Source organism: Liolophura sinensis, chromosome 7, assembly GCF_032854445.1.
Source record: "Liolophura sinensis isolate JHLJ2023 chromosome 7, CUHK_Ljap_v2, whole genome shotgun sequence".
NCBI lineage: Eukaryota > Metazoa > Mollusca > Polyplacophora > Chitonida > Chitonidae > Liolophura > Liolophura sinensis.
This window is the reverse complement of record NC_088301.1, coordinates 552,406-840,763: the sequence shown is the minus strand read 5'-3', so window position 1 is coordinate 840,763 and position 288,358 is coordinate 552,406. Positions and strand designations below refer to the sequence as shown.

At 41.4% G+C, this 288,358-nt stretch overlaps 4 protein-coding genes, 1 long non-coding RNA gene and 1 pseudogene across 11 annotated transcripts; 2 read left to right on the top strand and 4 right to left on the bottom strand.

Annotated features, from left to right (window-relative positions):
- Positions 1-58,230: 58,230 nt before the first annotated feature.
- LOC135469638 (cAMP-dependent protein kinase catalytic subunit 1) lies at positions 58,231-165,003 on the top strand. Of its 6 annotated transcripts, none has more exons than XM_064748166.1 (10): positions 58,231-58,643; positions 148,455-148,516; positions 149,078-149,206; positions 149,864-149,962; positions 150,274-150,356; positions 153,231-153,357; positions 156,611-156,706; positions 161,650-161,772; positions 161,901-162,065; positions 162,589-165,003. In XM_064748166.1, the coding sequence occupies exons 1-10, from the start codon at positions 58,514-58,516 to the stop codon at positions 162,712-162,714; spliced, it is 1,140 nt and encodes a 379-aa protein (XP_064604236.1). In that variant the 5' UTR covers positions 58,231-58,513; the 3' UTR covers positions 162,715-165,003. The 6 variants fall into 6 exon arrangements, with proteins under 6 accessions (XP_064604236.1, XP_064604235.1, XP_064604241.1 ...); XM_064748165.1 differs by lacking the exon at positions 153,231-153,357 and adding an exon at positions 152,968-153,094; XM_064748171.1 differs by lacking the exons at positions 58,231-58,643; positions 153,231-153,357 and adding exons at positions 114,240-114,332; positions 152,968-153,094.
- Positions 105,340-107,796, bottom strand: LOC135469639 (uncharacterized). Its single transcript, XR_010444344.1, has 3 exons — positions 107,759-107,796; positions 105,969-106,066; positions 105,340-105,470 (listed from the first exon to the last, which is right to left on the bottom strand). It is a non-coding gene; the product is annotated as an uncharacterized LOC135469639 (long non-coding RNA).
- LOC135471598 (uncharacterized) lies at positions 123,558-125,358 on the top strand (annotated as a pseudogene).
- A 2,569-nt stretch (positions 165,004-167,572) lies between the features above and the next one.
- LOC135471934 (ubiquitin carboxyl-terminal hydrolase 24-like) lies at positions 167,573-245,744 on the bottom strand. 2 transcript variants are annotated; one of them, XM_064751376.1, is made up of 56 exons: positions 245,340-245,744; positions 242,465-242,663; positions 241,915-241,982; positions 241,152-241,295; positions 240,315-240,449; positions 239,418-239,453; positions 239,050-239,115; positions 238,435-238,575; positions 235,960-236,118; positions 235,138-235,356; positions 234,522-234,629; positions 233,254-233,349; positions 231,840-232,001; positions 230,879-230,962; positions 230,406-230,555; positions 226,809-226,940; positions 225,107-225,218; positions 222,864-223,248; positions 222,425-222,602; positions 219,946-220,044; positions 219,412-219,534; positions 214,726-214,770; positions 214,313-214,398; positions 213,576-213,660; positions 212,728-212,907; positions 211,369-211,562; positions 209,613-209,787; positions 208,305-208,464; positions 207,519-207,674; positions 206,499-206,733; positions 206,099-206,163; positions 205,484-205,669; positions 205,129-205,246; positions 203,088-203,232; positions 201,706-201,866; positions 200,213-200,393; positions 199,879-199,961; positions 199,500-199,638; positions 199,129-199,248; positions 195,963-196,216; positions 195,094-195,233; positions 194,096-194,237; positions 193,488-193,689; positions 190,674-190,777; positions 189,753-189,866; positions 188,248-188,347; positions 187,837-187,956; positions 186,621-186,734; positions 186,234-186,345; positions 185,827-185,945; positions 183,380-183,493; positions 183,071-183,136; positions 182,482-182,575; positions 181,443-181,597; positions 174,288-174,377; positions 167,573-170,690 (listed from the first exon to the last, which is right to left on the bottom strand). In XM_064751376.1, the coding sequence occupies exons 1-56, from the start codon at positions 245,610-245,612 to the stop codon at positions 170,502-170,504; spliced, it is 7,812 nt and encodes a 2,603-aa protein (XP_064607446.1). In that variant the 5' UTR covers positions 245,613-245,744; the 3' UTR covers positions 167,573-170,501. The 2 variants fall into 2 exon arrangements, with proteins under 2 accessions (XP_064607446.1, XP_064607447.1); XM_064751377.1 differs by having other exon boundaries at positions 206,099-206,160.
- Positions 245,745-248,740: 2,996 nt separating this feature from the next.
- LOC135471592 (G-protein coupled receptor 143-like) lies at positions 248,741-263,139 on the bottom strand. Its single transcript, XM_064750880.1, has 8 exons — positions 261,997-263,139; positions 257,089-257,261; positions 256,124-256,212; positions 253,292-253,390; positions 252,663-252,769; positions 251,610-251,718; positions 251,199-251,307; positions 248,741-250,677 (listed from the first exon to the last, which is right to left on the bottom strand). Exons 1-8 carry the CDS (start codon positions 262,250-262,252, stop codon positions 250,531-250,533), a joined length of 1,089 nt encoding a protein of 362 aa, XP_064606950.1. The 5' UTR covers positions 262,253-263,139; the 3' UTR covers positions 248,741-250,530.
- Positions 263,140-276,154: 13,015 nt separating this feature from the next.
- On the bottom strand, positions 276,155-285,262 carry LOC135471324 (organic cation transporter protein-like). The gene is made up of 7 exons (XM_064750507.1): positions 285,116-285,262; positions 284,224-284,392; positions 283,213-283,431; positions 282,022-282,248; positions 281,253-281,434; positions 278,561-278,712; positions 276,155-278,146 (listed from the first exon to the last, which is right to left on the bottom strand). Exons 1-7 carry the CDS (start codon positions 285,249-285,251, stop codon positions 278,029-278,031), a joined length of 1,203 nt encoding a protein of 400 aa, XP_064606577.1. The 5' UTR covers positions 285,252-285,262; the 3' UTR covers positions 276,155-278,028.
- Between the last annotated feature and the right edge of the window lie 3,096 nt (positions 285,263-288,358).

Below are 288,358 nucleotides of genomic sequence, written 5' to 3'. Positions count from 1 at the left end.
GGGACTGTTGCATTGGTATCTGGATGGGACTGTTGCTTTGGTATCTGGATGGGACTGTTGCATTGGTATCTGGATGGGACTGTTGCTTTGGTATCTGGATGGGACTGTTGCTTTGCTCTCTGGATGGGACTGTTGCTTTTGTATCTGGATGGGACTGTTGCTTTGCTCTCTGGATGGGACTGTTGCTTTGCTCTCTGGATGGGACTGTTGCATTGGTATCTGGATGGGACTGTTGCATTGGTATCTGGATGGGACTGTTGCATTGGTACCTGGATGGGACTGTTGCTTTGGTATCTGGATGGGACTGTTGCATTGGTATGTGGACGGACTGTTGCATTGGTATCTGGATGAGACTGTTGCATTGGTGTCTGGATGGGACTGTTGCATTAGTATCTGGATGGGACTGTTGCTTTGGTATCTGGATGGGTCTGTTATTTACTCCTTCTATCTGATTTCTTGGTTTGCGCACCTTAATGTTCTACACGCTCATAAAAGTTGTTCATGGGCCTGTATTACCAATGATTGCTCTTTAACAATGATGAAAGTCAATGCCTTACACAGCGTGGGTGGTATACATTTGTGGCAGTCAACATGACTACAGGCCTCAGAGAATGCTGTCATCCCCAAGAATGACAATTTTGGCCAAAGACGTATGACAGTAGCTAATTCAGATATGTACTCTTATGTATTTATTTGGTTAGAGTTGAACCTTGTGCTAAGGACTAGTTTACTTGTCTAACAGCTGTCAGGTTTATGAGTAAATGAGACTGAGAGTGTCTCTAGGAAAGCCAGATAGCTGACAAATATTTGGACTTAAATCCGCAGCCAAACCATCCACTTTCTGACCTTGTCGTGAACAGACTGATTAGCTGTGGCAAGTGCGACGCCTTAGACAAATAAGCCAACGAGGGCCCTCCCCCTTTCCACGGTATTCTGAACTGCTGATGAAAGTTACTATGAACAGTCTGCAATTTCGTTATACAGGTGTATCTAGCCAAAAGATACATATTACAACAACTCGTTGAATACTACAATAGTAAGCTAAATGCTGTTTATGTTTTACATAGCTTTTTCTTCTTGTTTATTAATAGTATATTACCTTGCTTTTTCTTGTTGTTTTGAATAATGCTATTTTTTATTGTTGTTATGCCTTGTTTTTTTTCTAGTTGGCTTGTATAATGCCTTGCGTTTTCTTGCTGGTTTGAATAATGCCTTGCTTTTTCTTGTTGGTTTGAATAATGCCTTGCTTTTCTTTTTGTTTTTAATAATGCCTTGCTTTTCCTTGCTTGCCTTTATAATGCCTTGCTTTTCATTGTTGATTTGAATAATGCCTTGCTTTTTCTCGTTGGTTTTAGTAATGCCTTGCTTTTCATTGTTGATTTGAATAATGACTTGCTTTTCATTGTTGATTTGAATAATGCCTTGCTTTTCATTGTTGATTTGAATAATGTCTTACTTTTTTCTTGTTGGTTTGGAAAATGCTTTGTTTTTTTCTTGGTGGTTTGAATAATACCTTGTTTTTTTGTTGGTTTGAATAATGCCTTGCTTTTTCTTGCTGATTTGAATAATACCTTGCTTTTCCTTGTTGGTTTGTATATACAATTTGATCAATTGGTTAGACCCAATCCCGGGTGTATATTGCCTTCACATTAACAATGGAAATGATGTATTCTTGAAAAGGATATTCTATTAGGTTTACTGCGTTTTACTGTTTCTTTCTCGGCTGTATACTTTGGCCAAGCCCTAGTAAACATAGCCCTGTGCCTATATATCGGCGTTCTTCTGAGTATATTGCCAGAATGTCGTGTGGATAGATTTTCCATGTGATAATGTTGCTAGGGCGAGGAGGAGAGTTGCATGTCCTTATACTAGGTGATAGCAGAACCATTGGTTATGGGACAGCCGATCACGTATATATCATGGAAGCCTCTATGTCGTTTTGTACAGGAGGTTTTGAAACAGCGTACAGAAAGAAACGCAGTAGATGACTACTCAGGGTATCCTATTGATTCAGTTTATTGACGTGCCAATTGGCTTGCATGATTTGAGAAACCATTTATATCGCGCTGTGGAATTTGTGTAGGCCCCTTTACATATTTTGTTCTGCCCAGCGGTGGTGCAATTTAGGCAATTTTTGGATTTTGTCAGAGAGCATGTTTTGAATTAAAGCTCTGTTTATATTATCGTGTTGCTCTATACAAGACCAATAAAGAAAATTCGGCCGGCAATTATTTGCTCAGTACCTAGAAGCAAGACGCAACCATCAAGGCGGAATTGGTTCCTGTAGCTTGCGTTGGGCTCCACTTCAGATTGGCAATTTTGATCGCGGAATGTTCCCTTCACAAATGAACACATGAGAAACCAAGCGGACAGGTTGGCCGTCGTTTTGCGGGTGAGCCATTTCATGCTGTATTGATGGCATTGAGGCAGCGTAGTAATTATGTTATTGCTTTCTGAGAGCGCCGTTCTGCCCGCCAAACCTGCCTCCTCGAGAAGGCGCCAACATTACCCAGGGTTTTGTGACCAGTAATGGAGGAGAAGTATCCAGCAAATTACCAATGTGTCCTCGGACGCTGGAGTATTTTACGACAGCAGATTTGATGTCTGCCTAGATCGAGTGCTCAGTCGTGTTGAGCTTTAATCCTTCTTGGTAGAAATCTCCTTTCGACGATAAACTAGCAAGAATTTGAGCAGGACAGTCATAGCTATCAACAGACAGTGGGCTTGCGGGTCGCGCGCAGCGTTAGTGTAGTCATATGCAAGATGCCTATCATGGTTAACTGGATGAGACCGTTGATATGAGGGTGCACCCCCCGTACAAGTGTCTCGCGCCAGCGTCGATGGCAGGTCAAGGCTTTATGACGTATTAACGCTCTCGTTGTCGCTGCCAATTATCAACAGGCTGTTCCCCGAAGACTACTGTGCTGTGTAAGCGTCTTAGATACATGCAATCTTCAGCACGGTCGTTACTTCTGTGACTCTGCTGAGGTAACAGTTAAACGACCATTCAAATAAGTGAATTCAGTGAATCATGGAGACAATCAGCTAATCTGTCAGTCAGTCAGTAAACCATCCAACCAGCCATTCAGCCATCCATCCAGTCAGTCAGTCAGTCAGTTAGTTAGTTAGTCAGCCAGCCAGCCAGCCAGTCAGTTTGTCAGTTAACCAGTCAATAAATCAATGAGCTGGTCAATCAGTCAATCAGTCAGTCAATCAGTTAATTATTCAATAAATCAATGAGCTAGGCAGTCAGTCAAGCAGTCATTCAGTCAATCAGTTAATGAGTCAATAAATCAATGTGCTAGTCAGTCAGTCAATCAGTTTGTCACTTAATGAGTCAGTAAATCAATGACTAGTCAGTCAGTCAATCAGTCATTCAGTCAGTTAGTCAGACAATAAATCAACCAGTCGGTCAGACGAGATCTCGAGCAGTCGATTAAACAACATCAAACTGTCAACAATACATCCATTAATCAACTGCTTGAAAAAAAAATAGAGAAAAAATGTTGAGTTTAGGTTACACAAGCGCATTGATTTTTGTTTTCAACCTAAATATATATATATATATATATATATATATATATATATATATATATATATATATATATATATATATATATATATAGTTTGGAGGTAAATCTTGGACCCAATTACCTGCCTGAATTGCACATGTGTAACCTTTAATATGAATATCCAGTAAATGATATAAGACTCAGGTTTCGATGTTATTACGGTTAATTCTAGACCCCTGGTTGGTCCAGCGGAGTATAGACTGATATACTTCAGACATAAGGCATGACAAACAAAATATTGTTTAGCATAAATTAAATAAAGCAGCCATGTATTGGAGTATCAGATCTATGCATACGTAGCATGTACGTAACTCTCTCGTCATGTTTGTTGTCGGATGTATTTTCTCTCAAGTGGTGTATGCAGCCAGGTCAAATATTTTGTCAAGCCATGCATGGTGTCAGTCCACTATGCTGTAAAATCACACATTTTGTCGAGTTACATATTTTGTCTATAGCCACATACAAAATCGCCCGTATGACCAAAACAGCAGTTACCCTTTCTGTCGGTCCTTTAGGTTAAATCACTTAACTCTATGTTTTTGCATCACTAGGGACGTCACCAAACTTTCCATTTCTCGCATGTTGTCCACCTTGATATCAGATCGTAAGGATTACCCTCTGGAGCACCAAAACCTCTCAAAACATGTGTTCTGGCAAACTACATATATACTGGTGGGTCATGCTTGTGTTACCAAGTGACATGTCATACACGTGTTACCAAATGACATGTCATGCTTATGTTACCAAATGACATGTCATCCTTTTTTTACTAAATGACATGTCATACTTGTGTTACCAAATGACATGTCATACTTGTGTTACCAAATGACATGTCATACTATTGTTACCAAATCACATGTCATTCTTATGTTACCAAATGACATGTCATACTTGTGTTACCAAATGACATGTCATGCTTGTGTTACCAAATGACATGTCATGCTTTAGATCAGCTGTCTATTGCCGAGTAAAACGTGCTACCCAGTAAATGCTCCGTCAAATTTTATGTCTTGTTGAGGTGAACTAACTTGCAGAGCACACAGTACACACAATTGACCTATGTTAAGCAGCCAGTGTTGTGCCATATACAGCGAACAAGGAGTCACCATAGTACTTTATAGCAAACAACGAGTCAGTATGTGCTTCACAGCGAACACAAAAAGATTTGAGTGCTTAAGGCGTGGGGTTTATTGGAAATGCGAGACGTACTCAGTAGAACAGTATTGAGCCCTTAGAACCTGGTTCCGCTTAAAGCGGCGTAATATTATTTTTTGTAGTGGAATTGCACTGTTTCGGAGCAGTTTGATTTGTACGCTGTGGTTGTTGGTAATGAGAGGGAAACTAGGGGTCGGGAATTAACGCGGTTTAAAATCCTGCCCAGCCACTGAGCCAATTTCCAATGCCCCTTAGGAGTGCGATCATCTTATTGCCTCTTGGTAGATGTTTCCTCAGCTGACGTGGTGTCGACCTAGAGCTCATCGATTTTAACCATCTGCTCAAATCAGCTCAAATCAGCTCGTGAGAGATGTGTAAACAGACGCAGTGAGGATTCTGCCCAATAGTCCTGCCATCCACTGAATGTCCACAGCTTTAACTGTTTATAACAGCTTTTTGGATCACCAAACAGTCGTGGTTGCCCTTAGCCATTCCGCTCTATGCTCATTCAAGCTTTTTTCTCAGTTCTCATTGACACAGAAGTAGCGCCCTGATCACCGATTTCAGCTGTATTTAGAGATTGGTGTGATTTTGACCGTGTTTATCGTCATTTAAGACAGGAAATTATATTGACGAAGAGGCCAGAAGCCGATGCATGTATAACGTTTTAAAGTCTTTCAAATGCCCCAAATCGGTAAATACACAGTGTTTAATCGAATAATGCTGCTTGTTGATTTACCAGATATAGAATCTATACGTTAAAGATATGATGTCTTGTAAGGTTTCCACAATATCCACCGTTTTGAAGCTCCTAACAATCATAGATAATATATCCATTTCCAGTTATGCTTTGTTTTTCAATTAGTACTTCCTTATGTTTGACTCAGAGAGATGTGTTTTATCATTTTTTTGTATTTGGGCTCATTGCGTTATGTTTTATTAATTTATTTCAGTTTTGTTTGACATTTGATCCGTCCACACAGAGTCTGAAAGTCGATCATCGTGATTTGCCATCACCTCTTGAGATTGTTGAAAACCGATGACTGCTTCTCTTTACCTAACAGTCATATTTTAAGCGCATATTTCCCTGTATGTGAAAAAGTGTTTGTGGATATTTCTGAAATGGTTTTGTGATTATCAATTTGGAGCCCACCTTTCTAATTACATGTGGCCTCAACCTATTACAGTGAACCCTAGTTCGCGTCCAATACTCGCTGAAGCTTGTATTAAAATTAATGCTTCTTATACTTCGATTTAAATATACGTAACTTCAGATAAGGAAGAAGGCAAATTCACTGAATTCATATATTTTTAATTACATTTATCAACAACGTATCTGATTGTGACACAGAACAGACGTTAAAATTAGGGTTGAAGATGATTTCTCCAAAACAACTGGTAACATGTCCTGGGAACATGTCCTGGTAACATGTTCTGGGAACATGTCCTGGTAACATGTCCTGGGAACATGTACTGGTAACATGTTCTGGGAACATGTCCTGGTAACATGTCCTGGGAACATGGGAACATGTACTGGTAACATGTTCTGGGAACATGTCCTGGTAACATGTCCTGGGAACATGTTCTGGGAACAGTTCCTGGGAACATGTTCTGGGAACATGTCCTGGTAACATGTTCTGGTAACATGTCCTGGGAACATGTCCTGGTAACATGTCCTGGGAACATGTCCTGGTAACATGTTCTAGGAACATGTCCTGGGATTATGCCCTGGAAACATGTCCTGGTAACATGTCCTGGTAACATGTCCTGGGAACATGTCCTGGTAGCATGTCCTGGGAACATGTCCTGGTAACATGTTCTAGGAACATGCCCTGGGATTATGCCATGGAAACATGTCCTGGGAACATGTCCTGGGAACATGTCCTGGGAATATGTCCTGGGGACTTTACCTGCCCACAGAGGTGATGTTAGGGGAACTGAGAGAAAAACACCTAAGTTATATTAAACTCGCTTGTTATTATTTTTCCACAATTTCTCAATTTCTATTTTACCTTGACGGTTAAGATATGTGTTTTAGGGTTTTGTCTACAGAACTAATTACTTCATTTCATCCAAACCATACCAGCAAACTACTGAGATGTGATGAAACGAGGCTCTCGGGATCGTGTTTCTGTACTACACAGTAATTACATGATCATGTGGCTGCAAAGCACAATAATAGTATTGTTTACGGTGTCTGTCGTAACTTACAGTTATCCCTACTGTAAACACTTTGATTCATTCATTGGCAATGATTGGGTATATCAGTGCAATATAGCTCTATCATGATTTACATGGTCATAATTTCGTTCCGAGGATGGATCTAATGCAAACGTTTGATTTGACCCTTAGAGACAGTCCAATTGCACAGCGCGTTGCCAATAACACACCTAGTTTCCAGTTGTACACCAGATTTCTAGTAGTACAACTAGTTTCCAGTAGCGGAACTATTTTCCAATTGTACAACTGATTTACAGTAGTGCAACTAGTTTCTAGTGGCGGAACTAGTTTCCATTTCTACTTCTACTTTCCAATTGTAGTTTCTAATTGTGCAACTAGTATTTAGAGTGCTACTGGTTTCCGATAATAGTACGACTAGTTTCTAATTGTAAATCTGGTTTCCATTGGTACAAACCAGTTCTAAAACTAGTTTCCAATGCTACAATCAGTTTCCAACCGTACAACAAGTTTCCAGTTGTAGAACTAGTTACCCGTTGTACAGCTATTTCCCAACTGTACAACTTATTTTCAGATGTAAAGCTAGTTACCAGACGCACAGCTAGTTCCCAATGGCACAACTAGTTTCCAACAAGTTTCTAACTGTCAATCTGCCTTGCATTGGTACAGTTGGGTTTCAGTTGTACAACCACGCAGCGTATTAATGATATGAAAGATATAGGTTATAGAATTATGACTGGAAGCTACTGTTTGTTTCTGCACTACACTGAAGTAACTTCGTACATCGATTAGTCTCTCAGTTTAGAGTTTTCATAGCACTGTTCCAAAAATTAGTCTGGCGGAAATTGACTTGCATTGTCAATTTCGAGCCTAATAATTTGTAGAGGATGCCTGGTATGACGACTTCGGTGAATCACCAGACATGGAATATTTCAAAAAAAGCAGAAGTACGTGGGCGTCATAAGCTGCTTTTAAGAGGCAGACAGACAGACTCTTCCAGCCGTTAAATAAGTCGTAGAAACACCAGCACCTGTCCCTTTGGAACCAATTTTCCAAGAACTTGGACGGACGAAAAGAAACCAAATCCAACGGTTTATAGCCAATGAATGAGGCTAAAATGTGGAAAATTGGACATAAATCCTTCAGGGTAAAGCTCCCTGACCTGGCTTAGGCTGTAACTCGATTGAGCGATATTCAGAGCTGATTGTTTGTGAGTTGATGGGTCAAATGACAAGGTCATTGTTATCAGCAGGCTGAAGAGCTTCTGATCCGGCGAAGGCAGTGTACCAGTTACGTGGTAGACTCGCTTCCTAAATTATTGATCAACACACAGGCGCCTGATCGGCCCTTCACACACGTAGTCAATAGCTGCCAGGAAGCCATCTGCAATTTACAGTCAAACTTCCACCCTGACCCGGTGATGAATACGCGACACACAGGCCAGTGTTAGCAACAGCGGTCAGTCAGATTGGAGTTGGACGCGTCACAAACTGACAGTCCGTCACCACCTTGATGGGGAGTTAATTGGTTAATGGTGAACTGATCCTTCTAGGACCTATAGGGCAACAAGACCATGATTTGTTTACATCAGTCAATGCGGAGTGATTCGAACTTAGAGACTTAAGACTCTTGATTCCAAATACAATAGTCACCTAAATCTTTCAAAGGCAATACCAATCTGTACGAAATAATTTTGCTATTGTAACTATTCTTCTTATCTGACAAGTGAAACATTCGTAAAACGCCAATGTATTTTAATGTGTTTGATACATATTAAAATGTTTGTGGGGACATTGATACATTTGGTACATGCAATATATCAATGACATATCAGCAAAAGGAGTATGACCCGAAATGCAGAGGTTCAAAATTCAAAACCAATGAGTCAACCAAATGTCTTAAACAGGAAGTGAGTGAGTGAGTGAGTGAGTGAGTGAGTGAGTGAGTGAGTGAGTGAGTTCTTGGGGCTTAATGTCGTACTTCAGAATTTTTCGTCATATGATAACGAAGTAGTCCTTAGAGTGTATGTAAGTGTATTGTGATTTCAGATTGAATGTCTGACGAATGTCAGATTGAACGCTTAAATCACACACTGTATTAAGGGCGTTGTGATTCCAGGTGTGTTAATGTGCTTAGTGTTTCATTTTAGTATACATTCACAAGTTTCATTTTATTTATATCCAGTGAGCCTGAGAAAAGGATTGGTGCGATGTGGGTTACTCGAGAAATCTTGTTAAGGCGTGTCCACAACGTTGTTCGCGGAGTGAAGGATATTCGTTAAATAAAAGAGCAGTAGGTGGCAAAATCACATCTTGAGTATTTCCCTTGGGTAATAAATGCCTCTTGGCTTGCATAATATACACGTTTCTTTCCTGCTGGTTTTATGGAATTAGTGTGTAATGGTGCTCGGCTGTATGAAAAGGAACACAGAGGCCATACGCAGCCACGATGGGTTTCGCCATAAACATGAAACCCTGGCTGAGATGTCAAGTGCCATTGCTGTAGTTTAACGGAGGTGCTTGATGAGATCGTAGTGGTGTCCTCGCCACTATGGTGTAACTCTCCTCACTGTTCGTTTTTCTTTATTACACCCGTGTGCATCCGAGGATTGCCTTTGTCTTGATGGACTCTGGATTTGCGTGACGAAGCTTCATCGCTACATGACTCTAATTTGTACTCACAGACACGTGACATTTTGCGGGATATTTCCCTGGCCGTAAAATGATCAATCACAGCGAGAATAGTCACGCGGTTCAAGATTGATGAGAGGCTGATGATGTACGAGGCAAGACAAATGAAGACCAAGGATACATGCATCTAGCCGAGGCTTACGTATTTATCAACCGACGATTTTACTGCGCGGTTAGCGTTTTACGCTTTACAGTGAACAACACTATTCTTAGTTAAACATGGAAGGAACACAGGGTTACATGTTCTTCATGCATTCATATGGTGACGGCCTACAGATTGGCTGTTTAGTATTCACTGCATGCGTGTGTGTCCCAAGGGTAGACTTTCTTTCAGCCTTCGCAATACAGCTTTTGTGAAAATTCGCAACACTATATCTATACACTGTAATATGCGAATTGTGCCAGACTGTGAGACTTAATTATAGACGTATAAAAGGGTTGACAAGAAAAGGTGGCGGTGTCTTTCACGTATAAATGTGATTCTGCTTTGACAAAAACTGCACCAGATGATTCTGTGTGTCTTTTACAATGCATGCCGTTGCTTATTTTAGATTGTTTATGCATTCCCCTTTGTTTACTTCCATTCATGACTGCAGTTTAACTGGGTTTTGGTGAAGGCTGCGGACACACCTCTCCTGTCTCCATCCAATCATACCCTTCCTTTAGACCCGATACTCCCGATTTTTCCGGGATCCCTGTGGTGCAAGAAAGTTTCTGCATTGTTAGAGCCGCAATACTCTCCCCTGCCCGACAGGTGTCGCCACTGTTCATATGACGCTAACCGCCTCCTTGAACTTTGTCTCGAGGTCTGGTAGCGGAAGCGTTCGAAATTTACAAATGATCTACAATTCTCTAACTTCTTTTCTGTTCCATCACAGAGACCTCCGCTGGACTCCAGCTAACGCAAGGCAGTGCGAGACTTTGTGGGACTAGCCGGAAGTAAGGTACTCCTCGTCATGTACTTTATTTATTGACGTTGTAATCTTTGAATGACGCATTGATACCCTTAGAGTGTAAAAACCGTCTTTTGCAACGCACCCCAAACCTTAAGACGTCCCATTTTTCTGTAATTTGTAAATGCTTATTTATGTTATTACCATGTCCATTGTACTGGCTGCTATACGTGGTTATCGATGGCTCTATAAATGAGTCCTTCACATATCACCATGTCTGATGGCTAACCTGGAGATGTGAGGTTTTGGCTGTTTTCTGATGGCTAACTTGGAGATGTCAGGTATTGTTTGTTTTCCTGTCTGACATTCCCTTGTCACTAAACAGCTTGTCCAGTCTTTAATCAGAAGGGCTGGAGTATAATATCCTGGGAATCGTGCTCGTCCAGGTCAATCTGTACGTCTGTTTGTAGTACACACAGCCGCGGTCGGGGTTCTGTAGACACAAACATTCAGTCTAATTGTCTGTGCGTGAGCAAACCAAATTAGTGAGTACTAAAGGGAGGTTGATCTTTCTTGCAGAATAGACACGGGCATGATAACCAAGTCTCCGGATTGGTCATTAATTTGCTTTTTCCCTTCTTAATCACATGTTTTATCTTGAAACAATCCAAGAATCAATCTTCTTGTATCTGTTTACATAGATGGGCTCCCATTTGCATTAGAACCACATACAGAGAAGACCACTTTCCTCACCTTGTCACAATTGAATACTTAAATGCTGATTAAAACACGGATTTACTTTGTTTGTCTTAAATTAAACGTCTCTTTGTGAAATTGAGATGTGATCCGAAATATTCAAAGTTTGTAATATGCGATAATCAGATATATCCGATGAAAAAACATAAACGTTCCAAAATTTAACTCCTACGAGATGAGCTGTTTAATCAACTTTCAAGTTCTGCCTTAAGTGACCTCACTTTGTGGAATTGTCCTCAGATTATATGTCTGCATGCTTTCCAGGGCACCAGCTGGACATCTGAAAGTTAAAGACTACTCAACTCATAGATCCCATTGGAACTGAGAAAACTCGGTATTGATACAGTCGTGGTAGTTCCGCCTGCCCGTCCGCTGTGGCCACAGTACATATCATGCCGATAAAGTCTCACAATACCTAGTCTTGCTCGACGTGTGGTAGTGGAACAGTTCAAAAACTTTAAAAAGCACTAACATTTTGATCAGAGCCAGTGACAAAAGTGTGACTGTGTGCAAATGCCGACATGTAACCGGTGAAATGCTGACATTTGTCATTTCTCTTGTCGGAAGACATTCTCAATACTCCAGGCATGAGAATTCCTCTTGGAAACTTAACTACATAAGTCAGTAGTACATGACTTAATACATAAGTCAGTAGTATATGACTTAATACATAAGTCAGTAGTACATGACTTAATACATATGTCAGTAGTACATGACTTAATACATATGTCAGTAGTACATGACTTAATACATAAGTCAGTAGTACATGACTCAATACATAAGTCAGTAGTAAATGACTTAATACATAAGTCAGTAGTATATGACTTAATACATGTCAGTAGTATATGACTTAATACATAAGTCAGTAGTACATGACTTAATACATGTCAGTAGTACATGACTTAACTACATAAGTCAGTAGTACATGACTTAATACATAAGTCAGTAGTACATGACTTAATACATGTCAGTAGTACATGACTCAATACATAAGTCAGTAGTAAATGACTTAATACATAAGTCAGTAGTACATGACTTAATACATGTCAGTAGTACATGGCTTAATACATGTCAGTAGTACATGACTCAATACATAAGTCAGTAGTACATGACTTAATACATGTCAGTAGTACATGACTTAATACATGTCCGTAGTACATGACTTAATACATGTCAGCAGTACATGACTTAATACATAAGTCAGTAGTACATGACATAATACATAAGTCAGTTTGTGCCGTTATGAAGTTTCATGAGTGAAGGAATGCTCAGTATTAACTGTCTATATTTTCTGTTCTAATTTCTGTGCCTTGTCAGTGGGAAGTCGTGGGTTGGTAGGTGGTGGGAGGGGGATGGCAGTGGGAGGGGGGAGGGGGCTTGTGGCGTTATGGTATTTTCTTGCCTTGCAGTAAACTGACATACCGTGTGGTCATAGACAGCGTCTTCCACCTTCATCTACATGTGAATGCTGCCGCGGTCACTAAAGGTCAGTCTTATTTCACCCTCCCGTGTTATGAAAACATGAATTGGATGCGGTACCCGTTTTTAAACAGCAGATAATTCATATTTGCATTCATCCGAGTCAATACTTTACTTTTAAGGGCGACCAGTGTGGAAGCTAATGATTCTGCCCAATAACAAACTGAAGATGACAGCGCTGATGAGAGGCATTTCCGCTGGGAATATCTGCTATTCAATTTTTCTCACCACTGCCTTGTGCATCTTGAATGGTATGAGTTTCTCGGCAGTAAGTTTATAGACAGAATGATGGCCTTGTTATTCAGAGTGAATGTTTAGAGCTACTGGTGCCTGGCAAATATTAATGGTGTGCTCGAGTTTTCTAGCGCCACCTAACGTTCGCAGGTCAATAGAAACAGACTCTGGTTGACCAGTGGATTGGAGGGGAAATTACCCCTCAGGTTGAACGGTGGATAATCACTTCACAGTGTCTGATTGCATTGACCAGCTGTACTGCCTGGTGCTACGTGCGTGTTCAAGCGACACCAGTATAGCGACTGTAGCGTTTCCTGCGCGTCCATCGATCTACCTGTGAAACCCGGTGGACATTGCGGAGAACAATAGCAACCCTTCAGATCTGCTAAGTTTTCTGGTGTTCAGGGTGCCACATCCGTATTATGGCCGCTGTAACCTATGAGGATCGGTTCTTTTCATTGTTCCGACACTCTCACGGCTTCGGAAGCCTTCGATTAACGAGGGTGAAACTATAAACACTTTCATAAACTCAGACATACCATGTGGGAAAACTATATCGCAACAGCTGTCTGATTACCCCACTGATATGCTGATCAAAAGCACCAAATTATATGTTATTTGTACTCTATCCCCTATAATGGTGGATTTATATGTGTACGTACAGATGTAAACTTACATATAAGCTCAACGGATCCTGATTTGTAAACAGTTTTATATACTTTCTTATGTCTTTGGTTGTTTGTGTTGAACTTTGTGTTGGGAATTGGTCTTGGAACGTCCCACTTTGACGGTTGTTATTCGAATGTCTATTTTGATGCCTATATATGTGTTGAGTTTTTGTAACAGGCGTCACTGCATGTGTGAACTAATCACGCAATTTCCTCAAAATAACCAGAATTTACATCACTTTAAAGACAATGAAACCAGTTCTGCGACTAAATAGAAGTCGGTTAAAGTATCACGAACAGATAACTGGGTACAATTTAGGGTTCACGGGTCACAAGACATGCCAGCCTGAAAACCTGGTGTATAATGCAGGATAGTAGTACTGCCATTGGCTAATGTGATGTTCTCCCGGGTTCTCTGTTCCTGTACGCTTACGTTGGTCAATTAAAGCCGAAATCGACAGCTATAAATCAAAATCTTCAATTAGCAAATAATATCTGTCAGCACATTTTCAAGTTAATGATTGGGCAAAGCATATATATATGTGCATGATAATCCCTGGTTAATCAGAGGTTGGCTGTATAGCATCACCCAGGCAACTCTACCCCAACACCAGGCCACAAAGCAATGATTATCATGAAGTATCACCTGGGTAACATAATACAGCGATTACAGCTGTTCAAGCCCACACGACTTCTGTTTACTAGTTTCGTATGGGTAATGCCTGCCATTGGCGCCAGCCTCTTTTCCCCAGCATTCGTCGTTGCCCCAGCAAAACTCTTTTCCGACAACTTAATACACCGAAAAACACGTTTCCGGTTACCAAATTGAAGGTAACATGCACATGGGGCTTTGTTTTTCAGTCTGGATCGAGCTGGTATACTGTAATCCTGTGGCGCCATCATAACGGGCTCTTTGGTGGTGTATTTTGTTGCCGTGCTATTGGCCAGTCTGCCAATACAAATGACCTATTTAGTCGGATGAACGCTGTTTCCATTCTGACATATATCTACTGATTGGGGGAAGCTGTCCCTACAGGTGTACATGGACCAGCAACGGTGCATCGTGTAACCATATGGCTCAAACTTCGATCCCACTGCTCAAATTTCCCCTTATATCGAAGCCCCTAATGTGAGAAACTGCGGGAATGGAAACCTTTGAGAAGTTTACACTTGCTCTATTGGAAATGTTCTATAAGCCAAATGTGAGGTAGTTAAGGTGACGGATGCATCACATTGCTTCTTAAGGTTGGGAGGAAAAAAATTGTAGATAACGGTCACAGGATCTTATCAGCTGTGCAAAATGGCGTCCAGGTAGTCGTGAAAACCCGGGGTCTGAACAAAATGTGCTTTGAGACACACCAGTTATGCGCCTTAGTGGTGCTTCTCGAAAACGAGAAAAGGAATGGTTTTACCAGAAAATGGACACTGTCGTAATTTGTACATAAACATCGGGCAACTAAATGAAGACAACGCCCCAATAAGCCGAATTTCAAACAAATTTACTGATCTTAGAGATTTTTGGCTGTGCGTGAAGACACAAATGTGTCAACAAAACCCCACTAAAGCCTAATTTTCCAAATACGTTTGGTACGCTTAATTTTGTACCTTATAAGGCATAGCGTCGTTGTTCGATATGGTATTCAAATCCATACGTTAATATGAACAATTGCTCGTTACGCTAACAAACATTTTCTATCGTTAATGTTTCGGTCAACTGAACTACATTGTATAGTAATGTTACTGAATGATGCAACAATAAACATAATTTGCATATCTGTGGCTTTCCCTCAGTGGTACCGTGCACCTTTTTTCTCTTTCACCAGAGTTATCTGTTCTTCAGATAAAGCTAAGCTAAATCCTGTAATACTTCACTACAAGTGCTGCCCAAGGCAAGGACAGGAGCGTCGATTCCAACTTAAGAGAACGATTTCCAATCCTGAATGCGAAAAAGAGATGGTTTCTGCTGCAGGGCAGATGGTCTACCCAGCCTTCATTTGGTCTTAATTCCCCTCTATAACAATGTCTAACTCGCTCGTGCCGAAAGTGATTGCCTAAAAATTGTTGCGGGTCACGTGACTTTGCTTGCCTTCCCCCCTCCCCCCTCCCCACCCCACCCCCCCGCTGGTTCTCGGGACAGCGTTTTCAACTCCTGGTATGCCGTGATTGTTTTCCGCTCTGAAGGCTTTCCTCTTCTCTCGTCACTGATGCTAATATACCGACATTGGCAATCCAGGACAGCCGAGATACAATCACCCGCGGCTGTCACAGATCGGTCGACCATTTTCCATAAAAACACTTCTCTTGAATTATAAATGCGTTAGCTTAGATCACAAGAAGAAGCCCGTCTGATATTGGGAACTAGAATATTTCCGTATTCATTGGCCTGCCTCTTGTATCATACAGGATTGATCACCGCGCTGCGGTCCCTTGGCAGCGTACACACCGACCTGAGCATGGGGGAAGCCTCAGAACTTACTCTGTACCGATATAATGTTAGCATTGTGTTGAAGGGCGATAGCGATTACAGTCTACCATATAAGTGCCATCTTGGGCAGAGCCCTTTTTAATATGGCAACCGTGATCTCTTCGTGAACTAAGGCAACACCTCTTGTATGTTGTCTGATGTTCTCGCTTGTTCGATCAGGAAACCAGTCCCTTTCTCTGAGATTTTAAATGCTTCATCACCTTAAACATATCAGTCAGGAAGCGGGTTTTAGACATCACGAAAGGTCAAACGGTTCGCCATGGATCCGGGCACTTCCCACATGATTGATGTTGAAGACACGCAATTTCCTGGAGGAGGAATTCAACATGGCGACCAGAGGTGGTCATAAGGCATCAGCGAAAAGAGGGCATTGTTCAAAACAAAGGCTTGTGGCTGAGACAGGTGCTGGATCAAATCCAGTCCTGGCAACTGCCAGCAATGTGTTCAGACATAAATCACATTATATGGCCTCGGTGGTTATTCCAACCTTGAGCTGCTACTGTTGCAATAAAATGATTAGCCCTATTTTCACGATGACAGTAAATCTCTTCAGGAAAGGCTTCCTTTTGACAGTACATCAAATGATGGTTAATTGTGGTGAAAGATTAATGGTTCAACAACTTCCTAAGGATTCTGTCTTAATGACCCTACAGCGGTGACAATGCAGTGTCTTGTAAGAATGTCGCCATATATTTGTGTGGTGGTGTTCTCGCTTAAAGCATGATTGGATGAAACCATAACTTGCTTCATACAAGTTTTGTCGCAATTCAGTGTTTCCAGGCAACCTTCTTGAATGGTGGAGGGAGTACCCTGTTGAGTAATGGTGGATTCAGTTCTCCTTAGTGTTGCCTGAACACGCCCTCTGTCGACAAGCTGACGTAAGAACTGCGGGTTCCTATTTATTTTCACTACTGGTTAGACCCATTTATGATGGCGTGGGTAACTCAGCAGGATTTACTATAGCGCTCTGCAGGTTATGACAAAAGAAATCATACTCACCACATTGTCGGCTATCCTAACTCACTTATTTAAATTGGCTATACGCTAATTTCACGGTGTTATCTCGGGTAATGACGTGTCTGTTCTTTCCTACAAGGGGATGGGAACGGATTATTCTGCCAGGACAGTTCGTTAATAGGTTACATAATCCCGGGTATGTTGATGGGGTAGTAACAAACAAAGCCTCCACAGTATGAAAGTATCTAAAACAGCATAAATGTCTAAACAGTGGGTACTTAAAGCATGCCACTGAGACACCATCACACTGACCAGCTTCACGGACCATAATTCAAAAGTTGTCACTATTAACGCTGGACTCAAAACTGCTATAGAAAGTCCCGAATTCATTGCCATAATATTTGACTCGTCAAACTTTTCGGTCGGGTGTAAGTTTTATGTGCCTAATCAACTGATATCTCATTCTGTGCAGCAAAACGGAGGTAAAACAGAATCTGATTTCAACATGCAATTTGTTTCCTAGATAACTGGCCGGTTTTGTCGAAACAGTAACACACAGTTCAATTCTTCTTGTCATTATGACTGTCTAGTCTTCATAGTTCCCCTCTTTCTATTCCAGCGCTTCCCCTATATTTCCGCTTGCAGCTGTTCTCCCGAGAGAAGTGGTACCGATCCATTTCCGTTGACAGATGGTATAAATATATTTGCAATAACCATCTCGTATGTGTTTTCTTGTTAAGAGAAATTCATTTTCAACTGAATTAATGGAAATCTATCGAAACAGTAGAATACCGGGTTTACCTCCTGTCAGGACTGTGTGGCGACATTGCAAGTGGTAACGTTCTCTGATTGTATTATACCACAACACCAAATGCTATAAATATTAAAAGCCAGTTAATTTTGAACATAAAATATGTCGTAGTATTAAAATCCTTCGTCCGATTGTTAGGCACAATCGATTATTATTCAGCTGAATTTGTACACGGCGGAATTCTTGTCAAGACATCCATTATTACGTTGATTTAATCGCACCCATAATGCTTGCGTCTCTGGCCTAAGCCGATATAGACATGCAATGTTTAGCTTAGTCTTTATTCATGACCTAAAATGGAATATTGACAGGACATTCCATTATGTTTTTGGAACGCTTTTGGATTTATGTCATGGCGCATTAAGGTCAGGAGTACAATAAGAATCCCTCGATACAGCCCGTTTTCCCTTCTCCGCGATGCCCGCCTTTTTTGTGGCGTGCTGTTTGCTTTCTTGACAAGATGTTATCTGTGCTGGCTCATTACCCGTCACTCACGGTCAGCGGCTGTCAATTGATCGCTTCTGAGAGAAGCGAAAGACGTGGATGATTCTCCGACAAAAATCAGGATTTCAATTGCTGCGAATCTGAAGCTGGGAGAACAGCAGGATATCTTGGACCGCCCGGATATTTCTTTTCACCCCCATTACTGATTTAGATTCGAGAATCTAATGACTGTAACCCGACTGAGGTTTCAAGTAATAGGAGAATGCGAATGTCATCGGGACCACGTCAGGAGACATTGCATGAGCCATTTGAACCAAACCTGTGTCGGAGTTTTACTCAGATGTTAATTTTGCATGTGGTTTCGGTGCGACGCAGAAGATGGAGTGACGGTGTTAAAAAAGCTCTTTAATTTTTAATAAAACAGTGGCAAAAAGTGACTAGTTGTCGATACGTGGGTGTGAACTTTTTCTTTACAAGAATCCATTGGTAATGTCTTCACGAAGCTTCAAGCAATCATGTCTGGAAACTTTCCGGCGTACGTGTAATGAATCGAAGAAAGCTGTTCCAAAGCCATAAAAAATGCCGTCCGTATCTCCCGGTTTTACCCTGACTGAAATGAGTGTCCAGAATGACAGTTTAAAGGGCAGTGTCCTAGATTACCAAGGTGAGAAGACGACGTCTTGGTCCTAATGAAAGTGATGGCACTATTAGATAACAGGAGCTTCAGCACCTATAGATAATTCCTCGTGGTCGTGGGCTCTCGGACCTCACTTTTGACGTGTTTTCAGTAGGTGGCTAACACTAGATAGGTGTCTGTCACAAACAGGTTGTTACACTTACACTTTACCAAATACATCTGCAAAGTAAAGCAAACGTTACCTGACATAACTTATGAAATAATTTAGTTCTAGTTCCTAATCAAAGACAAACTTCTGAGTATATTTTTTTATTTCCACGTAAAAATATTTTGTTTTGACAAACTTTCTATTTTCACGTGATGTTCCATTTGATCGCGTTCACTATATAAGACACGTGTGAACATCGAACGATAGTTTCTAGTGACTGAGATATCATTCGTTTAATAAACCTTTAAAGCCGACGCCTGAATAGTTTCTCAATTAATTCTGTTAGCACCATCAATAGTAATGAAAACACATGGGTGGCTAACAACAGTACCGTGCGATTGTGTAAGCAACGAGCATGCGTTCATATGGGTTACGCCAATAACATGAGAACAAACATGGTGAATCAATGTGGACCACTTCATTTATGAGGGGAGACAGTTGTTGACAGATGTTTCATGATGCCAAAGCGCATGGGAGACCAATCAGTCAATGAATGCTTGGGGTTTAACGTCGCGCTTAGCAATTTTTAAGTAATATGACAACGAGGAGTCATTAGGTGTGTGCACATATATTGTGTCTTCTTGTGGCGAGTCCATGCTATCAAAGTGCAGCCGCCACTGAAGCATCATGCCGAAGACACCAGACATGACCTGACACCGGGTCAACCAATCCTGTTTCCTTGCTCTAACCTCTCAGTACTGAGCGCCAAGGGAGGCAGCAACAAATACCATTTTCAAAGTCTTTGGTATGACCCGACCTGGATTTGATACTGGGTCTCCCTACTGGCAGGTGGTAGCTGACAAGTGTTTCATGGTGTCATAGCGCATGAGAGACAGTAGTTGACAGATGTTTCATGGTGCTAAAGCGAATGTCTCATGTAGTCCTGCTGGGCCTGATTCAACGGTGAACATAGCCGTGTTTCTTTCATTTTCATTTTCGTGGCAAATTGATCAAGAAAATATAGCCGTTCCTAAATACTTTTGGTTCCTAGAACAAGTAGTATCTCTGGATATTTGAACGTCATCCTTATATAAATTGACTTCACCAAGTTTCGATGTGACAGTACGTGGTTCAGTGGTTTACAGCTTCCTAGCGCAGCATAATATATGACTTAGGACCTTCTCACCACAGTGGGCGCTGTGAGTTCTTGTACAACTTTTGCTGGCTTCTTCTCCTGTGGTACATGGGAAGGTTTGCCAGGAGCCTGCAGATGAACTTGAGTTTTCTCCTGGCTCTGCCGCGTTTCGTCTCACTGTAATGCTGGTCGCCTTCGCGTAGGTGAAATATTATTTAGTAATGCGTAAAACACCAATCAAATAATAAATATATAAATTCCATTCAGTTATAAATTTTGGCTGTCCAAATGGTTCAGGCGGATTACTGGACGACGGCTGGCGACTGGCATGGGAATGTCGAGCTCCTTAACAATGTTGATTTACCGCCATCAGCATTATTTCTCTGCTCGGAATAGTCTCTGATTGGGTAGAAAAAAAACGTAAAGCCGTGCCATTAAAAGTGTTTTGAGCGAAGCTTAATGTGCTTTTTGTTTGGCTTTAAAAAATGTACGTCATTGCGAGAAAGTGAGGGTTTTATCTGGTTGGTCCAAAGGAAATATCCTTTCTTCCAGGAATGCCATCACTATTCACAAAGGTCGAATCAATATTTTAACAAACGTATTCTAGTTGGCGTCACAATCATCTAGAAGTCGAATACATTTACAGGGACGTTTGTACATGTAAATGCTTGTGCGAGAGCTGATTGTACTGCAAAACAAACAAAAAACCAACAACAACAACCCACTGATCAATAATTTCTGCTAGATCAGATCTGTAGCTAAGTGTTAATCATTGTGCAGGAAAAACACATTACCATTTAATGCCTAATGTGATCATGGGAACGAAATGGTTGTCTACTCACTATGACAATGAGTGTATCTGGTAATTGTTGAGATTCCTGTCAGGGGTGGGAATGGAAATAATAGTCTCTGTGAATTCTCCCCCTCTCAACCCTCGCCGTATTCACGATGGAACGACCACATAGCCGTTAACAGGCTAACTGAAGCTGAACCAAATATATTAAAGCAAACAAATAAAAGACAAAATGAAATCATCGTTGATAGCTATAAACAAGAGCGTGATACAGGGTGCTCGAACATGTGTACCCAGGGACATATAAACACAGTGCGGTTGTATTGCTAAGACTGATCATAAGCGCTAAATCGATGCACGCTTTTATGTCTGCTCATTGCGATTGCTGAGGTTGATGTAGCAAGGTTTGGAAGAAAATCCAAAGGAAGATTTGGAAGAACGGAACGTATCATTGATTACAGTGTTATTATGTGCGCTAGACAAGAGTTTGCTTTAGCCTTGTTGCTTTGGAATGGATTCTGTTCTAGATTTATTTTCACTGTTTTCTACGCCAGTTCCACTATGTTAAAGAAACCCGTTTTGTCAGATAATTGCGAAGCTTCGGGACATAATTTTTGTCATGAGTCACAAACCTTTGATTTTCAAGGCCGAATACTTCCAGGAAAAGCATGCAAATAACACGCTCTTAATTAGATCTTGCAATGCCTTTTAGACAAAAGTTGAACATTTTAACACATCCGTTTCCTTTTATAAAAAGTGCTTAATTAAATCAAAATTGTTGAAAGAGTAGAAAATTCTCAAATCATTTATACTGGAAAGGAAATCTCTTATGGCGATAATGCCTATCAGATCTGTAGCAACAATGAAGAGTTCATATTGTTATAGGTTTCCAGGTAGACAGGCAAAGATGTACATCTCTCGGAATAGCCATATTAACTTTGTGTTGAGGTAGCAAATTAAAAGACAATCCAGAAATTGTTTACGTCACTGTACGTCACTAGTTTGGTTGAGAAAACAAGTTGCACAGCGACATCTGTTACATGACAACAAGAACTGAACATGGACATCGAGATGAATAGACAGAGCTGTTGAAGGCTATGCAATAATACCTTCAGGCACTGGAGAGTTCAGGGTACATCTACATGACTGGTACTTGTGTATTGATACACGTGTATTTGTACTCATGCTACGTTTAGTAACAAGTTACAAAAAAAAAATAAAAAAATAAAAAAACACACGAATACGATAAGGGAAGCTTTAACAGTATGGGAGTCAATGTCGCTTGAGAGTATCCTTTCTTTTAAACCTATTCAAAATGAGGCCAGAGAATTCAATGTTGGGCACAATTCAGGCTTAAGAATTTTCGTCGACTTAACTGCTGTTTCACATTCTGTCTTAGTGCATTGTTGCCAGGTTGCCTTCTTTATTTGCCGTTTTAGAGATGGACATGTGGAGCAATAGGCACAAAACCCCGAGGCCTTGGGAATTAAATTGAACATAATAAAAATTCAGCAAAACTATCCTCAGCTTTAGCAGTGTGAATGGTCCGTTAGTGCTTTAGTTAGCAGTGTGAACGGTCTGGTAGTGCTGTAGTCAGCAGTGTGAACGGTCTGGTAGTGCTGTAGTCAGCAGTGTGAACTGTCTGGTAGTTCTGTAGTCAGCCGTGTGAACGGTCTTGTAGTGCTGTAAGCAGTGTGAACAGTCTGACAGTGTTGTAGTCAACAGTGTGAACGGTCTGGTAGTGTTGTAGTCAGCAGTGTGAACGGTCTGGTAGTGTTGTAGTCAGCTGTATGAACGGCCTTGTAGTGTTGTAGTCAGCAGTGTGAACGGCCTGATAAGTGTTGTAGTCAGCGGTGTGAACGGTCTGGTAGTTCTGTAGTCAGCCGTGTGAACGGTCTTGTAGTGCTGTAAGCAGTGTGAACAGTCTGACAGTGTTGTAGTCAACAGTGTGAACGGTCTGGTAGTGTTGTAGTCAGCAGTGTGAACGGTCTGGTAGTGCTGTAGTCAGCAGTGTGAACGGTCTGTTAGTGTTGTAGTCAGCAGTGTGAACGGTCTGGTAGTGCTGTAGTCAGCAGTGTGAACGGCCTTGTAGTGTTGTAGTCAGCAGTGTGAACGGTCTGGTAATGCTGTAGTCAGCAGTGTGAACAGTCTGGTAGTGTTGTAGTCAGCAGTGTGAACGGTTTGTTAGTGTTGTAGTCAGCAGTGTGAACGGTCTTGTAGTGCTGTAAGCAGTGTGAACAGTCTGACAGTGTTGTAGTCAACAGTGTGAACGGTCTGGTAGTGTTGTAGTCAGCTGTATGAACGGCCTTGTAGTGCTGTAGTCAGCAGTGTGAATGGCCTTGTAGTGTTGTAGTCAGAAGTCTAAACAGACTGACGTTGTTGTAATCAGCAGTGTGAACGGTCTGGTAATGTTGTAGTTAGAAGTCAGGACATCCTGACTTTGTAGTAGTCAGCAGCCTGGACATCCTAACGCTGTTGTAGTCAGCAGTCTGGACATCCTAACGCTGTTGTAGTCAGCAGTCTGGACATCCTGACCCTGTTGTAGTCAACAGTCTGGACATCCTGACGTTGTTGTAGTCAGCATCTCGACATCCTGACGTTGTTGTAGTTAGCAATCTGGACATCCTGACGTTGTTGTAGTCAGCAATCTGGACATCCTGACGTTATTGTAGTCAGCAATCTGGACATCATGACGTTGTTGTAGTCAGCAATCTGGACATCCTGACGTTGTTGTAGTCAGCAGTCTTGACATCATGACGTTGTTGTAGTCAGCAATCTGGACATCCTGATGCTGTTGTAGTCAGCAGTCTGGACATCATGACGTTGTTGTAGTCAGCAATCTGGACATCCTGGCGTTGTTGTAGTCAGCAGTCTGGACATCATGACGTTGTTGTAGTCAGCAATCTGGACATCCTGACGTTGTTGTAGTCAGCATCTCGACATCCTGACGTTGTTGTAGTCAGCAATCTGGACATCCTGACGTTGTTGTAGTCAGCAATCTGGACATCCTGGCGTTGTTGTAGTCAGCATCTCGACATTCTGACGCTGTTGTAGTCGGCAATCTGGACATCCTGACGTTGTTGTAGTCAGCAATCTGGACATCCTGACGTTGTTGTAGTCAGCAATCTGGGCATCCTGACGTTGTTGTAGTCAGCAATCTCGACATCCTGACGTTGTTGTAGTAAGCAATCTGGACATCCTGACGTTGTTGTAGTCAGCAATCTGGACATCCTGACGTTGTTGTAGTCAGCAATCTGGACATCATGACGTTGTTGTAGTCAGCATCTCGACATCCTGACGTTGTTGTAGTCAGTAATCTGGACATCCTAACGTTGTTGTAGTCAGCAATCTGGACATCCTAATATTGTTGTAGTCAGCAATCTGGACATCCTGACGTTGTTGTAGTCAGCAATCTGGACATCCTGACGTTGTTGTAGTTAGCAATCTGGACATCCTGACGTTGTTGTAGTCAGCATCTCGACATCCTGACGTTGTTGTAGTCAGCAATCTGGACATCCTGACGTTGTTGTAGTCAGCAATCTGGACATCCTGACGTTATTGTAGTCAGCAATCTGGACATCCTGACGTTGATGTAGTCAGCAATCTGGACATCCTGACGTTGTTGTACTCAGCAGTCTGGACATCCTAACGTTGTTGTAGTCAGCAATCTGGACATCCTAACGTTGTTGTAGTCAGCAATCTGGACATCCTGACGTTGTTGTAGTCAGCAGTCTGGACATCCTAACGTTGTTGTAGTCAGCAATCTGGACATCCTAACGTTGTTGTAGTCAGCAACCTGGACATCCTGACGTTGCTGTAGTCAGCAATCTGGACATCCTGACGTTGTTGTAGTCAGCAGTGTAGACATCCTGACGTTGTTGTAGTCAGCAATCTGGACATCCTAACGCTGTTGTAGTCGGCAATCTGGACATCCTGACGTTGTTGTAGTTATCATCTCGACTTCCTGACGTTTTTGTAGTCAGCAATCTGGACATCCTGACGTTGTTGTAGTCAGCAATCTGGACATCCTGACGTTGTTGTAGTCAGCAATCTGGACATCCTAACGATGTTGTAGTCAGCAATCTGGACATCATGACGTTGTTGTAGTCAGCAGTCTGGACATCCTGACCCTGTTGTAGTCAACAGTCTGGACATCCTGACGTTGTTGTAGTCAGCATCTCGACATCCTGACGTTGTTGTAGTCACCAGTCTGGACATCCTGACGTTGTTGTAGTCAGCATCTCGACATCCTGACGTTGTTGTAGTCAGCAATCTGGACATCCTGACGTTGTTGTAGTCAGCAATCTGGACATCCTCAGGTTGTTGTAGTCAGCAATCTGGACATCCTGACGTTATTGTAGTCAGCAATCTGGACATCATGACGTTGTTGTAGTCAGCAATCTGGACATCCTGACGTTGTTGTAGTCAGCAGTCTTGACATCATGACGTTGTTGTAGTCAGCAATCTGGACATCCTGATGCTGTTGTAGTCAGCAATCTGGACATCCTAACGATGTTGTAGTCAGCAATCTGGACATCATGACGTTGTTGTAGTCAGCAGTCTGGACATCCTGACCCTGTTGTAGTCAACAGTCTGGACATCCTGACGTTGTTGTAGTCAGCATCTCGACATCCTGACGTTGTTGTAGTCACCAGTCTGGACATCCTGACGTTGTTGTAGTCAGCATCTCGACATCCTGACGTTGTTGTAGTCAGCAATCTGGACATCCTGACGTTGTTGTAGTCAGCAGTCTGGACTTCCTGACGATGTTGTAGTCTTGACTGTTCACTGCTGGGTTCCTCAGGCGTAGACCGTCCCGTACAGTTGGTAGAGCGTCCGCTTCGGGAGCGGTAGATCCAGGATCAATCCTGGGTCGAGTCACACCTAAGACTTCAAAAGAGGAAGTTGTAACTCCCTCGCTTGGCGTTCAGCATGAAGGGGATAGTGCAACGACTGGTTGACCCGTATCATTATAATGGCTCTGGCGGGGCGGATTACTTGCCTTCGGTAAGTCGTCTCAGTGAAGCAGCACTAGATAAAAAAGCGTTGGAAATCCGTCCTGCGGCAAGGAGGTACATTACATACACCCTAAGGATTCCTTCGTCGTCATTCGACTGAAAAATTGTTGAGCACGACGTTAAATCTCAAGCACTCACTCACTCATTCCTCAGGCGTAAGACTTTGCTCACTCATGGGTCCCTCCTGGCTCACCGCCGAACCCTGCGCACTGATGGTTCCTTAGCAGCAGATCCTTGCTCACAGACGACTCGACCCTCAGAGGTAGTTGAGTACTCAACCACAGGCCTATGTAGACTATTTTTCCTGCCTACAAGGGAATCTAATTTCGTGGGTTCTGATGAGGGGAGGTGTTGCGAGTTAGCAGCCGTGCTTGATCAGGCCTGTATGCTGGCTATACGCACAGAGTACGTCTCTGGGATGTTTAACACGGGTAATTATCTACTCAGTTAACGGGTACTCGACTGGCCTTGAACCACAATGAGGTGTTCTCTATACCCCTGTGTACACCCTGGCAAACAGATCTGCTTGCTACGGGAGGAAAACTTAGAGATAAATTGTGGCCGTGTTGTTAATCTTTCCGGTGATGCCCACTTGTACTCTAACAGGAACTTACCTCTCTTCAACATACTGCCTTGTGTATCAGAGAAGCTGTGGTTGTCTGAATTAAGTTAAGAGATATAAGAGGAAATAGTATATATAATCATCTGTTTACGGATGATGTGGCTAAAAAAGCTTAAAAAGCCCTACCATCAGTCAAATATATTAATAGATAAATAAGATAATTAACAAAATAAATAAATAAATAAAATACACCAATACTAATCATAGCCGGACCTCGTGCAAATCGTAAGGGAGAGAAATGTGACTCATACAGATGCATACCACAAAGGCACATGGGTACAAAATCGTAACCAAAACGTTTCCTTCCTGGGTTGGTTTTGAGTATTTCGACCAAACGCGATCACTGGTCGGCATGATGGCATACTGTGATTATGATACCTACAATTGTCATCTATATAGTATCAGCTCACACCCAGTTTCTGTTTTCCTTTCCAGACAATGTCCATAAATAAGGGCAAGGTACTTACTGTGATATTTTCCAGGCCTAACCTGGACAAACGATAGCCTGCTGACAGGAGAAGGTTACCGATACTGTCCTTTTTCGGATTTAAAACAAAATCTTGCCCTATCTTGGGTATTTCGAACAATCATGATCTTTCTTATGTATCTCTGTTGGGTATTTTGTGCCGCCATGTCCTGTATTCTGCATTTCAATCAGTCCTGTCCCATCTTGAGTATTTCAAACAGTCGTGATCTTTCTATGTATATCTCTTGGGTATTTTGTGCAACCATGTCCTGTATTCTGTATTTCAATCAGTCCTGTCCTATCTTGAGTATTTCAAACAGTCGTGATCTTTCTATGTATATCTCTTGGGTATTTTGTGCAACCATGTCCTGTATTCTGTATTTCAATCAGTCCTGTCCTATCTTGTGTATTTCAAACAGTCGTGATCTTTCTATGTATATCTCTTGGGTATTTTGTGCAACCATGTCCTGTATTCTGTATTTCAATCTGTCCTGTCCTATCTTGTGTATTTCAAACAGTCGTGATCTTTCTATGTATATCTCTTGGGTATTTTGTGCCGCCATGTCCTGTATTCTGCATTTCAATCAGTCCTGTCCCATCTTGAGTATTTCAAACAGTCGTGATCTTTCTATGTATATCTCTTGGGTATTTTGTGCAACCATGTCCTGTATTCTGTATTTCAAACAGTCCTGTCCTATCTTGTGTATTTCAAACAGTCGTGATCTTTCTTATGTTTCTCTCCTGGGTATTTTGTGCACCATATCCTGTATTCTGTATTTCAAACAGTCCTGTCCTATCTTGTGTGTTTCAAACAGTCGTGCCATTTCTTGGGCATTTTGAGCGCTCGTGTCCTATCAACTGTATTCACTGAGGGGTTGTATCCGATATACTGTGTGTTTTATGAATACTCTATTGCACAATAATCTCCGTTAGAGTACCATGTGACCAATTCTTTAACCACTTGTATACGCGGAATATTTCACTTATTCATGGCAACCTGTTTATCGGCAGTTTTGGTGGTAGTTTCATTCGCAGTTGAAGTTACAACGGCAAAACCAAACGACCCACAAGAACAAGGCAATGTGAGTAGCAAAGTGTTGGCTCCTCGTAAAGCAGTTATCGTCTGCTATAAAACATTCTCCGTAAAAGCACACCTTTTCTTACGTTTGTTCATACGCGAACTGATGAGCGCTGACAACAACGAAGAAATTTGAGCAAAATATTTTCACGAAACCTTTAAAGGCTTTTAACAGCTTTAGCTTATGCCTTTATTCCTTGACTTTGGTTATCCGGACGTTGTAGATGAGTTGGCCGTGCGTAAATTAGATGGCCCAGAAAATAAGGAGAAAATTGTAAGGAGACATTTACAAACTTACGCGTCACTCTCAAAGATAATAATAATTTATTCACTCATTTGATTGCATGGCGCTTTATGCTATATTCCACAACAGTGGAGATCGCACATATAATTATGGTTATACAATAAAATGGTGTAAAGACGTTGGTGTACTGTGAGCCCTTTAGCCTCCACCCATAAACCTCAGTGCCGTCATCTCGGTCTTTGTGAAAAAATCCTCACTGAGTACGCTCTATAACCAGAGTCCAAAAACTACATAATAACTCTCTCAAAATTCCGACATAGTTTATCACAGTTTGACACATTTTGTTAAACATTGTTGCACGTTAACATATGTTATACATTTTGTACTGCATGTCAGCATATGCTATACGCTTTGTTGAATGTTAGCATATGTTATACACTTTGTACCGCATGTTAGCACATGTTATACACTTTGTACCGCATGTTAGCATATGTTATACACTTTGTACCGCATGTTAGCATATGTTACACACTTTGTACCGCATGTTAGCATATGTTATACACTTTGTACCGCATGTTAGCATATGTTATACACTTTGTTGCATGTTAGCTTATGTTAAACACTTTGTTGCATGTTAGCATATGTTATACATTTTGTACCGCATGTTAACATGTTATACACTTTGTTGCATGTTAGCATATGTCATACACTTTGTACTGCATGTCAGCATATGTTACATACTTTGTACCACATGTTAGCATATGTTATACACTTTGTACCGCATGTTAGCATATGTTATACACTTTGTACCCTATGTTAGCATATGTTATACACTTTGTAGCTATGTTGGGAGACGCAAGGAATGTTCTTGACGAACTAGGGAAATCGGTAGGAGACTGAAGCACTACTGTGTATACATTATACATACTCCCATTCCGACAGCAGTATATGGCTTTATATGGAAGTACCTGAGGGACAGAACGTGTATGTCGACCTCTGATTGATCTGCTCCGGTTTTATTCACATGTCTGCAGAATATCCTTTTTGAAACTCTTCGTTAGTTTTCATGGCAGCTAAAGTACAGAAAAACCGCAAATTATAAATTCCCAAGCATTATAAATTTTCCTTCATTTGTTTAGTTTTAAAAAGATTTAATGTTGTGATTTTGTAGAAGCGAAATTGAGGAACCTTAACGTGGCAAATAATATCTTTACAAAGGTGTTCTCGTGTAACCTTGCGTCCGCTTCGGGAGCGGTAGATCCAGGATCAATCCTGGGTCGAGTCACACCTAGGACTTCACAAGAGGAAGTTCAGCATGAAGGGGATAGTGTAACGATTGGTTGACCCGTATTAGTATAATCGCTCGGGCGGGGCGTCTTACTTGCCTCCGGTAAGTTGTCTCAGTGAAGCAGCACTAGATAAAAGAGCGGTGGAAATCCGTTCTGCGACAAGGAGGCACATTACATACACCCTAAGGATTCCTTCGTCGTCATATGACCGAAAAATTGTTGAGTACGACGTTAAACCCCAAGCACTCACTCACTCACTCGTGTAACCTTAGATTGCACAAGTTAATTGTTTTATTGATCAAAACCGGTAGCCTCATACAGGTATATTTCTGATATCCTGATGCAGTTAAACATTCTCTCTCTGAATGTTAAAACGAGCTAAACAGTCCATACTGTAGGCAAGTGAATATAACAGGGCTTTGCACTATAATGGCGGCGTGGGGGAAAGGTTTGTCACGTGACAGCAGATGCTTTAGCCGTCTGCTCTTTCTCTCTCTTTCTGCCTACTACGATTACCTTAAATAATTAATAGCGCACCTTTGACGGGAGAAGTCTGAGCTAATCACGCGATATAGAAGAGCTAGCAGTGGTAGCGTTCCACATATATAGATCCTTCAGGCCTCACTGCCTTCGGTGAAAAAGACAAGATCTTCTTCCCAGCGCTAACAAGGCAAATGCCTGTAAAATCAAATTTAACCAGGATCTAGTTTTTTTTAAAGTTGGATTTGGTAGCGAGGGAGCAGGGGGACGCCTTTATTACTAGAGAAGAAATAGGCAATTTGTGGAGCATCAGCTCCCCGTGAACATCGTGTAAATGGGTCCAACAAAAGTCTTACTGTGTGTGTATCGATTTTGGGGTGAGAGAAGGGGGAGAAGTGGGGAGAGGGGATACTCGTCCACCTCCCGGGAGAAAACTGCGTCATGGGGCCCTGGACCATTTGTCAAGTCACTGGCCGACCTCTTATAGCGGCAACCACCACTAAATTGCCGCGCCTTTTTTCATACCTGCCAATGACGTCACTATCTGGATAGAGTTGAACACTGACGTCTGCCCTGATATTGCCTTTGGTTTACTGGCACTCTTGTGTATAAGACAGCCAGCAAATCGCCCCAAAGATATCTTAACTGCGTCAATATTACTGCAGCTTAAGTGAATGTAGCAGGATTTTACCGTCTTAGAGTTGCATTAAAAGCGGCTTGAGCCGCCATTATGCGCGACCCCTGCTTGGCTCCAAGGCACTTGGATTGGTCGAAACGCTCTTTCGGTAGGGTCAACAGCGCATCTCCTCACAGACGTTTATCCTGATGCCCAGCCGTCTGTCCGTTTTCATGGGACTTCCATCTAAACCTGGTGTACTTAGAAAATCCCTTATCAGGGTAACAGTGACAACCGAGCCGATGGAAAGACATAAAGTCCGTACAGAACTGAGCTCTGTTCTTTGGCCATAGCCACACAAACAAGCATCCGGATTCACATTGAGTAATTTGAAAATGGCGATGTTTGTTTTGTAAGTCCAACAATAACTGCCTCAATAAAGATAAGACTATGCCCTGTTGTGTATGCAGACTATATTGTGTCGTCTCAAATTGCCTCGCACAGAACGTTATATAATAACAGACATGGCTACAAATGCCGTATATTTCAACGAGATGGATAGCTTCCACGTTGCTTGAGTATGGTTTGTACATATGTATGGTTTAAGACTGTTCGTCGCTGTATGGCGTTAACCAGATCACCTGGAAACAGAAGGGCCATGAAGTCCAGGTATAACTCTGACCCGTGCTGCCTCCTGGCAATGAAGCCATTTGATTTCTGAAGTGTAAAAACACGCTTCAACAGTATGGAAACATTTTTTTAAAGTCATGTAAGACATAATGGCAAATTTCCCAGCTAGTCACATTATTAAAAGTGTTACAATGTTATTTACATGACAGAAATGTCCTTTACCAAACAGTTTGCCCCTATCTGGTGCAGGGCATTGTCCTTCCCCTGCCGCTTATGTCCAGGCCTGTAAATTTAATTTGTGATGGGTAGGTGTGATATCATTAAGGCAGAGCTTGAAAATGAAGCCTGCACACGGCTGTGGTGAGGGCTATTCTATAGAAATCGTATTCTGAAATCCATGATTTACACAAGGTGATGATGAATGCATTCATATGCTTGTAACTAAGGGCATTGCACTGTGCTGTTTATCGTTACCTGTCATCTGATGAAGGTTATCATATCCGCCAACTTCCTGTTTACAAACTCTACATCCGCACCGTGATAGACAATGATCTCGTGAAAGTTCATACTTTCTCGCGTTACTTCACATCCATTGGACAGTACATTAAAGGGAAATAGGCCTATTGCCGAAAGAAAAATTCAGATTTTTGGATCTGGTTGAGCTAATTTCTGGTTGCATTTGACTGCCAACTAAACATATAACTAAGATAATGATGTATACACGCTTGTGTCCATGCCAGGCTGACTGTACACAGATAATGACATATACACCAATGTCCATGCCTGGTTCACTGTAGACAGATACAGACGTATACACTAGTGTCCATGCCAGGCTGACTGTACACAGATAATGACGTATACACCAATGTCCATGCCTGGTTCACTGTAGACAGATGAAGACGTATACACTAGTGTCCATGCCAGGCTGACTGTACACAGATAATGGCGTATACACCAATGCCCATGCCTGGTTCACCGTAGACAGATAAAGGCGTATACACTAGTGTCCATGCCAGGCTAACTGTACACAGATAAAGACGTATACACCAATGCCCATGCCTGATTCACCGTAGACAGATAAAGACGTATACACTAGTGTCCATGCCAGGCTGACTGTACACAGATAATGACATATACACCAATGTCCATGCCTGGTTCACTGTAGACAGATACAGACGTATACACTAGTGTCCATGCCAGGCTGACTGTACACAGATAATGACATATACACCAATGTCCATGCCTGGTTCACTGTAGACAGATAAAGACGTATACACTAGTGTCCATGCCAGGCTGACTGTACACAGATAATGACATATACACCAATGTCCATGCCTGGTTCACTGTAGACAGATAAAGACGTATACACTAGTGTCCATGCCAGGCTGACTGTACACAGATAATGACATATACACCAATGTCCATGCCTGGTTCACTGTAGACAGATAAAGACGTATACACTAGTGTCCATGCCAGGCTGACTGTACACAGATAATGGCGTGTACACCAATGCCCATGCCTGGTTCACTGTAGACAGATAAAGACGTATACACTAGTGTCCATGCCAGGCTGACTGTACACAGATAATGGCGTATACACCAATGTCCATGCCTGGTTCACTGTAGACAGATAAAGACGTATACACTAGTGTCCATGCCAGGCTGACTGTACACAGATAATGACGTATACACCAGTGTCCATGCCAGGTTCACCTTAGACAGATACAGACGTATACACTAGTGTCCATGCCAGGCTTACCATAAACAGATATGTACGCGAAAGCACCTTTAGCCGTGCTAGCTTTACCGAAGCAAGATTAAATGTAATTAAGAGATTACATGAGATGAGATGTTAATGAACTGGGCACATGAGGTCTGTGGAGTCAGCGAAAACGGAAGCGAAGACTTATATTTCATGGTTTCTGTATAGCCGTAACAAAAAATCCCCCACTGACAAAACAAGCGAACTTATCGGCAGTTGGATGAGAACCCGCACAGAGTGTATATCATAAACATGGTGTGATCGGTCATTTGTTACTGTTTGTGTTTTATGCTTTTCTCTGCTGGTATCTAGGTCACGGAGATTTTTACACGTACTCAATGTTGTAAGATTAATGCCTAATCCCCAGATGTTCTGCGTGCTCCGAATCCGACTGTACGCCCTCAACCTTGTTTATTACGAGATGTAATTGATAACTGTCACACAGACAGGAAGTGCACAAAAATTGATAAGGAAATTACATGAAATTCGGACAAGACTGAACAAGCAATTAATTTAGATATATCTTTTTTATCCTGTGAATATCGGTCAGGGTCGTGAAGCTATTTCAACTGGCTCCTGGTCACCTATGTAAACACATTCTGTTATCATAGCCTCTCATGTTACCTGGAGAGATACTACAAGAACACCCTAACTAATACGCATCATAGACAGTATTCTAACTGCATGAAGGCTATGGAGGGATGAGGTCATGGAATAAAATGCACATGTTAAGAATGACAACCTTCCACAATTGGGACATTTCTTTTTTGTGGTATCCGTGTTTTGTTGACATTTGTTGTTTTTTTCTGGTAAAGGCAATGCACTGTTTTAAAGTTTACCCTTCCAGTTGAACGATTAATCCATCAATCAATACACCTGTCACGCGAAGCTGGATTTGCTTAAGGTGATAGGGGGACTCTAGGATTACCTTTAGGCAATCAAAAAGTCAATCAGAATACAAGGCGTGACTTCTGTTGACTGCTAAGTGACCGCTTGACTACACAGGCCTCCCGAAGTAACCATCAACCAATCAACATCGGCTGTTTAGATCAAAAGCATAAACAGAAATAAAAACAATTCCAGGAAAAAGCCGTCAGACAGTTTGGAAAAATATGGATCTTGTGTGATGAATAACAATCAATGTGGTGTATGCGGCAAGATGAAAGTGGTTTAACCATGTAAATGCTAGAGTCCCGTTTCCAGGAATTATAAATGAGGCAAAGGTGAAGAACAAAAAGGAAAGCATATGGTTGGCTATCTTTAACCTTATTGCGATTTATTACAATATAAGCCAGTAAATGTATTCTTACAGCCACGTGTTTCAAATCAAAGATGACAGGAATTGTTTTCTTTTCTTCCTCCAATGTTTTTGACATTTGCACTTGACTAACTGTCTACTGCTTGAACCATAAACAACAATGAAGTGGAATCGTGTGTTACCCGGATGTATAATACCGTCAACATGACCCAGACAAATTGAATATGCATTGTGCGCACTGCCGAGTTTGCCTCATTTTCAGGTAGCTAGCGCGCTACACGCTCCGTGACCGTTGAAATGTGAGTAGATAGCGTTTGATGGCACTTTACCTTTTTGTGAAGTTGTATCAGGAAAACAGATGCTTTAGACGCTTTGTCCATATTTGCTCAGTTAATTCATATTTAGTCAAGCTTTACAAAAATGAGTGTCATAAGTTTCTTGTTGGCTGTGTTCTAAAACAGAGCTGGATTCATTACCTTCATCTTCAGATATTTTAGGCTAACTGTATGTTGACTGTAAATACGGTTAGACTTGAAACGCGTTTACTCCTGAAAATATAAAGCAGTCTTTATGTTTGGACTAAATTGTGTCTCTTTATTTTCTCTGGACCTCTTTCTTTGGCAAGGGATGGTGTACAATTAAACTAGTCACACTGAGCTTACGTTGTCTCTAGGAAGGAATCTCTTGTGATGTGGCTATAATTCAGAAATTATGGTACTAACTTAACTCATGGTCATGGTCACAAGGAAGAGGAATAATTCAGCTGGAACGGCAATGTGTAAATCCATAGGCCCTTCATGTATGTCTACTGATTCACCTATTCATTTGATTGGAATTGGGTTCTATTCATTTCCTTAGCAAGAAGAGTCGGATTACAATTAAACTGTCTTGAGCTGCAGTAACTGTTAGTGGGCTGTCAAGCGTGGCAGTATTCATTCTTCCAGGTCCGGAATCAAAGTTTTTCAAGTCGACCGTGAATAAACTCTCCTGTAAAATGGAAATGAACGACAGTTAAGGAAAACTAACAGCACTTATTAAAAATTGTCCATGACAAGACATGTGTGGAAAAATGTTAACGGTCTTTGAATGAGGGAGGAATCTTGGGGAATGTCATAGTGTTTCGATCAAAGATAAGGGCGCCCTCTAGTGTATCCGGCCATGCACTCTGATTGATGGAAAATCCTTTTCTCTGGGTTACACAGGTAATATATCTGTTGATCAGAGATTAACTTCGTTTGTTTTATCTACCTCAATCTGTGAATCGTGACTTTACCGTTAACAAACAACCTTAAACCATTTACATAAGCTGACAAGCGCAAACGCTCACATTCTCAAACATTAAAGTTTGGCATAAGTCAGCGGGTTCCCTTATTATCAACAAACAGAGTAGATCTCCTGATCAACATACTTAATTGCGTGTTATTGTAAACGTAGCCTATAGAATGTTTGCCTCATGTGGATGTCACTACTCATGCTGAAGCTGAATGACATTGTGCGTGTCTTGGCCTCATGTGGATGTCACTACTCATGCTGAAGCTGAATGACATTGTGCGTGTCTTGGCCTCATGTGGATGTCACTACTCATGCTGAAGCTGAATGACATTGTGCGTGTCTTGGCCTCATGTGGATGTCACTACTCATGCTGAAACTGAATGATATTGTGCGAGTCTTGGCCTCATGTGGATGTCACTACTCATACTGAAGCTGAATGACATTGTGCGTGTCTTGGCCTCATGTGGATGTCACTACTCATGCTGAAGCTGAATGACATTGTGCGTGTCTTGGCCTCATGTGGATGTCACTACTCATGCTGCAGCTGAATGATCTCACTACTCATGCTGAAGCTGAATGACATTGTGTGTGTCTTGGCCTCATGTGGATGTCACTACTCATGCTGAAGCTGAATGACATTGTGCGTGTCTTGGCCTCATGTGGATCTTACTACTCATGCTGAAGCTGAATGACATTGTGCATGTCTTTGCCTCATGTGGATGTCACTACTCATGCTGAAGCTGAATGATATTGTGCGTGTCTTGGCCTCATGTGGATGTCACTACTCATACTGAAGCTGAAACACATTGTGCGTGTCTTGGCCTCATGTGGATGTCACTACTCATGCTGAAGCTGAATGATCTCACTACCCATGCTGAAGCTGAATGACATTGTGCGTGTCTTGGCCTCATGTGGATGTCACTACTCATGCTGAAGCTGAATGACATTGTGCGTGTTTTGGCCTCATGTGGATGTCACTACTCATGCTGAAGCTGGATGACATTGTGCGTGTTTTGGCCTACTGTGGATGTCACTACCCATGCTGAAGCTGAATGACATTGTGCGTGTCTTGGCCTCATGTGGATGTCACTACTCATGCTGAAGCTGAATGATCTCACTACTCATGCTGAAGCTGAATGAGATTGTGCGTGTCTTGGCCTCATGTGGATGTCACTACTCATACTGAAGCTGAATGACATTGTGCGTGTCTTGGCCTCATGTGGATGTCACTACTCATACTGAAGCTGAATGACATTGTGCGTGTCTTGGCCTCATGTGGATGTCACTACTCATGCTGAAGCTGAATGACATTGTGCGTGTCTTGGCCTCATGTGGATGTCACTACTCATACTGAAGCTGAATGACATTGTGCGTGTCTTGCCCTCATGTTGTCTCACTACTCATGCTGAAGCTGAATGACATTGTGCGTGTCTTGGTCTCATGTGGATGTCACTACTCATGCTGAAGCTGAATGACATTGTGCGTGTCTTGGCCTCATGTGGATGTCACTACTCATGCTGAAGCTGAATGACATTGTGCGTGTCTTGGCCTCATGTGGATGTCACTACTCATACTGAAGCTGAATGACACTTGTGCGTGTCTTGGCCTCATGTGGATGTCACTACTCATGCTGAAGCTGATTGACATTGTGCGTGTCTTGGCCTCATGTGGATGTCACTACTCATACTGAAGCTGAATCACATTGTGCGTGTCTTGGTCCTCATGTGGATGTCACTACTCATGCTGAAGCTGAATGGCATTGTGCGTGTCTTTGCCCTCATGTTGTCTCACTACTCATGCTGAAGCTGAATGACATTGTGCGTGTCTTGGCCTCATGTGGATGTCACTACTCATGCTGAAGCTGAATGACATTGTGCGTGTCTTGGCCTCATGTGGATGTCACTACTCATGCTGAAGCTGAATGATATTGTGCGTGTCTTGGCCCTCATGTGGATGTCACTACTCATACTGAAGCTGAATGACATTGTGCGTGTCTTGGCCTCATGTGGAATGTCACTACTCATGCTGAAGCTGAATGACATTGTGCGTGTCTTGGCCTCATGTGGATGTCACTACTCATACTGAAGCTGAATGACATTGTGCGTGTCTTGGCCTCCTGTGGATGTCACTACTCATGCTGAAGCTGAATGACATTGTGCGTCTCTTGGCCTCATGTGGATGTCACTACTCATACTGAAGCTGAATGACATTGTGTGTGTCTTGGCCTCATGTGGATGTCACTACCCATGCTGAAGCTGAATGACATTGTGCGTGTCTTGACCCTCATGTGGATGTCACTACTCATACTGAAGCTGAATGACATTGTGCGTGTCTTGGCCTCATGTGGATGTCACTACCCATACTGAAGCTGAATGACATTGTGCGTGTCTTGGCCTCATGTGGATGTCACTACTCATGCTGAAGCTGAATGATCTCACTACTCATGCTGAAGCTGAATGACATTGTGCGTGTCTTGGCCTCATGTGGATGTCACTACTCATACTGAAGCTGAATGACATTGTGCGTGTCTTGGTCTCATGTGGATGTCACTATCATGCTGAAGCTGAATGACATTGTGCGTGTCTTGCCCTCATGTTGTCTCACTACTCATGCTGAAGCTGAATGACATTGTGCGTGTCTTGGCCTCATGTGGATGTCACTACTCATACTGAAGCTGAATGACATTGTGCGTGTCTTGGCCTCATGTGGATGTCACTACTCATGCTGAAGCTGAATGACATTATGCGTGTCTTGGCCTCATGTAGATGTCACTACTCATACTGAAGCTGAATGACATTGTGCGTGTCTTGGCCTCATGTGGATGTCACTACTCATACTGAAGCTGAATGACATTGTGCGTGTCCTTGGCCTCATGTGGATGTCACTACTCATGCTGAAGCTGAATGATCTCACTACCCATGCTGAAGCTGAATGACATTGTGCGTGTCTTGGCCTCATGTGGATGTCACTACTCATGCTGAAGCTGATGACATTATGCGTGTCTTGGCCTCATGTAGATGTCACTACTCATACTGAAGCTGAATGACATTGTGCGTGTCTTGGCCTCATGTGGATGTCACTACTCATACTGAAGCTGAATGACATTGTGCGTGTCTTGGCCTCATGTGGATGTCACTACTCATGCTGAAGCTGAATGATCTCACTACCCATGCTGAAGCTGAATGACATTGTGCGTGTCTTGGCCTCATGTGGATGTCACTACTCCATGCTGAAGCTGGAATGACATTGTGCGTGTTTTTGGCCTCATGTGGATGTCACTACTCATGCTGAAGCTGGATGACATTGTGCGTGTTTTGGCCTACTGTGGATGTCACTACTCATGCTGAAGCTGAATGACATTGTGCGTGTTTTTGGCCTCATGTGGATCTCACTACTCATGCTGAAGCTGAATGAGATTGTGCGTGTCTTGGCCTCCTGTGGATGTCACTACCCATGCTGAAGCTGAATGACGTTGTGCGAGTCTTGGCCTCATGTGGATGTCACTACTCATGCTGAAGCTGAATGACCATTGTGCGTGTCTTGGCCTCATGTGGAATGTCACTACTCATACTGAAGCTGAATGACATTGTGCGTGTCTTGGCCTCATGTGGATGTCACTACTCATGCTGCAGCTGAATGACATTGTGCGTGTCTTGGCCTCATGTGGATGTCACTACTCATACTGAAGCTGAATGACATTGTGCGTGTCTTGGCCTCATGTGGATGTCACTACTCATGCTGAAGCTGAATGACATTGTGCGTGTCTTGGCCTCATGTGGATGTCACTACTCATACTGAAGCTGAATGACATTGTGCGTGTCTTGGCCTCATGTGGATGTCACTACCCATGCTGAAGCTGAATGACATTGTGCGTGTCTTGGCCTCATGTGGATGTCACTACTCATGCTGAAGCTGAATGACATTGTGCGTGTCTTGGCCTCATGTGGATGTCACTACTCATACTGAAGCTGAATGACATTGTGCGTGTCTTGGCCTCATGTGGATGTCACTACTCATACTGAAGCTGAATGACATTGTGCGTGTCTTGGCCTCATGTGGATGTCACTACCCATACTGAAGCTGAATGACATTGTGCGTGTCTTGGCCTCCAAAAATAGCAGAGCCTCATCAACCTCGTTATCAGAAGTAAACATTATATTAGGATGACATTGATTAAGAAATCCAAGGGAAATCTAATGCGTGGCTAACCTTCATCGACATTACGTTTATAGACAATAGATCTGTTAATACGACAACGCTGAATACAAATACTCAAAGTATTTCATAATGATGTCGGCCCAAATTGGATCCAGCGGCGAACCCATGGCCACATCGTCAATTTGTTCATAATACTGTTGATTGAATTGAAAGTGAACATAAAATCTGCCACTATATATACACAGAAACAATGATATACGACATGTATGCCACAGAAAAATATGTAAAAATAAAGCCGAAAAGATGAAGTTCAGTATTGGGGATATGGCACTGACGGACAATTCACTCCGAGTAGCCATGTTGTAGAAGCCCTTATGAACTGGCCAGTCACTTGCGCTGAAAACGTCTCTTGGTAATTGGCTGTCACGGCAAAAAAAAAAAAAAGAAAAAAAAATATTAGATCTCGATGGTCAGTGTGCTTTCTTATATAGTGGATAGACATATATTTATGCAATAAATTGGATTTTACGGCTAGTTCAAATGTTAAACTGATATGGGACCACACATTTATGAAGAGGGACTGTGAACGGCTTCCCGGGTCACAATGCGTACATGATGGGCAGGATACTACAGTAACTTTTCAGGGTGAGCTGGCAAGAAACCGTCTGGGGAGAGTCTGCTTGAAGAAAAATACTTTGACTTTGCATTATTTTTCCTTAGCAAAGTCAGATTTATTACAAAAAGATAGTCTCAAAATCTGAATGCAAAAATCTATTACAAATCAGAAGGTCCTGCTATGTTCTTTAAATTCCCCGATGTTGGTACAGTCAGTTAGGCCTAATGCTTACACCCATGCGGGATGAGGACAAGCAGGATTGGTAAAACACGATGCTTGTATCCACGAACATCACCCTGACAAAGCGCCAAACTGAAAGAAACATCGGTCGTTTGAAGACGGAACAGAGCGATACTCTTTGGTTGGGTATCTGGCACCAAGATTACGAAGCGATCTCTGACTTAAGTCAAAATTTAAAGTCACTTTACAATTGTTATTTATCATGTAAGCAAGTCAAAATATTGTTTGGCAACGCAAATTCTGGTAAGTTACTGTACAACAAATTTCAGCTAAAATAACGGATAGAAACATACTAATTTAGTGAATGCAATTTTAACTTAAGTCTGAGATCGCTTCGTGATCTCGGAGCCTGGTGTTTTTGTTTGTATTTTCTCATTGTCACATTGTTTAATACCGATGGTACAGGAGTTCCTAGGTTTTGTGACGTCACTCTAGTTAGCTAGAACATGGCAACATGGCAACATGTCGTAACAAAATGAGTGGCTAGGTACTGACCTTTGTTTTCTATTTATTTTGGTTGATGCCAGCACAAGAGCGCACTTTTAGTCTTCTTGTGCTGAAACTGTGGAATTCTGTTTTGCTGTCTGGTGTAACCCTGTCTAATATTATGTTAATTGTTTCATGAAGCGGTATACTTGTAAATAAACTGACAATATCAGAACCACAAAGATGTGTTTGGCACAGTGAAGTTTCTTGCTTAATCAAGAGACGAATGACAACCTGTCTGTAATTATAGTGTCACTTGGCGTACATCCTTGAAAAGATCCGCAATATATTTGGCGAGTTTGTAGCTGTAGGAACCACAGAATGAGGTGGACATCAGTAACCCATACATAACCTAGGTCCAGGAACCGGTGGGTTCTAAGTTGTCATACGTCTCCTCACTGATGACGTCATTCTCTTCAGGTTGTATAGGAAATTGCTCACAGATACCTCCTTCTTGATACTGTTATTGCTTGACAATTGTCTGAATTTGGATGTGTCACTTATCATCTGTTACATTTTCTTTAAATAGGCAGATTTATTCATTATGGCGAGCCCATTACCTTTGTCCGGTTTTGTGATGATGCTGGTTTGATTTAGGCTAAGTCTAAGACGGTGTGGCCATGAGTACGCCGCTGGCTCCAATTTGGCTAACATCTTTATGAATCATTTTGAGTCTACCAACATTTAGCTTCATACTGCTGACAGGCCTGTTGTCTATAAACGTTATGTCGATGACACATTTCTGTCTTTTCTGAAGGTTAGCCACGCATTAGATTTCCTTGGATTTCTTAATCAATGTCATCCTAATATAATGTTTACTTCTGATACGAGGTTGACGGGCCTCTGCCATTTTTGGACATACTCATTCAACGCACAGAGGAAGGCATTACTACCACTATTTCTAGAGAACTCAAACACACTGGTCTTTACACAAAATGGAGTAGTTTAGTCCCCAGAAAATATAAACCTGCTCAATTCGTACCTGGCACATTGCAAAACTTACAGAAGAAGTAGACACAATCAAAGACACGTTTGCTCACAATGAATTTCCTACTATTGTTGCTGACAAAATTATCGAATATTTCTTTGAAATAAAATTTCAAAACAACACGAAGCCTAAGTATTTTGGACCAGGTAAAGGCAAAATCTTTATCAGAGTATCTTATTTAGGCCCTGTTATAACGGAAACCACAATTCCAACCTTTTGTCGCATGAAATAAAATACTATTCTGCTAACTGTTCTCTCTTGGCTTACAAAGAATCACACCATATAAACCGACTGTCTTCCTCTGTCTTCCTCTCTTAACGTACCCTTAAAACTGTTCAACTAGCCACTGTTGTTGTGCACTATTTATTTGTAGCTAAACTAGCTTGGCTCCTCTAACGTATGTTTGATACGTATTCTGTATTACACACCTATTACATATCGTCGTATTCTGTATTACACACGTATTGTATATTGTCGTGTTCAGCATACACACCTATTGCAGATGGTCGTATTCTGTATTACACACCTATTACATATCGTCGTATTCTGTATTACACGCGTATTGTATATTGTCGTGTTCAGCATTACACATCTATTGCAGATGATCGTATTCTGTATTACACACTTATTGCGTATTGTCGTGTTCAGTATTACACACCTGTTGTATATCGTCCATGTTCCTTATATGTTATTGTACACAGCTCTGAACAGAATTCACTTGTGTATATATATGAAGGTCTTCCCATGAGAACTGTTGTGGATGTAACATCTGATGATGGGAGCAGTTGCTCTCAAAAGCTCATAAATTGTTGAGCACGACGTTAAACCCCAAGCGCTGTGTCATCTCATCTGGGCTATGTCTGTATCAGTGACAAGAGCCCGAGAAGGAGATGAAGTTCATGTCTTCTAACATAAAGGAACCAGTTTTCACCCACTGTAACAATTAGCGCTGTGGTCCTAAGCAATAATAATTGATTCAAAGAAAACTCGGTCGAGTTGGTGAAAATAATTCTGGATGCAATATTGTTACTGATGAAACTTACAAATAAGCATGTCTGTTAAATAAATAAAATGCGTTATAATTTCGTGTTTTGCGCGCCATGTTGGGGCATTGAAAGTTTACATAAACTTTTTTGTAGGGTAGGTTTAATGGTGGGAACATGAATTATATAAAATCCAATTCCCTTTCTCTCGATTCCCTTTCAGAACACACCATGCACTATAGCTATCATAAGCAGTTTGCTGAAACCCCATGTAATATTTTATTGTGTGTCGGTTGAAATATTAATTCTTGATTAATACGCCGATCGAATAAGAAACGTGCTCATAAAACCTCTGCTTTTAAGACAAGTTTTAAAGTTAATGACATACTGTATTTTTTATGCCAGAGTAATGAATTGTGTAACAACACTCACCATGAGATTAATATTATAACAGCTCAGTTAATGTTTAACAATAAAATCATGAAAACTAATTTCCAGAAAATATCCCAGAAGAAATTACTGTGAACAAGGAATTAACATATTGACACCTTATCTGCAAATTATACATGGACTGTAATTTTTACACGAATGATGATCTTGAAACAACATAACACAAGCGTCATGTGACGTGATGGAATAGCTGTCGAACTCAGGTCCATATCACGCTGCTGTTTAGGCCAGCTGGTAAGGTGGCAGTCCATGACTAGAAAAGGATGGTGGGGCGTGGGCGTTGGGGGCTGAGGGGGCTGGGTGTGGTGGGTGCTGGCATGTTCAGTTGTCCAGTGATCACCTTACAGAGTTACCGGACATTTTGGCCGAAAAAAGAAAACTCAAAAAAAAAAAAAAACGCTCTGGACGTCGATGATGACCTTCAAGATAACGAATTCAAGACATGGCAGCTTTGGTATAATGGTTGAGTTTGCCTTGTATCTGTTAAGTATTGTTACAGATATGGCAGCTTTGGTAGAATGGCCGAGCGACGTATTACACATACCCATTTCTGAGACGTGTTACACATATCCATCATTCAGGCATTCCCAAGTAATTTTTTGCCAGAGACAAAATAGATAGCACAAGGAGCTCAGACTTTGAACACCTGGCGCACAGATTAGAAGAATTTTAAATCTGTGGTATTACTGGGCATTGTTTTTTATTGTCTTTTATTTTCCGTACTTATTACTTGTATCGAGGACTAATGGACAGGGGAAGTTCTAATACAAGCTACAGACTCAGAAGACTGTGTCACGGAAGCATTGTGCATGGACACTCCATCCACTCAATAAGTAAAGAAGGCAGATGTTCTAAGTATCTTGTGAACATTGTCCAGACTGAAGTATTTGTTCCAGTAGTGTTGGTTTTGTTGTTATGTAAGTTTGGAAAATAGAAGTAATCTGGAATATTTGATAGATATGACGACATTGATTACGCATTATGGTGAGGAATTTATGGTGTGTTTAAACGGCTTGCCTTTGCCTGGTGAAAACAAATGTTTTTAACTAATGGTGCTTTATGAGTGTTAGGCATATGGGTTAGACAAATCAGTTGAAAAGTTAGACGTCTAAATCTGCGCATTCAACGACATAGTGTTACGTTTTATACAGTATAACAAATATGTTGAAAAGTTAGACATCTAAATTTGTGCACTCGACTACATGGTGTTGGCTCTCTGTAAGGTGTCATAAATGAGTTTAAAAGTTAGACGTCTAGATCTGCCCACTCGACTGCATGGTGTTGGGTCTCTGTTAGGTATAAAAAAATCAGTTGAAAAGTTAAATGTCTTGATCTGCCCACTCGACTGCCTAGTGTTGTGTTTCTGAAAGGTATGACAAATAAGTTTACAAGTTAGACCTCTTGATCTGCTCACTCGACTGCATGGTGTTGGGTCTCTGTTAGGTATGAAAACAATCAGTTGAAAAGTTAAATGTCTTGATCTGCCCACTCGATTGCATAGTGTTGGGTTTCTGTAAGATGTGACAAATGAGTGTAAAAGTTAGACGTCTTGATCTGCCCACTCGACTGCATGGTGTTGGGTCTCTGAAAGGTATGACAAATAAGTTTAAAAGTTAGACGTCTTGATCTGCCCACTCGACTGCATGGTGTTGGGTCTCTGAAAGGTATGACAAATAAGTTTAAAAGTTAGACGTCTTGATCTGCCCACTCGACTGCATGGTGTTGGGTTTCTGTTAGGTATAAAAAAAAATCAGTTGAAAAGTTAAATGTCTTGATCTGCCCACTCGATTGCATGGTGTTGGGTTTCTGTAAGATATGACAAATAAGTTTACAAGTTAGACGTCTTGATCTGCCCACTCGGCTGCATGGTGTTGGGTCTCAGTAAGGTATGACAAATGAGTTTAAAAGTTAGACGTCTTGATCTGCCCACTCGACTGCATGGTGTTGGGTTTCTGTAAGATATGACAAATAAGTTTAAAAGTTAGACATCTTGATCTGCCCACTCGAGTGCATAGTGTTGGGTTTCTGTAAGGTATGACAAATGAGTTTAAAAGTTAGACGTCTTGATCTGCTCATTCGACTGCATAGTGTTGGGTTTCTGTAAGGTATGACAAATAAGTTTAAAAGTTAGACGTCTTGATCTGCCCACTCGACTGCATGGTGTTGGGTTTCTGTAAGATATGACAAATGAGTTTAAAAGTTAGACGTCTTGATCTGCCCACTCGACTGCATGGTGTTGGATCTCTAAAAGGTATGACAAATGAGTTTAAAAGTTAGACGTCTTGATCTGCCCACTCGACTGCATGGTGTTGGGTTTCTGTAAGATATGACAAATGAGTTTAAAAGTTAGACGTCTTGATCTGCCCACTCGACTGCATGGTGTTGGGTCTCTGTTAGGTATAAAAACAATCAGTTGAAAAGTTAAATGTCTTGATCTGCCCACTCGATTGCATGGTGTTGGGTTTCTGTAAGATATGACAAATGAGTGTAAAAGTTAGACGTCTTGATCTGCCCACTCGATTGCATAGTGTTGGGTTTCTGTAAGGTATGACAAATAAGTTTAAAAGTTAGACATCTTGATCTGCCCACTCGACTGCATAGTGTTGGGTTTCTGTAAGGTATGACAAATAAGTTTAAAAGTTAGACGTCTTGATCTGCCCACTCGATTGCATAGTGTTGGGTTTCTGTAAGGTATGACAAATAAGTTTAAAAGTTAGACATCTTGATCTGCCCACTCGACTGCATAGTGTTGGGTTTCTGTAAGGTATGACAAATAAGTTTAAAAGTTAGACATCTTGATCTGCCCACTCGACTGCATAGTGTTGGGTTTCTGTAAGGTATGACAAATAAGTTTAAAAGTTAGACATCTTGATCTGCCCACTCGATTGCATGGTGTTGGGTTTCTGCAAGATATGACAAATAAGTTTACAAGTTAGACGTCTTGATCTGCCCACTCGACTGCATGGTGTTGGGTTTCTGTAAGATATGACAAATAAGTTTAAAAGTTAGACGTCTTGATCTGCCCACTCGACTGCATGGTGTTGGGTCTCTGTTAGGTATAAAAACAATCAGTTGAAAAGTTAAATGTCTTGATCTGCCCACTCGATTGCATAGTGTTGGGTTTCTGTAAGGTATGACAAATAAGTTTAAAAGTTAGACATCTTGATCTGCCCACTCGATTGCATGGTGTTGGGTTTCTGTAAGGTATGACAAATAAGTTTAAAAGTTAGACGTCTTGATCTGCCCACTCGACTGCATGGTGTTGGGTTTCTGTAAGATATGACAAATAAGTTTACAAGTTAGACGTCTTGATCTGCCACTCGACTGCATGGTGTTGGGGTTTCTGTAAGGTTTGACAAATAAGTTTACAAGTTAGACGTCTTGATCTGCCCACTCGACTGCATGGTGTTGGGTTTCTGTAAGGTATGACAAATGAGTTTAAAAGTTAGGCGTTTAAATCTGCCCACTCGACTGCATGGTGTTGGGTTTCTGTAAGATTTGACAAATGAGTTTAAAAGTTAGGTGTCTAAATCTGCGCACTCGACTACGTGGGTTCGGGTGTGGTTCTCATCAGATCTGCTTCCCTCCAGTTGTCTTCTCATCCCGGGTTGCGCGATAAAAATCACGAACTAAATGAATGAGAGCGAATTGAAAAGCTACAGTGACACGCTGACAGACATCCGGTAAGGGAGTTGAATAATGACGGCAGAGACTTCTCCATTCTGGCCACGGGCCTCCTGCTGACGGCCGACGGACGAATTACAAACTGATGGCCGGTCGAAATCAATAATGGATCATTAGAAGGAAGGTACTTTCAACCACCAGCTCGCTTTTCATACCATTGACTTGGCATCTTTTTCTATCCGTTCAGTCATCTCATTCCACAGCCCATAGATCTCCATTACAGATCTAGTGTCGATGTGTTCTGTTTTCATACCATCTGCTCTCAAACTGTATGATATCATTCTGGTGTCAGTCTAGAACTGTCCTAGTGACATGTACAGTTCGTTTATAGCACCTTACTCTTTAACATGTTTTACAGCGCTAGTGTCACTCGGTATCTCTGGCTTTCTGTCGCACTCCTCAGTGCATCCCTGCCTTTGTTTCGAAGCCGTTGCCCCTTTGTATAGGCTTATTTCTATAGATTTTCTGTATTTCTCTTGTTTTCAGACCGTCTATGCTCAACATTTTTGGTCCCATGTATCCCCTTTCTGTCTTCAACATATAGGCCTACCTACAATACACTGACGACCAATCCAACACAAGTTTCCCCAGTCACATCCCATTCAGAGAGCCACTTTTCTCACCATTTGTATGTTGTTATACAACTGTAAACCCATTTGAACTCTAACCCAGAATTGTTGATACACCCTCCCACTGTCATTTTTCGTTCCAGACGTTCTCAACAAGACGTTTCTGGCCTCTTCCATGTAGGCCGGTATGTATTTAAAAGGCCTTAGAGCAACCTGCTCATCTAATGTCGCGTGACGTCTGGTGGTACCGATGCTCTACCTCTTCACACAGCCACTGATCCGTACACGCTGGGGAGGGGATCAATGTAGATCAATGGAGAGGGATAGATCACCGTACTGCGTAAAGTAATACTGACCTTAACAGCGTAAATCCACATGCTGCATGTCATGATAAAAACTTGAGTCCATACTATGTGAAGTTATACTTATCGTAACATTGTACTTATCGTAACAGTGTACATCTGGCGCCATAATGTATGAAGTAATGCTTAAGTTGACAACGTACATCTGGGGCCATACTGCGTGAAGTAATGCTTATGTTGACAGTGTACATCTGGGGCGATACTGTGTAAAGTAATACTTATGTTGACAGTGTACATCTGGCGCCATAATGTATGAAGTAATGCTTAAGTTGACAACGTACATCTGGGGCCATACTGCGTGAAGTAATGCTTATGTTGACAGTGTACATCTGGGGCCATACTGCGTGATGTAATGCTTATGTTGACAGCGTACATCTGGGGCCATACTGCGTGAAGTAATGCTTATGTTGACAGCGTACATCTGGGTGCATTGTGTTTGTGTCAGTACTTATGAAAACGAGATAGATTGAGTGATTGTTTTTCACGTGTTTTTGCAGTTACGTGCTGCACATATAGAATTGTTATGTAAAGTAATTTCTTTATGTTTTCTTAAAACAATAGTATTTAATGCATTCACATTTGAATGGTCACGCGTGTGGATTGTGAACACCTAAAGACTGAGTGATATTAAAACTGATGCATTAAGGACGTTGTGGTAAGTGCTATAGCTGGCAACATATTAGGTATTGTAGTAAGTTTTCTGAGCCTTGAATTCTATTATAAATCTTCATGACAATACGCTTCATTAACATTGATAATTTAGCAAAACAACCCCTAGAATGGGTTGAAACATGTCATTATACCTGTTAATTCTACGCCAAGAAGTTACCCTAAATACACACATTGCGGACTGCAATGTTTTTTATTTTATGTTTTTGGGCGGAGATTAGGGCGTAAAGAAGACGGTGTATCAGAATAATGCTACAGGTAATCGTAAAACTCGAAGCATTGATTCACATTAGTACCCATCTACGGTACTCTTCAAATCGTCAAACGCACAGGATTGTCTAATCAGTGCCTTCCCCAAAGTATCACAGTAGGCTACTTTAAAACATGGGTAACACTGCAGTGTACTGCATACTCCCTTGATTAATCTAGGACGTAATGTGGGAAAGTAATAGTCGGTACAGCATACACATAAATGTCTGTAGCATACACAGCTCCCTAAATGCATGGACGTCGTCGCAATGTAATAAATGTCTATAACAAACACAGCTCCCAAAATGCATGGACGTCGTCGCAGTGTAATAAATGTCTATAACAAACACAGCTCCCTAAATGCATGGACGTCGTCGCAAGTAATAAATGTCTATTACAAACACAGCTCACTAAATGCATGGACGTCGTCGCAGTGTAAAAAATGTCTATAACAAACACAGCTCCCTAAATGCATGGGCGTCGTCGCAAAGTAATAAATGTCTATGGTACAGCTCCCCAAATAGACGTCAAGTCGTAGGATAAGAAACTTTATAGCATGCACAGCTCCCTAAATAGACATCATGTCGTAGGGTAAGGAACTTTATAGCATGCACAGCTCCCTAAATAGACATCATGTCGTAAGATAAGAAACTTTACAGCATACCCAGCTCCCCAAATAGACATCATGTCGTAGGGTAAGAAACTTTATAGCATGCACAGCAGCTTCGTAAATAGACATCATGTCGTAGGGCAAGAAACTTTATAGCATGCACAGCAGCTTCGTAAATAGACATCATGTCGTAGGGCAAGAAACTTTATAGCATGCACAGCTTCCCAAATAGACATCATGTCGTAGGGTAAGAAACTTTATAGCATGCACAGCAGCTTCGTAAATAGACATCATGTCGTAGGGCAAGAAACTTTATAGCATGCACAGCTTCCCAAATAGACATCATGTCGTAGGGCAAGAAACTTTATAGCATGCACAGCTCCCCAAATAGACATCATGTCGTAAGATAAGAAACTTTATAGCATCCACAACTTCCCAAATAGACATCATGTCGTAGGGTAAGAAACTTTATAGCATGCACAGCTCCCTAAATAGACATCATGTCGTAGGGTAAGAAACTTTATAGCATGCACAGCAGCTTCGTAAATAGACATCATGTCGTAGGGTAAGAAACTTTATAGCATGCACAGCAGCTTCGTAAATAGACATCATGTCGTAGGGTAAGAAACTTTATAAGATGTTATACCATGCATAGTCCCCCCAAATAGACATCATGTCGTAGGATAAGAAACTTTATAGCATGCACAGCAGCTTCGTAAATAGACATCATGTCGTAGGGTAAGAAACTTTATGGCATGCACAGCTCCCCAAATAGACATCATGTCGTAGGGTAAGAAACTTTATAGCATGCACAGCAGCTTCGTAAATAGACATCATGTCGTAAGATAAGAAACTTTATAGCATGCACAGCTCCCCAAATAGACATCATGTCGTAGGGTAAGAAACTTTATAGCATGCACAGCTCCTCAAATAGACATCATGTCGTAGGGTAAGAAATTTTATAGCATGCACAACACTTTCGTAAATAGACATCATGTCGTAGGGCAAGAAACTTCACAGCATACACAGCTCCCCAAATAGACATCATGTCGTAGGATAAGAAACTTTATAGCATGCACAGCAGCTTCGTAAATAGACATCATGTCGTAGGGTAAGAAACTTTATGGCATGCACAGCTCCCTAAATAGACATCGTGTCTTAAGACAAGAAATTTTATAGCATGCACAGCAGCTTCGTAAATAGACATCTAAAAAACACTAAGGATAGTATATGCAATATTAGAGTCTGTTCGAGTGAGGATTAGAAAAAGGGCTGACCTTTGGTTGCAACTATAAAGCACTCCATTTAATGAACACTGTAGTGTTTTTTTCCATATCACTGGTAGAATGAATATAGCACATTTGGCAAGAGACTGGCAGGACAGACAGCCATATTTTACTGCGATGCTCTTGGTAGAGTTTCAGTGGGGACGAGTGAATATCTGTCGGGTCGGTATACGATATTATCTTATTATATAACGAGTTTTTTTTATTACTAGTATTAATTTTTGCATCACGGATTCACTGTATTGGCTTATATCGATGTAATATGTCAGGGTGTAGTTAATAACGGGTTGTCAAGTGTTTTTACGAAGAGGAATTCTTGACGGATTGATCGCTAAATATACTTTATCGTCGATATGTGTTAATAGCAAAAATATGTGTTAGAGAGTGCATCGTTTATATTTCAAGATATCACCAGAATACATCGGCTTTGAAAGGAACACTTCGTGCCAGATCCAATCGCATTCATAACAATTTTATAAAAATTATTGCAGCTGCAATTTAGGTGTGACATCTAGGCCGAACAGGAAATCTATATAGATTTTCTGATAAAGAAACCGTCGCTGATTTTATGGACAGGTGAGGTGTATGGAAGGCAGGTAAAACCGTCTGGTCAATTTCGTGTCGGCCTAAGATTCATGCTAGCGCTCTAATCTGTACGCTGCAGTTTCGTTTTATTCCTGGTTGAACTTTAGTCTGTATTGTATGAGAATAAGAACAACCTATATATATTCCGGAGAAGACAACGTATAATGAAGTCATTGTGATTAGAAACAATACTGTTTACGGAATGTGAAGCACTTCCATTTTATACAAGAAATAATATTTTCTGTAACACAATTAAATGGATTCGAGTATTTAGGCCTATATTCTGCCGTGGGCTTTATGCACTGTAATAGATACTAAAGAGTCGTGTAGGCATTGTGACACGGGTAGCCGTTCTCAATTCCACATATACTTAAATGTGTCACTGTCCAGTTGGAACAAAATGCTCCAACACTTCCCAAAAATCCCAGATTATTTCACCGATTTCTGTCTATCCACCAGAGAGAAACCCACTAACAAGGATCACACTGATGTGACGTCGCAGCCAAAATATCACGTGACAGTTTCAAGGCTAATGATTGGCCGAGTCCTCGGAACGAATTGCCCTGTGTTGACTTCTATCTTCTAGGCCTTTAAAGCTTTATGGATTTTTTTTTGTGCGACGCCATTGATTCAAACAACATAAATACTGTCCGTTACGCCCACCCTAGAATTCAAAACTTCTCAGGATAATTTTACAAAATATACAAAGTTTGTTTAAATGGATGTGCAGTTTTCTCAGGTGTAATTGATGATTGTATTTGTTTGTTTCTTCCATTCCTGTATATCCCAGTAAAACTGACTTAGGCTTATAGTCGAATTTTTGACGTGACTTATTTAACATGCATTAGCACAAAAATACAAGTTAGGAACGAAGGACAAAACAGTTGTATTGAGGCAAATTTTAACTTGCCGGTGTAAAGATATAGTCTGTTCTGGAGTAAATACGTACTTTGTCCCAAATGTGAACATGTCTTATATGAATCATTCAGCTACAAATTGATGATTTGGAGATTCATTCTGGGATCACTCATGGAGCTGATGAAATACTAACGAAAAACGAATTTGAAAATATTGTCCAAACCGGCTTCCATATCTCTGACTGAACATGATATACTTTCTTGTTAAAGTATATGGTATAAAGACCTGGCTTTCACATGTATACAAGAACAGTGTTGTGTCCACACTGTAAAACACTCAATCATCCTTAAACACCTTTTAGAGTCTGACATATATGTCTCCATGTAACTATTATGCGATATTCCGGCTATAAAATGTTTTTTATGGGAATTGTGTAAAGATAAGCTAACGTTTCTATTGAGGCCCGGTTAACCAGGCCGGATATAGGGCCTATTTGTTCTTGTATGTTATAGATGCGAGGACTGATTTCTAGAGAATCCTTCAGGACTATTTGACAATTTCCCGCCGAATTCTTTCTATCATTATCTTAATTAAATGATTCGAAAAGAGGCTGTTTAACTGATGTCTGCGAGCATTTAACGAATACTATCGTGTTGATGGACTGCAAAGACGTCTCCTTTAAGGACTGAAAGTAGTCCACTTACATGCTTTGAAAATGGCGATGGCTGTTGTGCGAAAGCGAGTCGGTTTGAAGAAGCTAGCGGTTACTGGATGTGTCCCAACAGTACAGTGTACGTTATTGGAGTTGGGGTTTGGTCTAATATACGCCTCTGTACTTAGACCGTTAATGTCACCAGCGATGGTTGATTTACTAAGTCTCTGTGTAACTCCGTTACGCTCAGCTTTACGGGTAATCCGCCGAGTCGGATTACGATGGCTTAACCTTAACGACTCGATCAACCGTTGGAAATAAATACATAAATAATCACCGAGCTATGTGGTAAATAGGTCCTAAGGCTCTAACTCTCTCGTGTTCAGAACGTTCGTCTGGAGGTTCTCGGGAGAATTTAGCGGCTGGGCAGGGATCACCTCGGCCATGATCGTTGTTTGTGTAACATGTGAACCGTGAGGGGGGCTGTGCGTGCCATGAAGCGGGAGAGGAGAGAACGTCCGAGGAGAGATGCGTTTAGGGCTCCCTCTGATGTAAAACTATGATCTACCTGGTTCATTTTGATTCTCTGCTAACACTGTTAATGGGCTTTTGAGAATCATGACTATTTGGTACAATGTACATACACTTTTAATTACAGTTTTTTATAACCAGCAGAAATTTGTTTAATTTCTGTACATTTGTACGACTTTAAAATTAACCCGGAAATCAGAAATTTAAGAGGAACAACTTAGTATTTTGGTTTTCGGTGAGGCACAACATATATTGTCGAACTTTCTTTGCCTATATGTAGACTTGGTGACAACTTTTCGTGCCAAAACAGTTTCAGTGTAATTTGTCTTTATATTCTTTTGATATATTTCGTTTTCTACTCGAGAATAGTTAATTTACGCTACCACAGCCAATATTATAGATGGAAGAAGTAACCTGCATGCATGACCTTGATGAAGCTGCCATATAAACTTTAGACTCAGAAAACATCAACTACACCACACCTCAGCCGCTCCACTGCTATCTCAGAGCAAATACCCAGGTGCCATGTATGTCACTGATCTACAGGCAAGAATATAATACCTAATCCATCATCGAGCCAGCGTGCAACTCGCCAGTAAAGGCTTCCTGGTTATACCCTGACGCAATGTACTGAACATGCCCCCACACTGAGAACATAACATCCGGCATATCACGCGCAAGTTTGATGTATGACACATTTATTTATATTGTATCCACGTGTCCGTTGCTTTTATTAAATACAGACATGATTGTGGTGAACCAAGAAAATAGCTGAAATTTACTATCATAGCCCAAAAATGCCGGGGTCCAGGGGCCGCCTAGGCCCCGGAAGCTAGAAAAATCTGCGGAAAACAGGTAAATTAATCGAAACTGAACAAAGAAAAAGCGGAATTCCGCTAAAAAGCGGAAAAAAATCATGTCTGTAAATAACTGAGAACAGGATAGTAGACTTTCATCATTACTGACACAGACACCGTCAGTCTGGCCAGGCTTTAGCAGCATTGTCCACACCCTTCTACTGTGGTAACTAGCATGGTTGGCTCGCAGCTTTGCTTTATGTGTACATTGATATTTATAAATGTGTTCACTCAGTCTCTGAACTACTAAACTACACTTCATTCGACGTGAAGAAATTCATGGCAATAATACAAAACCATAAATTCAATGATTTTTATTCTCCATAGGTCTCCCTGTCTTTTGTAAAACGTTTTGTTCATGTTTTCTGTGTTTAGCATAGGCTGTAGGTATGTACTTATACTACTGTATAGTGACAGCCCTCTTCGGATTCTAAGCAGACCGACACCCGGAAAAGCTTAACAGACATTCACCATAGCGTGGCGGTACACGGCTTAATCTAAACTGGAACAGGCCTACACTACAGGTGTGACTCAGCTATGGCTGACCATGCCATCTAAGGCGCTACGCTCTAGGCACTGACCAACTAGCTTGACCAAGGTGAATGGTTTTCCTGGGTTTCCTCCACCCACAAAACCTGGTCAAATTGAGTGGTTTACCCCGGTTTTCTCTTAACCTCCACCAATGTTTGCTCCGCCCATAAACTTAACCACCACCAATGTTTCCTCCGCCCATAAACTTAACCGCCACCAATGTTTGCTCCGCCCATAAACTTAACCACCACCAATGTTTACTCCGCCCATAAACTTAACCGCCACCTATGTTTACTCCGCCAATAAACTTAACCGCCACCAATGTTTCCTCCACTCAAAAACTTAACCGCCACCAATGTTTGCTCCGCCCATAAAGTTAACCGCCACCTATGTTTACTCCGCCAATAAACTTAACCGCCACCAATGTTTCCTCTGCCCATAAGCTTAACCGCCACCAATGTTTCCTCCGCCCATAAACTTAACCATCGTCAATGTTTCCTCCACCCATACACTTAACGGGGGCCTCCATGGCTCAGTTGGTTTGCGCGCTAGCGCAGCGTAATGACCCAGGAGTCTCCAACCAATGCGGTCGCTGCGAGTTCAAGTCTAGCTCATGCTGGCTTCCTCTCCGGCCGTACGTGGGAAGGTTTTCCAGCAACCTGCGGATGGCCGTGGGTTTCCCCCGGGCTATGCCCGGTTTCCTCCCACCATAATGCTGGCCGCCGTTGTATAAGTGAAACATTCTTGAGTACAGCGTAAAACACCAATCAAATAAATAAATAAATAAATAAACTTAACCTCCGCCAATGTTTCCTCTGCCCATAAACTTAACCACCGCCAATGTTTCCTCCGCCCATAAACTTAACCACAATCAATGTTTCCTCTGTCCATAAACTTACCCGCCACAAATGTTTCCTCTGCCAATAAAGTTAACCGCCACCAATGTTTGCTCCAGCCATAAACTTAACCACCGTCAATGTTTCCGACGCCCAGTGAAATATTCTTGAGTACGGCGTAAAACACCAATCAAATAAATAAATAAATAAACTTAACCTCCGCCAATGTTTCCTCCGCCCATCAACTTAACCACCCCCAATGTTTCCTCCGCCCATAAACTTAACCACAATCAATGTTTCCTCTGCCCATAAACTTACCCGCCACCAATGTTTCCTCTGCCAATAAACTTAACCGCCACCAATGTTTGCTCCAGCCATAAACTTAACTACCGTCAATGTTTCCGACGCCCAGTGAAATATTCTTGAGTACGGCGTAAAACACCAATCAAATAAATAAATAAGTAAATAAACTTAACCTCCGCCCATAAATTTATCCACCCTCAATGTTTGTTCCGCCCATAAACTTAACCGCCGCCAATGATTTCTTCGCCCATAAAGTTAACCGCCACCAATGTTTCCTCTGCCCATAAACTTAACCGCCACCAAGGTTTCCTCCGCCCATAAACTTAATCACTGCCAATGATGTCGTCGCCCATAAAGTTAACCGCCACCAATGTTTCCTCTGCTCATAAAGTTAACCACCACCAATGTTTCCTCCGCCCATAAACTTAACCACCCCCAATGTTTCCTCTGCACATAAACTTAACCACCACCAATGATTCCTCTGCCCATAAACTTAACCGCCACCAATGTTTCCTCTGCTCATAAAGTTAACCACCACCAATGTTTCCTCTGCCCATAAACTTAACCACCACCAATGATTCCTCTGCCCATAAACTTAACCGCCACCAATGTTTCCTCTGCTCATAAAGTTAACCACCACCAATGTTTCCTCTGCCCATAAACTTAACCGCCACCAATGTTTCCTCTGCACATACACTTAACCGCCACCAATGATTCCTCTGCCCATAAACTTAACCGCCACCAATGATTCCTCTGCACATATACTCAATCACCGCCACGGTTTCAAGCGATTTGAATGGTTGGTTTCATGACACATGTGTATTGTCTTGTTCCCATTGATACATCATTGAATTCGGTATGCGAAAATTATACTCAAACACACAGGCAAATATTTTTGAGTATTACTATGTGGGCGACAGCTGGGATCGAACTAACCAGCTATTTTTCTAACACCACTTAGTTATTTGATTGTTGTTTTACGCCGTACTTTTACGCCTTCTGGAAACAGTTGTGTGAAGGTCGTTGCTGTTAACCGCTCATACAGATGTGTTGTGTATATTACCTGTAGATGTCCCGTACCGTAACTTTGACGTATACCTGAGTGCTTTGAAAATCTTTGTTATTCTGACACCCTATAATGCCCCACCCACGCCTGACCCTAGTCCTAAATACATCCCCGGCAGTGGCGGCAGACATCTATAGGCCAGTTTTCTCCTTGTAGTGTACGATCTTATACTGTCAATCCAGCCTATGTGGATAGCCAGGTAATTTACTATCGGGGAATGTCTGATTTTTGCGCGGCGTTATATTTATAGTAACTTTCATTTGTTTTCCCTTCGAATTATATCACGCGTTTAGTATAAGCCTCCAGTGGACTATGAAGCAGAGCGAGAGAAGTCTGTGCGGGTGAGTGGTAGTATAGCGGTAAGCCAGCTAACAGCAAGATAACTCACAGCACTCCATTCTCTTCGCTGAGAGGTACAGTAACTCCCTCTGACTTCTCCGGCTGACCGTGCGGCCCTCCGCCCGACGTGCGTCGTGTTTTCGTGAGGCATTGGGCCCTGCTCCTCTCCCTACACGACGCTGCCCAGACGGGCAGCCCTGCAGAGTCTCATCGATAACCAGCTAGAGTCCGATCTTCGTCAGTAGAGTGCAGGCTGCAGCTCGAGCTGTCAAGCTGTTCACTTCCCCTAATACTAAACTGGACAGGCAGTGTGAGCCGACCGTTTCACCGAGGACAACGTTCAAATTCGCCTACACATGCGGTCTCATATTTATGTAATTTGTATTAGTATTATCACTAAGAGATACCATCGGTAGCACCAATATAATGTGTAGGCATCGTCCCGAACACATACCATCTGTCTGGCCAGTCTCTCTTATTGCTTCTCTCTGTTTACTTTCAGACAAATGGAGCACGTGTTGCGAGAGTTGGAGTCGCCTGAAGCAGTCAAGGTCTAGCCCCTGCCGTATCACAACTTACGGATTACCGACTCTACGTCTTGAGACTCAGTCTTTGCGGATTAACACATATTACTGCGGAGCCTGACCTAATCCTCGATGCCCTTATAACTGACCTGTGGTAGGATTTGCCGTGTTTTACGTGGAGCGTTCTCACAATACGGGTACAAACACCTGTCACTACGTGGTTCACGGGATCTTACTCCTGTCTTCGGATTTCTCTGTGTGACTTGTTCGGATATCCACAGTTGTTGTTGTTTTTTTTTTTCTTGTTTCACAATGTCACATTTTATTGATAAAATATTCGGCCAGAAGCACGGGGGTCATGGCAAACACGGTGACCACGGAGCTAAAGGTGAATCCGATCATCATCATCATCACCATCATCACCAGAAGCAACAAGATTTCTGTGAGTACCTTTACCTATATACCTATATATAATCATGTTTTTACACTGCAAACACTCAGCATCAGTATCCCTGATGTTAACATTGGAACGATGTAGACATTTTAGAAGGTTTCTGTATCACATCATCGCCAGGTGTACATACGTTTCCAATCTGTTCCAGTACAAACATCTTTGTACCAAATGTACATGTACACAGCTGAAACGTGTATATACTCATTGTACACATTTGTACCTGTAACGTTTGTATGCCAAATAAACACAGGTATAGTTGTACTGTCTTTGTACCATATATGACAAATAGACACACGTAGTTGTACGGCATATGTACCATATATGGTAAATAAACACACGTAGTTGTACGCCATATGTACCATACATGGCAAATAGACACACGTAGTTGTACGGCATATGTACCATATATGATATAAACACATGTGGTTGCACTGCATATGTACCATATATGGCAAATAAACACACGTAGTTGCACTCCCTATGTACCATATATGGCAATTAAAAACAGTTGTACCGCATATGTCGAATAATTCGTACGCGTAGTTTCAAGACATGCTAGTTTGCGCCTGTAGGCGTACCGCTTGTATGCCAGATATACATATTTATTTGTTTCGTATAAGCCAGATAATATTTGTAGAATATGCCCTAGCTACACAAGTGTTAGTACTGTAAATGCCAAACGTGGTTACATAACACATATGCGAAGTATTCATAAGTGCATGTACAACATTCCAAGAAACGTCTAGCTGTACGACATGTGCCAAATGTTCTTCACGTACAAATGTTGTGTTGTGTTACATATGCCAATTATCACTTATATCAAGAAATAAAGTGCGTTTGATTACCTGTTTACTTTCTGTAATCTGGCCAGTACCCAAGAATAGATTCACATGCAGTGGTACACGTGTTCTCCGTCACGCCCATCTGAGCTTGACAGACATTATATGCCCTATGTCAGTTAACATGTGAGCTTTGGTGGACATGCTCAAACAGTGTTATACAGTAGTTGACAAATTTTATATAACATCACCGTGTGATAGTGGACATACTGTGTACTCACATCGTGATATACTGTCGTGGACATTTTGATATAAACGTGGTAAACGTGTCTACCGTCTTTGGTGGTCACACTCACACGAATTATACTTATATTTTGATATATACTGACATTTTGATATATACAGACATTTTGATATAACATTGCCCTGTGATGATACACGTGTCTACCGTCTTTGGTGTCATACTGTAGTGGACATTTTGATATAACATTACCCTGTGTAAAGAGGTAGTTGTGATGTCGCCCTATTGTCAAACTGTAGTTTCGTTTTAAGGAAACTACAGATTGTGTAGAATCTTATTCTGGAAAGTATATTACGGAGAACTTAGTGTACAGAGACACCAAAATCAGCATTACTGTGTGAGGAATATCTAGTCCTCGTCGGAACCTATGATGTAATAAAGCACATTACTAAGTGGCCTAGATCTTGTGAAGCTGTCTCTCACTGAACTAAGTGGCCTAGATCTTATGACGCTGTCTCTCACTGCGCCACCCCAACCCCTTGCATAAACTCCCATACAAACCACTACCTTTGTCATGCAAACGCCATATCATGTTCTGCCACCATGCCTGTTCAATGAGGGCATGTGTTCAAGGATCCAAGTAACATGCATGCAGATATCCGACAAGATTTAACTTGGTCCACATGTATGAATCAACCGGTTTAAAATGTCCAGCTTTAGCACGTCACATGTATGAATCAACCGGTTTAAAATGTCCAGCTTTAGCACGTCACATGTATGAATCAACCGGTTTAAAATGTCCAGCTTTAGCACGTCACACCTAAAAAAATGAGTTAGGTGATGGTCTATATCACCATTATATTCTTTGTTATAGCTCTCATGTCTCGGCGTTTTTTTCTCTTGTAGCATTGTATGCCACATGTGAAGACTAGCACATTAACCCCCATGCCAAATACTGATATTCAATATCCACCTTTGAGCATACCCAGTATTAGTCTGTACTGGTGAGGAACTGGATGCGCTGATCATCAGCTAGTCATTACCCATGTGTCGTTTCAAAGTCTTTGCTACAGAACACATCAATGTCATTTCCTGATTAACCTCGCTTCGTTCTGGACTGTGAAGATTACAGTATAAGCTCACTTTTATGTCACTTACATTTTCTTCCTAGCACACTGTTGAAAATGTCCAGGTAAGCATGTATTCTCGCCACCCTTTACCAAACTGTCGCCATCGTAGAAGTGAATATGGCGTTAAAGAACAAGCACTCCATTAATTAATCAATCCTGTCGCGGTTGATTTGTTTGACTCAGACATAAACCTTGAGCAAACATTTTATTCTGAGATTTGTGCTCTATAACTGACTGTAGTTAAACATTACCTGAATGTTGTCATGGATTTATAGCGAGGATTGCCACTGTAAATCAGAGCCTGTGACAAGGACTAATGTTATCAGGGTTCGTGTCACACCGTCTCTCGTCCTATAACTAGCTTATGAGCCTTACAGGTTGGAATTGTGATAGAGGCTAATGTTAGCAGGGTTAGTGTCACACCGTGTCTGGTTCTATACCTAGCTTATAGACGTTCAGACTGGTACTGAAATGGAGGCTAATGTTAACAGGTTTAGTGTCACACCGTTCCTGTTGCTATAGCTAGCTTATAGACGTTCAGACTGGTACTGAAATGGAGGCTAATGTTAACAGGTTTAGTGTCACACCGTTCCTGTTGCTATAGCTAGCTTATGAGCCTTACAGGTTGGAACTGTGATGGAGGCTAATGTTAACAGGGTTAGTGTCACATCGTCTCTGTTCTATAGCCAGCTTATGGGGATTGCACACTGGTACTGTGATGAAGGCCAACGTTAACAGGTTTAGTGTCACACCGTCTCTGGTTCTATGGCTAGCTTATAGACGTTCAGACTGGAACTGAAATGGAGGCTTATGTTAACAGGGTTAGTGTCATAGAGTCACACCGTTTCTGTTGCTATAGCTAGCTTATAGACGTTTCAGACTAGAACTGAACTGGAGGGTAATGTTAACAGGTTTAGTGTCACACCGTTTCTGTTGCTATAGCTAGCTTATGGACGTTTCAGACTGGAACTGAAATGGAGGCTAATGCTAATAGGGTTAGTGTCACACCGTCTCTGGTTCAATAGCTAGCTTATGGACGTTACAGGCTGGAACTGTGATGAAGGCTAATGTTAACAGGGTTAGTGTCACACCATTTCTAGTAATATAGCTAGCTTATGAGTTGTGTCTAGCTACCCCAGGAAGGTATTACTTTACACCTAGGTATTCAACCAGTGCCAGGACATCCGTGGCATCTATCTGGCTATGTTTTATTTAATGGTGTGTGCTTGTAATTATTTTAGACCATATTCACAAAACTTCGTACATAGATTTTCTTCCGTGGTTTGCGCCAACTACATCTTAATATAGAGCTCCAGCTCAGACAGTGTGTATATATAAGGAGAGATAGCTTTGTACGTTGCTTCGTGAAAATGTCTCCCAGGGACTACTTCATGGTAAAGCTCGCGTCATTAGTTTTGGGTAAATACTTTGGTACGTCATGGTTGCTTTCAGAACCTTTCTTTGCGCCAGACACTTTAGATCTGATCAATGAATTTCCTATGCTTAGAGCAATTTTCACTTTCTGAACGTCATAACCTCGACACGCTGCACCCTAGCCACGAATCGGGTTATGACTACAAACTGCCGCCTGCATGTCAATATTTCTCATGAAATCAAACGATAACGTTGTTGTAAGCTTTTGTATCGGTGTCGCTTTGTTATAACATCTCAGCCAGTGTAAGTATGTGTATAGACTGGACATTCGACGTCATAGCGTATAGCCCTGTGGATAGGATGCCCTAAGTTGTGCATGTAATACGCCCTGCGGTATCTCCTTCCGCGCAGCATCCAGAATCTATGGCATCTAAGGTACTTCTAAAGTGGAGAACATTGCCTCTGGGACAACATGCAGCTTCCATTTACAACAAATAGACGGAACACCCTGACTGAATTTGAGTATAACATGTCCTGATGAAGAGCACCAGAAGTCAGTGTCGTTCACACTGAATTTAAACACGTTAATATGGTGAAGGGCGTTGAGTCACCTATCACTATATGTCATCAGTACTCGGGAGGCTTTAGCTTTGTGTGTGCTTCAGAGAGAGTTGAGAGAGAGAGAGAGACGAGAGGTAGATTCCGTGAGCTACAGTACAAACATGACTACATTGTGCATTGGAAAAATGCCCGTGGTATTACAGCCTGTCGTTTCTTTTACGTCACAACCTTTTATCAGCTTCCTGTTGTAGCTCTGTAGACTATAGATTTTAGCGAGGCATCAAGGCCCTATTTTGTAAAGCGAGCCCAGGCTCATGTCACAATGTCGTAGCAATGCTCGGTTTATCATCTCAGACCATCGACATGTCGACGATTGTACTTTGTAATAGCACTTAAGTCAAACCTGGTTATGTAGTGAGTGTATTAACACTGATTATGTGATATTGACATTCTGCACGTGTCAGAACAGACCGATCACGTGACTCTTGTTTCCTGGTATAAACCACACACTTAGTAGTTATTTATTTATTTATTTGATTGGTCTTTTGCGCCGTAGGGCCTACTCAAGAATGTTTCACTTATACGACGGCGGCCAGCATTATGGTGGGAGGAAAACGTGCAGGGGCCGGACGAAACCCACGACCATCCGCAGATTTCTGGAAGACCTTCCCACGTACGGCCGGAGAGGAAGCTAGCATGAGCTGGACTTGAACTCACAGCGACCGCATTGCTGAGAGACTCCTGGGTCATTATGCACCGCTAGCGCGCTAACCGACTGAGCCACGGAGGCCCAACCACACACTTAGACTGTCTTACAGGGTAAACACAGGTTGTCATGTCAAAGTATTTGCTTTACATTTTTATTTGATTTATGTATTTCATTTCGTTAATACGACGGCGATTTCTTCACGACACTTGTCACAGCTCGAAGGAAATCACCGCACCTAGCCTCACTATGTGACAAACACATTAACGTACTACAGCCCATGTCAGGGACGACCTCTATGCCTGTAAAGCACGTCACAATATCACACACACACACACACACACACACACACACACACAAATTGCTCATTTTGCGATACAGTACAGCAGTGTTACACGTTTTTTTCCCCACTGTCATGTTTCAGTTGTAACAGTGTTATGCTGGCTGACTTCTCGATCCCCGGAATGAATTACAACCTTCAGTTTAGAAGTAACAAGCGCTCCTTTATGACCATATATAAACTGTTCTACCTCTGTAGCTGACGTTTATATGGATAATGTCACGTGGCGACAGACAAGCGACCTCATAAATTACTGAGAAGAAATCAAAAATACAAGACCGGACGCTTTCTTAACAACTCAGTGGCTCATGGGTGCCTATTACGCACGGTAACATTTCGAGGAAAGTTATGCAGTCCGTGGATTAATATGTGTAATTCCACGTTAGCTAATTCAACCATATGACATTTCAACCGGTTCATGCACACTACATAGTATTAACTTTTCTCTCTTGTTGAACCGTTCATTTGTCCCTGAGCTTCCAAGGAAAACCTGGAAAAGTCCATGTTTTTAGCAGGGGTGATACGAGGTGAAGATTATAACTGTCCAGGTGACTGACACTACGATCTTCTGTAATTATTCACCGAGCCTTTATAGCTTTCACTTATGCTCATGTTCCTGCTTCTGTCCTGACAGATATGTTCTAGTGTAAGATTTATCGCAGGCAAAGCTCACTTTTCTCAGTTGCCGAATGGCGTCACTTTTAAAGTCGAAAGGTGTCGTTCTTTGCCGAACAGTAAGTGGCGGACTTTACCGAGAGTGCAGTGAGCATTGGCTATGCGGACGCGTGCGTCTGGAAGGAGAGGGCGAAGTGAAGGGACTAGGATCACTCTCGGGATCGTCTGCCTCTTCTCATTCACCCGCCCACATCTCAGCCCAAATATATTGCGTTTGACTGCGAAATTGGCAATAATAACCAGGGGGCTCTTGTAGCTAAAGACAGACTGATGTAAAGCAGAATAGCTGAGCTGTCGGAGATTTGATAGCGTCTTTTGATAGAAGGGTGTCGGAGAAGAGGCCATATTTGCGGAGAGGAGCACCAGGGAGGCCAGAGGTCGTTTGTTAGGGAAGACCAAGTGGAGTGAGAGGCGAGAGGAGGTGGGGAGGAGGGGGGAGTGATTGGGGCGGTGCCTTAGGGGTTAGTAGCTGCATGCTGTACATCTGCTGATCCCATGAAAATGTCTGTAGACATATAGTTCCATCGGGGTTCGAAATGGAGAGTTATAACCTTCTACGTGCCCCGGCCTTTTATTGGATGTACCGCTAAACAACGGACTAAGGGTGTCCGCGGAGAAAAGTATGCCCTGACCTTCCCCGCTGAGAAATCCCACGCGGGCTTAATGTGCAAGGTGATCTAATCTATCGATAGTAAGATGCTGAGATAAGGCTTGTACACGTCACCCATTCCTCCCAGCCCCAATACCCCTTATAGCACAGACACAGTCTCTTGTACGTCACAGCCAAACCTCAGAGGGAAACGTCTGCTATGGAAAAGGTGGTGGGATGCCATGAACACCTGTCGTTATTAGATGAGTTGATATAACCATACATCTACCTTAATGCGCTGATCTCGCGGGATTCCGGATGTATAACGGTGTATCTGACAACACGCCCCTTGTCTGCCTCTCATGTACATACTATATCTGGTGTATTTAGCATTGACGTATCTGCATGTTATAGGTGATACAAAAATATGTGGGGGCCTGATTGGTATATTCGGTTGGGATTTCGATTCCGACTTGTGACATTTTCTTTCAGTTTGAAATCAAGTGTTTTGATTTTGTTATAAATCCGTCTAGAATATTGAATGTGCGTCGGAGATAAGAACTAAAACCAAACTGTTAAGCTGGTGAGTTAAGTTTTGTTACAGTTTTCATACTTTGACTATCTGGTTACTTCTGGTAAGCGAAACTCCCAGATTACTTGTGGAAGAAGCCTTGCAAGGTGCATCCAAAATGCTCTTGAATCTACTCGTTGTCTGGATTTTGACCGTTCATTTGCACGAAGCGTTGACTGCAAGCATTCACTTAAACTACGGACAGAGACTACAGATCCGTGCAATGACCTGGTGACGTCAACTACATTCCTTGTACCGATGCCAAAGTGTTACAAAGGGAGATAATCCGCGACGCGTTCCTGATCGATCTGATGTTTATTGATCATTCCCAAAACCGTTGTGAGTCCTCGTCACCCGAGATTACGTCGAAAATCCGATAAGTAGTAGGTGTATACGTGTGGTTTTAAACGTAACAAGTCGCGGTAGGCGAGAAAATGAATGCAGACATCTGGTCAGCTGTATTCCTTGTTCCTTTGTCTGTCCGTCGCTTAGCAACAAACAATATACATGCAGACTTGTGCTAATTTCAATCAGGAACGATATGTAAATGAGATTGAGATTAGTTTTCGACAGTATACTCTGTTGCTTTTGCTTTCAGGCAAAATTCTTATGAGCGAATAATTGTAGACAGAAAAATATGTATTATTGCAATTTCAGAAATAATCCTGGAAAAGAAGATAACAAAATTTTAACTTTTGGGAGATTCTTGGTAGGATAAAATGTAGAAGGCCTACATGTATAACGCAAGGCAAGCATTTCAGGGAAATTGGCTGTGTGAAAAAAGATAGATTAAAATAGACCTTTCCTGAATATTAGTTCTATTTTGAGTTGATATGCACTCCATCAAAACATCAGGAAATATTCTGTGTTAAATATTGTGCCAGATTACAAATTCAGTTCAGTATGTTTGTGTAAAACTGAGAAAGCCTTAGATTAGCATTTAAGACGATGTGGTGTATGAGTGGGTGACATCACGTGCACATATAAAAGGGCAGCGTTCTGTAGTTATGACTTCTTTGGGTACATTTCTTAAAAGAATGATATCCCTAGTATAGCGAGTTTGGATAGCGTGGATATATCTGTGCAGCTTGGATAGCTTGGATATGTTGGATATATCTGTGCAGCTTGGATAGGTGGGATATATCTTTGCAGCTTGGATAGATTGGATATATCTGTGCAGCTTGGATAGCTTGGATATATCTGTGCAGCTTGGATAGCTTGGATATATCTGTGGAGCTTGGATAGATTGGATATATCTGTGCAGCTTGGACAGATTGAATATATCTGTGCAGCTTGGATAGATTGGATATATCTGTGCAGCTTGGATGGATTGGATATATCTGTGCAGCTTGGATAGCAAAGGATATATCTGTGCAGCTTGGGTAGCAAAGGATATATCCCTGTGTTGGACTGCAGAGCCTGTATATCGTGCCAGTTGTAGCTGTCTATATCTTGTTATACTGGTTGTGCTGGCCGATTAACTGCTTGGGTTGATATGGACCACAAAGCGCAGCTGATCTAGCCTCGATATTGAAAGATACGGTCGGACAATACGTTTGTATAGGTACATATATATCCATCAGACTGAGATAACACCCAGCTTGTCTCTCTCCCGGTAATTTACTGGTATATTCTAACGACGCGTTTTTCACTCCGCCCTCGTTTCTCCGAGTTTCTCTGCTCAATTATTTACAAATACCGAGAGCTCATTGCCGGAGCCCGTGACGTTGGTTATGTAAAGGTTACCCGCGATGTAACCTGGCATGTAGATGCTAGAATACAGCGGAAACTGACGCGATTCTGTCACGAATGCGCTAAATACTTTACAGGCTAGTAATTAAGATTGAGTAATTAATTAACAGTACAGACCAAATCAACCCTCCTCCTACCATCCGGCCCTTCTCCTACTATCCGGCCTTCCTCCTACCATCCGGCTCTCCTACCATCCGGCTTTCTTCCTACCACCCGGCTGTCCTCCTGCTATCCGACCTTCCTCCCACGATCCGGCCTCCCTCCTACCACCCGGCCTTCCTCCTGCTATCCAACCTTCCTCCTACCATCCGGCTCTCCTCCTACCATCCGGCTCTCCTCCTACCGTCCGGCATTCCTCCTACCATCCGGCCCAATGAGCATGCCGCTCTACATTCCTGCTATCTGTCAGCCTCATGTACACAGTGACCATGCCGCTCTACATTCCTGCTATCTGTCAGCCTCATGTACACAGTGAGCATGCCTGTCTACATTCCTGTTATCTGTCAGCCTCATGTACACAGTGAGCATGCCGCTCTACATTCCTGCTATCTGTCAGCCTCATGTACACAGTGAGCATGCCGCTCTACATTCCTGTTATCTGTCAGTCTCATGTACACAGTTAGCAAGCCGCTATACATTCCTGTTATCTGTCAGCCTCATGTACACAGTGAGTATGCCGCTCTACATTCCTGCTATCTGTCAGCCTCATGTACACAGTGACCATGCCGCTGTACATTCCTGCTATCTGTCAGCCTCATGTACACAGTGAGCATGCCTGTCTACATTCCTGTTATCTGTCAGCCTCATGTACACAGTGAGTATGCCGCTCTACATTCCTGCTATCTGTCAGTCTCATGGACACAGTGAGCATGCCGCTCTACATTCCTGCTATCTGTCAGCCTCATGTACACAGTGAGCATGCCGCTCTACATTCCTGCTATCTGTCAGCCTCATGTACACAGTGAGTACGCCGCTCTACATTCCTGTTATCTGTCAGCCTCATGTACACAGTGAGCATGCCGCTCTACATTCCTGCTATCTGTCAGCCTCATGTACACAGTGAGTATGCCGCTCTACATTCCTGTTATCTGTCAGTCTCATGTACACAGTGAGCATGCCGCTCTACATTCCTGCTATCTGTCAGCCTCATGTACACAGTGAGTATGCCGCTCTACATTCCTGCTATCTGTCAGCCTCATGTACACAGTGAGCATGCCGCTCTACATTCCTGCTATCTGTCAGCCTCATGTACACAGTGACCATGCCGCTCTACATTCCTGCTATCTGTCAGCCTCATGTACACAGTGACCATGCCGCTCTACATTCCTGTTATCTGTCAGTCTCATGTACGCAGTGAGCATGCCGCTCTACATTCCTGCTATCTGTCAGCCTCATGTACACAGTGAGTATGCCGCTCTACATTCCTGTTATCTGTCAGCCTCATGTACACAGTGAGCATGCCGCTCTACATTCCTGTTATCTGTCAGCCTCATGTACACAGTGACCATGCCGCTCTACATTCCTGCTATCTGTCAGCCTCATGTACACAGTGACCATGCCGCTCTACATTCCTGCTATCTGTCAGCCTCATGTACACAGTGAGCATGCCGCTCTACATTCCTGCTATCTGTCAGCCTCATGTACACAGTGAGTATGCCGCTCTACATTCCTGTTATCTGTCAGCCTCATGTACACAGTGAGCATGCCGCTCTACATTCCTGCTATCTGTCAACCTCATGTACACAGTGAGTATGCCGCTCTACATTCCTGCTATCTGTCAGTCTCATGTACACAGAGAGCATGCCGCTATACATTCCTGTTATCTGTCAGCCTCATGTACACAGTGAGCATGCCTGTCTACATTCCTGTTATCTGTCAGCCTGATGTACACAGTGACCATGCCGCTGTACATTCCTGTTATCTGTCAGCCTCATGTACACAGTGACCATGCCGCTCTACATTCCTGCTATCTGTCAGTCTCATGTACACAGAGAGCATGCCGCTCTACATTCCTGCTATCTGTCAGCCTCATGTACACAGTGAGCATGCCGCTCTACATTCCTGTTATCTGTCAGCCTCATGTACACAGTGACCATGCCGCTCTACATTCCTGTTATCTGTCAGCCTCATGGACACAGTGACCATGCCGCTCTACATTCCTGCTATCTGTCAGCCTCATGTACACAGTGAGCATGCCGCTCTACATTCCTGTTATCTGTCAGTCTCATGTACACAGAGAGCATGCCGCTCTACATTCCTGCTATCTGTCAGCCTCATGTACACAGTGAGTATGCCGCTCTACATTCCTGTTATCTGTCAGTCTCATGTACACAGTGAGCATGCCGCTCTACATTCCTGCTATCTGTCAGCCTCATGTACACAGTGAGCATGCCGCTCTACATTCCTGCTACCTGTCAGCCTCATGTACACAGTGAGCATGCCGCTCTACATTCCTGTTATCTGTCAGCCTCATGTACACAGTGAGTATGCCGCTCTACCTTCCTGTTATCTGTCAGCCTCATGTGCACAGTTAGCAAGCCGCTCTACATTCCTGTTATCTGTCAGCCTCATGTACACAGTGAGCATGCCGCTCTACATTCCTGTTATCTGTCAGCCTCATGTACACAGTGAGCATGCCGCTCTACATTCCTGCTATCTGTCAGCCTGATGTACACAGTGACCATGCCGCTCTACATTCCTGTTATCTGTCAGCCTCATGTACACAGTGAGCATGCCTGTCTACATTCCTGTTATCTGTCAGCCTCATGTACACAGTGAGCATGCCGCTCTACATTCCTGCTATCTGTCAGCCTGATGTACACAGTGAGCATGCCGCTCTACATTCCTGTTATCTGTCAGCCTCATGTACACAGTGAGCATGCCTGTCTACATTCCTGCTATCTGTCAGCCTCATGTACACAGTGAGCATGCCGCTCTACATTCCTGCTATCTGTCAGCCTGATGTACACAGTGAGCATGCCGCTCTACATTCCTGTTATCTGTCAGCCTCATGTACACAGTGAGCATGCCGCTCTACATTCCTGCTATCTGTCAGCCTCATGTACACAGTGAGCATGCCTGTCTACATTCCTGTTATCTGTCAGCCTCATGTACACAGTGAGCATGCCGCTCTACATTCCTGCTATCTGTCAGCCTGATGTACACAGTGAGCATGCCGCTCTACATTCCTGTTATCTGTCAGCCTCATGTACACAGTGAGCATGCCGCTCTACATTCCTGCTATCTGTCAGCCTCATGTACACAGTGAGTATGCCGCTCTACATTCCTGCTATCTATCAGTCTCATGTACACAGTGAGCATGCCGCTCTACATTCCTGTTATCTGTCAGTCTCATGTACACAGTTAGCATGCCTGTCTACATTCCTGTTATCTGTCAACCTCATGTACACAGTGAGCATGCCGCTCTACATTCCTGTTATCTGTCAGCCTCATGTACACAGTGAGTATGCCGCTCTACATTCCTGCTATCTGTCAGCCTCATGTACACAGTGACCATGCCGCTATACATTCCTGTTATCTGTCAGCCTCATGTACACAGTGAGTATGCCGCTCTACATTCCTGTTATCTGTCAGCCTCATGTACACAGTGAGCATGCCGCTCTACATTCCTGCTATCTGTCAACCTCATGTACACAGTGAGTATGCCGCTCTACATTCCTGCTATCTGTCAGTCTCATGTACACAGAGAGCATGCCGCTCTACATTCCTGTTATCTGTCAGCCTCATGTACACAGTGAGCATGCCTGTCTACATTCCTGCTGTCTGTCAGCCTGTTGTACACAGTGACCATGCCGCTCTACATTCCTGCTATCTGTCAGCCTGATGTACACAGTGACCATGCCGCTCTACATTCCTGTTATCTGTCAGCCTGATGTACATCTGTCATACCCCTATTGCTTATAACATAATGTCCATCAATGGCATACCCTTATTGTTTGTAACATGACTTCGATTAACGGCATACCGTCGTGGCTTGTAACAGAACGCCCATCAAACTCTAACCCATATCGCTTGCGAGATGACCTCCATCAACATCAGGTCTACAAAGCATGTTGATAGCTTACATCAGCCTCAACCAACATTGCTTGCAGAGTGACTCCATTCAACGTCAGTTCTACAGAGCTTCATAAACGGTTACTCCCATTACGACTTGACTTCCATCAACGACAAACCGACATTGCGAAACGAATTTCATTAACGTTTACTCCCATTACGACATTGCTCCCATTACGACTTGACTTCCATCAACGACAAACCGACATTGCGAAAAGAATTTCATTAACGGTTACTCCCATTACGACATTGCTCCCATTACAACATGACTTCCATCAACGACAATCCCATACTGCAAGACGACATCTAAGAATAGCGTGGCAAATTCTGTAAATAAACAGTGTTTCGTGTAAGACGATGCTAGTCAGCTTATAACTGGCCACAGACAACGCAAATTAAATCCATGCGGCTATAGATTGTCAGCTGACATCCACCAGAGTGAAAGTTACACTCTCATTTTAACCCTGACGTCTAGACGAATCGTAACTCGTGTGACAGATTGTACTAGTGTCGCTGTAAACTCGCGTGATATCCAAAACAAACGCGATGCTTGAATGTATCAGAACTTATGTTTACACCGTGACGGGACATTTCAGAAATGCCTGCCAATTGTTTGAAGTAAATCACTGCTTCATCTTTCAAAACACGGCGATATTGTCCTTGCCAACCACCTATTTAAAGCCTCTAGTGTACCGAATCTCTGCTTCAAGAGCTAACATGCACGATGGCATGCTAATATACTCCACTCTCCAGATGGGATGGTCAAATATTTACCAAGTAATGTTTCAACGATATATCTATATCCGTACAAGCATGACAGAAAACCCTCATGGCGCACAATATGATAGAAATGCAGCCACAGGTCATATTCCAAATCAACGTTCATACGGGTGGTTGTGTCATATTGGACTCGTATGCTGAAATATTTGACGGTTTATTACCATCACTAGTCTAATAGATTCGTTTACAACTGGCTGTTGTTAATCATCCCTTTTCTGAAAGTATTGTTTATATTTGGACTGAAATTTTGTCACGACAAGTTAGTTAGCCACCACAAAAAGTTTTGCCACGGCAGGAAATTTTTGCTTGGACAAGTAAGATTTGCCACCATACTGCAGACGACCTACCGCCAGCATACTACAGACGATATACCGCCAGCACACTACAAACCACATGTCGCCATCCTACACTACCGACGACATACCGCCAGCACACTACAAACGACGCACCCCCAGCACAATACAGACAACATACCGCCAGCACACTACAGACGACGTACCGCCAGTACAATACAGGTGAGATACCGCCAGGACACTACAGACGACGTACCGCCAGCACAATATAGACGACATACCGCCAGCATACAACAGACCACATGCCGCCATCGTACAATACCAACGACCTACAGCCAGCACACTACAGACAAAAATGTCGCCATCCTACACTGCCGACGACATACCGCCAGCACACTACAGACCACATGTCGCTACCCTACACAGCCGACGACATACCGGCAGCATACTACAGACCACATGTCGCCATCCTACATTCCCGACGACATACCGCCAGCACACGACAGACCACATGTCGCCATCTTACACTACGGACGACATATCGCCAGCACACTACAGACGACGTACCGCCAGCACAATACAGACGACATACCGCCAGCACACAACAAACGACATGCCGCCATCCTACATTGCAGACGGCATACCGCCATCCTGCACTGCAGACCACAGATGGATGGCGCTATGGTACAATGCAGAAGATCGCACACAGCTATACACCAGATGCACTCTCGCGTCGCATGCAGCCTGAATAGCCTGAACATTGACAGATGCATGGGTACGAACATTGAAGCGTCAGAAATCGCATACGTCTGTATTCATCAACACCATACAGTTTGATCCCAAAGTTATAGCAAAGCCTCACTGACCGACATTCTACTAGCATAAGCTTAGGCGCACTTTTTATGGCACAGTGTTGTTACAACTTTTGACCTACGTTGTTCTTCCGATGAGGAGATGTGGACTGGTATTGACCCAGCGGGTACGGCTAAAGTGTGTTCTGTATTATTATTGCGCAGGTGCGGAGATGTGTATGTTATTCATGTAAACAAATGGCTATTCTGTCAGACTGCACAGGTACACCTTTTATGTTCCTCAGGTGACATCCTGTATATTGATCCCTGTGTATCTGTACTGATTATTTACAGCAATACCAACTCCTATACTGAAATGTGCTGTCTGTCGACTCCAGAGAAAACGTGAAACAAGGTGGGCTCAAACGAATCAGCGACGACAGCGCGGTTATGGGAGACTCGAGAACGAGATACACAAAATATCCAAATCGCAGTAGAACATGTCATTTTTCTGTGTGACATTGTAATGCTCGTGTATTTATGTGTTTTATAAGCGATCCTGTTCACCGACTATTGTGACATAATAAAGGAAAGAACAAAAGAGAAGGATTTTCACGAGTTTCCCAGTCATATCTGGTCACATCCAAAGGTGAAGAAACGACGTCAGTGTGTTAACTGACATCTGGCCACATATGACAGATGAACCATTTAAACGTGTTAACCGACACATGATTGCACAGACGAGAAACTTCATAAACACTTTTCTGTTCTGTTTCTGTACGATCCTATCGCCGATAAATTACAAACAACATAATGCATCCCTTAGCACCGACGCCGGCACATGGGTTCCTATTGCATCGTCTATAGCATATGGCTACTGTCTTGATATGTAGCACGTAGTACGACGCTACCAGTGGTGGGGTGGCAGGTATACAGTGGCCAGAACGAGCATCCAGACAGGGTTTGTATTAGATTGTAGGTTGTCTGGCAATCGTATCCGTGCATCTTTGCAACGTGAATTACCAGAGCCAGAGGAGTAATTCACATATATAAGCGTACGGCAGTTCTATATTTGGCAGCTCTCTGTTCAATTCCAGTTTGATGTAATTTGCCTGCGTCCACTGTAGCCTTGTAGCTATTTACATTTTATGTGACATAGCCTTAGACAGAGAATTTGTAAATTCCCCATCTCTCACTGTCCATGGTGATTTGATGACAATACGCAGTGGATGACGTTCGTGTGGCTGCTTGTACAACGTAACGCTAGCTGAGCACCACTCGTCTTCCACCAGTATGGACCGGCCCGGATAGCACAGTTGGTAGAGCGTCCGCTTCGGGACCGGTAGATCCAGGATCAATCCTTGATCGAGTCACACCTAAGACTTTAAAAGAGGAAGTTGTAACTTCCTCGCTTGGCGTTCAGCATGAAGGGGATAGTGCAACGACTGGTTGACTCGTATCAGTATAATGGCTCGGGCGGGGCGGCTTACTTGCCTTCGGTAAGTCGTCTCCGTGAAGCAGCACTAAATAAAAGAGCGGTGGAAATCCGTCCTGCAACAAGGAGGCACGTACATGCACCCTAATGATTCCTTTGTCGTCATATGACTGAAAAATTGTTGAGTACGACGTTAAAGCCCAAGCACTCACTCACTCACTCCACCAGTATGGTTTGCTTATATGTATGCCACATTTTTCCTCAGGAAATTTCCTCAGTAAATAGCCAGAGGTCGATAGTTTACCACGCGCACTCCAGTTTCCTCCATCCATAACGATAAAGACATGCATGTACTATATGGATTTCTTGGAACCAAATTATTCCATGCATGGTCTACTCTAAAGAAACTTAGTTTTGAGATCTAAATTATTGATTTATTTATTGCGCACCGTGTATTTGTGCCAAGAGAATACCAGAGATGTATTTATGACGCCTGCACGTGATGTTTTTTTTTTCTGAGCATGCGTGTTATGGTGATTTGTCTGGTTTCATTTCATGCAGCCCCGAGCATGCAGCCTTTTCAGTTAAAAGAAACAGAGGTACTTTAATTATTCAGACAAACAACCACCACCTGGTATCTGCAGTGTTTTTTGTGCAATGCCAGAGTGTGAGACAAAACAAAAACACCATAGTGTGAGACAAAAGAACAAGTAGCGGTCCATGACATTATGGCAAAACAGTGCGTCCCCATTCTCAGCAAGCATTGATTTGAAACCACAGATAAACAACAGAGAAAAGGGCATGAAAGTGACATTGTTATGTTGCAATAAATTAAAGCCAGTTCACCGTTTTCTGGGGCAGGACATCCTATTGGTTAGTGCAGTTGCATAATGACGCCATTGTCTGTTCGGAGTTCACGACCTGATTCTGAACGTGACTTTGAGCATAGCCTACCTACTGAGTTCATACTATAACGTCTTAACTTTGCAAATCGGCTTAACACTCCAAATACGCACCTACATGAAATGTGGCTGATAAGTACTGGTACAAATAAAACCAGTGGGGGGAGGGGGTTGGGGGTGGTCACACGGCATCTATTTCACACCTAATCCTCTGATGCTACCATGGTTACTGTATATAGGATAGTTTTGCCGTGAACTTAATGTAGCTGTAATACTGCATTAATATCTAGCTTCACGCACAACCTTCTTCCATTTTCTGTAAAAAAAAATCACTACCTTTGCCAAGCACCTGAAAAATCACCTGTCTTCCGCAATATAACTAGTAACTGGTGGATTCTGGCACGCTCCCTGAGCTATCACGAGCCGATTGTTTGCCACGAGAGCGACGCTTAAGTTCTCTAATCCAGCGATGAAGTAATTTCTGGTGTAATGGTTGAAGACGAATGCCTCACATTGAACTCTGAGTTTCCCTTATATTATTGAGGAATGGCTTGATATAAGTGGTGGTTTACATCTGCTCCAAAATCGTCTTAGCATCCTATGCACTATAACGCCCAGGTGGTCCTCGCCTACTAAATATAAAGGTTTCCGTTGGGCGCCCATGTACCTGTATCTGTAACAGATTAGCTGGAAGCCTGGGCTTCAGACTCAGTACACATCATCAAAAATCCCCTCCGCTATCTTTACCCATGAAGAAGCCTTCGTTCTTTACAAAGGGTTCACGCTGTGAAAGAGATCTATGGCTAACTTTATTTCGTGGGCATGTAGGCCTAGTAAATGAGTGAAAAAAGTACTGTAGGGTTTATATAGATATAGTTAGATGATAGTGTCCTGGGCGTGACGTGTATGTTAACTACACTGATTACATCCTTTAATATGTGCTTGGCCATTTTGTTTTTCGAATTGAGCGAGCTGGTATGATACAACTCACAGTTATTCGCAGTGGGGTGTACACGATTAGCCCCACTTGTATTGACCTTTGCGCAAGATACGAATACCTGACGAGTACATTTTGCACTGACTTAAACATGATCTGCAGCAACCGTTTTTATATTGTATACCAGAAATACAGCGTTGTGGAATGACTCATGGCTGTGCGGCGCTATATGCATTGTTTTGGAGGCTGTTTTGTGGAATGCCCCCGTATTAGACACACCATTCTGACCCACTACAGCACCATTTATTCCTACCGTTTATTTATACATCCCCTATTATCAATAAACACCTTACACATGGTCTGCACTGATTGTAACTATTCCAATCAAGACGATATAATGACTTTTCCGCTAGTTAACCGACTGCACAGCCAACACAAAGTTTATGATGTGTGTCAGTGTGCATCGTTATATACACGAATTAACTGTCATTTTACAGTGATTACACCTGGATATTTGTGTGAGCACTGGGCGTGGACTACACGGTATAGATTCAAATAGATTTATGTATTTTCTGTGATTATCGTTCCTAGTTGTTCTCCCAGCCGATTTCTATAGATGCATTAACATACAGCACTTTTCTAGGGTACCTCCATACAGCTACATTGTGACGGCTGTAAGCATAAGTTCACGAGACGAATCTTTCCTAGACACGATCACTACAAGGCGATAAGCCCCACTCCAGATAGCTCTACGGAGTGACGTATATTTCTTTTCCCTACGTAGTATAAATTGAATAAAAATAGATGACACCCAAGTAATACCGCTAAACAGACGCCTGAACACCCATGAATCCAGCCGTTCACTAGCGCAGGGTAGGGTTTCTGAGACATCTGTTAAGATGAGAATAGATTGTACATCGTTTTGTCTCTCGTTAAGTATGTTGCACCTGATATGTTAACCTCGTATACTTGTCTATATCGCGCGGGGATACATGCTTAAATAGCCAAGTGTTTAACCAATAATTGTTCGGGGCTGATCGTCGGTATTATTGGCCTACTGCCACGCTTTATGATCACACTTAATGTAGCGATTCTGCATATTTACATTGATGACTATGTAAAATATTTATGACATGCGTATTATAATGGAAACCCAATAATGGCGAGGCTTTTGTTGTATTATCATCGGTACATAGGCGAACATAAATGAGTGTCTACGAGTTATTACGGTTAGGAATGTGGCACAGTTTTGTCAGGACGTGGTTTGAACCTACAGGGATTGATAGTTACATTTAAGTCGTGTTTGTGTTTATAGTAGGCGGTCATATAGCTCTGAACTCCGGTGGCGATGTGTTTTTACCTCATTTCTGCTTGACGTCTTGTTGCTACCCTGTTTTCATTTTTTTTCATATCCCATTGATATTTTAACAAAAACTATGATTTCATGAACTTTTGTGTTATGCAAACAAGGTAAAATAGTTCTTGTTTACATATAACTTGTGCACGATTTCCTACTTTAAGAGCTGAGGTACTCACCTGAGCATACCCCGTTACCTGTCTACCTAAATATGTGCACGGCCCAGCTACAAACTATCATCGTGGTTTTCATGAGATGGTCATGACATATGTCTAGAATGTTTACATTTTCAGCAATGTGTAATGTAAAATCAAATATATTCTTTACTTCTTGAAATACCGGTATCAGTTTCTTTGTCGATGTCAACAGTTATGGCTAGCTGCGTTATACTACAAAATGTGACGAACCACATACCTATAGCTCCACGCCTTTGTTTAAACATTCCTCACCCCTTCTGTTGTCATGGATGTGACAAGGCGAATTTCATCTGAATAATACAATGCAAGTTTCAATAAAATGCAATCCAAATGTTTTTATTGCCCATCTGAAACAAAAACGTCGAAGTAACTTGGCTGGTACTTTGGCAAGCAGTGGGTTAATGGCATTGGGGTAAACTTTTCATCTTACTTTACACTAATAAAACACTGCCTTTAGAAATGCTATCGTACAAATCTTTGGGTGATGTATCACAAGCTATCGCAATTACCATCAATGACCATTTATTTGAACAGTTTAAAGACATTATTAGTGTTATTACCATTCACTGCGTGTGTTTCTTTCTATTCTGTTTCGGTATTTGGCCCATCCATGTATCTGGAATCAGGTTGTTTTCATCCTAACCTTTTCTTGCTCCTTTTGAAAAATCTCTGTGTTCTGGTCACTTTCTGCGCTTTGACTCGTCTGTGTGTTCTGGTCACTTTGAGCGCTTTGACCTGTCTCTGTGTTCTTGTCACTTTCAGCGCTTTGACCCGTCTCTGTGTTCTGGTCACTTTCTGCGCTTTGACTCGTCTCTGTTTTCTGGTCACTTTCTGCGCTTGAGTTCTTCTCTGTTTTCTGGTCACTTTCTGCGCATTGACCCATCTCTGTGTTCTGGCCACTTTCTGCGCTTTGACCCATGTCTGTGTTATGGTGACTTTCTGCGCTTTGGCCGGTCTGTGTGTCGTGGTGACTTTCTGCGCTTTGACTCGTCTGTGTGTTCTGGTCACTTTCTGCGCTTTGACTCGTCTCTGTGTTCGGGTCACTTTCTGCGCATTGACCCGTATCTGTGTTCTGATCACTTTCTGCGCATTAACCCGTCCGTTGTGTTCTGGTCACTCTCTGCACATTGACACGTCTTTGTATTCTGGTTACTTTGTGCGCATTGGCCCGTCTCTGTGTTTTGGTCACTTTCTGCGCTTTGACCCATCTCTGTGTTCCGGTCACTTTCTTCGCTCTGACCCGTATCTGTGTTCGGGTCAGTATCTGCGCATTGGCCCGTCTTTGTGTTCTGGTTACTTTGTGCGCTTTGAGCCGTCTCTGTGTTCTGATCAGTTTCTGCACATTGACCCGTCTCTGTGTTGTGGTCCCTTTCTCCGCATTAACCCGTGTCTGTGTTCGGATCACTTTCTGTGCATTGACCCGTCTCTGTGTTATAGTCACTATAAGCGCATTGACCCGTCTTTGTGTTCTGGTTACTTTGTGCGCATTGACCCGTCTCTGTGTTATAGTCACTATCTGCGCATTGACCCGTCTTTGTGTTCTGGTTACTTTGTGCGCATTGACCCGTCTCTGTGTTATAGTCACTATCTGCGCATTGACCCGTCTTTGTGTTCTGGTCACTTTCTGCGCATTAACTCGTATCTGTGTTCGAATCACTTTCTGTGCATTGACCCGTATCTGTGTTCGAATCACTTTCTGTGCATTGACCCGTCTCTGTGTTCTGGTCCCTTTCTGTACTTTGACTTGGCTCTGCGATTGTGCTCTGCTCACGTTCTGCACTTTGACCTATCTCTGGGATTGTATTCTGATCACTTTCTGTGCTTTGACCCGGCCCATTGGCCAGAGCAGATCTTCTACAGTTCTCCCCCACTAGTTCTATTAGCTCTATACATGAGCTTACTTCAGAGTTTACGGTTCCACAATTTAGCCTATTGTCTATATTGTATGTTCTGTACCGAGTGTTTTAAAGTAGCTCTATTACTTCCTGTAACCATTGCGTTTACAATGAAAGCATCATTTATTGCTGCTACTTCAATCTTTAGATTTGTTTGTTGCGAGCAGTTGTTGGGAAAAACATTTCCAAATGCACAGAAATAAACATGCTTGTGGGATGTACTCAGTTCAATGTATGGAGGTTAATTAAGCTAAGTGCATTTTTGTTAGCTCGAAAGCTGCTTGCGTGTCCATGTTTTACCGCATGTAACACTGTTTTTGATTGGTGTCGGTCTAATTAAAAGGGGGATCACAAGCAGTGATTGATCAGCTATGGAAACACATCAGATCGATCGTGGTTTGGTAAATCGTTACACACGGAAAATTATGTCAAGGTATGCAATATAGGTAATAATGCAGTTTAAATTCCCCATATGTTGCAGCATGCGCCTGTAATTTGGGCCACGTGGTGAGAGCGTGATTTCTAAAAAACACATTTCCCTTATTACCTTGTCCTCTCCTGATTTCCCTTTCCTCTCCTGGTTACTTTGTCCTCTCCTGGTGGCATTCTCCTCTCCAGGTGACTTTCTCTTCTCCTGGCTACTTTCCACAGTGGCAAAGAATGCGGCAAATCCATTTTGCGACGACCTCTCAGCAAATGAAATGTTAATTACTGATTGAAGGAAAAAAATTCTTGAATGATGGTGATAACAATACCACCCCCTCCCCCACTTTTCTAAACCGTGAGCAATTACTTTAGGCCTTTCTGCATGATTATTACAAACTGGGTCAGTAGTTTTTTCACTCGTACATTTCATCTATGTCATCTAGATAGACTATTAATGGCCTATCTAGTAATCGACTTTCTTCCTAATGGACACAATGGTACAATTGGTAGTATTGTTGAACCAGTGGCATGACTTAGAACGAGTTGCTATTTACAGATTCTTAAGGCAATATCAGTATGATGGCTAGCCGTGTACATATCAACTAGAGTACCTGTTGTAGTGATATACCCGGCTTCTCTTGTCCACGGCACAGAACTCAGCATCTTCTGGTAACTCCTTGGCCACTATCTGGCCTTGTCCCATGTCCCTGGACCAAAGGCTCCACACTCGTGTCCGAGTTACAGGATTAGTTTGTTTAACAGAGACTCTCTGAACTAGGAGGCACTGTTTTCGAATGAATGATAATCGTGGTGTCTAATTTCGTAAGCAATCTTGTTAGTGCTGACATGTAGTCTAGTAGAAACCTGTTAAAGGTCGTTTTGGTCATGAAATGTTTGCTTCAGCAGGATTTTTTTGCTTCAAGAGGGCTTTGTTAAAGGGCGACTTGTTCAATAAATATCTGTTAAAACGATTAAGAGACGTTTTTATTGTTGATTCTGTTATGATATATTTGTTTAAGGGCAATTCTTTTAATAGATGGTTGTTTAAATGCAATTTTGTTAAGAGATGTTTGTTTAAAGGCAGTTGTTTCAAGAGGTGTTTGTTTAAAGGCAGTTCTTTTAAGACATGTTTGTTAAAGTGCAATTTGTTCAAGAGTTGTTTTGTGAATGGCAATTTGTTCAAGAGTTGTGCTGTGAATGACAATTTGTTTAAGAGTTGTTTGTTCATAGGTGATATTTTCAGAGACTTCCTGTTAAGGATTATATCACCATTCAAGAGAGGTGGTGCAGTAGAAACTCCTCTGTCCTTTAGCCAATGTGGTCAGTTCTTCGGCTCCAGCTACAACTTCTTCCATCTATGTCATCTACGTAAATGGTATACAGATGGTTAATGCTTAAAAAGGAAACATTGCTTAGACGAAGAACCATGGTCCACCTGCTACTGTCAGTAGATCAGTAGATGAAATCAATGACATGTATATTGTATACTTTTTTCATGTGGTTACCTTTACATTTATTCACATTTAGCTAATTATACATATGCACACACACAGATACACACATACACAGATACACAGACACAGATATATATCTATTTTATCTATATATATATCTATATATCTATATATATATATATATATACATATGTATATATATACATATGTATATATATATATATATATATATATATATATATATATATATATATATATATATATATATATATATATATATATATATATATATATATATATATATATATATATATCTGTGTGTCCGTCGGTGTGCAGGCGATAAGTGTCATATTGGAATGTCGTCTAATAAGATTCTTTATATGAGTTTTATCAGTCGTGTAAACGTAATATGGAACGTAATCGTGCAGCGACTCCATAAAACAAGGTTAAAGGCATAGAGAACGCCTCAGTATGATTTGGTTTTCCCACGGAGTTCAAGTCACAGGGTATGTAGAAACCGAGATAAAATTTCGATGTCGCGTTTAATACAGGGTTCATTTTGGAGGATTTTAGACAGTTTTTCTACTCAGAGGAAAATTAAATAATATATGCACAGATGGAACAAAATTCCTGATACTGGAAAGTGAGAAACTAATGGCCATGTAGTTTTACCGCGTAGGCCAAATGGAAGAAAAGTGACAACAGAATCGGTCGTACGGAGTTAAATAAAATACATTATTCTCTCTAAACGCTGTCTGTGTATTGTAAAATTAAGAAACAATATCGCGATTCTTCATAGGAACATTTATAATGAAAAAGCTGCTAAACAAAACAAAATACATCACGCACTGAATCAGGGCCTGTCATAGTTGTCATGGCAACCGCTTCATTACACGTTTTGAAATTGAAATTTTCTCTTTGAAATGCTTGGTGTCTTGTAGCGCCAATCAGATAACCGGGTAAGATCAGCTGATTGGCTTGTTATTGCCAGGAGCTATCATTAGGCAAGTTTATAAATATATATAGGCGGTCTTCAAAACTAGGTTACATACAGATTCAGATTTAGTTAACCGAACAAGTTTGACCTGTTGAGGGATCGTGGGATTGCTCTGGTCTCTCGCAAAAATAAATCATTTGCTAAATATTGACTAGGGTTATGTGAACGCCCGTAAAATGAGCTTTTTGTTTGTGCGATAAAGAGGTGTAGAATAATGTAGAACAGTGGTAGCATTTGTCTGGGAGGTTTTGATCTAATTGTGACTTACCCAATTCCGCCGTGGCAGAGAAAATAAACCTTCCTTTGTTTTCCTCATGCACACAGCAATAATCTGACATATGAGACGAAATAATACGCTACCGCATCACGGTGAACACAAAACGTTAGTCGGGCCCCCTTGTGGAATGTGATGTGAATGCTGGCATAATGCAGTATGAGTGTTATTGTTCCATAGACACGATCGTCTGCTACATTTGAAGTGATGGTGAACATTGTAGTATGTATACTTCATGGATTTACCTCACTAACGGGATTAGCACAGCGATTGTCTGACTGTCTTCCTAGCAAAGAATTCAACTATATTTCTCTCCGTTGATGATACTGTACGATCCATTCTAGATGAAAAACTGATCATGAAAACAAAATGATTCAAATCGACCAAGACCGGAATTGAACCTGTGACTGTGATGATAACACTTAAATCAGTTTGAACTTGATAGTTTGTACATTTAAATTTATTTGGGCCTATTTCTTCGTAAATACGTAATACCAGGTGTAGAAGAACCCGAGTAGAGACAAAATCGGATATATGTAGGCTTGAGTTCTACGTCGTACTTAAACAATTTTTTAGTCATGTGACGACGCGGGCTCTTAAGGTTTTAGTATATATACTGTGTCGTCTTGTGGCAGTCATGTTTCCGTGCTCTTATCTCTCAGTTCTGAGAAGCCAGTAATAAGTACCATTTTTAAAGTCTGTGGTAGGCTATGCCTCGACCGTGTTTGATCCCAGGTCTCCTGACCTCAAGACAAAATCGTTGTAGTCAAGCTGTCTGATTCCATCATCGTGGCCACAGCTAACAAGAAGTAAAGACGCGTGGACGGTCAGTGATCAACCCCCATTGTATGCACATACCCATCTCCAAAGGGAATGTTTGCAGCCGCAGCCCTCCGCTCTGTGTATGATCAAATATAGATTAGCCGCTTGTAATCACAGAGCTTCTGACACTTGAGTATTGTGAAATAGGTTTGGGGGTATTAGGCCTACTTGCCACACACTACATGCCTATTTATGTTTGGGTGATGTTATATCGATCAATGGATCGTATGTATCACATGACCCACACATCATTGATGTTATTGTACCAAAGTTCCTTATGCCCGCGTATCGTTGATGTTTTTGTACCAAAGTTCCCTGTGCTCACGTATCGTTGATATTATTGTACCAAAATTCCTTATGCCCGCGTATCGTTGATGTTATTGTACCAAAGTTCCATGGTCCCGCGTATCGTTCATGTTATTGTACCAAAGTTCCTTATGCCCGCGTATCGTTGATATTTTTGTACCAAAGTTCCCTGTGCTCACGTATCGTTGATATTATTGTACCAAAATTCCTTGTGCCCGCGTATCGTTGATGTTTTTCTACCAAAGTTCCCAGAGCCCACACATCGTTGATATTATTGTATCAAAGTTGCCTGCGCTCACGTATCCTTGATGTTGTTGTACCAAAGTTCCCACAGCCCACGTAATGTTGATGTTATTGTACCAAGATTCCCTGTGCTCTCCTATCGTTGATGTACTGGCATCAAAGTTACCTGTGACCGAGTATCGCTGATGTTATTTCACCAAAGTTCCCTGTGCTCTCCTATCGTTGATGTACTGGTATCAAAGTTACCTGTGACCGAGTATCGCTGATGTTATTTCACCAAAGTTCCCTGTGCTCTCTTATCGTTGATGTTATTGTACCAAAGTTCCTTATGCCCGCGTACCGTTGATGTTATTGTACCAAAGTTCCCTGTGCTCTCTTATTGTTGATGTTATTGTATCATAGTTTCCTGTGCCCGCGTATCGTTGATGTTATTGTACCAAAGTTCCCTGTGCTCTCTTATCGTTGATGTTATTGTACAAAAGTTGCCTGTGCCCGCGTATCGTTGATGTTATTTACCAAAGTTCCCTGTGCCCACGTATTGTTGATGTTGTTGTACCAAAGTTGCCTGTGCCCACGTATCGTTGATGTTATTGTACCAGAGTTCCATGTGCCCGCGTATCGTTGATGTTATTGTACCAAAGTTGCCTGTGCCCGCGTATCGTTGATGTTATTGTACCAAAGTTGCATGTGCCCACGTATCGTTGATGTTATCGTACCAGAGTTCCATGTGCCCTCGTATCGTTGATGTTATTGTACCAAAGTTGCCTGTGCCCACGTATCATTGATGTTGTTGTACCAAAGTTGCCTGTGCCCACGAATCGTTGATGTTATTGTATCAAAGTTCCCTGCGCTCACGTATCGTTGATGTTCCCGATACCCTCACTGGACCAATTACCCTCTGATCTATCTAGACTGTGGTTTACTGTGATCAGCAGCGATGTGCCTTGAAAATTATCTGTTGGTTGTTTGACAGAAGAAAAGATGATATCTGGGCGGTATGTTAGATGGACAGTATGTTAGATGGACGATATGTTTGTTGGTCGGTATGTTAGTTGGTCGGTACGTTAGCTGGTCGGTATGTTAGCTGGACGGTATGTTAGCTGGTCGATATGTTAGTTGGTCGATATGTTAGCTGGTCGGTATGTTACCTGGACGATATGTTAGTTGGTGGGTATGTTAGCTGGTCGGTATGATAGCTGGACGATATGTTAGCTGGTCGGTATGTTACCTGGTCGGTGTGTCAGCTGGTCGGTATGATAGCTGGACCGTATGTTACTCTAGTTTGACAGGCGAGAACTTGAACAGCACACCAATGATGGTTCTGGGAAAAAACCTTACCAACACCTCTGACAGTTGACTGGAAAAAGCCGTAAGTGACAAAAAGTGCCAGCGCCAGGAAACAGCGAATTTATCAGAATGCAGACGATTTTTGAGTAAGCTACCTTCTTCAAAATTCCTCTTATGAATATCAAGTACCGATGCCTGTAATCTGCATAGAACGGATTCGACCATAGCCAAGGCTTAGGTATCAGTCACTGATCAAAAGATTATTTGAAAATGTCAGGCATTACACGTCAACCAAATATACCGTATGCCAATGATAGCAGTTTGTTTACCAATGTCCTCTTGCTTAAAGTTTGCTCATTTTTGGTTCATACTTACTGAGAACGAACATGCTTGGTCAGTATGAAGATACTATGGTTAATCGTCGTGAAAGGAGCGTGCATCAAAGATCAAGTTTTCAGGACATGGGTAAACAGCATGTCGTACGTTTATTCTAAAAATGCTTTAGAGCTAATAAATCTGTAACGACATTGCACAGGTTTGTGTAATGGTCCGAGCTACAACGCAGAGCTCCGCAGAGATCCACGGAGCGAGTCGGCCATTAAGCTAATGACCGTTGTACTAAAATAGAGCCTTACCGTCACGGTTTCGCCTGGTATGACCTTACTATCTATAACCCGTTGTGTCAGGGTTTGATTGATGGGTGTGGGGCCATTGAGTATAGAGTAGGGGTTCTCTCGAATTAGTACAGGTCTGAAAAAGGCAAACATACAGAACGACAAAGCTATCAAACAAGGATACCGTCTCCAACATGGAAAAAAGTCATAACTGTGTCCAGGGGCACGAGAATCGATTTCTACGAATTATCTCCCCCTCACCTATGTTCTATCTGAGGATATGTGCATGGCCTTGCATGGAATGTTGTCGCCTCTACTTAGTAATATAGAGTAAGTAATCTGTGAACGCAGGTGTTAGAGGTAATTGTCCTAAACGGTCAATATTTGAGGAGTTGTGACTTGATTGAATGGCTAGAAACCAGGGAAGGCCTGCCATGTAGAAATATTCACCTATATGTGTGTCTACGCTGGATGCTTAAGTTTTGATTTTATTTACCATCTACCAACACCGATTATGCTAATTATACAGTGAATTGTACGGAATTCCTATGCAAAATTGTTCATGAATAAACATGTACATCTGAAGCCACAGTTTTGAGTCAGAACGGTTTATAAACGAACACGCCGACAATGGTGCACAGTATTACAGCTTTCTCACTGTCTGACTTAGTCCAGGGCTGTATCTGGATATAATACTTAGATCTAGTGTATATGTGTGTGCTCAGTGCAATCTGACATGCCATGTTCCATACCACGTTCCATACCCTCGCCATTTATCTATGATGTGGGCAGATACATCCCGATAGCTTCATTCCATTACCAGTCAACGGACTCGGAAAAAGGCCTAATGAAACTAGAGTCTGGAGCAGTTGTTCTCTGTGTACTGCCTGGAGTTTCCCGTGAAGGGGGTGTTCTTATCTGTGGAATGCGTATTGAATGTAATAACTGATATGTTACATAATGTTACGTTTAATCAGTATAACTAACAGCATGGTAACTAGAAACAGTTAAAACCATGCGATGGAATCAATGACCAAAACGTAAGTATCAGAAGCAATTAAGTTGAAGGTGACATGAATTGCATCAACACTTCATTCCGTCGCAAAACCACTGGAGTGAGCCTTGCAGTCAATGGAATGGATCGTGCAACCAGCAGAATAGTTCATGAAAGTAATAGAATGAATGAGTCATACAACCGATAAGATAGACCAATGAACGAGTGGACTAAACCATGCAACCAGTAGACTGGCTGATGAAACCAGTGGAATAGGCCATGCAACCAGTAGACTGGTTGATGCACCCGTGGAATAGGCCATGCAACCAGTAGACTGGTTGATGAAACCAGTGGAATAGACCATGCAACCAGTAGACTGGTTGATGAAACCAGTGGAATAGGCCATGCAACCAGTAGGCTGGTTGATGCACCCGTGGCATAGGCCATGCAACCAGTAGACTGGTTGATGAAACCAGTGGAATAGGCCATGCAACCAGTAGATTGGTTGATGAAACCAGTGGAATAGACCATGCAACCAGTAGATTGGTTGATGAAACCAGTGGAATAGGCCATGTAACCAGTAGATCGATTGATTAAACCAGTGGAATACGCCATTCAACCAGTAGATTGGTTGATGAAACCAGTGGAATAGGCCATGCAACCAGTAGAATGGTTGATGAACCACTGGAATAGGCCATGCAACCAGTGGAATGGTTGATGAAACCACTGGAATGAGCCAAGCAAACAGTAGATTGGTTGATGAAACCAGTGGAATAGGCCATGCCACCAGTAGATTGGTTGATGAAACCACTGGAATGGACCAAGCAAACATTAGAAAGGATCAGTGATTAATGCAACCATTGAAATCCAACATACATCCACAGCAATCACTGAACCAGACAACTTGTCTGCGTCGCCGTATCAATTGATATATTAGTGATCCATCAAAAGAAGCGACAAGCACATATATTCTGTAACCTCAGTTGTCCATCGAAACATCCAGCCACTCCAGTGCATCTGTCCGTCTGCTTGCGTGTCACCGTCCTGGTATTTTGCGAAGCTATTGTTTTATCTCTCCATCGTCAGTCTCACTATGCTTCCTACACCAGGTAGATGCAGATCAACGAAAAACCTAACCCCAGCTGAATCTGAAGACTGTGTGTCATTGTATCATCAATAACAGGGTAGTTAACCTCATTATAGCGGCCTTCACTAGCTCAACGACATAAGTCGTCGTCCTCATTGCAGACGACAGGCCGATGACAGATGAGGTCACGTGATTGTGTCTCGCTTCCGCCGTTCAGTTGCGGTTTCACGTCATGATGTTTGTCAGGTTCCTGGCTGTGTGCGGTGGTATCCACAAGGCGCTGTGTATTTTACGCCACAAAAGTAAACTCTTCTCATACTGTGTATGTGCGCATTTCATTTCTCCCACCATGTTGTGGATTTGGTAGAAATGTTTTGACCTTTTAACTTCAGCTTTTGACCTCCACGCGTAATGTTTCTAACTATGCATGACAAATCGGACAACGCAGAAACTTGCTACGTTTTTCACATTTTGGCACATTCTAAAAATATTCTTTATTACTGACCGACAACGACCGCTCAAAAATCTAACCACCGGATAAGTGAAAAAATTCTTCAGTGCGGTGAACACCAATAAAATAAGTAAGGGAATAATTTCGGGGGTGAGGGAGCATATTGTATTTTCGCTGAAGGATTTATTGGCCGTTTCCAAGAAAACCTTAAGTGATGACTCGGATATGCCCATGCTGACTTTAATGCGTTATCAACGCGTATTCGCTCATTTAAGGTTGACAGCAAATCGAAAGGGGGGACATAGTGATGAAAACCAAGAAATAAATGCATTATCATTACGTACCATCTGACTGTGTTCCTTGTTTTTATCTTTCGTATAAGATTAGACTACCCCAAATTTATAACTCAGTGGAAATACTCATTAATGCATTTGCTATGTATTATTTGTAATTGGCATTGTAATAGACAAGTTTTTGTTCACTTAACGGACAGTATATAATCAGTGATCTGATATACACGGCTAAATATCGATAACTATCAATCTTTCCCCCAGTCTCAATTTAAATATAACCATTTAATTAAGTGGTGTGTAAATAATTTCATGGGAAAATATGTGACGTCTCGGCCTCTTCTTTTTTTTTCTAACATACTTAACCAAGAATGATGATATCTACGCTGTCTCTTTTTACAGCTGTGAAATTTTGTACATGCTATTTTTGCTCTGTGGTATTATTTTTAAACTAATTGAGAAACCTGTTTGCGTGAGTTGAACATGCGTGGCTGTGTGCTTGTCCTGGGAAAAAGAAGTTAATGTATTCTGTTTAAATTCAGAATCTGAATTGCCCATGTTCTCATCTGAATGATCCGTTGTGGGATCGTCCATATCTAGGTGTACCATATGTGTATCAGTAAGGGTGTGCAGTCTATATTTATTTGAACCATATGTGTACCGGTATGGATGCACAGTCTATATCTAGGTGTACCATATGTGTACCAGTAAGGGTGTGCAGTCTATATTTATTTGAACCATATGTGTACCGGTATGGATGTACAGTCTATATCTAGGTGTACCATATGTGTACCAGTAAGGGTGTGCAGTCTATATTTATTTGAACCATATGTGTACCGGTATGGATGTACAGTCTATATCTAGGTGTACCATATGTGTACCGGTAAGGGTGTGCAGTCTATATCTATTTGAACCATATGTGTACTGGTATGGATGTACAGTCTATGTCTATTAGTACCATAAGTGTACCTGTATGGGTGTGCAGCCTATATCTGGGTGTACCACATGCCTACCGCTCTGGGTAGGCAGTCTATATCTATTTGAACCATATGTGTACCGGTATGGATGTACAGTCTATATCTGGGTGAACCATATGTGTACCGGTATGTGTGTGCAGCCTATATCTGGGTGTACCACATGCCTACCGCTATGGGTGTACAGTCTATATCTAAGTGTACCATATGTTTACTGGTATGGGTGTGCAGTCTTTATCTGGGTGTACCAAATGCCTACCGCTGTGGATGTACAGTCTATATCTAGGTGTACCATATGTGTACTGGTATGGATGTGCAGTCTATATCTAGGTGTACCACATGTGTACCGGTATGGATGTGCAGTCTATATCTAGGTGTACCACATGTGTACCGGTATGGATGTGCAGTCTATATCTAGGTGTACCACATGTGTACCGGTATGGATGTACAGTCTATATCTAAGTGTACCACATGTGTAACCGGCCCCGATGGTTCAGTTGGTAGAGCGTTCACTTCGTGGGAAGTAGATCCAGGTTCAATCCTGGGTCGGGTCACACCTAAAACCTTAAAAGAGAAAGCTGTACCTTCCTCGCTTGGCGTTCAGCAGTAACGACAACTGGTTGACCCGTATCAGTATAATGGCAGTGGGCGGCTTACTTGCCTTCGGTAAGTCGTCGCAGTGAAGCAGCACTAGATAAAAGAGCGGTGGAAATCCGTTCTGCAACAAGAAGGCACATTACACGTACATGTCCTCTAAGGGCTCCTTCGTCGTCATATGATTGAAAAATTGTTACCTACGACATTAAACCCTAAGCATTCGCACTCGCTCCATATGTGTACCGCAGTCTATATCTAGGTTACCGTAGGAGAACCGATGTAGTCCATGTCGACGTCCACCCTATGTCTACCAGTATGAGTGTGCAGTCTATATCTGTGTGTACCATATGTGTACCGATGTAGGTATGCAGTCCATTTCGAGGTGTACCCTATGTGTACCGGTATTTGTGTGTTGTCTATAAGTGTTTCACATATAGACTAGTTTTGAACCTCGCCCCTCTTGTATAGAAGAGGGACGCTTTACATACTAAGCCAAGTCCAGCTAAGGTAATATTAAAACCTGGGCCAAGGTTTTATATTACATTTGTTCTAAACAATATAGTAAACGGTTAATCTATATTTTTCAATGAGCTCATAGTAACATAATAATACAAGAAAACATCATGAACGGCAACTTTGTGAACATAGGCGTAGTTCTGGAAGCCACGCTCGTGCGTTCCTGACGAAGGAGCTCTGTGAGGAGCTCGTGTGCTCGTCACAGTAGCTCGTGTGCTCGTCACAGTAGCTCGTGCGTTCCTGACGAAGGAGCTCTGTGAGGAGCTCGTGTGCTCGTCACAGTAGCTCGTGTGCTCGTCACAGTATCTCGTGTGTTCCTGATAAAAACTAATCTATACCGGAACGTTGCTTTTCCAAAGTATAAGAATGAATGGATGAATGAATGATTCCGGCTAGATATAAAGTGGATGGCAATATTTCAGCCATATCCTATGTACCGTCTTGTAACTCATCATAAGTATCACGTGGATATATAACGGGTTAATTAACACACAGGTGTGTATGATCACTGCACAGCATATCTCTTGCAAAAACATCATTGGCAGCAGGTGATGAAGACATGTAAGTAATGATCTACAGTCAGTCTGTCTTATCAAAAGGAGATAAGAAATGTTAGCGCACTATCCCTAGGGGTTGTGTTGAATGGTGTAAGATACGTGGATCACGCATGGAGCAGATGCTAGCGTTCTCAATCTGTATGTGGTACATTCGCACTGCCGTATTCAGGTACACGCAGACCTACATAATTGTTACCACGAACGGCTATTGACATTCATTGTTTTCACCGCAAACACTGGACCAACCAGTTTTTTCTGCTTTTCTTAACGTGGTGAGCGCCGACAGAAAATTAAATTATAAAGTTGAACGGCCTGAGGTTGACCTTCACAGGATTTGAACTCGGGCCTACTGCATAACACGCAGACGCCGTATCTACTGGGGCACCGTGATGGTCAGTCTAAGGCTGTAGTAGTGCTGGACGCTGCAGAGTTCGTGAGAGCGGGAAGGACGACCACAATCACAAGGGTCGCCTCCCCCGGTTCTAGAATGACGGACTCTACATCACGTGATCGGGTTTTTATACCCTTTACGCCACCCATTAACTGGTTATTTTAGGATAACAAAGAAGTCATTGATTATGAAAACGTGACAGGTTTTCCCACAATGTTGTGAGGCCTTGATTTGCTGTGACCTTGACCAGTCTCCCTTGCTTGAGGTCAACGCACTCTTAGGCTTATGCCTTGTTCAGTTTCCTGTCCACCCTTGCTGTTCGCCTCTCCCAGCCACAGAACCCTAACCATTTGGCACTCACTGTAGTGCCTGTTGTCAAGGCTGACCAGAATTTATATTCAATACCGCTATTTCACAAAGGCTTAAATTAGCTTTAAGTTTCGGAGATCGTGTTGAAATCTTCGGAATAAATGTATCCAGTCTTTGAGTACTATAGGGTCTATGAGAGACACGAGTTCAAGTGAGTTGCGCGTGGGGGCGTTCGCGCATTTACCGTAAGTTGGGTTAGAAAACACTCCATTCGCCCAACGCTCATGCTCGAAGGCTGGGTACCGCCAGAGTTCTAACCCAACCTCCAGTATATGCGTGAACGCCGCCACCGTAACTCCGTGAACTCGTGTCTCTCATAGGCCCCATACACACTAAAAATGTGTCTTTGACTATTGAGAACACCCTAAGTCCGATAGGTGGCGCTGGAGTAGTGTGGAGTACATACACCTTCCAGAAGGAATTGTTGGTTGTATCTGTGTACAGTAGGTTGGAGAGATATAATTGTTCTGAAATGAAGACAGAAAGGGTGGTTTTGGTTACATAACGACTCCATATTGCTGTGATAAATTGACACGTATTTAGAAACGTGTTTATTACTGTCTGCCGTACTATCATACCCTGTAAGTTACTGTGCTATATATGTGACAGCAACAATTTGTTCGCGATAATTTGACTCAAACCACATAAGAGTTGCACCGATTTAAAGTTGTTATATTTAGTCTATATTTCCTGAATGATGATTTTTCTCTTAGTGAATAATTTTAGTGACTTTAACCCATCTACACGTACTATATATCGGGCATGTTTCCTTCAGGCCTTCCCGTCCACCGGTTTTTCCCTGTCCACTTCGAAATAAGAGAGGGCAACAGAAGGAGAAAAAAAACACTAATCCTCTAGTCGCCACTAATCCTATTGTCACCACTACTCTCCCGCAAACAGGTTGCCTGTCGAGCCGCAAAGACCTAAAACAATTAAATTAACAGTGTTTGATAACATATCCCCCACCCCACCCCTCATGCTATCTACAATCACAATCATCCTCGTGACTTGTTAATCACATCCCCGTGGGGGTGAACATTGAGGTACTTACACTGGTGATCCCATGTACTTTAAGATACATGGCATAGGTAAGTTTAATAAGGTGACCCAGAGGCTAGCGATATGGCATTCGTATTAGATGGAATAGCCACTCTGTATTCTAGATTGATGATAAAAGGGTTTGTAAATTACATGTAAATAAATATACTGTGACACTGCTGAAAGTACATATTGATGTGGTCTAAATATGTGGAATCCTGCCTCTAATACAACATGTGTAAAACAACAGGAAAGCAAGACATATTATCTCATATATTATAACTCTGAATATTTTCCCTTCATATAGGCCTGTTTACATTTGTTTGTATTACCGTACTGTACACACCTGTGTCCGGGCAGAATTTATGAGCCAGAATTTATGAGCCAGAATTTATGAGCCAAAATTTATCGCAACATTACTGCACTAAAAGCCTTTATTTATGATGTATTTTAATCAATTTCACGTTATACACGAATAGAACTTTAGTGCCAGACCTCGCCACCTTAGTAGAGCAACAACGACTAGTCAATCGTATTGGAGCCATGTTAACTTTGAGGTGTACAGCACCATCATTGCTCCAACATGGCTGACCAAAGAGAGGTTATGCAAAGTCTGTAGTGCTGGACAGCCTGGTTTCTGGTAATGTTTGTATTAGAGAAGTGTATTCATCAGTAATGGACCGAGCAGATTTCAAACCACACAGCCATCTGAACGTAGCTTGGTTTGCGGAATTAGAAAAGGGACTTCTATATGTGGCATAAAAAAACTAGCTATACAGAGTATTGAATCGTAAAAGTGTTCGTGAGCTTGCGGTAACTCCCTCTCCCCACTTACACACCTCTACACGCCATCCCACATGTAGATTAAATGTTTTGGCTAGGCCAACACAAACTTAACCTCAACATGGGTGTTTGCGGATTTAGCCTGAAAACATGTGTTAAGCTCTTGAATATAGGATGTTATTGAGTGGAAGAAGATGGAAAAGGGATGGGGGAGAAGTATGGGGTTGGAAATTTGTGTCTGGTATCGAAAAGTTACGGGGGTGGGTATCTTTGATGAAGCAGGTATATGCTCACATATAAATATGATTCGCCAGATCTTCTGACCCTTGAGGGGTGTGTTTGGCCGGTCATATCTCACAGATTAAGATCCACGGCCGAGACAAGGACGAGTGGATGATGTCGTCCTTATCGATGCAGTGTATATAGTGATTGCACTCGTTTTGTCCCCTATGCTGTGCGAATTCGTCTGAGACGAGATATGTGTATGAATTGTGTTCCCCACGTTAAAGGATTTCATTATAAATCATCCTCTAAATTGGATTTCCCCAATAAATGGGATCTGGATTGGAGTTTACCACATACATGGGGTCTGGATTGGAGTTTACCACATACATGGGGTCTGGATTGGAGTTTACCACATACATGGGGTCTGGATTGGAGTTTACCACATACATAGGGTCTAGATTGGAGTTTACCACATACATGGGGTCTGGATTGGAGTTTACCACATACATGGGGTCTGGATTGGAGTTTACCACATATACAGCCTCTAGATTGGAGTTCACCACATATATAGGGTCTAGGTTGAAGTTGGATGGGGCCTGGATTGGAGTTTACCACATACATGGGGTCTAGATTGGAGTTTATCACATACATGGGGTCTAGATTGGAGTTTACCACATACATGGGGTCTAGGTTGGAGTTTACCCCATGCATGGGGTCTAGGTTGGAGTTTACCAAATACATGGGGTCTAGATTGGAGTTTACCACATACATGGGGTCTAGATTGGAGTTTACCACATACATGGGGTCTAGATTGGAGTTTACCACATACATGGGGTCTAGATTGGAGTTTACCACATACATGGGGTCTAGGTTGGAGTTAACCACATATATAGGATCTAGATTGGAGTTGGATGGGGTCTGAATTGGAGTTTACCATATACATGGGGTCTAGATTGGAGTTTACCACATACATGGGGTCTTGGTTGGAGTTAACCACATATATAGGGTCCAGGTTGGAGTTCACCACATACATAGGGTCTAGATTGGAGTTGGATTGGGTCTGGATTGGAGTTTACCACATACATGGGGTCTAGATGGGAGTTCACTGCATATATATGGTCGAGATTTGTAAAGGGTCTTGATTTATTTCACATAAAACCTTTTTCCTGGCCTACAGACGTTCGGCCCTGGCCATTCAGGTGGCAGACGTAAATCGAGCTCTAGCTGTGGCTCTGATTGTGAGCATATGTCAGGTACCTGGCTAATGGCGGTGGCTTACTGCGGATATTCTTGTATCACCCATCTATAAACCCGTCATATAAGTAGGAAATTCTTGGGTATATAGGACGTTTAACATGCTGCCAATCATAAAAAATAAATACAGTTATGTTTAATGAACATGATGTTCTAATAGTCATTCTGTTAAATTTGACAGGCCTACGCCAGCTCAGAATTGCCGTACCCCCGTGGTTTAATTATCCCCTCTATAGTCAGGTACACCTTGTTTGATCGTGGCTGCAGAACTATATAGTGCAGGCTGAGCCATGCATCAGTAGCAGCCAGCTGATCTCTGACGTGTAAGCATATACTTGTGCTCAACATCGTATGCACACATGACAAATATCTTGCTCTAGGCCATTGAAATAACTAGTTTTATCTATATTGCCCTGTCTAAATCAAGACGACAACCTTGTTGACTATTGATTGTAGCCTGATAATACGCCAATGTCTATGCCTTAACATCTTGATACGCCAATATTTTAAGACGCGTTTTTACACCGAGACATCGCTCATGAGAATCAATCTGTCAAAATCATTATGGCGTGGCCATCAAGACAGAAAGTCTTTCAGATCTTTTGACAGATACTGTTGCCATCTTTTATGCATGATAATGATTGGTGCTTTGAACGTGGTGTTTGTAGACATGGTGTTTGTAGACATGGTGTTTGTAGACATGGTGTTTGTGGATGTTGTGTTTGTAGACATGGTGTTTGTAGACATGGTGTTTGTGGACATGTTGTTTTTGTGGATGTGGTGTTTGTGGACGCAGTGTTGTGGACCCGGTGTTTGTGGGCGGTCCTTATTCACGTTCTTCCACAAAGAATGTTCAGCAGGAATGGTTTCAATAATGATCGTCTTAACTGAACCTTTTTTCATAACATGGATCCACACAAAAAATTGTCTTATAGGTGCCTTTTAATTGGGAGAAAGTGGAGCAATATGTAGGTGATAACACGTTGGACAGAAAGCAACACGTTGATATTGTTGTCAGCATTCACACGTTCCTTTGATACAGCGACATCCTACTGAATATTCTTGAGTACGGCGTAAAATACCAATCAAATAAATAATAAATAAAACACCAAGCAAAGATATTCTTTGTGTCCATGTTTCCTCTTAGCAGATTTTTCCATCTAACGTAACATAAAAACGTAGAAAACTAGTGATTGAAATGTTCTACGCAGCTTGGACCTGAGCTCTATTTTATGAGAGAAACATTGTCCATTCTGCTGTATCCAATGCTTTAAGGGCTTTCGGGTATGAATCGTGTAACATTACTGAAGCCCGCGGATTGCACGTACGTTAGAGCTCAGAGCACGTCTTTCAGCTCCCACTTCCTGCTGATAAGCTAAAGGCTCCCTTGGGATGCTCGACATTTCTTTCGGCTTTCAGGTGTATTATTGGCCGAATTATTTATAGCTAAGGCAACGTGACTTTCTTGTTTCAAATAGCGTCAACCGCTCCTGTGTCTTGTTTATAGGTCTATAAAACATGGCAACACTCTGTCTAAGTGAGTGCCATTTGCTCTTATAAAGATAAGGCCCAGTGCGATCGAGAGTAGTGCTAAATGAAAAGTCGAACTGTGCGAGAGGAAGGCCTCATGTTGGGCGGCAATAAACAGCCGACAGGCCGTATGTCGAAACAGAGAGTCGACATTGTCGATATGACTCCCCTCCCCCTCGCTGTGGCAGCATGTAGACATTGCTGAAATATCTTATATTCCTCTTACTATATGTCTTTTTGTTGAAATATCGATTCGATAGAACCAGCAATGTTTTATTTAACTGAGGAAAAACTAGAGTAGCTTTATTGCGTTCTGTTCCTTATTACTAGCTACACTCTGGGACAAAACTGTAAGGTCTGTAAAACGTAGGCCTAATGACGATATGGATTATTAAAACATAAATCACAAATACTTCCGTGGCTTTCGGTAGAACTATTGATTTACTGGGTTTAAATTTCCGGATAATCATGGTGAACGCTTTTTTAAAAATATAATAATGTACCTTTGCTGCGCAGTTTCTAGCTGTGAGACTTCAGTCGATATTTACAGGATAAGAACACAATCTTTCACATCATTTTATGAACAGTTGTTTTGAAAATCATTATTAGTAGCGTTGATTGTTTTAATAGTAGTTATTGTGCTCTGTTTGAACGGGAATTTTACAGTAAACGTCACGTCAGCGTTCTGGAAACGCAAGGGTTTGGGGATCAGCACTACAGATATATAGGTGATCTCATAATTGACGTCCAGGATAAATTCGAACGAAAGTCAGGCAAAGCATAAAAGGGGAGAGAATTCCCACATCCAAACCCGTTTGCTTCACCAACGAGGGCTATTTCCCTTGTTCTACAACTGGCCGTTAGTATTAGTATCAGCAGTTAAGCAGTAAATATATAAAACAGCGCCAGTTGGCGTTACAAGCAAGTTTCCACTTTTTCAGTATATAATTACCGGTAATAACTTGCGTCGCTGTGAAACAGTGGCAATTTTAGTTTCCTCTCGGTATAAAACATATACATGTAGCACGTCAACAGAGCTAGAACTAGCTGAAAGTATGCTATATATGGAATCAGTGGTATGCCTACCTTGTTGTTCTTTCACCTTTACTGTATAATATTTGTGTACGTTTTCGCTAATAGCTATTTAACATATGTGTACTCTTAGACTTATTGCTGTATTACATCGGTGCACTCTTTCACTCCTTGCTGAGTAAAATTTGTGTACTCGTTCACTCTTTGCTGTATTAGATCGGTGTACTCGTTCACTTATTATTGTATTACGTCCGTGTACCCATTCACTCATTGCTGTATTACGTCGGTGTAGTCGTTCACTCATTGCTGTATAACATTTGTGCGCTCGTTCGCTCATTGCTGTATTACGTCCGTGTACCCGTTCACCCATTGCTGTATAACGTTCGTGTACTCGTTCACTTATTTCTGTATTACGTTGGTGTAGCCTACTCGTTCACTAGTTGCTGTATAACATTTGTGCGCTCGTTCACTAATTGCTTTGTTACGTCCGTGTACCCTTTCACCCATTGCTGTATTACGTCGGTGTACTCGTTCACTCATTGCTGTATTACGTCCGTGTACTCGTTCACTTATCGCTGCATTACATCAGTGTACTCGTTCACTTATTGCTGCATTACATCGGTGTACTCGTTCACTTATTGCTGTATTACATCAGTGCACTCGTTCACTCATTGCTGTATTACGTCGGTGTACTCGTTCACTGATTGTTGTATTACGTCGGTGTGCTCGTTCACTTATCGCTGTATTACATCAGTGTACTCGTTCACTTATTGCTGCATTACATCGGTGTAATCGTTCACTCATTGCTGTATTACATCGGTGTTCTGGTTCACTTATTGCTGCATTACATCGGGGTACTAGTTCACTCATTGCTGTATTACATCGGTGTACTCGTTCACTTATTGCTGTATTACATCGGTGTACTCGTTCACTCATTGCTGTATTACATCGGTGTTCTGGTTCACTTATTGCTGTATTACGTCGGTGTACTCGTTCACTCATTACTGTATTACATCGGTGTAGTCGTTCACTCATTGCTGTATAACATTTGTGCGCTCGTTCACTTATTGCTGTATAACATTTGTGCACTCGTTCGCCCATTGCTGTATTACATCGGTGTACTCGTTCACTCATTGCTGTATTACATCTGTGTACTCCTTCGCCCATTGCTGTATCACGTCCGTGTACTCGTTCACTCGTTGCTGTATTACGTCGGTGTACTCGTTCACTTATTGCTGTATTACATCGGTGTACTAGTTCACTTATTGCTGTATTACATCGGTATACTCCTTCACTCATTGCTGTACAAAATTTGTCCACTCGTTCTCTCATTGTTGTATTACGTCCGTGTACCCGTTCACTCATTTTTGCATTACGTCCATGTACCCGTTCACCCATTGCTGTATTACGTCCGTGTACTCGTTCACTCATTGCTGTATTACATCGGTGTACTCGTTCACTTATTGCTGTATTACGTCGGTGTACTCGTTCACTCATTGTTGTATTACGTCTGTGTACTCGTTCACTTATCGCTGCATTACATCGGTATACTCGTTCACTTGTTGCTGCATTGCATCGGTGTAATCGTTCACTCATTGCTGTATTACATCGGTGTTCTCGTTCACTTATTGCTGTATTACGTCGGTGTACTCGTTCGCTCATTGCTGTATTACATCGGTGTACTCGTTCACTTATTGCTGTATTACATCGGTGTACACGTTCACTCGTTGTTGTATTACATCGTTCTCTCGTTGCTGTATTATATCGGTGCACTTGTTCTCTCGTTGCTGTATTACATCGGTGTACTTCACTCATTGCTGTATTACATCGGTATATTCTTTCACTCATTGATGTATTACATCGGTGTATTTTTTTCACTTTATCTTAGACATATTGCAGTATTAAATCTGCGTACTCTTTCATTTATTGCTGCATTAGTGTGTATTTGCTGAAAGTAGGTCTTAAAAACTCTGCATGGTCAGTCCGTTCTTACAACCCTCTGCTTTGTTTCTTTCTATGTGAATTCAATTTTCATTGACATGATGTAGCCTATAGCGGGAACCTTCACTGACTCATTACTGCCCGTGTCTATGGATCCCTGAACTATGAGATAGTGGCTCGAATGCAGCTCTCGCTGGTTCGACTCTAGTTTGTGAGGAAATCTGGAAGTGCTTTTCTGTGAACACTCCTGTTTCCTTTACCCATAAACAAGACTGATATGGCGTAGGTCGATCACTGGTTAGAAAAAACATATTTTTCGAAGATTCTGTACAAAAAAATACTGTGTACATGTAGGCCTAGTGTTGGTGTGTCGATGTTCTTTTACATTAACACAGCTATATATACAGTCCAATGTAGGCGTCGACTAAAAAATAACCGTTTTTAGCCTAGTTTACTTTTTCGATTTGACGCAAAGCACAATTACATGACGCTTGGACGATATACTTAGAACCCCTGAATGTTGGTTTTTGTCGCCATCTGTTCCTGATGTTATGTGTTTATCATTACGCTTGTGTCTAAAGGCAGAAACATATCCGATATAGCTGTATTATATTTTAATACTAAAAGAAAGCGCAGATGATATACCTTCATGACATAAAGTTCTGTAACTCTGGTATATATGGCTGCCATTTCTTCTGTGATGTAATTAATAGCTGCGATCTCTATGACGTCGTTCTGTGATGTAATTAACGGCTGTCATCCATGACGTCGTTCTGTGATGTAATTAATAGCTGTGATCCATGACGTCGTTCTGTGATGTAATTAATAGCTGTGATCCATGACGTCGTTCTGTGATGTAATTAACGGCTGTCATCCATGACGTCGTTCTGTGATGTAATTAACAGCTATGATTCATGACGTCGCTCTGTGATGTAATTAAATTAAATAACAAATTCTTTAGTGTGGTATGGCGTTAAAAACAATATAAATATATAACTCGTGACGTTGCGATGTCGCGATGACTCCCAGACAGTCAGACTTTCAATTTTCTTTTTTCATTTTTTAAATATGACATAGCCAAAATAGCCTAACTTATTTTGGCCATGTGTTTACTCCATTTTGTGGCAGTGTTTAACTTTTTACGTTCGCTCTCATTTAGAACTTTTACCTTCTGTATTTATATATGATATCTTTCTTTTTACGATGCAAATGTTTCCACGACGAGAATTTTAACTCATATTGCGATCGTTTCCCAATAACTCATTCCTCATGAGAACGAATGAACCAATGGACATAACTTAATTAATGTAGTAGGCTGAACTTATTTCTTATTTTCTACCCAATTGCTCTAAACGATCAACCGTGCAGTGTTTTAAAGGCGCTTGTATAGCAGACCTTTGACCAATTAGCATTAAACTTGTGATTGTATTGTATTGAGAAACCTTAAACACTGGTAGATATAGCATCGCACACATCTCTTTTACAGACATAGTCGTTCAAATTGCTTATTTTAAATTCTTGTTTTTTTTCAAGAATTGGTGACAAAGTTTGGTGGAAATATGTGTATCTTCTTTCTGTCCTTATTTGTGTTGATGGATACCACACAACTCATCCACTATTGTGGTCCGCCCGTGAAAAGTGTACTATAGGAAGAACTTTAACTTTATTGCACCCAGCCAATTTCCCCCCACCTGTAAAATATTCTTGCGCGGTGCTGGACATCGGAGTTTTCAAAAAAAAATATATAAGATGATTCTTGTTTTGTAATTAGATTGGCTACGGAACCCTGGGTCCGGGAACATCTGTTTTGTGAACTTACAGGACTGCCGGACTCTCGTTATTAAGGATACTCGTGTCTGTCTATAGTGTGTATAGCCTACCTTAGCTCCGGTTACCCTCATCTACAGTCACAAATGAGTTTACCACCTGATTCCCTTCAGTCCCAATTCCTCCTCCAAAAAAGATAGTGAGTGTTTCGGAAGTTATTCCTGCCCAAGCTTATTTATACGCTAGTCACGTGACCTTAATTTACACAGACTGATTGATCGTTTCCGACAATTCCTTATTTAACTTGGCGCACCATCTTGCCTCTATCCTGCCTTCCCATTTGTTTGTATGCCAGGCTTACACAAACGTTTTTGCGTCAATTTCCTAGCATAGCTGCAGCCGTTTACAGTTGTAATAGGGGAACGAAGTACGTGATGGACATGCGCATGAACAAAGATGAGTGTATGGCTGTGTAAGGAATAGGGGCATATATACACCTAAAACAAAGATACATCGCAGGATGAATTTTTTTTAAAATCCTTTCGTGTAATAATAGAATAGTAATTACAAAATCGCTAACCGTTACGTTACCATTGTAAAGCATTTCCTTTCCAGCCTAAGTTGGTCAGCTCTTCAATTGTGCTACTTTTTTTCTATGAGTAAATCGGTTAAGGAACATACACATATCACGCGATGTCGCGATGTCCAATGCCTCACGCGCACGCGCACGCGCTCGCGCTATCCAGAAGTGGCGTTAATTGGTAAAGTATGCCCGATATAAAGGACATGAATGCATGAGTATACGCAATTTACATGCATTGTGCAAACAAATGCAACACGTGATGCCTATGCACGCATTTTAAGGTGTACGATGATACAATGGATATGTGTAGAACAGATATACGGGCCTACGGGAAGCTAGAAGCCCGTCTATTTTCAGACTAAGCGGCGCCGGACTGCGCGATGAGGATGTGAAACCCTGGGAAGCCTAAGTCAGCTCCCAAGAGTACATCCGGGCTCCTGCTGTAATCGGCCTTGGTGTCTTACTTTTCACGGAGACAGAATGTCAGCCTTCCGCCTTCAGACCTATTTGTCTAATTCCGTCCGATTTGGTTTCTGCGCAATCCCTGTGGTTATCGTTCCTGGCATGGAGGAGCTGAGAAAATTCGCTCATGTAGAAGAACAGTATACTTTACATAATGTAAACTGGCCATTAGCCTGAAGAACTTTGACCTGGACAGTGAAGTACCCGGATGTGGTATCCATTCGTCCACGGAGTTCTGATCATTGTGGATGTAGGATTTGTATGTTGTTATATAACCGTTATGTTATACTTACATATTTTCCTGTTTGAAGTAATAATGAAATCAAGCCATGTAGACCAGTAGGCATCCTTAATGCGCGCGGAAAGACAGTCGTCACATGTCAACATAGGTTACTGTCTTAATATCGAAAAGGCTGAGAACAACTTTAAATTTAGACTGGTCAGAATGTACAGAAAGTACTGGTCAGATTGACACGATATTCGTTTTGTCAGCATTTACTACCTACATGTATTACTCATTGACTGAAACTGTGTGGAATGCACGATCCGAGATAAGTATATAATTACATAATTTACATAATTTGTCCACTAGGGCCTATACGTCAAAAAGGAAGTGGAAATATCTGTGTAGCTAACCTAATTGACAATAGCGGCACGAAGTTTTAAAACTGTGACAAGCTCTTGTGAACAGATTACCTAAATAAAGTGTAAAACTAGAATTCACCCAATACAGGCAAAGGGTCAATGCCCTGTATTTGTGTTGTACTAGTATCTTACAATGGCGGAGAATCGTTCAAAACGTCCAGACAAACGGATCAAGCTCCACGCCAGCAAAACGTGATGGATTGTTGCATGGTCCAAGGCCTGAGGCCAAACTGTGCATAAAATTTCATTCAGATTTCTTTTTCTGTAAACCGGCCCGGTTAGCACAGTTAGTAGAGCGTCCGCTTCCGGACCGGTAGATCCAAGATCAATCCTTGATCGAGTCACGCTTAAGACTTTAAAAGAGGACGTTGTAACCAGCAACGACTGGTTGACCCGTATCAGTATAATGGCGCGGGCGGGGCGGCTTACTTGCCTTCGGTGAGTCGTCTCAGTAAAGCAGCACTAGATAAGTAAGCGGTGGAAATCCGTCCTGCGGCAAGGAGGCACATTACGTATACCCTAAGGATTCCTTCGTCGTCATATGACTGAAAAATTGTTGAGTACGACGTCAAACCCTAAACACTCACCTTTTTGTTAAGTTGTTGACACACAAAGACAGAAAAACGCCAGCAGAAACGTGACATCCTTGGCAGAGGAAATGTCTAAATGTTGTGCACGGCATGACAAGAAGCAGTGGGAATATGTATAGCTTAATTTTTGTATGAATTTTGGGAAGACTTGATCAATATCCCAGGCGTGCAGAAAATTTGCCATAAATATCTGTGGGTTTCGTGAACATCCGGGACCTCATCAAACTGGCCACAGACCCCCATTAGTTTTCCATAAGCGACAATGTTAACGTTTAGCGCTGTAGCTCAGTCCCAAACATTCCGAGGCCAATAAGCTTTGGTGCATACCTGGCCCAGCCTGAGAGAAAGAAGCTGTAAAAATCTTGACATAGGTTGACTGGAAAAATCTGGACCTTTACATGCCGGCAGCTGGGAGGGGTGCCTAGCAACGCCAAGGGGACGTCACTCGCAGCCTCGTCACCACCTGTCTCCTTGTGTCCTCTCGCCCAGAATTTCAAACTTTCACCATTAAAACTCATACCTGCGCAAAGCTTAGACAATTTCCATCATTTTCATACCAAGCATGCACTTGTACACTAAAAACGGCAGGCTGGCAGCAAAAAAAGACTTTACACCCTAAAATACACAGAACTACAATCGTCCCTACTGAAAAACGCAAGTTGTAATGGGGGTCTGTGTCCTATCACACCAGCCAACTTTTTTTAAAATCAATCATTTTTGCACCACATAATGCTTACTACCTCTAAACCTCACACATAAAGTTACAGCTTGATACATGCAAAAACTTTTCAGTAGGAGGAATTTAACTTGGGGTACCCCTATCTTGGAAATGTGTCTGTTTGTCCGTCCTCAAGCACCAAGTTCAAAGCTCTGTAGTGCACATACCATTGAAAATATCTTAACCAGGTCAAATGTTTTGGAAAGCTGGTATGTATATCTGCAAGAAAAATGAAAAAATTCCAATGACAAAGTATTTTACATTTTCCATTGACAAACATTTAGAAAATTATGGATTTTCAAGTAGATTTTCTTGTTTACAGCAGTGTTAAGAAAATACTTAAAAGCCAAAAGTGTCAAAATATATATCAAAAGACAGGTAATTTATCTGACAATTCACTTAGCAAATATAGGACATACCTTTTAGCAACTTTGTGCAAAATTTGACTTAAAGTGATACAGGTGGGTAGCAAAGCGGAGTTTCAAAATTCCAGAAAAGTACATTTTGATCACCATCAAAGTAAACATATGCATCCAAATTGATATAGAAATGCTCATAGGCACAGTTTCCATGGATAGGGCTAAAGAAAAGACTAGTATCCCTTTTACATAGTGATTCACATGATAAAACCCTTTAAAAGATCACCCACTCCCCCCCACACACACACTACCCCCCTTTCCCGTCTCCCCCATGGCTGCCATTGGTTGGCTGGCTTACCTCAACTCACAGTGCAAAAGAATCCCACCACCTGTGTTGTTGCCTCAGACTAAATTAGTACTTTCCACATAACAAACACCAAAGTGTGACACTGGCATCTACAAGAGATAAGTAGAGGGGAGAAATATGAATTTGCCACTTACAAAAATAAAGCCACACAGTACATGCACATTGGTCATTCAGACAGTCAGCAAGGCAACCCTCCCAAGACATGTTGAAGGGACCCAAGAAGAGGGGAAAAGCTATACTTTTTAACCTGTAACAACACAGAAATCCTCAAATAATCAGTGAGAAATTACATCCGTAATCAGGTTCCACACTGGGTGTTGCTGGGTGGGCATGAGGAATGGACATTCAAACTGTCCGTACATATATGAGAAACCTGTGACGTTTCCCCGGTTGGGGGGGTGGGGGGGCCGGAGGGGTATGTGTCATGGTGTAGTACCGGACCAATGACGGGGATTCTAGGTCGGCCAAGGGAGTAGAAGACTGCATCCGAATGGTCAGGCCTTTGAGGAAGCTGAACGGCTAGCAGACCCCACTCACCTAGGTAGATCCCAGTTCAATATATGCATAAACCAGGCAAAGTTCACTGACGCCATGTTTGGGAGACAAGATCAAAAGAGGGAAACCAAGACAAAAGCTCAATAGGTATTAAACTAGGATGTGAAAGACATATGTAGCTGTCTAATTTCTAACTTGTGTGTGAGGACATTGGAAACATAAAGAAAATCCCAGCTGCCCAGGGAGGTGGATGCCACACTGGGCCAGATACTAAAACAAAAACTCCTTTGAGATGTCGCAGGAACAGCGTACTATGTTCTGGTGGAAAAACAGACACCTGGTGGGGCAGAGACTCATTTTCACACGGGCAATATTCCAACAGATCACACTCACATGTATGCTAGAAACTTGAAATTGATCATTTTTGTTCCAACGCCACACATACTGTGTGAGTGCACATGTAACTTGTCAGAGGAATGAATATACACATACAATGAAAACTACATGCCTACAGTGGTTTATTTTTAAGTTTAAAGAGGAAAATTTACCTTGTCCACTTCAAGTCTATGCCCAAAACAGCAGACAGTGTTTCAGCAGAGATGCCTGTTTTTAATGTTTTGTGACCTGCAGGATGATTTGAAGCACATTTACCTAGTGTGTGGTGGCACACATGGGAGGAACCTGACTTGGTTTGTAAATTAAATGCACACTGGCCCTCTCTACTACTCTAGCCAAGTAAATTAATCTGCTGATGTGTTTTTATCCAGCTGTGTGAGGCTGGGCCCTTATATGTGATGCAAGGCCTTATTGACCATCCTTAATCACACCACCCTATCTATCAGCCACATACTCCAATTTCACTCGCAGCACTCAAATTTTGCATTATTTATCAAATGTCAGCCCCAAAAGAGACATTTTAAAAACCAGGAACAATGAAACATTGTCTGTGTTTGTTCCAGTCTGTTTATACTCCTGTACTACCCTTGACCACAGAGCGTTTTAGCCCATTTTTAGACAAAATGGATATGTGGGGAAAATATAGAATTAAAAAGCTTTAAAACTGCTCAATCAAGTTCCATGTCAATGCAAACCACATCGCAGATGTACCCACCAAATATTATCAGGCTGTTGCCAAATCTGAGCACACAGTGACATATTACATGTTTTGGCACAAGTGGACAGATCAGGCCACAGACCCCCATTAGTTTTCCATAAGCGACAATGTTAACGTTTAGCGCTGTAGCTCAGTCCCAAACATTCCGAGGCCAATAAGCTTTGGTGCATACCTGGCCCAGCCTGAGAGAAAGAAGCTGTAAAAATCTTGACATAGGTTGACTGGAAAAATCTGGACCTTTACATGCCGGCAGCTGGGAGGGGTGCCTAGCAACGCCAAGGGGACGTCACTCGCAGCCTCGTCACCACCTGTCTCCTTGTGTCCTCTCGCCCAGAATTTCAAACTTTCACCATTAAAACTCATACCTGCGCAAAGCTTAGACAATTTCCATCATTTTCATACCAAGCATGCACTTGTACACCAAAAACGGCAGGCTGGCAGCAAAAAAAGACTTTACACCCTAAAATACACAGAACTACAATCGTCCCTACTGAAAAACGCAAGTTGTAATGGGGGTCTGTGTCCAAACTCGTTCTAATTCGCCTGTCATGTAATCCGTCCTGGCCAATTAACTGGGATGTGACGGATGAGGGTAACATACTTCCCAGATTCATGCGAGACTTCACAGTTGTGTTTGATGTGGTCAGTTGGCCTTGAAGTGACTGACAAACGCAGTCATAATTCCCCATGCCCATTACAAACTCTTTAGTTAAGGCCTTTTAACCGCATTGCTTCATAACCCCATTAACCTCGCCACTCCTTGGGCTGTGATCACGTTAGGCTGTGATCACGTTCATGGCATCCAGGCTACACAGTTCCTGTGTGTTTCAAACAACGCATCAATCAGACTTAACCATATCCGTATCCGATTGTCTCATGATGCACTAGCATTGTTAACTTTGCAGCACAGACGTGTTCGGATTGTTTGTTACATTGATGTAGATTTAGCACAATCCGTGAGAGTTACAGGAGGGATTCGAACATAATGTTTACATAACATACCTTAAGCTTAATAATCCGTGAGAGTTACAGGAGGGATTCGAACATAATGTTTACATAACATACCTTAAGCTTAATAATCCATGAGAGTTACAGGAGGGATTCGAACATAATGTTTACATAACATACCTTAAGCTTAATAATCCGTGAGAGTTACAGGAGGGATTCGAACATAATGTTTACATAACATACCTTAAGCTTAATAATCCGTGAGAGTTACAGGAGGGATTCGAACATAATGTTTACATAACATACCTTAAGCTTAATAATCCGTGAGAGTTACAGGAGGGATTCGAACATAATGTTTACATAACATACCTTAAGCTTAATAATCCGTGAGAGTTACAGGAGGGATTCGAACATAATGTTTACATAACATACCTTAAGCTTAATAATCCGTGAGAGTTACAGGAGGGATTCGAACATAATGTTTACATAACATACCTTAAGCTTAATAATCCGTGAGAGTTACAGGAGGGATTCGAACATAATGTTTACATAACATACCTTAAGCTTAATAATCCGTGAGAGTTACAGGAGGGATTCGAACATAATGTTTACATAACATACCTTAAGCTTAAATATAATGCACTGATATTAACCTATACCCAAGTGCATTATGTAGGCCTAGTGGCGATACTTTGCTACAGTGGTGATATATGCTACATGGAAATATAGCAGTCTAGACATTTCAGAGTAGGACATGTATATCTTCCCATGGCATATGTTAGTTAGCATACTCTCCTGACAGAGCCCTCGACTTACGGCATCATCTGACACCCTTTCTCCACCCTCACGGCCTCATCTGTCGCCTTTTCCCCACCCTCACGGCCTCACCTGTCACCCTTTCTCCACCCTCACGGCCTCATTTGGCATGTGTTCCCCACCCTCACGGCCTCATCTGTCGCCTTTTCCCCAACCTCACGGCCTTATCTGACACCCTTTCTCCACCCTCACGGCCTCATCTGTTACCCTTTCTCCAACCTCACGGCCTCATCTGACATGTGTTCCCCACCCCCACGGCATCATCTGACAACCTTTCTTCACCCTCCCGACTCATTTAACGCATTTTCTCCACCCTCACGGCCTCACCTGATACCTCTTCCCCACCCTCACGGCCTCATCTGTCACCCTTTCTCAACCCTCACGGCCTCATCTGACATGTGTTCCCCACCCTCACGGCCTCATCTGTCACCCTTTCTCCAATCTCACGGCCTCATCTGACATCCCTCCTTTACCCTAACTGCCCCCATCTGACCACTGCTTTCCCTCTCCACCACTTGTGCTATCTTTGTAAGAGTCCTTGAGGGGCAATCACTTACCTCACACTTCAAACAACTCTTCCGTCAACACATAAGCACAGTAAACACAAGCACGTTCTTTGGGCTTAATTTAAAGCTGGGGTCTAAATTTATTTGTCGGAACTATTATTTCTGAATAAAGGAGAATGGTAAACACCCCCACCCCTCTTCCTCCCACTTTGTCCGTGTGTATTAGGTCTATTTCCTGCTGATATGTCCTTGTGAACAGCAAATGGCTCTCAGTAGATCTGTCTGAAACGTACGTAATGACAATTACTGACTGATGGATTGGTCGTGGAGAGAGACTTACTTTGGACCCAATCAGGACAATATACCCGGTTACTCTCCGTCTTCGGATAAACATACATATTATTCATATTATAACACCTGGTTTACATGTATGTCAGATCAGACGTACATGTATGTCAGATCAGACGTACATGTATGTCAGATCAGACGTACGTATATGTTAGATCAGACGTACATGTATGTCAGATCAGACGTACGTATATGTTAGATCAGACGTACATGTATGTCAGATCAGACGTACGTATATGTTAGATCAGACGTACATGTATGTCAGATCAGACGTACGTATATGTTAGATCAGACGTGCATGTATGTCAGATCAGACGTACGTATATGTTAGATCAGACGTACATGTATGTCAGATCAGAGGTACATGTATGTTAGATCAGACGTACATGTATGTCAGATCAGACGTACATGTATGTCAGATCAGACGTACATGTATGTCAGATCAGACGTACGTATATGTTAGATCAGACGTACATGTATGTCAGATCAGAGGTACATGTATGTCAGATCAGACGTACGTATATGTTCGATCAGACGTACATGTATGTCAGATTAGACGTACGTATATGTTAGATCAGACGTACATGTATGTCAGATCAGACGTACATGTATGTCAGATCAGACGTACATGTATGTCAGATCAGACGTACATGTATGTCAGATCAGACGTACGTATATGTTAGATCAGACGTGCATGTATGTCAGATCAGACGTACGTATATGTTAGATCAGACGTGCATGTATGTCAGATCAGACGTACATGTATGTCAGATCAGACGTACGTATATGTTAGATCAGACGTACATGTATGTCAGATCAGACGTACATGTATGTCAGATCAGACGTACATGTATGTCAGATCAGACGTACGTATATGTTAGATCAGACGTGCATGTATGTCAGATCAGACGTACGTATATGTTAGATCAGACGTGCATGTATGTCAGATCAGACGTACGTATATGTTAGATCAGACGTACATGTATGTCAGATCAGACGTACATGTATGTCAGATCAGACGTACGTATATGTTAGATCAGACGTACATGTATGTCAGATCAGACGTACATGTATGTCATGTCAGATCAGACGTACATGTATGTCAGATTAGACGTACACGTACATCATATCAGACGTACACCGTACACGTATATCAGGTCAGACGTACTTGTATGTTAGATCAGACGTACATGTATGTCAGATCAGACGTATGCATTTCAGATAAGACGTTCACGTACATCATATCAGACGCACACGTATATAATATCAGACGTATATCAGTTCATATGTACATGTACGTCAGATCAGACGTACATGTATGTCAGATCAGACGTACATGTATGTCATGTCAGATCAGACGTACATGTGTGCCAGATCAGACGTACATGTATGTCATGTCAGATCAGACGTACATGTATGTCATGTCAGATCAGACGTACATGTATGTCAGATCAGACGTACATGTATGTCAGATCAGACGTACATGTATGTCAGATCAGACGTACGTGTATGTCAGATCAGACGTACGTGTATGTCATGTCAGATCAGACGGATGCGTATGTCAGATCAGACGTACACCGTACACGTATATCAGATCAGACGTACATGCATTTCAGATAAGACGTACACGTACATCATATCAGACGCACACGTACATCATATCAGACGTATATAATATCAGACGTACACGTATATCATATCAGACGTGCACGTATATCAGTTGACACGTACATGCATTTCAGATTAGACGGAAATGTATGTCAAATCAGACGTATGTGTATGTTAGATCAGACGTACACGTACATCATATCAGACGTACACCGTACACGTATATCAGATCCGACGTACACTGTACACGTATATCAGATCAGACGTGCATGCATTTCAGATAAGACGTACACGTACATCATATCAGACGGACCTGTATAACAGATTAGACGTAGACGTATATCAGATCAGACGTACATGTTTTCAGATCAGACGGACCTGTATATCAGATCAGATACTTCAGTGGCGATAGCACTTTGCGGGCATGAACTCCCCCTGCCACAAGAAGACACATTTTGTGTACACACACCTAATGACATCTTGTCATCATATGGCTGAAAAATTGTTAAGTACGACGTTAAACGGCAAGCATTCATACATGCATACATACATACCAATTATGACGTTGTCGCTTTGTTGGTTTACGTGGCCAGGTTCCAGTTATCACATAGTCGTCACTGTTTCATCGGTTTTGTGTCACCAGGTTCCAATTATGACACAGTCGTCACTGTTTCATCGGTTTTGTGTCACCAGGTTCCAATTATGACATTGTCGTCGCTGCTTTATCGGTTTTGTGTCACCAGATACCAATTTCGACATTGTCGTCGCTGTTTCAGTAGTTTTAAGTCATCAGGTTCCAGTTATGACAGTGTCGTCGCTACTTTATCTGTTTTACGTCACGAGGTTCCAATTATGCCATTTTCGTCGCTGCATCACTGGTATTACGTCACCAGGTTCCAGTTATCACATTTATGCTTGATCGGTTTTATGTCATCAGGTTCCAGTTATGACATTGTTGTCGCTGTTACTTCGGTTTTACATCACCGAGTTCACATTATGACACCTTCCTCGCTGCTTCACCGATTATATATCTATGGCCAAATATCAGTTAATTATGACACCGTCATCCCTGCTTCATCGGTTTTATGCCACCAGTTTTCAGTCGTGCTTCACTGGTTTTACGTCACCGGGTTCCAGTTATGACAGGGTCTCCGTGGTTCAGTTGGTTAGCGCGCTAGCGTAGCGTAATGACCCAGGAGCCTCTCACCAATGCGGTCGCTGTGAGTTCAACTCTGGTTCATTCTAGCTTCCTCTCCGGCCGTACGTGGGAAGGTACAGTCTGCCTGCAGATGGTCGTGGGTTTCCCTCGGGCTGTGCCCGGTTTCCTATATTCTTAAGATATATTCTTGAGTACGGCGTAGAAACACGAATCAAATCTTTGAAATCAAATCCAATTATGACACATTCATCACTGCTTCACTGGTCATACCTGTGGTCAGATAGCAGGTAACTATGAACCCGTCGTCGCTGCTTCATTTGTTATATATGATACCATTTATGACATTGTCATCGGCGCTTCAGTGACGGTTATACGTGTGACGAGATTCCATTTGACACATTTGGGACATTGTCGTCTCCGTTATGTTGAAATTCATTTCGCCAAATGTTTACTTGGTTTTCTATCTGATTTACTCACGCATGTGTTACAATAGGTCGACGTCGATCTGTCCTCAAATATAGACCTATGTCCTTATCCACCTGTCGGCATGTGCGTGTCGCTTGTCTCGGCCTTGTCTTGTGTCTATACCTACTCTTAGTCTCCGCACACCTGTGGCAGTGCCCATAATAGACGTCCATTCTATTCTTGACTGTGTAGCCTATTTCTGCAGTAGTACTCAGGAACACATGGGCGGTGTACTTTGATGTTTTGCCGCCGTAACAGCCCCTGTCCTAGCTAGTGATGTAGAGTAGAGAAATCGTTGTTGTTGCTGATCGGATACAGTTTCGAAGGGCTAAGATCTCCTTGCCGAGAGGGTCCAGTCCGCTGCGGCGAATACTCGAGCAGAAGCTGAGGTGAAATATTAATGCATCACTGAGTGCTAAACTTAGCGCGACTTTAACTCAACTTGTTAAAAGAAGAGGCTGACAATAGAGAGCAGGAGGGAGGTGGTTTGTATCTGCGCGTGCCTGTGGATGACCCATGTGTATACACACAGTCCGGTGTTTACCTGTCCCATGGTGCAATATTAACCTGTACAGACAATTGTTACGGAGAGCTGTTATATGAGGACGGAGTTGCGAGGCTCTGGTTGTTGCGTTACTACATGATATAAGAGTTTTGAAGCGGAATTTATGTGAGTGCATGGCAAGACAGAGAGTGTGAGAGAGGTAGAGTGATTTTACCAGACCTCTCTCTGTAGGTCCAGGCTCTATGCAAGCTCACTACACGGACGCTTTCCAGCACTGAACTTTCACACAGGAGATTATTTATAATTTAGCGAGCGGGGCCCAGGAAATATAGGCAATATACGCTCGCCACGACTGAAGAGAAAATGACGGGGGAGAATTGTGAGGAGTTTTGTAAGTACATCGAACTTATGCGTTGGAAAGTTGTACATATTTAGGCTTTATGAATGAAACGTCGTTATTGTCTATTAGTTAGTATTAGTTAGTTAGGATTAAGACTATAGAATGCTCTATCTTTATGGGGTGCCATATACAGTACAGAACCTACAGATCTGACCATGTATCTACAAGCGTGTAAGTCTGTACGGTTTGTTATGAGCAAGCCTCCAGTTGATACATTCGGGTACATAGGTGTACTGTCGACTGGCCGTGACATACTGGGGAGAGGACAGTGCACTGAAAAGTACCTGGGTCAGCCGAGGATTATAACAGGACTAAAGCTCATGGGTCATTATCCCCGGTCATCTGCTGCCCGCGACGTGCCTTGAGCACGGACGTACGCTGGGTGACAGCTCAGGCCAGTCTCCATCAGTCCGCACTATACAGTGGGTGACGGTTCTCACATCGTTGTGTTGAGGGCGTTTATCAGATCTGTTGATGTGTGTATATATATATGTATATGTATATCTGGATCAATATGGTTTTCTATGTTCCCTTAGAAGCTACATGTGCTATTTATCGCCCTTCTCAGACAGTTATGTGTTTAGCACCTCTAGATTCCACCAATATCATCAGACCCAACACGCCATAGAACCGTTAATATTCACTTTAACTCGATTTCATTAGTGATGATTAGGTGATCTGAAGTTGAAGCTGTTTGGAACCGTTAACACATCACACTAGGCACATGCGAGCTACAGTGCCGTCTTCTGTGTTAATGTATGGTTAATATATATCCGTCCGGAAACTGTGAGCCTGTATTGTCGCTAACGACCAAGTACTTTAGGCCTCAAAGTTCCTCGAATAGCGCCACATATCATTTTAAGTGGACGTGAATAAGTGCTAGAGAAAGTACGAAACAAATCTCTATGTGATGGAGGCTAAATGTCCGACCCCCCATTCCCATACCACTCCACAAACAAATGGCACGTCCCCATTGACGAATCCAGTCCAGGGCATCTTGTGATTTCTATCCCGCTGTTACAAGGAAAGATACAAGCAAAACTTTGTTCTCGGGCAGAAAATTCAAATTAAACACTAAATTCATAAGTCCAGGTTATATACCGTGAAATTAGTGTATCTCTGTCTGGACAGTGTGGTGAATAACAATCAGTAATGCTTAAGAAATATACAGTATTAGGAAAAGTTTAACCTAACTATATATAGGTCATGTTATTTTAATTTCCCTCAACCCACATTTCATTTCATTTTCATCTTCATCTATTATATACTGAGACACTTTAACTTGTCATTTGACATTTTTAACCTCATTTTCTTTTAAATGCTATTTATGACTGTGTACCTGCTTGGCAATGATCGATGTGTCATTTTCATGTTAGGAACAGTAACTTATATATGAGCAGATCGCTGATAGTATATTCAACTAGCAGGAAAGATCGGTTAACTTGAATCAGTGATATTTAGCGAAGCACGACACTGTCATCCAAGGAATAAGAGCATAACGAAGTGAGTTGAACGGAAACAGGGCAAACTGTTGGGAAATTCTTGTCTGATCATCAGAAAGACAGCAGGCCTAAATACTATGTTACACAGGATGGATGAGGTAGAGAAAACGATGACGTCGCCAGGCTAGGGTTTATATTCCGTGTGTTACGTATTGTAAATCCGCAAAAATGCACAAATCTAGCTGAAGACTAAGACATGTTTTACACTGTAAGGCATAGGTCCGGGTCCAGAGTACAAATAAAACCATATTACTGTGGAACACATCAGATTTCAGTGAAATAGGTTAAATCTGACGTGGTCTACTGTGTATGGAGAATAACGATTTATGCCAATACGAAGTGCCGTTCCGTAATGGAAATAGTCCCCATACATGACGTAAATTTGTAAGCCATTAGACGTTTGGAGTATTTTCTATACATATTTCGAACAATATAGAAAACTATAAATGAAGTTATATCTCGTTATAATAAACTGACATAATCATGAGACATTATTTGGAAATTTAGAATTGAATTGTAGTGTATTTGGCTATTTGCAAGATCTAAAAGCTCTGCTAAAGGCAAAGTAGACATAAACTGTTATTAACCATTATATAACGATCCATTAAAACTATGTCACAACACATGATGCATATATTTTTTATTTTAAGGATTTTTTACAGAATCTAACAGTCAAATACTGAAATCCTGTGGGATGTTATTTGTCTGTTTGTTTATTTACTGTTTGAAGTCATTCTTGGGAGTGTTTCTCTCTGACGTTCAGTTTTTTGTGGGCGGCGGGAATCAGTGACCTCTATCAAATTACGGGCGAACTTTGATTCGTGTGATATACATATACGTCATGTTGGTGCACAAGCGGACGGTCTCAGGCGAAGTCCACGCAATACCACACATGAGAGCGTCGTAAACAATAGGTCTATATTTTATGTCTCCATAGCTCGTTCATACACCTGTGTACATATTACCAGAATTAAGTGCACAAAAGATAACCATGAACCTGAAGGCAACCATATCACAGCAAGGAACATTGTCATTTGGTCAATAAAATTAACCCTATATCGTTCCACATTTGAATATTCGCTTTAGTGAAAAAACAATGTTAAAAGTAAAATTGTATTCTCTTGTAGGTAATAGTCAAACGCCAAATCGTGTTCATTGTAAAAGGTTAGAAAAAATGTAGTTATTCTAAGGCCAGAAAAGTTAGTGAAAAGTTATGACAAAGCTATCATAATTTGATGTTGTAAATTACTGCGTGTGACATGGGCATGTATTAGACATGTCTTTGGATGATTATATCTACCCAGTTAAATGTAGCTGAGAGAAACTCTTGTAGGATACCAGAAGCAATGGCTGGCGTCAGAGGTATTTCTGTTACGTGTAAACTGTGAAACCTTTTTCAAGTACCATATCCATTATGTTCCTTTATCGCATACATCTAGGTTAGCTTTCGGTGGTGGGGAATGCGCCTCTCCGTCCTTAGCATATAGACATTCCTGGCCCCAGGAACACAAGGCAACTGCTCACATGCCCTTCCAACCACACTTGCCATTATTTTACCACAACAGCAATTCTTTCTTTCTTGTGCATTCAATGTGGGGAGGATTTTTCCAAGCCGTGAGCGCCTTCTTTGTTGAGAAAACAGAATAAATTGACCAATTGCATTGGGAGAAAAAATAAATGGGACAAAAAAGGCGTGCTGTATCCTTGCTGGAAATCGTATACCGGAAGTGAAAATGATCCTAATAAGCTGTCTTCTCCAAGAAATTGTAATTCGATAGAATTGTTCATGTGTTTGTGTGCATATGGACAATTACGGTGCCGACGGGCACGTGTTGGCGTGGTTGTGTAAAACGCCGACCGTGCCTGTCCTCAACCTTTCAATGTGTTTAGCTTAAATCTGATGGAAGCAATGAATATCACGGTATTCGCATTTAATCGCTGTCACGAGGCCCCACACATGTCAGGGATGGTCCTTGATTTTAATAAAAAAGTGTCTTAATTTCAAGAGTTCCGAAATGAAATATAGAGTTTATTAAAATTTCTTAGTAATGTCTTTCGTTTATTTCGGTGAATATCGTCATAGCCCACTAAAATTATGGTTTCCTGGAACTGTTTTGGAACCGTTAGTTCTTTGAGCAAGTTGAAGACATTTTGTGTTGTTGTAATGCATAATTTATACGAAGTAGGTTTAATAGGTTTGTTAAGTCTGTCTTGTTTTGTTTTCTGTTATTGTTTTCATCTGACTGTGTACCTTCAGGTAATACAAAATCTCTGAGGTGTGGGTGTGGGGAAAGGGTGGGGGTGGGGGGTGGTGGTGGATGGTCAGTCTTACCAGCCATATCTGGTGACCACGCCACTTAAGCAAATTAGGTGCGTTCTGTTGTCGGTTACTGTGCGTCTGTAGTCGGTTACTGGGCGTCTGTAATCGGTTACTGGGCGTCTTTAGTCGGTTACTGGGCGTCTGTAGGCGGTTACTGGGCGTCTTTAGTCGGTTAGTGTAGTCGAAGGTATTACGCTGTAGTCAACATCGTCTTGATCATATAAGTATCACACAATCACAGGCCTAGTCAGTTGCGAGACATGGGTTTCTGTCTCCCTGTAGTTGTATCAGCATTGCCTTGTGTGGAAGTTCTGTCTTCTGTTTCTTTCCACGTGTGACCTTTTGCCAGTTATCACATTGTCGTCACTATTCTGGGTTTACTCTCTATATGCTGTAGTCTTATTTTATATATCATAGTTTTGAACGGTGCTGCATCACAGGTTCTCACCCATTGTCACGTACGTGCTCATCGTTGTATATGATTCACACGAGTATCTTTGATCACGTGATGATGTCTTGTCGGGGAGTTTTATTTTGGTTCCCTTATGGTACGATATAACAACACAATTACTTCCACATAGTATGAGCATCCAGCTCCTAATGGTTTAGCTATACTGGAAGAAGCAGTAGGCCCCTACCTTGTGGTATGCAAATGAAGGGGTAGTGTATGTGTAGACAAGAGAAGATTTATTTGTTTTTGCTGTGCTCTGTTGGTGTCAGGATGAAAGTTTTTGTGGTTAATGGTCGATAGGCAGAACATTTCGTCTGTCTGCCAGTGTTCTACCCCGTTGATAGAAGTCTGCTGCTAGAACAGACTCTGGCGTATTAGTAGTCATTTTCTCCAGAGATTACGTGAAGTTGTCTTTCCCCTGTTTCAGTAGTCTTATTTTAAAGGCGGAAACGCAGAATAAGGTAGGTCTAGAGCACATGAACGCTGACAGATGTAGAGGGGTAACCCCTGCCTTAATTGTTAAATACACCCGCGCTTTTCCTGGCAGAGCCGTTCTGGTTTATCTTAAAAACCTTTGCACTTTCTCCGGGATATGTTGATTCAATATTTTCATCTCTACGCTCAGCCACCAAAATAAAGAGTGACTAAATCCGTCATGCATCGCAAACGAAACATCTGTCGACGGTTGTGTTCGACATAAACTCGAGACCGAGAACAGTTCAGTTTCAAGCCTGTTAGCAGAAAACATTTGCAGCGGAACTGACATTTCTGACAGCTATCTGGATACTCTGACTTAGCGCGGCATACTCACAAATTGTACTGTAATTCGACCGTTAAATTTAGGACCACAGTGGAGTTAAAAACAGCCAGCGTTCATTAGTTTAACGTGCAGTGACGTAAACAACACGTCACCAGAGATTATTTTGTAATAGCCTATGAAGTGGAAGGAATCTGTATCAACACGGTGGTGAGAGGGTAGACTCATTAAGGCCACTAACAAGTGCCCAAGTGTTTACACCTATCGCAGATGTAGGATGTACACCAGACTGGTATAGGCGGTACCGCAGGCTGATACAGGCGGTACCGCAGGCTGATACAGGCGGTACTCCGACTGATGTAGGCTGTACCCCAGACTGGTATAGGCGGTACCGCAGGCTGATACAGGCGGTACCGCAGGCTGATACAGGCGGTACTCCGACTGATGTAGGCTGTACCCCAGACTGGTATAGGCGGTACCGCAGGCTGATACAGGCGGTACTCCGACTGATGTAGGCTGTACCCCAGACTGGTATAGGCGGTACCGCAGGCTGATACAGGCGGTACTCCGACTGATGTAGGCTGTACCCCAGACTGGTATAGGCGGTACCGCAGGCTGATACAGGCGGTACTCCAACTGATGTAGGCTGTACCCCAGACTGACATAGGCGGTAGCCCAGGCTAATGTAGGTAGTACCCCAGGCTGATGTAGGTAGTACACCAGACTGATATAGGTAGTACACTTGGATGATATAGGCAGTACATCAGTCTGATGTAGGTAATACACCAGGGTGATATATGTAGTACACTAGGCTAATATAGGTAGTACTCTAAGGTTATATAGATAGTACACTAGGCTGATATAGGTAGTACTCTAGGCTGATATAGGTAGTACTCTAGGCTGATATAGGTAGTACACCAGGCTGATATAGGCAGTACTCCAGACTTATATGGGTAGTACTCTAGGCTTATCTAGGTAGTACATCAGTAAGATGTAGGTGGTTCACCAGGCTGATATGTGTAGTATACTAGGCTAACCTTATAGGTAGTACTCTAAGCTTATATAGATAGTACACTAGACTGATATAGATAGTACACTAGGCTGATATAGGTAGTACTCCAGGCTATTATAGGTAGTACTCCAGGCTTATATAGGTAGTACATCAGTCTGATGTAGGTGGCTCACCAGGCTGATATAGGTTGTACACCAGGCTAACCTTACATTAAAAAATACTTGAAACTGAATGTTTTGCTATTGTGGGACAGTCCCTGCATCAATGGAAGGCTGGTCGAATGTACTGGTCGAGGGGTTGGGAAATCCACATAGTAATAACGTGTTGGCTCGCACCATGCGGCGTGTGGTACCATGTAGCCTAGCAAAAGAATGGATTGGAATGAAAATAGGTGTTTTAAACGATGTATATAGCAATCGATTTCAAATCAAATGTCTATTCACAAGCAACAGGAGAATTTATCTCGAATAGTTTACAAGATCCGCCGCTCTACATTTACATTCACATTCAATATTCGTATATATGTAAAGGGGCCTCCTCGGCTCAGTTGGTTGACCCAGAAGCCTCTCACCAATGCAGTCGCTGTGAGTTCAAGTCCAGCTCATGCTGGCATCCTCTCCGACCGTACGTGGGAAGGTCTCCCAGGAACCTACGGATGGTGGTGGGTTTCTCCGGGGCTCTGCCTGTTTTCCTCCCACCATAATTTCCTCCCGCCGTCGTATAAGTGAAATATTCTTGAGTACGGCGTAAACACCAAGCAAATAAATAATTAAATATACATGCAAAGAAAGCGCATAACAGACACTGTACTGTCAAGCAGAATTCTCAGTGGTCCATGATGACATTCATTGTGAGTTTTATTTCCCTTGACAGCCAGAAATCTGGCTTCCTCTCCGGCCGTACATGGGAAGGTCCGACAGCAACCTGTGGATGGTCGTAGGTTTCTCCCGGGCCCTGCCCGGTTTCCTCCCATCATAATAAAGGCCGCCATCATATAAGTGAAATATTGAGTAAGGTGTAAAACACCAATTGAATAAATAAAATTAAGTAAAATGGATACAAAATTCTTACAAAATTAAAAATAAAATAACTTTCACGCTTATGTTTTTTAATCATGTCGTTCACACAAACAAATTTGAGAAGTCCCGGATGTAGATGTGTGGCAGTGAACCCTCACTGGTTGTTAGAATCACATACGCTCAGACTTTTCCTGTTGTCCAGCAAGCAAAACAAGGTCACATGCAGGATTCATATAAACCAATCAGAATTCACTTATAGGTCGTCGATTTGAACAGTGATGTATCCGATACTTTTATGGAATGACTTATTATACAAAGCTAAAAGTTGGTTTTCAGATGAGATATTCCAGATCATATATGTATTACGCCGAAATCACAAGTGTTCATAGACAAACACCATGTACTCGTTACGACGCAGATTTCTCTCTACACGCCTGTAGCGCTGGAGATCAATGTGTACAGTGCTGTGATATGTACAGTTTATCAGATACACAGGTCTAAAGTTGTACATGAGTACACCTTTTACAATTTCCCGTGGTTAGTGATCGCTAACACGAAATCTCAACAAGTGAATGTTTCTTTTTTTTCTAAATTTAGAGTGCCGAAAACCTGATTTAATAAATTTAGAGTGCCGAAAACCTGATTTAAAATGCTTTGCCCAGAGTTATCCATCTGCCTGATGGGTACAGACTGCACAGGCTCGTCGAATACTTGTGACGGCATCTTGCTGTTTTATTGAACGGAAAGAAGTCTGCCCGGAGGGGTTGGCATCTGTGAAAGGTATATAGAAACCTTCAGTTCTGGCACTGGTGCAGGTAATTACTACCAGACGGGAAAATTGTTAGGGAGGCTTTTCTCAGCGACTCACCCTCAGTTTTCCCCCAAACATCGACAGTGAGTTCCACAAAGGGTCGACATGGAAGCATTGCGAAGAACACGGACCCACCAGAACTCTTACCAGTACCTGATTTAGTTTTCACCGTATTGCCACGCCCGTTACTAATCAATTTTCACACTGGCCTTCACCAAGGCAAATCCGTTGCATGAACCTGATTTCAATCTCACCTTGAGAAGTTGGTAATTACGCAAAAGATAAGCTGACGAAAATATATGCATGTGATCAGATTACTCCAAGGACGATGCAAGCAAGTCATATAGTTACCATTGCTTGTATGTTTAGCCTTTATAACTGTAAACTGTACGGTAAGCCGTACACAGCGTACGTGTATATCTCTTACTCCGTCTGGATCGGGCTCTTTCCTCCGAGACCCTAAACTGTTTTATCAGCACTGTTCCTCGAGGGGTTTAGATAGCTCTGCGATAAGAATCTGGAGGGTTACATGAGCAGTGTGAAGATTGGCAGGATTCCAGTGTGAGCCGAGCAGCAGTCCCCTTGTGGGGGTTGTCTGATATACCGAGAGGCGGGAATGTACTAAACGACAGCTATATCTGTATACAGTATAGGACGGAATGAATTTTGTAACTCTTTAGATTAGGGCCTTTATAGTTTTGCTGTTTCTGACTAGTGTTTACAAACAAACTTTGTTTTATTTTGGCACCGGATAAAACTTAAAGGGCTATATAAAGGCGTTAGTTAACAGAACTATATTCTCAGAGTGTAGGCCTACATGTGTTGTCTGCAACGTTGTGTGAAGTATTAGAATGTTCATAACAAACTATTTAATGGGAATAACTATTAGAGAAACAGGCATGGGTATTAGAGGCAAATTATTCATGAAAGAAATGACCAATAACATGGCTTAGCAGTCAACCGGCACAGTTAAAACCAGTGACTAAAGTCATGTTGCCGGACCTGTTACATGCACCATAATGGTCATATATGAAACACATGCGCCATAATGGTCATACATAAAACACATGCGCCATAATGGCCATATATGAAACACATGCGGCATTATGGTCATACGTGAAACACACGCGGCATTTGAAACATAAATTTGATTGTTTAATATGTTAAAGAAAATTCATGGTTTCCAGCTGACGCCCGACAAACTTTTAGACATGACCCGCTTTTTCTTCCACTTTACGGCCTGGATAACAATTAGGAATATATATTTATTTATTTATTTGTTGTTGTTGTTTTTTTTAACGCCGTACTAAAGAATGTTTCACTTATACAACAGTGGCCTACATTATGGCGGGAGGACACCGGGTAGAGCTCAGGAAAACCCACTACCATTCGCAGGTTGTTGACAGACCTATCACCTGCGATAGGTAACATATATACAGTGGTAATATATGTGTAGTGTAAATAATTACCGTTGTAATATGAAAAGTTGTATGATCCACATTTCAATACACCAGACTACAAAACTGTAATGAATAAAAATAAAATAAAATAAAAAAACTTGGTATTTCTTTTAATGTCGTTACGATAAGACAAAATGAGCCAACTGTACAAGCAAAGGTATCTTTTGATTTTGTTTTGCGGTTTTCTGTTTCACCGTTGTTCGATCTACATTTTATTAATATGTACCAGTTGATCATCCTATAATATTATAGATATATGCGTACAATTGCCCTTATGATATATTTGGCTATGGATTTACCTCGTCGTTGTCTGATGTGCAGTCAAGTACATGAAACAGGTTTGTTTCTAAATTTTCACAAACAAGTAAACTTGATAGCCAGTCAGCTGAGGCAGAAGGATCCATTGGAAATCTGCTCATTGACACGCATACCATGATCTTCCCGGAAATCCTTCCTTTCTCTGTTACATTTTACCCATGATTTGTTGCACGGCGAATACATAACTGGCACTTTTAGGTCAATTGCTTGTCACGTGATGGTTAATCTGCAGTCGTATTCCTTTGGCACTCCTGACATATGCACCCACTGGTGCCTCGTGCTATGACGTCATTTCTGACCGTGTCACGTTATGGAACAAGCAGATAAATGGACTATAAGTCCATCAATACATCGTTGTATTCTGGGCTTTGTGAACAGAGAGATCGCCGACTTGCACATAATTCGCAATTTCTGACAAACTCTTCGGCCTTGCTTGTCAAACACTTTGACGAAAACATGTCAGGCTGTATTATGAATGGCCGGTTTTGTAGAGCTGTACCATTTCATGTATAGCGTTGGTTCCTCCTGCATTCCCCCCATATACTGACATCGGTTATTCCGATACTTGCTTGGTTAGTCAGTATCCTTCACTTGCTTGGTTAGCCAGTATCCTACACTTGCTTGGTTAGTCAGTATCCTACACTTGCATGGTTAGTCAGTATCCTTCACTTGCTTGGTTAGTCAGTATCCTACACTTGCATTGTTAGTCAGTATCCTACACTTGCATGGTTAGTCAGTATCCTTCACTTGCTTGGTTAGTCAGTATCCTACACTTGCATGGTTAGTCAGTATTCTACACTTGCATGGTTAGTCAGTATCCTTCACTTGCTTGGTTAGTCAGTATCCTACACTTGCATGGTTAGTCAGTATCCTACACTTGCATGGTTAGTCAGTATCCTACACTTGCATGGTTAGTCAGTATCCTGCACTTGCATGGTTAGTCAGTATCCTACACTTGCATGGTTAGTCAGTATCCTTCACTTGCTTGGTTAGTCAGTATCCTACACTTGCTCTTTTAGTCAGTATCCTACACTTGCATGGTTAGTCAGTATCCTACACTTTCTTGGTTAGCCAGTATCCTACACTTTCTTGGTTAGTCAGTATCCTGCACTTGCATGGTTAGTCAGTATCCTGCACTTGCATGGTTAGTCAGTATTCTACACTTGCATGGTTAGTCAGTATCCTACACTTGCATGGTTAGTCAGTGTCCTACGCTTGATTGGTTAGTCCGTATCCTACATTTGCTTGGTTAGTCAGTATCCTTCACTTGCTTGGTTAGTCAATATCCAACACTTTTCGTAGTCCGTACTTGTAATAGTGATACTAACATAGTATCACAAACTCCTGATTATAACACTGAAGTGTAAAATGTGTTTACTGGACTTAATTTTACCTTAAACATTTCCGCTATAGAAAAATAATAAACAGTATTTGAACGCTTGGTAAATGGTGCATGTCATTCACCTTAAATCGGCTGTTAATGGGGCCGATTATAAAAGTCTACTAACTCGTATGAGTGTATTTAATTGTGGCCTTTCAGGTGATAGCTCAGACAGCGATTTACCACGAGTTCACTAAGCCTTTGTCATATAGTGTCTAGTCTGTCTATCGCCAAGCCATTGTCATTTAACCGGAGTTAGTTTTGTCTATACACCATTGAAAACTTGCTAACTAAACATACTTGTAATGTAGATTTTTACTGGAAACCAGAATGCCAGCACAACTCTGGCACAAAACTGTGGGTATACAGACACAGTAGTTCTCCTTATAAATTCTATCACCTAAAGACAACTTTTGATGCGATATATCCAATGCCATTTAGTAAGTTTGAAATCTAAATTACCCTTATACAGACAAAAATAATAAAATATGTAAATTGCAGACAGTTATCTGAGAACGTGTGATAAACGTAACGGCTTGATAACAGTGGGGTAATATGCAGAACCATTAAGGTAAATTTAAGAGCGAGGCGCTGTAGCGTATTAGGTCGGTTCAGCGATCTCCTATATTTGCTGGTTGATTTTGGACGTGAGTTCCCGCATAGCAGCTTCGCCCCTTACGAACAAGACTTCAGCCACACTTTAATGAAGGCCTTTGTATTCCGGCCATTTAGAGCCCGTATTAACCCCTTAGATTCCAGGGCCAATACGGACTCGTCCGTTTAAATCAGAGTTGCTCCGAATTACTCAAGCATAACATGGTCCCCAAATATATGATTGTATTATAGGCATTAATTCCCCGCTTACAATAGGCGTTTAGGGCCTGAATACGGTGGTATATACTTGTCCCATGTACTGACGATTGCTGGGCATACTGACGGGACCGTGTGGTCGTATGATATAACCTGAACCTTACCTCAGGGAGGAAACATGGACAAATGTAAGTATTTGTACTGGGAATTCCGTTATTTATTGTTACTGATTGTCATTACGTATACGAGTAGATAGTTAACACTTCAAAGAGACTGCTGGAGAAGCTTCTAACTTCCCCCAGGCGCAGGCATCAGTTAATTTGTATAGGTAGCTGATTGGCAGTTTTGACAGTAGGAACACCTGTACACACTCTTAAGCGGCAGGCTCGCTGAGCCGTTCCAGCTGTAAGAAATCTGTACATTCTGCGAATTTATACAAAAAACCAGTGGCGAACTTGGATAGCAGTGTGATGTGTCTTCATATAACATTGTATGGCAACTTTGAGGGTCCTTAGTCTGGCAAAGATCCCGAGACTTTGGTTCTTCTGCCAGCAGATTGTCATCGCCACGACTCTGGTAATTGTTATAAATTGGGCATGATTAAAAACATGTTGTAGATGATATTAAATGTTACCACGGGGAGTTAACTGCGGCGCTCTTCGTAGAATGACTTATTGCAATTGATTATGTCCCTTTGTATGGCCATATCTATTGATCGGTTCACATATAGACGTTCTCGCATTATGTCTTCGTGAAATCTTTACATCTGGCATACGTTTAAATTTGCAACAGCAGTCATTTGCCCAAGACTGTTGATAATCATCAAAGAAAATACTAAACTCTAAGTTATGGCTGTCATTGATCCCTTAAACTGGCGCAGTGTAATTGGCTGCTATGGGTGAATGAACCTTTACCAATCCCCTGTGCGGAAACTCTTACTTTAGTGAACACGATGTTTTACCGTTCCATTCGCTCACCTCAGACTGTGTTGGATCTGTTTTTAACTCAAAACTAGACCGAGAAACCTACTTTATGGACTGTTGGAGCCTTTGTTTCTATTTTGTGATCAGATCATCGGCGGACACAACTATTCCGCATATTTCCGGCCCGTGACACCCATCGCACACACATAACTAGCCTTGGCAAATGCTTGTATGTATGTTATTATTATATCGCTATGTTGTGGCACGAACTGGTTTGCTTATTTATCTTGGTTATTTATTTGGTTAGATGGCGACAAAGAATATCAGAAATATCGTTTTTCTGTCGTCTTTTTTTTATTTTATTCTAAAGAGATTTTTTTTTCAATGCGAAATTATAATGTTGTTTCGATGGGAAGTAAGCCAATCTTGAAGTACTCCGACATTGTGAATTTCATTATTTGTAATTAATATTCAAGTCCTGTTGTTCAAGTTTTATTTAAGTGTGACTTTCAGCTATTAAAGAAGATTCTAGCGCTTCTGACGTTAGAGTCGTTTTATTCTGGTGGTATGACTCATACGACACGCCCCTGATGTTTAGATTTCTATTTAAGTCAATTTCTGAATAAATTCATTTCTGTTAAAAAGTCATTTAAAATTAACTTTGAATCAATCACAACAGAAATATATATTCATCTGCCATAAAATCATATTTATATAGACGATTGTCTGTAATTATCTGCATTTCTAATTAGGCTTTAATGGTGATTTTGAAGAATGGACCAGGCTTGATCAGGACCCATACTGCAGCTCTCAAATTGGTAAATTGTGTCTATGTTGTAAGGAGTGTACAGTTCCTGATAACTGCAGGTTGATTATTGTTTAAAACCCACTGAAGTCTAGAATGAAAGAAATATGTAGGATGGGTAGAAACGTGTGGTAAGCAAAATGAAAACGATTATAGCCGAAACAGTGACAATCTGATTCAAATCACGGTGTTTTGGGGTCTTATCGGTGTTTGGTCACGTGTAACGCCGTTGATCACGTGTAACGTTGTCAAGGCCCTAGCATGTTCATGGAAAAATCGGTGAATCATGGCATTGTGGCAGCACATCACTTCCTTGTGGAATCATGCAGTGCATATTTTATGTGAACAAAATAGTTAACCATGTAACTGTAAATTTTGCCATTTTCCGTCTCTCATATCTACAGAGGTGCCTGGGATAGTTGGCTCGGGGTTCCTCGTGCTGATAGTGTATGGTTAAGCCTTGCAACACAACTGGGTATTGTTGAACTAGGTCAGCGTTCGCTATTGTATGTAATCCGTAACGGGATAATCCCACCAAAGTCCACTTGCTCAGTGCTGTATATAATGGCAACATAGGCTTCAAAGTGGAATTTATGTCTTAATAACTTTCACCCAAGAGAAAAATAGCTGTGACGTACATTCGCTAGGGTGTGGCGTCATATACAGCTGACCTCTATGACCTCTAGAGAAGACAGGCAGCTTTTATCGGAACATACATTTACATAACACCAATATCCCCAGGTGACAATAATTCAATATATTCCAAGACCTCCCTTGAAACCTTCAGTTTTGAGTGTATTCCACGGCGTCCAATCCATCGCTGACAATGTGGTAGATTATCGCCGGTTGTCACTATCGTTTTTGTTTCTCTTGACGACAGTTGTGCCAGCGAGGGCTCAGAGGCTCGTGCTTAGTACCATGAAACGATCTCTTTGTACATCATACTATTAACCTATTCGAGGTTTATTCTTGACACCGCTTATGTGGAGAAAGCGAATTTGACAATGCCTGTTAGAAAAACATAGCCATAGAGCTGGGTCCAGTCCCCTGGTCGGCCCTTATCTAAGATAATGTTGGTTATTGTCGGGCGCTATGTGTATATAAGGGAAAAGGTCAAGCATTGGTTAGTGCTGTTAGATAATGTTGGTTATTGTCGAGCGCTATGTGCATACAAGGGAAAAGGCCAAGTATTGGTTAGTGCTGTTAGATAATGTTGGTTATTGTTGGGGGGTATGTGCATACAAGGGAAAAGGCCAAGTATTGGTTAGTGCTGTTAGATAATGTTGGTTATTGTCGAGCGCTATGTGTATATAAGGGAAAAGGCCAAGTATTGGTTAGTGCTGTTAGATAATGTTGGTTATTTTTGGGGGGTATGTGTATATAAGGGAAAAGGCCAAGCATTGGTTAGTGCTGTTAGATAATGTTGGTTATTGTCGAGCGCTATGTGTATATAAGGGAAAAGGCCAAGTATTGGTTAGTGCTGTTAGATAATGTTGGTTATTGTCGAGCGCTATGTGTATATAAGGGAAAAGGCCAAGTATTGGTTAGTACTGTTAGATAATGTTGGTTATTGTCGGGGGGTATGTGTATATAAGGGAAAAGGCCAAGCATTGGTTAGTGCTGTTAGATAATGTTGGTTATTGTCGAGCGCTATGTGTATATAAGGGAAAAGGCCAAGTATTGGTTAGTACTGTTAGATAATGTTGGTTATTGTCGGGGGGTATGTGTATATAAGGGAAAAGGCCAAGCATTGGTTAGTGCTGTTACATAATGTTGGTTATTGTCGAGCGCTATGTGTATATAAGGGAAAAGGCCAAGTATTGGTTAGTGCTGTTAGTATACCGTGTGCGTCACCTGATAGGGTATATGGTCTTTCTTGCTACAAGGACATACAACCTCGAGCAAATAAGGAAACACAAAGATGTGACCATGTATGAAGATATGTTCTCTTCATTTTTGGCTAGGGCTCTCTGTGTAGATGGACGGTAACATTTTGTTCGGCGATGTGCCAGTACAGAAAGTTGCAAATATATGTTCTCTGGTTTTACTAATAATTTAATATTTACCTTCTGTGTAAACAGGCAGGTCTGATAGTTAGTGAGTGCATTTCGTGGTTAATTAAGTATTGGCTGTATTCAGCGAGTATGTATTCAGTGTTGTCTTTTGACGTAGTATGGTTGTGACATTGCCGATGTGGGGTAAAACTGCCATCTTTGATTGACATTGTCCGCAATCGTTTCTATGATTTTCAATACTCCCGGGAAATCAGAAAGTTCTGTTTAATCAATTGATTTGTTGATCGGTGTTTGACACATTCACTTATGCGACTGCAGTCAGCACCATTTTGCATATAGAGGAAACTGAGATACCCATAGCAAACTAATGGCATTTGGCAAATAATTAACTAACTTTCCCACGTGTGATTCTCACGTGTTGAGCAAGTCATAAATACTAGACAAACTAGCATTGTATTTAACATCTTATATTCTGCCTTATGATACGAAGTATGCTTGTTTGTACGAACGTGACGGAAATATATTTCGACATGATTTGGATATAAATGGAGACATTATTGTTAATAAAACTTGCAATTGCGCTGTCTATAAGTACACAGCTTTTTGGTTGTTTATATACGCCGTATTTTCTTTAGTCCATATGCTGGCTCACAATCAGACTTTCTTGACATCCAGTTTAGCAGATTTTAACACGTCAAAAAGCAAATACACTTTCCTATCAACCGGTTTGTCATTTTTCCAAACCCGTGTCAGACTTAAGTTAGTTCACATTGTTTCTTGTACACCCCTATGCTGAGTGAATATGAGCCATTACTGACCCAAAGTTAAGCGCATACGTGCAATTTACGGAACACTATTTATATTCATGCATATGGTATGCGCTGATAGTGTCGCCACGGTAGCTTATTGACTACTTGTTTATTTAATAAGTAGGCTAGTCACATACCAACCTGTATGTGATTCGCTTACTATCGCATTGGTCGTGCCTGATCTTTGTATGCTTGCAACTTCTGTCACCACATTCTTACGTGACTGTATGCTTTCGATTTCCGTCGACACAGTCTTTTGTGACTTTGTATGCTTGCACTTCCCGTCGCCACTGTCTTTTTTTTTGACTTTGTATGCTTGCAACCTTTTTGGCCACATTCTTATGTGACTGTATGCTTGCGATTTACGTCGCTATTGTCTTTTATGACTTTGTATGCTTGCGATTTCCGTCGCCACATTCTTATCTGACTTTGTATGCTTGCGATTTCTGTCGCCACAAACTTTTGTGACTTTGTATGCTTGCAGCTTCTCTCGCCACATTCTTATCTGACTTTGTATGCTTTGAAACTTCTGTCGCCACCGTCTTATGTGGCTTTGTACGCTTGCAAATTCTGTCGCCGCAGTCTTATGTGATCTTGTATATACATATATATGTATGTATGTATGCTTGGGGCTTAAGGTCGTAGGCCTACTCTAAAATTTTTCAGTCATATGAGGACGAGGAGTCATTAGATATGTATATTGTGTCTTCTTGTGACAGGGCGAACCAATGCCGCCAAAGTGCTTCCGCCATTGAATTATCTTGACACCAGACATGACACCCCATACAGTCACATCATACTGACACCGGGCCAACCAGTCCTGTTTCCTTGCCCCACCCTCTCGGTGCTGAGCGCGAGGCAGAAGCAATGGCCATTTTTAATGTCTTTGGTATGACCCAACCGGGTTTGATCCCGGGGTCTTTCAACTTCGAGGAGAACACTCTAATGATGCATTAGGCCACCGAAGCGGTCGTGATTTTGTATGCTGCCACCGAAGCGGTCGTGATTTAGTATTCTTGCCACCGAAAGCGGGTTTGATTTTGTGTGCTTGCAACATTTTTCACCATAGCTTTATGGGACTTTGCATCTTTGCAATTACTGATGTACACTTAGCTTGTGCCTGTCACCAGTCTCATGTGACTTTGTATACTTACATCTTCTGTCACACAACTAACCGTGTCGGTTGCTACAGTATAATATGTTCTATTTTGTGTTCTGCCTGGTGCTGCAGTCTTATGGAATTTTAATTGTGATATGGTTTTAACTTTTATTCTACCCAGCTGTTAGTTGCGGGCCGTGTGCAAATATACATATTAAATAGACATGACCTTCCAAACAACATCGAGTGTTTCACGCAACATACCGGCCAGTACGTTTGCCTCCCTGAGTAATACCATTTCATGCTGTTTATGTCGACAAATAAAAGAATTTGAGTTTTTTTTTTATTTTTTAGATTTGCTTCCTGAGTTATATAAAGGTGAACTATCGGAATTTCCCTCAGTTGTAAAAGTGTTTTTTTTTTTGCACAGTTTATAGATATCGCTTTTGTTTTTACATTTTGATGTATTCACACCCAGACGCCATGACGTTGAAAAAGAAACATTTGTTCCAAGACATTCCAATCTGAGCTCAGGGGCATGACGTCATAATACATGTTCAGTAAACTTTTACATTTCTACGTCAAACAATAAGACACGACGTCATACATACGCATCTTGGTGTTTGTTGGTGTTGGTTTGTTAACGCCTTCATCTTGGTGTTTGTTGTGTAACCCGAGACCGCTGAACCTTGTTTCATACCTCATCAAATCCTTCGTATGCTGCATATTCTCGGGATTTGACTCGGTAGGAAATAAGGCGCAGCGCTATCGGGTTACACAACAAACACTAGGACGAAGGTGTTAAACCCTTAAAACCAGGCCATCAGCTTGTGTTAGTGTGGTAAACCAATAAATCAATCAATACTGCCAATACTGTGATGTTATCTATGTTAACGGCTGTCTCTGAAACAGAATTTTTCTTCCCTTTAGCTCCTGTGTAGACTGAGAAAGGTTCCGTAACACAGTACCGATCGCAAAACTGCTGACGTCATTACAGTAATGGTACGTAACACAGTACCGATCGCAATACTGCTGACGTCATTACATTAATGTTACGTAACACAGTACTGATCGCAGTAGGCCTACTGCTAACGTCATTACAATAATGTTCCGTAACACAGTGCCGATCGCAATACTGTTAACGTCATTACAATAATGTTCCTTAACACAATACCGACCGTAATACTGCTGCCATCATTACAATAATGTTCCGTAACACAGTACCTATCGCAATACTACTGACGTCATTACAATAATGTTCCCTAACACGGCACCGATCGCAGTACTGCTAACGTCATTATAATAATGTTCCGTAACAAAGTACCGATCGCAATACTGCTGACGTCGTTACACTAATGTTCTGTATGATATCCTGATTATTGTGCCCGCTCTTGTCCTAAAACATGTGTATCATATCAATTTGGCCAGGTGTAGCCGTATATCTTGTTATAGGAAACCATGTGTACCGAATCAATTTGGCCAGATGTAGCCGTATATCTTGTTATAGGAAACCATGTATACCATATCAAGACGACTTGGTTAAAGCTGTGTCTCGTATCCTAGGAAACCATGTATACCATATCAAGACGACTTGGTTAAAGCTGTGTCTCGTATCCTAAGAGATCATGTCGATCCTATCAAGTCAGCTTGGCAAAGCCTGTATGTATTGTTCTAGGAAAGCTTGTGTATCTTGTCATAGGTTATTAATCACTTTAATTTGCGTAACCGCCGTATCTCGGAAAATTCTGAAGTTTTGCAGGGATAAAGTTGAATGGAATTTTCAGGGCGGAGAAAGTGTGTAGTTCTACTGCTGTTTTTCATTGTCCTTTATTCATGGTTTACCAGCCAGCTTAGAATCTCGAAGTAAATGAGCTGTTCCGTCGACTTACTTCCTGCGTACAGCAGACTGCTAGGCACCAGGAGCCCAACATTTGTGCAACAAATCCTCTACTGGCGTGTAGCTGGACTTTTCGAGACGCCCGTACAAGAAACACAGCCACCATTTACTCTGAAACCTGAAAAATTCAGGAAAACCAATTTTCTATGATCAGCATCCTGTTTTACCACAGGATTTTTTTCGGAAGGAGGAAAATAGAACAGGTACTCCTGAATACTTGGGTGTCTGATGCACTGTGTGAGCCTTTGGCGTACACAGAGCTCGCCTCACTGGGGTAGAAACGACATGTCACATGAGGTCCCCTACTACTGATTCAACATAACGTTATTAAGCCTGTCTCCATTTTTATTTATTTTTTTTTCGCACTATGAGAAGGTATGTAGGCCCTAAACGTCACGCAGACACGGAATGTTGTGTCCAGGATATGAAAAAAATGTCAGCACCAAGTGGTTAAATAACTGCAGGCTATATGCACAGCTGGATAGGACATAACGGGCTTTTCTAGGACCGTTAGAAAATTACAACGGTAAATAGGCCGCTCTCTATGATCACCTAGAGAACAAGCTGAAATATTTTTTATTAATATGTCTTAATTTCAGTTTGGGGCTATAATTAATGGCCAGCACATGTATCTTTGCTTGTTAAGTATTCAGGGCCTCATTTGATTTGGTCTGGTGATGATCAGAGCTGGCGATCAGCTTGGAGCTATACAGGGACACACTGTGACAGAGATGTAGCTTTCGAAGTCATACCCCTCCGGCTACTGCAAGTCCGCGCTCAATCTAACCAGTGTCGCCTTCCATCCTCTACAAAAGATCTAATTTAAGTAACTTAGTCTGTGGGGTATTTTCGGCTACAGGTCGCCCCGAAAATTTTGAAAGAAAGGAGGGCACTGAGTGAATGAGGTGGTAGTGTGGAGAGATAGCCGTGCACTGATGCGTTAGTGGAGACGTGTCTTGATAGTGACAGGACAGCGAGGGGTGCGGAATAGGCGGGACCGTCCTCTTGTTTGATCAGGAGAGACTGAGGAGGACAAAAGATTCGCGTAACATGAGAGAGTTCGTGTAGTTCGGGAGGTTTGTACCCCGACCTTTTCAGCTTGACAAAGCCACTTGTCCTGGACGTCCTGCAGACATCGCTTTCTGATGAGCTATAACCTATACTCCCATTCCAACTTTCTAATCTGAATGAACGTTATCTGGGGTGTCTACACCGAGGATAGCCCAGTGAGGGCAACCCAGCAAGAGGAACTCAGTGAGGGGGATCCCGGTTAAGGGGCACCGCCTTCGTAACCTTGTTTATCCGGGTAGTGGAAGACGATAGACATGCAGAAGAATTAAGGGTAAACCTTGTGGTGGTAGTTTGTGAACAAGTGGATATCTATGTTCGTGAACACATGTGGATGTATGTAGTAGTGGATAGTTTATACACGTAGCACATCTCAACACAACCTCGTCCACACCACATGGATGTATAATCCGAGAACTGCCCGGCCTACTGGTGGTGTGTTAAAAGTGTAGTGAGCCTACACATCTGAATCTGCTGGGATTTATACGAAGACGGATGCACGGTCATGCTTCTGCAAGTCACTTTGGCGGCATATGGGCTTACTTACTTGTGTTACTTACAAGTCTCCGATGTCTACCCTTGTGTGCTTTCTGTGTACATACTGAGAAAACTTAAGCTCTGTCTGTAACCAGTACCCACCCAATATTCTCGACTCATACCGGGCCCTTGATTCCTACGCAGTCGGTATACACATCCACCACAAACTTTCGTAACTGATTAATTCCTACAACAACAACAACAACCATCATGAACTTCTTTTTCGACTTGTTCGACTCGTCGAACGATAAGAAACCGAAAAGAAAAGATGACAGCGAAAGAAAGTGTCGGTCGCTCCCAGAAATTGGACTACCAGGGGTGGCTTCAAAGGGTAAACAGTCCAATACAGTGCTATCCAACAGAGGCCATATATTTGGAAGTAGAAAATATGACCTTAGGGTGTGTAAGAGAATTCGACAGGAACGACTGAGGCGGGAGATGACCCGCTTGTTTGCCTGGGACGGTAAGTTAACGGAGTGGTGACGTGATGGACCCATGTTAAAACTTAACTGGTGGAGGTAAATTAAAAATACTTCATAAGGTAGGCATAAACAATAGCTACAAAGTAGAAAATCCTTATCTGCAATATTTAGAACAGCTGCCCGGCTCTCTCGAGTCAGAGTAAATACGCTATATAACAGTCTGAATAGCACGTTGTACATGTTGCCATGGGTAACCAAGACAACCCGCCGAAATTTGTAATACTGAGGTTTCCGGATGTGATGATAGATACATGCGGCTTTGCTTGTTGGAGAATATGATTCGTAAATAGTTCTCATTATAGACTGCATGTTGTTGTTACCTTGGTTACGCTAGCCGTATATTTGATTTACATCTGAGTTTGCAAAGTTGATGATGCACACATACATACATGTACAGTAAGAATTTACCAATAAATTCTTACATATAGTACAGATGCAGAGAGTTGATCCGCCGTCAGACCGATATACCAGACAGGCGTTTGTTGTCCCCACTTGTCCAGTGATGAAGTCCATTAAGTGGATATGCAGTTTGGTGGATTTGACTTAATTGTTTATCTCTCGTATCAGCAGATCTATATAGATTAACTTCACAGATTAACAGAAATAAACCTTTCTGGGATGCAGGCTGGAACTCTTGTTGGAGGCACTACGGCTGCGCAGCTGTACTATGTAGATCATTACATGTATATGTTAAGTCCACAATGGGAGAAAATGGTTCTCATTTTACGGTAACCCGAAGGTTGTTGCTCTCCACCTTCATATCGCGTTCTGTTCTCTGTTATTCGACATAAGCATCAGCCAACCAAACCATCTGTGTGTTCAGGCTTATTACCTTCTATGTGGGATAACTTGGCCTAACCCTCTATATCGCCACATGCCCCCCTCCCCCCTCCCCAGCAATGAACTAAAATCGTCAAGCTGTCAGATACTTGTTTGTATATCCGGGCTTTTCACCTACAACACCTTACACCTACCTTACACCTACCTTAGATGTATGCCTATTTTTCTATACCAGCTATAGGCTTACAAACTAAAATTAGAATTTAATAAGCAGCCTGCGCATGGTCGTGGGTTTCCCCGGGGCTCTGCCCAGTTTCCTCTCATAATGCTGGCCGCCGTCGTATAAGTGAAATATTCTTGAGTACGGCGTAAAACACCAATCAAATAAATAAATAAATAGAATTTTATATAGACTGACTCAGACCTCATTTTCCCTGTTGACTTCAATTATTACTGGTATAACCCGGCTCGTGCCTGAACAATACAGACTGCGCTACTCAGCTATTTTTGAATAAATTGTCCCATATGTGTGTCATAGGATACAGTGAAGTACGAAGCTGTCCCGCGACGCTGTTGGCAGATGGACGACTGCAGCGAATGTAATGGGCTGTTATTGACTGATTTACTCTGTGTTAGCAGGTTTGATGACGTCACTGATCTGACATTTGGGCCCACCTTACACCTCGTTGTTTCTATTTGACATAAAACGGGTTAATGACCCCCGCAAATTTTTTTTACTGCATGTGACAAGCTGTTTGCTTTCTGAGAGCTCTGTTGACGACAACAGAAAACGTCCAGCATCCATGTGTAAGTCACAAAAATCTGACGAAAAAAGCTTGTGACAGATGAACATGTTCACCGTGACAAAATGCTATTAGGTGACAGTAGAGACAATATATGAGTATGATTGACAATGTCTTTCCTTTGAATTGAACATTTTCCGTCTGCAGTTTGATCACGAAATGTTTTGCCTGCTAAATCATAACGCCCTCTATTCTGTTGTTGTTGTTTTTTTAAACAGAGATGAAAGTCAAAACTGACCAGCTGTTCCTTAGTGATATAAACAGTTTACCCATGAAACAGTGTGACGTTAACAAAAAGAAAACAAAGCACTGCGACAGATCATAACAGAAAGAAAATACGAAAACCATACGTTAAAACTTGATAGATTAAAACACCTGTGGAATGATGGAATTTGACAGAATGGATTTTTGCACTGATATGTACTTGCCGTTGTTCACAAGTATCTATTCTTCACATTTTTTGTGTGTTGATGTAAAATATTTCAGACGCTGCTGGTTTTGGTTGTCTATAAATGGACATTGTAGGTTTTAACAATAGAGAACATGTTCGCGTAAATCGATGCTAACACAATTACAACAGCCGAAAGGCATTGAGTACTGGACACACTTTGTATTGTGAGGAAAGTTACAGTTATGACAGAATACTAGGAAGACATCAAAGGATCTGCCCAGCTCTTGTAATCTACCCTTACAGTATTAGGCCTACATACCTGACCGATATCTTCATGATTTCTTCAGTAAGAGGGGTACATGCAGAACCTTAGCATCGTTAGCCAGGCAGAGGTCACGGTCTGAAATGATGTAACAAATGTATAGTCCTATATACTGTGATTTTCTTACCACACTACATGTGGTCGTCATTTACGCATACCGAATACGTAAGAAACGTGATAACAAGAAAACATACCCAGTGCATAACAAATTATGCCCATGTAAATTCACATCTGAGGTTAGCTATGTACCCCAAACGACTTGATCTGTGCGAAAGACGTGGGGTGTACCGTGTTGCTTATCACCCGCCATAGTTCCGTTTTATTGAGGGTCGCATAATTACCCGGGCACGTGCTGTAAGCTACATGTAGGCCTACCTATCTCCCGGCGTCAGTGTTGTAGATCTACTACTCTGGCACAGTCAGTGTTGTGAACACTGTTCCCACACACTGGGTGCTGTTCTCCTCTTGGATAAAGGCCATCATTGCTCCATATTGCGTAAGAAACAAACATCGTGTTTATTTTTTTGATTTTTGTCTTGAGTCGCATTCAAGAATACTTCACCTTGACGACAGTTTGTATACATTTGTGAAGGGTGAATTGAGATGCATTGACTGCATTTAGAGAGACGCTTTAGTTCACTAAGCCAACGAGGGTCCGGAATTTCCACTAAAGAATGCAAATCATCAATGTTACTAAGCCAGAGAAGACTCCTGTTGTCTCGTTATGACGGTCTATTGCTCTGTAATTTCAAAAGGGATAAAAACTGATCGGATGTGTCTGCGTGAGTTTTTCAAACGTGGGAAAACGAAGACATACTAATAATGTCTAGTGCGCTACGCTTCAGTAAATGTAGAACAATACCTGACTTGTGCTAAACATACAAAAAAGTTACGAACTGTACGCCGAGGTTATACACGATGTATTGAATGGCTTTATTGTGATGAAGATGACATAATTCCATGATGTGTGACATGACCAGACGTCGTTCTTTGCTACTTTCCTACAGTTACACCTTGGGGCTATCATTCTGCATCTATTCGACACTGTATCCGTGGAGACTTGAGTGTTTTTTCATCAACATCACACGCAGTGTCAGTTTATATATAAATATCTCCTAATTATGCTAATTTGCAGTGACAGTCCTGCTTACATGGTAAATTATAGACACGCAGATATATTTGGATCATTACTTATCTTTCGAAGGACAACTGTCGCAGTTTGTAAGTTGTTTTTGTGTAAGGACGGTGTGTCGAAGTCGCCATGAAGAGGCGACTATGTTCTACAGTTCTTGAAAGGATCGCTTTAACGTTAATGTCCGTATGTATATACGTGTATATGCCGCATCGCCCTCAAATAGGTCTACTGATTATGATTTCTTTCTTTTTTTTTGGGGGGGGGGGTCAGGTAAATGCATGGTAAAGTACTTTTTGTAAAACACCTGTGCATTTTACGCACATTTCGTCTCTTACGCCGTTTCCCACAAGTTTTGTTAGCGTCTTCATTGGCCAGCATACTGTTAACGACGCAGCGTGTAACTTGCCGGCACATAAAAGAGAATTTAGGTATGGGCTACTCACTCAGTGATCCCCTTCTATTACATCCCAGTTCGCACGTATTTATGCGGATCTGTCGATGTAAAATTCTCATTTTGTTCTACACTATTGCCATTTTGTGTCTACAACTGTCTCATCATCTTTCACAAGAATCGAACTGCCGTAGCACGACTGGATATATACATACGTGACGTAATCCCAGACTGAACTTCATTGTACTGCCCATAAATATTAACACGCAGAGTTTGAGCGCTCCTTACATTTAGTTCAAATTCTGCGTGCATATGTGTTCCTTGGTATTAAATTATTACAGCTGACTTCGTGTATTGGCAGTAATTTCGCGCATTGAAAACAATTGAAACCCTGACTGATTTTTTGGGTGTATCCGTTTGATATTTTCTGTTATAGTCTATGTTCTCTGTTATAGTCTACGTTCTCTGTGTCACTATGAAGCTTATACTTACACGCAAACCACTATTAATAGCTCTGTACGTTTTATTGTCTCCCAGCCTGCTGATCTCTCCAACCCCTACGGATCTCTAGATATAGGCGCTTCCCTCGCTGCACGCATGGCCTGATACATGTGTATGTTACACAGGTAACATAAACATGTTTTAAATCGGCTACATCTTTGTAGTTTATGTTGGCCAGGTGACACATACTGTCGTCTACATCTTTATAGTGTATGTTGGCCAGGTAACACATACTTTCGTCTACATCTTTATAGTGTATGTTGGACAGGTAAGACATACCGTCGTCTACATCTTTATAGGGTATGTTGGACAAGTAACACATACCGTCGTCTACATCTTTGTAGTTTATGTTGGTCAGGTAACACATACCGCCATCTACATCTTTATAGTGTATGTTTGCCAGGTAATAAATACCGTCGTCTACAACTTTGTAGTGTATGTTGAACGGCTGACACATACCGTCGTCTACATATTTGTAGTGTATGTTGAACAGGTAGGACATACCGCCATCTACATCGTTATAGGGTATGTTGGACAAGTAACACATACCGTCGTCTACATCTTTATAGTGTATGTTGAACGGCTGACACATACCATCGTCTACATATTTGTAGTGTATGTAGTGTATGTCGAACAGGTAACACATACCGCCATCTACATATTTGTAGTGTATGTTGGCCAGGTAACACATACCGTCATCTACATATTTGTAGCGTATGCTGAACGGCTGACAGATACCGTCGTCTACATATTTGCAGTGTATGTTGAACAGGTTACACATACGGTCGTCTACATCTTTGTAGTATATGTTGAACGGCAGACACACACCGTCGTCTACATATTTGTAGTGTATGTTGAACAGGTTACACATACGGTCGTCTACATCTTTGTAGTATATGTTGAACGGCAGACACACACCGTCGTCTACATATTTGCAGTGTATGTTGAACAGGTTACACATACGGTCGTCTACATCTTTGTAGTATATGTTGAACGGCTGACACATACCGTCGTCTACATATTTGTAGTGTATGTTGAACAGGTAACACATACCGTCATCTACATATTTGTAGTGTATGTTGGCCAGGTAACACATACCGTCGTCTACATATTTGTAGCGTATGTTGAACGGCTGACACATACCGTCGTCTACATATTTGTAGTGTATGTTGGCCAGGTAACACATACCGTCGTCTACATATTTGTAGTGTATGTTGGCCAGGTAACACATACCGTCGTCTACATATTTGTAGTGTATGTAGTGTATGTTGAACAGGTAACACATACCGCCATCTACATATTTGTAGTGTATGTTGGCCAGGTAACACATACCGTCATCTACATATTTGTAGTGTATGTTGGCCAGGTAACACATACCGTCGTCTACATATTTGTAGTGTATGTTGAATGGCTGACACATACCGTCGTCTACATATTTGTAGTGTATGTAGTGTATGTTGAACAGGTAACACACACCGCCATCTACATATTTGTAGTGTATGTTGACCAGGTAACACATACCGTCGTCTACATATTTGTAGCGTATGTTGAACGGCTGACACATACCGTCGTCTACATATTTGTAGTGTATGTTGAACAGGTAACACATACCGTCATCTACATATTTGTAGTGTATGTTGGCCAGGTAACACATACCGTCGTCTACATATTTGTAGTGTATGTTGGCCAGGTAACACATACCGTCGTCTACATCTTTGTAGTGTATGTTGAACAGGTAACACATACCGTCGTCTACATCTTTATAGTGTATGTTGAACGGCTGACACATATCGTCGTCTACATATTTGTAGTGTGTATTGAACAGGTAACACATACCGTCGTCTACATCTTTGTAGTGTGTGTTGAACGGCTGACACATACCATCGTCTACATATTTGTAGTGTATGTAGTGTATGTTGAACAGGTAACACATACCGTCATCTACATATTTGTAGTGTATGTTGGCCAGGTAACACATACCGTCGTCTACATATTTGTAGTGTATGTTGAACAGCTAACACATACCGTCGTCTACATCTTTGTAGTGTATGTTGAACAGGTAACACATACCGTCGTCTACATATTTGTAGTGTATGTTGAACGGCTGACACATACCGTCGTCTACATATTTGTAGTGTATGTTGAACAGGTAACACATACCGTCGTCTGCATATTTGCAGTGTATGTTGAACAGGTAACACATACCGTCGTCTACATATTTGTAGTGTATGTTGAACGGCTGACACATACCGTCGTCTACATATTTGTAGTGTATGTTGAACAGGTAACACATACCGTCGTCTGCATATTTGCAGTGTATGTTGAACAGGTAACACATACAGTCGTCTACATATTTGTAGTGTATGTTGAACAGGTAACACATACCGTCGTCTGCATATTTGCAGTGTATGTTGAACAGGTAACACATACCGTCGTCTACATATTTGTTGTGTATGTTGAACGGCTGACACATACCGTCGTCTACATATTTGTAGTGTATGTTGAACAGGTAACACATACCGTCGTCTGCATCTTTGTTGGCTCAGCCAGCTGCGGTACAAAGGTGAGGACATTTTGTACGCGATTTTTGTCCAGGGTCTCCATCATTCGAGACATTCGAGCCAGAACATGAAAATAACAGTCCAGAAAGGCAGACGGCTATATATTTGTTATGTACTTCTCCCTTAAGGTCTATTTCCGAAGGCTTTCTGCGTGTATGTCCTGCTTGCTGGTTATTTTTATCTCACAATAAAGTTACATCCTTACACCATACAGCGCGCGCATGCGCTCCCTATAGCTGCTGGGTCAGGTGTATACCACATTGGTCCAGGCCGTATATATGGGGGCACCATGATAACCAGCTTTCTGTGTACATGTAAGCGTCTGAATCAGTTCAGACAGCCTGACCATCCTGTATATATGTATATGTATATCAAGAGGACGAATTTTTAACATCCGTAAAATGAACTTATTTTGAGCTGTTAATTATAGAATAAAAACCAATACGCATATCCAGAACACTGGATATTACTTCGACAAATTAGCTTTACGATCACATTTAAAATCTAGTAAAAATAATGTATATACAAGGGTGTGAATAAAATACAACTTGCCTTTATGATCGATGCAAGTTAACTATAGATGCCTTTTTGATGTCTAACATAAAAAACATTGTTGTTGTCTACAACGTAATTGTATCCCAACCGCGGTTTCGAACTTGATGTGTTTGATGTGTATCACATTTTAATAGATATATGACCATTCAGCGTGTATATACACTGGTATATATGTACAAAACAATGATTTTGTTCTTTGTGTCTATATCATATAAATAGCCCAACATGACCCATATATGATTTGTGAAGAGTTATGAATATATAGATATCGCTATAGGCCTGGTATATAACTGTCGAGGCTACCTTGTAAGTCCAAAATATTTTGACAATATAGGCCTACAATTATTGTCTATTTCCGTCCATGCGGTATTTTCAAGTCTAGATGTTTATGTCAACGCTCGTGTATAATTTACATATAGTCTTTGTACCATAATGTCTTTTAAAGACAGGTTAGCGGGTCTACTATAGGCTACAGGTGAATACTTTCACCTTGTCACGTGTAAATATACCTAGTTGGCGTATAAATCTGTATGTGTGCAAGTACTTCAAGGATTTCTTTCTTATGCAGTTCAGCTTTAGGCCTCGCGGTACTCTATACACACTCCACACAGCCCGGTATATATTTACTGTTTATTTTCGGACTATTTTCCTTTTTTTCTAAGACGCTCTGTGAGCTGTATATCTATTCAGGCGGCTGGTTTATTTGTAGATGCACTAACACTGTTGGCGCGTCCTCATTTGGCCGCTGAGCGTTCCAGTGTGAAAGTCGCACAGCTTTGTGTTTAAACAAGACCTCATGTCGTACACCACATTTAATATCTTTTGATATACACGGTCTAGATTTATTCTTAACTCTATATAGCAAGTTCTCGGCACGCAGATATAGTTACAACTAGGCCTAGGCCCTATACTTTTACAGTTAGATGGTTATAGTCAAAGTTGACCATGCGTGCCACTGACATTCATTTAACGCTTTTTCTTTTGTTTTGAATAATACCGGTTTTGTGTGGGATCCAATTAATAAGTGCAGTTTTAAATCAAAAATCAAGTCAGTTAAATTAAGCTACAATCCTGTTTGGGATTGCACTCACTATCTGTGCACATCAACTTTCATTAATTCATACCGTTTGCATGCGGGTAGTGACAGATTTTTTTTTTTTTTTCACCGTTTGGGTGGGCGGGATAATGTTCTTTGCATATCTCTACACATCTACTTTGACACAACAGTCGTTTATGTTTGGGCTGATAATGATAAGTTTGAAATTATTACCTGTATACGCTATAATGTACCACTGGTAAGCAATACCTTATACAGGGTCTACAAGCCTACTCACTGGAATCAGTATATACTGGTACCTAAGTATAGGCCTACGTTTATTACATAATTGAGAATCTATACATGGCATGTAAATTTAAGAATGCCATGCTCAATTTTTGTGATCGAGAGTCAAGAAAGTAGCACCATATATTTACGAATCAGCTAAAAGCATATTGCTTCAGAGATTTTCGAATCTAACGCTAGTCCGATTTCTGTAGTGCGCGTCCGTGACGTCATAACACGTCACGCGGTATCTTCAGTCTGCTGCTGATATTGCGGTGCCTGAAATTAATTTTCAACTTATTTTGTCGCAAACGGAGGAAAAAGATGGCTAAACGTCCACCCTTAAAGATTTCTAAGAAAGTTGTGAAGCCTGCTCCAGGAGAAAATGAACAAGAAAATGACACTCTGGACCAGCTTTGCAGCAAATATTTAGCTGACGGCAAGTTGCGCAAAACTTTTTGGATGAAATTCTTAGCATTTGCAACATACATGTATGCAACTTTCATTGTCTTGGCGGTTGCGTTGAATTTATGAACAATTGTTTTATTCGACACTTTGACTTTTTTTTTAAATAATAAATATATCAGTGTGATAAGTTTTAGTTCCGAGACCTGCGACTTAGTTCCAAGACCACGTGAAAGGTGCGGCACATTATCCTCCCTTTACTTAAGCGAGTGCAATAACAACTGAACTACAGTGCTATGGCCGGTCGGTCAAAATTTTGACGGCGTATCATTCAACATGAGCCTTTCATTTAACGACGGTCTTGAGTGCAAGTCGACATAAACATTTCGGTTATGTTGGGGTTATTTGCGAATTTTTTGCTCGTTTGGAATTGGATGTGCGTGTGTGGTGTTTAGGAGAGGAGTCCAACCAAAAAATGTGATGTTTGTTTCGGTTATGAAAAAGAAAGAAATAAATCTCCGGAGATGATATCATGTGAATTATTTTGCTATTCACACTCATGTCTTTCCTGGTTATGTTTATTCAGGACTGCATCTTTAACCCTTAACTGTTCGTCCCAGGCAACTGGCGTGAGGTGGTCAAATATTTATATAATACACGTTTATATCAAGGGAAGCAACTCGTCTCTTATCCAAATCCTTATTTCGCTGTTACGTTCGTCTTGTGCATGGTGCACAACCAGGGTGATTTAATTGCCAGAAGCCACCGGACTTGCTCGAATCACTTATTATTCGCCTGCGTGTACAATAAGCAAGTAAGCAAGACGGTGGAGAATGTAGTTTGAGAATGCGTACTCAGAAAGCTTTAGTCAACCTACACAGCCGCTCGCTCCCACTCTGCTGGCAAACATGTCTGCCAAATCTGTTCGCCTGCACTTAGGCTGCTTGACAGATTGAAGGGCAGCTCCGCGCAACAAAGTAGTTCGCGCTGACCTACATTTTCTAGACAGATAATTGGGTCTTTGCGTCATTTATAGTGTGTTGTCGACAATACCAGGCTATGTACGTTGTCTAGGAAGCAAATCTAGCGGCAAGGATACTTTCGTTGTGTGTAAGCCTACTGGACTCTTCGCATGAATTTAGCGTGGAGAAGAATATGCAAATGAGGTAGTGCCCTGCGAAGGAGGTATCAACTCAGTAAAAACAGGGCTTGGTTTTGTGGGATTAATTGTTCAGGCTTTACGTCACAGTAAGACAGAATATTGGCGTCTTCGGGTAGAGTAAGGCCATGGGAAATGCTGCAACGGCAAAAAGGGGCGACCCCGCCGAAAATGGTAGGTTGTTAGAGCATTTGTTGTCGGTATCGGTAGTGTGCTATTTTAGCCTGTGCTGGGTTTATTTCGCTTAAAGGCTCACAGTGTGTATACGACACGGCTTACGAGAGCTAACCGTGGAGTGCGAGCTCGTTATCTTCAGCTATTTCATATTTACTGTTAACTTCAGGAGTGCTTTATGACATGGGTCAGCTGCTTGACCCTGTGATAAACACGGGAGTAAAATCAGTAACGTCTCCCAGCACATCTGCTCTTCGTTTTTAAGGATGAAGTTGCCGGTTTCCTTTCAATATACATGTATTATAATGAGGATGTAACCAAGGTGACACCATGCGATTTTTTGCATCCAGTTTGTAATATATCATCATGGAATTGGGAAATGCTCTAAGATAGTGTTCTGGGACCTTTCGAAGACTTGCTTGCATAAAATAGTTTCCGGTCATAGGAGCTCTTATTGATAATGTGGTTGAGAATATGTATTCAGAGACCAGATTGAACGACAGGTAGATAAGAGCTCTTATGTTTCTGGAGCCATGTGATTCAGTCAATTTTGAAGGATGGTTGACCAACAAGAAAGTAAAACATTTACAGCTAACCCTCTATGAAAATGCATCAAACCGTTTTACTTCAGGTGCAAAGTATGTATGTGGAAGCGCGTATGGAAGTCGAATATTGCTGCAGTCGTTTATTCATTCATTACGGATGGTTAAAGACTGCATTGTAAGACAATTTGTAGTTACCAAGGATGATATATATAAACCAAGTATTTTATAAGACCGCATGGTTTCCAATGACAGTGCTTTGTTTGTCCATTTTTGTAATATGCTGGGATCAGATTTTGTGAAATGGTAGTCTGAACTGGTTGCAATAATACAGAGGTAAATCAGCATGAATATCAGTGTTATGTTAATTCATAATCCATGATGCGAAAGCCAGTTACATAGGGGATAGAAAATTGTGCACATCTGCCAATATGCAAACCTTATTTGCTGTAAGATATGACTTTTGGTGAAGTACTCATTATTCATGAGAATTATTTGTGTCTTAAATGTTTAGGTAGGTTTGTTGATGCTGAAGCCATCAAACTGGTCCTTCAAAGACTATTATCTCGTAATAACTAGCAAGATTGCCTTGTTGCACTTATCTCTTGCTAATTGGGCTGTGTTACACTAGAAATTTTGGTCACACTTCTCAGAGGCATAAATATCAACCAATGATCTAGGGAAAAAATTGAAAATCAAATATATTTTTTTTAAGGCATAAAACACCAATTGGATAAATAATTTTATATACATACGTGTGTATTGCATTCTCTTCCATTTGGTACTCTCATTCTAGTTGCAGTATTGAAGTTTTATTTGATGATTTTGCCGGTTGGGGATAACAGATTGTAGGGAAGGCATGTTACTTAATGCAGGATGATAGTTTTACCTCTTGATTGTTATTTATTTTGAGACTTATATACCAAGGCATCTCAACATAAAAATTCATTAAATACTTTGTGGACATACATCAAAGGAAGTTTTTTCTTCTAATATTAGTTATTAGATATCGTGAGTTAAGTGTAAAGTGACAAACATTCTCGCAGCCTGTTTCCCCTAGCTTCCAACTTCCTGTGGCTCACACATGATTTCTTCAGAACTGGAATAGGGCTAATTCTTATGATGTAAAGTAGCTATGAAGAGGAAACTTTGTGCATGTTTCATTATGCACAGAAGTGAGTTGTATCATTCAGAACATTTATAACGCAGGTGAAATTATCCTCTTCAGTTTTATGAAACCTCATTTTAACCACCTCATGTTCATACTTGTATTAAGTGTTAGATCACATGAAAACTAGAGACTGGCCAGGCCTTTCTTTGATAATGTTGGATACCTGTTCATTCTACGCTCTGTGAGCCATTTTGTCATAGCACTATATAGCGTACAGCATGCATATGATTATGTGAATTAGTGCAAAACGTACAATGTTTATTCAGGAAACACAGTTATCTTTCATCAGCATACACAGACATGTACCTGAAGAAATTCTGCAGATTCAGAGATCAATTTGGCAGAACTCACACCACTACTGTAGTTAATACCTGTCTCTAACTTTTTTTTTTCTGTAATTTATTCTTATTCTTTATTCTCTTACAGTCAAAGAGTTTCTGGCAAAGGCTAAAGATGAATTTCAGCAGAAATGGGATCACCCATCACAGGTATGGTTTGAAGAATGTTTTGTCTTCTTCAAGTTGTTAGTATCGTAAGTAAATAAGTGACATTTGTAAGAAATACTCAGACCGTAGTGTCTGAGATCGTAGTTGGGATAAATAAATGGAGTCATTGCATTTGAATCATTTGTTTGCTAGTTAATGCCATACTTAAGAATTGTTCATTTAGACAGTGAGGTCAGTTCTATGTTTAGAAGAAACAGGAGATCCAGGGTGAACCACCAACCCGTGGCAAGTTATCAACAAACTTTCCCACATAATCTTTGGAAGACAAGTGTTCTTTGATGAATGTTAAACTGTACAAACAAGCGTTGTTGACTACCTGGTATCGCCATGGCCCTACAAAGAATATTTATGATGGATTATAACATGTGGTGTCTGAAACAGTTGGGTTGTTAGATAATGTTTTAAACTGGTGTAAACCCCAATTTTATAGTCAGATCAACTAAACACATTTTGCTTGTGCATTACATGATGATGAGGCAAGACGTCTAACAGGAAAAAAAGAGATGTGTCCAGAAGGTTCATCAGGTTGTTATTTTCTTTCAGAACACAGCCTGTCTTGATGACTTTGACAGGATAAAGACTTTGGGTACTGGGTCCTTTGGTCGGGTCATGTTGGTACAACATAAAACTTCCAAAGAATACTATGCTATGAAAATTCTTGATAAGCAGAAGGTAAGACAGTTCACTTGGGCTCAGTAGGATAGCAGACTACCATATGTACATACATATTATATACTATATTATTGTTAAGAATCCTCATTAGTAATTTGACTGGTTATGTACCAATTCTGATATTATACATGAAAAGTGTTGGAAAGAAAATTATGAAATAGCCCGTGCCTCAAACCCACATGTCAAATTCATGCATTCTGCTGTTATAGCTTGCAAAATGTTATACAAGAACAGTTCAGTGTATTTGTGGTGTTACCCTATTTTTTCAGCCTTTCCAGATGTTTATCTGGTGGTGTATTATGCATATTCTGATGGCATTTCTCTCTGCCAGGACTAAAACATTTATATTTTGTCTGAAGCCATCAAGTTGGCAAAACCACCAAACATAGGTTATTGCCACAGTCAAAAGGTTAAAGTTGGATAAATTGCGTGTAAATTTGCCATTTAACATGCAAAAAGGTTGAAGAAATAGGGTAGTTCACCATAGCGGTGGCTAAATGAACAAGTTTCATGTGTGGGAGGAAGATTCTATATTTGGCTCTAAATCTGAGCTGTCGTCAAGTTAATTGGGTGAAAATAGTGTGATTACAGCTGTTTTCTGAGGATTAAGTATACATTGGTAAAGCCATAAATCATATTTTTGTACATTCTGTGTAGGTGGTGAAGTTGAAGCAAGTAGAACACACATTAAATGAGAAGAGGATATTACAAGCAATTACCTTCCCATTTCTTGTTAGTTTAGAATATCATTACAAGGTGAGTTTTTATTTATGCGTATTTGTCTGTTCTCTGTTTTTTTTTTTCTTTTTGTCTTAGACTTATGTGGAAAACTGTGAATTTGAATTTGCAATTTGCTCTTTCCTTGCATTTTAATTTTTTGGGAGATGTATGAATGTTTGGAAGATTTGAACTGTTGGTGGAAACTTAAGACCACACTTGTAACATGCTGTACATATTACTGTACATGACATTTGTATGACGTTGAAACTAGGATTTAATACACTGTTCATTATGTTTGTCAGACTAAACTGATCATTGTTCTGACACTGTGTTTTCTTTTTATGCAGGATAATTCCAATTTGTATATGGTCTTAGAATTTGTGACAGGGGGTGAAATGTTCTCACATCTCAGGAGGATAGGAAGGTTTAGGTGAGTGACACATTGCTGTCATAAAATTTCTATGTTAAAGTGACATGATTGCCCAAAATAAGAGTGCGAAGTGCTAATGAAGTTTTAAAGTTCATTCATAAACTAAATCACTCACGTTAAAATAAAAAATATTCATTGAGTATGTAGCTTGTACGAGCCTGGAGAAATCCTGCCATTGTTCGAATTCAACGCAAAAGCACGAAAGCAAAGGTGCGAAGAACATGCACAGAGTTCGAAAAGTTCCCTCTGATGCCAACATTTGGTCAGTTTAATAATTCGGATAATTTTGAATATTGATGCACATAGGTACATGGAGAATACAGCAGCTTAAACGGCATTGGGAAAAGGTTATGAATAATCTTCTCATTAAAGTAAGAGTCAGAAATGTGTTTAAGTTTAACACCCCCTACAACAACATTTGCACCCACCTTCAAGCAGTAGTTTTGCGACATCTTTATGCTTAGTGAGAGCCTTTTCTATCTTCAGTGTACTCCATCGTTCAAAATGACAATCAGTGACAACTCTAGACTTGCTTATCAACCTGGCAAGCTCTTTTTTTTTTTTACACCTCTTTTTGCCCGATTCTGTCATGAGTAAGCCGTAAGTCCTTTTACGCATATAATCGGGTATGGTTGTTTATATAGGAAGTTTACGGAGCGCTTTGCGCATGCTCCATGTACACTGAGTTTACAGCTCCTCATTTAAATATTCTGGCAGAATTTTCAGGGTTTTTTTGTTAGTTTTAAACATTCACTCAACGTACAATGCTGGAGGTGGGATTAACGAAAAGCTTTGGAGTTTTACTTCCTGAGAAAATACACGATACTCATTCTGTAATGAGGTAAAAATGTGTAATATTTGGGCGACCATGTCACTTGAAGAAAATCCGTTATGAATGTATTGCATGAGTTAAGTTCAGGGTGGTCTAAACAGCAGCGTGGATGTATTTTATAATGAAGGACATGACCCTGTGCTGTGGAAAATGTTCCTTGTCATGACAATATCAGTTTGTTTTCATGATAAATCAGGACAACCATACACGAGAAGTGAAAGTGTATAGCTTTGACACCTGAGGCTATTGCTAACTGGAAGTTGTACCCCATGGGCTGTGAATTTTTCGTGTTCAAGAGCTTGGAAATACCACTTTTCTGGACAAACGTCATTTTTTGGAGTTGTGTTGTTAGAAATAAGACCATTGGAGCAATTTGCTTGTTTGGTCATCATTCAGCAGGAAAAGTCTCATGTGGCAGAATGGCAGCCAGCTAGGGGATAACAACAGCTACAAATGTAGCAGAGTGTCTGACAAGCGGGACAGTGGAGAGACTGGTGGATTATAGCCAGCTTCCAAGGATCAATACCTACATGTATGCCATAGGCAACTGCAATCTTTACCATGGTTAACACCAACCCCATAGCCACATATTATAACTATTTGCTATTGTCATCAGAGTGGACATGCATAAATGACTGTCTCTGCCAGTGAGTGAATGTGCAAGTTAATGCCCCATGTGCAAGTCTAGCCTACGTGAATAAGGCAATGTGGATTCCTGTTCAACCCCTCCACCATGGCATCTCCTGAATTGTATGGCTGATTTGGAAGTGGCAGTGTTAATAAATGGGACTATGTCTCAGCTTGTGTTAGCACCGTTCCTGAAATGACACACTCCAGGCTGTGTTACAGGGAATTGTACCATCTGGAGCATTGGCGGGACTTTCCCACAGTAAAACGGCAGCAAATCAATATTGAGAATGGAGAGTTCCTGGGTTCTCACCTTAAACATGCAGCTGGTTTAACTTGTAACATGTAATTTCTACTGCTCCTAGAATACACACTAACAGATCTGTGTGGCTTTACCCTGACCAGGAAGAGTTTCTGTTGCTGAGAGCCATGCAGTATTATTATTATTTATGTAACGTGTGTAACACGGCCTGTTTTTTCTACAGTTACAAGATATGCATTCACACATAATTATAAAAATTCTTACCTTGAAATGTAAACCGTTCAGGCATTACATCAGATGTCTTGATTTTTGTTTTTTTGATAAAAAAAAATGACCAAGAAACGTATAATTTATTTATGAAATTATCCCATTCAAATTCTGGATTTATTAGTTGATATTAGCATTATGTATAAAATGCAAGTAGTCACCTCATCAGTGTGTCACATGGTAGATTATTGTATGGGAAGCTAATGCACTTTACCACAGACAATGTTAGGCTAACAGAATTCATCGTCGTTTGTTCAGTTTGGAAAACCTTTGATTTTTGTGGTAAGAAATTGTTTAAGATACCTTGCATTTTCTCTACCATTGCCCACCACAGTTAAGGCTATGAGATAAGTTATGTGGGCTGTATTAATGCCTTGCCTTACTGCTGTCTTAGTTCAGGGGTTGATTTTGGATGGAGGTCTGTAAATACAATTTCTGTTTATTCAGGAAAGAAAAGCAAAATTTAAATGAAAAAGGACATTATGATTATTAAAAAGAAACAAACTATGAGGAAGTCAACCCCTGTATATACATATATGTATATTAGAATTATCTGGTAATGTTTTTAGGCTATTCATGAACTGTTTTGGTTGACACTGAATATTAACCCTTTCTCTCCCCAGTGAGCCACATTCCCGGTTTTATGCAGCCCAAATAGTATTGGCATTTGAGTATCTTCATTTCTTGGATCTCATTTACCGAGATCTTAAACCTGAGAATTTACTTATAGACTCACAAGGTTACCTTAAAGTAAGTAAGCTAGTTCTTTTGTGTGACCTTCACATTGTCCTATTAATTGTTTGTTAGAACGACTTCCTCTAGCTGTACTCGTTTTTGTCCCAAGTCTTCAGTTTTTCATTATTGTCTTGTGTTTTCTCCTCCGCAGTGAGCCGCATTCCAGATTTTACGCAGCACAAATTGTCTTGGTCCTCGAATATTTGCACCATTTGGATATTATGTACAGAGATTTAAAACCCGAGAATTTGCTCGTTGATTCGGTGGGCTATCTCAAGGTATGATCTGGTCAATGCAGAGCAGAGTGGCATTGCAGTGGAGTGAGGAGCTATCCTTTATCCAGGCAGTGCCTGGGATGTGCTTCCAGTGGTGATGGGGCTTTGAGATTCAACCAATTATCCTTACTTTCTGTTTGCTTGCATTGTACCCAAACTGCACCATTTCTTTGCTTGCCTTGCCTGTCTTTATATAAAAGATATCTGGTGACAATCAGTCTTTGAGTGAAAACCTTTAACTCTTTTGTGATGTGGACATGAAATGTTGTGTAAAATAGTTTTGTAGCCTGGATGATAAAAGCTCTCCAATTGTAAACATGGCCTCAGGATACTTGTACATGAAGTTTTCCATATGGATATGGAGTTTAGAGTGTTGCTTTTACTGATTATATCCTTGTACAGTGTCTGTAATAGATCTACATATACATAGGCAAACTCATTACATCATTAAATCTCGCTTGGTTTGAAGCTTGATCTGCTTGCCAACCTGCCATGGCCTATTAAACTCTGTAAGCATGTATAACCTGTGAACTTTGTAATCCGCTGTTTGGACCTGTATATTCTATATCTCCTGTTCTTATCCTACAAACATTTGACTGGAATTCTGTGTATGTACACTACTGGTGGGATTGGTTTGGATGTAGAAGGGATGTGGCTGTTTTTCTGCCATACAGAACTTGCTGTCATTCTCACATATTCATGTACATGTTTTTTCCACAAATGGTTAGCACATATAATTCACATTGCCAATTTAGTGTAATTCAATCATATTCTGAAGACATTATTCTGTGTTGAAAGACAAAATTGTATTTTTTTGTGAAGCCCTGGAACTGGCTAATCCAACCAATGTAGTTTTGTCTCCCAAAATCAAATTAAAACTGTCTATAAATTGCTCTAAAAGTAGCTCTTTCATATGTGAAAAGGTTGAGGAATTTGGGGTCCTCATTTTTGTGAGGTAGAAAAAATAATTTTCCTAGTCGTACAGCAATGCTTTATTTTTATATTATTTTTTTTTCTACTGAAAATTAGATTTTTAAGACCCTTTTTGACCACATTATTTGCAAAATTACCCACTTGTATTTGAAATATAGTCGTGGCTCTTTAGATAAAGGAAATATGCCGGAATCATGTTGCAGACTTCCTTTAAAATACACAAAGTAACCCTATATGAAACAGTAATGTATAAATAAATAAATAAATTATAAGCGTAACATTGTCAAGATTTGTAATATTTTGCTCTGGATTTATCTTACTTTCTCTAACTGTAACTGTAATACTAAACAATAAGGTATAAGAAGAAGTTAGGTGAAATGAGCCAGCGTGACAGAAGTAACTGAAAGTTTCTGCCTGTCAATACACTGAAATCCAATCAAAGCTCTGAGTTATTACTATACAATGACTGTGTAACAAAAAGTGAACTGTCCTTGGAACACATGGACATATTGTACTGCATGCACCCCTCAGGGGAGCATGTGTTTGCCTGCAATTTTCTATTACATTTTCCTCAAAAGAATAGGATATATTTATATACACATACATTTTTCATAAAGAAATTTAATAAAAAAATTGTCAAACTTTTTTCTGACCTTATGGTTACCATGATGAGAAAGTGGCTAGAAAAAAGCCCTGCTTTTTTAAAATATCTGGAAAGGCCATGCCTATACTTTGGCTCTAGGTCTTTGCTACGTGTTTCGTCTGGGATGCAGTGATCTTACTGCTAACTTCAGAATGTCTCATTAGCCAGTGTTTGGAAATATGGAGAAAATAAACTTTGATTTAAATAATTAGAGTGGTGAACAAGGTTCTTGTACAGTAAATCCTGTCCAGGCTGGTAAAATGATGGCTGGTGCACTAACTCACCTTGCACAATTTGATGTTGTTCTTTGAACTTGTTTCTGTCGGCTAATATAGTCACAGAGCAGATTAACTGTGAGTAACTTAGAATGAGTTGATATTGTGTTTGATGTCCCATTAACTCTGCACCTGATGGACAGTTCTGTTCTAACTGATGGTGTAGGTGTGGCATATGTGTAAGGTAGATCTGAGAGAATCTCGAAGCCCTCCCACATGCTCAGCTATACCTTGACCAACCTGGCCTAAGATCTACGTGAATCCTGCATATCCTGCTGAGGGGGACAGTTTAATTCTTCTGTTGTGCGTGTGGTGTTTCTTTTTGTCTGTTTTTGATTTTTTGGGGAGATTTATCTTTCATCTCTGCCACATTTCTTTTCAGGTTATGGTGATTTATGACCTTGTAACATTTCTAGCATCTTATTTTCTCAACCTTTTTCACACAAAATCAATTTTTTTTTTGAAAGTACTTTTGTTATACCATCATCCGTGCGCTGTGTACCAAAATATTCCGTAATACAAAAACACATACAAAAGAGTTGAGAAAATAGAGCACTGGTACACCTACTTATGTATTTTCAGCACTGTTAGACTTTTGCGATCCGTTTCATTGAAAATTTATTCCTCTCTTGTTCTGTTTCCTCCTATAATATGCTTGTCAGTTAAAATCGTAACACTTGACTAGTAATTAATATGTTCTGTTTTCATGACATCTCTATAACATATCATTATGGTAAACAACAATGACAATGTGGCACTTTTCATGACGTATGCACTGGAGCACGTAGAATAAATTCTCTGAATTTGCGTATTAGTAGAAACACCTAAAATTGCAATCCCATGTGACACTGAAGATTTCAGTAGCAAAAAATGAAAGTTTGCACTTAAAGGTGTTTCGATATTCCTGTAAAATGCGAACTCTTTGTTTCACTTATGGGATAACATCTATCTGAATCCAGACAATACTCTCATGGTAATTTAGACTACCTTTGTAACTCTTGCCCAAGATGTAAAGTCTACTCATGCAAAGTAGTGTAAGAAGAGGTGAAATATGACTATGGCTGTGAATTTATTTCTGTTTTCATTGACCATGTTTATAAATTCTCTCCCCGAAAGCATACAAAAACTAGCTGAAAAGTAAGCTGATCTTAAAACTGAAGATTGACTTTAGTAATGTAAACGTTGTAAAAGCACTTGTTTGGCATGGTATTACTTGTAGTTTTCTTTGGTGGTAATGTTTCTGTATGAGAATGATGATGAATACTTGTATTTGCATGATCTGTTTACATGCAGGTTGTTTAACTTTGACAGCATCATATGTGTAGTGTGACATTATCACCCAGTTCTGCTCATACACTATGTAGATAGTTGTCATTGCTACATGGCCATTCCCTTTTTCCTCTAGGTGACAGATTTTGGGTTTGCTAAACGTGTGAAAGGCAGGACTTGGACACTGTGTGGAACTCCAGAGTACTTAGCTCCTGAAATCATCCTCAGCAAGGTCAGTTTTCTTTCTCTGTACTCTCTTGCAGAAGATGCACTGTTTTTGACCACATTTAAACATGGATTGATTTTAAGGACAGTGGCCCCTGGACAGTGGTTATTAGAATAATAATACTTTTATTTACGGATGGTTACATATAGCAAGGTCAGTTTTCTTTCTCTGTACTCTCTTGCAGAAGATGCACTGTTTTTGACCACATTTAAACATGGATTGATTTTAAGGACAGTGGCCCCTGGACAGTGGTTATTAGAATAATAATACTTTTATTTACGGATGGTTACATATATGTTTTATTTACGGATTGATTTTAAGGACAGTGGCCCCTGGACAGTGGTTATTAGAATAATAATACTTTTATTTACGGATGGTTACATATATTGATTGATATATACATATATACGGATTGATTTTAAGGACAGTGGCCCCTGGACAGTGGTTATTAGAATAATAATACTTTTATTTACGGATGGTTACATATACTGTAACAGTAGCTGATCTACATGTACCCCGTGGCTCTCTCACTCACAGATTAACACCTGTAATTATGTAGTCAAGTAAATATCTATATATAGGTTTAAAAAGAAAATACGGAAATAGCTTTGTTTCTGTATTTTGCAGTTTCTATATAGATATTGTACATGGAGTAGAAATACATGTAGGTGGTATGATATTCTGTTATAAACATTGAGAACAATACACTGTATAGTCATAATAAATTGACTGATAGTATCGTGTATTGTTCATCTAGAAATACTGGCCATTAAACTATTATCGATTATAAACTAAATTATTAAGAGTGAATAAACTAGTGAGAAGAGTTTAGGTTTTGTGCATCACATATGTTACACTAAATTTTGTCCAGTATAAACTTTGATATTCAACATTTATCAACATTGCCCCAAGAGGCATATAGTTTTAAAGTCATCGGGAACCTTATCATACAGTGGCTGTGGGACTATCTTAAAGTGCAGACCAGCAGTATTGAAGCTGTTAGAGCTGGAAGACATAAATGTAACAGGCCTATACTTTGTCCACATAAGCCTGATACATCAGACCAAGAGGTCTGGTGGATCCACAACTTGCATCTCCTAATACTCGTATTGCTGTTTGGCCTCTCACTTGGAGTCATAGGCTCTGACACAGTCAACACCTGCCTCAGCAGTATTGAAGACTGTTTACTTGGAGAAAGAATTATCAGGTCGTTCTGGCCATATAACGGACATACAGATGCTGTCAGAGGAATGGTCAGCTACAGATGGAAATAATGTGGTTATCCAGCTTACTGGCGGTGTCTTACTGGATCCTGTTCAGGCAGAAGTTGTCCAATGAAGTATCTCTTCGGTGCAAGTTGTGTGTGATCACATGACCAAGGACCTAGGATAATGATGGTGTGCATGTTGTAATAACACAACTCAGTAATCAGAGACCTTCTTATTTTGTGGATTTCTTTTTCTTCCCGAGTTGAAAGGGACACTGCAATTCTTGCAATGGTTACCATGGAGACGAATGTTGTTGTTTTGAAGTGATTCATGTCTCTTTTGAGCCTCGACGTTTGAAGGCTGGGATAGAATGGGGCTGTTAGCAGAGCGTATGTCATCGTGTACTTAGGTTTTATTTCTTCATTCCCTGATGCTATTAGCTCTGCTAACTGTCGGCTGGGTTCCATTGAGCTAAAACTGACCAGAATTGTGAGAGTGCGTCTGTCCTAGTGGGAAGGGATCGGACATAGTATTTGGCATGAAGATCAGTATTAAACTTGCACCTACAGTGAAGATGGCAATAATGTGTACCCAAGCCTAAGTGCTTACTGAGTTCATTATACAGTGCTGTTAGAGTTAAGGACTGGCGAGGTAAAATAGCTCTGTATGCAGCTGTTATGGTGCTGTTGTCCTATTGTAGTCAGTCAGGGTGCAGACTTACACGTGACATTGCTTTTAAGTGTGTCCAGCCAGCCAACCAGCTAGCATGGTGTGCTCAAACTGTGTAGGCTGATTGATTCTGTGTTACCTAATTGCACAGGCTTTATATCCAAGGCCTCTTGTGGAAGGTACAAAAGAGTTGGGCAGGGAATCAGTAAGGAAGCCTGTGATTAATCTGCAGTATGTTGTAGTGCTGGCCAGGATCATTCTGATAGGATATGGTGAACAGTGACACATGTGGGTCACTCACCTCTTGGGGCCTCAGCAAATACACCTGCCTGCTGAAAGGTCTTTAATGCCCAAGTCCTACCATGTGCAAATACCACAATAGTGCAGTCACACTCACCATGCAGTCATGGCAGTGTTATTCAGGATTATTTTATCATACATCAGTTTCCGCATGCATATATATTAGAAAGGGTGTTCTTTTCTTTTTTTTTTCACTTTAACTTCAGCAGTAGGGAATATCTTATCATACCTGTCTACTTTTAGGTGCATTGTGCTCACAAGTCCTCATAAACGTGTATGTGGAACTAGTTCATTTCTGTGAGAAAGTACATCGCTTTTCGCAGAGTAAAATCCCAGCAGAGAATACTTTGCTGTATTATGTATTAGTTCTCACAGATCATTTGGCTGTCTTACAGAGTTCAGTTTGATCGAGGTGGTTGGGGGTGGGTTGTATGCATGCCTTGGGGTCTCTAAAGTATAGTTTTCACAGACGTTTTTTTTTTTTTTTTTTTTACTATAGTCTGTTTCTTCTAGAGAGTTACCTACACTCAGCTGTCTGTAAAATCAGTCATACACACTACCAAAATTGACTTTAGTCAGTGTCACGTATTAACCCAGGCTCTACACATTGATACGTGCTATTCAAAAGAAAATGCAGTTAGAATACTTTTTCTGATTCAAGAACTCCTTGCGTTGGGTGATATCATAATTATTCAAAATTAAGTTGCATGCTGGAAAATGGGCATGGAGAGTAATTTGTTTTACAATGGCTGCACCAACCAGCAATTTGAACAAACTCCACGCAGTAACACAGCCTACACTACGGTCTCTGCGGATAAATAGATCACTTGAATTTCCTAACATCCATATCTGACACTGTACTGCCGCGAGATCATACGTTACAAGAGATAAAGTAAAATTCATTAAGGGTATATTAAAACGTGCGAAGGATTTCAAGTATGGCGGTGTCAGAAACAGGGTTTACAGTACAGTCAGCAGCAGTTCAGGTAAACATCTTTCAAAACATGTTGAACTCTGCCCAATATCCAACATGCCACTTATTAAAAAATAATTATGACGTCACCCAAGGCAGGTGGTTCTTGCCATAAAAAACGAGCTTATCGACTTGTTCTAAATTGTTCTAACTTTATTTTCCTGGCAAGAATGTGAAATTTGAACATATCAATGTGTAGAGCTTCTTGTTCCGCGTGAAAGACTAAAGGCAAGTTTGGTAGCTATTATGAGTGATTTTAAAGACAGCTGAATATAGACGACTCTCTAAAAGACATAGACTACAATATTGACTTTTCCAAACATGAATTTAGGGCATTTCATCCATTTTCAACAAAATTGTGTCCTGTGAACTTCCTTGGTTTTCATCATTCTGAATTGAAAATTGGATACGTATATGTTTTGAGTTTCATGCTGTTTTCTCTATATTTGACAAATTAATGTTTACTTCGACAATTTCCCAGATTTGGCGCATTAGGTTGAAACATGGTGCTTTGCATATAGACGATAAGTAACAAATGGCAGTCCAATAATCTATCGTTGAAAAATTCCATGCAATTATAGGTGATTTATTGAATATCCTGGTAGTACATATATGAAAGAAAGGAAAAATTTTACACTCTACTTTAAACATCTCCACGTAACAGTTTCATTACATCAAAAAGAAATGAATTTTCCTTCCTCTTTACCCATACATTTATATTTAGATCCTGTCAGTTAATGTATGAACTAAAACATGGCATGTTAATTTTTTTTGGCATTGCCAATGCATTTTTTATACGTTGTAGGAATATATAATTCATTTCTGTAACATACTACACCATCTTCTGAAAAAAAAAATGTAACCAGCTTTCTTTCAACCTCATCTATTTTGTTAATTGAAGCAGTCATCCGTGTACAAATTATATCAGGTTTACACACAAAAGGGTTTTCATACAGGAGTATTACATGTAAATGTGTTTAGCCTGATTCAGCATTAGTTAGCTGTGACCCATGACTTTTTGCTGTTTTAGAAACGCACTGATCTGTGATGTGAAGCTAAATTTACTGTTTAGTTTTCTTTTCTTTTTTTTTTTGTTTTGTTTTCTTTTTGAGGTAGAGTTGAAGTTATACAATTAATTGCATATACATACATACCTCCAAGCATGAGCACAGGTCTATTTATATTCAGAGTAAACGAAGATGAAGTTTTATTTCCTGTCACTCTCATTAAACATATGTTGTGACAATGCGTAGCCCCTCGAGAGATGGCTTTCAACTGTTAAAGGTGGGCATTCATCAGTGATAAAAAGTTAAATTTTTATGTTCTATCACATTCACTGTGGTCTGACTTAAGGCTATCTATCTTATAATTTGTCATCTCATTTTTAAACGTTTTACTTTTGACCTTCTAAGTATTCAAGTTTTCATGTGTAGCCAAATTCACATTTCCATAATATTTCACTATGTTGTAAAATAATGGCAAGTGACTAAATACATATGCTTAGTCACAGAATGTTAAAGAGACGATTAAGCGAGTAACAAAAATGTTAGACATTAAAACATTTATATGATGTCTTGTGTGAGGGTAGCCACAGATTTAGGGATATTCTGTCTTACCTATTACCTAATGTGTACTTTACCCATGCTCCTTAACATTTTAATGGCTCTGTGATTTATCAAATGGTAAAGGTGAACATTCAGTCCTTTTTCATGTACTTTAGATGACCCTGGATTCAGACGGCAATGCTTCATGAGATAGGATGGCATTTTTGGTAACAAGTGTTGTGTGTTTTTATACAGGGTTACAACAAGGCTGTGGACTGGTGGGCACTAGGAGTTCTGGTCTATGAAATGGCAGCTGGATACCCGCCTTTCTTTGCTGACCAGCCTATTCAGATCTATGAGAAAATTGTCTCTGGCAAAGTAAGTACACATTTGTGTGTATACTATCTTAGTATTGACAAAATAGTTAGAATATTGTCAGAGGTTGTAGTAGCTGTGCTAGTTCTGTTTACATGAATACACACTATAATATTGTTCTTTTTTTTCAGGTGCGTTTCCCCTCCCATTTCAGCTCAGATTTGAAAGATCTGTTACGAAACCTTCTCCAGGTGGATTTGACAAAGCGCTATGGCAACTTAAAGAATGCAGTGAATGACATCAAGAACCACAAATGGTTCTCCACTACAGATTGGATAGCTATCTACCAGAAGAAGGTAGGCAAAGTTTAGCGTTAGTGTGGCTAGCGTGGTTGTTATCCCAGCTTTCATCAGATAGATGAAATATTTTAAGTAGAGTGTTAAAACCTCAGTCAAATCACCAGGATTGAAAAGGATTACAGAGATCAAAAAGAATTTATTTCTTCGACACCATGCTTTTGTTATGGACAAATGAAGTGTTAACTGACCAGATAGTATCACGGTCTAATGAGACTTTAAACCCAAGACTTCCTGCCTCCACTGTCAGTCAGTCAGTCAGCATCTATTCCGTATCTTTTAAAGTAAGTTGTACACTGACATTTGTCAGAAAAAGGAAGGAAATTAATGCCCAAACTATATTGGAAGGGCAAGAACAGTTTTTGACAGTGATTTGCCTGAAGAAGTAGCTGATGGGGTAAGAGCAAACTACACCCAGACAGATTGCATGTTTATGTACATTGAAGGTGTTTGATGGAGAATTGTGGAGAACTGGTGTGATCCTGACAAGCTTATGAATAAGTTGGTCCCTTGTTTTTTCCAGGTGGAAGCTCCCTTCATTCCCAAGTGCAAAGGTCCAGGTGATGCAAGCAACTTTGATGACTACGAGGAGGAGCCTTTGAGGATTTCTTCAACAGAGAAATGCGCGAAAGAGTTTGCTGATTTCTGAGGAGGATTGGAGGTGGACTATTACCAGCAACCCATGTTCTATTAACCACGTGTGCACCTTTTATATCTAACACTGATAGTTGAGGCTGCTATGTAGTAGAGAAGGGGAGCTTACAGACTTTGGCCCTGCCTCGATCCAGGGTGCTCTGTCTCCAGACGTTTGCCTCTCAACAACATTTCATCTTGGTGCAATATTCTGTGTCAGAGGTACCGGACATGTTCAGATTGAGAGGACCAGGAGGGGTAATCCTGGTGGCCAAACCTGGTTGAACAGGGTGAGGTGAACACGGCTGGTGTGTCGAGTGCACTGATGCACGACCAAGCTACCAGATACACGGTTAGCATGGATTGTGCCAGACCCCAGCTTCAACCACTGTCTCTTCATCAGACCAGACAGATTTCCATCTTAGGTATATTTATTTGCCCTTTTTTGGTAGAATGTTGTATCGTACAGTGTGAATAAATAATATTGGCATCTGCAGGTGTCTACTAGTCAATAGGAGCGAATAGAATTGATTGAAGTTGCTCAAGCGCTACTGATTATCCTCAGTGATTAATAACATTCTTATATTTTAAGATGTGGAAACCAACTTACAATCAGGTGCCAGTAAATGGCCCTACCCCTCTTCACATGGCCTGACCTAGCCTATTGGCCAGGTACGGTATTCATATGAAGGGCTATAAACACTGGGTATTTCATCTGTAGAATCATTTTCTGTCCTTCAGAAGGGAAAACGGCCAAGACAGGCCTGTATGAGGAGTGGTCTGTGTGTTAAACACATGTTCATCAGAACATCCTCTCTATGGATGTTACACACAAATGGTGGAAAAGGTGGCCTGCTAATAATTTTCCTTGTCATGTTTTTTTTTTTTTTTTTCTTTTTTTTTTTTTTAAATTGTGTGTTAATTATTTTTTTCTTGAAATTTTCAACCCATGGCTTGTCCTCAGTTGTTATAAATCATATCAGAGTTTTAAGACTTGATCTTTTATTATATTTGATGATTTTAGATCGGACTGTTAGGCAGTATCAAGTTTTAATTTGGTACCATCTTGTGTATAGTGCATGCTGCCAGTGATAATACACGTTTGATGTCCCTTTCTCCAAGAGCTGACAGCTGCATATGTATATAAATATATATATAGTGTTATCTAGAGTGATATCTTTACAACCAAACCAGGAATCTCACACTGTGAAGGACTATAACTGGTTTATTAACCCATTAATCACTCACTAGCTGCCCCTTTCCCTGAGCTGAACAAAGCTCATTTTACATGTAAGATGCAGATGTTTTGGCTTTGTGTGTCCCCATTCATGTAAGGAGACATCGACATGATGTGAGACACTGATAGGTTTACCTAGCTGGAAGGTTGATGGGGAATGATTCCTAGAGCTGCCTTCAGGCTTTAGTCAGTTTCTGTGTCCTCATGCATATAAGGAGACGCCAGCATGATATCTGAGACACTGATAGGTTTACCTAGCTGGAAGGTTGATGAGGAATGATTCCTAGAACTGTCTTCAGGCTTTAGTCAGTTTCTGTGTCCCAATGCATATAAGGAGACGCCAGCATGATATCTGAGACACTGATAGGTTTACCTAGCTGGAAGGTTTATGATGAATGATTCCTAGAGCTGCCTTCAGGCTTTAGTCAGTTTCTGTGTCCCAGTGCATGTAAGGAGACATCGACATGATGTGAGACACTGATAGGTTTACCTAGCTGGAAGGTTGATGAGGAATGATTCCTAGATCTGTCTTCAGGCTTCAGTCAGTTTCTGTGTCCCAATGCATATAAGGAGACGCCAGCATGATATCTGAGACACTGATAGGTTTACCTAGCTGGAAGGTTGATGGGGAATGATTCCTAGAGCTGCCTTCAGGCTTTAGTCAGTTTCTGTGTCCCCATGCATATAAGGAGACATCGACATGATGTGAGACACTGATAGGTTTACCTAGCTGGAAGGTTGATGAGGAATGATTCCTAGATCTGTCTTCAGGCTTCAGTCAGTTTCTGTGTCCCAATGCATATAAGGAGACGCCAGCATATCTGAGACACTGATAGGTTTACCTAGCTGGAAGGTTGATGAGGAATGATTCCTAGAACTGTCTTCAGGCAGATGAAGGCTTCAGTCAGTTTCTGTGTTCTGTATAGCCTTCACACTTCTAAGCAATTATTATTGAGATTTGTGGATATATATAAAAATAAAAGACTATTAAAAGAGTATCTTTTTTGAATAATTGCATATAGCCCTTTTATATAAATCATTGTCATAACTGACCGCATTTTTTTTTTTTCAACACAAATGTCACTGAACATGTATGTAGTGCACATGAAAAATGTTGAGTGATTTGGAAATTCAGGTATTATACTAGTCTGCCAGTCACAGACCAACTCTGAGCCTGCTAGTTAGTGGATTTACATTTCACTAAGACAAAATACAACATGTTTTATTTTACACGCAGGATACTGTCTGTTAAAGGTTACTGTGCTGGTGAGAATTAGCTGTTATGTGCTGTTCTTTGGTGTTCAGAAAAATCCCTGCAGTTTGGTGGATGCTTTTCTGAATCACCAAAATGATGGACTGTTTGAAATCTTCATGAATTCAGAACAAATATGAATGAGAGTTTCTGGTTGCTGTCAGAGGCTTTGAAAGTATAGATAACTCCAGGTCAGCGCTATCAAGGATTTTCAGCTTTTAAAGTCATGTGTATAAATTACATTCAAGCAGTAACTTCTACTGCACCCATCATGGGTAGCTGCACCATTGATTGAAGGCTAAGCAAACGTAGTAGATACACCAAAAACAGTAACATCGTGTGCTTCAACAAGAAACGCCCTAAAAGCTGGCTGTTTGTCCGTGTAAAGGTTCTCCAGTGAATGAGACTTTGCTAGTGAAGTTGTGCCTCTGCAAATAGACAAGAACTTGTGCTAAGGATAACATCAGTCCCATCCTGGTTGAATTTCCCCAGGGGTTGGAAGGTTCAACCTTTTGTCATGTGTAAACGTGGCCATTTGACTGCGCAGGTTTATTTTGTTGGAGTTTTTTTTTTTTTTTTTTTTTTCCCTCGTTGATTATCATTGTATTGTACAGCATGACATTAGATCCTGTTTAGCTTTGAATGTCTGGTTTATAGATGTTTTTAAATTACTGGCAAAATTTGTCAATAAAAGTAAATTGACATAGTCTGTTGTCTCTATTTATTTGTGTTAATTATTACTTCATTATCAGAAGTGGATTAATCAATGATGTTTTTCACCTTTATGGCAGAACGGCCCGTCGCTCCAAGATGTATCCAACATAGTGTAGTGGGAACAGGCTGTGGTTAGAGGTTCTTGCCTCTCCGTCACTTGTTAAAAAGATTGGTTTCCACCGGCCAGTCTGGTTTCCTCCACCCATAAAGTAAACCATCAGGGAAAGGAAAAAAGTCTTGAGCATCGCTTTGATTTATTTATTTATTATTTGATTAGCGTCTTAATGCCAAAGTATGATTTTAAACATTCAAATATAGTTACAAGAAAGCTTGTATAAAACTTCATACATGTACATGTATATTCATTTCCTTGCTGGCCAAAGAATGAATTGTGGCATAATGTAACATTGGCAATATTTCAGCCACGTTGTGGTGAAGCTGGCCACGCAGTGTACAACAATGGAGAAATAGGTCTACTTGGAATCCTGCTCTATATGGCTCGGTTATGGCTGCCCGACCATTTGCATGGAGTGCTGGTTCCCAGGACATGGTTTCACGAAACTTTCTAAGTAACTTTTGCTTAAGCAATCTCTCTACCATGCTTAGTGCTATGATGTCAGACAAATTGATGTTACTTTACTTTAAAATGTAGAAAGTAACGACCAGATTTGACTTTAATTAGATTGATGACTACAGTTTATGTATATTGAACAAAAATATAAACGAAGCACTTTTGTTGTTGCAATATTTCACAAGATAATGCTTTGTGTCAACATAGTACGAATCGGCCAAGAGCAAAACCGTACACCAGTGAACATTCCAGTCTCCAAAACCAATGTGTTGTCGATTTCAAGCCTATTCACCATTTTGACTTGTCAGACGTGTGCCCTATCTGTTGTATTCAGTAATCTGTAAGTGATCAACGATTAGTCTTCTCGGAGGACTTCAGGACGAATTCAGCATTACAGCTAATCGCCCGCATGCGCGCGACGACCCTCGATCAAGACTACTACATTCGCCTCCTCCACCTCCACATTTCAGGCCAGTCGCTGACACTGCTAATGACACAGTCTGAGCAGAAATCCGGTTATTATGGAGCCAAACGGTTTGGAATCGCCTCAGAGATGAAATCCTGCGCCCATTTGTTGGGCGCCATGGGGTAACGTTTCATCATGACGATGCCCGTCTCCATGTTGCTGCTGTATTCACAGCATTTTTCTACAGGCCGAAATCACTGAAGTGCTTGACTGGCCAGCAGTATTCACCTGATCTGTCCCCATTTTGAACACCTGCGGGATGTCCTTGACCGGTGTGTTTGTTGGAGACTCCGGGTAGCATCGCAGAGTTGCGTTTAGCCCTCGCATAGGGGTAGGAAAACAGTCCACAAGCCACAGTTGACCATCGGGTTCATGGGTCGATGATGTGTAGAAATGCAGCAAGCAAATTTCCCAAACTGATCCCACCCCTAACCTGCCTCAGCAATACCATCGGTTGTCCATTTCCATCATTTACAGAAATGTACTGCTAATAGTCCATTTTATGCCCCCATGAAAAACAGCATTGAAAAGAATTTGATAACAGTTAATTCTATCAAAGTGTTGAGTTTATATTTTTGTTCAGTAGATGTTGATAACCAGCTGAGAGCAAAGAAGAACACAGAAAACACCAGTGATCATTCACGAGATTAGTTCATTCTCAGACATGTACAAATGTGTGTAAAAAGTGGATTGGCTTGGTGTGACACTGCATTGAAAGGATCCACAGTAATATTGGGGGCTTACACGGCACCACATAGTAAATCAGAAAGTAACTTTAAAACAAAAATAATAATTCTGTATTATAAAATGTTATCTATAAAATGACTGAACATTATTGGTTAGGAATGGAATCACAGTGGCCTCATTTGATTAATAACAAATTTCTTACATCCAATGTTGGTGTTTCACAGATCACAGCAACACTTTTCAAAGATCCCATTTAATTAGAAGAGAACTCGGGTCTTGCGACATAAAACACAAATGTCATTACTGACACGATAAAACAACCAATCTGCCTGTGAACAAACTGAACACCGTCACTGTCCCTGTTTTCCAGGTTTTCCACAACCCAGTCCACAATGAAAGCTTTACAAATGAAATGGACTTTATCTAGGTTAAAACAAACCTGATGTACAGACATCGGACTCCGTGACATAACTGTGGCATGAGTGATGGGTAATACACCGCACAGCAGAAACCGCACTCGCTGGTGGCTGTTCCATCCACTCTTAGCAGGACTTCATTAAGCCGAAAAATATGGCATTACGAATTTCTCTGAAATCCACCCCAAGCAGTGGCCTCGCTTCCCATTAATATATTATGGCACTTTCACATAAAACTGGAGAGGTCTCAACTTCCTTCATTTTCAGAGAGAGAAAAGAAAGGTATAAAATCAGTCCATAGCAGGCATATCCACATGCTTGTTTCAAAGCTGGAGTCATAATTAGGACTGGTGGAAGTAACTATGGATGCTTACGTCGTGACCTACTCGCTCATAATTTCCGTAACTTTGAGTTGTTGTGTTGCATACGTTACGCTTGAGCACAGTAACTATTTAGGTTTGCGTAACTGTTTTTTTTCATACATGTGGTTCTGGGACAAATTAAAAAAAGGGAACTGAAAAAGAAGTTCTGCAAGCAGAGATGCTGTTCTAAGCTAAATATGCTCAAAAACAGTTTTCTGCAAACTTTAAGATTCCTGCAATATTTACATTACTTGTTGATTTGAGCATGTACCAGTGATAAAAACATGACAAACAGACAAGATTTGCAGCCATTTGTTAATGACAAAAAATCTGTGCTGAGAAGAAATGATTTTCCACGTCTTATCCAGCTCGCTTTCTCCTTTTGAACAGTCTCAATGACACACTGCCATTGTTTGCATCAAAATGTTAAACTGCCTTACGTATTTGCCTCTCCATCAGTACTGTATGTTAATTAACTCAGACGTTTTTGGTAAGTTTGAAGTGCCTGAAGTATCATCACCTGACTGATGCCTTCTCTCCAGAATGCAAAGTTCAACAGGCACTAAAACTTCACAAACAAAACCTTCCTGTTTGTGTATATTTGTGTCCATTACAGCATTTTACATTCACGTAATGTGTCTACTTCTGAGACTCCATGTGATGTACTGTCAGCCACAAACTGATCATGACGTTCAGTCTAAATTAAAAAAACAAACAAACAAACATACCTTGTGAAGTTTTGATGCTGACATATCTGGCCAATGACATTTTTCCTCCACATGTGTTAACATGTCAGAGGTAAGAGTAAAAAAAAAAAAAGAGGTATGAGGACTTTCCACTTGTAGAGGTGCTCTACAAGTGGGAACAGGGTAGTGATCAGGGAGATTTCCCTGCAATATGAACTCTACACCATACTTGTAATAAGTTACAAATATGTAGATATCTACATATTAATGGGTTCACTTAGCCTTCAGTCTCACAACAATAACATTTTGCTGCACAAAAAAATATGCTCTTTTGTGTTTGGCTGTTGATTTTAAGTGTAAAACTGACTGTTCCCATATAGACCGTGTTGACTGGAGACATGTATGCTGTCACAGTCTGCACAAGTTGTTCGAACAATAATTAGGAGCCAAGCCAGAGCAGGTAACATGCAGATTATCTACTATTATTTGTTAACAATCCCACTGCACCTGTCTCTGATCTATACCTGTAATCATAGATGGCACTTCTTCGCTTAGCTCGTCCTACAGGTATTGGATATCTCTTGGTACAATGGGCTTGGTCACAGGCAGTATACTGTACAATTTGTTATGCACACACACAAAATACGACCTACATGTAATACCACGCTCAATCATAACAATTAACACAGCCTATTGGAAAACTTTTATCAGTTTGCTAACGTCATTATTTTGCCACCACTGTTAATCAGGCAATTTGTGAAGGTCTTGGTTAAAGAATGGTTTTGTTAGCTCTTATGACAGGCCGTTTTATCCTGAAACTCATTACTCAAAGCTCCTCAGGCACAAAGGTCGTCTCAGCTGGACTACCCCTGCACAGGGTCGTGTTGGCCGGGACGCCGACAGCACACCAACCACTGTATGGAGGGTGGACTACCTCCATCAAGATACTGATGTACAATACCCAGAGACTGACAACTGTTGATTGATATGTCAATAGCTGCCATAGGTTATCAGGCAGATGAGTGACATACATACAATATACAGCGTTATTGTGGGAACATTGCTTCTGCAATTACATGGTGAACCTATAAGACAAAAATGTGTCTAGTGAACGGTATGAACCCCAAATGCTGAGGGAACAATCCAGACTCTTACATCCCAGTTTACATGTTGTGTTCTTCAACGTTGCCATATTCTTCCATGTTGCCAAGAGGTGTTCTTCAATGTTGCTCTGCTATGTTCGTCAAAATTACCCCACTGTGTTCTTCAGTGTTGCCATTCCCTGTTCTTCACAGTTACCTGTCACTACATGTACCTACACATGCAGAGTTATCCATCCTGACCTGAGTGAAAAACATTGAAGGACTCTTGTATGTACATTATATACAAGCAGGCAGAAGGGCGGAGTCCTGTCACCTAGGTGACGTCTCCCGACCACCATTATCAGAACTGTTCCCCCCGGAGCTGTGAATCTTCCCCATGGTCAGGCCTTCATCGTCCCCAGCCTCAATGTTGTCCCCCTCAGCAGTGTCCATCTCAGCACTGGCCATGTCGTGAGCTTCCAGTTCTGTCAGCAAGGCTGTAGCCTCAGCCAGGGTGTCCTGCAAAAATACACCATTTCACTGCTTTAATGGACTAATATGTATTTACTGATTTATTTATTTCATTGGTTTTTAATAAAGTCCTCTAGAATTTTTCACTTATGTGATGGAAATCATTTCTATGGGTGGAGAAACCGGAGTGCGTGAAAAAAAAAAACACTGAATGCCAACATCCATTTATAAGTACGTCAACACCTGTTTATGCAGTCTTCAATATCTTGGTGTATCCCAACCCTATAAACCTAACATCTGTGAAGCTGACAAAGTAATGATGTGTTCTAGGTCCCCAGTTTCTTCCATCACCCAAGCCTAACATCTGTGAAGCTCACCAATTAATGATGTGTTCAAGGTCCCCAGTTTCCTCCATCACCTAAACCTAACATCTGTGAAGCTCACCAAGTAATGGTGTGTTCAAGGTCCCCAGTTTCTTTCATCACCTAAACCTAACATCTGTGAAGCTCACCAAGTAATGGTGTGTTCAAGGTCCCCAGTTTCCTCCATCACCTAACATCTGTGAAGCTCACCAAGTAATGATGTGTTCTAGGTCCCCAGTTTCTTTCATCACCTAAACCTATCATCTGTGAAGCTCACCAAGTAATGGTGTGTTCAAGGTCCCCAGTTTCTTCCATCACCTAAACCTATCATCTGTGAAGCTCACCAAGTAATGGTGTGTTCAAGGTCCCCAGTTTCCTCCATCACCTAACATCTGTGAAGCTCACCAAGTAATGGTGTGTTCTAGGTTCCCAGTTTCCTCCATCACCTAACATCTGTGAAGCTCACCAAGTAATGGTGTGTTCAAGGTCCCCAGTTTCCTCCATCACCCAAGCCTAACATCTGTGAAGCTCACCAAGTAATGATGTGTTCTAGGTCCCCAGTTTCTTCCATCACCTAAACCTATCATCTGTGAAGCTCACCAAGTAATGGTGTGTTCAAGGTCCCCAGTTTCTTTCATCACCTAAACCTATCATCTGTGAAGCTCACCAATGGTGTGTTCAAAGTCCCCAGTTTCTTCCATCACCTAAACCTATCATCTGTGAAGCTCACCAAGTAATGGTGTGTTCAAGGTCCCCAGTTTCTTTCATCACCTAAACTTATCATCTGTGAAGCTCACCAAGTAATGGTGTGTTCAAGGTCCCCAGTTTCTTCCATCACCTAACATCTGTGAAGCTCACCAAGTAATGGTGTGTTCAAGGTCCCCAGTTTCCTCCATCACCCAAGCCTAACATCTGTGAAGCTCACCAAGTAATGGTGTGTTCAAGGTCCCCAGTTTCTTTCATCACCTAAACCTAACATCTGTGAAGCTCACCAAGTAATGGTTTTTTCAAGGTCCCCAATTTCCTCCATCACCCAAGCCTAATATCTGTGAAGCTCACCAAGTAATGATGTGTTCTAGGTCCCCAGTTTCTTTCATCACCTAAACCTATCATCTGTGAAGCTCACCAAGTAATGGTGTGTTCAAGGTCCCCAGTTTCCTCCATCACCTAACATCTGTGAAGCTCACCAAGTAATGGTGTGTTCTAGGTCCCCAGTTTCCTCCATCACCTAACATCTGTGAAGCTCACCAAGTAATGGTGTGTTCAAGGTCCCCAGTTTCCTCCATCACCTAAACCTAACATCTGTGAAGCTCACCAAGTAATGATGTGTTCAAGGTCCCCAATTTCCTCCATCACCCAAGCCTAACATCTGTGAAGCTCACCAAGTAATGGTGTGTTCAAGGTCCCCAGTTTCCTCCATCACCCAAGCCTAACATCTGTGAAGCTCACCAAGTAATGGTGTGTTCAAGGTCCCCAGTTTCTTTCATCACCTAAACCTATCATCTGTGAAGCTCACCAAGTAATGGTGTGTTCAAGGTCCCCAGTTTCTTCCATCACCTAACATCTGTGAAGCTCACCAAGTAATGGTGTGTTCTAGGTCCCCAGTTTCCTCCATCACCCAAGCCTAACATCTGTGAAGCTCACCAAGTAATGGTGTGTTCAAGGTCCCCAGTTTCTTTCATCACCTAAACCTAACATCTGTGAAGCTCACCAAGTAATGGTGTGTTCAAGGTCCCCAATTTCCTCCATCACCCAAGCCTAACATCTGTGAAGCTCACCAAGTAATGATGTGTTCTAGGTCCCCAGTTTCTTTCATCACCTAAACCTATCATCTGTGAAGCTCACCAAGTAATGGTGTGTTCAAGGTCCCCAGTTTCCTCCATCACCTAACATCTGTGAAGCTCACCAAGTAATGGTGTGTTCTAGGTCCCCAGTTTCCTCCATCACCTAACATCTGTGAAGCTCACCAAGTAATGGTGTGTTCAAGGTCCCCAGTTTCCTCCATCACCTAAACCTAACATCTGTGAAGCTCACCAAGTAATGATGTGTTCAAGGTCCCCAATTTCCTCCATCACCCAAGCCTAACATCTGTGAAGCTCACCAAGTAATGGTGTGTTCTAGGTCCCCAGTTTCCTCAATCACCCAAGCCTAACATCTGTGAAGCTCACCAAGTAATGGTGTGTTCAAGGTCCCCAGTTTCTTTCATCACCTAAACCTAACATCTGTGAAGCTCACCAAGTAATGGTGTGTTCAAGGTCCCCAATTTCCTCCATCACCCAAGCCTAACATCTGCGAAGCTCACCAAGTAATGATGTGTTCTAGGTCCCCAGTTTCTTTCATCACCTAAACCTATCATCTGTGAAGCTCACCAAGTAATGGTGTGTTCAAGGTCCCCAGTTTCCTCCATCACCTAACATCTGTGAAGCTCACCAAGTAATGGTGTGTTCTAGGTCCCCAGTTTCCTCCATCACCTAACATCTGTGAAGCTCACCAAGTAATGGTGTGTTCTAGGTCCCCAGTTTCCTCCATCACCTAAACCTAACATCTGTGAAGCTCACCAAGTAATGATGTGTTCAAGGTCCCAGTTTCCTCCATCACCTAAACCTAACATCTGTGAAGCACACCAAGTAATGGTGTGTTCTAGGTCTCCAGTTTCTTTCATCACCTAAACCTAACATGTGTAATGCAGAAATGGTAATGATGTATTCTATGCTGACAGTTTCTCCACCCCCTAATCCTAACACCCTGGATGATAGTTTAGGGATTGGAATACCCAGGGCTTAGAACACACAATTACTTTTTAACAATACATTGACGAACTTCCTGAAATAAAGATGCCAACCATCCAGTCGAAACTGGATTCTGCAAGGTTATTTAACTGGCACCGACTTTACTGGACCAGTCTTTATTGCACTTTGTCCCGTGAGCACAGCAGAAAATGTGTCACGTTTGTAACCGCATGACAAGCCTGCCAGCACCATATGGTGTTTTGAGTGTCAAGATCACCTGAGAAGGTACAGCCCGCTAATCCCAGGGGATGTCTGCAGCCTTAACACATGCAGGAGTGGCCCATGCTAATCCCTTCACAATTCTAAACCTGAGACACAAAAGATCAGTGCTGAGAAGAGGGAGCTGACTGATCAATGCCATTAGCGTCTTCGTTCCCCCACCCCACCCTACTACCACCCTACTTATCCTAGAACTAACCCTATTCAAAGGAGCCCCACCCAAAAGGAGCCTTTCTTTGCACCAAACATTAGGGTGCAAATAGAATGTAGAATACCTGTGCGCTGACAGTCCTCTGGAAGGATTTGCGGTTGGAGTCCTCATTAGATGTTACGGCTGTCGGGGGATTCCAGTAGTACTCCGTCATCTACAAGACATAAGCATCTTACATGAGCATGTGACACCAGGCCCAAGGGCCACTAAGACCTTGGTCGTAGCCTTAGCTTACAATCGACACCCTCTTGCACAAAGGAATTGTAAGCTAAGATAGTTGTAACTTACAATCAGAAATTACAATCGGTTGACCCAGTTGGTAAATACTTACAATCGCCCCCCAAAAAACAGTACAAATATGTGCTTTAGTGAGTGAGTGAGTGCTTGGGGTTTAACGTCGTACTCAACAATTTTTCAGTCATATGACGACGAAGGAATCCTTAGGGTGCATGTACGTGTAATGTGCCTCCTTGTTGCAGGACGGATTTCCACTGCTCTTTTATTTAGTGCTGCTTCATTGAGACGACTTACCGAAGGCAAGTAAGCCGCCCCGCCCGAGTCATTATACTGATACGGGTCAACCAGTCGTTACACTATCCCCTTCATGCTGAGTGCCAAGCGAGGAAGTTACAACTTCCTCTTTTAAAGCCTTAGGTGTGACTCAATTAAGGATTGATCCTGGATCTACCGGTCCCGAAGCGGACACTCTACCAACTGTGCTATTCAGGCCAGTCATGTGCCTTAGGCAGACTGTTAGTTAGAACTTTCCCCCTCGGTTTGCAAAGATAGGCAATGTAATTGTCTCAAACAGATGCTACCACACTTAGCCCATACACACAGGCCACCTTTATGTACAAGTCAAATCTGGCTTACAACAGCAATCGTAATATCAAAAAATTACAATCACCTTAAAATTACGTGCAGGCTGCATTAGATCATATTTACTCAATTGTAGCTCTACAATCTCATTGTGCACGCGTGACTAGACCATTAATAATCTGCTTGTTTATAGAACCACTGTCAACACTTCTATTACAAGTATAGGACAATTAATGATGTATTCTTGTAGTTGACTTGTCCCAAAGCAGAAAGCTGGTCCCAAGGCAGAAAGCTGGTCTCAACACAGGAGACTTGTCCCAACACAGGAAATGGGTTCCACTGCAGGAAACTAGTCCCAATGCAGGACACTGGTCCCAATGCAGGAGACCTGTCCCAATGCAACAGGCTAGCCCCAATGCAGGAGACTGGTCCCAATGCAGGAGACTTGTCCCACTGCAGGAGACTTGTCCCAATGCAGTAAACTGGTCCCAATGCAGGAGACTGGTCCCAATGCAGGAGACTTGTCCCAATGCAACAGGTTTGTCCCAATGCAGGAGGCTGGTCCCAATGCCACAGACTGGTCCCAATGCCAGACTGGACCCAATGCAGGAGACTGGACCCAATGCAGGAGATTGGTCCCAATGCCAGAGAGTGGTCCCAATGCCACAGACTGGCCCAAGTGCCACAGACTGGTCCCCAATGCACCATATTACTCCTGATCCCAGTACAAAAGTATGTAGCGAAATTTTGTTTTTCGTCCATGCCTATCCCACCCAAGGTTTGTTCAGGCACCTTATTCCTTTGATTTAACATGACAAACCCTTTTTTTTTGTTTGCAAAGACCCACAATCTGTAAACGAAGGATGACAAGCTTATTTATAGTGAATATACAATTTCCATCCAAAGGTTTCTAACCACGGACGAGGCTCAGCTGCGTAGAAGCTGTTTATAGCCCAAGGTCAGCTTACAGTCAGCCCTGGGGTATTAATGAGACATCGACTCATGGTACTAAATATACCATTTATACTGCCAGTTTTTTTCACAATAGTGTTTTATGCCACACAGAGTAGGATTCAACCAATCCGCTAGATTGGTTCGTGGAGGAAATTCACCTTAGTCCATCCAACCAGCAACTGGCCAGACTGAATTCCTACACGTCTATAATTAAGTATGTGCTCAGCTAGACATCTTATTTAAAACCGAACATAGAAAATATAACAAAGAATCACAACAGGAAGCAGCATGGACAACATCTGAAAATACCACTAATTACTATTATTTTATTTTCCTATAAACTACATTAAATGTGTTCAAATGTATTGCTAATTGGCCCTACAGCATCCTGCTGTCAGTTCTAAGGTACAACATGATGGTAGTCAGGTTTACCTGATAAGTCAACCAGAAAGACGTCCGGCATGGAAAACTACTGCTGTTTGTCTTCTGATAGAGCAGAATCATAAAACTACAGAAAATCTTGCAAGATCATACTGTTAAACAAAATCCCTCAGGGGTTTTGGAATGGCCTTTAGTTTGGTGACATCAAAATTGTGTAGCAGGAAGTTGTACCTCTACATATTACCTGTACACTCCACTTCCTATAGTGTAGAGAGCAAATGGTCTATGATTATGAGCCGTGTATGTTGAAACTGACTGGGCAGATAAACCACACACCATCTCAGCTCAGACTTAACAGGTCAAAGCTGGATAGTGCAGGATTAGCTGAACAAAAGATATGAAAATATAATAGCTTATTCATGACAAAGGCAATGTTTCCACTGAGACTACGAAGAGAATTGCTCCTCACTACTATGTGTATACAGATGGTCACACACCCAATTGTATACAGATGGTCACACACCCACATGTATACAGATGGTCACACCCACATGTATACAGATGGTCACACCCGTATGTATACAGATGGTCACACCCACATGTATATGGATGGTCACACCCACATGTATACAGATGGTCACACCCGCATGTATACAGATGGTCACACCCACATGTCTATGGATGGTCACATGTATACAGATGGTCACACACATGTATACAGATGGTCACACCTGCATGTATACAGACGGTCACACACCCACATGTATACAGATGGTCACACCCACATGTATACAGATGGTCACACCCGCATGTATACAGATGGTCACACCCACATGTATATGGATGGTCACACCCACATGTATATGGATGGTCACATGTATACGGATGGTCACACCTGCATGTATACAGATGGTCATACACCCACATGTATACCGATGGTCACACACCCACATGTATACAGATGATCACACACCCACATGTATACAGATGGTCACACCTGCATGTATACGGATGGTCACACCCAGATGTATACAGATGGTCACACCTGCATGTATACGGATGGTCACACCCACATGCATATGGATGGTCACATGTATACGGATGGTCACACCCACATGGATACAGATGGTCACAGCCACATGTATACAGATGGTCACACCCACATGTATATGGATGGTCACACCCACATGTATACAGATGGTCACACCCACATGTATATGGATGGTCACACCCACATGTATACAGATGGTCACACCCACATGTATATGGATGGTCACATCCACATGTATACAGATGGTCACCCACACATATATTGCTTATACATGTACTTCATGCAGGCATACAGGAGCTATCATTGTAACAAAGGTCATGTGTATTTTCAGGAGAATATTACAGGTGTGAGCATTGGACAGGCTTTCTAATTTGATAAGTGTTTTACGCCAAAATCAAGCATATTTCACTTATGTGATGACAGTTACTCAGGTTTGTGGGTGGAGGAAATAGCTAGGGCAGAGCCCGGAGGAAACTGCCGCCCTTTACGAGGTTCCTGACAAACAACCAGACTTCCGGAACGACCCATTAACCAATTAAGCCAATCCTGAGGTCAACTGGACAAAAAAAAAGCCCTCCTGGAAGGCTGGTAATGATTCTCTCACAACATACTGTACAGCTGCTTGCTATAAAAATTAATGGCACGGGCAATAAAGCTAAGTGCAATGCATTAAATTATGAGTATATACACGTAACAATAAAAGTATATACATGTTACAATAAAAATAATATAAACCAGAGGGTCCTATGATGAAGATTTTGTTTCTCTCTCAACAAAATATAATGCTAGAATATTCAAAGACATTTGTTAGGTTTATTTTGTGTTTACTTGTTTACTGAGAACACCTGTGTGTAATTGAGGATAAGAACAAGAGAAGAAAAGCCACTGCCTAAAGGAAGTCTTACATTAATATAGATCATGGTAGCTGTAGTAAAAACGGTTACATATTGTGTCATATTCAAACAAAATCTTACTACCCAGCCACCTATATTTTATCTATTGCCTTCTGAAAATGTGACTCAGAAAATTTTATTTTATGTTAACCTACAATTTTGTGAACTGTGAGACAAACAGAGACAGAATAAGTTGAGCTCTTGTGAGGCTATTCCAACAGCCTAGTTGCTAAGTGCTTAGTAGAGTTTTGTCTGCGGTCAGCATGGACTCCTGTCACATCAGTGACTTCCTTCCAGCAACACATGATCAGCTGATTTACTCAGATCCCTGCCACTGGTCTACTCCCCCAGATCTCTAGTTCAAGGCAGATCCTCTTCAACAAGCCTGGGTAAGTTTCATCTCACATCCCTGCCCTCATTATTTTCTCATTACTCCCTCCCTGAACAGCTCAATCAATCTCAGCCATCTTGCCTGCCTCCCTCCTGTTACCATGGCGACCAGAGCCCCCTAGTGGCCACACTGGAACAGAGGCAGGTCATGTGACCAGTACACTGTGGGCTATATCTGCTCCAGTAATCTCACCCTAATGTGCCATCACTGAACCCATAGGCAGCAAGCTCTCAAGTTCCCAATATCACATTCATAAAATGACAATTCATATAGTAATCCAGTCTTGTTTCAATCTAAATTTAACCTTTTATGATGCCCTCACTTTTATTAACTTCTGTTCACTGCTTATTCTAAGCAAGCAACTTTTACATGAGTTTCCCAGGTATTCACTCACTGACTCTGGGCAAGCAACTTCTGCACATGAGCATCCCAGGTATTCAATCACTGACTCTGGGCAAGCAACTTCTGCACATGAGTTTCCCAGGTATTCACTCACTGATTCTGGGTGAGCATTTTCTGCACACAAGTTTCCCAGGTATTCACTCATTGACTCTGGGCAAGCAACTTCTGCACATGAGTTTCCCAGGTATTCACTCATTGACTCTGGGCAAGCAACTTCTGCACATGAGCTTCCCAGGTATTCACTCACTGATTCTGGGTGAGCATTTTCTGCACACAAGTTTCACAGGTATTCACTCACTGATTCTGGGCAAACAACTTCTGCACATGAGTTTCCCAGGTATTCACTCACTGATTCTGGGTGAGCATTTTCTGTACATGAGTTTCCCAGGTATTCACTCATTGACTCTGGGCAAGCAACTTCTGCACATGAGTTTCCCAGGTATTCAATCACTGACTCTGGGCAAGCAACTTCTGCACATGAGTTTCCCATGTATTCACTTACTGATTCTGGGCAAGCAACTTCTGCACATGAGCTTCCCAGGTATTCACTCACTGATTCTGGGTGAGCATTTTCTGCACACGAGTTTCCCAGGTATTCACTCACTGATTCTGGGCAAGCAACTTCTGCACATGAGTTTCCCAGGTATTCACTTACTGATTCTGGGCAAGCAACTTCTGCACATGAGTTTCCCAGGTATTCAATCACTGATTCTGGGCAAGCAACTTCTGCACATGAGTTTCCCAGGTATTCACTCACTGATTCTGGGCAAGCAACTTCTGCACATGAGCCCAGGTATTCACTAACAAATTCGGTCACTGTCAGGGTGGAGTACCTGTTAACCACTGTTTCTGGTCAGATAACTTTCTAACATGATTTACCAGGTATTCACCCACAGATTCGGTCTTGTCATTGTCACATGGGGAGGAAACTGCAGTACCTGATAACCACTGATTCTGGTGAGGCAACTTCCCACATCAGTTTCCTAGGTATTCACTCACTGATTCTGAGAAACTTTCTCGCATGAGCTTGCCAGCGTTCACTCACAGATTCAGTCTTGTCACTGCTGAAGGAGGAAGCTGGCATACCTGTTCACCACTGATTCTGGTCAGGTAACTTTCTAACGTGAGTTTCCCAAACATTCACTCACAGATACCTGTTAACCAATGATTCTGGTCAGGTAACTTTCCCACATGAGTTTCCCAGGCATTCACTCACAGATACCTGTTAACCACTGATTCTGGTCAGGTAACTTTCCCACATGAGTTTCCCAGGCATTCACTCACAGATACCTGTTAACCACTGATTCTGGTCAGGTAACTTTCCCACATCGGTTTCTCTGGCATTCACTCACAGATACCTGTTAACCATTGATTCTGGTCAGGTAACTTTCCCACATTGGTTTCTCTGGCATTCACTCACAGATACCTGTTAACCACTGATTCTGGTCAGGTAACTTTCCCACATTGGTTTCCCAGGCATTCACTCACAGATACCTGTTAACCAATGATTCTGGTCAGGTAACTTTCCAACGCAAGTTTCCCAGGCATTTACTCACAGATACCTGTTAACCACTGATTCTGGTCAGGTAACTTTCCCACATTGGTTTCTCTGGCATTCACTCACAGATACCTGTTAACCACTGATTCTGGTCAGGTAACTTTCCCACATGAGTTTCCCAGGCATTCACTCACAGATACCTGTTAACCACTGATTCTGGTCAGGTAACTTTCCCACATTGGTTTCTCTGGCATTCACTCACAGATACCTGTTAACCACTGATTCTGGTCAGGTAACTTTCCAACGCAAGTTTCCCAGGCATTCACTCACAGATACCTGTTAACCTCTCATTCTGGTCAGGTAACTATCCATTTTGAGTTTCCCAGGTGTTCACTCAGAGAATGAGCTCAATGTTTATGTCACACTGGTTAAAAGGTGAGTGATCCTTGATAAAGTTCATGAAAAACCAGCAGCAGAGCCCAGAAGAATTACAAAATTCCATGTCCAAGATTGGAATTGAACCTACACTTTAAGACACGCATCTAAACCATAATAAACCCTACATTTATACCTGTTTGAGGACAAGAGTGTGGGTTTAGCTGGCTTTACACTACTGAGTACCTATTATTTAGTACAATCAAATCTTCACTCTGATTCGTAGGTTATAAATTTTCTACTTTGAAAACACCTTCTTACAGTTGACAATCTCGCTACAGCAAACATTCAAAAACACTATCAAAATAGGTGGATAATTTTTCTGTAGCACAAAATTCATGTCAACTCAAGTTTTAAATGAATGATAGCGTTTCCATGATTAGGGGGTGACTCACCTTTTTCTTCAGCCAGTTGACGGCCCACTGCCACTTGTTAGGGGTTTGCATGAGGTAGTCTTTGGCCAGGGCACATTTGTTAGCCAGGCTCACCAGGAACTTTATACACTGGTACGATCGCCGGCTGTCCGTTACATGGTTGGTTCGGATCACAGCTACAAGGAACAAATCAGGAAGGTCAAAGTCACAAACAAAGGTCATCCAAGGAATTTCTGTTTACATCAACTGGTCAGTCGGGATATCATTCATTCATTAGTCATCCTATTTATTTATTTGATTGGTGTTTTACACCATACTCAAGAATATTTTACTTGTGCAGCGCCCGCCAGCTTTATGGTGAAAGGAAACAGGGTCAGTCGTCATAGGCCAACAGTAGATATAACTGGACAGCTTTTACATATGGTTCAAATGTTCCTTTCTTGTTATCATAATGGTTACACGCAATCTACTCCTAATTACATTGCATACTGCATATTTTGGTTTCCTTAAGAATATTCTGAGATGATAAAAACATATGAAGCTGCGCTATCAAACCACACTCTCTGAAGTTCATCACAACAGGCCCCCTACCCACCCTCAATCACAATTATTAGACACGTGTGTGTCCAGTGTGCAGCTTTGGAGTTCTGTTCACCAAATCTAAATATCCAAATACGAACTTTTCGGAGCAGGCAAATCAAAGGTCATTTGCAGTGACCACAATCTGCTCCTGTCTGAGGGCCTACCAGTAAATCCATGAGTTATACCTCACTGAAGTTTGGGCTGTAGTTTTGGAGTCATAATGTTAGCAATGTTTCTTTATGACAGGTTTCCTACTGGAGCAGAAGTGCACCAAACCCTCTATGATATATGAACCAAGTCTTGATAGTTCCACAATGGACAGACAGACGCGATTATGGCGACACCATTTTAATAAAATTTATCACGTGCAAAAAGACAAATATAAGTGAAATAAAAAATTCTGCAGCTAAAAGGTTAATAAAATTAATTATAACAAGCAGATGGAGAGTAACATTCAAGGGGAGATTACTCTACTTACTTAGTAGCCCTTCATATGAAGTGGATGATGCTGAATCAACATGGCCATCTATGATCCACTGGATTCTTTTAAGCTGTAACTCATCTTCAAGGGTCTATAATACAAGTGTACAAAGTGGGTATATTTTATTCTTGACATCAAAACAAATAAAATTACACAAGGTTCATAAGCTTTTCTGGAAATCAAACTTAAATCTTTCATGCAGGATCAACCCGAATGCCTTGTTCTAGATGACTGCCCTAATGTTTTCTATGCCAATATAGTCTTTCATTAAGTATTAGTAACTAGTTCACTGGAAAGAACATGTTAAGATTATCTCGCTACCAAATCTACAAGGCCTTGTCTCATACATGTACATGATTGGTCAGATCTCATGAATACATCAACAATATACAACCAATCGTAAGTCAGGCAGGACTATTTAAATTGGGGAACTGAACTAGAACATAATATTTGGTGAATTCTGAACACACATATTTACAATAATGTAACTTCATCTGTGTAGTAACAAGAGCTTGAGCGTGCTAAGCACTACGTAAGTGTGGAGTCTTCCACGAGTTAAGCAGACAAGCTGAGGTATTTCACTCACCAGCAACTCCATGAGTAGATTGAAAATAGTCTTGAGTTCATTTGAAGGAGAATGTGTGTATTGTAACTGAAACAGAACAAGACAGAAATCAATACTGTGACTTCAGTATGTGTAAAATCTACAGCTAACATAATCACATCTGCAAAAATTTTGTCACAAAGACAAAATCCTTATCTAAGAAACTGACTCACAGAGATAATGCCACATGATCGTCACTAACACCATTAACATAACTCAATAGGGAAATGGTTGACACTTAAATGCATTAAAGTTTAAAAAAATACTAGTCAATAAAAGAAAATGACTTACTGCAACTTGTTTGAGGACAGAGCAGCTGAAAGTCTCATTACAGAAGCTGCAGTATACCAGCATGTCAAATATAGACAGGGTGTTCCCACTTATCTCCCGTACTGCAGTGATGACCTGATGGCAAAATACAACAGGTAAACTGTCATTGTTATCATGAAATGTCAAATATAGACAGGGTGTTCCCATTGATTTCTCATACTGCAATGATGACCTGAAGTACAACAGGTAAACTGTCACTGTTATCATGAAATGTCAAATATAGACAGGGTGTTCCCATTGATTTCTCATACTGCAATGATGACCTGAAGTACAACAGGTAAACTGTCACTGTTATCATGAAATGTCAAATATAGACAGGGTGTTCCCACTGATGTCCAATACTGCAATGATGACCTGAAGTACAACAGGTAAACTGTCACTGTTATCATGAAATGTCAAATATAGACAGGGTGTTCCCACTTATCTCCCGTACTGCAGTGATGACCTGATGGCAAAATACAACAGGTAAACTGTCATTGTTATCATGAAATGTCAAATATAGACAGGGTGTTCCCATTGATTTCTCATACTGCAATGATGACCTGAAGTACAACAGGTAAACTGTCACTGTTATCATGAAATGTCAAATATAGACAGGGTGTTCCCATTGATTTCTCATACTGCAATGATGACCTGAAGTACAACAGGTAAACTGTCACTGTTATCATGAAATGTCAAATATAGACAGGGTGTTCCCACTGATGTCCAATACTGCAATGATGACCTGAAGTACAACAGGTAAACTGTCACTGTTATCATGAAATGTCAAATATAGACAGGGTGTTCCCACTGATTTCCAATACTGCAATGATGACCTGAAGTACAACAGGTAAACTGTCACTGTGATCATGAAATGTCAAATATAGACAGGGTGTTCCCACTGATTTCCTATACTGCAGTGATGACCTGAAGTACAACAGGTAAACTGTCACTGTTATCATGAAATGTCAAATATAGACAGGGTGTTCCCACTGATCTCCCGTACTGCAGTGATGACCTGATGGCAAAGTACAACAGGTAAACTGTCACTGTTATCATGAAATGTCAAATATAGACAGGGTGTTCCCACTGATGTCCAATACTGCAATGATGACCTGAAGTACAACAGGTAAACTGTCAGTGTTATCATGAAATGTCAAATATAGACAGGGTGTTCCCACTGATTTCCAATACTGCAATGATGACCTGAAGTACAACAGGTAAACTGTCACTGTCATCATGAAATGTCAAATATAGACAGGGTGTTCCCACTGATGTTCAATACTGCAATGATGACCTGAAGTACAACAGGTAAACTGTCACTGTTATCATGAAATGTCAAATATAGACAGGGTGTTCCCACTGATTTCCAATACTGCTATGATGACCTGAAGTACAACAGGTAAACTGTCAGTGTTATCATGAAATGTCAAATATAGACAGGGTGTTCCCACTGATTTCCAATACTGCAATGATGACCTGAAGTACAACAGGTAAACTGTCAGTGTTATCATGAAATGTCAAATATAGACAGGGTGTTCCCACTGATTTCCAATACTGCAATGATGACCTGAAGTACAACAGGTAAACTGTCACTGTTATCATGAAATGTCAAATATAGACAGGGTGTTCCACTGATTTCCAATACTGCAATGATGACCTGAAGTACAACAGGTAAACTGTCACTGTTATCATGAAATGTCAAATATAGACAGGGTGTTCCCATTGATTTCCAATACTGCAATGATGACCTGAAGTACAACAGGTAAACTGTCACTGTTATCATGAAATGTCAAATATAGACAGGGTGTTCCCACTGATTTCCTATACTGCAATGATGACCTGAAGTACAACAGGTAAACTGTCACTGTTATCATGAAATGTCAAATATAGACAGGGTGTTCCCACTGATGTTCAATACTGCAATGATGACCTGAAGTACAACAGGTAAACTGTCACTGTTATCATGAAATGTCAAATATAGACAGGGTGATCCCACTGATTTCCAATACTGCAATGATGACCTGAAGTACAACAGGTAAACTGTCACTGTTATAATGAAATGTCAAATATAGACAGGGTGTTCCCACTGATTTCCCGTACTGCAGTATCTGATGTGAAGCTTAGGTGAACTGTTTTCACCTATTACAAGGGAAACAGTTATGGTGTTCAAACAAGGTGAAATATCCATGCAACGTACATCATGTTTACCTGTGAAAACTCCACATACAGTATTTCACCTTCATACCATTACCTGAGTTTTTAGGAATATGTTTTAATTGATAAATATTTCAAGTTTTGCAAATTTTCTTGTTTTGTACAGATAAAACATAATTCTGAATGTCGTATTACTTTTCAGTTGGAAAACAAACTACAAAGTCACATTGGACACACGTTAATCAGAGCTTAACGAGAGTCAGTTGACTTACCTCTTTGATATACCTGTGAGAATCTTTACCAAACACATAATCCACCATGTCCTGAGACATCTTCAGGTAGATGTGAGGGGTGACCAGCAAGGGCCTACGAACAGGAAACTTCCCAGGCTCTGACAAATACACCAGTCATATCAGGGTCAACACATTATACAGGCTGTTTTTACTGTCACATTCTGAGGAAAACAAAACATCTACACGTACAACGGGAAGATTTAGTTCATACAGAAGTCACAATTTCAACTATAGGTAGAGCACAAATTTCTCTTATGTGGATCATGAGACAAGGCCAGAGTTAGAGATTACTTCTGACACCCTAGTGATGCTGTCCCACTACATTTTCACCAGATGTACATGTTTGACTGATGGTTTCTTACTAAGCCCCATGACACACGACTTACCCACAGTCCTGTAGCTGGCCACCTCACAGTTCAGTATCAGCGTGGCCAAGCAGGTGTGGAGATGACCAAAGTCCCGTGACTGCAGAGACGTCCAGCGACGTGGTAATGATTCCTGACACACAAACAACACAGCCAACATACAGCAACTTCTAACAAACATAGTATGTCAAGGCTTTTGAACAGAACGTTACGACTTCATTCCTTAGATAAAAAGATTAACGACGTTCAAAAACTTTGGTAACAAAGTTTGATGCCCACAAATCAGGTAGTCAATAGTTAGCCTACATGTAAACATACAGTTTTGTCTGTCAGAGGACAGTTTACTTCATAAACACTGGTCATGCTTTAAACCCTACCCATACGTTCAGGTAATCTGCTAAAACTTACTGTGACTGACTGCTCTATCTGCTGCTCAGAACTGACCATCATATTTCCTAATAAAAATGTCATCAGCCTCTTGAAACCACTTCGACCAAACATGTGAGCACATGCTTTCGTTCCCTGGAAACAGACAACAGTTTCAGTGTGCCCTCCCAAAATATGAAAGTGATAGATTAAAGGAATCACAGTTTAAATAGAACCACCAATGGATTGACTGCTGAGTAGGATAGACGAGTACACATAGCTCACACAAAATATGTGTACACTCTGAAGTGGAAAATGTGAACTTTCTTAGTATGATCACATAGCTATATTGAACATCCCTCAACTTGCAAGAATACAATTCTGCAAAGTGCCAAACTCAATAACAAGAACTAGCTGACCTTTCGCACTCCAAGTATTGCAATGGGAGGTATTTATCTTTCATTGTTTTGTTATTCTCAAATAAGGCTTAAATGCAAAATGTAACTACAGTCCAAGGCTTCAAGGCTTTAATATCTGGCCATACCTACATGTGTAAAGTAATGATTACTTACCATCTGAACATCTGGCTATACCTACATGTGTAAAGTAATGGTTACTTACCATCTGAACATCTGGCTATACCTACATGTGTAAAGTAATGGTTACTTACCATTTGAACATCTGGCTATACCTACATGTGTAAAGTAATGGTTACTTACCATTTGAACATCTGGCTATACCTACATGTGTAAAGTAATGGTTACTTACCATTTGAACATCTGGCTATACCTACATGTGTAAAGTAATGGTTACTTACCATCTGAACATCTGGCTATACCTACATGTGTAAAGTAATGGTTACTTACCATTTGAACATCTGGCTATACCTACATGTGTAAGGTAATGGTTACTTACCATTTGAACATCTGGCTATACCTACATGTGTAAAGTAATGGTTACTTACCATCTGAACATCTGGCTATACCTACATGTGTAAAATAATGGTTACTTACCATTTGAACATCTGGCTATACCTACATGTGTAAAGTAATGGTTACTTACCATCTGAACATCTGGCTATACCTACATGTGTAAAGTAATGGTTACTTACCATCCGAACATCTGGCTATACTTACATGTGTAAAGTAATGGTTACTTACCATTTGAACATCTGGTTATACCTACATGTGTAAAGTAATGGTTACTTACCATCTGAACATCTGGCTATACCTACATGTGTAAAGTAATGGTTACTTACCATCTGAACATAGCACTTTAGGACGAGGAAGTACTGAACACAATTTTTTACATTTTCCGGCACATCTTTGTTTAACATCTGTAGCATAACTTCTAAGATTTCATCATAGCTCTTGTGTGTCTGAAAGAAAAATAGCCATACCAGATTTTATTGATCAAATGCTCAATAAATGTTTAATTACTGAGACCATGACACTGACAAATCACTGATGATTCACTTATAAATGTAGTACTCAACACTTTTATGGGCATAAAGTTTTCCCTCAGATAATTCAACCATCTGTACATGTAAATACTGAGCACTGACTCATCACACCATGTTATTAGGTTACGGTTCAAATCATTAACAACTGATCAGACTGAAGGGAAAATAGTTCTCACAAGACACTAAGAACAATGATTATGAACGTACTGTGACTCCGCCATGTTGGAAAAAACTACACATCAACCTCTCCAGTAACTTGGCAAACGTGACCCTCACATCTTTTTGTGGACATTCCAACAAAAATGGCCTGTGGGCAAAACAAAGAAAAAACAAGCCACTTTAATAATAATAATGATAATAATAATACGTTCTAATATCTTCATTTACAATGAAAACTATTCTTCTCCAAGACTTTTGCACACCAAACAGTATACTTCTCCAAGACCTTCGTACACCAAACAGTATACTTCTCCAAGACCTTCGTACACCAAACAGTATATGTCTCGAAGACCGCACCAGAGAGTATAATTCTCCAAGACCTGCACACACCAAACAGTATACTTCTCCAAGACCTTCGCACATCAAACAATATACTTCTCCAAGACCTTCGCACACCAAACAGTATACTTCTCCAAGACCTTCGTACACCAAACAGTATACTTCTCCAAGACCTTCGCACATCAAACAGTATACTTCTCCAAGACCTTCGCACATCAAACAATATACTTCTCCAAGACCTTCGCACATCAAACAGAATACTTCTTCAAGACCTTCATACACCGAACAGTATACTTCTCCAAGACTTTCGCACACCAAACAGTATACTTCTCCAAGACCTTCGCACATTAAACAATATACTTCTCCAAGACCTTCGCACACCAAAGAGTATACTTCTCCAAGACTTTCGCACACCAAACAGAATACTTCTCCAAGATCTTTGGTCACCTAAGCGTATATTTCTCCAAGATCTAAGCACACCAAACAGTATACGTCTCGAAGACCTTCACACACCAGACAGTATATTTCTCCAAAACTTTTGCACACCAAACAGAATACTTCTCCAAGACCTTCGCACACCAAACAGTATACTTCTCCATGACCTTTGTACACCAAACAGTATATGTCTCAAAGACCTTTGCACATCAAACAGTATACTTCTCCAAAACCTTCGCCCATCAAATAGAATACTTCTCCAAGACCTTCGCAAACCAAAGAGTAAAACTTCAGTCACATCACACACACGTGATGTTCAGGTTTTAACACACGTATAAATTTACATGAAGTTATACAGTGAGAAGACAAAACAGAAAGAAGGACTATAAGAACAATATGACTGCTGACCCCAGTCCTAACAAAGCCGAGCAGACAGGGTAGTGGGAAGCGACGTCCTACCAGTACTTTAGTGGAGAATCAAAAAGTTGATACTGCTGTCTCAGGGAATACCAGAGCAGTTTGTCTACACCAGTGATCACAAGAAGAGTTTGAGGTGTCTATAATCTGCATGGTCCGTGCAGGAACTACTGTTCCTAGTTCTCAACATACACAGTGTCTTCAGGTCCCCTACAAAATTTCTACACAGACAGGACAAATTCAAGATTTCTACAGACACAAATGGGATGTTGAAATGACCAAAATCTATAGGAACCATCTCATTCTCCCAAAGATTAGGTTTTTGCGAAGAGATTTGTTTCCTGTTCAAGATTATTACTTACCTGATGTAGGTGGAGCCCTCTTCATTGGCCAGGTATTCCACCAGCCACATACACGCTTCCTTAGAGCGACTAACCAGCGACTCAATGATAGCCACCCACTCATTCATGTCACACCTGAATACAAAACAAGCCTACTGTGAGGGACATCAGTAACAACAATGTGTTCATTAAACTGAGAATCGCCAACAAAATTCTTTCTTCTGGTTTGCATTTAATGTTGTACCGTTTGATAATTTTTACTTTGAAAATGGAGGTTACATGAATGGGTGGAGGAAAAGGCTTGACAGAGCCCAAAGAAAGCCATGGAGCAGAACCCAGAGAAAGCCATGGAGCAGAGCCTTATCTCTGACAACCATCCTCTAATAAAAGCTATAGGGTCCCCAGACACAGTTTAGACTGGATGCATAACCTGACTGGTGAAGAATTACAAATATCATGTAAGACGCAGTTTAGACTGGATGCATAACCTGACTGGTGAAGAATTACAAATATCATGTAAGACGCAGTTTAGACTGGATGCATAACCTGACTGGTGAAGAATTACAAATATCATGTAAGACACAGTTTAGACTGGATGCATAACCTGACTGGTGAAGAATTACAAATATCATGTAAGACACAGTTTAGACTGGATGCATAACCTGACTGGTGAAGAATTACAAATATCATGTAAGACACAGTTTAGACTGGATGCATAACCTGACTGGTGAAGAATTACAAATATCATGTAAGACACAGTTTAGACTGGATGCATAACCTGACTGGTGAAGAATTACAAATATCATGTAAGACACAGTTTAGACTGGATGCATAACCTGACTGGTGAAGAATTACAAATATCATGTAAGACACAGTTTAAATACCTGATTACACATCCAAATGATGAAGGTTTGGGTTTGCTTATCTTCACACTATGCATACCTTAGTTTCTTCTTTGTTCTCAGGTAAGTGTTGAAGAGAAATCGGATGCCTAGCTGTACAGACTGGACACACATGGAGGAGTATTGTGGGTGACTGGTGTGGAACTGTAACACAGTATGATACACACTCATTAACCTTCATAGGCTCTACATGTGTGCAAACCCTTATCTCAGTATGTACACACTAAATCAACGATGGAATATCCCCCTCATGTTATTGTGCTCTACATGTGTGCCAACCCTTATCTTAGTATGTACACACTGAATCGACCATGGAATATCCCCCTCATGTTATTGTGCTCTACATGTGTGCAAACCCTGATCTCACTATGTACACACTAAATCAATGCTGTAATATTCCCCTCATGTTATTGTGCTCTACATGTGTGCAAACCCTAATCTCAGTATGTACACACTAAATCAACGATGGAATATTCCCCTCATGTTATTGTGGTCTACATGTGTGCAAACCCTGATCTCAGTATGTACACACTGAATCGACCATGGAATATCCCCCTCATGTTATTGTGCTCTACATGTGTGCAAACCCTGATCTCAGTATGTACACACCGAATCAATGATGGAATATTCCCCTCATGTTATTGTGCTCTACATGTGTGCCAACCCTGATCTCAGTATGTACACACCGAATGAACGCTGTAATATTCCCCTCATGTTACTGTGTTCTATATGTGTGCCAACCCTGATCTCAGTATGTACACACTAAATCAATGATGGAATATTCCCCTCATGTTATTGTGCTCTACATGTGTGCCAACCCTGATCTCAGTATGTACACACTGAATCAATGCTGGGATATTCCCCTTGTGTTACTGTGCTCTATATGTGTGCCAACCCTGATCTCAGTATGTACACCCCAAATCAATGATGGAATATTCCCCTCATGTTACTGTGTTCTACATGTGTGCCAACCCTGATCTCAGTATGTACACACCGAATGAACGCTGTAATATTCCCCTCATGTTACTGTGTTCTATATGTGTGCCAACCCTGATCTCAGGATGTACACACGGAATCGACCATGGAATATCCCCCTCATGTTATTGTGCTCTATATGTGTGACAATTCTGATCTCAGTACATATACACTGAATCAATGATGGAATATTCCCCTCATGTTATTGTGCTCTACATGCGTGCCAACCCTGATCTCAGTATGTACACCCCAAATCAATGATGGAATATTCCCTTCATGTTACTGTGTTCTACATGTGTGCCAACCCTGATCTCAGTATGTACACACCGAATGAACGCTGTAATATTCCCCTCGTGTTATTGTGCTCTATATGTGTGCCAACCCTGATCTCAGTATGTACACACTGAATCGACCATGGAATATCCCCCTCATGTTATTGTGCCCTACATGTGTGCCAACCCTGATCTCAGTATGTACACACCGAATCAACGACGGAATATTCCCCTCATGTTATTGTGCTCTACATGTGTGCCAACCCTGATCTCAGTATGTACACACCGAATCAACGCTGGAATATCCCCCTCATGTTATTGTGCTCTATACGTGTGCCAACCCTGATCTCAGGATGTACACAAGGAATCAACACTGGAATATTCCCCTCATGTTACTGTGCTCTATATGTGCGCCAACCCTGATCTCAGTATGTACACAAGGAATCAACACTGGAATATTCCCCTCATGTTACTGTGCTCTATACGTGTGCCAACTCTGATCTCAGTATGTACACACCGAATCAATGCTGGAATATTCCCCTCGTGTTACTGTGCTCTATATGTGTGCAAACCCTAATCTCAGTATGTACACACTGAATCGACGATGGAATATCCCCCTCATGTTATTGTACCCTACATATGTGTCAACCCTGATCTCAGTATGTACACACCGAATCAATGATGGAATATTCCCCTCATGTTATTGTGTTCTACATATGTGCCAACCCTGATCTCAATATGTACACACCGAATCAACACTGGAATATTCCCCTATGTCACTGTGCTCTACATGCAAACCCTGATCTCAGTATGTACACACCATATCAATGATGGAATATTCCCCTCATGTTACTGTGTTCTACATGTGTGCAAACCCTTATCTCAGTATGTACACACCGAATCAATAATGGAATATTCCCCTCATGTTATTGTCCCTTACATGTGTGCCAACCCTTATCTCAGTATGTATACACTGAATTGACCATGGAATATCCCCCTCATGTTACTGTACCCTACATGTGTGCCCACCCTGATCTCAGTATGTACACACCAAATCGACCATGGAATATCCCCCTCATGTTATTGTGCCTTACGTGTGTGCCAACCCTGATTTCAGTATGTACATGCCAAATTGACAATAGAATATCCCCCTCATGTTATTGTGCTCTACATGTGTGCCAACCCTGATCTCAGTATGTACACACTGAATTGACCATGGAATATCCCCCTCATGTTATTGTACCATACATGTGTGCCAACCCTGATCTCAGTATGTACACACTGAATCGACCATGGAATATCCCCCTCATGTAATTGTGCTCTACATGTGTGCCAACCCAGATCTCAATACCTACCAGCCCTAACACTTTGTTCATTAACATTACTATCTTTGTTAGTGGATGTCAACGCTCAAGCATGTCAAGGTACAACATAAGAGTTAAAACATGATGAGTTTTCATTTGCGGTACTGATAGAGAAGGTTATAAGGTACCAGCTGCACATGACACAAAGTCAAATACTTTCTCTATAACTGTTGGTTATTTACCAGCAAATTCCATTATAACATTTACCACACAAATGTACACACATGAAGGGAAGTAACTCACTGAATTCTTGTCAACCAGATTTCGGACAAAATTGAAATAATCTTGACTGTATACATCTCTGTTTCTAATGAAGGTCAAATTCTCAGAGCGGATGACCTGTTGAATATGAGCGGGCATTTTCTCCGTGAAAATGCCACGCTTCTCTCCCTTATGGACGAGTTCTGTCAGCTCAACAAGACTGTCAGAGTCCATCTGGGCTTTACTGAAATACAAACCAGTTCCCAGATCAGTCATATTCTAAATTATTTCACATGTTTACATAGTGTACACTGCTTTGTAATTTTATACTTTTTATGAAGCTCTGAAACTGAAGCTGATCAACTCAACTAATGTAGTTTTGTCTCCAAAATCACACTAAAAAGGAGCATAAATTGTATTGAAAGTTGCTCTTTTATATATGTGAAATGGGTGAGGACTTAGGGTAAACAGAAAAAAGTCTTCCATGAACGTGGCACAATCTCTATCTAAAATGCCCCACATAAATATCCGCACCACACAGCACCAATTTAAGTACCAATGAATGTACGATGCAGCGAGCATATAAAATCTCTACAGGCTGACATAAAAATGCTACACTGTACAAATTAAAGTTAAGTGTAGAGGCTTACCTGCCGCCAGTTGGGAAGGCTCTCCTTGGAGCTGTTATTTTACTCTTTTTGGCTGACACCGGAGTTTGTGGCTCCTCCAGCTTCTCATAGAACAACATGTAACCGTTCCAGTACCTCAATCTGTCTTCTGGGTAAGAACTCGCTGTCAGGTAATAATAGGTAGATAGCTATATAAGCATGGGTTCAATATCAAATCACTTTAACGTAGGTTACCTCATCGGTGTAATACAAATCGTGCTTAAAGTGGTTCTGCAGGATTCATTTCACTGCAGCTCTGTTAAATCATTAATGTACAAAGTTCTTGTGTCTTTGTACAGGATGTCGTTGCTCCAACATATGAAAGCCTGTAGCCTATTTCACAGCCTGATGTGACTTCTGGGTGTGTTTAAGAGTCTAACACCGCTACAGCAGTATTTGTCGCATACCCATATACCGCTGAACCTTGCTTAGAGCCGAGTTAAATCCCAAGAATGTCCAGCATTCGAGGGATTTGCTTAGTCAGATCATAAAAGTAATCTACCAATTAAACAAACTCAAATTCTTGTATTTGTAGAAATAATACATGAAAATGATATTACTTGGGGAGGTAAACGTACTGGCCAGTGTGTTGTGTGACACACTCAATAGCGTTTGAAAGATCATCTCTATTTAATATGAGTATCTGCACACGACTTGCGAGTAACAGCGGGGAAGAATAAGTGGCAAAATCATATCTGCCAGATTCATTGTCATATAATGAATATTATCATTGTCACTTCTTCAAAAGTTTATGGTAATTGCTGAAAATTTTGTTTTCCAGGACTTAGCTTATAGGGGTTAAATGGTGTTAACTAGTTTTCATTAACCTAATTAAAACCATGGTGTCAGCTGTGTTCCATAGGGTATGCTTCATGTCATTTTAATATTTCCAGCTGGCTTATCTTGGGACTGAGGTAGCATTTTAAATACATGTAAAGTATACACAACAAAGCTGTCTGTAAGCAGGGAGATTATCTTACACTGGTCGTAGATCTTGGCTTTATATGTTCCCCCAAAGCACTCTGCCTCCAGAGTTGTTTCGCTCATCTCAAACTCCTCCACAATGTTATCATTGAATTTAAACCACTTTCCTCTCTGATTGTTGGTTAGCACTGTGCCCCTGTAAACAAATCAAGTGTTCTGGTTAAATGTAAGTCTCCTTACACCAACAGGGTATTGACTTTTGACACAAAACTGATACCCACATCCACCACCTTATACATGTAGTCATGGGAATCCATTCTCTACACTTGGATTTACAGCTGTGCCCAAATAAGCCACATCCCATGTGCATGTAGCGCAGGCCTTATGGTCTAATGCCCATCAGTCTGCTAGGGATGAGGTTATGAGTGTAGTGTCTTCAAGATCAAGCCTTCTTTCTTCAAGTGCATTCAATATATCCCATACAACTGACACTCTACAAAACCCAAACTGGTCACTGTAAAGAGAGTTGACAGTATTTCTGTCAGATATAATGCTACAATTTAGCATGTTCCACGTGGCACTTTTTGCTTTATTCTGAATGATTCATCCATCTTGGAGGTCCACTTGAGAGTTTTTGTGAAGTTGGATTAATTTCTCATCAGAAAAATTCTTATTTCTGTCCTTGTGAATATGCATTATGTAACGAGCAAACTTTAGATGAAATACTGTATTTCAAGTGTCATTGTAGGCATAATTTCAATCCCATCACATTTATCTGGTGTTGCCTACAAAGTGACTTGTCACCAAGCCACCCACTATCTATGATTTTAGGATGCAGGTTTATGCAATGTCTACGTGTACATACCTAACCAACAACGACAATTCTCATCAGATACCAGATGTGTTCATACCATTATTTTCTTACCTCCTGTCTTTTATGAAGGAATAGTAGTGACCAGCATTAGCTTGCCCGTTGTGTACAACAATGCCCACCAGCTCATAGTTTATGGGCTGGTATGGTTTGGGATCCTCTGAAGTTATCTCCGCTGTTTGCAGCTCTCCATCTGTTCTGTCTGTGTTGTCCGTGTCATAACCACTGCTGCTCCCACATGGACTAGAGTTCTCCCTTAATGCCATTCCTTCTGTGGTGTAAGGCTCCATGTCCAGCGTCCACGGAAACTACAAGTCAACAAACCAGTACAACGTTACTTAGTGTTCTGACCAACATCCACGGAAACTACAAGTCAAACAAGCCAGTAAAACGCTACTTAGTGTTCTGACCAACATCCACGGAAACTACACGGCAAACAAACCAGTGCAACGCTACTTGGTGTTCTGACCAACGTCCACGGAAACTACACGGCAAACAAACCAGGAAAACGCTACTTGGCGTTCTGACCAACGTCCACGGAAACTACACAGCAAACAAACCAGGAAAACGCTACTTGGTGTTCTGACCAACGTCCACAGAAACTACACGGCAAACAAACCAGGAAAAAGTTACTTAGTGTTCTGACCGAGGTCCACGGAAACTACACGGCAAACAAACCAGGAAAACGTTACTTAGTGTTGTGACCAATGTCTACGCAAACTACAAGTCAACAAACCAGTACAACGCTACTTGGTGTTCTGACCAACGTCCACGGAAACTACATGGCAAACAAACCAGTACAATGTTACTTAGTGTTCTGACCAATGTCCACGGAAACTACACGGCAAACAAACCAGGAAAACGTTACTTAGTGTTGTGACCAATGTCCACGGAAACTACAAGTCAAACAAACCAGTAAAACGTTACTTAGTGTTCTGACCAACATCCACGGAAACTACAAGTCAACATACCAGTACAACATTACTTCGTGTTCTGACCAACGTCCATGGAAACTACACGGCAACAAACCAGTAAAACGTTACTGAGTGTTCTGACCAACGTCCACGGAAACTACACGGCAACAAACCAGTAAAACGTTACTTAGTGTTCTGATTAACGTCCACAAAAACTACACGGCAAACAAACCAGGAAAACGTTACTTAGTGTTGTGACCAATGTCGATGGAAACTACAAGTCAACAAACCAGGAAAACGTTACTTAGTGTTCTGACCAACGTCCCCGGAAACTACACGGCAAACAAAGCAGTACAATGTTACTTAGTTTTCTGACCAACGTCCACGGAAACTACACGGCAAACAAAGCAGAAAAACGTTACTTAGTGTTCTGACCAACGTCCATGGAAACTACACGGCAACAAACCAGTAAAACGTTACTTAGTGTTGTGACCAACGTCCACGGAAACTACACAGCAACAAACCAGTCCACTGTTATGAAGCCTATGCAAGGATCAACCTGGCTGACAGGAAGATGGACTTGGTAAACCATGAGCATTTGTCCATGACATCCCCAAGACGTATGGCGTACACAAAAACGATGGGCTGAGCATTCACCACAGTCACATTCAATTTACTTATTTATCTTGTTGTTTAACATTATACTCAATAATTGTTCAGTTATACAATGGTGGTCAGTAAAATGGGTGGAGCAGCTTAAACTATCGACCATTGGCTATTCAATGATGAACTTTCTCACGTATGAAGTTCAGATATGCACACTACACTGGTGGAAGAAAAGTGGTCTTCAACAAATGTTAGACTACGCAAACGGCCACACCAAGGCTCCACCACCAATCAGAGCGGGTAATACCAACAGTTCTCCTCAAAAGGCCACACCAGTATTGTTGACTGCTTATTGTCACCAAGGCTCCACCACCAATCAGAGCAGGTAATACTAACAGTCCTCCTCAAAAGGCCACACAAGTATCATTGACAGCTTATTGTCACCAAGGCTCCACCACCAATCAGAGCAGGTAATACTAACAGTCCTCCTCAAAAGGCCACACAAGTATCATTGACAGCTTATTGTCACCAAGGCTCCATCACCAATCGGAGCAGGTAACACTAACAGTCCTCCTCAAACAGCCACACCAGTATTGTTGACTGCTTACTGTCACCAAGGCTCCATCACCAATCACAGCAGGTAACACTAACAGTCCTCCTCAAAAGGCCACACCAGTATTGTTGACTGCTTACTGTTGCCAAGGCTCCACCATCAATCAGAGCAGGTAATACTAACAGTCCTCCTCAAAAGGCCACACCAGTATTGTTGACTGCTTATCATCATCAAGGTTCCACCACCAATCAGAGCGGGTAATACCAACAGTCCTCCTCAAAAGGCCACACAAGTATCATTGACAGCTTATTGTCACCAAGGCTCCATCACCAATCGGAGCAGGTAACACTAACAGTCCTCCTCAAACAGCCACACCAGTATCGTTGACTGCTTATTGTCACCAAGGCTCCACCACCAATCAGAGCAGGTAATACTAACAGTCCTCCTCAAAAGGCCACACAAGTATCATTGACAGCTTATTGTCACCAAGGCTCCATCACCAATCGGAGCAGGTAACACTAACAGTCCTCCTCAAACAGCCACACCAGTATTGTTGACTGCTTACTGTCACCAAGGCTCCATCACCAATCACAGCAGGTAACACTAACAGTCCTCCTCAAAAGGCCACACCAGTATTGTTGACTGCTTACTGTTGCCAAGGCTCCACCATCAATCAGAGCAGGTAATACTAACAGTCCTCCTCAAAAGGCCACACCAGTATTGTTGACTGCTTATCATCATCAAGGTTCCACCACCAATCAGAGCGGGTGATACCAACAGTCCTCCTCAAAAGGCCACACCAGTATTGTTGACTGCTTACTGTTGCCAAGGCTCCACCATCAATCAGAGCAGGTAATACCAACAGTCCTCCTCAAAAGGCCACACCAGTATTGTTGACGGCTTATTGTCACCAAGACTTTACCACCAATCAGAGCGGGTAATACCAACAGTCCTCCTCAAAACAACAGAGATGGCTGGTGGGATTGAGCAAATACTGCAGTGCCTGCAGCATTATACCCAGTGTATTTACCACTGTGACATATCTCTTCACTATATCTTGCCATGGACATTACATCTACCCCAAGTTCATTTTGTGACCGCTTTGACAGACGGGCACCATTTCTATCACGCCTGCCTTTTATCTCACCTTAAAGTAGTCGTCAAACTTTAGAGCCCTGTTGGATTCCCAGTCATACCCAAACCTCTTCAGCTGGATACAGAGCACCGGTGGCAACGTCTTAATACACATCCTCTTTATTGTGTTTCTCTGTAACAACATATAAAAGACACATGGAATACTAGAGATTGTGCAAGACATGCACTCCAAAAAGGAAGCAAAGAAAATATTATATGCAGAAAAAAGAAATACACGTACATGTCTATTCAAAGTGAACCGGCACATAAAATTCTATAAAAATTGATACAAGTTACAGCATGGAAACCAATGACCAATGAGAAGGATGGAATACATTAAACAAGCAAAAACCCAAAGGGATATTATTACAGAGTTCCGCTGACCTTTTCTCCACACTTCTCACAGAAATAAGCGTTGTCCCCCTCTAGAAGCTCCCCCTTCACAAACTGGTCGAGGGAGTCCTGCAAGGTAGCATTCTTCACCGTCAGGTTCAGCGCAAAGAAAGCCTCCTCTCTCTCGTACCTAGCCATTGGGAAAACAAAACACCAGTCAGCATAAAACCATTCCTATTTTACTCGGCTCATTTATGTATGCAGAATAATGAAAACTGTCAAGGCCTGATCCAGGGCATCTTTCAAGCCGTCAGAAGAGTTTGGTGGTCAAAAGATTTGGATCCAACATAAAGTAGGTATGAAAAAGTAGACAAGAAAGTGTACTGGTACATGATATAAGAGTAGCCATGCAAAAAGACCTGTAACTCACCTGTGTGGACAATCCTTACAGATTTTCTGATCAGAGAAAATTCCCTGAAATTTTTTCATAAAGACTTTCTCCTTTCCAAGTTTCTGACAATAGATGGAAAGATATGATAAGGTCAGACTTTCACTAAATTAATTAAGCACTTGGAAAAACTATAACTTAAATATCTGTAAAAAAAAAAAACAATTTAATATAGCAGTATTCAGAATGTCATCTTTATACACAAATATCCAAGTTCTTCATACAGGAGTTATCTGCTTGCACACAAGCTGGCAAAATATGACCCCTTTTACCTTAATCACAGATTAATTGATCTCAATTCATGACTACTTCTCACCTTGAGATGCTCGTCAACTTGATCAATGAGAGCCTGGAAGAAGTCAAAAGCATCCTGCTGTTCCCGCACATTGATAGTCTGCCCCCAGAGTTTAAACACCTTCCAGAATCGCTCAGGGACATGGTACTGGAGCTTACTCTCCAACAGGTGACCATACATCTGCTGGATCTGGTAAAACACACTGTGAAACAAAACACAGGGTAGTAAGTATACAGGTAAGGTCTGACAACAGACTTCCAGAACCACTCTTACTCTCCAACAGGTGACCATGCATCTGCTGGATCTGGAAAAACACACTGTGAAACAAAACATAGCAAGTAGTTAGTAAGTATACAGGTAAGGACTGACAACAGACTTCCAGAGCCACTTAGGGACATAGTACTGGAGCTTACTCTCCAACAGATGACCATATATCTGCTGAATCCACTAAAGCACACTGTGAAACAAAACACAGGAGGGCAAGTATACAGGTAAGGTCTGACAACAGACTTCCAGAACCACCTAGGGACATGTTACTGGAGCTTACTCTCCAACAGGTGACCACATATCTGCTGAATCCACTCAAGCACACTGTGAAACAAAACACAGGAGAGCAAGTATACAGGTAAGGTCTGACAACAGACTTCCAGAACCACTCTTACTCTCCAACAGGTGACCATACATCTGCTGGATCTGGTGAAACACACTGTGAAACAAAACATAGCAGAGTAAGTATACAGGTAAGAACTGACAACAGACTTCCAGAACCACCTAGGGACATGTTACTGGAGCTTACTCTCCAACAGATGACCATATATCTGCTGGATCCGCTAAAGCACACTGTGAAACAAAACACAGGAGAGCAAGTATACAGGTAAGGTCTGACAACAGACTTCCAGAACCACCTAGGGACATGTTACTGGAGCTTACTCTCCAACAGGTGACCATATATCTGCTGGATCCACTAAAGCACACTGTGACACAAAACACAGGAGAGCAAGTATACAGGTAAGGTCTGACAACAGACTTCCAGAACCACCTAGGGACATGTTACTGGAGCTTACTCTCCAACAGATGACCATATATCTGCTGGATCCGCTAAAGCACACTGTGAAACAAAACACAGGAGAGCAAGTATACAGGTAAGGTCTGACAACAGACTTCCAGAACTACCTAGGGACATGTTACTGGAGCTTACTCTCCAACAGGTGACCATATATCTGCTGAATCCACTCAAGCACACTGTGAAACAAAACACAGGAGAGCAATTATACTGGTAAGGTCTGACAACAGACTTCCAGAACCACTCTTACTCTCCAACAGGGGACCATGCATCTGCTGGATCTGGTGAAACACACTGTGAAACAAAACATAGCAGAGTAAGTATACAGGTAAGAACTGACAACAGACTTCCTGAGCCACTTAGGGACATGGTACTGGAGCTTACTCTCCAACAGATGACCATACATCTGCTGGATCTGGTAAAACACACTGAGGAGAGTGGTACATATTACCTGTCCTCATCAGGGTTTTCCTCATCCACCCCCAGCACCGTGTCAGGGATCCCTGGGGTCATGAATAGCTGCTGGATGACAGAGTTCATGTAACACGTGGCACCGGCATTCTTCAGGCCCACAAACCCACAGTCTGCTCGTCCATCCACAGGTGGCATGTACTGGAGAGATAAAGGACAATCAAATTAGGTAAACAACAGTCACATTAGGTAAAACAACAGTCAAATTAGGTAAAACAGCAGTCACATTAGGTAAACAACAGTCACATTAGGTAAACAACAGTCACATTAGGTAAAACAACAGTCACATTAATACAAGGTAAGGTTAACCTAACACGATTTACTTTAATGATGTTTTATGCTGTGTTTCAGAACACCTCACCTTTATGAGGACTCTAAGGATTCCAGATGGAGGAATAAACTATCACAAATCCTACATGTGAAGACCATGCACCTACATGTGCCATCTGTGGCACTTTCTTTCCACCCTTCTCCCTCAAAATTCCCTCCCTTCTCTCCAAATTCAAGTGTTGAACTGAACTACATTCACTCATCATTTATTTCAATCATCTTTGCTTTGAACCATAAGTTTGCTTCACCTATGTTAAGGTTACAGAACAGGTGATACATAGATACCAGCTCCTGACAAATGAATGTCAGGTGTCTTACCTCCCACTCGTTAGCTGAGACTGGGTTGAACAGGTGATACCTGAATACCAGCTCCTGACTAATGAATGTCAGATGTCTTACCTCTCACTCATTAGCTGAGACTGGGTTGAACAGGTGATACCTGGATACCAGCTCCTGACTGATGAATGTCAGGTGTCTTACCTCCCACTTGTTAGCCATTTCTGGGTAAAACAGGTGATGTACAGATATCAGATTTTGACAGATGAATGTCAAGTGTCTTACCTCCCAGTCATTAGCTGGGTCTGGGTTGAACAGGTGATGCATAGATATCACCTCCTGACAGGTGTCTTACCTCCCAGTCATTAGCTTAGCCTGGGTAGAACAGGTGCTGCATAGATATCACCTCCTGCCAGATGAATGTCAGATGTCTTACCTCCCAGTCATTAGCTTAGCCTGGGTAGAACAGGTGCTGCATAGATATCACCTCCTACCAGATGAATGTCAGATGTCTTACCTCCCACTCGTTAGCTGAGTCTGGGTAGAACAGGTGCTGCATAGATATCACCTCCTGCCAGATGAATGTCAGGTGTCTTACCTCCCACTCGTTAGCCGAGTCTGGGTTGAACAGGTGATACATGGATATCAGATTGTGACAGCTGAATGTCAGGTGTCTTACCTCCCACTCGTTAGCCGAGTCTGGGTAGAACAGGTGATGCATAGATAACAGATTCTGACAGACGACAGGTGTCTTACCTCCCACTCGTTAGCTGAGTCTGGGTTGAACAGGTGATGCATAGATATCAGCTCCTGACAAATGAATGTCAGGTTCTCCTGGGAGCCACTGGCCAGCTCTGTCAGCAGTTCATACGCAGCCGTCCTTGATACACCATTACTACACCTGTGTACAATGCAAACAAGAAGGTTTTAGTAAGATATCTTTGGTCTGAAATTAACATCTGATCTCACATTCTCTATCCTACTATCAGATCGGAACACTTTTTTAAAAATGTTGTACCACAAATTTTTTTATTTTTTGTTCAGTTAGATGTGCATTTAGGTAAATTGATAGAGGAAACCAGGCAAAGTCAGCAGGAAACCAGGCAGAGTCAGCAGGAAACCACATAAAGCCAAAGGAAACCCGACAGAGCCAGAAGGAAACCATGTAAAGCCAAAGGGAACCAGGCAGAGCCAGCAGGAAACCAGGTAAAGCCAAAGGGAACCAGACAGCGCCAGCAGGAAACTATTACATAAGATCTGACAAGCTACTACAGCCACATAAAAGAATAGGAAATCAATTGGAAGAAATGACAAACCGCTTTACAGGTTTAAACCTTGTGATCATAGGCACAATAAACTCCTTACACCTAAAGTTTTGCTGGAAAGGCATTCAGGACGTATAGATGTACACAAGCAGCAGCAAGAGGCTCGCTATAAATGCTGAACATCCACAACTTAAACAGAGCGCAAGCTTATACAACTGTCAATCAAGGACAAGAACTTACTAAGATTGAAGTCTGTGAGTGAGGTGAAGACTTACTTTGGGCTGAAGTCTGTGAGTGAGGTGACGACTTACTTTGGGCTGGAGTCTGTGAGTGAGGTGATGACTTACTTTGGGTTGAAGTCTGTGAGTGAAGTGACGACTCACTTTGGGTTGAAGTCTGTGAGTGAGGTGATGACTTACTTTGGGCTGGAGTCTGTGAGGGAGGTGATGACTTACTTTGGGTTGAAGTCTGTGAGTGAAGTGACGACTCACTTTGGGCTGAAGTCTGTGAGTGAGGTGATGACTTACTTTGGGTTGAAGTCTGTGAGTGAGGTGATGACTTACTTTGGGCTGAAGTCTGTGAATGAGATGATGACTTACTTTGGGTTGAAGTCTGTGAGTGAAGTGACGACTCACTTTGGGCTGAAGTCTGTGAGTGAGGTGACATTTACTTAAAATTGAAGTCTGTGAGTGAAGTAACTAATTACTTAGGATTGAAGTCTGTGAGTGAGGTGATGACTTTCTTTTTGCTGAAGTCTGTGAGTCAGGTGACAACTTACTTTGAGCTGAAGTCTGTGAGAGAGGTGACGACTTACTTAGGATTGAAGTCTATGAGTGAGGTGATGACTTACTTAGGATTTAAGTCTGTGAGTGAGGTGACAACTTACTTAGGATTGAAGTCTGTGAGTGAGGTGACGACTTACTTAGGATTGAAGTCTGTGAATGAGGTGACGACTTACTTAGGATTGAAGTATGTGAGTGAGGTGACGACTTACTTAGGACTGAAGTCTGTGAGTGAGGTGACGACTTACTTGGGATTGATGTCTGTCAGTGAGGTAACAGCTTACCTTGGGCTGAAGTCTGTGAGCGAGGTGAAAACTTGCTTCAGAAACAAGTCTGTGAGTGAGGCGACGACTTACTTTGGGCTAATGTCTATGAGTGAGGTGACGACTTACTTGGGATTGAAGTCTTTGAATGAGGCGATGGCTTACTTGGGGCTGAAGTCTGAGTGAGGTGACAACCTCCTTGGGGCTGAAGTCTGTGACTGAGGTGACGACTTGCTTCGGATACAAGTCTGTGAATGAGGTGACGACTTACTTGGAGTTGAAGTCTGTGAATGAGGTAACAGCTTACCTTGGGCTGAAGTCTGTGAGTGAGGTGAAGACTTGCTTCAGATACAAGTCTGTGAGTGAGGTGACAACTTACTTGGGGTTGAAGACTGTGGGAGAGGTGACGATTTACTTGGGGTTGAAGTCTGTGAGAGTGGTGACGAGTTAATTGGGGTTAAAGTGTGTGAGTGAGGTGACCACTTACTTAGGATTGACGTCTGTGAGTGAGGTGTCACTGGTGGACTTGTCCACGTTACTGCTGGTGATCAGCTTTGATGCTGGGAAGAGGAAGTCATGGAGCAGGTCACCCACCAGAGATTTACCTATTACATAAAACATATGATACAGGTAAATATCGTGTAAACTCAACCAAGCGTAGCTATAAACTAAACATTTTCTATGAATCAGATTATACCAGATTCAATCCTGCCATCTGCTCAGTTCAGCAAAAACTATCTCATCTTTGTTAACCTATATGACGAAGTTTATTACAAGGTGTTGTCCAACACTTTAAATTCGCTTACTTTATGGTCAGTCAGTCACTGCTAAATAGCGCTTACCATGTTCCTCTTTAGAGACATTATCACAGGTGAAGAGTGTGCGCAGCAGCTTGAGGTGACCAGCCAGTAAGATGTTGTCTGTCTCCTTCACTTCACAGTTCTCAGATGGGACAAAATTCCCCAGCCAGGCTAGTTCATCCTCAAGCATGCTGTTACAGTCTATCTGCAACTTCTCCTGATCCATGACTGTTGACAGATTCAATACATACTGATAAACACATGTGTACATAGACTGCTATATCTAGCACAAATCGGGAGGTTTTCTTGGCCTCTTACATCTTTCAGCTCCTTGGTGAGTGGTACACTGTAGGTAGTTTATGATGCTCTGAAGCTTACAGATAAGGGTATGTTGGTGAACCCAAGGTGAAACCCTGTCCACATCAGACCTGTCAAGATGCCCAACTCAGCTGGACTTGACCTGACAGCAACTGCATCAGTTTCCACAGTCATTGTGTTGCGCTAGCATGCTAACCACTCAGCCATGGAGGCCATGGAGTAAGTTAATGCACTAGTACAAGAAGAAGTAATGTGTGTATATATCACATTTCTTTTCCTGACTTTACAAAAACTCCCTCTATGCTTATTTTCTTTAATTTAACTCTTAAATAATCTTACTTGAAAGCCGGTCCAGTAGACGACAGCGTAGTTCAAAATACTGGGAACAATGGCGTAAAAGTCTGCTTCAAAAAAAATGGAAACAAAAATACTGGTTACAGTAATTTTAGCTCCATTGTTATTCTTTATATTTACACGGTTTATAGTAATTACTTTAATTATTAACTAAATGTTTCATTACAAATAGTAACATTTTTTTTTTCATCTTTTCTAATTCGTCATTCAGAAATCAAAGAACTTTACAAAGAGAATACATTTGTAGCACTGGGGAATCTGGAAATTGTCCTCTTTTGTATGATATCAGGAAATTTATTAGTTTCACATTTTGATAAATTATTCAAACTTAAAACAAAGTGAACACGATGCAGCAACACAGATAAGCAGTGATAGTGTCAGTTACCTTTGACTAGCACCCCTGGTGGTTGATGATGTCACCCAGAAGGGGAGGTAAGCCTTGAGGATGACCTGTAGAAGGAACTGTTGTGGAGTCTGTACATGGTTATCTGTCCCTGAGTTATCTGTCTGGCTGAGCAGCATGAACTGTTCTAGTGCGGCTGTGCGTATACTGTCCTGTACACAGCCAACCAGGATGTCGATGATGAAGTCAGCCACGCACGGCAGAGAGTAGAAGGAAGCTACAGAGTAAACACACGGTACACCGCTCACAAACGTAGTCTCATATTCATTTACTAAATTACTTGCATATTTAAACTGTGATTTTCATTTGTACACATAAGTATAGCCAATACATATATCTACTCTAAACTATCATGTTAGAATACCATAGCAATGTCTTCATCCTATTCGGGGTGCTACTTCAGTCTGACCAGACTCTAGACTCTCATGTCCTGTGAACATACGTCCCTGCTTTATCATACCGACATGTACATCCTATTCGGGGTGCTACTTCAGTCTGACCAGACTCTAGACTCTCATGTCCTGTGAACATACGTCCCTGCTTTATCATACCGACATGTACATCCTATTCGGGGTGCTACTTCAGTCTGACCAGACTCTAGACTCTCATGTCCTGTGAACATACGTCCCTGCTCTATCATACCGACATGTACACTAGCAGAATTTACATGCTCATAAAATAATCCTGTTCTTCAATTTAAATCTCATTAGCCAAATATATCCATGTACATGTATAACAGCTACTGTGAAAAAATCTGAACAAGTTTTAATAATGAACATTAATCATATTTCAAACCCCTCCTCAATCATCTAAAGGTTTGATCAGCGATCAAATCATGTAATATCAGATCTGCCTCTTTCCTGTAGTTTATTACATGAGGTACATGTATAACTGTTATTATGTATAAATCATAATAACAGTTATGTATAAATCCACAGTGTTTCTGACACGTGACCTGACCCTCATCAATGACAGCAGAAACCTGGCTATATCTGTTCTTACATATAAGCTGACTTCGGAGTCGTAGACAGGCCACCAGCAGCTCCAGGGCCTCCCGTGCTATGTTTGTGTCTGTGGTGGAGATTGTCTGCTGCTGGACACAGACCCCAGAGTGCAGAGTTTGCCCCTCCCCCTCACTGCTAGTACTCCCAGTGCTCCCTACAACAACAAAAATAGCATAGTACCATACCAGTCATTTGGTGCAAAAAAAAAAAAAAAAAAAAAGAAAAAAAAAAAACCAACATGAGCTCTCTAAGAAATATATGTACAACATTTGTACAGCTGTTCATCACTTGCCTACACTTCTTACTTCATAAGTACATACGGCAGCTTTGTTTACAGAGTGAAGGAAATTCCAAGAGCACTATTAAATAGAAAACATAAATTTTGTTATACTTGGTCACATCAGAGATTTTGCTCTCAGTTTGTTACTTCTGTCTCTTAAATTGACCACAACTGGGCATCAGAATTATTTGCTGATACAAAGCTTTACAGACAATCGCAAAAGTAAAGCAGAAGTCTAGTTCTGACAGTTTATATCATCTCTTAACAGACATTTGCTAATTTGCATGTGGTCAAAATACACTGTGAAATGAACTGAAGTTTTGACTGCAAATTTGTCACACACTGTAAGAAGAGGAAGTTTTGAAGCCATGTGTCACAGGTCCACGAACACAGTTCTTTAGCAGGCTGGGATTAACTGGATTAAAAAGACTTTTCCCTGAATCCACTAAATCCTACGATCCAATTTTAGCACTGATCAGTAATACATGTGCCCGGTTTACTCACCTGTACTACTTTGTCTGCTGCGTCGTCCTCCCGTGTACCAGCCACTGCTCTCTCTGATCGGTTGATTACAGCCTACCAGGTGGAGTCGTCCCGCTGCCGCAGCCCAGGTGACTCTCATGAAACATGACACTGTCTCTGTGAAGTCGTGGACTCCCATCGTCTGTTAATCACAGAACAATGTAACACAATTGGAGTAAGTAGTCCTCGGGGTAATTCTAGAAATTATTACGAGGTCAAACCTTAATAAAAGCTGAAATGAAATCCGTCTGTGCTGGTTTCCTTAGCCACATTTCTTCAAAAGCTTGTCAGAACAAAATACTGTTTACAAATCCTAACAGCTAGCCACAGAAGATTTCACTGATTCACACCGCTGCATTTACCTGCATGGCAACACTGTATTTACCTCTATGGTCCTGTTATATTCACATGTACCTGTACCAATCTGCTGTACTTACATGTACCTGTACGATCCTGCTGTATTTACATGTACCTGTAAGACCCTGCTGTGTTTACCTGTAAACCCTGCTGTGTTTACCTGTAAACCCTGCTGTATTTACCAGTAAGACCCTGCTGTATTTACCTGTATGGCCCTGTTGTATTTACATGTACCTGTATGACCCTGATGTATTTACCTGTAAGACCCTGCTGTGTTTACCTTTAAGACCCTGCTGTATTTACCAGTAATACCCTGCTGTATTTACCTGTAAAGCCCTGCTGTATTTACAATCAGGGCCCTGCTGTGGTTACCTGTATGACCCTGTTGTATTTACCTGTGTGGCTACTGTGTTTACTTGTGTGGCCCTGTTGTATTTACCTGTATGGTTGCAGTATTTACCTGTATGGCCCTGTTGTATTTACCTGTATGGCCCTGCTGTGTTTACCCATATGGCTGCTGTGTTTACTTGTGTGGCCCTGTTGTATTTACCCGCATGGCCCTGCTGTATTTACCTGTGTGGCTGCTGTGTTTACTTGTGTGGCCCTCCTGTATTTACCTGTATGGCCCTGATGTATTTACCTATATGACTCTGCTGTATTTACCTGTATGGCCCTGCTGTGTTTACCCATATGGCTGCTGTGTTTACTTGTGTGGCCCTGTTGTATTTACCCGCATGGCCCTGCTGTATTTACCCGCATGGCCCTGCTGTATTTACCTGTGTGGCTGCTGTGTTTACTTGTGTGGCCCTCCTGTATTTACCTGTATGGCCCTGATGTATTTACCTATATGACCCAGCTGTATTTACCTGTATGGCCCTGCTGTGTTTACCCATATGGCTGCTGTGTTTACTTGTGTGGCCCTGTTTTATTTACCTGTATAGCCCTGCTGCCTGCAGACAGACTGACATCTATCAGAGGCAGGTGACCACTGGCAGCCGACGCCCGCCGGGTCATTGTGGACACTATCCCCGTCTCTTCACACCTCTGCTCATTGGTCGCATAGTTGGACTGGTCCTCACCAGTTACCGTCTCACCACACAGCAAAAATCTGCACGAGCAAAGCAAGGTATACATGAACACAGAACGATTGAGGACTGAATTTTCAACCTTTTTGGTGTACTGATTCCCACAGTGACAAACTAATCAATTCATTTCTCCCTTAACATGTAGACACATGTACCTTAATCCATTTGACAGGTATGAGGGCATAAAAACATGTACACAAGGTTCGCACAGGTGATAAGAAAATAAATTCCTGCACTTTCCAGGACTAAATTCAAGCACCTTCCAGAATTCAAAATCAAAGCGATATATGTTGTATGTAAGTACAGGCCCCAAGTCTCACGTGGTAAAATCCCCATCCATAATGATATGTGTAAATGACATGGTTGTCCCTTTTTTGAAAGATCAACCACCACTCAGTTTTTGCACAATAATTACAGGTGGTGTGTTGTTCACCGTCATCCCATAATTTCCTGCAATGATTATGTACACTACTGCCATTCTGGCCCTGGCGACTTGGGCTGTTTGTCAAAGAGTTACCTCCCCTATCACTTATATATTGAACGGGTTAACTCCTAGATCATAAAATATGCCTTGTGTTTGTGTCCCTCTTCAACCAATCATTAATTCTGGAGATAATAGCCACTCAACGCAAAACTTACATTTCCAAGGCATTTTGTTAATGTATTGGCCCTAGTAGGAATGGTAAAAATAATCCTGTATCATACACAGAGCTGGTAGAAGTATCAGTCTTGATGGCAATGCGTGCGGCTATACTATAAGTATCCATGCTCCAGGGCTGCGTACATAATTCAAGCTAGCTAAATGCTAAAATGCTGCAAGATATGAGTCAACCAAGATAAGGTCTGAAGTGGACACTGAAGATGGCTTCAAAAGGCACAAATATGATGAAATGTGAATGGTTTTATACTGTTTTACACTTTTACATTTGTGACATCTACTTCACTAAACCTCCTGAAATTCAAGCACTTTCCAGGACATTTACTAAAAAAAAGTCAATTCCAAGCACTTTCAAAGCCTGTAATTTCTAAAAACAATTTCAAATATTTTCCAGGTTTTCAAGAACCCTGTGTACACCTCACTCTCATACAACCACACACTTCAGTATGACATGGTCATAAATGTGTCCATGAATTTTTCACACAGCCCACATCTGTACATACTTTCAAATGTTTCAGTGAAGAAACCTTACATTGTGTATTGTCCTTGCACTCAAGGAGGTTTGGTTATCACGTTATTGTTCAAAGAAAGCCATATATTATGATTAAATTTACACCGAACATTCAGCATGACACTGTCCCTATTCCTATGTAACATGTCACAGACTAACAAATTTCATACAATGCACTTCATTTATAACATGATAGGCCAATGACAGCGTTGTAATGCGGTGAAGGGAGGTGTATTTACTTATGACTTGTTTTTTTATTTATTTATTTATTCAAATAATAGCTGGTCTTTTCTCTAAACAAATTCACATGTACATGACAGCAATCTTCTATGCAGTATGAAGTAAAGCCCTGACAAAACCTTTACTTTATTGGTTTTTACTTTCAATCTTAGGTGTAGACTCTCTGGCCAACAAACGCCCTTATCATTTCCTTACCTAGCCAGCTGCAGACAGATCGAGTAGCAGCCCTGCCTGGTCTGATAATCCACCTCCATGGGGATTGAGTCCTTCTGTAACACACTAACCACCAGACTCAGGCCCCCGGCATTCAAGAAGTCCTCACAGAAGGACTGGGCACTGTGCTGTACACCCAGGTCATAGCTCGTTGGCATTAGCTTGTTACTCAGTACCTAAAACACAGACAGCAGAGCAAGTCAAATCTGGGGAGATTTTACCAGATCATGCCTTCATATCTTTTGATACTACATATGTCTGCATTGGGGTATGTGTACCTTTCTCCATGCAACTGCAACTCTTATCCAAGAAATACTGACAATTGTCATCTTGTAATAAATGAGCACTACATCATCAAATTGGCCACAAAACCTCATCACAGAGGCAGGCATGAATGGATTACCCAGCACAGTCAGTTAATCCTATATCCATTCATTTTTGTTTGAAGGAGTCATCTTTGGTTCACTTTGAGATTTCTAAGATAACAGAACAGGGTTATCCCTGCAACAAGTCATGATCATACAAGAAGAGGGGGAAGATAAAATGTCAGCTGTATTCAACATCAAGGAAAGTGGACATCTCCAAATGATGATAAATGATCATAAACTGTTTTTTCTGTACATTATATCTTGCAAATCATTCTCAAAAATAGCCTGACGCAAATTATAGCCTGCAAAGACAAAGCACTACATAAACCAAAGAAAAACTTTCAAATTTTTCTGCTGCTGTTTGTGTTAAAATTGTCTAAATGCCTTCACAACAAAATGCTGAAATTTTGTGGAAGAATGAGGACTTGTTTCAATAGCATATTTACAGCAGATAAAGTGCAGTGCTATGTGCAGCCTGCTCTGTCCAGTGCTATGTGCAGCCTGCTCTGTCCAGTGCTATGTGCAGCTTGCTCTGTCCAGTGCTACGTGCAGCTTGCTCTGTCCAGTGCTATGTGCAGCCTGCTCTGTCCAGTGCTATGTGCAGCTTGCTCTGTCCAGTGCTATGTGCAGCTTACCCTGTCCAGTGCCACGTACAGCTTGCTCTGTCCAGTGCTACGTGCAGCTTACCCTGTCCAGTGCTACGTGCAGCTTGCTCTGTCCAGTGCTACGTGCAGCTTCCTCTGTCCAGTGCTACACGTAGCTTACCCTGTCCAGTGCCACGTGCAGCTTGCCCTGTTCAGTGCTACACGCAGCTTACCCTGTCCAGTGCTACGTGCAGCTTACCCTGTCCAGTGCTACGTGCAGCTTACCCTGTCCAGTGCCACGTGCAGCTTGCTCTGTCCAGTGCTACGTGCAGCTTACCGTGTCCAGTGCTACGTGCAGCTTACCCTGTCCAGTGCTACGTGCAGCTTACCTCCAGGTTGTACAGTACTCTGAAGGTTGACATATCCGGTGCATTGGCATCAAACAGAGACTTGAGCGTGTCCTTGGGGCATTTAGAGCTGGGTGCAGGGCTGGGGGTGGGGCTCAGAGTGGTCTTCTTAGGGCTGGAGCGAGGACTAACATCATCGGTGGACGGAGATTGCTTCAAGGTCTGTGTTACAAAATACATCAGGTAAAGTTTAAGAATCACATGGAGACAAATACCGATTGCTCAGACATGACTGGTGGAATACACGTATGCCAAGAGTATGCTTTGAGTTTCACACAGCATGCCCACAGTACAGGTCACCATGCATGGAGCTTTGTGGAGTTTGCCTCGGGGACAAATAGTCTCCATTCTGGATTTGGTTTTTGTCCATGAATGTGCCTCGCAATAAGTTATTTTTCTCATCCGCTCAACATCTTCTGATCATTTTTCAATGCATTTTTTTTTCAACTCAATATACTTGTACATATAAATGACCACTAATTCCACTCAATTTTTGTCCTAAAATCATAAATCTGATGCGAATATGTTCAATTAAGTCAACATATCAAACCATACAGAAGTGTTGATAACCTGTACATACATGTGTATGTATATATATATATCTCAGTCATATCATTCCAGTGCTGTCTCACTGGAATGCCATGCTGAAGACACCAGTCAGCAAACTGACATGGAAACTATCAGTACTTCACATAAGTTATATCCAAATGCATGAATCTGGGTCTCTCACACAGGAACAAATAATTTAACCACTCCACTTTTGCTGTGCCGAGATGAGGCGGACCACAGAGTGACTGATGACAGAATGAATACCTGTTCACACTCCTTACCCTCTGACTAATGGAGTCCAGAGCATCTGTGATGGCCGGGTCTGTTGGGATCAGCATCAGCAGCTTCCGGACACGCCGTCGTATTCTGACAAACAAAAAGTAGCCATATAGACATAATAGCCATGTAGAACATATATGAAACAGTGCTAACCACTCGGACACAAAGGCCCCAACCAGATTTACTTTGCTTTGCTAGCATTGCTAACCACTCGGACACACAGACCCCAACCCGATTTAGAGGTACTGTGCTTTGCTAGCATTGCTAACCACTCGGACACACAGACCCCAACCCGATTTACAGTTACTGTGCTTCGCTAGCATTGCTAACCACTCAGACACGAAGGCCCCGACCAGATTTACAGTCAGATGACTGACAACATCCATCCTGACAAAGTATGGTTAGAAAGAAAGCTAGCTCTGACTGGTTCTTTATGGTTACCACATATCCACCAGTTCCATGTACATGCTTCATGCACATCCCACATACTATTACACAGCCTGGTTGTTTAACACCCTGTGGATGACCATCGGTAGTCGGTGGTTGACTCTACCGGGTCAGGTGACTACAGAGTGATGTTGCATACCGACAGCGACCAGGAAAGATGAACACATCCAAACTTATTGATGGTATTGATGGTGGCCATGTTCTCACAGAGCCAGATGGGAGAGTGCCGGTTGGAAGAGATCTTGGCTCAACACAGGTAAAGAATTACTGAGAATAAGTTGCTGATATATACCTGGGCTCCTCCAGATCTGCCAGCTGATAGAGCATCTCAAACACTTGTCCTCCTGCAGCCATCACCACGCCTGGTAGCATCTTCTCCTGTAATCAGCAACACAGGTGTGTCATTCATACAGCCACAGACTCAATCAAGTTTTCTTCTGATTTACACATGCATACAGGAGTGAAAGGTGACGAGTATAAAAAGATTGTACGGCATTAAATGAAAAGGATGACACCATTTTTACCTGGTATATAACGACAGAAGGTTTACATGCTAGCAGCCAGATTGGAGCACAATTGACATGAGGTGGTGTTGCTGCTGAGCCCCAATATGGCTACCAAAGCCTGACTGTAATACACTAATAACGTCCACGGTTTATCTCCATAGCTACTGCTAAGCTTTATACATGATGTTTCTCACCATACCTGCTCAAGATCAAAAGACTGTTTTGCTGTAGGCGTCGACGGAGGCTGTAAAAATAAGAAAGGTACGCAAAAATATTAACATAAAATCACTACTTAGAAATAGCAGCATACTAAACAAAGTCAAGATGCAAAGACTGAAAATCCACAAAAGAATTACACTAAAATTTCTTTTCCAGCCAAAGTACTTGCATCACATGTGAACATGCACATACGTACATCAGAGAACAGCCAGTTGTCAGTGTCCCTGTTTAGCAGTCATGCTGTGTAGGCTTAGGTAGTACAGTGCAGTGTCCCTGTTTAGCTGTCATGCTGTACTGGCATAGGTAATATGAACAGTGCTGTGTCTCTGTTTATCAGTCATGCTGTACAGGCATAGGTAGTATGTACAGTGCAGTGTCTCTGTTTAGCAGTCATGCTGTACAGGCATAGGTAGTATGTACAGTACATGGTCCCTGTTTAGCAGTCATGCTGTACAGGCATAGGTAGTACATACAGTATAGTGTCTCTGTTTAGCAGTCATGCTGTACAGGCATAGGTAGTACATACAGATCATGGTCCATGTTTAGCAGTCATGCTGTACAGGCATAGGTAGTATGTACAGTACATGGTCCATGTTTAGCAGTCATGCTGTACAGGCATACATGTAGGTAGTACATACAGTACAGTGTCTCTGTTTAGCAGTCATGCTGTACAGGCATAGGTAGTACATACAGTACAGTGCCTCTGTTTAGCAGTCATGCTGTACAGGCATAGGTAGTATGTACAGTACATGGTCCATGTTTAGCAGTCATGCTGTACAGGCATAGGTAGTATGTACAGTACATGGTCCTTGTTTGGCAGTCATGCTGTACAGGCATAGGTAGTATGTACAGTACATGGTCCTTGTTTAGCAGTCATGCTGTACAGGCATAGGTAGTATGTACAGTACATGGTCCCTGTTTAGCAGTCATGCTGTACAGGCATAGGTAGTATGTACAGTACATGGTCCCTGTTTAGCAGTCATGCTGTACAGGCATAGGTAGTATGTACAGTACATGGTCCCTGTTTAGCAGTCATGCTGTACAGGCATAGGTAGTATGTACAGTACATGGTCCTTGTTTAGCAGTCATGCTGTACAGGCATAGGTAGTATGTACAGTACATGGTCTCTGTTTAGCAGTCATGCTGTACAGGCATAGGTAGTATGTACAGAACAGTGTCTCTGTTTAGCTGTCATGCTGTACAGGCATAGGTAGTATGTACAGTACAGTGTCTCTGTTTAGCAGTCATGCTGTACAGGCATAGGTAGTGTGTACAGTACAGTGTCTCTGTTTAGCAGTCATGCTGTACAGGCATAGGTAGTATGTACAGTACAGTGTCTCTGTTTAGCAGTCATGCTGTACAGGCATACATGTAGGTAGTACGTACAGAACAGTGTCTCTGTTTATCAGTCATGCTGTACAGGCATAGGTAGTATGTACAGTACATGGTCCATGTTTAGCAGCCATGCTGTACAGGCATACATGTAGGTAGTACATACAGTACAGTGTCTCTGTTTATCAGTCATGCTGTACAGGCATAGGTAGTATGTACAGTACATGGTCCATGTTTAGCAGTCATGCTGTACAGGCATACATGTAGGTAGTACATACAGTACAGTGTCTCTGTTTAGCAGTCATGCTGTACAGGCATAGGTAGTATGTACAGTACATGGTCCATGTTTAGCAGTCATGCTGTACAGGCATAGGTAGTATGTACAGTACATGGTCCTTGTTTGGCAGTCATGCTGTACAGGCATAGGTAGTATGTACAGTACATGGTCCTTGTTTAGCAGTCATGCTGTACAGGCATAGGTAGTATGTACAGTACATGGTCCCTGTTTAGCAGTCATGCTGTACAGGCATAGGTAGTATGTACAGTACATGGTCCCTGTTTAGCAGTCATGCTGTACAGGCCTAGGTATTATGTACAGTACATGGTCCCTGTTTAGCAGTCATGCTGTACAGGCATAGGTAGTATGTACAGTACATGGTCCTTGTTTAGCAGTCATGCTGTACAGGCATAGGTAGTATGTACAGTACATGGTCTCTGTTTAGCAGTCATGCTGTACAGGCATAGGTAGTATGTACAGAACAGTGTCCCTGTTTAGCTGTCATGCTGTACAGGCATAGGTAGTATGTACAGTACAGTGTCTCTGTTTAGCAGTCATGCTGTACAGGCATAGGTAGTGTGTACAGTACAGTGTCTCTGTTTAGCAGTCATGCTGTACAGGCATAGGTAGTATGTACAGTACAGTGTCTCTGTTTAGCAGTCATGCTGTACAGGCATACATGTAGGTAGTACGTACAGAACAGTGTCTCTGTTTATCAGTCATGCTGTACAGGCATAGGTAGTATGTACAGTACATGGTCCATGTTTAGCAGCCATGCTGTACAGGCATACATGTAGGTAGTACATACAGTACAGTGTCTGTTTATCAGTCATGCTGTACAGGCATAGGTAGTATGTACAGTACATGGTCCATGTTTAGCAGCCATGCTGTACAGGCATACATGTAGGTAGTACGTACAGAACAGTGTCTCTGTTTAGCAGTCATGCTGTACAGGCATAGGTAGTATGTACAGTACATGGTCCATGTTTAGCAGCCATGCTGTACAGGCATACATGTAGGTAGTACGTACAGAACAGTGTCTCTGTTTAGCAGTCATGCTGTACAGGCATAGGTAGTATGTACAGTACATGGTCCATGTTTAGCAGCCATGCTGTACAGGCATAGGAAGTATGTACAGTACATGGTCCATGTTTAGCAGCCATGCTGTACAGGCATAGGTAGTATGTACAGTACATGGTCCATGTTTAGCAGTCATGCTGTACAGGCATAGGTAGTATGTACAGTACATGGTCCATGTTTAGCAGCCATGCTGTACAGGCATACATGTAGGTAGTACGTACAGAACAGTGTCTCTGTTTAGCAGTCATGCTGTACAGGCACAGGTAGTATGTACAGTACATGGTCCATGTTTAGCAGTCATGCTGTACAGGCATAGGTAGTATGTACAGTACATGGTCCATGTTTAGCAGTCATGCTGTACAGGCATAGGTAGTATGTACAGTACATGGTCCATGTTTAGCAGCCATGCTGTACAGGCATAGGTAGTATGTACAGTACATGGTCCATGTTTAGCAGCCATGCTGTACAGGCATACATGTAGGTAGTACGTACAGAACAGTGTCTCTGTTTAGCAGTCATGCTGTACAGGCATAGGTAGTATGTACAGTACATGGTCCATGTTTAGCAGCCATGCTGTACAGGCATACATGTAGGTAGTACGTACAGAACAGTGTCTCTGTTTAGCAGTCATGCTGTACAGGCATAGGTAGTATGTACAGTACATGGTCCATGTTTAGCAGCCATGCTGTACAGGCATACATGTAGGTAGTACGTACAGTACAGTGTCTCTGTTTAGCAGTCATGCTGTACAGGCATAGGTAGTATGTACAGTACATGGTCCATGTTTAGCAGCCATGCTGTACAGGCATAGGTAGTACATACAGTACAGTGTCTCTGTTTAGCAGCCATGCTGTACAGGCATACATGTAGGTAGTACGTACAGAACAGTGTCTATTTAGCAGTCATGCTGTACAGGCATAGGTAGTATGTACAGTACATGGTCCATGTTTAGCAGCCATGCTGTACAGGCATAGGTAGTATGTACAGTACATGGTCCATGTTTAGCAGTCATGCTGTACAGGCATAGGTAGTATGTACAGTACATGGTCCATGTTTAGCAGTCATGCTGTACAGGCATAGGTAGTATGTACAGTATAGTGTCTCTGTTTAGCAGTCATGCTGTACAGGCATAGGTAGTATGTACAGTACATGGTCCATGTTTAGCAGTCATGCTGTACAGGCATAGGTAGTATGTACAGTAGATGGTCCATGTTTAGCAGTCATGCTGTACAGGCATAGGTAGTATGTACAGTACAGTGTCTCTGTTTAGCAGTCATGCTGTACAGGCATAGGTAGTATGTACAGTACAGTGTCTCTGTTTAGCAGCCATGCTGTACAGGCATAGGTAGTATGTACAGTACATGGTCCATGTTTAGCAGTCATGCTGTACAGGCATAGGTAGTATGTACAGTACATGGTCCATGTTTAGCAGTCATGCTGTACAGGCATAGGTAGTATGTACAGTACATGGTCCATGTTTAGCAGCCATGCTGTACAGGCATACATGTAGGTAGTACGTACAGTACAGTGTCTCTGTTTAGCAGTCATGCTGTACAGGCATAGGTAGTATGTACAGTACATGGTCCATGTTTAGCAGCCATGCTGTACAGGCATAGGTAGTACATACAGTACAGTGTCTCTGTTTAGCAGCCATGCTGTACAGGCATACATGTAGGTAGTACGTACAGAACAGTGTCTGTTTAGCAGTCATGCTGTACAGGCATAGGTAGTACATACAGTACAGTGTCTCTGTTTAGCAGTCATGCTGTACAGGCATAGGTAGTATGTACAGTACATGGTCCATGTTTAGCAGTCATGCTGTACAGGCATAGGTAGTATGTACAGTACATGGTCCATGTTTATCAGTCATGCTGTACAGGCATAGGTAGTATGTACAGTACAGTGTCTCTGTTTAGCAGTCATGCTGTACAGGCATAGGTAGTATGTACATAGTAATCATAAAGCGATGCAGCGTACCTCCTTGTTCTGGCTGTTCTGTACTGTACTGGTCGTACTCGGAGAGAAGATTCTCACTAGGATCATCTGATTGTCCTCCAGCTCCAGCTGATGTAACAGCTTCTGATCCTTACCCGCGGGTAGCTGCAGGTAGACATTGGTAGAGCAATCAAATCAAACCATAAACTAAATAGATTTGGAGGAAAATGTTCGGGAAAAATTAGTGTTTTTTTTTAAATCCTAAAAAATACTACATCTCACTTTTTTAAGGCACTAGAGAATAAAAAGATAAAAATAAATTTGTTGATATTCTGTATTATTTAGTTTGAGGAATATTAAAATCAGGAATCACAAATACCAAAATACTTATCTCAAAATGAAACCTCCATTAAAATATCTAGAAGGATAGACAATTTACAAGTAATTCATAGGTGTAATTCATTTTTATTAAAACGGAAGGTGGCATTTGAGTTTACAAGAACACTTTTGTTCTGCTAATTTGTAAAACAAGCCTCAAATTTTGAAGATTTATGGTTTTGTTGACAGTAAGCTCACCATTTTTTCTCCGGCCACCACTTGGATATTATCTGGTGACTGCTTGAGTTTCTTGGCCACCTTCTGCCGTAGAGAACCTAACGTCTCATTACTGTGACACTGAAGTCAAAGAGAAACTAAAGTTTTATGGTTGGTGGAAGGAACCCTACATAGCTGAACCTTGTTTCGTATGGAGCCAAACTTGACGAGGTGCGAAACATGATTCACCAGTATCGTGTTACACAACACCAAGACAAAGGTGTTTAAAGTTTAGTCTACCCCCAAAAAAGAAAGAAAATGCATCAAAAACTGCATATTTCATGCTGCCATTCTGTTTCACTCCCTCCACAGAGGTCATGCATTTTAGACAAATCAACAGCAAACTTAGGCCATAGCAGTTGACCTAGATACATCAAAGCTGCGTGTGTATGACATCATGTTTTATTGACTCGTGACGCAGAAATGTAAAGTGTACACATGTATTATAATGTCATACCACTGAGCTCAGGTAGAAATGTAAAGTTTACTGTCCATGTATTATAATGTCATACCACTAAGCTCAGGTAGAAATGTAAAGTTTACTGTACATGTATTATAATGTCATACCACTGAGCTCAGGTAGAAATGTAAAATTTACTGTACATGTATTATAATGTCATACCACTGAGCTCAGGTAGAAATGTAAAATTTACTGTACATGTATTATAATGTCATACCACTGAGCTCAGGTAGAAATGTAAAGTTTACTGTACATGTATTATAATGTCATACCACTGAGCTCAGGTAGAAATGTAAAGTTTACTGTACATGTATTATAATGTCATACCACTGAGCTCAGGTAGAAATGTAAAATTTACTGTACATGTATTATAATGTCATACCACTGAGCTCAGGTAGAAATGTAAAGTTTACTGTACATGTATTATAATGTCATACCACTGAGCTCAGGTAGAAATGTAAAGTTTACTGTACATGTATTATAATGTCATACCACTGAGCTCAGGTAGAAATGTAAAGTTTACTGTACATGTATTATAATGTCATACCACTGAGCTCAGGTAGAAATGTAAAATTTACTGTACATGTATTATAATGTCATACCACTGAGCTCAGGTAGAAATGTAAAATTTACTGTACATGTATTATAATGTCATACCACTGAGCTCAGGTAGAAATGTAAAGTGTACTGTACATGTATTATAATGTCATACCATTAACCTCAGGTACAAATGTAAAGTTTACTGTCCATGTATTATAATATCATACCACTAAGCTCGGGTAGAAATGTAAAGTTTACTGTACATGTATTATAATGTCATACCACTGAGCTCGGGTAGAAATGTAAAATTTACTGTACATGTATTATAATGTCATACCACTGAGCTCAGGTAGAAATGTAAAATTTACTGTACATGTATTATAATGTCATACCACTAAGCTCAGGTAGAAATGTAAAATTTACTGTACATGTATTATAATGTCATACCACTGAGCTCAGGTAGAAATGTAAAATTTACTGTACATGTATTATAATGTCATACCACTGAGCTCAGGTAGAAATGTAAAATTTACTGTACATGTATTATAATGTCATACCACTGAGTTCAGGTAGAAATGTAAAGTGTACTGTCCATGTATTATAATGTCATACCACTAAGCTCAGATTGGAATGTCTTGAAACAAACGTTTCTTTTTCAACGTCATGGCGTCTGGGGTGTGAAATATAAAAAATGAAAAACAAAAGCGATATCTATAAATAATGCGAAACTTTTTCACCATAAAAATTCTGTTAATTTACCTTTACATAAATCACTAAGCAAATCTAACAAGGAAGCAAACTCAAATTCTTTATTTGTAGACATAAACAGCATAACATGATACTGCTTGGGGAGGTAAACGTACTGGCGGCTGTGTCAAGTGACACACTTGATTTATTTGTTTGAAAGGTCATCTCTATTTAGTATGTATATGTGCACATGGCCCGCAACTAACAGCGGGGTATCATTAACCACTAATTGCCACCAAAGCCCAGAGAACACTGGAAACCTGGGTGCTGAATGACACAGATATTGGGAAAAAACCTGGCTAGTGTACAACACATGTACATCAGAAGCCAGAGTTATGGGTCAGCGAGAATTGTCAATATCTGCTCACACTACTTACATGTACAGAATGATGACAGCTACAGCTCACGGTTTATCCATGCTTAAATTTTATTTTCAGTAAATATCAGGGGTACAAACGAAGCTCGGCCCAGGCCACACTGATTTATAAACAGTGACCGAATACTTATCTACTCCAGACTTCTGCTGAGCCTCATGGCTGTTATGGACAAATAATTGTAGTAAATTGTAGCCTTCAGAAAAACCACCACCAACACCAACACCCAGGATTTTTCTTTGTGGTCGGTTCTCTCGCCGTGTATAAAATGATGAAGAGAAAAAGATGGTTTGGGATGCTGCCTATCTTACAGAACACCCTTGAGTTGCATCTAACTCACCTGCAGCGTGTACTCCTGCTTGGTGGACTCACAGCTGATCAGGAAGGACGTGGGGTGGCCGTGGAAGGATGCCCCGTGGGGGAGGATTGTCCTGGGGGTGATGTGAGTGCCCTCGACACTTAACACATAGCCCTCAGCAATCCACAGTAATCGCTCAATGTTCAGCAGCTTGGCTGACCTAGACAACCGTAAAACATAGCAGGATATACATGTAGATATCAGTATCTGAAAAAAGTACACCTACATTGCCACTTCATACATATTTGTGAGAATGCCAGAGTAGAAAAAGATATAGGTAACCTTATTCTAAATATCAACTGCTCACAGAGGAATAAGAAAAGGTGTCAGACAAAAACACTCTTCACCAAATATTTCCTTAAAACAAAGTTGTATGTATATTTATGAAATGAATACTGTTTTCCTTGTCAAGTTTCCATACCTTGATGGAGATGGAACACAAGCCACTTCTGGCACTGTTGCTGCTGTTAAGGTTTTGGTTGCCAAGGTGATAATTTTGGCAAAAGTTGACCCACCCAAACTGAACAGCGCAGACTCAAGTCTGTTGTAGCACTCATTTATAAACTTTTTGTGGAGAACTGGGGGGTCTTTCTTCAGGCGTGGGGCGAGGCCGGAGTAGGACATGTTGAGTAGGAGGGTGATGGCAAGCTCAGCTATCGTCTCGTCAGACGTGTTCAGACACACCTCCCATAGGTACTCGAGGCCGCATAGCTCCGCCTTCTCCACCACCAGAACGTTGGCAGATTTCTTCAGCTTGTGGTCATACAAGTTGACGCTTTCAAAGAAACTCTTAAAACAGGTGAAACCTGTATGGATAAACAACAAATCAGTTACACAAAGATCTCGCTGGAGGTTTGTATGTTTGTCTTCATCTGTACCATATGTAGAGAGTGTTTATCAACACAAAGATTTCTCTAGAGGTTTGTATGTGTGTCTTATCTATACCATACGTGGAGAATGTTCAGTTATTTATTTGAAAACTGCTTGGTATATAATGCCAAACATGAATTTTTCATCATATTTATGACAGCATTATAAAGGATAGGAAGAAACCAGAGTAAAACAATGTCCTTTGCCAGTTATGACAAATAGTGGAACTGGCTTTAATAGAAAAACCGCCAAGCTGCATTCAAATGTACAACCTCGCTGGTCAAGTATCAACAGTGAGCAAAACAACCCATTATCTGGCTAAATCAGTGTGAACAAAACAGCGCATTACCTGGCTAAATCAGTGTGAGCAAAACAACGCATTACCTGGCTAAATCAGTGTGAGCAAAACAGCGCATTACCTGGCTAAATCAGTGTGAGCAAAACAGCGCATTACCTGGCTAAATCAGTGTGAGCAAAACAGCGCATTACCTGGCTAAATCAGTGTTAGCAAAACAACCCATTATCTGGCTAAATCAGTGTGAGCAAAACAGCGCATTACCTGGCTAAATCAGTGTGAGCAAAACAACACATTACCTGGCTAAATCAGTGTGAGCAAAACAGCGCATTACCTGGCTAAATCAGTGTTAGCAAAACAGAGCATTACCTGGCTAAATCAGTGTGAGCAAAACAACACATTACCTGGCTAAATCAGTGTGAGCAAAACAACCCATTATCTGGCTAAATCAGCCATCACAATACATGTAGATGTCAATCACTCCCATATGCCCAGCAGACTTAAGAACAAATTCGTGTACATATGACCAAGGCCTTTCCAACTTCCTTTACAAGAGCCTCATCATTAACAGTAATCATACCACCCAAAACCACATTAGTTATTATTCTTCAAACTTTTCACATGTTTTCAATGTGTATATTTAAGGGCACAATCTGAGAGCACTGGTCTTTCTAGACTGATACAAATATACTTTTTTTGAAGCCCTGAAATTCATCCAATGTAGTTTTGTCTACTCAATAAAATTAAAAATGTGCATAAATTGCACTGAAAGTTCTTTCTTGTGCGAAAAGGTTGAGGAATTAGAGTAATAATGGTTTGATTTTTACTCTTTCAAAAACAAAACACAATCGTTTGTGCATTTGGTTTATAAGGAATCACAAATCAGCATTACTCTCATTCCTCAATCTATTTGCATGCGAAAGAGCAACTTTCTGCGCAATTTATGCACATTTTTGACTTGAGTTTGAAGACAAGACTACACTGGTTGTATTGACCAGTTTCAGAGCTTCACACAAAGTATAATTTTATCACAGGATAATGCGTCAGAATAGGTTTGAATAAACAACATGAGCATGGTGTGTCGCCACATACGGCAGGAAGAGCATGGAACAGGCCAAAAGGTGGAAGAATGATAGTAATGCTCTTTTTAATACACATGTATTTGTCCAGAATTTCCAAGAACAAGTTTAGCCAAGTTCATTCATTTCTTTCAAATGACAGGAATTCATGTTAAAGGCATATGCACATATAACTCATCCCTCTGACATTATCACCTTGCTCCTACTCCTGGTACAGCAAGTTGTCGAGGTTCCAATGAACAACAACTGATCTGAGTATTCTTGAACAACGCTAATGTCACTCAGATTCTTGAACAACGCTAATGTCACTCAGATTCTTGAACAACGCTGATGTCACTGGGGTCACGGTGATAAGACATTAAGTGAGGTCACAACACACAAAAACTCCTTAGTGGTAATAGTGGAAATGGTCGGACTCACCCTGCTGGCTAAGCTTGGCGGGGTCTTGTTTTAACAGCTCCTTCTGGAAGAGTTGACTCTGAGTTTCAGGTTCTAGGTCTGCCAAGCCCTTACTGAACCACTCGTAACACGTCTGTACACACAAATAAACACCTTATAAACACCTTATAAACGCCTTATAAACACCTTATAAACGCCTTCAACATTTACATGTCATACTGAAGAACAGGTCATTCCGGAACTATCACATACACGAGGCATATGATGACTAGATTATATAGGCATATGATGACCAGATTATACAGGCATATGATGACCAGATTATATAGGCATATGATGACTAGATTATATAGGCATATGATGACCAGATTATACAGACATATGATGACCAGATTATACAGGCATATGATGACCAGATTATATAGGCATATGATGACCAGATTATACAGGCATATGATGACTAGATTATACAGACATATGATGACCAGATTATACAGGCATATGATGACTAGATTATATAGGCATATGATGACCAGATTATACAGGCATATGATGACCAGATTATATAGGCATATGATGACCAGATTATATAGGCATACGATGACCAGATTATACAGGCATATGATGACCAGATTATACAGGCATATGATGACCAGATTATACAGACATATGATGACCAGATTATACAGACATATGATGACCAGATTATACAGGCATATGATGACCAGATTATATAGGCATATGATGACTAGATTATATAGGCATATGATGACCAGATTATACAGACATATGATGACCAGATTATACAGGCATATGATGACCAGATAATACAGACATATGATGACTAGATTATACAGGCATATGATGACCAGATTATATAGGCATATGATGACCAGATTATACAGGCATGTGATGACCAGATTATACAGGCATATGATGACCAGATTATACAGGCATATGATGACCAGATTATATAGGCATATGATGACCAGATTATATAGGCATATGATGACCAGATTATACAGGCATATGACGACCAGATGATATAGGCATATGGTGACCAGATTATATAGGCATATGATGACCAGATTATATAGGCATATGGTGACCAGATTATACAGGTATATGGTGACCAGATTTCAGTCCATAAAATATCTCTCAACATGACAAAGAGTTTCTTGGAGATGGGTTACCATGCCCTTTCATCTGATTTCTGTGTCCCTATAACTATTCAGTCTACACTGTAACATCATCTGTACTGGGACAATGGTTTAGGTGATTCATCACCAAGCATGACCAGTGTAAATTGTGGCCAGATTCATATCACTGGTCACTGGACAGAATCACAGCACATCACCTCTGGTCACATGTGACATTACTGAACACTTTATGCTTTTGTCACATTTTGTTAAAAACACCTGTATGATTTGTCACATCCTGTCACAGCATACAGAAGACCAGAGAATCACCATAACCTGTACACCTACATGTAGGCAGCATGTTTCACTGCACATATAGTTAATTAATACACTTTTTGGAAGAGGACAAACTGTTAATGCTTAATTTGCTTTCAGTCATAGCATGGCTGATAATGTCACAATATGCAACAGGATTGGTTTATGTCAAATTTTTACCAAAGTTGTATGTCACGAGATTTGTTTACGTCACATTTTCTCACTTTGTCAGGTTCTGTGCCATATCAATTCTGCAGAATCAGCCTTACCTCCCTGTCCCAGTCACAGGCGTCCTGATTGGCCACGAGAACCCCCCAGATATCACGAGCGCGGTTAGACGGCAGATAAAGCACCCCCTCCTGTAGTACATACTGTAGGAATGTCAGGTGTGTTGACACATACTGTGGGAAGAACATAAAAAAATGAGTCAGGTGTGTCAAAACATACAGTAGGTAGAGAATGGAACAGTCAGTCAGGTGTGTTGACACATGCTGTGGGAAGAGCATGGAACAGTCAGTCAGGTGTGTTGACACATGCTGTGGGAAGAGCATGGAACAGCCAGGTGTGTTGACACATGCTGTGGTAAGAGCATGGAACAGTCAGTCAGGTGTGTTGACACATGCTGTAGGTAGAGCATGGAACTGGCAGTCAGGTGTGTGAACACATACTGTGGGAAGAACATGGGACAGTCAGTCACATACCTGTGGGAGAACATGGAACAGTCAGTCAGGTGTGTTGACACATGCTGTGGGAAGAGCATGGAACAGTCAGGTGTGTTGACACATGCTGTGGGAAGAGCATGGAACAGTCAGTCAGGTGTGTTGACACATGCTGTGGGAAGAGCATGGAACAGTCAGGTGTGTTGACACATGCTGTGGGAAGAGCATGGAACAGTCAGTCAGGTGTGTTGACACATGCTGTAGGTAGAGCATGGAACTGGCAGTCAGGTGTGTGAACACATACTGTGGGAAGAACATGGGACAGTCAGTCACATACCTGTGGGAGAACATGGAACAGTCAGTCAGGTGTGTTGACACATGCTGTAGGTAGAGCATGGAACAGTCAGGTGTGTCAAAACATTCTGTGGGAAGAGCATGGAACAGTCAGGTGTGTTGACACATGCTGTGGGAAGAGCATGGAACAGTCAGTCAGGTGTGTTGACACATGCTGTGGGAAGAGCATGGAACAGTCAGGTGTGTTGACACATGCTGTGGGAAGAGCATGGAACAGTCAGTCAGGTGTGTTGACACATGCTGTGGGAAGAGCATGGAAGAGTCAGTCAGGTGTGTGAACACATACATTGGGAAGAACATGGGACAGTCAGTCACATACCTGTGGGAGAACATGGAACAGTCAGTCACATACCTGTGGGAGAACATGGGACAGTCAGTCACATACCTGTAGGAGAACATGGGACAGTCAGTCACATACCTGTGGGAGAACATGGGACAGTCAGTCACATACCTGTGGGAGAACATGGAACAGTCAGTCACATACCTGTGGGAGAACATGGGACAGTCAGTCACATACCTGTGTGAGAACATGGGACAGTCAGTCACATACCTGTGGGAGAACATGGAACAGTCAGTCACATACCTGTGGGAGAACATGGGACAGTCAGTCACATACCTGTGTGAGAACATGGGACAGTCAGTCACATACCTGTGGGAGAACATGGAACAGTCAGTCACATACCTGTGGGGAGAACATGGAACAACCATGAACTGTGCACAGAACATAAGAGAATACGTATTTTCACTAACACAAAATGTGCATTCAGAGCCCTGTCAGAACCCCTGAATTACCTCCACTTGGTTTTCTCTGTTCAGCATGAGAAGAAGGAGGTCACATCTTTGCTGGTTCTTGTTAAAGTGACATAATCATGCAGCATAATTTATCTGTAACAAGACGTGCTTGTCTTCCCTATCCCACCCTCCCTGACCTCAATGACACTGACATGAGTGTAACAAGACTAATACAGGCAGCGAAATTTGGCCTGCCGCCGAAACCCAGAAATCGGTTATTCCGCCTCGCCTAACCGATCATTCGGTTACGCCACGTATGTTTATCAACCCGATCGGTTACGCTAATTGTTTACGTGGTTTATGTTTCAGGCATCATTCTGGATCATTAATAAAAGTATTCAGCTCAATGTTATGTTTGTTTTTCTTTTCTATATCTAGCAGCTCATACCGTAAGGTTGGTGAACAAAAGAAAGAGAAATTTTACACTCACACGGTGTTTCAACGTTGTGTGTTGCCTGGTTGGTACTTGACTCCTGTGGCACATTTTTACGTGAAATTCCGTTATACAGGCTTATATGTTTGCAATATGCCCAGTCCAACATTAAGTACTTCCAGTAAGTGTCATTACGGTATTGGGGAGCGAGTTTGGTATCCCTGATTACTGATAATTAACGCAGTTTCCAACGCACGTGGTGTGAGTCTTACCACAGTGATATATATATATATACTCGCTACAGGGCCGGGAGAGACCTTGACGTCACAGGCCTATGCGTCACAGGCCTGTGCTCTAAATCAGAACGCAGCCGGTGAGGTCCCGTAAGGGTTCCATCAATCTGTACGGTAGACTCGACTAATTTGGGCTCGAGTAGCAGTTAAACTACATGTACATGAAAAGGTAACCTTGTTTTATTTACTTGCGTGATCGTGAAAAGATAAGTCAAAATAAATAATTTGAGTATTATCTCAAAGCCTGTAAGGCATATATGAATGATTACATTTCCATGTGACCAGCATAGGCAGCTGGCTGTGGCTGAAGTGGCTTAGACGCGTTGCCATACTAACCGCGTTGTGATTATGAAAGCTGTTCAGTCCAGTTTATCTGTAGTTACCTAATGCACACTGACTCTAAGGACGTTCTCGTTGGACAGTTGGCCTAACCGATTTTCGGTTAGCCAAATTGAAACGCACGTAACCGTTGCGCGACCGACGGTTTCGTTCGCGCCAAATTTCGCTGCCTGCTAATACCACACTTGTCTTCCCTATCTCACCCTCCCTGACCTTAATGACACCGGCATGTGTGTAACAAGACTCGTACCACACTTGTCTTCCCTATCCCACCCTCTGTGACCTCAATGACACCGGCATGTGTGTAACAGGACTCATACGACACTTGTCTTCCCTATCCCACCCTCCCTGACCTCAATGACACTGGCATGTGTGTAACAAGACTCGTACCACACTTGTCTTCCCTATCCCACGCTCCGTGACCTCACTGACACTGGCATGTGTGTAACAAGACTCGTACCACACTTGTCTTCCCTATCCCACGCTCCGAGACCTCACTGACATTGGCATGTGTGTAACAAGACTCATACCACACTTGTCTTCCATATCCCACCCTCCGTGACCTCACTGTCACCGGCATGTGTGTAACAAGACTCATACCACACTTGTCTTCCATATCCCACCCTCCGTGACCTCACTGACACCGCCATGAGTGTAACAAGATGTGTACCATGCTTGTTTTCCCTATCCCACCCTCTGCAACCTGACACCGGCATGAGTGTAACGAGATGTGTACCATGCTTTTCTTCCCCATCTCATTCTCTCTGACCCCACTCACATCAGCATGTGTGTAACAAAACGCTTACCATGCTTGTCTTCCCTCTCCCACCCCGTGATCTTACACACATCGGCATTTGTGTAACAAGACACGTACTGTTCTTGTCTTCCCTATCCCACCCCCCATGAGCTCACTGACATCAGCATGTGTGTAACAAGACACGCACTGTGCTTGTCTTCCCTCTCCCACCCCCTGTGATCTTACTCACATCAGCATGTGTGTAACAAGACGCGCACTGTGCTTGTCTTCCCTCTCCCACCCCCTGTGATCTTACTCACATCAGCATGGGTGTATCTACTGTCCACGATAGTCTCTGGGGAGATCAGCTTCCCTGGCTGAGCTGTCGTTGCTGTCTTGTGACACTTCACCAAACTGTTTGTGATCAATTTGATCAAATCAAAGTTTTTGTTTAATTCATGTAAAATTCCCTGAAACAGATGAGAAACAGTGCAATGAATACTGAGAGGACTGAAAAGATGAAGAGAATTCATAATATTTATAGATGTAGCCCCCAACGCTCCCACAAATATCAACATTTTATAAAAAGTCATTTAAAAATGCCCCAGACCAAATGAAAAATTCATTTCTAATTTGAAGCAAATTTATTTAAAATGCACAAAAAATTTAAGCATGTTTGTTTAATATCTTCGTTAGCATAAATGTCATCAAGATACTGAAACTATGGGATGCTTTGAAATCAAGATTCTGTACCAAAACCATAAAGCAGTATTAAATCAGCTGCTGAGGATACCTTGTCAGTTTTGGGGAATGTCTGTTTGAGGATGTTCTTGCTGATGTGCAGCATCTGTTTGATAGCTGGTAATACCCAGACACCCTGCAAGTAAAGTAGACCACAGTATAACTACTTCATTAACCTCCGCAGGTGTACTATACCACAACAACAGGTGAATTACAGGTACTTTACCATCACCTGTGAGCTGGAGTTGTGTTCAAAGGTAAGACAGCATCTGTTCCACTTCTCCAGAGATTTAAAATTTAGCATGTTATACAACTACATTTATATGACCACAAGTACAGAATACCACAGTGCCATTACTATCAGCTGAAAATGTGCCATTACTATCACCTGAAAATGTGCCATTACTATCAGCTGAAAATGTGCCATTACTATCACCTGAAAATGTGCCATTACTATCACCTGAAAATGTGCCATTACTATCACCTGAAAATGTGCCATTACTATCAGCTGAAAATGTGCCATTACTATCACCTGACAATAGTATCACCAGCAAAAAGTATAAACTGTACAAACATTACACTTTCATACAGAAAAATGTAAACGTTATCAGTGGGCAAATGGCCTAAAAATTTATTTTAACACCCCAATTCACAAATTTTTAATGCGAAGAGGAAATCCCCAATACCCACAGTAAACCACCAGCCTTTGATAAATAACTGATGAACTTTATCACATTGGATACACAGATTTCCAGCCACAGCGAGAGCTGAAAGATTTGTGTAAGAGCTCCTGCTGACTGCTTATTGCCGAAACCCCCTGAGACCAGTGGAGGTAGATGAATCGTAAAACTTCCCCATCTGAGGCTGCCTCTCAGCCAACACCACCAGACTGAATGACAGGCTGAGCATCTTAAACCAAACAGCCATAACCCACCCATTAGACAAATATTATCTCTGAATCATAAACAAAGTTGACATCAAACCTTATCGTATCACACAGAACTTACATTTACCTTTTTGATGTCTTCCACACACTTGACAACATACTGGCGCTTCACCTGCTCCTTGACAATGTAGGAGTCACTGAGGATGGCCAGGTGTTCATCCAGGGCCTGCTCCATCAGGTGTGTAGAGAGGACAGGTAGATGTGACAGGTCCCACAGTAACTCCAATACCTGTAATAACAATACACCATAAAGGTGAGTACATCAGGGGTGTAGAGAGGACAGGTAGATGTGACAGGTCCCACAGTAACTCCAATACCCGTAACAACAACACACCATACAGATGAGTACATCAGGTGTGTTGAGAGGACAGATAGATGTGACAGGTCCCACAGTAACTCCAATACCTGTAATAACAACACACCATACAGATGAGTACATCAGGTGTGTAGAGAGGACAGGTAGATGTGACAGGTCCCACAGTAACCCCAATACCTGTAATAACAATACACCATACAGATGAGTACATCAGGTGTGTTGAGAGGACAGATAGATGTGACAGGTCCCACAGTAACTCCAATACCTGCAACAACAACACACCATACAGATGAGTACATCAGGTATGCAGAGAGGACAGATAGATGTGACAGGTCCCACAGTAACCCCAATACCTGCAGCAACAACAACACACCATACAGATGAATACATCAGGTATGCAGAGAGGACAGGTAGATGTGACAGGTCCCACAGTAACTCCAATACCTGTAATGACAATACACCATACAGATGAGTACATCAGGTGTGTAGAGAAAACAGGTAGATGTCACAGGTCCCACAGTAACTCCAATACCTGTAATAACAATGCACCATAAAGGTGAGTACATCAGGCGTGTAGAGAGTAACTCCAATACCTGTAATAACAACATCATACAGGTGAGTACATCAGGCATACAGCGATACAGGTAGATGTGACAGGTCCCACATTAACTCCAATACCTGTAACAACAACACACCATACAGGTGAGTATAACAGGTATGTAGAGAGGACATGTAGATATGACATGTCCCACAGTAACTCCAAAACCTGTAACACCACCACCAAAACACCATAAAGGTGAGTACATCAGGTATGTAGAGAGGACAGGTATATGTGACAGGTCCCACAGTAACTCCAATACCTGTAACAACATGCCATACAGATGAGTACATCAGGTATGCAGAGAGGACAGGTAGATGTGACATGTCCCACAGCAACTCCAATGCCTGTAAAAACAACACACCATACAGATGAGTACATAAGGTATGCAGAGAGGACAGGTAGATGTGCCAGGTTCCAGTGTGCGCTACATACACATGTACCCAAGCATAAGAGCAAAAAAATATACACACCATTCCTAAATCAATGTACTTGTTTAATAGGTTACATTTCAGTGTTAGCTGACAGCAGTGGACGTACAAGACCTAGAGTCCATATAACACTTACTCTGGTGGTTGTCTTTGAGACACGAGCGTCGCGCCCAATCTTCCCGATTAAAGCCAGCAGCTTCTCCCTCATACGATCGTTATCTTCCTGCCAATTCTGTGCAAAACAAAAAAAATCATAAATCATGACAGGAATTATAAAGGATGAAAAACATTACTGTCAGTCTTACTTTAGTTGATTATGGCTTAATAGTTAAAGATTTTGGTTGCCTAATCCAGTAATGCTGCTCTAGTCGTGTTGTTTGCCTAATCTAGGCATGCTGTCCTGGCGGTGTTGTTTGCCTAATCTAGCGATGCTGCTCTATTGGTGTTGTTTACCTAATCTAGGAATGCTGTTCTAGTTGTTTTGCTTGCTTATTCTACCGATGCTGTTTTAGTGGTGTTGCTTGCCTAATCTAGGCATGCTGTTCTGGTGTTGTTGTTTGCCTAATCTAGCAATGCTGTGCTAGTGGTTTTGCTTGCCTAATCTAGGGATGCTGTTTTAGTGGTGTGCTTGCCTAATCTAGCAATGCTGTTCTTGTGGTGTTGCCTGCCTAATCTAGGAATGCTGTTCTGGTGGTGTTGTTTGCCTAATCTACCGATGCTGTTTTAGTGGTGTTGCTTGCCTAATCTAGGCATGCTGTTCTGGTGGTGTTGTTTGCCTAATCTAGCAATGCCGTGCTAGTGGTGTTGCTTGCCTAATCTAGGGATGCTGTTTTAGTGGTGTTGCTTGCCTAATCTAGCGATGCTGTTTTAGTGGTGTTGCTTGCCTAATCTGGTGATGCTGTTTTAGTGGTGTTGCTTGCCTAATCTGGTGATGCTGTTTTAGTGGTTTTGCTTGCCTAATCTGGCGATGCTGTTTTAGTGGTGTTGTTTGCTTAATCTAGACATGCTGTCCCAGTGGTGTTGTTTGCCTAAACAAGTGATGCTGTTATAGGGGTGTTGCTTGTTTGAGTATTGGTATTATTCTTATCCTTGAGGTGTTGTTTGTATAACCTAAAGTCATAGCTTGCGAATCTTGGATGTGCCTTGTCTCTCCTAAAGATGTTCTTTGTGCAACCAAAAGCATCATTTGCCCATCATGGAGATGTGGTTCATCTAAACTACAGGTGCTGTTCGTCTGTTCAAGTTCCTCACCTTACTGAACTCCTCATGATCTCTGAATTTACAGCCATGTTTCAAGCCAAAAGAGGGCACAAAACTCGAACAAACAATACAATATATGGACCAGCTGAATACTACAACGTCACCCACAACTGCCACATTACACATACACCCACTGCCACTCACCTTTTGTATGAGAAGAAAAAGGTGTTCTAACTGCTGAGCATCAAACTTAACCGCTGCAGCGGCCACTATTGAGTGTATGTTGTCTATCACATTGTTTGTCTGGCCATTCTGAAACAAGCAAAATAAAGTTGTGAATAGAGAGAGAAATTTCAAACAAACTATCCTCCGTAATACCCAACATGAGAAATAGGGCATCTTTTATGAGATGGTATAAACTGGGCAAAAAGCAACTGGAGACTCCAGAAGCATTGTTAAATTTGCTACCATTGTCTGTGGTAGAAACCATATCCTTTTATGACCAAACCAAATCTAACTGTAGAGCAATAAAGTGTATTACTATAATGCATTACTTTTATTTGTTACCTAAACATCTTTCACATCAGAAAACGGGGTTATACATGCAGTTTACACAGGGCTGACTGACTGTGTGGAATCTTCACTTGCTGGGTTTGCCATCATGTCCTGGACAACAGTTTTATGCCACACTAAAACATTTTTAAGTCTGCCACCATGTTACATATGCAGGTAGTAACGTGCGTGTACATTGAAGCATTTTCCAGTTTGGACACCTGTTTACTCAAAACAGAGGTGGCTTTATATAACATTCCATGTGTACCTGCATCTTCCAGATCATGGTGAGTTCATCCAGAGACAGCTTTGCCCCAAGGAAGTCCACTATGCCCTTTATTTTATCACAGTACTGGGCCTGGTCTATGTTACCCTCCAGGGCTATGGATAACAGCCGGTTGTCCACAAGCCACTCCAAGATTTTCTCCATTCCGATGGCTGTCTTGGGGACTTTACTGCCGGTGCTGTCCTCTATCAACTTTGTCACCTAAAGGAATGGAATGGGGAGACGTGTTACTCAAGTTAGCCAGGCTGGTGCAGCTACGTTTTCAACAATGCCAGCTGGTCATAGAGAGATATATAGTGGACGGTTGATTTGGAATCTTTAAAATTAGCTGAACTCTCCTATATCATTATACATACAGTACATGTGCGTGTGTGTGTGTGTGTGTGTGTGTGTGTGTGTTCGCGTGTGTGTGGGTGTGGGTGTGTGTGTGTGTGTGTGTGTGTGTGTGTCTACCTTTCGCACACATACACTCCCGTCCATACCAAAATGCCATGTAATATACTGCAATTTCCACTAAAATGCAGTCAGCATCACATTCTTAAGTAAATTTTTCGGACATTATCTGTCACGACATACAAAGGACTTTACTGTGAGGAACAGATCTGCATTTACTTAATCAGAGATGGGTTTTTAACACAGTAAAATGATTCTAATCAAAATCAGACATGTAAACACCATAAATTTTATCCTTAGTATTTCAAAATCATATTTATTTATTTATTTATTTATATTATTGGTGTTTTATGCCAACTCAAGAATAAATCTGATAATAACAGTGCATCATGAAGGCCCCGTATCTCTTACCTCTTTCAGAGAGTTCATTTTAGCATTGAAGTGGGGGGACTTGAGCATGCGCAGGGCGATGTTCAGCCGTAGCTCATCTATCGAGTCCACATCATTTGGTAGCATATTCAGACATAGGAGCTTCATAGAGGCCAGGAGGTCGCTCACGCTGCCCACTTTCTGCAACACAACACAGGGGGAACAAGCACAGAAATATGAGTCGCTACACAGTTGTACTGAGCATTGAGTGATTCTGTAAAACTTCACGATATCCTACTGGCAGCATTACAATAGCCCAGAGTGACTTTCCTTTGCTAAGCTACCATTCAGTTTCATGATAGGGTAGGTATCCTGTAATTTACAGCATCAACAGAGCTATCCATTATTCAGATATGATTATTTTGATGTAATCGCATCTACCATCAGAGTGTACACATATATGACAACAGTGATTTGCCACATCATCAGAGCACGTGTATCAACCACCCACTGACAAAATAGATAAATACATAAGTGTAGGCATGAATACCTCTTGTATAAGGACACATGGTAAGTGAGAATCATAAAAAGAAAGTAAAAATCCTAAATCTGACAAAAAGGCACATTTACTATTAACACCTACAACATTCAACATATGACACTTGTTTGTTTATACTGAATAACTATTAATAGAGGATCAGTGATAATGCAGCCATATCACTGGTTGAAATGCTAATCGGGCCTGTTTATACCAAGCAGTCACAAACTGTGTATCCTGACACCATACCTTCTATGTGACCACACCCAGATAACACCATTACACTGACACCATACCCTGACACCACACCCAGATAGCACCATTATCCTGACACCATACCCTGACACCACACCCAGCTATATCATTATCCTGACACCATACCGTCTATGTCACAACAGTGGCACACCCAGCTATACCATTATCCTGACACCATAGCTTCGATGTCACCACACCCAGATAACACCATTACACTAACATCATACCCGGACACCCTGACCAGCTAACAACATTACACTGACATCATACATTGACACCCACCATACCCTGACACCCCTACCTGCTAGCAACATACCCATACATCCCACACAGCTGGCATCATACCCTGACACCCTACCAGCTAGCAACATACCTGGACATCCCATCCAGCTAGCATCATTACCCTGACACCCTTCCAGCTAGCAACATACCTGAACATCCCACCCAGCTAGCATCATTACCCATACATCCCACCCAGCTAGCATCATTACCCTGACACCCTACCCAGCTAGCAACATACCCGGACATCCCACCTAGCTAGCATCATTACCCTGACACCCTTCCAGCTAGCAACATACCTGGACATCCCACCCAGCTAGCATCATTACCCTGTCACCCTACCAACATACCTGGACATCCCACCCAGCCAGCATCATTACCCTGACCCCCCTACCAGCTAGCAACAAACCCGGACATCCCACCTAGCTAGCATCATTACCCTGACACCCTACCACCAAGCAACATACCTGGACATCCCACCCAGCTAGCATCATTACCCTGACACCCTTCCAGCTAGCAACATACCTGGACATCCCACCCATCCCACCCAGCTATCATCATTACCCTGACACCCTTCCAGCTAGCAACAAACCTGGACATCCCACCCAGCTAGCATCATTACCCTGACACCCTTCCAGCTAGCAACATACCTGGACATCCCACCCAGCTAGCATCATTACTCTGACACCCCTACCAGCTAGCAACAAACCTGGACATCCCACCCAGCTAGCATCATTACCCTGACACCCCACCTAGCTAGAACTATTACACTAACATCATACCCTGACACCCCTACTGCCTAGCATCATACCCAGACATCCCACTCAGCTAGCATCATACCCTCACACCCACCCAGCTAGCATCATTACACTGACTTGGCACCAGAGCACTGACACCACAACCAGCCGGCACCAGAACACTGGCACTACACCCAGTTGGCACCAGAACATTGAGACTACATCCAGCCGGCACCAGAACACTTACACTACACCCAGCCTGCACCAGAACATTGAGACTACATCCCACTGGCACCAGAACACTGACACTACACCCAGCAAGCACCAGAGCACTGACACTACACCCAGCCGGCACGAGAACACTGACACTACACCCTGCCAGCACCGGAACACTGACACCACACCTAACACTGACATCACACCTAGCCTCCACCAGAACACTGACACCATACCCAGCCAGTAACAGAACACTGACACCACACCCAGCCTGCACCAGAACACTGACACCACACCTAGCAGGCACCAGAGCACTGACACCACACCCAGACAGCACCAGAACACTGACACCACACCCAGCCAGCACCAGAACACTGACACCACACCCAGCCTGCACCAGAACACTGACACCATACCCAGCCTGCACCAGACCACTGACACCACACCCAGCCTGCACCAGACCACTGACACCACACCCAGCCGGCACCATACCTTCTCTTTGAAGTCCTTCTCCTCCAGACTCTGCACATACTTGATCGCTCTCTCCATTCCAGGAGTCAGCAGTTTCTCCACAACAGAGAAGTTTAAGTACTCAGCAGACACTCCAAACGGACGCAGTAAAGCTGCCATGGCCTACAAATACAAGGTCAAAGGTCACTCTCAACCACATCACCAAGTGTAAATTTAAGACATATTTTATACTTTATCTGACCACAGTATATGACAGAGCTTTCTCACAGTGTGTACATATCTACATTAAGTTTTTAGCAATGATATTGTCCAGACAAGGTATATGACATGATGTAGGAGACCAGAGATGCGCGATGTACCAGTCAGCTGAGGATGAGCCTAGCACTCAAGCAGAGGGAGCCACACTCACTTCACTGATTAAGGGTAAGTGGTCTCACACATAAGATCACTTGCTAAACGTTTTTCTTCTGGTTTAAATTTACATGTGCTTGCTTATACAGCTGTTACATGGAAAGAAAGTCAATCTTATGAAAACCCAGATGGAAATAATCAAACAACACATCACAGTGCCTGAAACAGCGTCAAGAAGACAGAGAAAAAATAAACATCGTAAACATAACATGGCTATTAACTTACTGGTGCATCCAGATTCTCAGTTTCCAGGAATTTCTGGACTAAAGTAAACCCTCCTTTCTGACCAAACTGAAAACCAAAGTGAATGTTTAAGACATGGTAAGAAACACATACATGTAACTGTGTAAACCACAGCAAGGAATATTTCATTGTGTAAAACATACATGTATATCAATGTTTCAAGCTTTGAAGTCGAGGTCCTAATAACCTTTCACAGCATTTCTCAACATTAACTCTTCTATGTTACAGGTATATTTCACTATATAACACTATGTATCACTATGTAACATTATGTAAAACTATGTATCACTACGTAACACTATGTATCACTCACGATGTAACCCAGTAAAGATAAAGCACACAATGCTTACCCTATTGATAAGGTTCGACAACCAGCCATATGGGTCCTGAAATCATAAACAATGGGAAGGATGGATTTGTAGTACGAAATGCCAGACTCACAAGAGAACTTACATTTATTTATATACTGTAAATCGTCAACATTTTCGACCTCTAAAGCACTTTTTTCACTGGAATTTATTTATACAATTCCAATAAAAATGACTCCAAAATGATTTATCTGTGTCACTAAAGATGCGAGCTTCATAAAACTGTGCAAATTATTTCCCTACACCCTGAAGTTCTCTTAGAATGTGTCAAATATTAGTTCCAGAGGTGGTTGAAAAGGATGAAGAAATAGTATACATGTATGGCAACGTCTCGCTCTGCTTTTACTAATAAATATACATGTACGTTCACACTCTACTAGGCAGTTGTAATTGTAGCAGGAATATTTTTTTCACATGGTTATTCCATCTAAATGAACAACATATTCATACTTTTACTTGTCCAAAAAACTGAGAGAGAAAAGTAGTTCTTTGCTTTCAGCACTACTTCTGTCCTAAAAATTAGAAGAAATAGGGTAGACACAGGGGAATCCTCTGTGGGTCTCTGGGTCAAAGTTCAGATCATTAGATGTACTCGTAAATTGTCAACAATATAAATAATGTATCTGGTATACGGTTTATTTTCTATTTTAAGGGGGACATATTTATGTACTAAATGCATGGATATTAATTATTACAAAAACCACCAGTTTTGTCACCGACTGTACGGAATTGATGTGACCTGCCTGGGTGGAACAAGAGGCAACAAGAGGGCTGCTTCTCATCTCAAAAGCTGGGCAGCTGAGATTTATTGAACCAGTGGTTAACGTGTCTACACACCAAATGAACATGTGTAGTTCCATTAAGTGCCATATAACCTACCTTATAGGTGCCTGAGGGAGGACTAGCTGCATAATTATTAGACTGCAATTTATCTCCATCACCGTCATCCTTGGCCACTCGGTCAGGTCGACGCATCTTGTTCTTGTAGTGGAACTCTGTGTCGGGAGTCAAGGCCTGTACACATACAACATATACAGGTACATACAGGTGATTTATACAGGCATATTCTTACAAGACTCCAGCAGGTCAACAGATCTTTCTCTATATCAAAAAGATATATAAAATAAATATACAATAAATCTTATCTTGTTCGCTACTTTGCCTGGTCAAGATTGAAATCTTCATATGATTTCCCACATCCATCTTTTAAATAACATTTATACATTACATGTATCCGTTATAAAGTGCATACAGATAAACAGTGCAGTGCAAACAGAGATGACTGTAGACAGTTTTCTCTTTATAATAAACACTTCTGAGCTCTATCAACTTGATTTCTCAGAGCACTTGAGAGTTCCAGCCCATCGTCTACTGTGTGTAAGCACTGGCTACTCTCATGACCTTTCAACCCTTGGAATCTACTTGCATTTCGTTAACATCACTGTTCACAGTATTTTGGTCTAACATATCAGTCTTTCCTTGCACCATGCACAACCCAATACCAAGACATGAACAGCACTGCCTCACTGAAATACCATGCCACATTGTACTGAAATGGGCTGAAAAGTACTTGACTTTGAAATCTAAGGCTACATTCACATGGGACGATATGTGTTATCAATTCATCAAATTCTACTTGTTGAGCGAAAATAGAACATTATCTACATGTGACTTGTCAAATTCTCAAAAAAAAAAAAGGACAAAGCTGAGTGTTACCAGTGCGAGGACATCTAGGAGATCCACAGGTGCAGGGCTGTGCTGTAGTCTGGCCACCACCAGGTCCACCAACAGCTGTAACATGTTATAGATACCCTCCTGGATTTCTGTGCCCCATTTATGAACAGCAGACGAGGCCAGCAACTGTAAAACAGTCACACACATGCTATATCACCACTTGTACTCCACTAATGTCCAGGCGTAATAAACGCACCTCATGGGTATTCCACCAGAAAACCCTACTAGCCTAGTATTCTAATTTTAGCTTTTAAACCCACTTTCCCATTCTTCTCTTCTTCTGTTTTTGTATTGATTAACTTTCCTGTAAACTCTGATCTATTTATTTATTTATTTGATTGGTGTTTTACGCCATACTCATTATATATTTCACTTATATGACAGCAGCCAGCATTAAGGTGACAAAGCCCGGGAAACCCACTGCCATCCGCAGGTTGCTGGAAGACCTTCCAATGTACGGCCAGAGATGAAGCCAGCATGAGCTGTACTCAGCGCTACCACATTGGTGAGAGGCACTTACGTCATTGCGCCACGCTGACGTGCTAACTCCCTTGACCAAGCAGGCCCCGTAAACCTTGTCCTAACGATCTAAGGATCTATTAATCATAACCCTGATCTGAGGCTAATGCTTACTTATATGTTCTGCACGCTTGTTTATGTTTTGAAGGGCCTGTAAAATTCAGGATAGTCCAGCTGAATTCCAAGACATCATCAACAAGTCTGGCAGAATAATTTCACCACTCACCTTTTGGAAAGCCTCTGGCATACATCTCTCCATAAACCGTTTACAGTTCTCATCTGAATCAGCTAAACCTGATAAGGTAGAAGTCAAGAAAATGAAAACTGAATGGTAAACTGGTATCCTGGTAAACTATGAAAATGTAAGGGCATATCCTTTCTCTCATATCGCTTTTTAATAAGATTTCTCATTCTACACGTATAACTCTATGTGTCTGAAATCCATAAACCAGCGCCTGTAAGTCTTAACATACATGTACTCATGAAGTCTTCAGTCTTATTTTAAGCAGTTTTCTCAGAAATAAAACATGGGGTGTTTTACCCCAGCTTTGTTACATTATTTATTTATTTGATTGATGTTTCTCAATCAAATACTCAAGAATATTGCACTCATACGACAGCGACCAGCCTAATGTTGGGATTAAACCAAATTCTAAACCCACAACCATTCAGACGTTCAGATGTACACCCACAGAGGAAGCCAGCACGACTTTGTTACATTAGCAGATCACAGAAATGAATACTAGGAACCTTTCCACAATATCAGCATTAATTACCTGCATCTGCTAGTCTGGTAGCTGACAGCAAACATTTCCCGAGTGATTCTTCTCTTTTATAAGGTATAGACCAGTGCTCTGTAAACACACGGCCTTCCAGCTCATACAAATTTGTGACAGGAAATTCCAGAGAATTACTGTCGTCTGCTCCCCCACTGGTTGTCATGGCGTCTGTTTTCTCGCTGGATTCTTCAACCACCTGGGAACAGTAACAAGCCCATCATATATCTGGATGAATTCGTGTCCCACAACAATCCTAAAGCTCCAGACACATTTAAAGCTATGTACAGCTGACATATCAGGAGGCGATTCTAACACACAGCATTGTTACAAGGGCTATTCGGACCCTGAACAAGGCTTAATCCATCAGCCAAGTTGTTCCTCTGCAGTTTAAATATAATGTAATATGTAATACTGTTAAACAGGAAAGCTTTCACCTAAATACATACATGCTGGCTTTACTACATGTATTTGGTATATAAATGCATTACACTGAGCACAATGAGTAGCCAGTTTAACAAAGCACATATATTAATTATCATGCGGGCCAAGTGACTACCATGGTAACCTAATGATTGCAGTATTATCTGTTCATGTAAATATGTTTTACACAGTTTGTAAAACTGCCTCCTGTCCATTACTATCCACAAAAATGGTACAGTTGCTGGTTGATCTTGGCAAGTTTATTAGACCCAGGCTCAATTTTCCTCTATGATCAGCAGCATCAAGTCAACAAACTCATGTATATAAGACTTCAAAAAGGAAGATTTAAAAAAAAGTTGAGATTCAGAATATGCGAACACATAAAATTTTGATATACATCTGAAACACTGTCCCAAGTTGATTTCTTGGGATGGGTAGTTATCTATGACTTTGACATCAGCTTCATATATCATATTTCTCTTAAATTTTTCTGTAAAGGACGTCATCAAGGTTACCGATGAACAAAGCTTTGTGAAAGTGATGTGAGGAGTTCAGCCCTCGGTATACTGTAAACTTAATGTGAATGGTAACAAACCCAGGGCTCTCCAGTGTGGGCTCAGTAAACAGAAAGACAGAGGACAGTATAACATCCTCGCAGCATCCGCGATAGGGCCATGGCCACTAGTCCGCTCCATGGTTTGACAGCTTTGCACGCAAATGCTAAAGTTGAATGTGATCTTAGAACTTCAACTTAGTTTGTATTACCAGGTATAAAAAAATTCTGTTTCTGGTATGTTCTGATTTTGGGTCTAAACATTCTCATGTGAAGAAAACCTGTGTTTTCCTGCTACTAATATTCTCACTACAAAGCACCTGAAATACTACCAATGTCACAGTAAAACCCTAATCATTCAACTGGACAACTGGTGATGTGTGACCAACCTGAATGGGGACAGATATCGCTTGTCTCATGCAGGATTACATGCTACATACTACATGTACCACATGCTGACTACAATGATCTAATCGTATCAGTGATTAATGATTTCTCCTCTGTCTCACAATTCCCAACCAAGCCTCCCATCCCACCCCTCCCACTGTTTGGTTTCCTCACCTACTCAAGGCATTTTCACTGGCCTGAAGATTCTACATGTCAAAATTAACGTCAAATCTAAATTTTTTCCCATTTTAAGGTTATTTGTCTATTAATCATATAGTTTATTCTTAGTTTAGTTTCTAAGCTCTCCGACTTATATATCTAAAGTTAATCATACATAATGCCAAATGACTGTCACTGGGCAACTCTTTGAGAGCAAGCACGATTCAATAGAGTGCTCAATTCTATTTTGTCTCACTTACAGAAATTGCAACGAAGAAATTATTCTGATAAAACTGGCTTTAACTGAGTTGTCCCCACTACCAGCAGCTCTTTTCAAATTCTGATTTTTAAGAAACCTAGTCATAATAGTCATAATATAACTCTGACAACATTTCATAAAGATCAATAACTTTCCATCATACAGTTTCTTTCCTTTTTTTGTCTTGCCCATCACTATAACATGTTAATTACCACTCTGTTAAAAGGCAGTGTGAGCATGTAATTAAAGTAAAAAAAAAGTAGTTTAATCTAGTTTATAGATTTATAATATATATAATTTATGAATTTGTCCTAATTAATACAGGTAAAGGCTATGTAAATAAAAAACCTAAATATTAAAATCTTAAGAGTTCAATGACTGTAAATCTATAAATATAAACAGTACACAGTGGAAAACACAAAATCAAATGGAAAATGCTATGGTACACCAACAAACACATAGATATATATAGGACTAGATAATATATACATGAAGAAATTTCAACATACCCTTATCCAAACATACATAACTCAGTTAACGAATCAGTACTAACAAGCTTCATAATAATAACAACTGCTAAGTAAACATAACACCAGCCCAAGAAAGGGCGCTGAAAAGCTAACAGAAACACTGTGAAAACCGATACAGTGACAGTGCTAATTGTTTCCAGTTATCAACATATTATTATGTCAAAGCTAATTAGTTAGGCCTGACTAAACACATTGTGAAACTTTAACCTCGGACAAACAAGAGTAATTGAGATATTTAAATGTTACATAAAAACACTTAGCAGCAGGTAACAACTGAGAGTTGACCACAGTACATAGCTGCACGTCATGTGCTAAATGGGTTACTTAATGGCACTGAAAAAAAATAGGTCAACTTGTACGGCATTGACCTGACAAGTCCTGTAGCAATATTGAGTGTAGTAATCGGCACACAGACTCATTTCAGACGGCTCTGGGGCGTGCAAAGTTGGTGCTGCAACTGGTGAAAAGGTCAGTGTAGTTTTAGGAGCCAGGCAGGGCAACATTAGGTCAATGGTCACTTCGACCTAGCTCTTAATGTACAAGTCTTCTTTTGGAAGTGCTTACCTCGGTCTCCACAGCCTCGTCGTAACTTGGCGGAAGGGACGGTCCGTACACTGGCAACTGAATTGTCACCGAGCTCGGCTGATAATGAACGTCTTTCATTTCCACGTCCAATTCGTCCACAGTATCATACGATGAACTTGGGTGCTCGTTTGTCAAAATAGCCACGGCTTCATTTAAATCGTTCTTTCCCAAGCGGAGAGCTTTACGCACATCTTCCACGCTGGGGAATCCCATCGCCAAAAGTGTTTTCACGTGGTCCTCGTCTATTTCCATTTCAAAATGAAATACTTCATCAATTTGGTAAATTAGTCAATCATTAATTTGGGCTGTTATGACGGCGTTCCTGGAATCATATCGTCAAATCACTACAGACCCACCCAGGACACCTTCCCATCGCCGCCATGATGCTCCCCGTGTTTCTCTTTTCCAACAGGAGATTGCTTAACCAAGGGACGTCACTCTCCAGCAAGTTGAAGACCGTGCAACATATAATCTTGTGAATGGAAAAGACGTATGTAGCCACCACTCATTTTATTTATGTATTTATTTTATTGATACTAATACTTAAGCTTAACTCAAGAATAATAACTAGATATGCGCATGTTTCTTGGCCTACAGGGCGTTTTCTTAAGGGGTTGACTTTATTCAACTTCATACCAATACCCAGAGCGTGAGAGGCAACAAAAAAGATAGGCCTAGGCCTATATGGATGTACATATTTCTGACGTATTAATATATTTATCTGATTGTTGCTTACAGGCCATAAAGGAGAAAGAACCGAGAAAATCCGCTTACACGAATCAAATAACAGTCTTTTGTTATTTGCTACTGGTCATTGACAAGTTCTCAAATGTGATAAGAGAGAATTTTAGTAGCAAAGTTCACAGTCAAACACATTTCATCCTCCATGTCAGTTCATTCTAGGTGGACCCACAGAAAACATTTTCAATACCGAACTATGTCAGGTCAGGTGGGTGTGTAGTGGATCCAGCGATATACAGACTGGACGTAATGCAGTATGTAGCCATTCAGTGAAACAAACTGGACGTAGGCCTAATGGTGTGAAGCGGATAAAGCGGTATAGGCCTACAAATAGGACGTAATGCAGTATGCAGCCATCCAGTGAAACAAACTGGACGTAGGCCTGATGGTGTGTAGCGGATCCAGCGGTATACAAACAGGACGTAATGCAGTATGCGGCCATCCAGTGAAACAAACTGGACGTAGGCCTAATGGTGTGTAGCGGATCCAGCGGTATACAAACAGGACGTAATGCTGTATGTAGCCATCCAGTGAAACAAACTGGACGTAGGCCTAATGGTGCGTATCGGATCCAGCGGTATACAAAGTGGACGTAATGTTTTACGTAGCCAATCCAGTGAAACAAACTGGACGTAGGCCTAATGGTGTGTAGCGGATCCAGCGGTATACAAAGTGGACGTAATGCTGTATGTAGCCGATCCAGTGAAACAAACTGGACGTAGGCCTAATGGTGAGTATCGGATCCAGCGATATACAGACTGGACGTAATGCAGTATATAGCCATCCAGTGAAACAAACTGGACGTACTCGTGTGTAGCCTATCTAGCATCTAGCGGTACACAAACAGGATGTAATACTGCGCAGCCGATGCAGGGGTGGGGGGGGGGGGGAGGGGACGGGGAAGTAATGATGTGTAGCCAGTACAGCGGTATATTTATTATACCCACTTCTGTCTATCCGTAGAAACTGATCAGAGCCCGGATCAAACAACGGCACCACATCAGATACTGACAGGTACTGACGTCAACCGCAGCCAGTCCTGGCGGCGGTGGGTGGATTCAAGATTATGATCTCATAATTATAAAGGAAACTTTGGTGATGACATGGAACCATTTAGTGAAAGCCATGGTTAATTGAATGGAAGATGAACAGAAGAAAAGAATAAACGCGTCATGAATTTGTACATATACATTAGCATAAATATCCTATTTAATTTTAACGCTGACATGTACATGTAGGCCTACATGGCTTTTGCATGAAATACAAAATCTGGTTTGTGAAGTATTGGAAAGCAGTTTCAGCATACAAGAACACCAGAATTCACACACCGGTATATGGATGTGAGGATTCGGTACAGGCCTAAGCTACATCTAAAAATCACACGTGGTTACACGTGTATTGTATTGTATTGTATTGTATTTATTTATTTGATTGGTGTTTTACGCCGTACTCAAGAATATTTCACTTATAGGCCGGCGGCCAGCATTAAGGTGACCGGAAACCGTGCAGAGCCCGGGGGAAAACCCACGACCATCCGCAGGTTGCTGGGGAGACCTTCCCACGTACGGCGTGTATTGTATACAGCTGTATACACAAAGTATGCACCCAGCGTTCACCAGCATACAAACACTGTCCTGGAACCATGCTGTAATAACCTTATCATCTAATTACCTGCTTTCCAAGTAAAACGAGAAGGATATTGAAAATCTAATAAAAGAACAATGTAGGCCTATTGTATGCTTGGAGTTCTACACTGAAAAACCTATCTGTTAATTTTAACAGAAAGTGTGTTGTCTGAGTGATGTTAGAATGTTATACTGCGTCCTTCAACATAACATACTGATTATATAGTCTAACAGAATCTTTATGTTGAATTAATAGAACATGTGTGTTATATTTAACAGAATACATTCGCTCATGCAGACAACAGACTTTTTGTTAAATTAAGAGATTAAGTTTTTGAGTGTACGTCGTATATACTTGACAATTTTCATTTATATGATGACGAGGAATCGCGAGGAGTGTGTACAAATGGTGTGTGTTTTTGTTCCTCGAGTTTGTTTTTCGAGTCCATGCCACCAAAGTGCTGCCGCCCTCTAAAATATCCTGCCGGAGAAGACTAGCGTAGGTGTACAACATCGCTGTACAACTGTATTATTCCATAAGATTTAAAGCCCACGAATGGGATCTTTCATGTACTGAGTAATGCTGGAATGTATTCTGCTATTGCAGCAAATTATTGTGTTAAATATAACACATATGCTGTATTAATTCAACATATAAAGATTCCAGTAGACTAACAAGATATTATATTGAATATAACACAGTATTATGTTATAATAACAGAATATATTGTAGCATCACTCAGATAACAGCCAAATTCTTCTCAGCTTATCAACAAAATAAATAGCAAAAAATTCATCAGTACCTAACCACTCGTTTGGTGACGCCATTTTGCCATTTTAAAGCTATTGGAGTGAGGTCACAAAACCTAGGCGCTCCCCCGTACCACAAGTATTGAACAATGTGACAATGAGAAAATGCAAACAACAACGCGTAATACTCGACCAAAGAGTATCAGCTCTGTTCCGTGTCCAGAGGGCCTATGATTCTTTTAGTTGGCGCTCGGTCAGGGCGATATTTGTGACAAAAGCGTCGTGTTTTAGCGGTCCTCGTCCTGCGTGGGATTTTACCGAACATAGCAGGACCTTCTGATTGATAACAGACTCTTTTATTCAGATTTTGGGAAGATATTTTCGTAATTAATCTAACTTTGCTAAGGAAAAATAACGCACAGTCACAACATTTTTCTTCAAACAATGACTCGCGAGATGGTTTTCTGGCCAGCTGATCCCGAGAAGTTACTGCAGCATCCTGTCCAACATGTACGCATTGTGAAATGGGCAGCCCTTCTCATTTCCCTGTTCGTACATGTGTTGTCAAAATGCTTCAGTTTAACACTTATACTAACCGCAAAATCCAATTTATTGCATCGAAATCTGTCTATACACTTGTAACAAACCACACTGACAATCGACAGCTAATAGCTTTTTTTGACGCGACAGCCAATTATCACGTGACGCTTTCAGCGCTAGTGATTGGCCCAGTTTAAAAGGGCTTCTACAACATGGCTACTCGGAGTGAATTGTCCGTCAGTGCTATATCCCCAATGCTGAACGTTATCTTCTCGGCATTCAAAACTTTATACAATTTTTTACATAGTTTTCTGTGATAACTATGTCCTATATCAGTTTTTTATGTTTATATAGCGACAGACTTTATGTTCACTTTAACATGAACAGATTAATGTTTTAAGTGTACCTGTTTGAATATTTTAGAAAGTGACGGAGATTGAAATGTTAAAACATAATCTCCATTTAACGCATTAATACGTGTTTTACATGAAGTATATCAATTCATCTTATTCTGGAAAAACTAAAATGAACCCCACAATTTATACTAAGGCTGACAGCACAAGCATAGATGACTTCAGTTGTGCGAATTAGAAAACAAATGTTAACATGACCGTATTTGATTCATAAGTGTATTAAACAGAAAAATAGTTGCATACACTGCATGTCCATAATAGCTATAAATGTCATCGAACATTGATTTCTCCCTGTCATTTGTACATAGGCCTACATATAGACACAGATTCAGCCATGGTAAACATAAGGGCCATAAACATATAGGCCTATGTGTATACGAGGCCTACACATGCACTTAGTTAGCAAAATATTTAATATACATGTAAATGCAACATCCCATGCACTATTCAGACCGTGTATATAGGCCTATAACCGTAGGAGTACACTCATATATATTCCTCCAAGCATGCGAAACGTGCTATTGCTCATTTAACAGTCCCACACACAATATCCAGGTTGACTGGAAACTGCTATATATTCCCTAATTGTGGGTAGCTTATACTGCGGTATTTAGATCAGTCAGTGCATTGTGTATGGCTACGATACAGATGTTTACAAGTAGCACAAGTACGCATACATACAATGTCTACCAGGCAAACGCTAGCTTACGTCAACCTATTGTTAGAACACGAAAATATGCTCAAATTGAAAATCTAAAACAAAATGTAACAAAAAGAGGCAGCTTTCTCTTTCTGAGATTTAATAGAAAGCAACTTCACTATCATTGAATTTTACGTCCACAGACCCTGCCGGCCTAACCCATGCTTGACTGTTGATCGCAGCCATCCAGAGGGAATCAAGGCAATCGGCTTGACTTTGATTATTGAATAGTGTTAACCGTATAGCATTTCGTCCAGACACGTGTTCACGGTCTACATAGATTTTATAAAATACAAAAATTTGTTTTAGGTCTGACCTCACCACTAAACATTAAGTACCTCTTAAAATATCATTTATAGCCTGATATACATGTATAAATACAGTTCTTTATCAGTTTAATATCATAATAAAGTTTGTCGTTCTGAGGAGATAACTGAGAACGAGTCCTGAGTGCTGACACGGATTCTCTCCCCTGTTCTGTCGCAGCACGCAAATCTCCTGCCGAACACGAGACAGTTGAACAGGCCCTGGAGGGGGTTGAGAAACGCCTAGTGGAAAAACAATACAAAACTGGTACAGATATATCCGATTACAAAGGTAAATATCTGAGTAATTATATTTATTTAATAGCTGTTTAACGTCACAGTCAAGAATTTCCGAGTAAACTATGTAGTAAATAAAAATTCATTCCCGTTAACTGTGTCCAGTACAGGCCAAATTAACTGAGCACCTCATATAACGTGTTTGTCTCTTAATACAAAATTACTTCATTACAAATATTGACTTCCACAGGCCGTGAATTTGTGTGCGAAAACGATGATGAGATAGCGGACAGACCTAATGTTCCGATGTTTCTGAAATCGTATTTATGTGGATTTCTTACATAGGCCAAATTTTGAAGCAAATTAATACATAGTGAATTATAAAGTTTGATATAAGGATTTTATTTTACCATTGACTCGAAAACAAATTGCCAGTTAATACACTGAAACGTTATCATACAAAGTACCATGCACTGAGAGACATCAAGGTAGACGCTCGGAGGTAACCATTTAGTCAAATGACCTACCTCTATAACCCAAAGCGGGAAGAATACGTTGAAGGTGGACGTGCTTGAGTATATACAGTCAATGTTCAGAGAGATCTGTAACGCGCTGTCGATCTGATTAGGAACCCAGCTATCAAAATAAAACAAACCTTGCTTTCAGATTTATTTATTTTTGTTTACCGACAACATTGTTAGCCCTGTAACATATTTCATCGCGAAGCTGTAAGGTGCGCCCTCACAGTTTACAGTTAACTGAACTACATATATGTAAAGCTTCGTAAATACAATAATCACTATAGCAAAACCTTTAAAAAATATAATTCAGTTAATGTTGTGTGTACTGGAAACTAATCGCAGTGATTTATATATATTTATATATCGATATTTGGGAATATTTGTGAATGAAAAAAAAAAAAGAATAGTTAATCATACCATAATGTGAATAGAAATACTATAGTGATGAACTTCTGTCTGAGTTTAGTCAGCGACTTCCGTTCTGTATCTGTGAACGTGACCGAATAGCTCACCATACGTTTCTTGGCTGCAATGACAGAACACATACTTCTTTAAATGACACGGAAAGTTTAAATATATACGTAAGGTTTTAGCCAGTAGGGTGTTAGAAAAGTTTCTATGTTGTAGCATTGTGAATTTCAGTCACCCATTTACCATATGCTACAAACATGTATGTAACCCAGGCGCCTCTCACCAAGGCGGTCGCTGTGAGTTCAAGTTCAGTCCATGCTGACTTCCTCTCTGACCGTACGCGGAACGGTCTGTCAACAACCTGTAACTTATCGTGAGTTTCCCCGGGCGCTGCCCGGTTTCTCCCCACCATAAAGCTGGCCGCCGTCGTATAATTGAAATATTCTTGAGTACGGCGTAAAACATCAATCAAATAAATAAATAAATACATGTATATATGCACAACACTTAACACACCTAAAAGAACAACAGTGACATAAGAATGGAAACAAAAGCCATTGGAGCGTGCAGAGAATAAGTAAACTTTTCAAAACAATGGCGACTCTGGTCCAGGCGGAATAGACCAACGGCCTATTGGAATGCATGGGTAATAGACCTGTCCGGACTGTGTATCAAGAACACGCCACTGACCAATCATAAGCAGTACTGCTGCAAATAGGTCAATGGGATGTCCCACACATTGGTTATGAATGAATGAATGAATGAATGATTATGGCTTAACGCCACATGGGCAATATTTCAGCCATATCGTGGCGAGCATTGGTTATGAAGGTTCAGTCATTCTGTGACAGCTGCTTTCACCGGGAATAGAATCAAAAGCAACCTTGCCACGAGAAGGGATTGTGGTACATCGGATGTGTTGAATCTATCTGCACGTTGTCCCGAATTCTCGAATTCTTTTAGGCGGAAAGGTATCTCATCATGCTTTTCATGAAGACCGATTGATGAAGAATGATTTGTAGCTTTGTAATACATTTTTGTCGCTAGAATGGTTCGTACCTTGGCGGTGAGTACTCCAGAGGAATACAGGATTGAGTATCAAAACGACCAGCATAGGCATGTAAGCAAAGAAGTACCGGATAATCAAGCGAGGTCCGTCTGCGCAACTGCCAAAAACAAAGAAACGAAAAACATGTTTTCTTACATTTGGTTAAGATTTCTTTTACCGAATTCACCCTGTAGCCAAGAAATCATAAAAGAAGCACTTTTTGAGGTACAAGACTTAATGATAGAAACAATCCTTACCATAATGTTGCACATTTACAAGCCTGTCAGTTAAAGGATATTTCCTATACTGTGTTGTGAAAATCAGCATTTTTAGCCAAGTCAGTTTAAAAAGTGATGGACGTAGAATGATTCAGCAAGATTGCTAGTTCAAAGTACCCAACTCACCTACAAGGTGGCATTTATTTATTTATTTATTTATTTGATGTTTAAGAATTTTCTTTTTATATGACAGCGTCCTGGTTATACCTCAGCCCCTTTGGCGTCCATCTGACAAACCGCTTGATCTACACTCCTAACCGAAATGCTAGATTGCAACACGCCACCTACCGTAGACGGCTACACCCGTCTTCTATATAGACTATCCCACAGCATGTTAAAATGTGTAAGTTTGTGAGGGTTACCTGTAAGGTGGAGTGAGGCCGATGGATACAGAGAGTTGGGATCCTATTGCCATCACACCCGCCAACACCCAGCTGATACTGTGATAGGCTTTACTGGAACTGGGAACACACAAGATATAAATAGATCTTACATCCAGCTAATCAGTCATTACCATAGTTTTCATGGTGTGTTCTTTTGGATGAAGTACATGTATGCCGTTAGCCACCAGCGAGGTGTGTTCCGCTCGTAACATTTGCTCACAACATATGAGACGATGCACCACTGTATGCTGGAGAAACGTCGAGGCGGCATCTACTGGTCACCAAAACCTCCACATACACGTCAAACTCACTGGCTTTAAGCCATGGTCATTGATTCAACCTTTAGCCCCTGAGACACTTTTGTTGGCGGGGTCCTACAGAGGCCAATGGAAAGGTGAGGCCTTCACCTTGAGCTCCTCCAGCTCTCACTGTATTAAGTTAACCGTGGGACCCACCACGGTTGTTCAGTCGTTCAGTTTTGCTGAAGGTAAGGCGACTGTTAATATTAGTTGTTTATTAGTAGTTTAATGTTTAATATATATGTACATTTATGTATTTATACGTTCAGCTTTGTCTCGGGAACTTTGCGCTTAGTCTGCGGTGAAGCTTATGCCATACTGCTATACAGTATGCCCGATATAAACCACCGCTCTTCCCCAGCTACGTGAGCAACCCCCTGACTGAAGGCAGCAGCCGACCCCGTTGGTTAAGGGTGGGAACAATGATCTTTTGGTGAAGCGAGAGCCCCATACCTGAAGAAAACTTATTCTTATAAACTAAACTAAAGTCACCTGTTCCACATGACCATACAACTCTCGAGAAACACGTTGAAACAACACAAAACAACAGATGCTGGAAATGTAATATATTGAAAACAACAATATGTTAGGTCATCCACGTCCAAAGTAAGGAAATGTACATCAGCCCATACAGCCATCACATGTGCCCAACTGGGGTTGGGGTAAAAAAAAAATCGACATTTCAGTTTGATAACCAATCGGGTGAGTTGTTCAGTTGGATAAAGTCGCCTCATCAGTACCTTGTCCCTTGCTTCTACGCATGCAAAAATTCTCCGATGCATAGAAAAAGTCAGTCGTCTGATGATGTTACGTGGGATACATGCCATTCTTCGTCAAGAGCCTGTGCTCGTTGTCTTACGCGGTGACCCAGGGCGTCCCAGAGGTGCTCTATATGAGACATGTCTGGGGAACGTGCAGGCCATGGTAAGACGTTGGCGTCAAGGAAGTTCTGCACGACTTGAGCTTTATGGACTGCTGGCGTTGTCATGCTTGTAGACACCACGTGGATTCTGGCGAGGGAAGGGCAGAAGAATCGGACGTAAAATGTCATCCACGTAACACAGAGCTGTTCCCAGCCATGATGACCAGTGGTGTCCGTTTCTGTCCACAAATCGCTCCCCACACCATCACTCTCCCACCACTATACGGTACCACCTCCTGAACGCAAACTGAATTCCATCAGCTCTGAACAGACAGAAGCGGCTTTCATCTGTGGAGACGACCCGTTGCCAATCACGTCGCAGCCAACGTCGTAAAATTAGTGCGCACCTCAACCTCTGACGACGATTTTGGGCCGTCAATAACTGCCCTCTGAATGGTCGATAAGCCCGGATTCCGTGATCCCAGAATCTCCTTGACTCTGCTGACTGAACAGATGATCTAATGCATTCAGCGATGATGACGTCACAGTCAGGAAGCAATTTCGCAGATGCTTTCGAAGGTACCGGTTTTCCCTGGGCGTGGTTACCCTGGGTCTGCCTGTTCTTGGCCTGTCTGAGGTCCGTCCTGTCTGCCTGTAACGCTGCATCAGATTTGTAACGGTTACACGAGGGCAACCAAAAGTTCTTGCAATGTTAGCATGAGTGGCTCTCATAGCCACCGTACCCAGGGCCCTCTCGCGTTGTTCAAGAGTCAGTCGTGGCATCACTACCGTGTTTCGTAAACACCGTGCAAGTTTGACATACTGACTTTAACGTTTCATACACTTTTTGACCTTGCGGTTTCGGCCCGTCCACTAGTCACATGGTTTTAGAACTTTTCTCTCTCTGTTGCAACGAATTGGTATGGGCTTACATGTAGCCTTCCCCATATAGGAATATTCTTGGACCGAATTTGCTGAAAATGTTTGTTAAGTTTTAATTTATAAGTGGTAAAGTTTCTTTTGGCCATCAATTTATAAAGCGAGAGCTGGATTTGAACACGCCACTTCACTGGCTATACAACGGTTCATAATGAACAAGCCAGATTCTAGTCTATAATGTCTAAGTATCTATGATATGCAGATCATATAGAATATAGATGTAAATGTGTGGATGCGTAATACAAGTGAATATATCTACATGTGGAAGCCGATGTAAATGCGTGGATGCGTAATACAAGTGAATATATCTACATGTGGAAGCCGATGTAAATGTGTTGATGCGTAATACAAGTGAATATATCTACATATGAAAGCCGATGTAAATTTGTAAATGCGTAGTACAAGTGAATATATCTACATGTGGAAGACGATGTAAATGTGTGAATGCGTAGTACAAGTGAATATATCTACATGTGGAAGCCGATGTAAATGTGTGAATGCGTAGTACAAGTGAATGTACCTACATGTGGAAGGCGATGTAAATGTTTAAATGCGTAGTACAAGTGAATATACCTACATGTGGAAGACGATGTAAATGTGTCGATGCACAGTACATGTGCATATGTGAAAGCCGATGTAAATGTGTAAATGCGTAGTACAAGTGGATATACCTACACGTGGAATGCGTAGTACAAGTGAATATATACCTACATGTGGAAGCCGACAAGCTGAGAGTATGTGTCAACGGAATAGAGGAATGTCCAGATGACGGAGGCCCCAAAGCTGAATTGTGTGAAAGCCTGAATATAAAACAAATGACAAGTTTCAAGGTTAATACGAATAAAGGTGGGAGCCGCTCCGGTAGCCTAATTGTCAGAGCGTCCGCCTCGAAGCCGGGAGACCCGGGATCAAACCCGTGCGGGTCGGGTCATCTCAAAGAAATGGTACATGTTGCCGCCTGGCTTGGCGCTCAGCACTGAGAGGTTAGAGCAAGTCAACAGGATTGGTTGGCCAGGTGAATAAAGTGACTGGGTGGGATGCCATGTCTGGTGTCTTCGGCATGCTACTTCAATGGCGGCAGGACTGGGATAAGAGACGCAGTATAAGTACACACCCCTTATGACTCCTCGTCGTCTTATTACTGACAAATTGTTAAGTGCAACGTTAAACCCTAAACATACATGCATACATACATATCAACGTGACATTCCCCCATATACATATGACGCATGCCATTTACTGACTGAGCTATCTCTTTAATAAGTGAGTATAAGGGTTTTCAGCAACAATCAAATAATCAACCCCTTAACCCTCGCCACACCCCCCACCCACTCCCATAACCCCGGGGGTAACAAACGGCATGCATACTTTATATGATTGCGACAGCGACCTTCCGCTTTGTCTAGGAATATTGGTAAAATCTGTGCAGCCTTTCCCCCTCGGCCTTTCTTTATTTAGAATTCACTAGTTCCTTAAGGATAGATGCATGAGTTAAAATGCCATTTGTAATGCGTGATTTAGAACAAAACTTTTGTGGAAGTAAGCCCATGAACTCCTGACTACATCGATGCTAGAAGAGCAGCATCAAGCAGATCAAAGACTAATGATTTCATACGTAGAACAAGAGAACAATATCGGAGAATGGCATGGGTGATACTGTTCATGTAGGTGCTTACCTCGACGATGCTACCCCAGATGAACACGTTCTTCTCCCCGTGGGGTATGGCCTGGTTGTCACACTTATTGTTGGAATAGATCTCGTACCAGGACGTGTTGGTGATGTTCACCCATACACTACTAACATGAGGGGCTTTAGTCAACAACATCGCCATGGAACGGATTATCACACCTGCAATGTGAAGCGGTACTGATCAACTAACTGACGATCACAACTGCAATGTGAAACGGTACTGATCAACTAACTGACGATCACAACTGCAACGTGAAGCGGTATTGATCAACTAACTGACTATCACAACTGCAATGTGAAGCGGTACTGATCAACTAACTGACCATCACAACTGCAACGTGAAACGGTACTGATCAACTAACTGACTATCACAACTGCAATGTGAAGCGGTATTGATCAACTAACTGACTATCACACCTGCAATGTGAAATGGTACTAATCAACTAACTGACTATCACAACTGCAATGTGAAACGGTACTGATCAACTAACTGACTATCACAACTGCAATGTGAAGCGGTACTGATCAACTAAGTGACTATCACAACTGCAATGTGAAATGGTACTGATCAACTAACTGACTATCACAACTGCAATGTGAAGCGGTATTGATCAACTAACTGACTATCACAACTGCAATGTGAAACGGTACTGATCAACTAACTGACTATCACAACTGCAATGTGAAATGGTACTGATCAACTAACTGACTATCACAACTGCAATGTGAAGCGGTACTGATCAACTAACTGACTATCACAACTGCAACGTGAAACGGTACTGATCAACTAACTGACTATCACAACTGCAATGTGAAACGGTACTGATCAACTAACTGACTATCACAACTGCAACGTGAACCGGTACTGATCAACTAACTGACTATCACAACTGCAATGTGAAATGGTACTGATCAACTAACTGACTATCACAACTGCAATGTGAAATGGTACTAATCAACTAACTGACTATCACAACTGCAAAGTGAAACGGTACTGATCAACTAACTGACTATCACAACTGCAATGTGAAATGGTACTGATCAACTAACTGACTATCACAACTGCAATGTGAAGCGGTACTGATCAACTAACTGACTATCACAACTGCAACGTGAAACGGTACTAATCAACTAACTGACTATCACAACTGCAATGTGAAGCGGTACTGATCAACTAACTGACTATTACAACTGCAATGTGAAGCGGTACTGATCAACTAACTGACTATCACAACTGCAATGTGAAACGGTACTGATCAACTAACTGACTATCACAACTGCAATGTGAAACGGTACTGATCAACTAACTGACTATCACAACTGCAATGTGAAACGGTACTGATCAACTAACTGACTATCACAACTGCAATGTGAAGCGGTCCTGATCAACTAACTGACTATCACAACTGCAATGTGAAGCAGTACTGATCAACTAAGTGACTATCACAACTGCAATGTGAAATGGTACTGATCAGCTAATTGGTTATCACACCGGCAACGTGAAAAGGTACTGAACAACTAACTGACTATCACAACTGCAACGTGAACCGGTACTGATCAACTAACTGACTATCACAACTGCAATATGAAACGGTACTGATCAACTAACTGACTATCACAACTGCAATGTGAAACGGTACTGATCAACTAACTGACTATCACAACTGCAATGTGAAGCAGTACTGATCAACTAACTGACTATCACAACTGCAACGTGAAACGGTCCTGATCAACTAACTGACTATCACAACTGCAATGTGAAACGGTACTGATCAACTAACTGACTATCACAACTGCAACGTGAAACGGTACTGATCAACTAACTGACTATCACAACTGCAGTGTGAAGCGGTACTGATTAACTAACTGACTATCACAACTGCAACGTGAAATGGTACTGATCAACTAACTGACTATCACAACTGCAATGTGAAATGGTACTGATCAGCTAATTGGTTATCACACCGGCAACGTAAAATGGTACTGATCAACTACCTGACTATCACACCTGAAAGATAGAAAGGTGAAACGGTACTGACCAGCTAAGTGATTGTCACACTTGCAACGTGAATCGGCAGTGATCAACTAATTGTAACACGTAGCGGCACTGATCAGCTAATTGGTTATCACACCTGCAACGTGAAGCGGTAATGATCAACTAATTGATTATCACAGATTAAACATAAAAATGTGAAACCGTACTGATCAGCTAATTGGTTATCACACCTGCAACGTGAAGCGGTAATGATCAACTAATTGATTATCACAAATTAAACGTAAAAATGTGAAACCGTACTCATCAGCTTATTGATTATCACACCTGAAACACGAAGCGGTACTGATCAACTAACTGATTATCACCCCTGTAAAACGTAGTGGCACTGATCAGATAATTAGTTATCAAAGCTACAACGTGAAGTGGCACTGATCAATTAATTGATTATCACACCTGCAGCGTGAAGCGATACTGATCAACTAACAGATTATCACACCTGTAACATGTAGCGGCACTGATCAGCTAACTGATTATCACACCTGCAACGTGAAGCGGTACTGATCAACCAATTGACTATCACACCTGCTTCGTGAAACCGGATTGATGAACTGACTGATTATCACGCCTGAGTTGCATCTCTTATTGAAACAAATTACCTCTATTGAAGTAATTGTTTCAATAAGCGTTACACTTACAATAATTTCATTTGACGCTACCATAATTATTTGAATAAGCATTGCAATGCCAACCCTTATTGAAATAATATTTCACTAGAGGTTACATTTGCCACGCGTACTGTTTACTGGTACTTAATTTCAATAAGACTTTCAACGCACCTGCATCGTGAATCGGGATTGATTAGCTCATTAATTTATTATTATCTTTCTTTTGATTTATTGCGCTGTGACAAACAATTGTGTAAACATACATAATGTAAAACGGCACAAGAGACATCACTCTTCCTGACACATACTAGCAGACTCAGTCCCTCGGTATCCTTGGTAACGGTGTGCCAGACAGAGGTGATTATACCCTGCTTTTCTCAGGTGATATCAGAAGTGAAGAGACTTTACCATTGACTTTAGCAAGGCTAGTGAGTTAGCTCAGTTAAAGAGCTTTCGTAAATCATAAAAGTCATGACAGAAATTAACTCGCTGTAGCATGGTAACAGCTCTGCGCTCCATTTCATACAATCCATAGGATTCTACGCGAGAGCACATTGTTTGTTGCAATAACGGCAAAACTAAGATAATAGTTTAAATGCCTTCTATTCCGCTTCTATGAAGGAGCCAAGGGGCTCTAGAGCCGCCCCCTCGACGGAAGAACACTAGCTGACATCACGCATCAAGCCAAATGACTGGGTGCAAGAACATTTGCATTCAAATGGTAAAAGGCCTCAGCATGATGCCTTTATGAACAGTTGCAATCAAAGCGCGACTGAGATACTTGTTTAGTTGTTATTTGACCTGGAACTCATTCACGGATTACGAATTTGAGCGGCAACGTTGCGAAACGGCGTTCATGTCGTCTCATCACTTTGAAACATCGTACCATACACGGTCCCAACCCCACTCTATGGGCACGTCATCCATATTGTGCGGACGACCTGACTGGGCTTTCATCGATATGTGTACTGAAATATAGCCCGGTAGTTATATTGTGCTATTCTGCGCATTCTGAATAAACGCGACCTCTCCAATGTAAAATAACTTTGTTACACATGGATAAAGCTGTATTGGTATTGCAACGTACCTTTGGAAAAGGATTGGCAAAAAAATAACACAAAACAAAACAAAATTCGAAACCTGATATAGGCCCGATTTCTCAAGTCTCAAAACTTGTTTGATAAGCAAATGTAACACGTACGCTGAATAAACGATAGAGATGATATCAGTTTACAGGTGTGCGCAGCGATTTTCGTGGGTATATATGTTGAACACAGAATGTAGGTAGGTTTTAATGAAAATGTTTAAATTAAAAACAAAGAGAGGTTAAAACGTTTCATCCCAGACTTGTGTCTGTGTAAGGCCAAAATTATGGCCTCGTAGATAAATGTATGTACAATATTATAGTCAGAGGCCAAAAACACGATAATATTGAATGAATTCAGACAGTAAAACCTGCCGCGTCAGTGTCATGGGGCTATATACCAGGTAGATTGTCCTAGGTCACGGACATGTGGCCCTGCCGGTAACAGGCCGCAGACAGACGTGCTGGATCACGCCTCGGTAAATGATTGCATATATACAACACTAATGCCTCAAAGCCTAAAAGCCCTGTAGTCGAGGCTATGAGCTGCACATCACATTATTGTAATTCTTCAACCTTACCGCTTGTGTGTAGGGTGTTTATTCAAGCGTGTTCTGAAGGCATTATTCTGTGCTGACTGATAAAATTGTTTTTTTTTTTCAGGCCCTGAAATTGGCCAATCCAACCAATGTAGTTTTGTCAAATTAAAAATGTGCGTAAATTGCACTAGAAGTTGCTCTTTTATATGCGAAAAGCTTGAGGAGTTAAGGGTACATCAGAGTTTATCTAGCGTGTATGTACAAGGGCAAATACACAAATATATAAAAAGTAGATGTATTTGAAAAGGATATTAATTTATTCATAAAATACTAAGTAGATATTTTATGTAATGTGTTTATGAGTTTAAATTTAGAACATTAAAGATGATCTCCAGACATCCGACAAGGGTGAGGAAGTGGTGGAAGCCGTGTTAAACAGTACAGTGTTAAATCCATATACCATCATGGCGGCTGCAGTCATCTGGGTCTGGGACAAACAGGTCCTGCACATGCGCCTGAATAGTAACAAGCTTATGAGGTATAAATGGACACAATTTTGTTTTGGTTTTAAATCTTGGGACAACAGATTTTTGTAGTTCACAGTTCTTACCCAGACAAGACATGAGGTTTGATGCGGCCAAATAGAAAATGATCTCCGGGTTTGTAGTTGGCCGACTGGACCGCCGCCTTGGCCACTCTGTCATCTTTTGTTTCCAGGCGAACAGTTGATAGCAGGAGCCAAACATGCCCAAAAAGCCTGAACACAGGCTGATCACACAATACAAAAGACGGTAGTTTATTTGCTCTGTGTGTGGTAGAGCTGTCTCCGGGATACAGAAGAACGAGGCGTCATGTAAGGACGCCATCTTTGAATGAAGTAACCACTCTTTTCCTTTTTTTTCACAAAAAGTGTTCACCTCAATGCCTTTTCACCGTTTATACAGAAGCTGTAAGCACAAGGAGGCCTCCGCCTGTCATAAAAGTAATCTTTAACTGTCCACGAATTATTTCTTATCCCACACAAAATAATTATCTCAGAATGAACGCACAACAAGGGAGAGCATAAATCCAAGAAATCAACATCATATATGCACGCCTGACACTCCAGCCAAAGGAAGCCCGGCGACTTTTACACCAGAGAGAAGACTGTGTGAAGAGGAACCTATCGCTCCAGGTGCCTTGTGAAGAGACATCACATACAAATATCGCAAAGCTTTCCGCGAGAGAGGCTTTCTTTTCAATAATAGAGGCGGCTTCTTCCTGTCTGACGAGAAGATCAACATATACCTGAACACATCTGCAATATAAATATGTACCAGTAAGGTTGTTCCTGAAATACATCAACAAGGTTTCTCCTTAAATGATCCAGGAAGTTTTCTCATGAAATGCCAAATCAAGATTCCCCTTTGATCTTTCAGGAAGATTTCTGATCAAAAAAATATTCAGTCAGGGGATTTCCCTTTGAAAAGTTGATTTCTCACCAAGATAAAAATTGCAGAACCTGGCCTTCTGTGGTCTCACTCAACATGGAGGTAAATGTTTACTAGTTTCTGACCTCAGTCCAGGTCTAGTACAGGTGTGTGTTCGACACCTTGCAGGCCTTAAAGATGGTACTCGTATGTCCTCTCCTGTATATAATATATATATATACTCGGGAACACCAGATCAGACATAAACACCATTGAGAATACTGATGCTTATGTCTGACCCACTTCGTTGGTAGAATTCCTTCTGGATATACCTATATAATCTGTAAACAGTCAGCTTACGTACGTGAGACCTGTATACGGGCCAGCAGGTGTGAGGTGTCACCTGTTCATCAGCCTGACTTTTTAAAGTCAAAGATACTAGATATACCTATATGTCTGTCTACCACACACGTCCATGACCTTTGGCCTTGTCACATATCTACATGTATCTTATATCACGCGCGGTCATGTTCACGAATGCCATCAGACATGGCAGTGCAGTGACGTGTGTACTACCATGAACCATCGTGTAGCTGACTATAACAAGATGACTTCCAAGACCTACTCACTAACTGAAGAAATAGAGCTGTAAACTGATGCCGTTTGGTCCCGCGAGAGCTTGTAGACCTGCTGCAGTTATATCACCTCTTTTTAGGATAAATGTGTCGTTCACACTGTACGTATGGTGCACTAAATCGCGATACGTTGGTATTTAAAAAAATCAATGATTTAGAATTATTCTCGAATTATCCAAAATATAGTGAAAAAACATGAATGCCCGATTAAGAGCAACATTTTAACTCCGAAACTTCCTGTCTGCCCATTTGGGCAGTGAAATCTACACGGCATTCATCAAACAAGTCGACCGGTGCCGGTACCACAGTTGGTAGAGCGTCCGCTTCGGGAGCGGTAGATCCAAGGTCAATCCTGGTTGGAGTCACGCCTGAGACCTTAAAAGAGGAACTTATTACTTCCTCGCTTGGCGTTCAGAGTGAAGGGGATAGTGCAACGATTGGTTGACCCGTATTGGTATAATGGCTCGGACGGGACGGCTTACTTGTCTTCGGTAAGTCGTCTCAGCGAAGTAACACTAGATAAAAGAGCGGCGGAAATCCGTCCTGCAATAAGGAGGCACATTACATGCACTCTAAGGATTCCTTCGTCGTCATATGACTGAAAAACTGTTAAGTACGACCTTAGCATTCACTCAAGCATTCACTCACTCACTCAAACAAATCTGCACGGCATTTTGTCAACAAAATTTGTGCAATAGTTTGAAGTGAATTTTGCTCACTATTTAAGCATTTACACGAATAGTTAGAATAAAATCCTATAACAAAGGAAATTTACAAGAGGCCGCCTTTCACCGGTTACGTATGACCATTTGACAGCTATCATTCTGTCGTCGCTGCTCTGGTTTTACTCTCTATGCCGTGCTTCTTATATTGTATTCCTGCATATACCAGGATTCTGTTGCTGGACTAAGCTTCCCAGAGACCTGGTCACTTTGCACTGATTTCATGTATGCCTGGAGTTTTACGTCGTGCTTAACACTCTTTCAATCGTATGACGAGGAGTCATTAGGTGTGTATATACATACTGTGTCTTCTGGTGGCACGGCGAGCCCTTGCCCCCATTGTGCTTCCGCCAGACACAACACCTCACCCAGTCACATTATAGTCACACCGGGCCAACCAGTCTTGTTTACTTGTTTTGACCTCTCATTGCTGAAGATCAAGCGCAACAGGTACTATTTTTCACGTCTTTGGCTTTAATCCCAATTCGTAATGACCCAGGAGCCTCTCACCAATGTGGGTTCGAGTCCAGCTCATGCTGGCTTCCTCTCCGGCCGTAAGTGGGAAGGTTTGTCAGCAACCTGCGGATGGTCGTGGGTTTCCCCCGGGCTGTGCCCGGTTTCCTCCCACCATAATGCTGGCCGCCGTCGTATAAGTGAAATATTCTTGAGTACGGCGTAAAACACCAATAAAATAAATAGATAAATTAATCCCAATTCTCCTGACCTTGAGGCAGACGATCTAGCCGTTAGGCCACCGAAGAGGTTCTTGAGGCAGACGATCTAGCCGTTAGGCCACCGAAGAGGTTCTTGAGGCAGACGATCTAGCCGTTAGGCCACCGAAGAGGTTCTTGAGGCAGACGATCTAGCCGTTAGGCCACCGAAGAGGTTCTTGAGGCAGACGATCTAGCCGTTAGGCCACCGAAGAGGTTCTTGAGGCAGACGATCTAGCCGTTAGGCCACCGAAGAGGTTCTTGAGGCAGACGATCTAGCCGTTAGGCCACCGAAGAGGTTCATCATTATTCTGGTTATATCACAATGGAATCATTACTCTGGCCATATCACAATGGAATCACTATTCTGGTCATATCACAGTGGAATCATTATTCTGGTCATATCACAATGGAATCATTATTCTGGTCATATCACAGTGGAATCATTATTCTGGTCATATCACAGTGGAATCATTATTCTGGTCATATCACAGTGGAATTTTTATTCTGGTCATATCACAGTGGAATTTTTATTCTGGTCATATCACAGTGGAATTTTTATTCTGGTCATATCACAGTTGAATCGTTATTCTGGCCATATCACAATGGAATTTTTATTCTGGTCATATCACAGTGGAATTTTTATTCTGGTCATATCACAGTGGAATTTTTCTTCTGGTCATATCACAGTTGAATCGTTATTCTGGTCATATCACAGTGGAATCATTATTCTGGTCATATCACAGTGGAATCATTATTCTGGTCATATCACAGTGGAATCATTTTTCTGGTCATATCACAGTGGAATTTTTATTCTGGTCATATCACAGTGGAATTTTTATTCTGGTCATACCGCAGTGGAATTTTTATTCTGGTCATATCACAGTGGAATCGTTATTCTGGTCATATCACAGTGGAATTTTTATTCTGGTTATATCACAATGGAATCATTACTCTGGCCATATCACAATGGAATTTTTATTCTAGTCATATCACAGTGGAATTTTTATTCTGGTCATATCACAGTGGAATTTTTATTCTGGTCATATCACAGTTGAATCGTTATTCTGGCCATATCACAATGGAATCATTATTCTGGTCATATCACAGTGGAATCATTATTCTGGTCATATTACAGTGGAATCATTATTCTCGTCATATCACAGTGGAATTTTTATTCTGGTCATATCACAGTGGAATCGTTATTCTGGTCATATCACAGTGGAATTTTTATTCTGGTCATATCACAATGGAATCATTACTCTGGTCATATCACAGTGGAATCATTATTCTGGTCATATCACAATGGAATCATTATTCTGGTTATATCACAGTGGAATCATTATTCTGGTCATATCACAATGGAATCATTATTCTGGTCATATCACAGTGGAATCATTATTCTGGTCATATTACCGTGGAATCATTATTCTGGTTATATCACAATGGAATCATTACTCTGGTCATATCACAGTGGAATCATTATTCTGGTCATATTACAGTGGAATCATTATTCTGGTCATATCACAATGGAATCATTATTCTGGTCATATCACAGTGGAATCATTATTCTGGTCATATCACAGTGGAATCATTATTCTGGTCATATCACAATGGAATCATTACTCTGGTCATATCACAGTGGAATATTTATTCTGGTCATATCACAGTGGAATTTTTATTCTGGTCATATCACAGTTGAATCGTTATTCTGGTCATATTGCAGTGGCATTTTTATTCTGGTTATATTACAGTGGAATTTTTATTCTGGTAATATTACAATGGAATCATTATTCTGGTCATATCACAGTGGAATTTTTATTCTGGTCATATCACAGTTGAATCGTTATTCTGGCCATATCACAGTGGAATTTTTATTCTGGTCATATCACAGTGGAATTTTTATTCTGGTCATATCACAGTTGAATCGTTATTCTGGTCATACCCCAGCCACCACGAATTCAGCCACTACAAAGCACGCCGTTAGCAAGCCAGCCGCTAGGACGCCAGACACTACCCAACCCGGTACAACACCAACCTCTATGTTGTACTATCACCCAAGCCGTTAAGTCAGCCACGAGGAAAAACACCCGTTACTACCTGACGCCCGCCTCTACCCAAGCCGCTACGACGCCAGCCGCTACTATCCAAACCGCTGCGAAGCATGCAGCTACTACCCAAGCTGCTACGCAAGCATGTCGCAGCTACCCGTTGCGGCAACGACACCAGCCACTGCTAAGCATGTCGCTAATGCTCAAGCCGCTACGACAACAGCTACTACGAAAGACGCCGTTACTACCAAAACCGGTAGTACGCCAGACATTACCCTAGCCCCCAGCCACTAGTACCCAAACCGCTAGTACGCCAGACACTATCTTAGCCCCCAGCTGCTACTACCCAAACCGCTAGTAGGCCAGACATTACCCTAGCCCCCTGTCGTTATTACCCAAATCGCTACTACGCCAGACATTACCATAGCCCCAACCGTTACTACCCAAAGCACTACCACACCATACACTACCCTAGCCCCCAGCCACTACTACCCAAACCGTTAGTACGCCAGACATTACCCTAGCCCCTAGCCCCTAGCCATTACTACCCAAACTACCACACTACCACACCATACACTACCCTAGCCCCCAGCCACTACTACCCAAACCGTTAGTACGCCAGACACTACCCTAGCCCCCTGCCGCTACTACCCAAACAGCTACGAATCATGCGGCTGCTACTCAGGCTGCTAAATATGCTCCTATTACCTAAGCCGCTCCGACGCCAGCCACTACGAGAATGCTGCCGATACCACGCCTGATACGAAGAAGCCTGCCGCTGATCGAACGTTCAAACAACTGGGCCACACAATACACTTACAGACGAGCTGTACCACTTCGAGACTTCGCGAGGAGATACTGTATCATGGGATATTAAAACTGGCAACCCCATTGTAAAGTACGCAAGATAAAAATAATGTTCACACACTGAATGACATTTATAGATGCTAACCGTACATTGACTGATAGGTGGCTGATACCAGTACATGTGGTACACGTCGTCCTAAATATGACCCCCTATTAATTTTCCATAAGCGACAATGTTAACGTCTAGCGCTGTAGCTCAGTCCCAAACATTCCGTGGCCAATAAGCTTTGGCGTATACCTGGCCCAGCCTGTGAGAAAGAGGCCATAAAAATCTTGACATAGGTTGACCGTAAAATATGTGGACCTTTCCATGCCGGCAGCTGGGAGGCGTACCTAGCAACGCCAAGGGGACGTCACTCGCACCCTCATCACTACCTCACACCTTGTCTCATCTCCCCCAGAATTTCAAAATTTCATCAATTAAGCTCATATCTCCTCAAAGTTTAGACAGTTTCCAGCATTTTAATGCCAAGCATACACCTGTACACCAAAAATGGCCGCCTGGGAGCAAAAAAAGACTTTATACCCTAAAATACACAGAACTACATTAACGGAAGTTGTAATTGGGGTCTGTGTCCATGTAAAGCAATAACTATATATACACAGTATGACAAAGATACATTCTGGGCACTGGCACCTTTTATTGTTTACGTTTAGCACCCTGTTGTTTTCTGTACTCCGAGAATAACAATTCTACAAAATAGTGTTTGATATCAACCGTTGTTTGCACCGTAAACACAACATGATGAAGTTTTTGTTTGGGTGCAAATCTTCACAATACTCTTCTAAATATTCTGTTTTGGAGAAATTATAAAGAACACAACGTAAATTGCATTTTAAGGTAGATTTGTACATTTCTACCCTGGATTCTGTAAAGTTGACGGTAAAATTGTAAATTTATCAACAACATACACGCCTTAAAGCATTATTTGCCACTAATCATTAGCCTGCAAAAAATTAAAGGAAGATGCGCCTGAAAACACCCAATAAATATCGGTGTAAATACTAGATTGGCTCAAGAAACATGTATTCGTAGGTCGTTGTAGAGCAAAAGAATGTGTTATTCTTTTAATTTATTAAGTTTTGTGACAACTTCCAGATAATCAAAAGAGAAAATGTTTGTTACATGTGTAGTGGGGAGAAGTCCAGAGGTCCACATGGCCTCGGACCCCCATTAATTTTCCATAAGCGACAATGTTAACGTCTAGCGCTGTAGCTCAGTCCCAAACATTCCGTGGCTAATAAGCTTTGGTGCATACCTGACCCAGCCTGTGAGAAAGAAGCCATAAAAATCTTGACATAGGTTGACCGTCAAAATCTGGACCTTTCCATGCCGGCAGCTGGGAGGCGTGCCTAGCAACGCCAAGGGGACGTCACTCGCAGCCTCATCACTACCTCACACCTTGTGTCCTCTCACCCAGAATTTCAAACTTTCATTAATAAAGCTCATACCTCCTCAAAGTTTAGACAGTTTCCAGCATTTTAATACCAAGCATGCACCTGTGCACCAAAAATGGCCGCCTGGGAGCAAAAAAAGACTTTACACCCTAAAATTCACAGAACTACAATCGTCCCTACCGAAAAACGGAAGTTGTAATGGGGGTCTGTGTCCACATGGCGTGTATTTAGCAGACACGGTTGTCTCCCCTTATTATCCGTTTACCACATAATTTTTCATTCAGTTTTGCGAGCCATCTCTGTAAACTCCAAACCCTACCGTTGAAGCGACAAAGATAAAATTCTTAATAAGATGTGATGATAGAAAAATATCTGGTTTTCAAGTGAGCACATGGCCCATGTCGTTAATTTCCACCAAATTAATTATCCACTTGGCAGTTGACTTTTCATCGTGTCATACTACTGTATTTTAGGAGTGTCATCATATTGTATTATCATACCACTGCATCGTAGCACAGTGTCATCATATTGTATTATCATACCACTGCATTATAGCACAGTGTCATTATACTGTATTATCATACCACTGCATCGTAGCACAGTGTCATCATATTGTGTTGTCATACCACTGCATTGTAGCACAGTGTCATTATGCTGTATTATCATACCACTGCATCGTAGCACAGTGTCATCATATTGTGTTGTCATACCACTGCACTGTAGCACAGCGTCATTATATTGTATTATCATACCACAGCATGGTATCACGGTGTAATTGTATCGCGTTGTCATACCAATGTATCGCAGCGCATTGTCATTGAATCGAATGGTAATACCACTGTATAATAGCACAGTGTCGTTCTGTCGTATTGTCATACCAGTGTATCGTAGCACATTGTCATTGCGTTGTCTTTCATACCACTGTATCGTAGCACAGTGTCATTATATCCCATTATCACACAGCTGCATCGTAGCACAGCATCATTATGTTGTATTATCATACCAATGTATCGCGACACAGTTTCACACAATTGCATCATAGCACAACCTCACTGCATCGTAGCATGCAGTGATATAAATCAGACAATGAAGAGCATCGGATTATCATACCACTGCATCATAGCACAGTGTCATTGTATCGAATTGTAATACCACTGTACTGTAGCACTGTACTGTAGCATTGTATCGAATTGTAACACCACTGTATTGTAGCACAGTGTCGTTCTATCGCATTGTCATACCAGTGTATTGTAGCACAGTGTATGGCATTGCCATACCAATGTATCGCAGCACAGTGTCATTTTATTGTCTTATCATACCATTGCATCGTATCGCAGTGTCATATCACTGTATCGTAGCACAGTGTTATTGTATCGCATTGTCATACCAGTTTCCATACTCTTTCGTAGTGCAGTGTCATTGCATCGTATTGTAATACCACTGTATCATAGCAAAGTGTCATTGTATCGCAATGTCATACCAATGTATCACGACACAGAATCATTGTATTGCATCGTCATACCAGCGTATCGTAGCACAGTGTCGTTATATTGTATTGTCATACCACTGTATCGTAGCACAGTGTCATTGTATTGTCATACCACTATATCGCAGCACAGTATCAGTGTATCGCATTGTTATACCAGTGTATCGTAGCACAGTGTCGCTTTATCGCATTGTCACACTGCCGCATCGTAGTAGATGTTACCTTAGCGCAATATGGCAGTAACCCACCACCATATGTCTACGTTGACATACGCATATGTGCCAAGCATGACACAATACAACACTGCATCTTGTACTGGGATTTTCAAGGATCCTGCACATGAAGTGACCTCTATTCAGAGAACTGTCAGACCTTGTGTATGTACATGAAGTGACCTCTATTCAGAGAACTGTCAGACTCTGTGTATGTACAGGAAGTGACCTCTATTCAGAGAACTGTCAGACGCTGTGTATGTACATGAAGTGACCTCTATTCAGAGAACTGTCAGACCTGTGTATGTACATGAAGTGACCTCTATTCAGAGAACTGTCAGGCCCTGTGTATGTACATGAAGTGACCTCTATTCAGAGAACTGTCAGATCCTGTGTATGTACATGAAGTGACCTCTGTTCAGAGAACTGTCAGACGCTGTGCATGTACAGGAGGTGACCTCTATTCAGAGAACTGTCAGACGCTGTGCATGTACAGGAGGTGACCTCTATTCAGAGAACTGTCAGACCCTGTGTATGTACATGAAGTGACCTCTATTCAGAGAACTGTCAGATCCTGTGTATGTACAGGAAGTGACCTCTATTCAGAGAACTGTCAGACGCTGTGCATGTACAGGAGGTGACCTCTATTCAGAGAGCTGTCAGACGCTGTGTATGAACAGGAGGTGACCTCTATTCAGAGAACTGCCAGACGCTGTATATGTACAGGGGGTGACCTCTACTCAGAGAACTGTCAAGGCAACCTCCTCATTTTCTTAACTGTTTTATACCATTGTGTTCTGTAGACGTACACATGCACTTATCTGGGTCAGATGGCGCTGACACGGACTGGAATACTGTTGCCCTATGCTCCTCTGTATGCGACAGTATTATGGATGACAAAGACAGCCACTATAATAATTTTATAATTTTACAAAATTTTTGTCGTAGGTTCTGGTAGGGCCTAAATGTGCAGCACTACTACGAAACGTTCATGTCAAGGCAGCGAAATGATCCAGGAGTCTCCCACCAATGCGGTCGATGTGAGTTCAAGTCCAACTCATGCTGCCTTCCTCTCTGGTCGTACGTGGTAAGGTCTGGATCAGCCTGTGGATGATCGTGGGTTTCGTCCGGGCTCTGTCCATAATGTTGGCCGCTGTCGTATAAATGAAATAAACTTGTTTCTAATTGCTTCGGTGTTCAATAAAACCGGTCACGGCTATAGTAACGTCAAAGGCAACAAAGCCTTCTTCAATTCCACTACATACAAAGGTTACCGTTCATGGGATGCTTCGATGCTCACTGAGTTGCTTGAATTTCTCATTAATAACATCTCGGAGACATCATATTCGAAGAAACCATACATCAACAGTGTATAAGTATTCCGATAGGTAGATATTGTGGCTCCCTCCCCGCCTTTGGCGGACTTATACCTGTTATCCTATGAAGACGACTATATACAGAAAGTATTAAGGCGTAAAACAAATACTAACTAAACGTTATGTTGATCGGCTAGCTTTAAACAATCCATATATAGCAAAGACTGAGAAAGACATTTACCCACCTTCGTTGGATTTAAAGGAAACCACTCTCCAGATGATACATCTTGTCTGGACCTACATTTGCACAAAGATCCAAAAGTTTTGACCCTAACAAAGATGGACAACATGATATTCTACCATGGTGCACGATTTGAATACTGATTTAACTCAGTCGCTTAGACCACACCTTGCATCTTTCCAACGAAAACTGTTGAATGCTTCACTCTGCATGATTTCGTCCTATTTTCGTACTTTATATAGTTTCTGAGATCTTTGGTGGTTTGTGTTATACATCGTTTTGGGAATTGGCCTTGCGATTATTTACCTGGAAGGTCCGTATTGGTTCACGGCTGATATACGAATGTCTTTTTCATGGCATAGATTCTTACATGTATAGTGACCCGTATTTGTATATATATGCGTCATGTCCGACATTCATATACCATTCGTTGTCCGTAAAAGGCGTTCCAAGTCGATAATCGCAAGATCCATTTCCAAAACAGCGTTTAACACTAGCTCCCAAAGACAAAGGTATGTAAGAAATTATACAAATAAGAAATAAAGCCGGTAACACACAAGAGAGGAGCGGTCATCAGTTTTCAATGATGCCGGGCAGACAGTGAATATTCGAGGCATGAATTCCATATCAAAGTTCAAATTCGTAGTCCGTGAATGAGTTCCAGGTCAAATAACAATTAAACAAGTATCTCAGTCGCGCTTTGATTGTGTCACTCATTCGCCGTGTGTCCGTGTGTTTATCTCGTAGCCAATACATGGACATAGTTCTTTCCTTCATCGCAGCTCTGTGGGAAAACGAACAGCTCTCTGAGAAAATGTACAGCTTTCGGCGCTACATTTGAAGCACTCATACCAACTATCCCACTGTGCTATCATCTACATCGCTTATGTATGACCAGACACCAACTATCCCGCTGTACTCTCAGCTCCATGCCTTATGTATGACCAGACACCAACTATCCCGCTGTACTCTCAGCTCCATGCCTTATGTATGACCAGATACCAATTATCAGGCTATGCTCTCAGCTCCATCGTTTATGTATGAACAGACAAAATTATCCCATGTGCTCTCAGCTTCATCACTTATCTATGACCAATTATCCCGCTGTGTTATCAGCTCCATCCCTTATGTCTGACGAGATACCAATTATCATCCTGTGCTCTCAACTTCATCGCTTATGTCTGACCAGATACCAATTATCCCGCTGTGCTTTCAGCTTTATCACTTATGTCTGACCAGACAACAATTATTCTCCTGTGCTCTCAGCTTCATCCCTTGCGTATGACCAGATACCAACTATCCCTCTGTGTTATCAACTTCATCCCTTGTGTATGGCCAGACACCAATTATCCCGCTGTACTCAGCTTCATCCCTTGTGTATGGCCAGACACCAATTATCCCGCTGTGCTCTCGTCTTCATCGCTTATGTATGACAAGACAACAATTATTCTCCTGTGCTCGCAACTCATCCTATCTGTCTGACCAGATACCAATTATCCCGCTGTGCTCTCAAATTCATCACTTATGTCTGACCATACACTAACTATCCCGATGTGCTCTCAGCTTCATCCCTTGTGTATGACCAGATCGCAGTTATCGCTGTCATTAGTATTTCGTCAGGTTTGTTATCGTTTAAGTTATTAACTTTTTTCATGGCACGCATGTTTGAGTAATGATAAGGCACCATAGAAAATATGTTGATTATAACGAAATTCCTATGATTGAGGTCAATGCATGAAAAGAGTGTAGCAAATTTCTTACGGGAAAATGAAAAATAGAAAACTGAATAAAGCATCAGTAGAAAGACGACGAAAAGCTGTATGTACTGACACACATTACCTGACTAAAGTTGACCACAATTTTATTCAGACCTGAACACACACGTGTGAAAAAGTTGTGTGACCTCATATACTCTCAGTATAGCCTATGTAAATAAAAAAGGTTTTTTGTATATTGTACAGGACCTGACAATCCCTACACTTGAATGCATATAAAAGGCTAATAAAAATTAAGTGAGCTCATTTTCAGATATAAGTCTTAACTTTCTACTGAGGTTCACTTCATTTGTAGGCCCGTTTAACTATGTTCTTGAAAATAATATTGACGCAGTTTTCTACTTGAAAATTCTTCTTTATTTTTCGTCTCCAGAAATTTTACACGAGTGGTTTCACAATATAGTACTCAAGCTAATTCAGTCGGGCACACACATTTAAAACACCATATACATAATCCACGCAGTCTTTGAGTGAGTTTAAGGCGCTTCAGTTGAATGGGTTTTCGCCTAATCTCGTCCCAGAAATGTGCACTCTTTATACGATCACCGGAGTGTTAATAATATCTTTACAAAATATCCCTGAAAACGCATAGGCCTATCATTTGAAACTCTGTTCATCAAACTGTTGCGCTTCTCGGGCGCACTGAGAACGCAGAGTTCAGTATGTTGAGAAACTTGTATTTAACAGACTTATAATGTTACATTTATCCTATACATGTATACTTTCGACATAAAAGACATAGGCGTACACATCGCCATTCATGGCACCATGTTGGCAGTGGCTTCGCACACTGATAAACTCTGGTATAAACTGGTATAAATGAAGGTTTTGTTATATTACTTTCTGTATCGCCTGCTGCACGAATATATATATTCGTATACAAGAGCATAAATCTTTAAAACGAGTCAAATTGCCCAATATGAGACTTTTAAGTAAGGTAAAGTATCTTCATACACGCAGTGATGAGTGGATAATCACATTTACTGGACGACGAATCTCAAGAATTCAGCAGTATGGCGTAAAGCTACAATTCAAACATATGCATTTAATCTGAATTATAATAATATTTATAAATATACTGAAAATATAAATATTATAAAAATCCAGATTGAACACATTTGTTAGCTGAGAAGACTGCAAATATATTTATCAAACATGTGTTATGTCCTCATTTATAGCATTATTGCACAGAGAGTACATATACCAAAAGGTGGTCCAAAATACCCACCATACAAAAGTCATTTCAAGTGTTTTTCTCTCTTTACAAAAAAAATTAAAAAAATATTGAAGACCACCATTAATAATCAACTTTTCGCGCTGTGTGTCATCTGAAATTTATGAAATTTTTATGTTTTCTCCACCTTTAAGCAAGTAGCTGGTGTGACGGACGATTTGTTCCGCACTTTTAGTAAATTGTCATGATTGGGATACTCATCATGATCGGGATACTCATCATGATTGGGATCGGGATACTCATCATGATTGGGATTGGGATACTCATCATGAATGGGATTGGGATACTCATCATAATTGGGATCGGGAGATTCATCATGATTGGGATTGGGATACTCATCATGATTGGGATACCCATCATGATTGGGATTGGGATACGCATCATGATTGGGATTGGGATACTCATCATGATTGGGATTGGGATACTCATCATGATTGGGATCGGGAGACTCATCATGATTGGGATTGGGATACTCATCATGATTGGGATTGGGATACTCATCATGATTGGGACTGGGATACGCATCATGATTGGGACTGGGATACTCATCGTGATTGGGATTGGGGTACCCATCATGATTGGGATTGGGATACCCATCATGATTGGGATTGGGATATTCATCGTGATTGGGATTGGGATACTCATCATGATTGGGATTGGGATACCCATCATGATTGGAATTGGGATACCCATCATGATTGGGATTGGGATACTCATCGTGATTGGGATTGGGATATTCATCATGATTGGGATTGGGATACTCATCGTGATTGGGATTGGGATACTCATCATGATTGGGATTGGGATACTCATCATGATTGGGATTGGGATACTCATCATGATTGGGACTGGGATACGCATCATGATTGGGATTGGGATACTCATCGTGATTGGGATTGGGATACCCATCATGATTGGGATTGGGATACCCATCATGATTGGGATTGGGATACTCATCGTGATTGGGATTGGGATACTCATCATGATTGGGATTGGGATACCCATTATGATTGGGACAGGGATACGCGTCATGATTGGGATTGGGATACTCATCGTGATTGGGATTGGGATATTCATCAAGATTGGGATTGGGATACTCTTATCGTGATTGGGATTGGGATACTCATCATGATTGTGATTGGGATACTCTTATCGTGATTGGGATTGGGATACTCATCGTGATTGGGATTGGGATACTCATCATGATTGGGATTGGGATACTCATCATGATTGGGATTGGGATACGCATCATGATTGGGATTGGGATACTCATCATGATTGGGATACCCATCATGATTGGGATTGGGATACTCATCATGATTGGGATTGGGATACTCATCATGATAGAGATACTCATCATTCAAGCATAAATACAAGTCAATTGAGTATGAAAAAGCTGCAGCTCTAAACATATCGCGGAATGAAACATGAGTAACAAAGGAAAACTGAAAACGAATATCAGTTTGGCAATGACATCTGACGGCGTTTTCAGCCAAGTGAAACTTCAGGCGTGCGTCACAAATGATACGAGAGTTATACATCACCGGCTACATACATATGTACATTATTCCCGCTTCCGCGGCTGAGATATCCCGGATTTAGGAAAACAATCTCAAAGATTCTTACCAGTTCCAAAACTATGGACCGTTAAAAGAAACGAAAATGAAATATAAGGATCGAGATAATCTGGATTGATTTCCTGAATAACAGAACGTTGGGAGACCTTTAATGCCTTTTTGGCACCTCTTAGATGACTTTAGAGATTCAAAGTTTTTACCCCTTCCACTTCAGTCGGACCATATCGCTGAAGTAGAGCAGCAAATAACACCGTACCCACATTTCTGATATTTGTTCAAGCGAACTTGTTTTGCCTAACGCCACATCTGCCTCATCCAATGATACGTCAGGAAAATGTTGGCGTCACATCAGGAAAAATTTCACGAAAAACACCAAACACATTGGTTGTATCCATAAAATGGCGTGTTACATCATGAATCGTTCTGAACCATTGTGTCAGGTCTGATTATTCGAAGAATTCAGTGTTTCTGTCGGAACTGGGTTCTTTAATCTAAAGTGTTCGGGTCCGAACTCGTGCAGTCAGACCCATCCATGATCATATTAGATACATGTAACTGATTATTTTGCACGATGAACATTTCCAGATTCCCGGCAGTGGTCAAGCAGGTCTATCTGATGGCACAACGACTCAATGGCATTATTCTGGCTACGATGAGTTCACAGTAGAACTGCATGGCAATTCGCTTTCTGGTGAAGGACTACATTGTGGTTCTAATTTGTTTCTGTTTAGGCGCTCTAGGTTTCCCATATAAAAACCAGGCTACTTAATCGTTATATGACGCATAATTGTGCGCACTTTAAAGCACCACTCTAAATATATATATAAACAGCTGTAGCCGAGATTTTGTGAGATAAAAGTAAACCTGGGGTATCAGGCCTCACTAAGATCTCCTCAGCCTATACATTCTGATAAGTTAGCCGAGTTAGTCTATATACTGTATTAGATGACATCATAACATAACAATTGCTGCATTTGAATTCAGCCAGACATTGGTAAATCCCCGCCGGTTACAGGACATCGTCTCCCTCAAGAGCTGGATTGTCGAAGTCCAGTTTGCGAGCGCTGATTCCCACGACTTTCGCTTTTCCCATTCGCTGCTTGTCCGCGTGGCCTTCTGGCTTTTGACTGGAAAAAGCGGAAAATGAGTTTAGCCTATTATTTATAGCTCCCTCACGTTTTATCCATATTCTGGATATAGTTGAAAATTATATCAAACGTACTTTTGCAAACAGTTAATAATTAAAGAAAAACTTAGAATTTTAAATTTTAGTATTTCAGTAGGCTTATAGTTTACATTTGTAGTGCCTTCAAATATGTTCACATTCAAATATGATCAGTTTGGTATTGAAGCGGAGAATTTCGTCTTATAGGCAGGCCTAAATACATAGATAAGTCTTGTAAAAGGGAATAACCCAATGTTTATATTAAGTCCCTGTCCAATTTTTTCGAAATTCTAACGTCAAAGCGGTGTTTTCACTACAAGTTGAAGGTCTATAAGTTTACAGATCGCGTCATCAGAACTTACAAACTCTAACTTACTTCTTAAAATCAATCGCATCTTGGATGGTTTCCGGCAGCTTCCGGTTCAGAGTTTCCGGTAACCATAACGAGGCTACGCCAGCTAACACGGAGAGACCCCCGAAGATAATGAGCGGTAAGGCGACCCCGAAGTTACCTCCAGCAAGCTGGCCCTGGGAATGAGGAAACAGAAAATGTCATGGTGTGCTCTGATATAAACAATCCATGCGAACTTGACAAAAGACTTTTGCTTATTTTGCTTTTCAGAATGTGGAAGTAGCAAGCTGAAGAAACCTTACATAACCCAGTAGTATTAAATAACAATTAAAGCTGTTACGTTCGTTACAGCGATATCCGTGGACAAGCATCAAGGCCCAATGTCGAATAAGAAAACAGCAAAAAAATGCAATACTTTCACTTTGTGCCACGTTATATTTGCCTTTTGTGCCAGAACGACACCGTTTTTGCCAGAAATAACGTCTAAGAATGTCACTGAATTACACAAATAAAAGCATAACATGTATTGTGACTGTATACCTCTGTTCTAAATGGTAAAAAAAGCCAAGGTCAGCATTTGGAGGGTGGTAAAATGAAGGCAAATCATTTAACTTTTTATTTGTCGTTTATGAAGGAGAAAGGAACGGGAAACTTTAGTTAGTCAAGAACAACAGTTTTTCAAAGCTATGCATCATTCTCTGGCTGTAATCTTTGTATGAGTGTCTATACAGTACCGCAAAAATAGCATCCAGGAGAACCTTTGTCGCCCGCAAAGATGTTGTTGTAAACATGAGTTACGGTTCATCAGGAAGACATTACATTAGCAGAAACACTGTACATTAGGCCAATATGTGTTGGTCACGTTGAGCAATTTACCTGATGCTATCATGAAATCCCAAAAAGGATTACTGAATCGAATGGAAAGCTACAGCCTCGAAATGTCATACCTGATAGTAAGCGTTTGTGGAACGATGTATGGTTTGTGTGAAGTGCAGGCTTGATAAAGTTACCTGCACCTTGATACAGAACGCCTCTGTGCTACACAAGCTATTGGTGGAGGGAGGTCCCCATATAAGCTTCCTCAAAGAATTTTCCACGTGAAGATTATACCTAAAGCATTTTCCAGCCGAAAGTTTTGTGTGCACAAGATGGTTGTTATCTTTTGGAGAGAGTAAATCGTAACTGTTCCTTTCCTTTGCTGTTCTTTCGCTCATATATATTAGCTTTTGAAAAGCTAAATAAATCTTTGACAAAAGTAAATATATTCTTCTTTCTTTGATTTCCTATCTTGTATAAATGTCATAAACAGCTATACAGAAAGCAAAGTTTTCAAAAATAACTGGAACAGCAACACATAAGAAGGCTCCACATAAGAAGACCCGACTGCTTGTATAATTTTGAGTGAAGAGGTTCCTATTCATGCTAAACTATCCATTTACCGTACGTATAATAAATGTCTTTCTTCATTAAGGTTTCTTACCTGAAATGAAGACTATTATACCATACATTAAGATTTCTCGCATCAAAAGCATATAAAAAAGTAAAATTTCCATGTTTAGTCCATCTACTGTACACCAAGCCACATCGTGAATCATATAGACCTATAGATGAGTATCACTCAATTCTTGTTGTTGTTGAAGAGTAAAGTAGGAATAAATTTTACGCTACATTTTTTCGACAGGTTGAAAGACAACATGTTATTGTCAGTAAAACTATCAGGAAAATTCTGATTTCTCGATGGTTTCAAGAATGGAATGAACTAACATTGATGTTCACACGCTTCACTCATTCCTCTTAAAACACAGCTTACTAACAGATGCTAACGCACATAACGACGAATAGCTTGATTGAACTGTCGAAGTACATAGACAATGGAAAAATCACAAATTGAACCTGCATGTACAAACCGTAACAGTATTTACAAATACAGGAAACACGGAGAGAAAGCATTTTTGAACCCCACACTACGCGTGATCCTGATTTCTTGCCAGTGTTAAGGATTTGGCGATCACCAAACATGTACCAAATTATGTACATTTCAGGCTGCTGGACACATGGTGTGCATTCCCCTCGCTCCAGTGTCCCATCTGGTTTGCCTGGGGACGGGCGAATAGAGAGTGCATGTAGCTGACAGGAAATATCAGGAGACTATAAAGATATGAAATTTTGGTCTAAATAGTTAGGAATAAGCGGCGTTGAGTGTTGTTTTCTTTACAAAAGATCCCCAGTCCACAGGCATGGTGTACGGTTTCGTAGTTACTTTCGTAGAAGAAGATTTTAAAGGTTTTGATTAAAACCTAAGATGGCCGCCATATTACGTGAATAAAGTTAACCAAAACAGCAAAACTTTGCCTCGTAACCTTGTGCCTAAAATCACCAAATTTTATCCAATGAAAAGTTTTCCTTTTAGAACTTTTAAAGCTTTCAAAAAGCTTTCACGAAAACGGCAGAAACATCCGGATGATTTCAGCACAGAGTGTTGGGCCACCAAATCAAAAAGTCTATCGGTTCTGCCGACACGATATGACAGAAATATCGCCGGCGTGGAGTTAATTTATTATTCACTCTTTCATTCATTCATTCAGTTCGGTAGCCCACGTGTTCAGTATCAACCCTCTTCTCTATAATCTACCTGTAGATGAGCATCCAGGTCGTGATTATGTTACCATTACCGGCTTTCTGCCTGTTAGGAATTCGGGTCACGACAAAGACTTACCAAGTCAGCGATGTACGGGGATGCCATACTGCCGACACGGGCGCTCATCGAGCTGACACCCATGCCGCCATTCCGAACAACAGTGGGGAAAAGTTCCGATGAGAAGATGTAGATGATAGCAAATGCTGCTGATGCTCCAAGTTTTCCTATCAACGACAAAGCCGTTGTAACCGGTTGGTATTCTGAAAGAAAAAATGTGAGAAATGTAAACTACAGCATATTTTTATTGAAAATTTGTGCTCCCTACATTATGATGGATGTATTTAGATCTAGCAAACTATGCGGTTCGGCCTGGGTGTTAGGAATTCAGACTATCCTCTTTTCCACCAAACCTCAACCTCTAACCAATCAGACATAATGTCTTGGAGTTACCTTTTGTGTAAATCAAAGAACAGTTTTCAACCGGGAATGCTCAATATGGCTCGAACACACTTCGATTTTATGAATTATCAATCACGTCACTGCGACTGGGCACTATAATGTAATTAACCCTACATATAGGATAATCCACACCTCTGAAAGCATTGGACGAATGCAGTGTGGTCAAAAGAATTTACATCCTGAGGATAAGCTAAGCCAAGCAGGAATCAAAACTCCTGATTCACGGTAATTAGTTAATAAAGAAATCCAGAGGTCTGTGCACATTAAGGCTTGTTCTTCTGAAAGCAAAGAGTCTAAAATTGATAGTAGCTACAATCTCTTTGGGCAAAGGGCCCAAATGTTTATATAGATGCCATGACGACTTGGGCTACTAACTTTCTATACATACCCTCAGACAAATACAAGACTGTGAAGATTGTACAGCAACAAGCCACGCCCCCAACGATCATACACGTTGAGTGAAGGGCCTTTCGTCCAATCCGGTCCAAGAGCGGAAAGCACATGGCGTATGCGATGAACTCAACGACGACTGAGAGGAAGAAATTAAGGTGCACGCCCCCGTAAAGGTACCCACTGTTCAGAGAGAGGCCGTAATACACCATGCTCACGACACACCTGCCAGGTAAAAATACATCGTTCATAATGACACTGCGGTCGAATATGACCCGGATATCAAAGTAAAAAATATAGACGAGTGTGAAGTTTGATTGCTTTTATCAGCTCCTGTCAGTATCGATAAATTATATAACGTGATAAACAATTCATAACAGATGAAGATTCCAAATCACTATATTCAGCCCGCCACCTTCAAAAATAGATTAAGCATTTTAAAACCCATTAACTTTTCTATTTCTTTTTTGTTATTTAACTTTCGTGAGCTGCATAAATTTAAGTTCAAGCTTAAAATGTAACACAAGTGGGCAACAAACTGTGTTTGGCCGTAACATTTTTAAACATACATATATATGATTAATTTGGAAGAAAGGTTGCTATTGGTAAAAAGAAACAGTCAGCAGTTTTCATCGCAGTTGAAATATATATAGTATGTGTGATGTATTAAGTCAAACCAGTTACAGGTAAGTAGTCCAAGTCTTGTTTCACAAAGCTATTTTAGGCTAAAGCCGAAAACTGAAATGTTCTTTACAAAACAAGAAAGTAGTTCAAAGGTCAGCGCAACGTAAAATATTGTCTGACAAGGCTCATTTCGGGTAGACTGGACCGGACATAAACATGTTCACCTTATTTCGTAACAATACAGGAATTTTGTAATAATACAGGAATTTTGTTACAACAATACAGAAATTTTGTAACAGTACATGAATCGGTTCTCAAGCTACTCTGGTGACAAACAGGTGGACGAGAATACCATTGATTGGGTCAGCACTGACCGACAGGTAAAAATCAAATGTTACGCACTAACAAATAACAGTTAACGTCATTATTTTCAATGATCCAACAAACTTATGCACGTTCATTGTCTGAAAGTTGCTTTTGGTAATAATTACTTCAAGTTAAAATACGATTTAATTACAAATTTCGCTACAACATTGCATGCTATCCACAATGTTGAAAAACGTACCAGTTGAAGAAGATAATGAGCGATCTTGCTAGTAAGACTCGGTGTGTAAACAGCTGGTAGACTTTGATTTGTGGAACGTTTTTTTCATCTTCGATCTTACTCTCAAAGATCTTATCTGGCAATGTGACCTTATTGACCTTTGCCGCGTGACGAATGATTTTTTCCGCTTCCTCTGTACGTCCATTGGACATTAGCCACCGAGGGGATTCTGGGATAAGCCTGAAAAGAAAACAGAATTTCAAGATCGGTATTATTTGAGAACAACTTCATAAATAAAGAAAGAAGTAAATTTCCAGCTGGTGTAAATTACATAACTCAAATTCTGAAAACAATTGTTGAGAATTATGTGGGCGTGCAATTTTGCAGAGGTTCGTATTCACGTAACGACTCAATTTGGACAAACGATCAGCTCGGGGTATAAGTTAAATTTAACCTTTAAGTTTAACAAAAACAAGTATACGGGGTTCCGTAATATGAAACACTGCTTTCCCTGCAGGCGACAGACCCTTAACCCAACAGATAGCTTGTTCTCGCTCTGCCTGATTCTGTTGCCACGTCCCTGGCGAAGGGGATCTTTGTGCAAGTGGAAACCATTCTTGGTGTGAACATCCAAAGAAGTGATTTCCTAATTGTGACCCCGCTTGTTAACGGGACAAGTAGAATAATATCTTTTAATCTCAGCTTATGTCTGGACTAAACACAAATATCGGTATTGCTTGGGCGAAATACACAAATAAACGCCACGCAAGTGTCATCTCGCGCAAATCGCGGAATAGTCGTCTATCATGTTACGCTCATTTAATTATCACTTTCAAGATTCATGTCATGCTGTTAAATGAAACTAGTCCGTATATGTCAATTAGATCGCGACATACCCAGAAAGTTATTTATATAATCGATTGTTGCTTTACGCCGTTCTCAACAATATTTCATTTACACGACGGCGACCCCCATGATGGTGGATATAAGCAGAAAGTGTGATTCCAAGGAAAATATTGCCAAGTGACTCACCACCAGTAGGATATGTAGAGTACTGAGGGCACAGAGATGGCCAGCTGCAAGTACTGCCAGTTCCGGATGAAGTAAGCCAACAGGACAAGAATCGCCTCTCCAATCGCCCAAAACACCTCAATAAACATTCCTGTCCACATCCTCTTGGACGGTCCCACCAGTTCAATACCTGCGGAGAGCCCAATCTTCCATTATTATTGTCATAAACAAACAATACGTGAGTTACACGTACACTAGGTGAACGTATTCAGGAAAACCCCAAACCCTCTCATGTCGAACAGCTGCATTACACGTACCCAAGGTGAACACATCTAAGAAAACCTTAAAACCTGTCATGTACATGAACAGCTGCATTACACGTACCAAATGTAAACGCAATCAGGAAAACTGCATACCCTGTCATATACACGAATAGCTGCATTACACGTACCCAGGGTGTTCGCATTCAGAAAAGACCCAAACCCTGTCATATACACCACCAGTGCACTACATGCTCCCAGTGTGTACGTATTCAGGAAAACCCCAAACCTTGTCAGATCTACGAACAGTGAATTACACATACCTAGTGTGTACGCATTCAGGAAAACCCCAAACCCTGTCACATACACGAACAGTGCATTACACGTACTCAGTGTGTTCGCATTCAGGAAGACCCTAAACCCTGTCACATACACGAACAGTGCATTACACGTTCCCAGCGTGAAGGCATTCAGGAAAACTCCAAACTCTGTCACATACACGAACAGTGAATTACACGTTCCCAGCGTGAAGGCATTCAGGAAAACTCCAAACTCTGTCACATACACGAACAGTGCATTACACGTACGCAGTGTGTACGCATTCAGGAAAACCCCAAACCCTGTCAGATCTATGAACAGTGCATTACACGTACCCAGTGTGAACGCATTCAGGAAAACCCCAGATCCGAAAGCTCCCAACAGGAATCGTGAGAAACAGAAACTGATAAATTCTGGGACCCACGTCGTCAGTATTCCCACAACAAGGGATGCCATCAAGGAGGCAAACATGATCTTTTTTCTTCCAAACCTGAAAAACAGTCAGAACAGAAAAATAGGTACCAAAATAGAAATGTTTACAAACAGAAACGATACTTTAATTACGTGTTTCAATCACATCACATTTACTACTACAACTACAGCAAACAGTCCAACGGACAGAGAGATCATTAATCCATCAGACCGATGTATCATACTTCCAAGTTATCAACGATTGCGACAAAGTTTAAATAAATTTTAACGGTTTTCCTACATTTCTTTCTAACAGCTTCTTTAAGTCTTTCTGAAGCCTACTTCAGGAGTCTCTGAGATCTATCTCCTTGGAAACACAAAAGCTGGGTTTCCGCTATACTACAACTCATGTTACACTTACAATATGTTATACTTATATATCCGCCATGTTAAACTTACATGTCCGCCATGTTACATTCACAGGTCCGCCATGTTGCACCTACATATCGGCCATGCTACACTTACATGTCCGCCATGTTACACTTACATATCCGCCATGTTAAATTTACATGTCCGCCATGTCATATTCACATATCCGCCATGTTGCACCTACATATCCGCCATGTTACACTTACATATCCACCAGGTTATACTTACATATCCGCCACGTTGCATTTACATATCCGCCATGTTGCACTTACATATTCGCCATGTTCCACTTACATATCCGCCATGTCGCACTTACATATGCGCCAGCCATGTTACACTTACATATCCGCCATGTTGCACTTACATATCCGCCATGCTGCACTTACATATCCGCCAGCCATGTTACACTTATATATCCGCCAGCCATGTTACACTTACATATCCGCCATGTTACACTTACATATTCGCCATGTTATACTTACATGTCCGCCATGTTGCCGAATACAAGGGAGCCAAACATGATCCCACCTTGGAACAGCATGTTGAGATGAGATCTCCGGATCAAGTTAGAGCACACCAGTGACATCTACAAGATAAGAAAGCAGTTAGGCTGGAAGGGATTTGGCTGTTTTTTCTTCAGAAACATCATCTCCTCCAGTGCAGCTAAGTTTTATGTCAAACCCACAAAATAGGATATAGAACCAATCATGGCCAAGATGCATGCCTTTTTTTAAATACACAAAATATTAGGTCACTCTCATCCTTGGACAGGAAACCCTCGAGACTACTGCGTCTCCACTTTTGCCAGTGCCAAGGAGAAGCTGTACACAGCGCTTCCAAGGCTGCTTAATGGCAGCTCTATTAGCGGCAAAGCGCGCTGTGTGAGTGGAAATGGGGGTTGTCGGGATGAAAAAGCTCGCTGTGCGGGTGAGGAAGTGTGCTGTGCGGGTGGGGAAGTGTGCTGTGCGGGTGGGGAAGTGTGCTGTGCGGGTGGAAATGAGCGTTCTAAGGATGAAAAAGCTCGCTGTGCAGGTGAGGAAGTGTGCTCTAAGGGTGAGGGAGTGTGCTGTAAGAGTGGGGGGGGGGGTGCTGTAAGGGTGGGGAAGTGTGCTGTGTGGATGGAAATGGGCGTTCTAGGGATGAAAAAGCTCGCTGTGCGGGCGAGGAAGTGTGCGGTAAGGGTGAGGAAGTGTGCTGTAAGGGTGAGGAAGTGTGCTGTAAGGGTGGAAATGGACGTTCTAGGGATGGAAAAACTCGCTGGGCGGTGAAGAAGTGTGCTGTGTGGGTGGCAAAGTGTGCTGTGCGGTGAAGTAGTGTACAGGGTGAGTAAGGAAGTGTATTGTAAGAGTAGATAAGTGTGTTGTGCGGTGGAGAAGTATGCTGTGCGGATGGGGAAGTGCGCTGTGTGGGGGAAGTGTGCTGTTCAGTGGAAAGTGTGCTGTCCCGTGAGGATGTGTGCTGTGCTGTGGGGAAGTATTCTGTGCGCATGGGGAAGTGTGCTGTTCAGTGGGAAAGTGTGCTGTGCTGTGAGGAAGTATTCTGTGCAGATGGGGAAGCGTGCTGTGCAGGTGAGGAAGTGCCCTGTGCGGAGGGTGTACTGTGTGGGTGGAGAAGTATGCTGTGCGGTGAGGTAGTGTGCTGTGCGGTGGAAGGAAAGGTAAGACAAGAGCGCTTGCCGCGTGTGAAACAATACTCCGAGAATGGAGAGGCACGCTATGGGGTGGCAAAAATCGCTGTGCAGTGCCGGTAATTCCCACCAACCTTCGCAAAGTGAAACATTCTTGATTACGAACATTATCAGTGAACAGTAGGATTTGTTTATTCACTTTTCTGATTGTTGTTTAACTCAGTTTTCACGTATACCATGGCGACAAGCTTTATAGACCCTGAACACCCGGGAGCCTGGACCGAATGGACGAGTTTTCGTTTTACGGCATTGTGTATATTGTATGTCACCTTTTCTGTAGCTGTCGTCTCGAACACCTGTTTATCGAACACCCATCGATCACAGGTGATGGTGGAGCGGTTCTCCGGGCTGATCTGGTCCCACGGTGACGTGGTGTTGTACAATTTGCACCGCTCGTAACCATCCTTGGTCTTCGGGATAGTCTGGTTGACCAGCCACTGATGCCGGAAGTCCTGTATCTTGTACGTGTCATTGTCCAGTCCAGGGATGGCACACCTGGTCAGGAGAAACACAGGTATTATTAGTAGCAAACCTCCCCCCCCCCCCAAACTCACCATTATTCTTCCTAAAGCCTTGGAAACTTAATTGGGTTTTTGTTATTTATATAGCTGTAACTTACAATCAGTAATTACAATCGGTGACCCAGTTGTGAATATTCACAATCGCCCCAAAGCTAACGTGAAAAAGTGCATATAGCTGCCTTAGGTTTACCATTAGTTAGCAATTTTGGACTCTGTTTGCACTGTGTTAGCTAATTCGAGTGTGTACACTTTTATCTTCATTTGAGGCAAGTCTGAAGAAATGTAGGATTGTCAACAACTTAGGTTTTGTATTAGGGAAAATATCCTGCACAGGTTCTACCGCATATGCCGATGTTGGTTAAAACTGTAGTGCATATTGTTGTCAACTATGTAATAATTAGTAACTTTTTACAACATAACAATGCCGTACAATAACGTCCTCACTTGATTGTGTGCTACCGAGAATGCTGTTTGCTCGAGCATTTCGATAGGCGAGAGAAAATATAAAGCTATAAAGCAAAGCTATTAAA

Bases quoted from the DNA above. Each gene is read 5' to 3' on its own strand.
- LOC135469638 (XM_064748166.1), top strand. From the start codon at position 58,514: ATGTCACATTTTATTGATAAAATATTCGGCCAGAAGCACGGGGGTCAT. The intron at 148,517-149,077 runs GTATGGTTTGAA...ATTTTCTTTCAG, and splicing joins AATGGGATCACCCATCACAG to AACACAGCCTGTCTTGATGA. The intron at 161,773-161,900 runs GTAAGTACACAT...CTTTTTTTTCAG, and splicing joins AGAAAATTGTCTCTGGCAAA to GTGCGTTTCCCCTCCCATTT.
- LOC135471934 (XM_064751376.1), bottom strand. From the start codon at position 245,612: ATGGAAATAGACGAGGACCACGTGAAAACACTTTTGGCGATGGGATTC. The intron at 209,788-211,368 runs GTAAGGAAATGA...TTGCTCGTGCAG, and splicing joins ATCTGTCTGCAGCTGGCTAG to ATTTTTGCTGTGTGGTGAGA. The intron at 182,576-183,070 runs GTGAGTGAAATA...CTTGTATTATAG, and splicing joins ATCTACTCATGGAGTTGCTG to ACCCTTGAAGATGAGTTACA.
- LOC135471592 (XM_064750880.1), bottom strand. From the start codon at position 262,252: ATGGCGTCCTTACATGACGCCTCGTTCTTCTGTATCCCGGAGACAGCT. The intron at 257,262-261,996 runs GTAAGAACTGTG...TTCACATTGCAG, and splicing joins AAACCTCATGTCTTGTCTGG to GTGTGATAATCCGTTCCATG. The intron at 251,308-251,609 runs GTATGATTAACT...TTATTTTGATAG, and splicing joins GTATTTCTATTCACATTATG to CTGGGTTCCTAATCAGATCG.
- LOC135471324 (XM_064750507.1), bottom strand. From the start codon at position 285,251: ATGTTTGCCTCCTTGATGGCATCCCTTGTTGTGGGAATACTGACGACG. The intron at 283,432-284,223 runs GTGAGTCACTTG...TTTTCTTTTCAG, and splicing joins CTCTACATATCCTACTGGTG to GCTTATCCCAGAATCCCCTC. The intron at 282,249-283,212 runs GTACGTTTTTCA...TTTACCTGGCAG, and splicing joins CTCATTATCTTCTTCAACTG to GTGTGTCGTGAGCATGGTGT.